The sequence below is a fragment of the Micromys minutus genome (assembly GCF_963924665.1).
Source record: "Micromys minutus genome assembly, chromosome: 13".
NCBI classification, from domain to species: domain Eukaryota; kingdom Metazoa; phylum Chordata; class Mammalia; order Rodentia; family Muridae; genus Micromys; species Micromys minutus.
The window spans coordinates 48,209,139-48,489,138 of record NC_137982.1 but is presented as its reverse complement, the minus strand read 5'-3'; the positions used below and the strand labels follow the sequence as shown (position 1 = coordinate 48,489,138).

The window sequence follows — 280,000 nt, the reverse complement described above, 5'->3', positions numbered from 1 at the left end:
AATTTAATTTTATTATATGTGTGATGCCTGCACAAATGCAGTATATGCACCATGTGTGTGCAGTACCTACAGAGACCAGAAGAGGGAAGAAGAACCCCTGGAACTGGAGTTACAGCCAATTATGAGCCACCATGCAGATGCTAGAAACCAAATGGGTCCTGTAGGAAAGCACCCAGTTCTGTTAACTTTCTAGCCATCTCTCCATCCCTAGTTAACAACTCTTAAGTGGGTTTAGCACAATATAAAGCCTATACATTAATTAGAAAAGCTAAATATAATATTTCATGTAACATGTAGATTCAGAGCTGCTGAGATGACTTGCCACGGTTCCTGACCACCTGGTGTTGCTCACAGTGATACAAACGTAGAAGGAAAAAACTGAGTCCCACAAGCAGTCCTTTGACTTCAACATGCACACTGTGACATGTGCGCATGTACACACACACACACACACACACACACACACACACACATAGCACTAAATATAAATAAATGCAGAAAATTAGCTAAGATCTTAACTTTCAAAAATTTAGTATGAATAGAATTTCTTAAAAATAAAATCAAAACTGGGGCAATGGGGCACACCTTTAATCCCAGCACTCAGGAGGTGAGGCAGGAAGTTCTGTGAGTTCAAGGCCAGCCTGGTCTACAGAGCAAGTTCTAGAATATCCAGGGCTACACAGGGAAACCCTTTCTCAAAAAAATAAGAAACAAAAACCAAAACATACATACATACATACATAGATAAATACAATTAAAGTATATGACATAGGGGCTTTATTTTTGCTGTTAATACAGCTGAGGTACTATTTAATTGGAGAGACTCCAGTCTATACATACATTGGCAAGGATTAGTGATCTGTCTGTACTGTAGTACACACAGTTAGAACCCACGTTGGTCTGGTTGGTATTCTTATTCTGAAACACAACCACTTCAGAGTGGAGCCTACACAACCGAGGCTCTCCTTTTTTCCCCCTGCCTTTGATGAAAGGCACAAACCTATTATGAGTCTTTTTTTTAAATCTCCATAGCAACGGTGTAGTGAGTGAAGCCCTGCGTGTATCTTACCCGCATGGCTTCCCCTCGGATCCCAGCATGCACTGAGAGAGAGCACTGGCGTGTGGTTCTGATGCTCTCCATGACTACACATAGCACGGCCTTCCTGCTGCTCCGTGATTGGCGGATCAAACTGTGGTCAAAGTTAATTTTCCTGGAACAGAAAACAACACATGCATAAGATGTGATCATACATGCATAAGATGTGATCATACATGCACAAGATGTGATCATACATGCATAAGATGTGATCATACATGCACAAGATGTGATCATACATGCATAAGATGTGATCATACATGCACAAGATGTGATCATACATGTATAAGATGTGATCATACATGCACAAGATGTGATCATACATGCATAAGATGTGATCATACATGCACAAGATGTGATCATACATGCATAAGATGTGATCATACATGCACAAGATGTGATCATACATGCATAAGATGTGATCATACATGCACAAGATGTTCTAATGTGTGATCATACAGAATTGAAGGTTCCGCATGTTCTTCGGGGCTCATCTTAACTGAGTGTGTGAATTAGGGTTGGCATAATGAAAATCAGAAAATATAAACAAAATCACTGGATGAATTTCCCTCTCCCTTCAGTGGTTTTTTTCTTGCTTTATGGAGTGGAGGCATGACTTGTTTAGTTTTGTAGAACTGGGGACTGAACCCAGGGCCTTGGACATGCTAGGCAAGCACTCTCTCACTGAGCCACCTCCCTGCCACCCGCCCCCTAGACTTTAATTTTATTTTGAGACAGGGTTTTGCCCCAGACAGACTTGAACAACAGTGTAGTGAATTTTTTTAATCAAACAACTGAAAGTATTTATCAAATGGTTTTTGATTGGGTAAGGGTAGTAACTAGCTGCTAACATGTAGTCTTCCAAATGAAATATATATATTTCAATATATATATATCAGATACACACACACACACACACAATTAACTTGTAAACCAGAACCCAAATGTCCTAAGCCTTCTTTGGAGGAGATATGGGTCAACCCTCTAAGGAGGGCCCTGTGGTGTATCAGGACCGCCGTGCAGTGTCAGGACTAACCGTGCGGTAATTTCCTTGAGTAATGTCGATACTTCCACCTCATGTTTGGTCACCACACCAAACGAAGCTTTGACTGCGATGGAATCGGATCCAGTAACATTAATCCCAACATCATTCACAATATGGTTACTGCGCCGTCCATAGAGGGAAACGTCTGACTGGTCTTCATAATTCAGTAACTGATAAGATGAAATCCCTTGGGGGGAGAAACTTAATATTTTTCAAACGTCTCAAATTCATCTTACGTAGACTTTAGGTATTACCATGTTAGCACAACTGAAAAATTCTTTAGCTCAAATATTAATCAGACAGCGTTTCAAAGTATATAAAAAGTATCATTCCAGGCAATTTTACTATAAAGAGAAATGATCGAATACTTAACAGGAATTCAAATTCTCTGTTCATATAGCAGAATACATATACATCAATAAAGATCTATTGGGTAGTTGCAAGAAAGACGAATATCCATAACCAATGATTAGCTATCATTCCTGTTTTATAATCTAGCTTTAAAAATTTCATTTCAGGGGTGGGAGATGGTTCAGTTGGCAAAGTGGGTGTTTGTAAGTAAGAATACTCAAGTTCAATCTCCCAGTACCCACATTAAAAAAAAAACAAAAACAAAAAAGCCGAGTCTGTCTACTGTAATAAACTGTAAAATAATTCAAATTACTTCATTTGAGCATGTGAAATGGGTAAGACCCAATAATATCATATATTATATAGGTCAAAATACATCATTTTTTTCCTAAGTACATTTAGTTAAAAACAACTCATAACTGATTTTAAAATTAAGCAATAAGCGATTTGAAACTCTAAAGACTTAAGCATTGTTCACCTTAATGATATTACTACTACATAAAAGTTGATTTTATTCATAAAATGTGTATTATTAATGTAATTAATCCATACAACCTCTGTTAGGTTATTAATGATACAACCCCATCAAGAGTCACTCCCGAACATTTCAACTTACCGGCCGAAATTTCTCGGTCTCCCAGGAGGATATCTTTAAGCGTGAAAGGCGTGGATGTAAATTTGTATCTAGGAAAGAGAAAACACCGCTTCTTTTTCACCACCAAACTCAGGGGTTGGTATTTGTCAGCTTCGCTGAGGCTCGGGACAGGGACTAATCTCCCTCCATCTCCAACCTGCTTAACGAAGCTCTTGGTAGCAGCAGCAAACATATTAATATCAAGACGTCATCAACTGCGACCCTCAGGCAATGAGCCCATTTTTGAAGAAGAGACTCAGACACCAAACTCAGCCTGGCTTGATGTTAAATACAGTTACGCAGGTTAGAACTATAGAGCACACGCTCACCAAGTAGTTTGCCGGTGTGCAATTCACAACAGCGCCTCCCTTCGTGAACTCAGGTGATGAATAATGGATAGCAATGTAAAATGACACACTAAAAGCAAGTCTAGCTTTAACGGCAGTCTTCGGAGCTAAAATATATATAGAAAACGAATCCAAACATTGTCAATGTTTTTGAGGACAACACCGTTGACAGGGCTTTCCCCCCAAGCACTGAACTAGCTGGAAGGAAGCATGAAGTCCTACAGGAAACCGTGGGACTGGGCCCTGACATTAGGCCCAGAATTGGCCTGCAATGATCATCATCCAAGAGGAATTCCTTTACCAGTCCAGCAGGTGGATTTGGCAACAGAAAAGTACTTTTTTGAACGTTCAACAGTATACAGATCCTGACATGAGCATTTCTCTCATCTGGGGTTTTGTATTCTTAGGAAACTATGTGTTAATACCAAATATCAATTCACAGGCTATAGAAAAACAATTGGATGCAGATCTTTATAGGATACTGAAGGCTTTCAGTTACTCTTACACTACATATTAAAGCCACTATGGAGTCTCTGACCCTAAAACTAATGGCTCAGACTACGTCTACTGATCGAGTCCCGCTGAATTGACTTCCTTTTGTTGCTCACTGCTATCCAATTACTCAACCTACAAAAATAGTTTTATAAAGTTTTGGCTTATTTTTAAGGAATTTTTGTGGGCCCATTTAAATTACGTTTTAGAAAAAAGAAAAACCTATACTGTGTTGTATGGCCATAGGTTAGTTTATATATTTTGAGTGTCTCTGTGGTGGTTACAATATGACATTCATTAACACATAAATGTAATAACAATATTGGATAGTAGCCCACATACTTTGTACAGAAATAAAAGAGAAAATAGGCTTAATCGAAGCCCCAATAGAATTAAATTTGGTTTGATTCTAGATACTTTTTTCTTGCTTCCAAGTATTTGTATGAGAATACAACCAAACAAAATTTCATCACAGAACCACCTGCTTTCGTACACCAACCTAAAAATTCTATTTAAAAAAACTTTTAGGAGTCTTTCCACGAGATTTTTCTAGAATTCAATTCTAGAGCATCACGTAAACACAGGAGCCATAGTGTAAGTTCACAAACCTCTAAGACTCTCTGTGGCGCTGTCTGACACACCCACATCACACTCTGAAGGTGGAGCGATTGGTTAACATCACTCCCCAGCGCACAGGTCAGTCGGAAGTGCAATCCTGAAAACGGGTCTAAATCTCAATGCTATGTACTCCCCCCTCATCATCTCCTTGGGGATCGATCCTACATGCTCCCAAAGCAGAGGTTCTAAACCTGTGGGTTACGACCCCCCTGGGGTTGCATTAGAGTAGCAAAACTACAGAAACGAAGTAGCAACGAAATAATATTATGGTTGAGCGAAGGGGGACGGGCGTCACCACAATATGAGGACACGTATTAAGGATCACAGTATTAGGAATGATGAGAACCTCTATCCTAAGCCTGCAGGCCACAAGAGCCTTCAGGCAGCAGCGGGCTCAGAGATCCAGGGCTCTTAAACTATCCTCATCCCAGGATAGCCTGCTGCCCCCTAGCCGACCCTCTGGGGTCTCAAGTTTTGGGGCCATATCTAGAATTTTCTTAGCAATTTAGCATTCGAATTTTCGAATCTTTTTAAAAGTAGTCCAACCCTTAATCTTTCTTCCTTGCTCCTCGAACATGCTAGGCTCAAGGCCTGCTGCAAGCTTTCTCGCCGAGAAGGAAGCCGCCTCCCTCTAAGGACAAAGGACTGAGGCTCTGCACCACTGAAGGCGGGAGGGGAAACTCGGGGAACCAAAGCGGGTTGCAGGCAGGCGCTGGGAAGAGCCAGGTCAGGAATGGAGGCGGGGCCTAGACTGATGGGGGCGGGGCGGGGCGTCAGAAGCCTCGGAAGCGGAGCGGGGAAGAGCCGCGACTGGCGGAGAGGGCGGGACCAGTACGCTGGAGGGGCGGGGCCGGGCGCTGGGACGCTCTGGGAACCCAACTAGGGCGTGGGCCGAAGCCGGGAAGGACAGACTTGGCAGAGGGGGCGGGGCCTGGGGAACCGGGAATGTACCAAGCGCTGGGGCAAAGTGGAGCAGAAACGTCGAGGGGCGGAGCATGGCAGGGAGGGGCGGGGCAGAGAGGGGGTGTGGCCGGCTCTTCCGCGCCGTGGCCCCTCCTCTCCTTCCCTCTCCTCCAGTTTCTACGCTGGAGCCAGGCAGGCAGCGATCCGAGGGGCGTCCAAGCCGCAGCGCAGGCACTGTCCTCTCGGGAACTGGCCAGCGTGGAGAGGGAGGACCCAGATCCGTACTGCTCTCGATTGCTGTGGCCAGCCGTCCCTTCTCGCCATGTCCCACAGCAGGCATCGCGCCGAGGCCCCGCCGCTGCAGCGCGAGGACAGCGGGACCTTCAGGTCAGCGCTGGGCCGTCGAGGCCGCAGGCCCAAGACGGGTGGGCAGCGGGGCAGGGGCGGGAGCTGGCTCTCGGGCAGCATTCTGGGTAAAGCTCCCTCCCCCCGGCCTGGTGCTGGGCCCGCCCTCCGGGCCCCTGGGGGGTCTGCCGCGCGCCCCGCCCCTCCGGTGACCCTAGGCGGCTAGCCGATCCTGAGGATTTGGTCCAGCGTGCCGCACAGACTCGGGTGTAGACGTGATCTAGCCTCCAGCGTCCAAGCCCACCCGGTTTCTTTCAACATCCCTTCCACCGCTCTCAAGTTCTCTGTACAGACCTCTCTACGCTCCTCCGTGGGCTGCAGCACCCGGGGACAGGTGCGCACCCAAGCCTTGCCACTGACCCTGGCTGCTGGGGAGCCGCAGAACCTTTTTTTTTTGTCACCATTTGTGACTGTCAAAATTGACAAGTGGGTGCTTTTGCTTCCTTTTCAGCTTTGACGTGCAAAGCATACGTTATTTTTTCTTTTTTCTTGATTTTGTTTTTGTTTTTTTTTTTTTTTTTTTTTGCAGTTTGGGCAAGATGATAACAGCTAAGCCTGGGAAAACGCCGATTCAGGTATTGCACGAATACGGCATGAAGACCAAGAACATTCCAGTTTATGAATGTGAGAGATCCGATGTGCAAGTACACGTGCCCACTTTCACCTTCAGAGTAACCGTTGGTGACATAACTTGCACAGGTCTGTATGCAGTTCATTCCCCATGACCATGAGGTTCTGGGTTGCTTTTCTGTAAGGAAAAGACTGCTTTTTAAAAAGACAACTGTGGGGGGCATACGCGAAGACCGGAAACTCCAGGATCAACTTCATTTGTTTCGCTCCCTAATTTTGTCTCGCTAAGATGCAAGGGAGCTCAGAAACTCCAAGCATCCCACACACTTTTTCCTATACCTGGGGAGCCTGCTAAAGTTCCTCTTAACAATTAAAAGCTGGAAATATTCTTGGAACTCCGATAGCTAGCTATCACCTTTCAGAGTTACAAAGTTACCAGTGCAGAGGCTAGGAGGCATGGCGTCAGAATTTTCCGAGTTTCCCTTTTTATGGACACATCTGGAACTTTGTATTCTGGGTACCACCCTTGAGTCTGTATTCATGAAAAACCAGGGAAAGGGAGATGACTCCCATACGGTATCCCTCGAAGCTGCAGTGCTCAGAAGCTTCTTCTATATAGGTACTTTGTATAAAATTGTTTCCCCTTTTTATTCATGAGGTAGCAACTCCAAAGACCTTTTTCTAAACCACAGGCCCAAGGTCACACAACACTGAAGTTTTAAAGTTCAGATCATGTCTTCTTTCAGTCCAAGCCCAAGAAAATGGCTACCAGAGTTGCCATTTGCAAATGTGGACATTATTTTCCCAAATACCTATTTGATTGAAATCATAAAAATTGTTGAACAGTTTAATTTATAAATTTTATAAAGAAAGAATTAGAAAAAGCTAAAGTTCCACTGTCTGCTAGTCTGAGCATATCATATATTCAAATATGGGGATCTGGAGTTGCCAATATTCATTGAAGCCACTTCAAAAAACAAAAAACAAAAACTTGAGCTTTTGTAATTTTTGTGTGGGGACAGATGAGCTGTAGGTATGCACTGGAAGTTTCCTTATAGAAATCCAAGAGGTTTGAATTGAGTTACTACTTTAGCTGGTCATTTTTCAGATATGTGGGAGGGATGTTCAAGAAAAGAAATCACCATTTTCCCCTTGAATGCATTCAGGTGAGAGATGAGTAACCAAAGTCAACCATTTTACCTTAGATTTCCTCTCACACAATGCTGTCTTCCTGTGGTAACTTCTCAGCCTTCCCAGCTGCACTTACTACTCAAAGACTATATAATTGTGAGATCTTCGTCTTCAGTCGGCCCAGAACATACCTGCTGTGTGCTTTCTGGGCATCTTTGCTTGGGCCTATTAGGAAAAGACATTTCAGACTCTTGTCCTAAACTCAACCATCTGTTTTTCACTTAGGCTCAGTTTTTTTCTTATATTCCTTTTTTTTTCTCTTCCGGACTCTGTCCTGTGTCTGTGTTGCTTTTTCCTGTCTTCTGGATAACTGTTGAGTCCGCTTCCCTCTTTCTCTCGCTACCTATGCTCCTGAGCAGCGGTTCTCAACCTTCCTGATGCTGCGACCTTTTAATTCAGTTTCTCATGTTGTGGTGACTCCAGCCTTGGAATTATTTTGTTACTACCTCATAGCTTATGAAATTACATACTTCATTTTTTTTTGCTACTTCATAATTTTGCTGCTGGTATGAATCATAATGTAAATATCTGACCCCTGCGTAGTTTGAAACCCACAGGTTGAGAAGCACTGGTCTAGACCATCTTTATCTTTCTCTTGAACTAAACTTTGTAACTGCTGTTTCAGCTTGGAGACTGTGGTACCCATTCTCTGCACTATAGCTAGTGTCCTTAGTTGCATTTTTGAAGCAAAGACTTACAACGTGGCCCAAGTTTTTTTTTTTTTTTTTTTTTCTTTTTTCTTTTCTTTTTATCCTCCTGCCTCAGCCTCCCAAACTCTGGGCTTATAGGTATGCACCACCATTACCTAACTCAGAATGCTTTTTCCTAGCATTCTACATTTAGTGGTCTCCCCATAGCCCAGACTTTTAAAATAAACCCCGACTTGCTAGCACAATTTACAACCTTCTTACAGTGTCAGCAAGGAGCCTCAATGCCACACGGGTACTTGGGAAGAATGGAGATCATCAGGCCCTTCCCAGATGGGGAGGTTAGAGTCTATGCTTTAAGAAGAAAGACTTCCCTGGGAATTTTTATACACACAAAGGTTTGCATAGGACACATTGACAGTACGCTCCACCGCCCCTCATTCTGCACCCCTGTATCTCCGCATCCCTTTCCTCTAGCTCCCGGGCTCTGTTTGTTTTCAGCTCCTTGGGGCCTTGAGAACACTGTGTGCTGGGTTGCAGGGCTCTGCCCGAGGTGTTCTTAGGCCCTTCCTCCCTTGACCTGTCTTCTAGTAGTTCATATCGTTCTCCATTCTGCACAGAAACTTCCTGAGCATCTCCAAAAGTAGCTAAGCTGCTGCTTTTTTTTTTTTTGTTGTTGTTGTTTTTGTTTTTGTTTTTTTTTTTTTTTTTTTGTTTTTTTAACACAGTGTCTGGTGGGGCGCTTAAGGTAGCCCCTAAGTCTCAATCCTCCTGCCTCAGCCTTCTGAGTAGGTGTGATTGCATGGCCACACGTAGCAGGCTGCTGATCTTGTTGCCACCTTACGGCTTGAACTGAGGCTTGTTAAAACATGTCCTTGTATTTCAGCTGTCTGTTAACAGACATTTGGCTCTCAGTCCTAGAGAACAAGGGATTCTGTTTGGTTTTGTGCCATATCCTTCGTGTCTGGTTTAGTAGATAAGAGAGTTTTGAGCTCTGTGTCCTGATACTTGAGAGTCACACTTGAAAACGTTTTCCATGAGTTGGAGGATTTGAACTCAGAAGGAAACAGTGGGCTTCATCATTTACCATATGTGGCAGCTGAAATGAAGATGTATGAAGCTTCTCCGTCTCACGCAATGTGCAATCCTGCCCACTTAGCTTGAACAAGGGCTGTCAGTGGCTTCTTTTTTAAATAAAGCCTGCAAGAGAAGAATTTCTTGTTTGTCTGGGAATGAAGAAGGAGCACAAGGCTGAGTTCTGTTTCGTCAGGAGGTGTGAGAGGGTCGACCTTATTCCCCTTTTATAGAATATACATATATGGAGTAAAAATAGTGTTTTATACGGGTATGCATAAATTCAAGTGAATAGTACTTTTAAGACTGGCTTTAATGTGTCAGTTTCACTTGTTGAGAGTTTTACTGATACAGAGGTATGTATAAGTGGGCGGGGTCAGTATGGAGTGAGCATGCGTACAGAAGACACCAGCCGTGAAACCCGTACTTCTTCGCAGAGACTTAGAACTTTTCTCTCCCGTCTTTATGGCAGGTGAAGGTAACAGTAAGAAGCTGGCGAAGCACAGAGCTGCCGAGGCTGCCATAAATATTTTGAAAGCCAATGCAAGTATTTGGTGAGCTAAATTTCTTTGTATTCCGCCGCTCAAAACTTTCGTGGCTGAGGTAAGATGAAAAATTTTAATATGCTCTCGGAAGCAGCAGAGCGGAGAGTTATTAGCATCTTGACTCCAAAATTCCGTATCTGTGAAAGCCTGCCGTCGTTATAGACAATTAAGCCTATTCATCTGGTAGTTAAAGGAAGGCTGTCCTGAACTAGGTTTTGCTGGATGATGAAGTGCAATCTGTATTTGTGGCAGATTAATATTCTTAGTACAAGTATGTTAATTTTAATTAATTATCTGTAAACTAATTAAGGTATTAGATGGGAAAAGTCCGAGAACTATCTCCGAAGACCAGGCTTGGCCTCCAACTCACAGAGAACTACCTGTCTCTGCCTCCTGAGTGCTGGTATTAAAGGCCTGATCTACCACCACCTGGCCAACTTTTTTATTTTTAAGAGATGGCCTTACTTTGCCTTTTGTAACCTCACTGGCCCCAAATTCATTATGTATCCCAGGCTGGACACCAACTAATAGTTCTCCACTTTATCTTTCTTGATAGATAGACATGTGTCTCTCTATTTAGCTGAAAGTAGTCTTAGGAGTTCTCATTTGGAAAAAGGATCAGGGTATGTCTTTCCTTTGTCAGATACAGAGGGACGTTAAGGAGTGGGCAATAATTCTAGATATTTCTGAGTGGAAATGTCTGCCACTGTCAGCGCTTTTTCAGAGTATTGGTCCTGCAGCACTGTACATCTTATAAATGGAGCCTTTGGTTTCTACTGAGCACACTGTGGAACATGGCCTGCCTTCAGCTTCTCTTACACACACCCAGAGATGCCTCGACTTTACTCTTGTGTAATCTGCCCACAGTTGGTGTTTTTGTTCTCTAACCGGAGAGAGGCTTACAGATTTCGGAGTGTATTTAAGCCCCATCCATGGCTTCCCCTTTCCCGTCACTCTCAAGTTTTTGAGTAAATAGTGAGTGACACACTTACTTTGAAGATAAGTGGTCCCCCGGGCCAGCCTTGGACCTCACAGGAACTGCTTATCTCCTTATGGTCCTGAATATCCGTGACTTACGCTGGCCTTCAGGTCACACTGCCTGTAGCCTGGCTTTTGAGCTCTTCCACCTGTTGGTGACCTTGCTGTTCTATGTAGGCCAAAGGTCATGCCCCAGTGTTGAGTACATGTGTGGAAACCAGCACACAGCATGTTCCCGATGCACGTGGGCACTGGACTTTGTTACCGTGAAACTTTGCGTTTGTAACAGTGAGTTTTGCCGTGTAGTTGTGCTTCTTGGTGCAAAAGATGAGAGTCGCTCAACTGGAGTGAGGCCTACGGTGGCCCGATTTAACGCAGAGGCTTTCTCACCCCTCCACCCCGATTATCCGAGTCGCTTTGGCTTGTAGCATTGTAAGGGAAGACCTGTCTACTTTGTCAGTCTGTGTTGAACATGTTAGTTGGAGGAGGTGGTGGTGGCTGAATGTCGCATCATGGCAGGAATGACAGCTTCAGTTCTTTAGGTGGTTGACAGCTTACTCAAAGCTAGGCATTGATTTCCCAAGTGACCAGCCATTTCAAACTCCCTTGAAGAAACTGTTCTCTTTCTCCTGATTATAATCCCCCCTCCCACACACATATTAAAACCAGATTCATATGGGACACGTTCTTTATGCAAGATCCATCAAAATCTTAGGGGATTATTTGTTGAGCAGATAATGGGGTGAACTTTTCTTGCCTGGCTGTCTGGATGAAAATGCATTCATATCCGTTACCACGCTAGCTGACGTTCCCGGATAATGGCTGTCCTTTTGTTTATTTGTTTTTATAAAAAGTGGTCTTAATAGTAATGTACTTTATCCATTCACACACACGAGAACTTCATACATCTATCATGCTTCCATCATGCTTCTGTCATACTCCCTCCCCTGTGTCCCCTTGTCCAAACCGTCTCTCATCCCAAATTTCTGATCTCTTCTTTAATTATTATTGCTATATGTACTATCTTTAGATTTATCTTTATGTTGATGAGTGTTTTGCCTGCATGTATATATGTGCATGTATACATGTGTACTGTGTGTATACTGTGTACTGAGTGTATATGTGTACTGTGTGTATATATGTGTACTGTGTATACATGTGTACTGCATGTATATATGTGTACTGTGTGTATACATGTGTACTGCATGTGTATATGTGTACTGCATGTATACATGTGTACTGCATGTGTATATGTGTACTGTGTGTATATGTGTACTGTGTATATATGTGTACTGTGTGTATATGTGTACTATGTGTATACATGTGTACTGAATGTGTATATGTGTACTGTGTGTATATGTGTACTGTGTGTATATATGTGTACTGAGTGTATACATGTGTACTGCATTATACATGTGTACTGCATGTATATATGTGTACTGTGTGTATACATGTGGACTGTGTGTATATGTGTACTGTGTGTATATATGTGTACTGCATGTATACATGTGTACTGCATGTATACATGTGTACTGCGTGTATATATGTGTACTGCATGTATATATGTATACTGCATGTATATATGTGTACTGCATGTATACATGTGTACTGCATGTATACATGTGTACTGCATGTATATATGTGTACTACATGTGTATATGTGTACTGTGTGTATATGTGTACTGTGTGTATACATGTGTACTGAGTGTATATATGTGTACTGCATGTATATATGTGTACTGCATGTATACATGTGTACTGTGTATATATGTGTACTGCATGTATACATGTGTACTGTGTGTATATATGTGTACTGCATGTGTATATGTGTACTGTGTGTATACATGTGTACTGCATGTATATATGTGTACTGCATGTATACATGTGTACTGCATGTATATATGTGTACTGCATGTATATATGTGTACTGCATGTGTATATGTGTACTGTGTGTATACATGTGGACTGTGTGTATATGTGTACTGTGTGTATACATGTGTACTGCATGTATATATGTGTACTGCATGTATATATGTGTACTGCATGCATGCCCAGTGCCTGCAGAGGACAGAAGGATGTACTTAACCCCCTGAAACTGCTGTTATAGGTGGTTGTTAGTCATCCTAACCCTATGGGGCCTTGGAAACAAACCCAGGTTCTCTGTAAGAGTAGTGAGTGTTTTTAACCACTGAGCCATCTTTCGTGCCTTTATTATGTACCTTTTAAATATTTTTAAATAAGCAGCAATTATGTGCAAAATACCACAAAAGTTATCTAAATAAGTAAAACATTGGTCCTACAACCAAGTAGTATTCAGTAAGATTCAGAAGTTAGGTGAGGAATGGGCAGACTGTGTGTGTGACATTGAATATTTTATGCCCAAATGACTTTTAAAGATCTAGACTAATATATATATATATATATATATATGGCCCCGAATAGTACAGTGACTCAGAAGAATGAGAGATTATGATCCATTGAAGTAAAACATGTGGAAACAAGGCTTGATGCAGCCCTAGGATAGATCAGATTCCCAAAGAAGGCAGAGGGAAGGGCATGCTCATAGAAGGAATAAAGCAGCTTGAGCTGAGGTGGTTAAATAAAGAATACATTGTCTTTTATTTAGTATCTTGGAGGAAATAATTTTATTGAATAATACTCCTAAATAATGTTTAGCTTTGCAGTTCCTGACCCCTTAATGCCTGATCCATCCAAACAGCCAAAGAACCAGCTGAATCCAATTGGTTCATTACAGGTAAGTTAGTTTTCTATACTATTTGTCTACTGACCAAAAGGATAATATATTTGTACTATCATAAAGGCTAAGACAAGTAGTTGATGGGGGAATATGAATATTTTGTTTTCTTTCTTTTTTCTGTTTTTTTTTTTTTTTTTTCTCTCTTTGTGTACCTGACTATCCTGGAATCTTACTGTGTAGACCAGGCTGGCCTCCAGCTCACAGAGATCTGCCTGCCTTTGCCTCCCAAGTGCTGGGATTAATGGTGTGTATTACCATGCCTGAGCAATTGTTTAGAAACTTTGTTTCTGAGTTGTGATCAGTGCAGTCTGTGTAGCTAGCTTGAAATCATTTTCTTATTAACCTGCTTTGGATTTCCCTCTTGTTCAATATCTGCCTTTGTTTGGTGGAACAGTTAGTTACTCAATCGAAGCAGACTGTGATGGTTGGCATATGCTTGGCTCAAGGAGTGGCACTATTAGAAGGTGTGGCCTTGTTGGAGGAAGTGTGTCACTCTGAGGCTTGGAGACCCTCCTCCTAGCTGCCTGAGGATGCTCAGTCTGTTCATCAATTCCTTCGGATGAAGATGTAGAACTCTCCGCTCCTCCTGCACCATACCTGCCTGGATACTGCCATGCTCTCACCTGGATGATAATAGACTGAACCTCTGAACCTGTAAATCAGACCCCATAAATGTTGTCATTTATAAGAGTTGCCTTGGTCATGGTGTCTGTTCACTGCAGTAAAAACCTAACTAAAACAGAAGTTGGTACCAGGAGTTGGGTATTGCTGTGATAGGCTGATCATGCTTCTGTTTGGAAGAATGTGGATTTGGGGACTTTGGATTTGTAATGCTGTAGAAGGCTTTAAACGGGGCTTAATGGGCTATCCTAGTAGGAATATGGAAGACTTTGCTACTGAGTGTGATTTGAAATGCACTGACTTGGCCCAAGCAGTTTCAGTGGAGAATTTTAGTATGTGGCTTAGAGATTGTTTTTGTAGCATTTTGGTGAAGAACATGGCTGCTTTTTGCTCTTGTCCAAAGAGTCTGCCTGAGATTAAGGTGAAGAGATTTAGATTTATTGCTTTGAAAAAGGAAGAGTCAAAACAGTCTAGTGTAAATTCTGTTGTGTGGTTACTAAAGTTTACCCTTATGAAGAGTATTTTAATGAAAAGGAGCAAGTTGAGAAAGGAAAAATACAAAATATATGGTTTGAGTATTAAAGGGACACCAGGAAGTGAAATGGAGCTGAATCCTGTGTTCAAGAATTTTAAATTGAATTAAGGGAATAATGATGACCTTGGGGCAAGACCCCACCCACCAAGCTAAGTTAACTACAGGCAACTTATTACACACCTTTAATCCCAGGAGGCAAAGACAAGCAGATCTCTGAGTTCAAGGTCAGACTAGAACAGAGCAAGTTCTAGGTGAAGAAAAGTTTAAATCCAGGTGTGGTGTACGTACCTTTAATCCTATGAGACTGGCATACAGATCTCCAAATTCAAGGTCAATCTACAGAGCAAGATCCAGGCCAGCCAAGCTTAGGTAGTAAAGGAATTAGAAAAGAGGAAGCTAGTGATAATGTAATAGAAGGTGGTGGGGGGCACACACATGTTCCAGCTCCTGCAAGCAGCAGAACTCAGCTCTGGCCATGTCTCTGGCTTTATATTCAAGAGGAGAAGGAGACCACTGGAACAATTGATGCTGGTTAGATGGAGCTAAAAAATTAGTGGTGATTAAGAAGAGACCAGCATCACTGAGGTGAAATCTTCTGGGAAGTGCTTTCTGAGAGCACAAAGAAGCTGTGTTCTAGAGACAGCCAAGGTTGTTCCTAGTGCTGCAGCTGTAGTTGGTAATGTGTAAGAGTCTCCCAGGTGGTACTGGCTTTAAAGGCATGAAGGCGTCATGAAGAACAGCTGAGGCTTGGGACTGTGAGAGAGAGGACATGGAAAGCCATTGGTGAAGGTACAGCCCCAGTTGCAGTTGGCAATCTAGGACTGAAGAGGTCATGCAAAGGATTTAAGGCTTGTCACCATGAAGGGAGCCTATGAGAGGCCATTCGTGAAGCCTAGTTTCAACAGAAGACCCCAGTGTATTGGAGATGCCAGTACCATGGGATGATCACCAAGAACAACAGCAAAGGTGTAGTGTGGACCAACCTGAGCTTAAAGTGCTACAGAGGGCAGGGCTGGAGAAGTAGAGCCAACCATTTGGAGGAGCCCAGAAGATCACGTGTGGATCCCAGACATTGAAACAAGAAGCTGTAACATTGAAGCTGCCTTGGAGACACAAAGATGTTAAAGATGCCAGAGCCATGGGATACCTGCTGAGGAAAGCTGCTTACAAGGAGTGGAACCAGCCCAGGAGAAAGAAGGTTGTTGCAGTCAACAAAGATGAAAAAGGAGTTAAAGATCTAAAGACAGCTTTGACATCAGACATGGAGGTGGCAGAATTTGGAGTTTGCCCAGCTGGTTGTCTGTCTTAATTCAAGGATTACAGTTAAGTGATTGGATCGATCTCAGAAGAGAGTTTGAACTTTGGACTTTTAACATTGTTGATACTGCTATAGACTATGGGAACTTTGGAAGTTGGACTAATTATACTTTTTTATTATGTTATCTATGTTTAGGTATGGCCACATAGACTCATGTGTTTGAACAAGCCTATGGGGACCAGGGAGTGGAATGTGATGGTTTGCATATACTTGGCTCAGGGATTGGCACGATTAGAAAGTATTGCCTTATTGGAGGAAGTGTGTCACTCTGGGGGTGGGCTTGGAGACACTCCTCCTAGCTACCTGAGGAATACTCAGTCTGTTCCTGGCTTCCTTCGGATGAAGATGTAGAACTCTCAGCCCCTCCTGCATCGTGTCTGCCTGGATGCTGCCATGTTCTCACCTTGATGATAATGGACTGAACCTCTGAACTTGTAAGCCAGCCCCAATTAAATGTTGTCATTTCCAAGACTTGCCTTGGTCATGGAGTCTGTTCATAGCAGTAAAAACCTAAGACACAGACCGTGGTGCAACAGGTTTATACTTTTCATACCCAAAAGGCTAATAAGCAGTTGGGTAACCAGTTTTCTGCAGTTTCTACATTAACAGTATCATATTTCTCACTACTCTTGTAACCTACCTTTTTCTACTTCTGCTGAGACAGAATTTACACAGAACCTTAGTTGTGTGACTGAACTCTAGAGAAGAAAGATAGATTGATTATGGCTTGATTCTAGCAAAAAAGAAAAGAAAAAAACAACACGTAGCCTGACCATCTTATTGACCCCAGGTTTCCGCTCACTGAGGGCCAGAAGCACCATGAAGGGCACAGAGCTGCATTGGTTTTGCCATTGTGATGGAACACTATAGCGCGTGGGTCAGCCTGTGGGAAAGAGCAGGGTGTTCCTTCAGTTTCCCCCTTGGCCAGTACAGTGGCTCTTTTCAGGGACATGACCAGAAACAGAATCAAAGAGGAACATCACTGGGGTGACTGAGCCATTGCATAGTTAATTTTACAATCATAACCTCATCGATTTTACAGGAATTAGCTATTCATCATGGCTGGCGACTTCCTGAATATACCCTCTCCCAGGAAGGCGGACCCGCTCATAAGAGAGAGTACACCACGATCTGCAGGCTAGAGTCCTTCATGGAAACCGGTGAGCCATTCTTACATTTAGAGGCACGTGCAATGCTTTCAGATGGGGGTTACCATAGAAACTTCGGTCATTTTTTTTTTTGAATATTAATGTCTCTTTTCTACTATCTTTGACTTTCTGAGAATAGTTATATTTCTTAATTTGATGTTTTTAAAATGAACTGAATGGAAATGTAACTGAAAAGACAGGCAAATTGTAGGCTCTATGCTGGAAGTAGTTTTTATTGGATTGGAAGACGGGAGTGAAGGATGAGAGACTGTGTGGCAAAAAAAAAATGTGGTGAGTTTCTGAGGGTATTTTTTCTTAATGGTAGACTATTTGTTTAGTGCATATGAGGCCCTAGTTTTAGTCCCAGAATCATAAAACATAAAATAGAAACAATGATATAATAAATGGCAAAGAGATGATAGAGATTTTTTTTTCTAGTTGCAGCAAATTTTGTATTATAAAGGACATAAACTATGAGAAAAAAAACAGTCACGTTAAAAAATCCTAGTGAGAATCCCTGTGTTAACTTCTCTGGCATGCTCTCGTCACTTCTGAAAAACATCAAGATGGGATTATGGGGGCTATGGGTGCAGGGCAGTGCTAGGGCGTGCCTAGTGTGAGGTCCTGAGTCCAACTCCTCGGTACAGATGAGAAAAGAAAAATAAAATACGTAGAGTTCTACCTTAGCTGGAGATTAGACTCAAGTGCTAGGCCAGTGCCTACTCAGCCGTGGCCAGGTAGCCAGCAGTAAGACACTGTGCCAGAGGCAGGCTCTCCATGTAGTCCTGGCCTTAGGCAGTTGACCAGACCCGGAGTCTCCTTGATCTCTGTTATTTGCTCATTTGTTTGCTTGTTCATTGTGTAGTGGTGCTGGGTATCGTCCCAGTCAGGGCTTCTGTTCCTGCACAAGCATCACGACCAAGAATGGGGAGGAAAGGGTTTCTTCAGCTTACACTTCCACATCGCTGTTCATCACCAAAGGAAGTCAGGACTGGAACCCAAGCAGGTCAGGAAGCAGGAGCTGATGCAGAGGCCATGGAGGGATGTTACTTACTGGCTTGCTTCCCCTGGCTTGCTCAGCTTGCTTTCTTAAAGAACCCAGGTCTACCAGCCCAGGGATGGCTCCACCCACAATGTGCTGGGCCCTCCCCCCTTGATCACTAGTTGAGAAAATGCCTTATAGCTGGATCTCATGGAGGCATTTCCTCAAATGAGGCTCCTTTCTCTGTGATGACTCCAGCTTGTGTTAAGTTAACACAAAACCAGTGAGTTTATATATTTAACACACAGACTGTCATGTGATAGGCAAGTGTTTTATGACTGAGGTATATCCCCAGTTGTTTGGTGGTTTTGTTTTTGAGACAGGGTCTCCCTATTGTGTACCACGAGCTGTTGTGGAACTCACTCTATAGACCACGCTGACCTTGAACTTACAAAGATCCATCTGCCTCTCCTTCCAAGAACAGAAATTAAAGACATGAGCTACCATGCCTAGCTATCCCCAGTTTTTAAATCTATACAAGTGAAGTACAGAAGTAGATTTTTAATGTTTCTTTCAATCCCAGTGTCTTTTATACCTTTGTTATTATTATTTTTTAAATGTGCATGGTTGTTAGCTTATCAGCAAGAAATTATAAGGAAGAAAGTATAAGCAAGAAATAGAAGTTAAGAGTTAGGAATTATAATAAAGTATATTTGATAAATCTAATTGTTCAGAACTAAACCATATATGATTCATGTGCTAGGTATAGAGACAGTTTGTAAGTGCTACAAACTTTCAGTGTATAATTATTAAAGACAAATTGTTGAAGAAAAGAGTCCTGGGCTGGGGAAATGGCTTTGTGGGTAAAGTGCTTGCTGCATAAACATAACCTAAGTTTGGATCCTTGGCACCCACCTTGACCAGCCGTGGGGCTCGCTGGCCAGCCTGTGCTGCTGAAACGGTGAGCTCCCGGTCTAGGGACACCCTGCCTGGGAGACAGACAACAAACAAATTTTATGAAACAAAACAGAAATGGAGAACAGCAGAGGAAGAAAACCAACATCAGCCTCTGGTCTCTCTGCACCCTGATAAGGGTGGGCTTGGCCATACACACACACACACACACACACACACACACACACACATTCTCTCTCTTGTGTGCCTGTGTGTCTTTTACTTTGGCAGCTAATAAAGGTGAGCACAGGGTTTGGGAGGCATGGTATGTTGAGATATACAATGTGTATATATTACAACAAACAGAAATGTCAGTGCAGTAAAAAGTATTGGGCCAGTGTATGAAAATCCTGAGGTATCCACTAACAAAACACAACTCTGTACGCATTTTATCCTTCTCTGTGGACATTGATTTCTAAATCTACTGTTTCTTTCTCTTTATTTAGGAAAGGGAGCATCAAAAAAACAAGCCAAGAGAAACGCTGCTGAGAAATTTCTCGCCAAGTTTAGTAATATTTCTCCAGAGAACCACATTTCTCTAGTAAGTAATAATCAGACAGGATCTGAACACAACTGATCATGTACTGCATATATCCCTTCATTTCTTGTATTGCTGCTTCAGATTTGCAGTGTTTAAAAATTGTTGAGCTATATGTATGTGCCTCCAGTTTTTATTGCCTCCTGGATGTGAGCCAGGGATGGTTCAGGTAAAAGAACTTGGGAGACACAGTAAATTCAGAATTTCTGGATGGGGTCTGAAAACGAGATCTCGGCCAAGAGCCTGACTCTGGAACATTGCTTAGCATGCAGGAGGTCCTAATAAGCAAATAAACTTGCAGAGGGCCTGGGGTGGTGCTTTTATACATTCATTCCTTGGTCCGTTCATTCATCTGCTTGTGTAATGATCGTTTGAGCTTGTCCTGTGTCAGGTACCATGGGATACAGGACATGGCCAGCTTCTGCCTCTAACCAGTTGAATAGATGGCTGAAAGAGAAGTACACTAGAGACGGAGAGTCAGATAATGCAGGTGTATGGCAAGACAGGAACATGGAAGAAGGCATCCAGCCAACAGCAGAGTTTCAGGAAAGCCTCCAGGAGGAAATAACATCGGAGCTGAGACAGGGTGAAAGTAGGGGGAGAAAATTCGATAGTGAAGATGTCAAGCATGGAGTCCCCGGAGTAAAACGCCCTATTTAGTAAAGGCCTGTAAGTGTTTCGTAGATAGATCCAGGTCACAGAGTTGGGGGGTTCTCAAAGAGTGAGGCCAGGCTAGCAGGGAGAGATCTTGTCTTAAATTGGTTAACTAAACTAAAGAGACTATGGTTTATACTAAGGGTAGTGCAAAGTCATTAACGAATTTTATGCAACTTGTTGGTTAGGAAGGAAATCACTTGGTTGGATTATAGGGAGTAAATGAGTGTTAGGACCAGAGAGACCAATGGAATGGTATTACAGAAAGCACATGCAATATGATAACAAAAGCTAAGGTCGGGGGCAGGAGAAATGGAGAGAAATGCATATACTTTAAAAATTCCTTTTAGAGGAACTGGAGGATGGTTAAGAGCACTCACTGCTCTTGCAGAGAACCAGGTTTGGTCCCCAGCACCCACATCTGGTGTCCCAACTGCAGTGGCATAGTCACAGAGTGTATGGTTTGTTTGTAGGGAAACAGAAATGATCTTTTCAGTAGATGCTAAAAAGATACTTGTAGTAGTCATAACTGATAGAAAAAAAAAAATCCAAAAGTATTAAGAGTATGGCTAATGCCTCTGCATTACAATCATCTCATTCAAATAAAAAATAAAAGGGACACTAAGTAAGAGGTTTTTGACAGAACTTGTTCTAGAAACATAGATGACAGGGAACAGAATGAAGCTGGAAACAAGAAAAGGTGACGTAACCTGATTGCTGGAGGCAAATGATCGCATATGTTCCTGTAAACCCCTGGAGAGACGGGGCAATGGACATTTGGGAGGCAGAGAAGCAGAAGTTCAGAGCTGCCTTTGGCTACATAGCAAGTTCAAGGCATCCCCAAGCTACAGGAGACCCTGTCTCAGTGCCAAGGTTACTGATGGCTTAATGTCCAAAACCAGCATCTTTCCACATTACGTAGTGAGAGGAACAACTGCAGGGGTTAGAGAGAAGGTTGAAACCTTGCTTTGGTGAGGAGAGGGCGCAGCAAGGGGTTGTCCTTCGTTTCTGCTGTGACTTTATTTCCTCCCCTACGGGTAGATACACGGCCACTAACACATGCCTGAGAGCTTGCTGATGAGCTTGGCTCAGATGAGGACGTGCTTGCTGTGCAGGTCTGGGGACCTGAGTTCAGAAATCCAGCACTTACATAAAAAGCCAGGCACAACGGCCTGTGAGCCCAAGCCTGGAACACAGAGGCGGAAGGGTTCTTTCTGGTCAGCTAGTCTAGTTGAATCTGTGGGCTCCAGATTCAGGGAGAGACTCCAACTCAAACAACAAGGAAGAAAGTGATTGAGGAAATGGCTCTGTTGACCTCTGCCCCCCCACCACACACACACGAAAGCACATTCTCACACATACTACAAGGATACATACACCATACCACACACACACATATACACATATACCCAAATTTTAAAATTTATAAATAAAAACACATACTTTATGGAAAAATAGAAAGTCTATCTGTAAAAAAAAATTGGTATACTAGAAAAAGTCAATAGTTTTCTTATTTATAAAACCAAGAGCTTTTTTCAATATCTGGGGTAAACTTGAATAGAAATTTGCGAGGATTCATGTAGAAATACTCTGGAATTTAAATTAACATGGCACAGTTTCTTCTTTTCATACAGAGACTCAGTATAAACATATGAAAATGTACGCTGTCTTACTCTATCAGAATTCAGTTTGGAGTTTAGTAGGACTTTACTAAGCATATCTTGAAAAAGGAAAAAGCAAATACCTAAGCACAGCACCTAAAAAGCAAGAATCTGAGGTGGGCTAGGGTGTTTGCCCTCTCTGAGAATAAAGCAAAGTATGGAACTGTAATAAAGCAGGTTACTGGTGAGAGAGTGGAACAGGATTCAGGAGTCGGTGCAAATGCACAGCTGCCTCATGGTGGCGCAGTGGGATTTCATACAAGTAAGAAAAGGGATAGTCCAGGTGCAGTGCAGACAGCTGACAGCCACAGGTGAGGATGTGATGGTCCAGGTGCAGTGCAGACAGCTGACAGCCACAGGTGAGATGCTATGGTCCAGGTGCAGTTCGGACAGCTGACAGCCACAGGTGAGATGCTATGGTCCAGGTGCAGTGTGGACAGCTGACAGCCACAGATAAGGATGCTATAGTCCAGGTGCAGTGTGGACAGCTGACAGCCACAGGTGAGGATGTGATGGTCCAGGGGTGTGTGGACAGTTGACAGCCACAGGTGAGGATGCTATGGTTCAGGTGCAGTGTGGACAGCTGACAGCCACAGGTGAGGATGTGATGGTCCAGGGGTGGTGTGGACAGTTGACAGCCACAGGTGAGGATGCTATGGTCCAGGTGCAGTGTGGACAGCTGACAGCCACAGATAAGGATGCTATAGTCCAGGTGCAGTGTGGACAGCTGACAGCCACAGGTGAGGATGTGATGGTCCAGGGGTGGTGTGGACAGTTGACAGCCACAGGTGAGGATGCTATGGTTCAGGTGCAGTGTGGACAGCTGACAGCCACAGGTGAGGATGTGATGGTCCAGGGGTGGTGTGGACAGTTGACAGCCACAGGTGAGGATGCTATGGTCCAGGTGCAGTGCGGACAGCTGACAGCCACAGGTGAGGATGCTATGGTCCAGGTGCAGTGCGGACAGCTGACAGCCACAGGTGAGATGCTATGCTCCAGGTGCAGTGTGGACAGCTGACAGCCACAGATAAGGATGCTGTAGTCCAGGTGCAGTGTGGACAGCTGACAGACAGTATGGGAGATAATATATTTGTATGTGTGTCCTTGTGTAAATAGATTGCATATCCCAATACCTAAGTAAATCCCAGATTATGGATTGAGCATGAATAGAACTGTCTTAGAAAATACAACCCATCTTTTGAAAAGAATCTTAGGGATAGAAAGTCTTTTTAACTAGAACTTAACATCTAAAATCTGAAAGCAAATGAATTTGACCAGAACTTATGGTACAACCAAAAACTATAAATAAAATCAACATAACTAAAATAAAGAAGTCAGTTTTCTACATGTAAAGCCCATGCATTATCACCAATTTTTAAAAGTCCAGTAGGAAAATATGAAAGAAAAGAAAAAAAAAATACTCAATGTATTCATGCCAAGTAAGATATTTTTGCACCTTTTATGCTGATGAAAGCTACATTCTTTTATTTGATGACTGGCTGATAAAGAAGCACTTTGGTGGGTGGGTGTGTGAATAGGTTCCGAAGTCAACCTGGACGAGTTTCCTGCACTCACTTGGGTATGTGGTAGGGAAGATGCGTATGGATGGAGGTCCAAGGGAACCTTGCAGACACGGTCACATCTCTGCTTTTGCCATATGGGTCCCAGGGATCAAACTTGGGTATTGGACTTGAATCAAGAGCCTTTACCTGCTGAGCCATCTCTCTGGCCCAAGTTGTAAGAATTTATCTAAGTAAAGGCATTTCTGTTGGCAGTGTCTCTCCTAGGCATACATAATACTGGAAAGAAACAGCTCGGTCCTCTAGAAAAGCACCCAGTGCTCCTAACCCCTGACCGTCTCTCCAGCCCCCGAACAACTGTGTTCACTTACACTGGTACTGATGTTGGAACTGTCCCAGTTAGGAACTGAAGTTTCCCTCGTCTCTGCCTTTTAGACGAACGTGGTTGGACATTCCCTCGGATGTACTTGGCACTCCTTGAGGAATTCCCCTGGTGAAAAGATCAACCTCCTGAAAAGGAGCCTCCTCAGTCTCCCGAACACAGATCACATCCAGCTGCTTAGTGAGATTGCCAGCGAGCAAGGCTTCAACATAACGTATTTGGATATAGGTATGCGTTCTCGTCTGCCCTGACATCTTTCTTCTCAGCATCACCTCCCAAGGGCTGGGATTACGGGAGCGAAGCACCACTGTGTCCCACCTCGGTGGATGTTCATTTAATTCAGTTTATACACCTGCGTGTGTGTGCGTGTGCAAGCGTGAGCAAGTACATGTTAAGTGTCATGATTTTAGCACCAGAATAATGTGATATCCCTATTCAAACCTTAGTGAGATATGGAGGCCTAGCCTGACTCTGGGAAGGTCGAGCTTAGGGGCAAGAAGAACCTTAAGGCTGGTCTGTGAACCAAATACAGTGTCTGGATAAACAGCAGCTGATGCAGCACCCGAGGAACACAGGTAGGCAGGTGGTCAGAAGACAGCTGATGAGAGACATCCCATAGTGTCTGTCCGTGTCTTCAGTTTGCTGGCGGATTGGAACTCATGGATAAAGAGCCATCGTGAACAGGACTAAGGGAAAAAAGCAAAACCAGAGAGTGGAGTGTGGGATAAGGAGGAAGGAAGCCTGTGAGGAGGATTTAGATGCGCTGATGGTGCCGGTGACATGCGTCAGACCAGCTTCAAAACTGAAGAGACCTGGGGCAGCTCCAATGCATCTGCTGCCAGTGAAAACGGGCAAAAGAGCTGGGTGTGATGGACAGAATTGGGAGGCTGAGGCAGGAGGATGATCATAAATCTGAGACCAACCTAGCTATAGAGTGAGTTTTACACCAGCCAGAGCCAAGCTACAGAGTGACTTTCTTTAAAAAAAAAAAAAAAAAAAAAAAAAAGAGGAAGGAAGGAAACCAGAGAAACAAGGCACCCGCAAGGTGTCCAACCTCATTACCTCAAAGAGAGATGTAAGCCAAAGCCAAAGGGAAGTGCACCATCAAACCCTGAAACCCACTGCGTTGGCTACAGTCAGGGAAATGGAAGATAGAAAAGTCTGTGAGATTCCACTTTGGAGCCGCATAGGTTGCTGGTCAGATGTAAAGTGGTGACTCGTATGACCAAGCAATTTCACGCCTGGAAATTAAAACTAGGATCCAAGTACCAGTAATCGCATGTTCATAGCACCCAAGTCCCAAGAGCCAAGAAGTGGAAACAGCTCAGGTGTTCTTCAAGGAATGAGTGGGTGAGCAAGCTGTCAGGTATCCATTCGATGAGCTGTCACTCTGACATACAAGGAAGAGGTGGTCTAATGCCTACAGCAGCGCAAACAAATTTGGAAAGCATACTGCGCCAAGTGAAAGAAGCCAGCCACAGACAGCACAGGCAGGGAGGGAGCGGAGGGACTTGGAAGGACAACTGCCTAATGAGTGCAGCTGTCCTGTCGGGTTGTGCAAATGATTTGGAAATGGACAAAACCGTGGAGGAAGTAAATGGCTTGGAATTGTTCAGTTTCAGAATAGTTGGCGTCACATCACTCTTTCTTTCATCGAGGGACAAAGGCCTTGGGTGCAGTAACTAGAAAGCCCATTCTCAATAGACCTATTGCTATTGAGATATGTCCTTGAAATTGAGTGACTAAGTAATGTCATTTAACCATGGTCACTTTAAAAGTTATTATTGTGTGTGTGTGTGTGAGGGGGGGGGGAGGGAGAGAGAGGGAGAGAGACGGGGGAGGGAGAGAGCATGTGTGGGATCATAAAACAACTATGTGGAGTCAGTTCTTTCCTCCCATCTTTACATGGGCCTCAGGGACCAAGCCTCTCTAGGCTTGTGCAGCAAGTGCCGTAGCCTACTGAGCATCTCAGCAGCTCCCATGGCCACTCTAAGTGACATTTGTATTTCAATTTACTTCTTCCCTTCCCTTCACTACCTGTGGTGAATGACTCCGTGGTTGCTGAGTGCATGTTTCCTGGGTTTCTGGGTCTCTTCTGCTCTCTACGGAAAGTGACTTCCTAAGGAAGACAAGGTCTTGCCCATCCTTTAGTAAATGATTCTTCCCAGTATGGCGTGTGCTGTGGTTAATGTGCAAACTCTCTCCAAGTGGTCACATTTAGAGTTTCCTTGGAGATGTCATAGAAATGCAACAGCCAGCTACAGCTTACCTCAGCTTTATTTCTGATTGTGTGGGCGAACATGAAGTCTGACATCAGCATTTCTTTCAGGTTTCTTTAGGTGATTATGAAACAGTTGAGAACTGTTGCAGCTGAGCATGTGGAGAAGATGGTGGTACTTGTCTTATTTTTGATTGATTTTTTTATTTGATTGGTTGGTGGTTGTTCGATTTTCCCCCCACACACTTGAGTATCTTGCTTTATAGCCCAGGCTAGCCTAGAAATGGCCTTATGCTCCAGACGAACCTAGAACTTTGTGTGGCTTAGGCTGGTCTAGAATTGGAAATCCTCCTGCCTCCACCCAAGTGCTATGGAACTCAGGTCTGAGCAGGTCTGAGCCAGCACATCCACTCCCTGTTGTTTGCTTAAACATTGATGAGTGACTGAGCTAAGGCATGGTGGATGCTTCGTGACCAGTGGAGACAAATCGTCTTCTGAAGGATTTGCTTCACACGTACCCATCACTAACTGTCTGGTTTGTTGTTACAGAGGAGCTGAGTGCCAATGGACAGTATCAGTGTCTCGCAGAGCTGTCCACCAGTCCTATCACCGTGTGTCATGGCTCAGGCATCTCCTGTGGCAATGCGCAGAGTGACGCTGCTCACAATGCCCTGCAGTACTTAAAGATCATAGCAGAGAGAAAGTAGACTCGAGCAGCTTCGGAGGCCTTTCCGCGGCTCGGAGAAGTTTCCCTCACACCTCTTCCCAGTAGAGCAGTCACCGTAATGTATGTCTGCGTGTCCTTTCCAGATCTCTTCAGGTTCCGTCACCTTTCCAGATCTAAATGTCTCCTGGTAGTTGTTGCTAAGCTCTTTTTAAAGGCTTCGACTTTGTAATCGTATATCGTGTTTATAAACTTTGTACCACAAGGCTGAGTGTGGCATCCATTTGACACATAGGCTGAAGCATGTTTGACTGTCACAGTGAAGGAAGCAAAGAACCGCCAGCAACAGTCTGACTGGTGCTTAAACTCTTTTGTGCAAAGCTTTGTGACGTGGATTCTGAGGAACCCTTTTAGACTAGAGTGTGGAGGCTTGTGACGAATGTCATTGCTAAGTTTCAGGGAACATGGTGGGTTTGCCTTGTATTTGAAACCACAGAATAAATAGCTGTTCTTATAATGGGGACTCTGCTCATTTTATTAAACAGCTACTCACTTGATCTTAGCTTTATTCTTTGTAGGCCAACTTTCTTAGGAACATGTTCATGTGTGTTGTCTGAATGCCACTAGTTTACTGTGGAACGTCAAAGGATAAAAAAACCTGTGGCCTAAAAAGACCTGCAAACATATGTACTGATTAAGAACTGTATGTATTGATTATGCAACTGAGGCCTTTGACAGAACCATCTGTAGATGAGTTTGTAGTTTTATAAAGCGCTAACAAAATACACACAGTAGCACCTGAAACCCTTCCAGTTCACTCAGTTCTTTTATAAGAATATTTCAAAGACATGATTTGATTCGAAGGTTAGGAAAAGGCCAGAGAGATGGCTCAGTGGATGCAGGAGCTTGCACACAACACTGACAACTTGGTCCCTGAACCCACATGGTGGAAGGAGAGAATGGACTCCCCATGTGGTGTTCCGTATGTGTGACTTACACACACACACACACACACACACACACACACACACACACACAATCAATCAATACATGTGAAAACACATGCATTTTAAGTTACAGTGCTCTGCTGTATTTAAGGATAGTAGCAGAAAGAAAGTAGGTTCTAGCGACTTAGGAGATCTTTCCACAGTGCATGAGAACTTTCCCTTGCATTCTTCCCAGTAAAACGTGTCTTTTTGCATTTCCTTTCCAAATCTCTTCAGACCCCGTCAACTTTCCAGGTTTAATTGTCTCCTGGTAGTTAGATTCTTAAGTGTATGATGATTTAGTCCCTTCTGGGAATGTTGCTAACATCCACACCTCAGCTATCAAGACTTCTTCATAATTCCCTTAACTGGAGAGAGCTAGGTCCCTGTTAGTCATTCTTTCAAGAGCAGCCTGCATCGCACCATCTTGCCCCAAATTGAGATAATTAAAACTTTCATCCTAGCTTCAGAGTTCCCCACACGCAGCTGAGGCTTCCCTGGGGGTATTTTGTGTCGTTTGAATTTGATTTGGGATTTTTGAGATGAAGGTCCCCCTAAATAGCCCTAGCTGTCCTAGAACTCACCATGTAGGTCAAGCTGGCCTTGAACTCACAGTAATCTACCTGTCTTTCTCTCAGGTGCCGGAATTAAAGGCGTTCCATTATACCCAGCCAGAGAGTTCCTTTGTGACTACATTATGATTCACAGGGAACCATATGATGTTTGGAGAAGTGGTTTCAAGAAAAGGGAACCAGTGGGATTTTATACCTCATTCTCTGCCTGCCTTACAGGATGTGAGCCCCACTCAGTGGTGGGAAGCAGGGTCCACAATCCCTAGGATGCTGGAATCCCACATTTGCTGCAAGTTTTACAAGAAGTGAGCTGAGTACCATGGTAAGCACCATGGTTGAGAAACACGGAAGGTACTGGTGCTTAAGAATAATAGGGCAGACCAGCTATAGCTAAGCACCGCTGGAACTGTGGAATATACAAGAGTGATTTCATTAGATTCTCTGTCTGGTTTTATGTTGAGGTCTTTGATCCACTTGGTCTTGAGTTTTGTGCAGGGAGATAAATAGGAACTATGTGCATTCTTCTACATGCAGACATCTGGTTAGACTGGCACAATTTGTTGAAGATCTTTTTTTTTTCTGTTGTATGGTTTCGACTTCTTTGTTAAAGATCAAGTGTCCATAGGTGTGTGAGTTTATTTCTGGGTCTTTGATTTGATCCCATTAGTCAACCTGTCTGTTTCTGTATCAATACCATGCAGTTTTTATTACTATCGCTTTGTAGAATAGCTTGAAGTCAGGGATGTTGATACCTTCAGAAGTTCTTTTATTGTTCAGGATAGTTTTGACTATCCTGGGTTTTTGGTTTTTTTTCCATGTGGAGTTGAGAATTGTTCTATTAAGGTCTGTAAAGAATTGTGTTGGAATGTTGATAGGAATGGCATTGAATCTGTAGATTGCTCTTGGTAAGATGGCCACTGTCACTATGTTAATCCTAAGGATCCATTAGCATGGGACATCTTTCCATCTTCTGAGGTCTTCTTCAGAGACTTGATGTTCTTGTCAAACAGGTTTTTCACTAGCTTGGTTAGAGTTACACCAAAATATTTGATATATTACTTGTGGCTATTGTGTTGTTTTTATGTTTTTTTTTAAATTAAGTTTGCTGAAGGTGTTTATGAGCTTTAGTTCTCTGGTATTTTGGGGATCACTTGTGTATACTATCACAGCAGTGGGATATGGAACCTGAAGTGGCCCCTCCTGTAGCCATGCAGGACTCCCAGGGGAGGGACAGGGACAGCAACTCACCCACAAAACCTTCAACCCAAAGTTCAGGGACAACGATGGAGCAGAGGCTGAGGGCATGACCATCTGATGACTGGTCAACTTGAGACACATCCTATGGGCAGGAACTATCCCTGACACTATTAATGGTGTTTGGGTCCACAATTAGCCGAACACTGACCACTCAGACCTCAGTCTCAGATATAATGAAAATTTATTGAACACTTGATTCAGACTGACTGATCAGGATCATATAAAAGGACTTGGGAGCCTAATTGTGGAACCAGCTTGTTCTAAGGGCGGGCTTTTTTTTTTTTTTTTTTTTTTTTTGAATAGGAAAAACGGGTTTGAAGGTTTAAAAGGCAAGGAGGGAAGTTCTGCAATATGTTTGGCTAACTCACAAAGTATTATCAACTAACCTTTAAGCTGATTGGTCCTAGAAGTAAGAGGGGTAATATACAAGCAGTAAACAAGGGAACTCCAGGATATTTACATGACAGCCATAGCTTTTCAGCTTATTAGTAACATTCTTTAGTGTCAGTTAAAGTGATAACTCCTAAAAGGTAAATAAACTTAATTTCACCATATGAGCCCCATGGGGCGACCTACAAAACAACTACAGTTATATATCACTGTATCAAACGATACTTTGTTATGCTTGTAGACAGAATGGCTGGGCCAGGACCCCTAACCGAAGCAGAAAAGATTTCCTTTAGCTCAGGGTTTGAGACATTTCAGTTTCAGGTTGGCTGGACCCCTTTGCTCTGGACTTGAGATGAAGTGTGATGGGGCAGTAGGATAAGGTGGCCCCTCATGGAAGCCAGGAAGCAGAGAAAAGTAACGGGAAGAAACAAGGGCCAAAATGTACCCCTCAAAGACACAGCTCTGGTGACCCACTTTCTGTCTAGGCCCACCTCTTACAGGTCTGTCTCCCAATAGCCTACTTAAAATTTTAACTTGTTAGTAGATTAAATTAGTACATTTGGTCATAACCTTCATGACTTCATTGTCTCTGGGAACCTCAGAGGCATACCCAAGAAGGCTGTACTCACCCCTGGTACATTGTCACAGAGATACATTGTTACAGATCTAATTGACAAAATAACTGTCATAATTGGATGCTAAGTGGGAACCCACACAGCATAGAGACAAAGCCAAGGACCACACCTAGAACCAAATGGCAAAAACAGCAGAAGAGGTTCAAAGAACTTAAAACTTTAATTAGGTTCTGCAGAAGTCATCGCCTCTGTTGAGAGAAAAAAAAAAGATAATTCTTTGGCTTCTGTGGCAAGAGATGTGATAATAATAGAGGCCAAGTTGGAGCTTTAGAAACTAATTCTGTCCCCATCTCAACATATAAACAAGATATAACATGTGTGAGAAAATCAAACAAAAACTAATATTTCTTTTCAGAGTATAGACATTAATTTCATTATCTCCGTATGTGTTATGTGTATATGCTTAACATGTTTATGCACATACATGTATGTACAGGTGCACATGCATGTGAAGGCCACAGGTCCATGTCCAGTGTCGTCTTCCATTGCTCTCCATTTTAATTTTTCCCTCACCAAACCTGGAGCTCATTGCTTCAACCAGGTGGTCTGGCCAGTGAGCTCCTGGGATCTGCATGTCACAGTCACCCAGCCCTGGCATTACAGACGTGTGCCTCCATGCCCCAAACACGCGAAATAAACAAAAATGCTATGAAAGAGACCTCATAACATTTGTCAAGGGCTCTATTGGAAATCCACCTTCTAAGTACTGGGGCTCTGAACTCAGGGGCTCACACATGCAAAGCAGGCACTTTACAGAGTGAGCCATCTCGTCTCCTGTTAATGACATCTCGAAATGATTGAAGATGGTTTAAGTCACACACTCATTTAATCCAATCTAGACCAAATGAATCTGTCACATAACCTCCTGCAGGCATCCTGCCCCAGCAGCTACGTCATAAAGTCTTGATCTTCTGGTTTTAATTGCTTTTCATTCAGAGGCAGTGATCCACCTCAGAGTTGACCATGGAGGTCCCTGAGATCTTTGTAGCCACTGCTGCCCCCAACCCCTTCTCCCCTTTCTTATTTCACAGCCTGCTCCCTAGGAGTCGAACCTTAGATACAAAGTTATAGTGGATTGGGATCAAATGATAGCTATAAATCATATAAAATTACAAATCTGGGCCATGCAGATTTCTCTACAGAGCATATTATCTTTTTCACTTTATTACAGTTTCTAGAGAAGGGATGAGTTATAATTTTGTAGTTAGTCTTTTTTTTTCCCTCTGTAGACTGCATTTTATAGATTTATATGTGTGTATTTGCATTTAGAGAAGATTGCATGTGGGCTACAGCAATGCTCACGGGGTAAAGGCGTTGACTGCAGAAGCCTGACGATGCCTTTAGTTCAATCCCCAGGTCCCACAGAGAACCGCCAACTCCCAAAACTTGTCATCTGACCTGCTCACGCATACATGGCACTGACATGTTCTCTGTAAGCAAACATTTTATAGTAAGTATTTTACCAAAGGATCACCGTGAGCAGTGCTGAGTCCACACTTTTGAACTACATCACAGTCTTACAACATTGAAAATGCCGAAGGAGCGAGTCGAGTGATATGAGTTCTAAGATGGAAGGGCTTCACCCTTAAGGGCTCAGTGTTAGGACTGAACCTTAACGAACAAGAGTAATGGAGTTTATTTTGATGCTTTGACATTCAGGTGACCCTGCAAAATAAACTTCTGGAAATAATTAATGTGGTGGTTTGAATATGTTTGGCCCAGTGAGTGCCAGTATTAGGAGGTGTGACCTTGTTGGAGTAGGTGTGGCCTTGCTGTGTGGAGTGTGTTGCTGTGAGGGTGGGCTTTGAGCGCTTCCCCCTGGCTTCCTGAGGGTGCCAGGCTTTTTTTCCTGTTTGCTTTTGGAACAAGAAGTAGAACTCTCAGCTTCTCCAGCACCATGCCTGCCTGGACACTGCCTTGCTTCCTGCCATGACTGAACCTCAGAACCAATAAGCCAGCCCCAACTAAATGTTGTCCTTAGACTTGCCTTGGCTATGACGTCTCTTCACAGCTGTGGAAACCCTAACGAAGACAATTAAGAGCGTCATTTATCCTGGCGTGGGGCAAGTGGAACCAGGTCACTAGACAAAAACTGGGAAGGTTGGGTGGACTCAGAAACCCTGGTAAATTCTCACAGCTGAAAATGGTAGGCGGTTCATCTACTCCCAACACGGTTCCTGTCCTGGAACGCGTGACCGTGATACCCTACATTAGGATCATGACAGCTAGTCACATAGCATGAACACAAAGTTCTCCATGCTAAGGAGGTTTCTAGATGGGCCCCGAGGGCTTAGCCAATAAGCTTCCCTTCCTACAAAAGATATTTGATCTCTGGTAAGTTGCATGCACCCAGTTTCTGTGATGAACAGTAAACAGTTTGGAACAAGCAAGGACTGTCTCTCTCATCAAGAGATGCCATGGAGGAAGCCTTTGTCAGACAGAGCCACACCACCTAAGTCTCTCGCAGAAGGCCACTCCTTTGCCCTCTGGACATGGACACTCACCCCTGAGCAAAACCAGAGTCTCCCCTCCCCAATGGCCCTAGGCATTGCTCGCTTGAGGGACCCCTCATTCGATACTCCTCAGGCTTCCTAGTGGTGTCTGGGTGTTGGGGAGTTAGGGAACCCCAGCTTTGGCCTCAGCCCGCCTCATTTCTCACGCAGGCAGGGGGGCCCCATTTCAGTTTACGTTTGCAGCCTAATGCCTCCCATTTTGTCTACCCAAGCAGGGTTCACACCCCCAGGGGCAAGGTGGAATTCGGACCCACACCCTGATGACTTGACTGGCTTGACAACCTACTAGGAATTACATTGTTGGCAGAGTACAATGATTCTAGCTTCTAGAAAAGACAGTGCCCTGAAGGAAGTTTGCTCTTGCTGGGCATGAGGTAATCCAAGGTTGCATTATTTGTATTTAATTTTCCATTTTCTTTTTAAATTTCATTTCATTTAACTAGTCTTGTGTTTCGGGTGAGAGATAGGGTGGGTACACTGTGCCATGGTGTATATGTGTGGAGGCCAAAGGGCACCTCTGTCGACTTGTTTTTTTTTTTTTTTCCAAGTGTAATTCTAGCAATAAAGAGGTGGAGGCAGGAGGGTTCAGGTTCAAGGACACCCCTCATCTGCCTCTCCAAATCAGCCAGGGCTACAACCTTTTTATCTAAAAGAAGAATGGGAGGGAAGGAGGTTGGTTTGCATTTATTTAGTGTGTGTGTGTGTGTGTGTGTGTGTGTGTGTGTGTGTGTGTGTGTGTGCCTGTGTGTGTGTGTGAATGTGTATGTGTGTCTTTCTGTGTCTGTGTGTGTGTGTGTGTGTGTGAGTGTGTGTGTGTGTGTGTACTAGTGTCATGGCATGTGTGAGGAAGTCATAGGTCAATCTATGGAAATCACTTCTTTCTTTTTACCTTATGGGGCCCAAGGACTGAACTCTAGTCACCAGGTTGGCAGCAGACACCTTTACCCACTGAGCCAGTGGAAATTAAATTTTAGAGGTAAAGTTTCTGCACAGAAACCTCTAGTCAGAGGTACCTGGGTTAGCAAAGTAAAGTCATAAACACGGCTAGCGGGGGCCTGGGACCTTGCACACAACTTTACCTACTTAGAGCTGGAGTACTTTGATGTGACAGTGAGTCTTGGGGCCTGGGGGCAACTTTATGAGGCTTGCTGGGTGCATCCCATGATGAGGCATGAATTCATACACTGGTGTTTGGCCGAAAGCTGGACCACTTACTATTCCAGCTAAACCCCTGCCTTTGAAGATCTTACAAATCCATGACAGCGAGATTGCCTCTCTAGCTCTAAAGCATGAGTCTCTGGAGTTCCGTGCTGCATTGGCAAACTTGGGAAGTCTTATTTATGGTCGTGTGGGCCAATGCCTGATGCCTAATAGTAAAAGGCATGCAAAGCTAAGGGCTGAAACGCTGTGTTTCTGCACAGATGTGTTCCTGACATTGACAAAAGCTGGCCATTATGTGGGCCAAGGTTGCCATTTATGTATTGATTTTCTTTCTCCTTCCTTCCTTCTTTCCTTCCCTCCTTCCTTCCTTCCTTCCTTCCTTCCTTCCTCCTTCCTTCCTGTACTTATATATTTATTTATACAGGGTTTCAGTATGTAGGTCTATGTAGACCGCACTGGCATTCACAGAGCTCCATCTGCCTCAGCTTCTCAAGTGCAGGGATTAAAGGCATGTGTCACTAGGTCCATTGGAGGTGAACTGCCATTTCTCTTCTGCTTGGTTGTTGCTGTTGTTTGCTTTCTGATTTTCATTATGTGTACGGGTGTTCTGCTTGCATGTACCTCTATGCACCACAAGCATACGGTGCCCACAGAGATGAGAAGAGGCTATAGCTTGCAGCTGGAGTTACAAACGGTTGTGAGTTGCCATGTGGGTCCTGGGAATTGATCCTGGGTCTTCTAGAGGAGGGCCTACTGCTCTTAACCACTGAACCGTGTCTCTAACCCTGTACTTTACAATTATCCGCCTTATTTCAAAGGCTTGGTGTCCTTGATGCTAAACTTGAGACATCCTGATTCCAGCTTGTACAGAATTTGACCGTGCTCCACACTAATGTCTAAAAACGAACATACGGCCTTGGCCGGGGGTTGCGGGGTAGACAGGTTCCTCGGTATGTAAACGATAGAACACTTTCCTAACGCGTGAGACCCAGCATTCAGTGCCTAGCACACCACTCCAGCAGAAGAATGAAGAGGTTTCAGTATGACTTAAAGGCATCCTTGAGCCTACACATGCCTCATCTCCCGGTATTAAATAATTTATTTAAGTAGCTTCCATGTCTTCGTTTAGAAAACGATGCCCATTCATTCATAATTCACAGCCCTGTGGTCATGTCTGCAACAGAGTTCTGAAGGACATCTAGTGCCTGCTAAGGGCATCTGCACAGTGGTGTTTTAGGAAGCACCGGGAGCCAAAAAACTCTAAAGAACAGCACTGAACTTTGTTCCACTGTGGTGTTTACCCTTTGTTTTTATGATGCTGAAATGAAACTGCACACTCTTCCGCTTTGGCGCACTGCATGTGACAAAAGCACTTGACCACTGAGCTACGCCCTAAAATAAGGGACCTCGAGGTCAATAGCAGGTGTCAAGTAGGACGCAGCTACTTTGTCAAGTATTTTGCCTGGATTGTCACAGTTAGTACCTGGGTCCTCTGATGTCCCGAGCACACGTGGTAGCAGTGTGCTCAGCATCCACTCCCCACAACACCAGTTCCCTCAGCAGGACGCGTTGTTAGAAAGACGAAATAAAAAAAGTGTGTATGAGGAGCTTTGGAGCCCTTGAGAGGCCCAAGGAAGACCAGTTCTTTATAAAGTTACACAATCAAGATGGCTCACTGTGCTGTGCACTCTTTCTGCGACTGGAACTGGAGGGATAGACAGAATGAGCAGCAAGCGTTGGCTCTGAAGGCAGCATCCTCAGGTTGTTGATGGCTTTCTCTGACTCTAGGGATCACTTCTGATGTGATTCGTACTGTACTATCTGATGGTGGTTTGAATAGGTTCTGCCCCCATAGACTCATGTGTTTGAGTGCTTGGCCCATAGGGAGTGACACTATTAGGAGGTATGGCTTTGTTGGAGGATGCGTGCCACGGTGGGGCAGGGTTTGAGATCTTCTATGCTCAAGCTGTACCCAGAGTGGTACACAGTCTCCTTCTGCCTAAGAACCAAGATATAGAACCCTCAGCTCCTTCTCCATCACCATGTCTGCCTGCATGCTGCCAGGCTTCCTGCCTTGACAACAATGGACCAAGCCTCAGAAACTGGAAGCCAGCCCCAAATAAATGTTTTATTTTGTAGGAGTTGCTGTGGTCATGGTGTCTCTCCACAGCAGTGAAACCCTAACTAAGACAGCGGTCTTTTATCATAAGAGACTCCCAGAGTTTCTATTGCTGTTAGAAATCCATAAAGAATTTATATGTTCAGGAGAGAAGCTGGGGGCTCTTCAGTTGTCACTCAATTACCACTGTTACTATATATAATTTAATTATATATTTATATATAATATTGTTAATAACAGTACGTGACTTGTACCATCTAGATTTGTGTTAACACTTGGTGGGACACATGGACACATTTCAAGGAGAACGTGCCATCTGGGAATGTGAAGGACCTCAGATAATGGTAGTGAAGCCTACCGTTTTTTTCTGACGTGAGTTTTGTTCAAATGTTCCTTCAAGGATTTGACACCCACACATGCACCTTTTATTTTAATTATGATCTCTCACGTACAGATCTAGACTTAATTCTCTTAACATATTGTGTCATATATTTTCACGTGTCAAGATCATAAAATGATGTACAGGACATACTCCATCTTCTCCGAGTTTTTACCTTTGAGCTAAAGCTAGTTAGCAAATTCTTTAGCTATGGGCATTTCAGCCTATTGGCCACTAGGGGGAGACATTCATGGTCTAGGCCCATTTCCTGAATTAATTCTGCCTGACCAACAAGACTCATTTGCCTGTAATCCCTGAGAACAGGCAGGCGGCTTATGCATTTGGAGGCAGATTTATGTGAATTTGAGGCCAGTCTTGTCTAGATGGCAAGTTCTGGGACTATCAGAGTTATACAGAGGAGACCCTGTCTCAACAAAACAAAACCCATCAATGATCCCAGAAATATTGTTGATAAACTATTTAATTTGAACAAAATGTGACAATATCAAGTGTGTATATGTGCAGGGGGGTGTACAGGTCAGATGACAATTTTTCGGTTGTTTCTCTACTCTGCACTGTGAGCTCTTTTATCCCCAGAACTGTCTTGACAGACCTAGAGTAAAACTCTGAGGCTGGTCCGTACTGCCTTGGTTCATATGAAGAAGACATTAAAACAAAATTTTAATGTTTAATTATACCTGTGAACATGACTGCTCTTTCTTGTGTCGTATACCCTTTAATCAATTTCTGTAGCAATAAATGATAATTCGCTGAGAGGGACCCTGAGGGTGCCCAGGTCTGGAAGTGACCCATGAAAGGAAGACAATGAAACCCCAGACTCACGTCATCAACCTGAATCAGTCCCGTGACATCCCCCACTAAGGATGGGCTATTAACTGGGAGCTAAAGAAAATGGTCTAGGGAGGAAAGGGTCTGCAATAATCATCTGGGGGAACTTGAGTGAGGTCTGCCTCTATAGAAAAAGGGTGGGTGAGGTTGCCCCCACAGGTAGCAAAAAAGGTCACCAGGTTGTGAACAGTATTCACTCCCTGCCTTCTGGACAGGAAAACAGGTAACCTCTCCCTTGAGGAGAGGCCTCTGAGAGTTTAACATTCTTGGTTCTTCAGTACTCTGTGAGTGCAAGAACCTTTGTGCCCCCAACAATTAGCCTAATACAAACCTCTTGTCAAGGTTAATCCCTATCAAGGTGGTTATTCGACGAGGGCAGAATACTATTTTACTTCAAATGAAGTCCAGGTTTAACTTCACAAGTTAAACAAAATCTTCACTCTGGAAGTTCACAATAGATAGGGAGAAATTTTCTTTCATACAAATGAGAAATAATGTTTCTTAAATTGTATTCACAAGTTTGACTGACCATTGGTATGTTTGTATAACAAACTATTTCTCTCTGAAGGACAGATACTGACCTTCTGTAGGACACTGTAAAACAGGAAGGAAAGCCACTTATTAGCACTTTGTAACAGTAGTCATAGGGAGATACCAGTACATTGTCATCAAATGATGCTAATGAGCAGTCTACCATTGACTCTACAGAACACAGGCTCAGTGCCCATGAGACCCATAATCCGAAGTCAAGGCACCCCCTGCCCAGAGCTCCTTCAAGAAAGGAGGGCAAAGCAAACAGCCTCACTCAGGTCAGGGGACCGTCCAGAGGCCAGTGCAAAGCTAGTGACCTCAGAGGGAGAGAGCAATGGCAGCGTTTAGTGCAGCACAGAGGAGGAGCCAAGTGCCCACTGCAGCTGCAGGGAAGCCAACCCTGGAGTACCCAGAGATGCCTTAAGGCTCAGCATCACTGGAGTGGACAGAGATGCCTTGAGGCTCAGCATCACTGGAGTGGAAGGCTGGTCTGTGGGGATGGGGTGGGGATTGAACTGTGGTCAAGAGGCTTAACCCAGGGTTGGGAGAGGGCATGAGCTAGGGCTTGAGATCTAAAACATTTGGCTTGCAGAAGGTGTAGAAGAAACTGATTGGGCAAGTGCTACAGCACAACTCGCAAACTAAGACGAGTTACCTTGTTCAGTTAACAATACAAATGGCCTAGTAATATTTATCTATGGGAGACCTATTTGAGATCAAAAGTACAAAAGGGCAGGAAATACCCGTGTAAAAGTAAGAGGTGGCAGTTTTTATGAATCACAGATACTTAGAAAAGCAGTTTTAATATCTGGCAACATGTGATTGAAGAGACAAGCATGGGGCGGGCAGAGAGGAGCACGGTGAGCAGAGAGGAGCACAGCGGGCAGAGAGGAGCACAGTGGGCAGAGGAGCATAGTGAGCAGAGAGGAGCATAGTGGGCAGAGAGGAGCACGGTGAGCAGAGAGGAGCACAGCGGGCAGAGAGGAGCACAGTGAGCAGAGGAGCACAGCGGGCAGAGAGGAGCACGGTGAGCAGAGAGGAGCACAGCGGGCAGAGAGGAGCACGGCGGGCAGAGAGGAGCACAGTGGGCAGAGAGGAGCACAGTGGGCAGGGAGGAGCACGGTGAGCAGAGAGGAGCACAGTGGGCAGAGAGGAGCACGGTGGGCAGAGAGGAGCACGGTGGGCAGAGAGGAGCACGGCGGGCAGAGAGGAGCACAGTGGGCAGAGAGGAGCACGGTGGGCAGAGAGGAGCACAGCGGGCAGAGAGGAGCACGGTGAGCAGAGAGGAGCACAGTGGGCAGAGAGGAGCACGGTGGGCAGAGAGGAGCACGGTGGGCAGAGAGGAGCACGGCGGGCAGAGAGGAGCACAGTGGGCAGAGAGGAGCACGGTGGGCAGAGAGGAGCACAGCGGGCAGAGAGGAGCATGGTGAGCAGAGAGGAGCACAGTGGGCAGAGAGGAGCACGGTGAGCAGAGAGGAGCATAGCGGGCAGAGAGGAGCACAGTGAGCAGAGAGGAGCACAGTGGGCAGGGAGGAGCACGGTGAGCAGAGAGGAGCACAGTGGGCAGAGAGGAGCACGGTGGGCAGAGAGGAGCACGGCGGGCAGAGAGGAGCACAGTGGGCAGAGAGGAGCACGGCGGGCAGAGAGGAGCATAGTGGGCAGAGAGGAGTATGGCGGGCAGAGAGGAGCACGGCAGGCAGTGAGGAGCACAGAAAGCAGTTGAAGGCCAGAGTCAGGAAACTACAGTGACTGCAGAGTTCACAGCTGTCATAAGAAGCAGGGGCTGATAATGGAGGTTAGTAAATTGTATTCAAAGATTTCATACTGATTCTTAGAAGTTCATCAAAAAGAAAGAGTTTGGTGCTTTGCAGAGGACCTGAGTTCAGTTCCAAACACCTATGTCAGATGGCTCACAAATGCCTGTAACTCCAGCTTCAGAGGGACTCTCTCATATTCTCTCTCTCATATTCTCTCTCTGTCTCTCTCTCTCTCTCTCTCACACACACACACACACACAAACACAAGTGCACACGTGCACACACTAGTTATGAAATTTTGTGCAGGACAAATAGTATCAAAGGGAAGACAAGGGTCTCAGAAAACCCAAGAGAAATCCGCTAAGGAACAAGGGGTTGCAAACAGAATGAGAAACATAGAGAACATCCAGAAAGTGTAATATTGGGGGTTATTAATAAAGCCAAGGACAATTCTGCTGGAGACACATCTGGCAGGATTTGTAAGGAACCAAAAAAATTTCAACAACCCCAGGGAGAGAAGATGTGAAGGACACGTGAGAAGCCGTAGCTACAGGCACAGCTGACTTGGAGATTGAAGCTAATATTATGAACAATCATGTAGCAATAGCTTGCAGAACATAGATGAAAACTGCCAGAAACTCTGAGCATTAAGCCCTCAAACCACAGAAATCTGAATAGAATACATGTTAAAGAAATTGATCTGGGAATGGAAACCTCCAAAGGAGGAGGAAGTGGGGGGAGGGGAGGCTGGTGGGACACGTGTGAACATTCTTAGGGAAGTGCTCAGTCAGACTTCCAGAGAATGAATGGAACCTGTCCTGTGAGTTGCTTCAGAGAAGAGAGGAGGTAAGATGCAGTTGTTCCTGCTCCGGTTCTGACCAGTTAAAGAATGAAAAGGCAGGAAAGTCTGAGGATGATAGAAGCCGCAATCATTAACAGCTCTTGCATTTTAGTAACAGGTCAGAAATGTTGGTTAAAAATGGAAAGAAAAAAAAAACCCCAAATTCCTAAGGCAAAACTTTCTGCTTCACATACATTTATTTCCCCAGTGCCCATTGAATTCTGCACTTAGCCAGAATAATCGTGTCTCCGCGATTTGCTGTAATCCTTGGGATCTATGAATAAGGTTATGTGGCAAACGGAAGTCACAAATGTTACCCCTCTTTCCTGCTTTCCCTCCACAAACCCCCATCCCAGGCCCCCAGGCCCCCTGCTTCTATAAGGATGCTCCCCCACCCACCCTCCCACTTCCACCTCACTGCCCCTAAGCTGGAGTATCCAGCCTCCACAGGACCAAGGGCCTCTTCTCCCACTGATGCCAGACAAGGCCATCCTCTGTTACACATGTGGCTGGAGCCATGGGTCTCTCCATGTTACTCTTTGGTTGGTGGTTTACTCCCTGGGAGCTCTGAGGGGTCTGGTTGGTTGATATTGTTGTTCTTCCTGTGGGGTTGCAAATCCCTTCAGCTGCTTCAATCCTTCCCCTAGCTCCTCCATTGGGGACCCCATAGTCCTATGGTTGACTAGGGCATCCGCTGCTGTGAGTACCGGCATCTGTGAGTCTGTGAGCAACCAAATCTGTGAGCTTGTGAGCGTCTGCATCTGTGAACCTGCACTTTTACATCTCAGTCTTAATGTGTTTCTATTGCTGTCACACACGCTGAGCTGTGTATGTTTCTTGTCAAAGTCCTAGAGTGTGTGTTTAGAGTGTATGGTGTTGAGGTTTTCAGTAAGTCTTTGTCATATAAATAGTGAGTGCTCTTAACTGAGGCATGATGCTTAGGAGGGGAAAGAGCACAGAGTCTAATTGCTGTTTCTCACAATGGGCACTGAAGAAGCTTCAGTAGGATGTTGTGGTTTTAATTTTTAAATAGTCAAAAATATACTTTTTACTTCTTGTTTAGGGCCTAGATGTTCTTGCTTTTAACTGTATTCTAGAAAGTCCTATAAGACATGAAACCTACTCATCTTCAGTAAACCGAGGCATCGGGTCTTTCAGAGGAACATTTTTGCATGGCCAACCAGGGAGTGTCTCTTTTTTTGCTTGTTAGCTGTCCTCAAATGAAAAGATCTCCCTTTAGTCTCCTTTATAACTAACCTTAAATGAGAATCCTCCTCAGAAGCCGGCAACTCAGACTATGTCATCCAGAATCAACCCTCACAGTGGAGACTTCGATATTTGACTCAGAGCTTGAAGAACTACACAAACCGGACATCATCTCCAACCCTTTGCTCCCTCCTGGTGAGCTTTCATAGTACTGCAAGTTGCTCTACAGGATTCTGGGAGGGAAAATGTCATCAGCAGTCTTACCCAGTGGTGGAGTTTGAGCTACAGTAAGAGGGAGAAGCATGTCAAAGTATGTCCAGAGGAATAATACCAGTGTGTGTTATAAGGGATCCATTAGCTTTCTGGCTATATGTAAGGCCCACTCTGCAAAAGGAAACACATGCCTGGTGTTGTAAATCTGCTCAAGAACCAAAGGTCCTTTCTGGGTGTGGCCCTAGGTAGGTTGACCATATTCCAGTGGGCTGCCTCAGACCCGAGTGTATGTGAACAGCATAGATTGGACTCAGTGGTTTTATAGGAAAACAAAGACATGGAGTCGGGAGGGGCTGGTGGACAGTTGGAGGGGTAGAGAGATCTGGAAGGAGCTAGGGGGTAATATAATCAAAGTACATTGTAGACACGGATGAAATTATCGAAGAACTGATACAAATAATCGTGTTAAAAACAAAAATCAGTGCATATGGCAAGTTGTAAAAAGAAGCTAACCGGACTTTATCATCAGAATCCTCTGTATGGGAGTAAGGCGGCGAACAGGAATATTGGGGACTATTAAAATAAAAATACTGGTAGTTGTGAAATGCTGGGGGCTTATGCAGACCTTTGTTAATGGGAATGCAGGAACCAATATTTTTCTAAGAAGCAGGGTGGACTCCTGTTTTGGCATTTGTAAGGAAAATCTAATGTGGAGGTCGGTATGAGCTACAGGCAACACTATTAACTCTGCTTCAGGGTGCGAGCTAAGCAGTGTGTGAAGTGGCTCGGGGCTGTATCTCATGGCTTGCTCTTCTGGAACGAGGCATTTGGCATACAGGGGAGCTTAACGCTGGGAACTCTGTTCAACAGGAGGGCATTGCCAAGGCTCGGCACCAACAGGAGAGTTTGTTAATTCAACTTCCTTTAAAGGCTTATAATTTCTAGTGATCATTGCTTGGATGATTCGGTCCTGCTGGGACCCAGCTTGTAAGAATCTTACTGATCAAAGTTTCTGGTTCAGGCAGGCTGTGGCTGACCAGGATATCATCTGTGTTCAGAAAGCTCTTGTTATCTTGCTCCAAGTGACTGAATTACATTTTTTTTTTTTTGCTCAAGCCTATATAGACACTATAAAAATACATCTTGATTTTCAATAATCAAAGATTCATAGGAAACTGCAGTGGTAGAATGTTGACGTCCCTCCGACCTTTCAGCCACAGTCCCTCGGTGCAGCACCTTAGGTAAATACAGATAAGGACCACCACCATTTTTATGTCCACGGCTAAGCAGCAAACTCAGCTGTTGTACGGCTGAGCCCCAGAACCCAATTCTCTTGCAAAACTTCAACTCTCTAGTAGACACCATCTCCCCATTCTCTGCTAGACTAGTCCTTGAATCTCCCTTTCCTCCTTGTCCTTGTGATTTTCCTAGTTTAGTTATCTCATATAAACAGAAACATGCAGTGTGTATCTATTTTAAATTTTTTTATGTATTAAGTGCTTATCTGGGCATATGCACCTTGTGCATGCAGTGCCCAAGAGGGCCAGAGAGGGCGCCAGACTCATTGGAATTATAGACATCTGTGAGCTGCCATGTGGATTCAAACAGTAGACCCCAGATAATTGATTTTTCCCCCTTGGGACTCCTATTAAAATAATGAACAGGCTGGTGCTAGCTAGCAAAAGAATTGTGAGATTTTGTGCAGTTTGACAAATTGTTAAGCTATGTCCAGGATATATCAGAGCTAAGACAGTGACCGAGTAGTGATGAACAGGACCACAACTTGGCCTTAGACTGCCCAGATCTTTCCTTCTGCTTAAGCCTAACCCTTTCGTCAGTACCACAAAGTACACCTGTGGAATAACTAGACCTTTGTTTGTCATTTTCTTTCTGGTATGGCCACAATGAATACACCTGTTCTGCTTTTTTCCTCTATTCTTTATCTAAGTCAGCTGTGGATGGGTGATCAATCCTCAGCTGGACCTACCAGAACCCAAGATTTTGTCCTAAAATCCTGATAATCACGACAGTGGACATTTGACCCACAGCCTCAGTTACAACTACCCAAGGAAGCCATCTGAACCCCCTGCAGCAATCAGTCACAATGGCTGCCCAGTAACTGCTACATTCTGCTTCCTTGCTCCTCTTCCAAGTAAGGATCAACAGAGAAAGTCAAATTTTCTCTTTAAACCAATCATATCAGCATGCTTTACCTCCAGTAAGTTTGCTTGAGTTTCTACCAATGGGAGGGAAAACACTAGGGTGTTTGGCTTGTTGTTGTTGTTTTGTTTGTAGTAGACATTCTCTCCAATGGCCTCTTTTCTCATTTGAGGGCCTTCCCTTGTCTCCACTTGATTTTACTACTCACCTGGTATACTGGCTGGTTTTGTGTCAACTTGACACAAGCTGGAGTCATCACAGAGAAAGGAGTCTCATTTGAAAAAATGCCTCCATGAGATCCAGCTGTAAGGCATTTTCTCAACTAGTGATCAAGGGGGGAGGGCCCAGCCCATTGTGGGTGGTGCCATCCCTGGCCCAGCCCATTGTGGGTGGTGCCATCCCTGAGCTGGTAGACCTGGGTTCTATAAGAAAACAGGCTGACCAAGCTAGGGGAAGCAAACCAGTAAGTAACATCCCTCCATGGCCTCTGCATCAGCTCCTGCTTCCTGACCTGCTTGGGTTCCAGTCCTGACTTCCTCTGGTGATGAACAGCAATGTGGAAGTGTAAGCTGAATAAATCCTTTCCTCCCCAACTTGCTTCTTGGTCATGATGTTTGTGCAGGAATAGAAACCCTGACTAAGACACCTGGTGACGTTGTTGGTAGGGGTTGGTAAAAGTTGATACACATTTTGCACAGATTATGTATTCTTCATTGATTTTTTTGTGAGAAACAGCATTTAATTGTTTATTATATATGTACTATTTTGTTTTGTTGTTTAGATAAACTCTCACTCTTTATCCCTGGCTGGCCTGGAACTAACCATGGCGATCAGGGCATCCTCAAACTCAGAGCAATCCTGATGCTCCTGTTTCCCAAGTGCTGTGATTAAAGGCAGGCCTGGAATACAAATGCTCCCTTTAAAGCTAACTTGTTTAGGATGAAGTTTTTTAATCATCAAATAAGAAAGTGAGTCATATGCTTTAACCATTGTTTTGCTCCTGAGACCCATGTCCCTCTCTGACTCTTGCAAATACTTCAACTAAGTACAACTAAGTAGACTTTTGCTTGGCCAAAGCCATGACCCCAGGTAGGCATTATAGCTAATAAAATAAAATAAATGAATAGGGAAGTAATGTTCCACCCCTGCCCTTGACCAATGTCTCACACACAGACATGTATGACTAGGAGGGCCTGAGGTCCTACTTCATAGGCAGAATATTCTGCAGTAAGAGGGACATGCCTACTAATCTAGATCTCGTTCTTTGTCTGATCTTGAGCCATAGGTCTGGGTGTGAGGGCATCACAGTGAAGGTGCTAGGATCCCTGTCCTGACCTCTCACCATGAAGCAATGGGCTTGTGACAGTGGCCAGAGAACAAATGCTTAAGACCCTTGGTGCAGGCAGTGCACAGACCTTATAAACAATGGAACCAGTAGCAACACTACCCAAGGAAACAAAATCCCCATCGTCTGATGGGGTGACAGTGCCCACTGCATAAGAAGCCACCAAGTGACTGGCTTTTCCCAATGCTAATACAGTATCCACTGCCCATCCTCACTGAGCAGAGTAGAAGAAACTATGTAGCCTGCAGTGCACACCTACAGTGCACAGACCTACAGTGCACAGACCTACAGTGCACACCTACAGTACACACACCTACAGTACACAGCTACAGTACACACACCTACAGTGCACACCTACAGTGCACACAGCTACAGTGCACACACCTACAGTGCACACATCTACAGTGCACATCTACAGTTCAATCTTCAAACATTGCATAGCAAATGGGTACCCCAAAGCAGATCTTCAGGAGAAAGCTACATTGTTTTATTTATTATTAATTTTTAATGCAAGGCTTCATATAACACCATCTGTAGCTGGGGGATGACCTTGAACATCTAATCTTCTTATCCCCTGCCCCTATTTCTTTTCTCTTCTTCTTCTTTTTTGGGGGGGTGCATCATACTTTATTGATGGTATTCAAGATAGTAGGGCTCCTTAGGCCCATCCTGGTATTGTGGGGTTCTGGGATGGAAACTGTGAGGGAGATGCTCAGAGTTGGGACAGGGCCTCTCTCTTGCTCGCAGTGCCCTTGCTGGGGTTGGTGGTCCAGCTTACTCCTTGGAGGCCATGTAGGTCACGAGGTCCACCACCCTGTTGCTGTAGCCATATTCATTGTCATACTAGGAAATGGCCTTTACAAAGTTGTCGTTGAGAGCAATGCTAGCCCCAGCATCAAAGGTGGAAGAGTGGGAGTTGCTGTTGAAGCTTCAGAAGACAACCTGGTCCTCAGTGTAGCCCTGGATTCCCTTTAGTGGGCCCTTGGATGCCTGCTTCACCACCTTCTTGATGTCATCATACTTGGCAGGTTTCTCCAGGCAGCATGTCAGATCCATGACGGATATATTGGGGAATATATTGGGGGTAGGAACGCCTGCATAAGACTAGAACATAGATAGTCCTGCAGGGCATTTTCTTAGTTGGTGATTGTTGTGGGAAGGTCCAGACCATTGTGGGTGGGTCAGGGCAGAGGTCCTAGGTTCTATAAGAAAACAGGCTGAGCAAGCCATGAGGAGCAAGCCAATAAGCAACATTCCTCTGGGGCCTCTGCATCAGCTCCTGCCTCTAGGTCCCTGCCCCTGCCCTGTTTGAATTCCTGTCCTTTTTCTCTGATGATAAACAGTGATGTTTCCATATCACTCGTTTTTTTTTTCTTTATCTGCATTTCAAATGTTATCCCCTTTCTCAGTGTCCCCTTATCCCATCCCCCTGCCTCTTTGAGGATGCTCTCCCATCTACCCACCTGCCTGCTCCCATCTCCCTGTCCTGGCATTCCCCTACACTGGGGCATTGAGCCTTCACGGGGCCAAGGGTCACGTCACTTGTTATAAACCAAATAAACCTTTCCCCATCAGTTTGCTCTTGGTCCTGATATTTCATCATAGCAATGTAACCCCAAGACAATGTGTCTGATAAACATTTTATTAAAGTGTTCCATGTGTCAGATGAACACATTACAGCCAAGTGATTTCATCCCAGTGAGATGAGTTCAACAGATACAAATCAATAATGTAATCATTGTAAATAGACAAGTGTATATATCACATGGTCACCTCAAGTGGTGCAGAAAAGGCCACATATGCCCCCCTTTACCGAAAGATCAAAGAGACACAGAGCATCTGCCACTTCCAGGAGGAGGAGCCAGCCCTGTTGTCACCACGGTTAGACATGTCAGACTCATTCTAGACTGTCATCATCGCAGCGGAGTGTCTTGTCTTAAGCTACTGAATGAGTGGTCTTCGGGTTCAAAGGAAGCTCAGATGTCCAAAAATGAGCCCAACTCAGACTGTATGAGGATTTCTGGTGGTTAGATACAAATCAGGATTTCTTGAGAACGTGGAAAACCAGTTCCCAACTGCTAAAAGGAGTCACTTCCGTCACTTCTGGCAGAAGAGACACACGGCTGGCCACCTGTGGCTCCAGTCAGCGTAGTAGCAGGGCCCACAAGTGCCTGTTACATATCTCGGAGTCCATGCTGGCCTCGTAGCCCTTCTCCCTCCCTCCCTCGAACTACGTTTAGCTGGCGGGCTTCCTTCCTCAGCCGCCCCTCCTTCTGTAACTGACATTCTCCCTGCACCCATGCTCTTCTCAGACGTAATGCTCTTCCTTCTCATGATCAACTGCTCTCTCGCTCCCACTCTTTCTTCCCCTTATGTTCTCCCCGATGCTGCATTCTCTATCTCCCCATCCCCACTAGTCCCTCCTGATCTGCAGCTCCCCTAGCCCTGGCTGTGTCTAATCTGCTGGTCATGTTCTGTCCGCTTCTTTTTCTCTCCTCCTCTCCCTCATATCTGGAATAAAAACCTTAACCATATGTCAGTAGTTTCTTTACTGCACCTCCTTTATTAGGTGGCAGTAGAAATCTAATACAACTAGAGTCCTGGGTTTTTAACCTAGCAAAAAAATGTAATTGCAATGTGTAAGAGTAGAGGTTCCCTCCCCCCATCTGTCTGAGTCAGTTCCCCACTATGTAGCCCTGGCTGGCCTGGAACTCACTATGTAGACCAGGCTGGCCTCAAACTCATAGAGATCTACCTACCTCTGCTTCAAGCATGCTGGGAGTAAAGGTATGTGCCTGCATAGCCAGAAAGTTTATTTCTAAAATCACTAATTATGTGTGTGTGTGTGTGTGTGTGTGTGTGTGTTTTGTGTGTATGTATATAAACCATGTGAGTTCTGGAAACTAAACCACGGTCCTCTCTGCAAGAGCAATATGAGCTCTTATCTAATGAGTCATTTCCCCAGCCTCTTAAAAATCACTAAAAATCTTCATGAAAATTCACAGTTTTACACATCTCTTCTGCTGGCCAGAGAAGCTATTAAGGAATCTTCTTTTGCGGCTGCTCTGGAGACATCAAAGCCAGGAGGCATTTTGGAAACCGGCTACAGTTCTGAGTCTGCTTTTGCTCTTTGTACAACGTTCGTGGTAATATCCCCAGATATGGCAAGATTTGCCTCAAGTGCAAACAATTCAAACGGTGAGGCGCTCAGTGAACAAGTGCTTGTGATCTCTGGCCTCTCAAACAAAACAATCTAAGAGCCTCTAAGATGTGCTGTCTCCCTCCGTCCCGTGTTGTTCCCGCAGAAGCCCGAATCTGGATAATGTTTGCTTTTGTGACCCATGGGACAAAGTCCCAAGTTCTCCCTTTTGCCAGGCGAATATTCTCATTGAATATTGAATTATCACCAGCCCAAAGACGAGGAGGACTTTGAGCTTCTGACCCTCTTGTCTTCACTTCCTGAGTGCCAGGGTTTCTAGCTTGTGCCGCCATGACACAGGTTGATGGAGACGGAACCCAAGGCTACACACATGCTAGCTGAGCACTCTGCCAGCCAAGATTCGGACAGGTAAAGAAATGTGTTGCTCAGAGTTGCACAGACAGGGTGCTCACAGGTACCTACATACATGAGCCCCTCCATGCTGGCTTTCCTGGAGCAGATGCTGGAACAAAACAGGGCCAGGTTGGTTTGACAGCAGCCCACTCTGAGCAAATTAACCAGGTCCCTGGCTCTACCCCACTGAGAAGATTACTTTTTAAAGGCACTCATCTTTCTATACTGGTGTGGTGGAAATTACATTTCCACATGCATTTCGGAGAGGACATCCGAACCAATGTTAGCTCTAGACGCTTGCATGAATTCAACGTGACTGTGGAAAATCACCTCCTCCATTTACCCCCAGTAAACCAATATCTTTTCCACTTTGAAATCTTTGAATGGTACCATTACCTACTGTTGGGTAAAGTTGTAAGTCATTTAGAAAATGGCTTTGAACTCCTCGGGATGGATGGACGCTATGAACCTGCACATCACTGATGGCAAAAAAGTGTAATTAAATCTTAAGATGCTATACAGACACCTGTTTAAATCACACCACCGAAGAGGGAAATGGACACACTTGGTTAAGCACTCTCATCAGTCCAGAAGAGGAGGAAGGTTAACCCAGAAACTTTCTCTGCCAGCTTCCTGGAGACTATCAGGAAGAAAGCTTCGTGAATACTTTGGGCAGCTGACGTCCAGAGATCTTGTACAGGCAGATTTTTATATAGGGAATATTAATAGCATAAATATAACAACAAATATAACAGTACTTTATGCTATATGGAGACTACATATTATATATTTTAATAATAACAGTACTTTATGCTATGCAGGGAATATATTATATGTTATAATATCTAACAGTACTTTATGCTACATAGGGAAAGAGAATACAAAAACAACAATGGACAGATGTTTTGTTTTTGTTTCCTTTGGGCCATTTTTTTGTTTTTAAGTCATGGTGTCAATACTTAGCCCTCATAGTCCTGGAACTCACTCTGTAGACCAGGCTGGTCTCAAATTCAAAGAGATTCTCCTACCTCTGCTTCCTGAGTCCTGGGATTAAAGGCATGAGCCACTATGCTAGACTGTAATTGAATGCATTTAAAGTACAAGTTTAAAAAAAGGAAGCTTAAAATAGAACCTCCAAATTGTCACGGTATGAGAGAACTCCAACACTGTCCCAGTGTGAGAGAACCCCAACACTGTCACAGTGTGAGAGAACCCCAACACTGCCACAGTGTGAGAGAAACCCAACACTGCCACAGTGTGAGAGAACCCCAACACTGTCACGGCGTGAGAGAGCTCTCAGAGACACAGTGGAGAATTAAGCATCTGGAGACTTGGAGGAAGAATGGCTGGCTCTGAAGGGCTTTGCTTTTCTGTGAGAGAAAAGTTCTCACCTAGATTTCCCTCTGAATTTCTTAAGAGCAGAGCAGAGAGTTTGGGAAAGTTTGTGCTTGATAAATTTTAAAACGGCACACAGTGTTTGGAGGACGACTTGCTTTATAAGATCAGGAGAGCTCTGGAAAGGATTTGTTTTCACCCCCACCTTCCCTGTTAAACCCATTTGTGGTGGCTATTCTTGATTGTCTGCTGAACTATAATCTGGAATACACACTCTCTCTCTTCTTTTTAGATATTTGGTATTATTCATTCTATTAGTTCTGATCCTCTAGAGAACCCTAACACCCCATAGAAAGAACAAATATCAACCAACCAGACCCCCTAGAGCTCCCTGAGACTAAACCACCAACCAATGGGTACAAATGGAGGGACCCATGGCTCCAGCTGCATATGTAGCAGAGGATGGCCTTCTCTGGCATCAGTGGGAGGAGAGGCCCTTGATCCTGTGGAGTCTCCATGCCCCAGTGTAGGGGGATGGTGGGGCAGTGCGGAGGGAATGGGTGGGTGGAGAAACATTATCATAGAGGCAGGGGACAGTGGGGTAGGAGTTTACAGAGGGGAAACTGGGAAGGGGGGACAACATTTGAAATGTAAATAAAGAAAATAACAACAACAGAAAAAGAGCTTTGGTGGTCAGGGCTGCTCTGCTCGGTAACCATTCATATGTTGTATATGGACTGAGGACAGGACACACTGTCTCTGATTTATGGGAATGGGCTCTGCTATTGACAGGAAGTGTTCCCCATGAAAGCCCACTTTCCCACTGGGTATGTGGAAATGCATCATCCCCAGGCTATGCCAAGGGCTCAGGGATAGGAGAGAGAAATTCCGCAGAGAGACTGAGTTTCCCATGGTTTTTATGGAGTTTGTTTGGCTATCCTTCTAAAATCTGGGGGGAAATGGAGAATTGAGGGTAGATCTTTTAGTCTAAAGAACTTTAAAATTCAGAACAGGTCTCATGCTAACATTTGACTTGAGTGTGCAGTTAGTCCAGGAATAGAGCTGGAAACACAGCCCAGATAAGTACTTAGTCTTCTCCAGTGTAGCTGAAATCTCTTGCTGGAGGTGAAAATATCCAATTTAGTGGTTTAGTGAACGGTCATTTTGTGGGAAGATCATCCAAATAGCACACAGATTTCTCTATACAATCTATTTAAAATTCTTTGATTTTTTTTCTGGACTGTCCCAAATGTAAATCTTGTACACAGCTTTGAGAGGGCATGGTTGTTATTTTGAGTATAGAGAGACAGGCAGTGTTTTCCCTGTGAATTAGCATTGTTAGGAAATCTTTATTCTATTGGAAGTTGATTGGCATTCTATTTGTAACATCTTTCCAATCTGAAGGGGACCTCATAGCCTCTAACAATACAATGGAAACCTGACCACTAAGTCTTTTAGTATAAAGTATATATTTTTATGTCTTCGGATATATGCATAATTTTAGGTTGAAATTTCTTCCAACAGGAACCCCCATCAGGGAGGAAACTCATTTACGTAAAGACCGAGCTGGTTAACTTCACCCTGAGATTGTCACTAGGACATCAGCTTTTCTTCAAGCCCAGATCCTGTGAATTCACCAAGCAGTCCCCCAGAGATGCATACCAGGCCCGCGAGAAAGAGAGATGGATTCCAGATTTGAGAATGAACTTCAGGTTACCCGGCTGTGGGGGGGGGGGGGGCTGCTCCCACAGGTGCATTCAGCTGTTCTCTACTGTCCACTGTCCTCCAGACTTCAGAGATCTGCCATCCTGACCACAGCGCTGGGATTGGCAGACATCGGTGACAGACAAGCAGAGCAGAGTCTTATTCTGAGCTTGTGTTTTGCTCACCTGCAAGCCTACACTCATTGGCCAATTGGGGACAGAACCTAGGGACTTGTATGTCTCAGGCAAGTGCTACACCCTGGTCCCCATCTCAGACCTTGGTTTTTGTTCTTGAGTAAGGCTGACACACCCAAGTGTTTCTGTTGGAGCTACAAAGGATAAAGGTGTGTGTGGGGGCGGGTCATCCCACTTGTACCTCAAACTTCCTGGGGACGGGAGTGACTTTACTATATGCCTTTTCCTCAAGTCCTAGTCTGGCGGGGAATGAGGCACATGCTGTTAATCCCAGCACTCAGGAGTCAGAGGCCGGCCGATCTCCGTGCGTTCTAGGCGAGGCAGAGTTACATAATGAGAACATGTTTTGTTTTTTTACATCTTGCTGTGTCAGATGACCTTTGGAAACTTCTCAGTAGAGGAAGGTCTGATTGTTAAAATCCTGTTTCCCCAATTGGCTCTTCTATGGTTGCTGGGAATTGAACTCCTGATCTCTGGAAGAATAGTCAGTGCCCTTAACTGCTGAGCCATCTCTCCAGCCCCAAACCAGAATTTAAAGGAATCATTTTCTCGTATAATGTCTTGAGGCTTGATTTAATGATAGTAATATAGAAATTGGCGGGTGTGTGCACAGAACCCCCCCCCCCAACAAAGTAGGAGTTTGTCCTGGTACTGCTATGTATTCCAATTTTATATCCCAAGTTCAGGTGCCTCAAGACGAGTGAATTCCCAAGGAAACCAGCCTTTGTTATGTAAACCTTGGTCCCTAATTTAAGGTTAATTGGTTAATAAAAGGCTAGAGCCTATGATTGGACAATAGGCACAGTCGGGACTTAAGGATACAGTGAGAGGCCCAGCAGAGACCAGGGAGAGAGAGAAAGGGGAAGGAGACGAGGGAGGAGGAGGCTGCCGAGAGGCGATGAACCATGACTGCATGGCCAGGAGAAACAAGTAACAAGGGACATATGTCTGGGATGTAAGTTAAAATAGCTCAAAACCTGTCCACTCTAGCTTGTAAATAAAATACCAGGTTTGTGTGTCTTTTATACGGGCTAGCTAGAATATATAATTACTTTACACACACATACCCAAATATTGAATGCTGTAAGTACAAGAAAGTATGCACACTTTAATGTGGGAGAGAGAGAGGGAGGAAGGGAGAAAGAGAGAGAATCAACAGTTGCTTCTGCGTGGAGAGTAAAGATTACTCCCGGTCTGGAAAAGCCTTGGAGGGATGAACACGTTCTGTACTGTGACTGTGCTGGCCTCATGGCATCTGCAGTCAACACATACCAGGTTGTGTGTCAGTTTCAATGTGTGACATTTATTATACAGCATTTATATCCAGCTTTTTAAAAAGCACAGCAAACACTTCAATTCCCGAAGGTCTGAGATGAAACATTAAGGGAGAGCAGACAGAAGGAGCAGTGATTTTCAGCGTCATTCTGTCTGGAAGAGTTCAGTTCCGTTCCTCATTTGATCTGACAGAAGAAACAGATGGACCCATATAGGATTCCACTTTATTTTACCAAAAATTGAATACCCTTTTCTTTACATTTGGGGAAGGAAGGTACAGATAGAAACAAAATTTATGGAAACCAAGAACTTTTGGTTAACTTTGTTGTTGTTGTTGTTTTTCCTATCAGTTTGGAAAACAACTAATAATACATGTGTATAAGGAAACCTTTAACTCATGAAGAATTAATATTGTGTTCACGTGGAAAGTGAATGAATTTCTAATAACGAATGACTGAAATTATGCATAAATATGGCCCATTTCACACACAACAACATGGTGCCCAAAAGCAGAAACATGTCTCCCCTTCTGCTATGGAAGGACCAGAGGCCAGAGAGACACGTTTGTCAGTTTGAAAAGCCAATGCAAGAGTATGATGCTAATTCTCTTCCAGCTGAGGTGTTTGTCAGCTGTGTGTCTGTCTGTCCCAAGGGCCTGGTCTACTTAGGATGCCGGCATGTTACTTCAGCACCGCATCTATTCATCCTTTAGACCCCAGGTTAGAAGGATGAAGCCAAACCCATCCAACGAGGTTTGCCGTTCTCTCTTTGAAAGCAGCCCCTGCAGAAAGGTTTCCACATCTCCGTAACGGGCGGAGGTTCCGAAGACGTCGTTAATAAAGTTAGTTTCTGCTTAAGAGAAAGAGCCACACGGTGCACAGCTTTCAAAGCATGTTTACAAAATAAACTCAATGAAGAGCGAATCCCGGTGTGATATGGAGTTTTTCCCAAAGCCATGGAACATCTGGGAAAGCAAACCAAGCCCGTGAACGCACATCTACATTGTACTTTTAGCCCCACTGGCACATTATTTTCCCCCCAAAAGACCATTTCTAGAGCACAAAATAGATTTGTAATGGTTTAATTAGATACATTTTTGTATATCCTGAACATAATTGCTCTCATAGAAATAAACTAATATTTTGTACACAAACTTTATTTACTGTGCCACATTCATAAACACACTGAGCCAAGTGCAAACATCTGTTACACCCCCGCTGTGTGGAGCTCTGCTCCCACAAATGCTTCTTCATCTAGGATGACAGAGAACAGGATTAGACAAGATGGATAATTAAACCCACAGAAGAATAACAAAAATGTTCGTTACTATTAAACTAAATCAGGTTTTCTTCCCTAGAATGTCTTTCCCTCCGTAAGCTCCTTGGGGACAGGATCTAATGACTCGTAAGAGCTCATGCAGAACAACACAAGGCTGGAGGAATCAAGAGCTTGGGCACAAAATATTTGGAAATTTGACAAGTTGGTTTTCCTCAGCCTGAAAGATGATATTTGGCCCTGTAACCACATACAACTGACATGTACCACTGAAGGGTATCATCAATGAAGTTTTTTTTTTCTTTCTTTTCTTTTTACAGCTACCTGGAGATAATATGGACAGCATTTAAGAATAACCCATGAAAAATAGTGACAGTTCAAAATAAGGAGTATCAGCAACACCGAAGAGTAAATCTGCACCTTGGTTAAGAGCGTTCGGCATCAAAATGATCGGTTTTTGGCGAGGCCTCTGCAAAAGCCGGCAGGGCACGTGCCACGGGTCAGTTCAGTCTGGCAAATCCCTCAGGGTTACTGTCACTCTCAGGACACTCTTGTTGGAGGGGAGGGAGCTTTGAAAATAAAACATGGAAAAGGAACACAGCCTTCCTACAGCCTTTTAAGGGAAAACCAATACCGCCCAAATACAGTGGTTTATGTAGAATTCCAAAGACTACATCACACTTTATCGAGAGAATAAGCTCTAACACTCTTCCCTTAGTAGTGGACACATAAAAAGCATTCCAACAGAGTTCCCTCTTACAACTTCATAGCCACCGTGTGAATAATTCGGATGAGGCAGGGCAGCAAGCCAGGCCCGGGGTCCATCGGAGATGAGTGACCCGGGTGCTCTAGGGGAATCTGAACCTGACTGATGATGTGATTGAGTCTCGTCCTAATGACAGGATGGTCACGCCTAAGGAACCAGAATCTGCAGACAGATTCAAAATAAAGGATGTCACAAAATGTGATTGCGATTAGCCTGCCGCTTCTCTTGTTTGGGTCCTGACATCCTAATTAGTTTCAGGGTAGACAGGACTGTCATCTGCTCTTCTCCGTCATCTTAACCTCACTATCGGTCTACAAAGGCCTCATCTGCTGTTTCTCCTTCTCAGATAATCCAAACCCAGGGGTGCTGTGGTTACTTCCCTGCTGCGTCCTGGGCCTTCTGCCCTTTTCTAAATGGACGTCCCCTGTGGTGTTTGGGACACCTCACCTTCAAGCTCCCTCCTTGCGGTGTCTCTATTCTGCAGGATTCTTTTCCTAATTAGGCGGTTGTAAGACCATTTCGTCAGAAACTAGTAAGTAGGGGCAAGATCCACTTTGAATCGTACTGTAAGCTTTATCCATTGGGGAACCAACTTTTGTGAGGAAGTCCATAAGACTGTACGTCCTAATTCAGCATAAAATTACACATAACTAAAGATGCAGAGATAAAACAGCATCGGTTAAACCGGGCAAAAAAGTAGTCTGTGACAAGGGAGAAGGTTTTACAGGTGCAGGGAAAGCCATCTAGGAGCCCAAGGAGAGGGCTGTGTGAGCCCAAAGCCTGGCTAGGCTCTCAGGGGACTTTTTAGAGAGTGAAGTCCTATTCCAGGGACTACCAGCTGTATGCGTGGCGTGTGGACTTACGTGAAAGGGGAGATGAATTTGGGGATAGCTGAAGTATTGCTCCATCTAGGGGAAATTCTGAATGTTCCTCCATGTTTGCCGTAGCTTTGGGTCGTATGCTAAATTAGCCATTATTAGAGATCCTTTGTGGGGACTGGGTGGGGGAGTGGAGGGCGAACAACACCAAGATTGGTACCTCTTAACAAAATAGAAAAAGTCACTAACCTTGTTATCAGAGTCTAAAGTAACACTTAAATTCAGATGGCAAGAATCTAAGGATAAAACTCTAACAATAAAATATGTGTCATTTTCTAATTCACTAGGAAGCCCCCTAAAGGGATTTATTTTTAAATATACAGGCGTTTGTACTGTCACGTACATGCAGGAACTCAAATGCAAATGCAAGCTTCCTACCAAAGCTGCTGTGTACCTGGGGGGGAAACAAAACCCGAAAAATTCAAAACACATCTTGCCCACCCCCACCTTTGGAATGGATACTTTTTTTTTTGAAGCCTAAGTTTTATATATCTGCCCTTTGCAAGGTAGATGATTAATATGTAACTGTATATCATATGGAACGGCTTGAATTTAAAAGAAAAAAAAAAAGAAAATGGAACATAATTTTGCATAGGATCATTTACATAATGCAAACAAGCTTTTGTTCCCCGTGGAATCCAAGCAGCGCCAAGCGGTGGGCGTGAGCGGGGGATGAGCTGTACGGTCTTGGGTAGCACTCAGAAACAGGATTTTAAGGTGCCACCCAGCGCAGGCAGAAAGTGGTGTGTTAATTCCTGTTTCTGTTTCACGCTGATGACAGGTGTCCAAATCAGATACAACTATTGCCAAATACCAGGGCACACTATGAGGCCAGACATAGGAGAGATGTTTTACTATCTAGACACAGGACAGGAACTTAAAGAATGACAGAGGTCTCCTTAGTGTATGTACAGTATCTTAGCCCTCTTGCCCCGCAGATCCACTGCCCAGAACTGACTTCGCCCAGGAAAGTACGTTTTCCCTCACATCATCCACCTACCACTGAGTCAGTGCTCTGACCAAGCAAGCGAATCATGCCGGGATCTAACAATCTGTCCTTCACACACACCTATGAGCACACATTTAAAAAACGGTTTATTGTACATCTTTGCATTTCTTAAGGCATGAACAATGTTGTAAAGATGGGATGGGTTTCGGGAAGCATCACGTCTATGTTGTTGAGGCTGAGAGCAAGCACACCACATCAAAAGAACACACTTCAAGTCTGAACTAACCGACTACGGACCAGGAGGCCTAAGGTGACGCCTTCAGACAGCAGATGGAACATGTAGTTTGTATGTCATTTTAAACTCTTCTGATTGGCTTGAAGCACACATTACAGTTTCATCTTCTTTTCCAACTCTCCCAACTTTGGATTTTATATTCTCCTTCTTTTAGTCGGCTTTCGGAGGAGGGCATGGGCTTTATCTATCTATTTATTTGTTTGTTTGTTTGTTTGTTTGTTTTAAGGAATATGGTTGCAGCAAAACAGAAAGGATCCAAAAGTGTTTAGGAGCCTTGTCTAATGCACTTTTGAAAATCCATTATAAAGATGAATAGAAAAGCAAATGGGAGGTTTTCCGTCGACCCAGAAACCACGCGTAGCTATAAGAAACATAATTGTGCATAGTTATTTATTCATTCCGAGTGTAGCATGTTGGCTAGCTCTACGTCTCCAGGTTACCAAAGCACAGGGCTGTCTACTTTGCTAAACCCAGGGTCCTTTCGAAGCTCCCAGTAGGTGTCATTGGAAACCCAGGCTTCTCTTTGATTTGCATCAATAACTTTTCTGTGAAAATAGGAAAGTCAATGTTAGCCACAAATAACATCAAGGTCACCTGAAGCAAGTTCTTTATCTGGAATATATATTATATACTATATACACTAAACACTATACACTATACACTATACACTATATTATATACTATATACTATATACTATATACTACATACTATATACTATACACTATACACTATACACCATATACCATATACCATATACCATATACTATATACTATATACTATATACTATATACAGTCAGTGTCCTATCTGCTGAAAGTTGAGAATTTGGCAGTGTCTGGCCAGCAATAAAGAAACTGTTGTGCTTAAATGATGGAAATAAAAGGAAGAAGGAAAAAGACTAAGGGTAGGAACTAATGACCTCTAATTACCTCTGGGCAAGGGAAGAAAGCATAGGAGGCCCAAACACAGCTCTGTAAGCACTGTAAGGAACAGCCACCTCCTAGAAACAGCGCAACACCAGTAGCTGCAAAGGCCTGTGAGGTCCATGTCTGAAGGGCACACTGCAGCCCTGTGTCCCTCTGAAGGGCACACTGCAGCCCTGTATCCCTCTGAAGGGCACACTGCAGCCCTGTATCTCTCTGAAGGGCACACTGCAGCCCTGTATCTCTCTGAAGGGCACACTGCAGTCCAGTATCCCTCTGAAGGGCACACTGCAGCCCTGTATCCCTCTGAAGGGCACACTGCAGCCCTGTATCCCTCTGAAGGGCACACTGCAGCCCTGCATCCCTCTGAAGGGCACACTGCATCACTGTATCTCTCTGAAGGGCACACTGCAGCCCTGCATCCCTCTGAAGGGCACACTGCAGCCCTGTATCCCTCTGAAGTGCACACTGCAGCCCTGTATCCCTCTGAAGGGCACACTGCAGCCCTGTATCCCTCTGAAGGTCACACTGCAGCCCTGTATCCCTCTGAAGGGCACACTGCAACCCTGTGTCCCTCTGAAGGGCACACTGCAGCCCTGTATCCCTCTGAAGGGCACACTGCAGCCCTGTGTCCCTCTGAAGGGCACACTGCAGCCCTGTATCCCTCTGAAGGTCACACTGCAGCCCTGTATCCCTCTGAAGGGCACACTGCAGCCCTCTGAAGGGCACACTGCAGCCCTGTATCCCTCTGAAGGGCACACTGCAGCCCTGTATCCCTCTGAAGGGCACACTGCAGCCCTGTATCCCTCTGAAGGGCACACTGCAGCCCTGTATCCCTCTGAAGGGCACACTGCAGCCCTGTATCCCTCTGAAGGGCACACTGCATCCCTGTATCTCTCTGAAGGGCACACTGCAGCCCTCTGAAGGGCACACTGTAGCCCTGTGTCCCTCTGAAGGGCACACTGCAGCCCTGTATCCCTCTGAAGGGCACACTGCAGCCCTGTATCCCTCTGAAGGGCACACTGCAGCCCTCTGAAGGGCACACTGCAGCCCTGTGTCCCTCTGAAGGGCACACAAGTCTGCACTTCCAGCATAGGGTGATCCTGTGCTTTTCTGCGCAGGCTCCAGAGGAGGACAGATGATGGATCTGGAAACCACAGACGCATCTGTGTGATGTCTCGATAATCCTTTAAATAATCCTGCAGTAATCATCTTTGATCATACCACAGTGGGGCCAAATCTGAGCAGACAAAACCTCTGTGTGACAGAAATAAAATCAAATCCTGATGAAGTCATGGTGCCCTTGGGGGCAAAGCCTCAACCACTGTCTGCGTGAGGCATGGGAATATCTTCCTGCCACTCCAAAGGGTCCAGAAAAAGGGAAATGCCTCCCGGTGAGCGCCTCACCCAACACCACTGAGAAGAACTGCCTTTAGGGTCACTAACTTTCACAAGCACAACATCAGATTCAGTGTTCTCACTGCCTGATGCAAACTTTTCCACATGTGCTTAAGTTCCTAGACAGTCGCAACCTTCTTTTCCTCTTTACCACGAGTCCCTCTTAGTCTGTGGCAACCATAGGAAAACCACAAACTTGTGGGAATGGCTGACTTACTTAAAAAATTTTGGTATATGTTCAAGGTTGTTTTCCTCCATGTAGCGCCTTCGAGATCTTTGGAGCTCCTCAACTCTTTGTTTCTCTGCGGCTGCAGCTTCTAGGTTCCCTTCTTCCAAAAATCTAGGCAGAATACAGTTGATATGCCAATGTTAGCTCTTAAAAAAAAAAAAAAAAAAAAAAAAAAAAAAAAAAAAACTACCAGCATAACATTACCTGCTGGTTACCGAGGGCATAAAATCCTAAACTGCAGTGGCATTACTAATGCCCCCTCATGTCTGTCCCAGGCCATGTGTCACCAGTCTGTACATCAATTAATACAGTTTCTGTGTATGTGGACAGGATTACTCCACTGGGAACACATGGAACAGGAGCAGGTGACTGGTTTAGCCCTGAGCACTTCTCCGTGCTGCCCACAGTAGGGGCTGCAAGCTCAGATTTTCCTGGACAATGACATGCAGTCCCAAGCTGGGTTCTTTTCCTCATAGTAGCAAATGTATTTGTTAGGGCTTTGCGATGCTGGATGGCAAATGGCTGTCCTCTACTGAGAGACCAAACTGAGAGCAAGGAGTTTTCCTCTCTTACCGGGAGTGTGAGAGCGGTGACGGAAAGGTATACTGAAATAGAATTGAGGTCAACAGACCCAGTGACGATTTGTAAATGTTTACGTCTGTGGCTGGGACATGGCTCTGTGGTAGGGAGCCAAACATAGGTTGGCCAAACATGGGTTGGGTTGCCACCTGCACATGCACTTTCGAGCACACATATACAAACACACACACACACACACATACAAACACATATACACACAAACACACACACATACAAACATACACACATACCCATACAAACACACACACAAATACAAACACACACACATACAAACACACACACATATATACACACACACATACAAACACATACACATACAAACACACACACACAAATACAAACACACACATACAAACACACACACATACAAACACACACACAAACACACATACACATACAAACACACACACAAATAAAAACACACACACAAATAAAAACACACACACAAATACAAACACACACACAAATACAAACACACACACATACAAACACACACACATACAAACACACACACACATACAAACACACACACATAAAACACACACACATACAAACACACACACAAATACAAACACACACACAAATACAAACACACACACATATAAACACACACACATACAAACACACACACAAACACACATACACATACAAACACACACACATAAAACACACACACATACAAACACACACATGCAAACACACACACAAATACAAACACACACACAAATACAAACACACACACATACAAACACATACACATACAAACACACACACAAACACACATACACATACAAACACACACACATAAAACACACACATACAAACACACACACATACAAACACACAAATACAAACACACACACAAATACAAACACACACACATACAAACACATACACATACAAACACACACACAAACACACATACACATACAAACACACACACATAAAACACACACATACAAACACACACACATACAAACACACACACACAAACATGCACATACACATGCATGCACCTTTACATTTTAAAACAAGAACACATAACAGTGCATAATACAATATATACTGTAAAAGTTAATTTGATGAAACTAAATGTCAGTCAGTGAGATATACATCATTCCAGGAGTAACATAAACTGTATTTTTTTTTAGCACACTATACGGAATCATATGTAGAACAGAATGTAGTGAAAGTCATACCAAGAACATTTTAGGAGGAAAAAAACCTCACACATACATGGGAAACAGAGAGCTGATCTTAGAAGGCAGACAGAATTTTAGGGAAAATGAAAATGAATTCCGTAGAAGTGGAGGACATCATGGGCCATATAAAAAAAAACCAAAAACTGAATCAGTGGTTTGAGTACAATTTCCACAACCCCTGGGACCAACGCATGATGGAAAACTCCAGACCCCCGTCACTCTTGATCATCAGTCAGTCTAAATGACACCTCATGTGACAGGGCAGTGTGTAAAGAGGTTGTAAACACAGGAAGAGGAACAATTCTATCCTCACCACCTGAGTTCTCAGACATTTGGTAAATACAGAAGAAGCTTTGTGCCCAGTGAAACTGGTCATCGAATAAGCTCCTGTCTTAATGACCTTACAAATGCCATTTTGCTCAGATTTGGAAACTCAGGTATTTCTGAGTGGATGAGGAGAACGCAGGGAGGAGCAAAGAAATGAGGTTGAATATGGTCCCCATGACCTCTGACACCTGTGTTGTTATCTAGGATACCGTAGGAACCCTGCTGGCGCCCTGACCTTTGATCTGGCCGGAATCGGGCATCCGTGGGAGGAAGGAGTTCCTTCAGCACTGGATCCAGCTCGTTGAGCTCCACAGCAAACCTTGTAAAGCCATAGTAGAGCTCATAGTTGGTCGGAAGAGAACCTGGAGGCAGAGGACAGCTGTGAGAAGGAAAGGCTGAGTGAGGGAACAAGCTGACTTCCTCAGGAGGAGCGCTGAACGAGAAAGCCCAGCTTACAAACAGGGCATCTGTACTTCCGAACACAACACTGCTTTGCTTTCGTGTCACTGAACTGATTCTGTCTTGCTAGGTGAGAAGGCTCACGTTGATAGTTAGCACTGAAAGATTAGCATATTTAATAAAACCCAGCCTTTACATAAAGCCTTACGTTATAGTAACAGCCTTCATTTGCTGAACACATATTCAAATATTCAATTAGGTAACTTCATAAAGACCAGGCTGGTGAACTACAAACATTAATATCTCACCAGAAACATCTGCCATGTATAGTCTCATTTAAAAGACGCAGATACAAATGAATATTATTAATATTTCTTTAGAACATTTAAAAACTGTTTTAACATTGTGTGTGTATGTGTGTGTGTGTGAGAGAGAGAGAGAGGGAGAGAGAGAGAGAGAGAGGGAGAGAGAGAGAGAGAGAGAGGGAGAGAGAGAGAGAGAGAGAGAGAGAGAGAGAGAGAGAGAGAGAGACAGAGAGAGAGAGAGAGAGAGAGCTTTCTCTCTTTGCTGTCAGGATGGTCTTGAATCCTTGATTCTAGCCATTCTCCTGTTTCAGTCCTTGCCTCTCCCAAGTGCTAGGGCTGCAGGCACCATCAGACCTAGCAGTGTAGTAAGACTTCACTTGATGCCCAGAGCCTCAATTCTGCTAGGAAGTGCCCAGCCACTGAATAGCTCCCCCAACCTCTTATTGGTGCTTATTAGTAAACTCTAAGAATACGTGTCTGATTTGCTCACTGAAGTATTCCAACCACGTTGACCAGGCTGATGCACAGTCAGTACTCAGTAGGTACTCACTCAGAACGAAAGAGTTAACCAGTCTACCAGAGGGAAATGTATAAACACGTAACGGAGCCCTTTAGGAAACCAATAACTAAGTTTAAAAGTTGGAGGTGACCTGACAAATTCCAATGAAAATAAACATTCCCTGGCAAAGTGATTTTCCCATTCGTACCTGACATTCAATTATATGCTAAGGTGATGACGGGCTCTGCCAATGTCCTTGGTTAAGTGCCAGCAACGCCACAGTTTTGCTGCTCAAGTGGAAAAGAATCACTTACTGTAGCCGGCTCATGGGTTTGTCGATTAGAGATGTTACATTTCCTTTCTTTTACTTGAAAACTAAACACGAACTTACGAATTTCAGCTATTTATTTATTTATCTTTATTTAGTACACCTAGTGTTTACATGTATGGGTTTTGTTTAGAGACAACTTCCCGTGGCAGATTTCCACAGGTTGCTTTACTTCATGTCAGTAATTTGGCCTGTCTTTAGCGACCAAGCGTCCAGTAGTGGACTTTGTTGAGTGTAAGCAACCCGTCAAGTACCTTGAGCATTTGCATTTTAGACATCTCTATTGGAAGGAAATGCAAGGCAAACTCCAGGGCGCATCCCAGTGGTCCCTCCCTTCTGCCCACAACCTCCTGACCAGGAAGCTCAGGTGGTCTAACCTGGTCTCCAGATGCACTTTGCCGACGGGGCCACCCCGCAGTAGAACCCTTCATGCCACTTCCCAAACAGCCGGTGCACCACCTTCCCTTCCTGGTCTATCACTACCCCCTGGACTTCATTCACGTTGGAGTTCCAGTAGTTCACCTGGAAAACAAGCAACCCCAAGTGCTTTAGCAACACCGACCTGTCCTCGCCATGTGACCGATGCTCTTCCTCTTGGCATGTAGCTCAGCACATTCCGTCCATATGGAAGGCTGCCCTTCTCCCTCTGTCTCTGTAGGGCCTCACCAAGGATGCTTTAGCTGGCTGGGAACTTACTGTGTAGCCCAGGTTAACACAAACTCACAATCCTTCTACCTCTAAGTGCTAGGCTTAGAGGTGTACTACAATAGCTGGTTAGATTGGTTTCTATGAAATAGGTTGTCCCAGGGCTGTGCGTGAAGTGTAAGCACTGGCTAGCACGGGGAAGGCCATGGATTAGTACCATAAAAACCAAACCAAACCTGCTCCATGCCACAACACAATAGCCTGCCATCACCAGTTGTCAGCTGAAGAACCCACTATTGACTCATAGGTTAGGGATTATTTTCTCTTCAGATTTTCTCCCTTTGCTATTGCATCTTAATGAACTTCAGAGGGACACGGTATATACATAATTGGCAAACCTGGAATATACTTAAACAGCCACAGATATGGGGTTGTATACTCTGCTGTGGAGCAGGGTTACTGGAGAAATGGCATCTCCTGGGCATGTCTGTCCATAACCTTTTTTCTAGTTAATAACGGCAATGCTCAATCTGGACGGCTTTGGGAAGAGGTTAGGTGGGTTTGGAATGACTGGCAGCCGCATCTATCTTGAATAGAGATTCAAGTATTTGCAGGAACTGGCAGCTGATGTAGAATGAGGGTCCCTAAATAAGATCACCTAAATATATCCTGTCACCAGGCAGTAATAGATGCTGGAGGACTCAGCAGAGAAATGGAATATGGTCTAGAACTTTACAGGGTGTACTTGGTGACTTGTAAAAACAAGATTTTGACAAACTTGTTTCTCCTTCGGCGTGATATTTTTGACCTCTACAAATTGAGAAGTTTGTGTTTCTCAGGCAACTCAAAGCCAGCTATGTTTTCCTGCCTAAAATGCCTAAATATCTGAGTGGAGATGACGCAGGACAGCTGTCCTCCGACGGCATCCTCAGGGAGCTTTCTGGACAAGCCTTCCTTTCCTCCAGTGCCACTTACCTTGACAAATGTGAGTTTGCAAATGCAAACACTGCTTTTGGTATTTCTAATGGTCACTTCTCCGTAATGCTCAATCCATCTCCTGCCACTGAGGATGTTGTGTATGCACGTGGTGACTTTATTCCACACGTAGTAATCTCCGTATCTACAAAGAACACGGCACTGGTTAAAAGCAATGGACGCGGATATATTACTGGTCCTACAGAGGGGAATATTCTTTGGGTAAAGCTTCCTATTCCCCCACTTTCTCTTCATTTCTTGAAAAATGTCTGTGTAGTCATAAAAACGCAGGACATCATTTACTGACTCACAGTAATGAAGTGTTCTATGAGCCTAGAGCTGCCAAGCTCAACGGTGCCTCTCTTCTGGCTCTCTGGTATAGTGACATGCAAGAAAATACTCAAAGTCAAGTGTCATGAAGGTTACTATTTACCAACGAACACAGCCTGAGAACAGAAGAGGGTTTAGCCCTTAGAGTTCTGGAACACGGAGGGATGACTGGGCAAGCCCTAGCACATGAGGCTGATTCTGTAGGTTTGTGGTAGGAGGTGGGCACGCTGTATGAGGGTGGGTAAGATAGGGGCCAGAAAAAACACAGAACTAGAGTTCTGTCAGTAGTGGGCTCCAGGTCATGAGGAGGGCAGGGAAGGCATTTAATGACCCACCAAAGGCTACAGTTACAGGCAGGAATGCATATTAGTGGAAGGATTAGAGGGAAGAATTAATCAGGTACACATTTGAGAAAGATTACTCTCAGAACACTCCCAAACCACACTGTCATAATAAAAGTGCAAAGGAAAGATGGAGTTGTTCTTTAGGAAAAAGACAAATTGAGCAAGCATATCCAAGGCGGGAACCTACTGCAGATTCTGGGGAATAATATATGGAATTTCTGCCAACCAACAAAAGGGCACGGCCACAAATCAGGTGTAAGTTTGCATATTACATATATTTTCAAGTAAAAGTATATTTCATAATGAAATAAAATGCCTCTAAGGCCGAGCAGGAATGATACAGAACATTACAGACCCCCAAAAAGTCGTTATTCTTCATACGTTTTCACTTATTGCAAATTTATTTTTTAATCTTACCTTTTTATTACATTCATCAGCAAAGTGTGTGCTTACATGCAGGTGTGTACACACACATACACACACACACGTGTACACACATGCAAACATACACACGCACATAGTCACACATGTGCACACACATGCACGCACACACACATGCACACACGCATGTGTGACTATAGGTACGTAGCATGCGTGTGGAGGTCAGAGCATGACCTCAGGTGCTGGTCTTTGCCTTCCCCCTAGGGTCACAGCGTTGTTTCTCTCAGGCTGGCTGGCCTGAGAGGACTCTGAGGATTTTCCTGCCTCCACCTCCCATCTTCCCACAATGGCACTCATAGGTGCTCATGCTATGTGGATCCAGCTTTTACATTGTGTCTGGGGATCTGAACTTAGGTCCTTGTGTTTGTGGAGTGCTTTTATACACCGAGCCATTTCTTTAGCTCCCCTCCCCAGCACATCCTACCATCCAAACAGATAAAACCCAGATCAGCCAAATAAGCCAATGACAACAAATTGGTATATTGGTTCTCAGGACAAATATCACCTAATTTAAAAATTGTATGGCCTATGTCTTCTGAATTTTCAATATAGAATACAATCATAATAGAACTGCAGTGTTAGTTTTTGATAAATAACATAAAAAAATAAGTAGGCTGACATGTTGGTGGGAGCATGGCCCATGGTGGCTTTGGGATGACCGAAGGAGGGATGTCAAGAGAGAAGCAGGAAGCTGTGGTGTATGTGCAAAGGCTATTGCATATGTTGTGGGAATCCATTCTGATACTCGTGCTGAAGGTGACAGGGACTTTGGACATACAGAGACATGGACCTTTGGAACCTTACAGAATACCCACTTGGACTGCAAGAGAAAGTAAGAAGCCTGTGAGGAGCAAAGGACAACCTACTTTGGAAGCGTGACGTTCAGGGTTCCAACAGGCAGGATTTCCATTGACTTCCCCCAGAACTTATTTTTCCATCTGATATCTACAGGAGATAGAGAGAGGACAAAAACTCAGCGCTCCGCGTCTGATCAGTTCCTTGGAAACCAATACCGGTGCCCTACAATCACAGCTGAGTCTGTAGTGTGTACCAAACATCCTAAGGCCCCGACGGTCCTTGTGAGAAAGCTGAGGTGGAAATACTGTGATTCTTCCCAAGTTCATTATTTGTTCCTCTATAATCACACTTCCTGTTTGTCTCCAGAAGCTTGGAGTAAAATGTGTGTATGTGAGAGGCACACATGTGCATATGAACATAGAGCTTAAATCTTCAGATAATAATAAATGCTCTCCTGATTAAACAGTAAAAGTAGTCAATATATATTATGACTGTTAATATATATATATATGTAGCTGAAGGTATATTTAAAAATAACTGTAGTATTTTACTTATTTATTTAACTGACTTATAACACATTTCTCCCTATATGAAGGAGTTATATGTCTCAGGAGAACAGCAAAAGATAAAAGAGTAACCTAAAATCTTTCCCTACAGATAGAGAAGATTTATGGGCATGTAGGATAAACTTAATGACTGTGTCTCCTGCACTGGCTACAGCACAGCCTAAGGGCCACCATTCCATCTCATGTGATGGCTTTATGTTTTCCACATGGAGACTCAGATCTACCTGCAAATCTGTAACAATCACCCAGTCCCTCTGTATAAACAAAAAAAAAAAAAAAAATTAGGGCTGTCTTCATAAGACTTCTGACTCTTGGTTATAATTAACTTACTTCCTTACTTTGTCATCAAGTGCAGTTACAGCACTGGGTCATGCTGTGCTCTCAAGTTAAGGTAATGCTTCCCGTGAGTTTCCACATACAAGGAACTATTTTACACTTAATAGTCAAGTCAGAAAATAAGCTCTTAATTTTCCTAAGGGGGTGTTGAAACTTTATTTTAGCTAAGACTGAAATGACACCCCAATGATGGGTGTCATTAAATAAGTGAGTCTTCATTTCAAATGCCTGCTCTCATGTACTTGAAATTACCCTTGGATCACCTGCGAGAACGAATCGAGTTTCATTCAGTCCTCTGCACATGGCTGTTGCTGTCACGTTTCTTGTGGAATACAAGAAAACCTTTGGTACACGGTCAGTCTAGAGAGTTTTTCTGAGCATCATTCACCTAGGTTGGTACAAATGCTTGTGGTCATGTTGGAGTTGACTAGGCATCTAGACAGATGTGCCAGTGAGCATCCCTTTGGGATTAAAATCTCTGCATATACTCTAAGAAGCAGGAGGGCAACAGACATCAGTACCGTAGCACTGAGGCCCAAAAGGCACCAAGAGACAAAGTGATACGTCTCTGACGTATGATGGGCAGTGTGTGATCGCCATGGGCTCTGCATCTCATTCCCAAGACGACCCAGTTTCATACGAAAGTGGAGATTTTAATTTCTCAAGCTGATCCCTGCCAACATTTGCTAATAGGCTCGGTTTCCCGAGGCAGAGATAAAACAGCACGGTGTGCTTTCAGTAGCTAGGAAAATGTCCACAGGCGGATCTGCTTGACTCCCAGTTGCTATTTGAAATACAAACCTTGCCAAAACACAAAGTTCTTGGATTCACAGTGACAGGCAGAAATGGGTGGATGATGACTGACCTGGTAATTAAAAAAAAAAAAAAAAAAGGTAATCATGTTAGGATTCCACCTCCTGTAAAGGGTGTTTCCGGTCTCCCGTAGCTTTGGGCCGGCTTCAAACTGCCTGCATAGCTAAGACGGGCCTTGAACTGCTGACCCTGCTGTTTCCACCTTAGTGCTGGGATTACAGGATGCGCCACAATACCTAGATCACCAGTGATTTATTTATTTTTAAATAGAATCCTTCTTCCCCAACAAAAACTAGAGAATCCAGTTCTAATAGTAAATTTGTCTCAAAATCCTAAGTCCTTAATATTTATCTTTAATACTTATCATTATGCTTGAACACAGAGAGATCACACAGACTTCGAGGGGGCGATGGCGCAGTTAAACCGTGTGTGTTTTCTGTTAACTGGTAAAACAGCCTGTCCCAGACACAGCTGTCAGGGCTTTCCTAGTCGCCGCGCTGTCCCCTTACCTTGAACAGCAACCTCACTTACTTGCTCTGAGAAGAACCGAAACCCCTTATCTTCCCTTATGCACTCATAGGTCTCCCCCAGGACAGGATTGAACGGCTTGCTTCCTGCTCTGAAGTAGGTAGAGCAGTACCCTGAGACGGCAAAGGCGGCGACGAGAACCTGTGAGGTTATCGGAAAGGAGCACACTATAGGCGGGAGCACCCAGGTCTGCGTGCCCTATTCCTACAGACTGTGTACATCCATGTGGAAGGCTGCTGACTTGCTGACGTGTGTATTTTCAGTGATGTGGATCGACATCACTACACTGGTAGGGATGAGTCAAACTACTCCCATGAGAACAGTCAGGCAAGTCAAGTCGAGTCTTCCGCGTTCATGTGTCCACCCAGTTCAGGGGTTCTGTAAGCCATTTCATGGTGCACAGCCTCACAGGCATGTGGGTGTAGGGGCTGGTGCTGGTTAGAGCAGAGGTCAAGTCCTTCAGCCTTATGGAATAGAGGACAGAGTACCAGCAGCAAGTTGGTGTCTTAGAGCTATACTCCTGAACAGATGGGTTCTCCTGGCACTCGGGACTAGCTGACAAAGCAAGGCCCAGCATGCTTTAACCACCAAGGAGTCGGATATTTTTGACAAACCTTAGGGAACACTCTAGGCCAACAGGTATGCCCTTGAAGCTCAAGGTCAACATGCACCCCGGGATAGGTATGAATGAGGCCCCACACATTTGTAAATTGACTCCATATGGCAAAGCCAAGGGCTGAGCACCCCTGAGGGAGAACAGACCATGGAAACCTCACAGCATGAGTAGCTTCCAATAAGAGCATCTAGAACTTCCTCGCTTTGCCTGGTTATTCACACAGATCAAATCTTCCCTAAACCCGTGCAGGGAGAATGTTCTAGAACAAGGCTGTCTATATGATGGCTGTGGCCTAGCTCAGGTCCTCTGGGGGCATGGGCCTGTCCTTTGTGACCATACCATCCTCTCGTAGGGGTCGTCAGTCTCTGAGGCCTTGTCCAGGAGCTCACTGTATTCCATTTCCTCACAGAGGTGCTGCAGAGTATTGAGTGGTTCGTTGAGCTCCACAGGCATGGAAACCTTCGACAGGTCTTTGCCAATGTTGTTCCTCAAGATATTCCACAGGTTAATGTTACTGGTGTCCGGGCACGGAGCAGGCAGGCAGGTGCGACGGCCATTGCGGAAAGCTCCTCCTGTGAGTTCCCCATTCAGGACTGAGAGGGGAAGGAGAGGAGAGAGAGTGACGCTTCACCACCCTGGCTTCATGCCATCAGAGTGGAAGAGAGAACTTCCTCATGGAATGCTGGCTGTGATGCATCTGATCACCTTATTACACGGGGTGATCGCTATGGAAGTTTGAGAATAAGTGCTCAAAACATCAGGGTACGGTTTTAAGCAAAGTTTCAAATATTCTCAAATATTAATTAAGAAAGCTAAGTTTGTGTGTGTGTGTGTGTGTGTGTGTGTGTGTGTGTGTGTCTGTATACACTCACATGTTTTAATAGAAGGGATTTTTCATAACAAGAGGTAAAGCCTTCTCTACTAAACCACATACCCAATGGATTTTATAATTGCCACCTGGATAGATTATGCAAAAGAGAAGCTATGAGTAACTCCTGAGGAAAAGGAGGGAATGGCTGGCTACCGAATCACCATGGTTAGGATGCAGCACGCAGCTAGAACAACCTGGATACTCAAACGATGCATACTTTGCCGAGAGATGTTGTCGGCGACACTGGTGTTGTCCTCAGATATGTTGTCACTCACGTCACTGATGTAGGACTCGTCATCGGAAGCCTAAGGAAGGAAAGGCCTAGAGGTGGTGACAGTGCCTCTTAGAACTCTTGCCTCAAGAGCTCAGATCACCAGATGGTTAGAAGTAGTAAACTCTTGTTCGAATGAGCAGCAAATATCTCAGAGAAAGTATACTTGGCATGTGTTCAAAAAATACCTGAGTGTCTTCTACAGGACGCTAGAGAGGAACTGCTGGTTTGAAGTAGCTCCTCGGTGGTGGTGGTGTACGCCTTTAATCCCAGAACTTGGGAGGCAGAGGCAGGAGGCTCTCTGTGAGTTTGATTGAGGCCAGCCTGGTCTACAAAGCTAGTTCTAGGACAGCCAGGGCTATACAGAGAAACCTTGTCTCAAAAAAGCAAAAGCAAAAACAAAAATGAAGAAACAGGCCAAAACCAAACCAAACCACAAGTAGCTCCTGTCTTAGCTAAGGCTGGAAGCCAGAGGAGTCCAGTAATCTTAATTCAGGAAAACACACTACACAAGACATATACATAAAAGAAGGCCTATGTCTCTACCCAGAGGATTCCAGATAGGCTGCCCACAGTAGTGTTACTGAGCAGAGGACCTGGGAGATGTCAGAGAAAGAATAGGAGTTGCCCAGTTATTATGAGACAGAAGCACAAGAAAGAGGGGGAGGCATAGGTAAGAGCAATTAGGAGACATTTCCAAGGACTTCTGGGAAGTCAGGAGTGGCTGTGGCTAAGCACAGGGAGACAGGAAGAAGGCATGGCCTTGGCAGTGATGATGGACTTTTTAGAAAACATTGAGGGTCATTAAAACCCAATTAGCTGCAAGGGAGTCCACACAGAGGCAGACTTAGTTATCCACAAGATGCTTGCTGCTTCCTTTAGGCAGGTGAGATGAGCCACTGTTACTCAAGTCCTAGTAGCCTAGAATCTGACAACTTATAGAGGATGGGGAGAAATCAAACACTAAGTCGTTGTCTTCATGAGAAAATCTAATGGAGCAGCCAGGAAAGCAGCAGGTGTAGGGCTACGGTTCAGTGGTGGACTGTCAACCTAGTGTGCGTAAGCCCTAGGTTCAATCCTCAATCCTGCAAAACCAAATGAACACAAAACTAAAATGAAACCCAAATTGAGAGCAAACTTAAATGAAGGAACAATGTAATGTGCAAAGAGTCAGGGCAGTTAAGTAAGAGCACTTGAACAGTTAGGAATTGGGAAGCCAAGGTCCCCACTTTACTGTCTTCAAAGTGCAAAGAGCAACATCTAAAACCAAAGCACCCCTACTGTAAAAACATTAGCAAGTCCATGAGGGCAAACAGCTTGAAAATCACCAGCACTGGACCTACAGGACCACCTACAGGACCTATAGGACCACCTACAGGACCTACAGGACAACCTACAGGACCTACAGGACCACCTACAGGACCTACAGGACCACCTACAGGACCTACAGGACCACCTACAGGACCTACAGGACCACCTACAGGACCTACAGGACCACCTACAGGACCTACAGGACCACCCACAGGACCTACAGGACCACCCACAGGACCTACAGGACCACCCACAGGACCTACAGGACCACCCACAGGACCTACAGGACCACCTACAGGACCTACAGGACCACCTACAGGACCTACAGGACCACCTACAGGACCTACAGGACCACCCACAGGACCTACAGGACCACCCACAGGACCTACAGGACCACCCACAGGACCTACAGGACCACCTACAGGACCTATAGGACCACCTACAGGACCTACAGGACCACCTACAGGACCTATAGGACCACCTACAGGACCTACAGGACCACCTACAGGACCTACAGGACCACCTACAGGATGGGCATCATCCTCGAACTTAGAATGGCAGCCTAACTCACACAGCAGGTATCTTCATTACTAACAAAGATAATCACTTTGTTTGAATATTTGTTCTGGTGCCTTGAGGATCTTGCTACATAGCTCTGGCTAGCCCAGAACTTATTATGTAGAGTAAGCTAGACCACTTGCAGTGAGCCTCCTACCTGGGCCGTTTGCTGTGGTCCTCTCACATGGTTCTATATACACATAGACCAAGATCCTGGGCTGTTACCAAGGTTTGTGTCTTCCCTGTGAACTAAAAGTGCTGGAGCCAAATATTTTGGTTCTGAACATCAGGGTTCAAAACTAAATCAGGAATTACTTTTCTAAATGTGATTAGGCATGTCCTTGCAAACACAAGTATTAGGCTGGTAGATCATTCTCGAAAGAAGTAGGCCATCTTTTATTAAAAAAAAAAAAACAAAATGATGTAGCTTTTAGTAGACAATTTTCTGAAAAGGTTCTGAGGGCTCGTTAAGCAAATGCGCTGGTAGCTACCACATCCCCAGTCAGGTAGATTTTGATGTGGACATTTCTCAGAAGCACTGTGAATGGCCTGAAAGAATGCCTGCCTTCCTTTGTGCAGTTAGCAAAGACTTAGTGAATTCACTGGATAGTACTAGAGACAAAACGGTGACGTCTCTACCTTCGTGGGACTTGTATTCTAGAGGTGGGAACACACAGAAGACAGGAGAAATAGATGAAAAAATAACTGTGTTGGGTTGTGCTAAGTGGGAGGGAGAAATAAACAAGGCCTATCAAGGGCTAGGGGGAGAGAGGGAAACAGTACACTCTGCTGTAGGCAGGTTTGCTAACACAGGCTTCCCTCAAGGTGGCTTCTGAGGAAGGAATTAGACTGTATATGTGGGGAGAAGCTAACATACATATTTCTGGTAGAAACTCTTCAGCCAGCAGGGATGCTAAGTACAGAAGACTGGTCTCCAGTGGCCGTTGCGGAACAGAACACACAACCTGCATGTACTCTCTGCAGCTGGGACTGGGCTACACACACCTATGCTGGACTCACGAGGGGAGCTTGCCAAGTGTGTGAGGGTGACAGCTACTAGAGGGTTCTCATTATGAGCACACCCAAGAAACGAGCATCAGACTGACCCCGGAATGAGGCCTTCGCAGAAGAAGAATGACAACTCTGAGAGCATTGTGGTGACTGTCACTGGAGTTTATTTCTTGGCCTGTCCCTGAGTATTGTGGTAAAGGGAAGAAGATGTGACTAAGAGCAGCTATGTTTGAAAACCTCTAGAACACAGGGCACAAGCAGAGGTACGCAGTCCAGTTCCTTCCAGTGTGGGTTGTATGAAAGACTACTTCTCTTTGTTATAACAAGAGACAATACGGTGTCGTTAGCAAACTGACAACTCCAGGAATCACTCCTTTGGCTGCTGGAAGAATCTAGAACACAAAGGAACACGAAGCTACACTTGAGTACAGAGATCAGATCATTAGCACTTTTTGTGTGACACATAAATTATTCTGAGAATACTGGGGACTGGGATGCATCATCAGATTTGTCTTATAGAATTATTAAATCATCCAGCAGAAAACGGTTTTCTAATTCCCCATCCTTTCTGCATTACCAAATGCACCCCCGTTCCCAGCAATGACCTCAGTTCCCATTGGTTTGGTTACTTTGCAACAGATATGTTTGATTATTTCCCTTTATTCTTCCAAGTTAAGAGCCTGGAGGTTCATCCCAGAAATGCTTTCAAGTGCCCAGAGAATGGGGAAGCACCATAGCTTACACACTTTGGCGCTGCTTAAACGTGAGCATCTTCCTGTGCAGACGACAGCTCATAGTCCCAGAGTCTTATGGGCTTTACCCACAGCTGCAAGCAGATGAGACGGACACACCCAGGAACCCTACCTCATTCTCTGATGAACTCGCGGACAGGAGCACCTCTTGGGCATCGAAGAACTCTGACACAGATTCTGACATGGAGAGGCGGCTCTCGTTGGCCACCTGCTGTGACAGGGGGAGGTTGACATGGATTTGCTCACCAGGCTACACAGGAGAGAGAAGCAGATGACAGAATTACGTTTCCCCCCGATAAGCACTGCTATTCCTCCAAGTGAATTCGATTGCTAGAAGATGCCAAACTGTCTGTTAACACTCGTGACAGCTTCACGTGCCACCGTGTAACAATTCCATCTGCCGTGTCTACAGACTCCAAAAGGCAGAGCTGAAAGACGGGTGGGTGACATTGCAACTTGATTGCAAGACTATGCCCTACTGCTATCAAATGGAATTTAACAGGTAAAACCTCTATTAAAAACGTAAACTGACTTATAAGCCTGTTCTTATTAGCCATAGTCTAAACGGTAAATTAAGCCTCAAGAAGTATTAACAGAAACTTCTGGGGACAACTGAGCAAAGAATATATAAGATTAGTTTTGGAAATGGGATATATAATTAAATTTACAATTACATCATGAATTTTAAACCACTGAAACTTGTCTAGACTACTGAAAGCCATTTCAAGTAAAATACTGCTATGTGTGCAATGGTACAAACTTTATTCAAAAAAGATTTAATATTTAAATGAAAAATTTAAATACTCCAATTCACTTTCTCGGGTTGAAGAGTCCAGTGAAGGATCATAAAGTGATTTTCACATTTTCCCTTATTTGTTGGGTGTACATATGGGGCACCCACACAAGTGCATGGCAGGGGAGTCTGAGGATAGCCCGCAGCAGTTTATTCTTCCTTCCACTCGGTGGCTCCCCAGAGACCAAGCTCTGGTCACCAGGCTGGGTGGCAAGAGCCTTCCTTGACTCGCTGAGTCACCTTGCTGGCACTAAATGATTTTTTAAGTAGTAAATTTTAGAGGTATTCCTAGATCCTGAGCAACCATAAGTGTGACTCGGGCTCAGTGGGACCCTAAAGATAAATGGGCAACTTAAGCCAACAGTATGACACCCTGGCATATCTCAAGCAGAATGCTTGAGACGGGATTATAGTAAAATATGACCTTAGCATTAGTTTCAGCTCTCATCTTGTTAGATGCATTGCCACGCACGAAGCTCATGAGCATTAGAGGGGATTCGACAAAAGCTCACATGCATTGTAGCCTGCATTCTAAATGCTTTTCTATTTTCATGCCATTTCTTCAATGGGAAAGAAAACCAGCACCGTGGAGGGTCGTTGGAAGTGACTTATTGGCTCTCGTAGCATGGCCTCAACCATAAACAAAAAAAAGAGAGAGGAAAAGAAGTGACTCATGACAGCACAGGGTGAACTGCTCAGTGCGGCACACAGAGCACGGGAGTGTTCACTTCACATGTGTTGGCTAAACCCAGGGCCTCTGTGAGCTAGACAAGCAGCCCACCACTGGGCTACACTTCCAGTCCCTGTCGGCTTTCATCTGAACCATCATGAAGGGGCCCAGCAGTACCCTTAGCTTTGTTTTTTAGCAAGAACAGGGAGCTTTTCTTCCTACACAACTCCCTCCAAAGAAACCTTTAGGCAATCGTTAATGTAACAATTTCTCAGCTAAAATGCTTTTTTTTTCAACATTTCATCAGACTTTCATTGATAATGAACATGTTAAATAAAGGACGAGGCAGATGAGGAAAATGAACAAGCTGGGATAGATATATAAACACTGGGTGACATCGGGTGAACCTAGAAATAAACAAGAGAGACAGTGACCACCAATAAATGATATTAAGTTCACCCACATCTCTTAACTTCAGAGACTACTGAGCTGTCTCTAACATGAATGTCCATGGAGAAAAATATGATTTACAGGAAATAACTGCTTAAATAGGAAAATCTATTTAATCTATGCAGTAATTTAGGTGCCATAGAAAAGGTATTCTCTATCCACTAATAATGAACCTTACCTCGTCGGGGCTAGGGATAATATTTACACTGACAACGTGATCACAGATGGTAGACTCTGAGTGTATTCTGTTCAGCCGACTCCGGAGCTCAGCATTCTGGTTAAGTGCCTTAAAGTAACAAAAACTGCAACTGTCACTGCACATTAATAAGCAAGTGTTACAAACAAATACAAGGGACAACGAATTCTGAGGCGTTCTCTGATTGGGGGTGGGTGGTCTTACCATGTGCTGGACCATGTAAGTTAGGAAGGAAATAAATGGCTTAGAGTTATCACATTAATTTTTTTGTAACATAAGACCACTATTTAAATAGGTTAGTGAACTGAAATATTTAACGGACTTCATAAAAATGATACATGGATTTTTCTCCTCCTTAGAGGCAGATCCATTACATCCAAGACCAGTCTACCACCACATATATATTACATTGTGAAGTCTGGGATCTTACGATTATATATAATAAATATGATCATATATAATATATGATATATTATATATAATATATGATAATATATGATGACATGATATGATTCTTTTATATTTTCCTTTTGTGCTACTCTCTAAAGTTTAGGATTCATTTCAAAGGCATCATCTCAAAAATACTTGGGATAATTAATGAACTGGCTTTAGTGTAGAGAATTATCTTTCAGTCTGATGAAAGGGAAATAGCTGTTTTTATTTACTTATTTTTAGCAGGTCATAATTAATCCTCTTGGCAGTAGAGTGGAACCAACAAAAGCAACCTAAAAGGTACTTTGACCAAACAGTACGGACACAGACAGCCATACGAAGAAGAACGAGTCTAACAGCAACCGACTCAGAGCTTCACTCCATAACGGTACTTTGAACACACCAGAAATTAGCGTCCCTAAAACACTATCTTCCACATGCAGCAAGTGTGACTGATACAAGAACAGAACAGCTTCACATAAGTGTGCCGTCCCCTTGCCCCCGGGTTCCTGTGCACAAAGCCCAGGGGCCTTCTGCCCTTCACACTAGAGTGTAGTAATATGGTCCATTTCCATGTCAGGATTCAGCTCACTGGAATTTTATCAAGCTTCGGGTAGAATAGCTCTGTGCGGTCAAGGCCTGAGCAAGAACGGCCGACCCCCTTCCTTCTATCTAAATGGACAGGAGTGTTCTAAGAGCAGACAAGATATGCCGGAGCTTATTTAAGGGCATCTGCCAGCTTCCGTTTAAGGCCTCTAGAACAAGTTTGTATGTTGGCAACACACTGGGTCTGATATGACAAGTGTGGGTAGTTTGAAGGCAAATACTAACCCAACAGCATCACATGCAGGGAGAGGAGGAGACATCTGGTTATCTAAGAAACATGGACATGCTAAGCAAGAGATGTGTGTAAGTAAGCCATGTACCTCAAAGGAAAAATTCTAATATCTTGTCGTTGGTGTAAGTGCTTAGATTATTTTTAAAGGTATTTACTAATTTATTTAGTGCATATGAGTTCTCTATTTGCACATATACCCCTGGGACAGGTAAATTCATCATACAGAAGAGAGCATCAGATCACATGATACATGGCTTCGAGCCATCCTGTGGGTGCTAAACTCTGGACCTCTGGAAGAACAGCCAGTGCCCTTAACCTCTGAGCCATCTCTTTAGCCTCCTCAGATCATTCTTACTAGGAGCAAAATCCCATTCACAAATTTTGAAGGAAAAAAAAAAGGTTGCTTCAAGCTGATCCTTGTGGCTTACTGGTTATTTCCGTGGTCATTTCCTTTGCCTTATTATATACAGGTTCTGAAATATTCAGGCCAAATCTACCTTGCCATGTGCAAACGGGAGGGCTTTGGTGAAGTATCTGATGAGCTGATGGGCAGAGTCAGTCAGACTGAGGTTTGCACACAAGTCTCGACCACCCCTTCTTTTTAAAATGACCACACCTTCTGTTGACACTGGGTTCATGGATCAACCTCCCCGCTCCCCATGAAATCACAAGAGTAGGTAAAGCTCTTCTTGAGGGAAAGAATGTTATAAAACACGTGTTTTCCACTGACAAGGAATGTTAGGCAGTCACTTACTCTGAGTATTTAAAAATACCAAGAGCTCATTGAAACTCTCATCTGAGCCAGTTTTCATCAAATGTGGTCTTGCCCACGGGCAAGTGAAAGGACATACTGGAACCCTTACGCAGTAACATCAGCAGGAAAAGAGCTAACTGGGCCTTTAAAATTGTTTGTTTGTTTTTTTAAATGTGAGGATAACCTTTTCTTCTTCTGGCACATAAGGGGAAAAAATCTGGGAGGGAAAAGACGAAGTGTTCTTGATTTTTAAGACCAAGTAGGATAAGACATGTAAGCCACTGGCAGGCCTGAGTCCCTTTCCCCACTTTATGTCTCCTTTGAGATCACAGCTTTACCATATAGCCCATGCTACCTTAAAACTTGGAATTCTCCTGCCTCAGTCTCCCAAGTTCCTGGGATTACAGATCTGTGCGACCATGCCCCGGCTATAGGCTGTGATGCCTTTTGTTTACAAATTAAGGCACTGGTGGTGGTGATAACTCCCGATGCTCATTCCAAATTGGACGAAAATACCAAGTTCAAATCTTGCACAGTTCGTGTCAGCATTCTGAAGAAGAGCTGCACACCTCCAAGAGTGTCAAATAATTCTGGATCTGAGGGCTTTCTGGTGTTTACATTTGGCACGTAGGAGTTTTCTATTCTTCTAAGGGCAGATCTGGGGCCGCTAGCTGTCTACCAGGAAAACTGTGGTGTTTCCCCATGTGTGTAGCTTATTTAGACATTTATTGGGATGGTCTGGAGAGATGCTTTTAAACCCGCATCTTTAATTTTCTTAGTGTTAAACCCCTGTTTTCTCCTCAATTTGATGGCAAGCAGGTATCATCACAATAGAAGAAAAAAAATCTTAAAGTGTGTATCCTTACTGAGATAAAGAGCAACAAAGATTCTTAACTCTGATTTGTTTAGCTTTCACTTTTAAACGTCAAAAGTAAAATTTCTGAAATTATTGCTAATAGTTAAGATCAAGAATCGAGAACACGTTGACACTGTGCCAAAGAAAACAAGCCTGGTTTTACTTTTAAAGCATAACACAACGCACTTCACCAGTCCAAAAATTCAAACCCAGAACTAAACCCAACTTCTAAATCCTACTTCTGTATCAAACAGACGTCATTCCTACGTGGCATTCCGAGCAAAAGCTGGGAAGCAACAGCTCCCTGGAGAATATATAAGCAGTGGTAGACACAGGACTTGTGACAGGACACAGAGGAGAAGTAAGTCACTCCAACTCTGCTAAACTCCAGCCAGCAAGCACGCATGCACAAGCCCATTCCAGCAATCTTCCTCAGGACGGCTCCTCCTTTTGCCTTGGCGACCAGCACGCTTGTGAAAGCTGGACGAGTGTTCCTCAGTGGGGGCTCAGCACTACCTACTCCAATGGTGTCGTGGAAACAGAAACGACTGAGGAACAGAGGCATTGGGAGATCAGTGGCAATTGGGAGTGACAATAGCCCAGGAGAGGGCACAGAATAGTTTAGGGAATGTGCTCAAGGAGACTGAACAGGTCAGAGCAAGGGAAAAGGAGGCCAGCCACTGAGCAAGAGAAAGCACAGAGGCCTGCCTGGAAGAGGACCACCTTATTTGTACATAGGGGGAAGGACAGCAGGGAAAGCACTGTGGTACTAGCACTAAGTGTGCTTAGAGGTCTTCACTGAGTGGCCATGCAGGATTCTCCGCACTGCCTCGTAAGCGTGGGCTGCGTGGAAGCCCCACAGACCACACCCACCCCTCCTGCCTCCCAGTGTCTAGTGTAGCAGCATCTAACACATTCAGAAAAGCAGTTCCTGGTTGCTCTGTTCCAACCGTTACTGTTTGAAGTTCTGAATCATGATCAATCCTCACGCCCCAACTTCTTCAGACAACACATAGAAGGTCACACTAGACTCGGGGAGACACTGGCACAATCATTTTACTACGTGGAATTGTGGATTCTCGGAAAGGAGCAAGGCCAAGTTGGAAAAGGGTTATTAACACTGGGCAAGAATTTTCATATAATCAAACTCAAATCCCTTGAGTAAAGGTAAAGCTGGTTCAAAACAGAACATTAATGCAAAAACTGCCAAAAACCCATTCTGGGCAAATATCCTTGTTTTATTTTTTAACTTAAAAAAATACTGTTATATTTAGAAAATGAAAAACCTATAAAATATTTTAAAAATTCAAACCATATTACCCCACTGCTGTTAGCAGAGCCCCAGTCTCCAGCCTTCCCTCCTACGCCCCTTTTACATTGTTTCTCAGGTGTGTGGCTTTCACTCTGTATCCATAAATGCAGGCTTCAACCCCTTTATAAACACGACTTAGATAGCTGCTCGGTAGGCAATGGTTTTGTATTATTGGACACATTCTTACTAAGTTTTATTAGAATAAACACATTGTGATATCTGCATAGACCCACAGAGAGAATGAAACTTAATATATAGCTAAACAAAAATGTAAAGGATCTATGAGAAAGATCTTCATACCCCCTAAATGTGATGGTGTCCCAGGGAACTGATTCAGGGACAAATAAACACACTTGGGACTCTTCTCCTCTCACAGAATATTAATTTGCAGTATGTGTAATGTTGTGGACAGAAAAGATGATGGACACTCCAGCTGGGGTTGTAAATTATGCCGTTATGTGCCTTGAGCAAACATTTGGCTTATAATCCCATTCTCAAAATATTTCAGTAATTCTAAATGCCCGTATCCTCCACAGCACACACCTCTGAAGCCTGCAGTCAGTTCAGCTCACAGGAATGTTCTCCCTCAGCAATGCACAAAAACAACGGCTCGCCTAATGACTGTGGCGTGTTGACTTAGTGCCGTCCAGGCTGGAGTGGATGGTCATATGCTGTTACGCACATTTCTACAGATTCAGTTCACACTCTATTCAGCACAAGCTGTGTTCAAACTCTGGGGTGAGAAGCCAAAGTGGCAACAGAAACAGAGCATGCTGTTCTGCAGACAGACTTCTTGATATGTAACTGACTGTTCTGTTAGTCAGGAATGCCAAAGCAGTCGTAGCTTTATAATACATGATTTGATTTTAGTGATCATGAAATGAAAGCTGATGCTAAAGTAAGATCATCTATAAGTGACAGATGCCGAAGAGACTGTTCTGTCCTACACACGTTAAGTCTGACATCTAATGCTTGTCATGGGGGTGAAAGTTACATTTTGCAAGGGGTACAAGTATACAAATTATGTTGTGTTTGTGTCCACATAGATCAGGGAAGAGGAACTTATTGGTCTCTCCAGCCTTGTAAGCTTCTACTTACTTAAGGCAGGTAAGAATTTATGCCAGGGATGTAGCAAGGAGTCTCATCTCACCAACTTCAGATGCCTTGTATCTCTTGAAGGATGCTGGCATTTGTTGAGTTGATACTGAGATGCTTTGCTAAAAATTCCACATTATCATCATTACAATTCTGTCAAGCAGGACTTATGTCAAATGTCCTGCTGATGACCAAGCCATGTCGGTCCCATAGTGTCTCACAAACCCACAAACTCAGTTTTTCCTCCGCCTCCCGTGAAACCTCTCTCACCTATAAGACAGTCTAACATAATGAATGTGGCCAACTACTTTTGCCTTCATTCCATCCATTTTCCATACTATTATACACGACTCATCTTTCTAACATGTACAGAATACCATACTGTTTTCCATTTCTGGTAGCTAAATTTCTTTAAGCCTTCCTCATCATTGATAGAATGAATGTATTCCTCCGTGTAGCCCTCGATGGTCTGGCTGTCCTCTAATGACTACTTGTGCAAGATTTCTCCATTCCCAGTTCTCTAAGTGTTCAAAACACTATCACTGCTTCGCTGTGGAAGAGTAGACTGTGACTAAGCAAAGGCTGTGGTTCCTAAAGCAGAATCCCACCTCACCAGTGACAGCCAAGTGGCCAGTGAGTGCTTGGCTGGCTCAGTTGGGGACTATCCAGGGACATGCTGTTCAGGCAGACAAAAGGTATGCAAGCATCGGCTCCTCTAGTGGCTCCTGTGCGAGTCTTAACAGGCCCACATTGTTTTCAAATCTTTTGAACTTTTGGGTTAGAAAGAAAATCTAAACCCCAAGCCAAACAACCCAAGGAAAAAGTCTACTGAAGCCCTGACTTAAGATGCAAATAAATCTCTCTCAAGAGGGAAACTGTACACCGTTCCTGTAGATCTCAACGGGCTGCACTTTAACTCAATGGGAGACCTTTAACTCAGAGGGTGAGCCCCTTTGACATAGTTGGCACACTTGATTTATTTCACCCCCTCACTTTAAGGTTGGATTCTTCCTCATTCCCTCAGAACACTCTCCCGAGGGGGTCCGGTCTCTGTGCTTACAGCCCACTGCTCTCTTGCTTTTCAACAACCAGAGCCCTAGAGCCCCGCACTGTCCCACAGAGCACTGCCCTGAATAACAGTGTGATCCCTTTAACTCTTTCCTGGGTGGACAGTGCTCATCTTAACAAGATCATGAGCGTCTGAGGAATCGGCTCTGTGATATTCCATATCCTGCATAAAACCTAGTGATTTACATGCATGCACAAATGAGCAGGCGGTCTTCTATCGCTGTGATCTCTTTCCCTCGTCATTTCTATATTCACCGAAAGCTAAATCCTGAATCGCTATCCATATTTTTAGACAGGGTTTCATGAGTCCCAGGCTGGCCTCCAAGCCAAGGAAGGACTTGAGCACCAGCTCTCCCTGCCTCCCTACCCCGGGCACTAGCATTAAAAACCATGCGGCATTTTGCGCAGTTTTATGTGGTGCTAGGGGTTGAAATTCGGGCTGTGTGCATGCTATGCAAGCATCTGGCCACCAGGTAATATCCCCACTCTTCAGCCCATTCTTGGTCTTAACAAGAGCAAGCAAGCAGCAAGCCGGAGACAAATCTTATTTTTGTCACTGTAGGCTCAATTTCTGCCACTAGCTTTCATCATCAAATATCCTGAAGAAACACTGCAACGCTTTGGGGTTTAGGGTATATTTTGTCTGTCTTCAAGATGAACCCTACATGTTTGTTTGACAACTATTTTGATCTTTCTGCCTCACGGCGCATTCGCGACAAGGACTCAGAAGATCAATTAGTGTCAGCAGAGCACGGAGCAGATTCGGTGACATGAACGGATGCCAGAACCTTTGCAAGGTTATGAAGTTCTCCACCGGCTGCCAGGCAGGTGCTGTGGTGATGATACACGTGCTCCTGAGGCCCTGAGGTGGCCCTGGAGGCAGCCTATGTACCTCGGCTGATAGCGTCTCGTGATGCTGGGGATACTGGCACTTCATTATAGAAGACTGAAAACACTGACAGAAACCACAGTGATGGGAGTTCACATCTCATGGTTAAGGACTACGGGAATATTCAGGCAGGATCGGATCACACGGAGAACCACTTACCCAGGATTTGCCGGCTCCTTCACTCTGATCCAAGGCACCAGGAAGTGAACAATATTTTATATAAACACCGAGTTCTCATACACGGGGGAAAAAATTACATAACAGCATTGCATGCTCAAAGGAATCAAACTGAACGCACTTAAGGGCTGACTGGATAAAGTGTTTATTACAGAGGAAGAGGTGTGTGGCTCTCAAGAACTGCTAACCGAAACTTCAACTGTGAGGTATACAGGGGAGCATTAGCTATTAGTAAGATAAAATGTGATATCTGCTAAACCATAAAAGTCTAACTCAGAAGTATAATGGACAGAAGAAAACCCCAGAAGTGCAAATCAGAAAAGAAACAGGTTCTTAATAATTGGTAACTTTCAACAGATTAAAATCTAAGTGGGAAAACATAAAGTGCAGAAGATCTAGTAGATTTTGTTCTATTTACCATCGGATTGAATATATTCTGGAATATTCTTTACACGTGTAAATCATGTAGAAATGCTAGGTGGGTTTTCTTTTCTTTTCTCTTCTTTTTATCAGGGGCTGACAAATGACCCCAGACATAAGTTCGAGTAGTCCAGATAACGATATATATATATTCAGCACTTTTTGTTCCTTTTCACCCTTACCTCAACATTTTTCAGAGGAGAAACTAATGAGACTGGCTCTGCGATGTCTGGGGAGAATGTCAGAGGAACATGCTATCCCCGCATCGCTGGCCTCCCTACTCCCTCACCCTTTGCCTAGCATCTTCTGTTGGCCATGCATACGAAAACACTCGGGTTTACCTGTGACAATGACTGTCGGAGCCTGGCCATCTGTGTGCCGTGGCCTTTGTTGTGATCTTGCTCTGAAACCATCTGCTTCAGCTTCTCCTTCTCTATAGCTATGCTGTTAAATGCAGACTTCAAAAGAGAATGCACTGAGGAGAGAGAGAAGTGAGAGACAGTCAGCCTAGTGACGGACCATGCAGGATACCAACGTCTGCGCACCCTGATATCCAGACACTTTCCAGAAAGACTAGGTTATAGTCTAACTTAAAAAAAAAAAATCAGCCTGCAGAAAGAAAAATAAAACTAGCCTTAAACAGAATCCAAGCTTCTATACCCAAAACAAATATGGCAATTATAATTAATTAAAATGGAAATTTTTATACTTTATGCCAGCTGAGCCAACACAGTTTGGAAGCAACAACCAAAATATCAACATCAATTCTTAACATCAATACTTAGAAATTAACTCGTATCTCTAGAGGGAAAAGAAAGCAGGTTTTGTTTGTCGTGTTTGATGATAATATTTAGAGCCGTTCTGTTAAAAGTGCCACACAACTCAAGAGTTATTATAGTTATTTCTACGGAGTTTGCACCTCCAAAGAGAACATTTTATGGGTCTTGTCAACATAAAACAGTCAGTGGATGCAGACATTCTGACGGGTTTCTTTGAAGTGGGAAATGACGTATTGCTTTCTCAGCAGTAAGTGTCTAAGTGTCAAAGACAACACTGAAGACAGCACCTCTCCCCTCATTTCCTACATGGCTAACAACTGGTACAATCTGGGGCAGTCTTGTGGTTTGAACCACAAAAGGTTGAACTTACATGTTTCAAAATCATGGGAAGTCTTCATACACGGACATTTCCCTATTTGAAAAAGGGTTATATTTGGAGGTATTCACATCCATACAGGATAGTGGCTCGAACTAAGGGAGGTGGTGGGTGGGTGGAGTGGAACCGGGGAGGTGTCAGGGACCTCAAGAATTCGTGATCTCTTCCAGAGATAAGGTTGATAACTGTTTTTATTTGCAGTAGTGAGAGGAACCCAGAGCCTGAGCAAGGGAGCTACTGGACCACCAAGCCACACCCCACCTCACAAGCTATTAATTCACATGCAGCATCCCACCAGCTGAAAGCTCACAACTTGACAGCTAGAATTAATCCCACTGCTGATTTTAAGGTGCCTCATGATGCCTTTCCAAAGAGTCCAATCAAGGCATGGATCTATCCATTTTGTCCCTCTTGTGTGGAACATTTTGATGTCTGCTGAATAAAACAAAGCCCAGTAGTTTCAACAGAGGCTTTAAAACACTGTTGAGACTTGAGTTTCCTGGAAGGCGTAGGACTGTGATAAAGCTCTCTTGGGGCTGCCACCTGGCTCATCCTTTCCCTGTGCTGTGTTCACCTATGTGTCCTTTTTCTCCAATAGCTGCCAGCCGTCCCCAAAGGCAAAAGTCCTGGCTGTGAATCTGAGCCACATGGAATGTCATCGGCTCCGTTCACAAAATTAGCATCCAACTTAACAAAGCAATGAAAAAAAAATGTGTTTATAAGGCGTTAGGAGATGGGATCAATAGACAAATCCAAAGAAAAAAACAGCAAGATGATTGTTTTAGGATTATGAAGCTAGCATACTACCAGACCATGTTATAAATATGGATATAAGCACAGTGAAAGAGAGACAATCTGGATGCCCAGGTTCTTGTTAAAACCACAGCATAACACTGCTGACAGTCTGGTATCACGCACTTTTTGTCTAAGTTTCCAGGTATGTTCTTGATGTTCACCCCGTTTTATTCTAAGCAAATAAGCAGCCGTATTCTTAGATAAGTACGTGGCCCGCCTCCTGGGACAAGACATCGCACAACCTTCAGTTGTGACTAAGTAACTTGTCATTGGAAAGAAAAGAGGCAGAAAACCAGTAAGGGGTTTCCTAGGTACCACATGAAAAGAAACAGGCTTATAATAATTGGTAACTTTCAACAGATTAAAATCTAAGTGGAAAAAAATTGGAAAGTTCATAATAATTAGTGACATCTACACATTGGTTTCTGTAATGGCTTTGCAGGACAGGTTCCATTTCACGCACCTTTTCAAGGATATTTTCAACCTAGTAGACCAGCTGCCTCGGGTGAAATATGTTACAATGAGTTGTACAAGGAGAAAACAACACAGGGTGTGCCTCCCTTGTGGCATTCTAAAAAGGACACTCCTACCTTAAACCAAAAGATGGATGTTGCTTACGGCATTCATAAACTCACAAGCTAAACACCATATAGCAAGTGGGCCTTCAAGTCTCCCTACAAACAACATAAAAAAACCCAGCATACTTGTTAAACCTTCCATGTTGTCAGTGATTATATCAATGGAACTCAAAAATATTCTTTTTTAATATACAGTAGAGACTCAAGAGTGTGCCTGACTTCCCAGTTCTCAAAACTCAGTTGGCCTTTGATACTCTGGCAAGTGTAACAGGCCTGACTCTCCACCAGTTCTACGAGGAGACTGGCAGTTCTGGATGACTCTCAAAAAATGATGGTTAGAGACAGCATCTTGCTGGGCTGCCTAGGAAACACATCCCTCTTTGCTTCTCTGCCTCTTTCCAATGACAAATTACTCAGTCAAAACCAAAGGACATGCTGTGTGTTGTCCTGGCAGGCAGACTCTGTAACCCTTCGCATCCCACATATTCACAGAGCTCCGCCCACAAATCAACCAGCCCATCCCCACCCACAAAATAATGAATCCCCCCCATCAAGTTCCCCGCTGTCAAAAACCTGGTAGTGTTACCTTTCTGTGCAATTAGACAAAATTCTTCTTGTAGCTTGGTATAATCCGTGGAACTTTCCAGAGGGTCGGTGAGGTGGCTAGGAGGGGTCTGAAAATCAATGTCTGCACAGAGGTTGGGGTTGGAGGAGTGCAGACGCACAGGTGACATGGTGGCACTGAAGGGAACCTGGAAGGGAAGGTGCGAATTATTCAAGTGCCCCCATGTCCCGTTCAACCATCTCTTCCTCAGCCAGGGCTTTTCCTATCGGCTACCAGAACACACTCCTTTCTGAAGACACGCTCGGAGAGTCTCACTCCCCATTTATTTTACAAGCAGTGTGGGCTGGGAAGAGTTAGTTTTGTTTCTGAGAGTTCGAGAGTTTCCAGGACTCACTGGGTTTTCCTTCCTGCAGAGAATAATGAACTCACACCTCTGAACCTTGGCTTGTCCCTAAAAGCAGCTGTCCGAAGAGAGCAACCCGAACCTTGATGTAGTGGGCCTGTTCTTGCACATTCAGAATGCAATTTATATATTCACTCCCCTTTGAGCTTCGGCAGGATCTTAATAAAAGCATAAAAATAAACTCGAAGACTTGCTTGGTCTATAGGCACTGGAAAAAGCAAGTTTATAGTACATGCCCTAATGAGTTAAAAAGACCCAGTCACTTAAAAATATACTGATTAATATATTCATAAATGAAACCTATTATCCGAGTCACTGCCATTTGCCTTTGTGTTATCCAGATAACTTCTCTGTTATCCGGATGACTGTGGCCTATGACCAATCACAGGTGAAAAGCGTGACGAGAAAAGGTCACATGACTGTAGACCATTCCCAAAGGCAACGGGAACTTTCCTGTCCAGACTGGATCTGGACTAGGCTTGTGCTAGGGGAAAGCAAAGTACTTTCCTGTTCTCTTTAGGGGGTCAACCGAGGGCTCCAAGTGCTATTCGCTAATCGTTCTTAGGAAATGGAAACACTACTCTTCTAGTTCATCCACAAGCTAATTTCCTTAACATAGACTCCACAAAAGCTGAAGTTTCTACAACCCAAATGCTAACTCTCCCTGACTGACTTGCAAGACTTTGGTGTGTGTGTGAGCCCATGTACATGTGTATGTGTAAAACACTACTTTCCTTAATTTTAAATTTTATAGATTTGATAAATGAGAGAGGAAAAGGTAAAGGGGTTCTCTGTCTATCTGTCTGTCTGTCTCTTGCTTGTTCTTCTAGGCACATAAGTGGAGAAAAATGAAACAATAAAATCTGTCCCATGGGCAATGACTTGACTGGCAGCCCCATTGACAGAGCTTAGCTCTGACACTGAATACTTTCTCTGGAAAGGTACCAAAGGGAAGAAGCAATTGCTGAGGAAGGAAGAAAATGGGAAATTTCCCCCACCTACGCTAAGCATGCTAACACCCATTCTCTGAGGCCTTCAGCTGCATCTTCCTTTGTCCTGAGCAGGAGCTACAGTGACTGTGCCGAGAGATGTCAATGGCTCCTACCTTACTAGGCTCGAACCCTCCTCCTGTTCTGGATCTGGGCAGAGATGTATTGAATGAACCCTTTGAGAGAATGGAGTGCTGGGGTTCCCTTACGTTGGGGACTCTTTATCTTTATAGACACAGGTTCCGTATAGAAAGTGATTAAAGGTGGATAAAGGAACCTTGAGAAAAACAAGCTTGGATACTTGGTGTTGGGAGACATAGTACACTGTGGGTCATGGCAAAGTTTCATGTCACTGAAAAATCCTCAAGAATTCAGACAGCACGGGTGTTTCTTCTGTGTGAGGAGTGGGCTACATTAGCCTAGAGAGGTGCTGTGGAAGGGCTGTTGTAAAAATGAGAGGAGTCCAAGATGGCTGAATATCTGTGCACGATAAAAGCCTCCTTACTAAATGCTCAAATCAGATGCTAAGAAGAGACACACAACTTACAAATTTATAATTTGAACATAATTGAGTTTTATAAACTTCCTAAAACAGTAGAAGTGGTGGCTTTGTATATGACCCACAGTATTCTAAGCTAATTGCAACCAGACAGTTTTCCTGGGAAGATGAAAATTATTTTTATACACATTCAACTGCATTAAATAGTTGTCTCCCTTCCCCCCTTAGAAGTGTGTTGAATGGGTCATCTTAATTGAGGAATTTGTAAAACAGAGAATGTAAATCAGGATGTATTCATGTAACCGGTTATTTCTTCAGCCTGGAGACTCATTCACTTCTCACTCGTGGACACGGGACAGCAATTTGGGTAGAAAACACTTTAAGTGGTGACTGGCTTCTTGTCAGCAGCAAGGGTTGGAACAGGAGCGGCCAACAACCCCCCACGCTCAGAGCTGTGAATCTTCAGTACTGGGTGAGAGCCTTGCTCCTCTGCTTGGGATAGGATCTCAAGGCTTCCTAGAAGCCTACAACAGGGAGGAAGCCTGGGTCAGAAGCATTCTCAATCCAGTAGCTGGAGTATGAAGTGGAAATGTTAGGGGGCGCCCCTAAAATTCATTTATAAGTAAGTCCAAAGAGAAGGGTGTTTGTGAGGACAACTGCTGGCCTCCAACTGCTGGCAATGGTCACCATGCAGAAGGCACACTGCTGTGCCAGTAAGATTAAGCTTAAGAGGTCTCGCTGGCCCAGGGTGAAAAATCCCATTGGTATCCTGCAGTTTGTATTTCAAGGGTACACTTGGGGTACTGTTGGTTTGGGGAGCCTGGGTGCTCTTCCACTTGTGGCCAGTGTTTCTGTGTTTCCCAGGTTGAAGTACTGTAAAGCTTTGGATACTGGAGAAAGTTGACCATTCTGAGTGCCAGTCTTCAGACCCAACGAGAACACATTTTGGAAATCTCTCCCTGGGTAGACTTTTCTTTGGTACCAAACTCATTCACCCCAGATGCCTGAGTGGAAGATGGTCAACTGACAAGAATTCTAGCAGGATGGGGCAGGTTCAAATGTGGGGTAACTTCAGTGGGAAGAAGAGGGACACTGGAAAAGACAGGGAGGCTGAGTCAAGCCACTGGGACTGCGATGGTGGTTAGGGGTCAGTGGTGGATCCTACTTGATGCCTCGTAGACAGAGTCAGAGTACAGCTCCCAGAGAAAGTAGCCACTCAACACCAGTTATCCCTGTAATTATTTTAAGTGTTGACAGTACCCTTTTCCAAGAATCATCTAAGTTAATTTTACAGTTTCCGTGGTCACAGTGATGTTCTTGTTTTAACAAGCCTTTTGCTCTGCTTCCAACTGAAGAAAATATAAACTTACTTCAGGCAAATAGGTACTAATCCTAACTTTATTATTTGTACTGTATGCAAAGCTTAAAAACTGAACCCAGAAAAAAACACCATCGCTTCCTCGAGTGGTATTCTGGAAGTTTATTAGTAGAGGAAGCGTTAGCATTTTCACAAGATAGCTGGTCTTTGCTTTTCAGACTCTGATACTGTTACATCTGGATTTGTTCAGCTTATTCCTTCAGCTGGTTGGGTGTCTACTGTCAGAGACTTCATTCACTTGCATTGAATATATCCACTGCACCAGAAACACAATTTCAATAATGACTTGGTTCAAATATTTGTGCAATTATGATTGTAGGAGTCAGTCCCACAATTAATTTCAAGTCACTGGTTGTTTCAATAATCAAAAGTCATTCTAGCCCATAGTCTAGCTAAGTGCTTACTTACCTAGCATGCCAGAGCTGACTATGAAATGGAAAACCAACAGCCCTCACACCAGGAGCTTTCTACAGTGCAATCAAACCTTTCCCACTATTTTTAGATATTCTAACCTTGAAGTATATCCTAACTTTAGCAAGGATAAAATTGTTATTAACTCAGAAAAAAAATCATGCACTAGAGAAAAATATAGCATCCATGATTATGATGAACTCGAGAAGCTGTGTTTTTAAAAGTGAGCAGTTCCTCTTGGGATGATTGAATATTATGGTTCACTATTATCTTGTGAGCAGGTGCTCCCCTTCATGCTCACAGGTGCTCCCCTTCATGCTCACAGGTGCTCCCCTTCGTGCTCACAGGTGCTCCCCTTTGTGCTCACAGGTGCTCCCTTTCATGCTCACAGGTGCTCCCCTTCGTGCTCACAGGTGCGCCCATTCATGTTGTGTATGGACGGTCAGGATTATTACTGACCTACGTTCTTCCATCTATTCTTTCCCCTCTTGGGAGTGAAAACACACTTATCTATATATAGAATACACGCTCTCTAACTTCATGTTGTTGGTTTTCATTTCCACACTATAGTTTCCAGTTTTCAGGCCAATATTCTTTCTCTAACATGATTTCCCTTGCTACATGTACTTTAGGTAGCCATACAGAGATGACATAAAAATCCACCTTTTCCAGCCCCCCCCCCCCACCGTCTCCTCCAGTGGTCATGTTGCTACACACAAGCAAGAACAACTTATTTCTGTAGTAATGGGACAGTTCTTAAAATAAAAACAACAACAACAAAAAAATTAGTTAGCAAAGGTTCAGGCATCGTATGAAGAACCAAATAAATGAGATACCACCATTGACAAAAATTCTCCCATCTTGGAGCCTCATAATTGGTTTCGCAAACCCAGCTAGACTTGAGTTTCCATCCTTTCTCCCAATAGCAGTAGAAGAGGATTAGGAATGAGCTCTCCTTTGTAAGACCCAGCATCCATGCAAGGAGAGCCAGAGAACATTTGAATGTGATGTCAATGGGGTAGGCCACAGGTGATCCACCACACGATGGTGACACCATCACAACAGTCACCCTTGTGCACAGTCCCTCGTTTGAGACAGAAATCCACTCACTGTTGTAGCCACTGCTGCTGCTAGCCTCTGCCGGCGCCGAGTTGTGTTGAACTGGCCCTTCGCAGGTGGCCCTTCCTGACAGTGAATGGGAGAAGAAAAGGGGGTAAAAACATGGGATAGGGATGAAGATGAGGGGGACTCATGGGGGGATGAAAGATGATCAGACACAAGAGAAGAGTTTTATCTGTAATTGACTTTTCTTTCTTTTTTTAAAAAAATCTTAGCATTGAAACAAGTCAAAAGGATACTCATGCCACAAGAAATGTTCTTTCTTCTTGGTGTAGACAGCCCAAACACTGTGAGTCCACTTCCTAAATATAATCCCTACCCCAAGAGCAGATAAAGAGCTCTCCTACAAATTAACAAAATGGTGAGGAGCCTGCCATTCTAAAGTAAAATGAAAGTGCACACCAATTTTAAAACTGTGATGACACTTTATATTGGGTCAAAAGGCATCCAGTAAATGGTAAAGAAGGAAATAGGCAAGCTTTGGGGAAAGTGATTATAAAATCTGTAAAGGCGAAAAAAAAATCATATTCAAAGACAAAAATAAGAAGAAGAGAAACAGGTTCTTTAACCCCCAACTCAACCCTCTACCAAAAAGTCTACTGGCAGGGTCTTAGTGTAAAAAAAAATTGCCCAAAATGGAGGTCAGTCCTATTAGACTGGAGTTGTGGGGGGCGAGGCCTGGAGAGCCTTCAGAGTTTGGGATCAATGCCTCACAATGCCAGTTATGAACACCCGGGGGCACAGGTTTCATTTGGTGATGTGTTCCTACACACAAACCCAAAGAAACCCAGAGGTAACAGCATTTCCCCTCATCCTTCAAAGCCACCTCAGTGTTATAGACTTCAAGACGGGTGACAATACTTCCATTCTCAGTTAGCCAGAGTGAGAGTTTTTTTATTAACCCAACAATTCACACACACACACACACACACACACGCAGACACACACACACACATACACGCACACACACACGCACACACACATATATACACACACACACACACACACACACGCACACACACACGCGCGCACACACACACACACACACACACACACACACACACGCGCGCGCACACGCACACACACACACTCCATCACTACTACTCTCATCTGTTTAAGATGACAAGTATTTTGAAATCTCACATCTTCGATGCTCTTCTAAAGTTTCCAAAATACTTTCATAATTTACTTCACAAATCTTCTGTATATTTATTTATGTCACTACACATAATTTATTTTCTACACAAAATATCTACACTCAGTGTAATGAAGGAAGGAAGAACTTGTCTCCATATGCTACTATAATTGTGGGATGTGGATCTAGGGCAGAGCTTCCTGGAAATGGCGAATACTTTTATTGGCTACAATGTACTTCTTCCCACTCTATCCGATCCCTCCAGTATCTAGGGCCTCGTATCTAATTTGCTCGACGAATGTCACGGAGGCACAGTGCTTCTCTTCTATAGCACTTTTGACTACATAGTTTTACTTAGAGTTTTATTAGGACCAGACAATGCGAAGTTTGGGATGGCTATCTTCTTTAAAGACAATCCTCACAGAACCTTCAAGACACAGGCTGACTCCATGAGTTACACAAGAGATTTCTGAAGGCAGTTCACTGGCATCTACTATGAATATGACCAAATGAGTCTAGCACTTAACCTTCATGGTCCAGGAAGGTGAGCAATCTACCCTGTGCAAGAATAAGTCATCAAATATCCCGTACAGCACATGTTTCATGTTCTAGTTTCGTTTCTATTTCCTGGAGTCATTTTTAAAAAAAATAATTTATTTCCTAATTCTTTCAAGATGACAGCTACTACAGAATGGTGGGTGCAACGCTCAATGACACAATATCAACATCAGTAATCATCAGCCAACTACCACTGCCAATCGCCTGGCTTCCTTCATTAACTGGTTAACGGCCTAGATGGCAAACAATAGGAAATGAGTTGTCACGATGCTAGAATCTCTCAAGTTGGCTTTGAGAGTGGTCATCCTGGAAGGTGAGATGACAAGGAACTTAAAACAAATACTTGACATCATTAAAATGGAATTCTCATAAGCAAAAAGCTTTGAACGTGGGTAGGAAAAACAGCTAGGGTGAGGAGAAGTCTCTGATCTACTCTGGTAAAAATAAATGTTATGCCCTTTCTGTAGGCAAGAGATTGCTGAGTACAGATGTCCCTTATACACATTACTATTCACTAACTATGTATGTTAAAGGAGCTTCAGTCCTGTTCTAGCTAGAGGGGCCTCTGACAACTCCTGGAAGACCTGCTGCCTTCAGTAAGCTGGAAATCTTCAAGGGGAATGAGAGCAAATTCTGCAGCACTTGCAAGTAAATGCTCTCTGGGAGTGATTAATAGCTTATCCAAAGTCTATGTTTCTACTCAAAACTGTATCTGCTCCTCTTAAAAATGTAAAGTGACTGCAGGGATGAGGTAATCTCAGATTCCTCATCAATGTAAGAATCATGGGGTCACTTGTGTCACCCCTTGGTCAAACAAAGCAAGACAACAGTGAGAAATTCAAAGACGCCACTCAAAGATTTGCCTGCTCTGGCACCAATGTCTTCTGATGACTCAAACAATCCTTGTGATTTCTCTGCACATTTATGAACCAGAGCTGCACTTTGTTTCCTCCAGGGGAAAGATGGACTATGTGGGCTTATGGTAGGAGTCCTGACTCCACAGACAGTCAGGGGTATTGTGGTCAGACTTCTTAAGAGCCAGTCCACTCAAGACAATGGCTATGAAAGGAACCAGTTCAGAGGCATGCATTAAACAACCCAATTAAAACAGTATCTATCACAAACAGATATGTTCTTAGGGTGCTGACATTTCCTAATTCTTTTATTTAAAGAAAAGGTTCTGGTTGCAAAAATGATTCTACTATCTTCGTCATGAGGGCATGAATACAAAGCCTAAAAACAAGACAAATCGTAAGCTCAAAACAAATGGCCATTCTGAGGGTTTCTTGTGAAATCACTTGGCATATTTTCCCCATAGCACTGATTTTATAAACAGAATGAGAAACACATGAAAGTATATTGCTCAGGGGAACACACATAACTAGATCCATGGAATAAAGATATTTCAAATAGAAATACTGATGTTTATAGCCTATAGAAAAATCACCCATGAACTACATCAGATTAGAAAACACACTAGTGGTTCATTATTGACACATTCAGAGCGAGACTAAAAAGAATGTCATTAGAGCAGTTTGAATTGGAGAAGAATTACTTTGGTTAATTATTCAGAGGAAAAGGAAGAATAGTGAGAAACAGTTACTTTGCGTTAAGATCTGAATGCATCAATATTATAATTTTTTAAAAAATGGAATTGACTAATTTTAACTGGCAGGTGAGCAATCATCTTACGCAGCTAAGATAAGGATGCTCAAGATTCTTGTCAAGATTTGGAAGTAATATGATTTATGACATGGGTTTTAGGCATTCTGTATCTATCACTGAATGTAGTAATGTAAGAGAATCGTATTTCAAATTTTAGAGTGATTGTTGTAGGGCAGACACTATTTATCTCTGTAATTATAGAATTTCAGAGTTGAGACAGAACTCAATGATCATGAAGTTGATCCTGTAACTTAAGCAGGAACAAATAAAGTCCAGAAAGCTTAACAGAAATGTATAAACTATGAGGCCGAAGAATCACAGCGATCACAGTAACACCTAGGTGTTTTGATCTTTGACCTAAAAGGCCTTGATAAAACTGGACAAAGTTCACCCTCTAACCCTGAGACTCTATATATGAACATATATTACTGTCCACTCACTTTCCAGTTTTGATTTTCAAGTGGCTTTTTGTTTTAATGTCCCAAGGCTAGAACTGAGGATGGAAATCCTACTGTGTGACCAAATTGGATCATTCTTACTTTATAAGGTTTTTGTACTTATGCCCAATTAACTACAACATTTAACTCAAATTTTAGATAGCACAACTCTTCATAAGAACAGTCTTCCAAGCAGTTAAGCTATCCCTTAAATCTCACACTGGGGAAGATACAGAATGAACAGAGGGCAAGCAATGCTTTCAACAGACACAAAGAATGGCAAAGCAAAAAAGCAGTACCTGTAGTTGTATTTTTGTATCTTTGCTGACACTTTTTGTTCTCCAGCGTCTTGTGACCCGCTTGTCTTTCTTTGAAATATCTACACAGTTAGCCTACGTTACACAAATAGTTAAAAGCAACAAAGGGTTATTAAGTTCACGCAGATGATAACACATACAAAAAGTCCAGAAAGTTAGTAAGAAATTGTTAGAACCCTAAAGCAAACCAGCCGAGGGAGAAAGACATTGCACTAACAGCTAAGACGTCTACAACTCACTTGTGAAAGTTATATTTCTAGTGTGCAAACATGAGAGCAAGATTTGAGGCTGTGAGCACTTCTATTAAAAGACAGCTATACCTCGGAAAGTTCTAGAACTTAAACTTCAAAGCCATCACTGTTAGTACAAAAGAGAGCTGGGAGCTGACAAAAATGTCTTTATGAGAGTCTGTATATATTTAAATATGAGACAGTTGAAACCAAGCTTAAATAATTCCGGGGGGGGGGGTGGAGACATGACTCTGCAGTTGTTCTTATAGAGAGGACCCAGGTTTGATTCCCAGCACCCACAAAGCAGCTCACAACCATCTAGTAATACTCCTAGGGAAGTCCAATGACTTTTTACGAACTGTGCAGCTACTGCGCACATATGGTGCACACCTATACAAGTAGGTAAAACACACACACATTAAACAAGTAGCTCTGGAATATCAATCATATGTTATTATAAACAGTCTGACATTATCCTGATGAAAGCAACTTCTTTTTGAGTGTCACCTTGCATATTCATAGGACAGCCCCGTGAAGGTTTTAAGTTAGCATCTGAAATGGTGTCACCGGCAGTCATCACATTTACCTGCATGTCAGAGAAGTTAGGAACCGACTGAGTTCTCTGAAGTATCTCCAAGTTCTGCAGGAGCTTGCTAAGTTCCACGAGGTTGGACTGGCAGTGTGCAAGATCTAGTGAAGACAACAATGTTAGAATCGGGTGGAGATGGCGGTGACAATAACGAAGGGGACCTGGTCCACATGACTGGATATCCACGTTTCCATGACGGTGATACTGTCAGGTAACACAGAGCATACCTCGCTCTGGGTCAGAACCACGGAAGCTGCTGGCAGCGAGATGGTTTCAAAGGCCTTCCTCACCAACTATGACTGTGAGAGTAGGTGCCATTAACACCCCCAGCTGTGCATGCTCAAGGTCCGCCTCACAGCTTTCACAGCATGGACACTCTGGGGACTTTGGTAGGGTTGTGGTTTTATTCCTAGGGGTCCGTCTACTTGTTCCTCTAAAACGTTTTACAAGGTAGCTGTCTGGAATTTGGGTGGAGGCAAAGTCACATCCAGAGAGTCAGTGGAGTAAAAAAATCAGCTGAGCACACCTGTTCTCCGTCTCATTAATTATGTGGCAAGGAACGTTTCCTGTAAACTCTACTGTAGAGTTTTACTAATTTAAATGTCATCTCTATGGAAAAAGAAATATGCTCTAAGAGCCAAGCAATTTATCCATATATGTAAGGCCTGGAATAATGCAAGTCTGAAATAGACAACCATCTTAACCGCTGGAACTGTAAATCAAACCTATCAACCATCAAAGGTTACAGCATTTGAAATTCCACAAGTGAAATATATATTGAAATATTCCCTTTCTTTGAACTGAAAATGATCAGTAGTAGGGGTCTTCTATGACAAATGATCACCATAGATAATTTTTTTAAGTGCAGTAAGAGATTAGGAGAACAGAGTGTTCCTTGTTTCATGGTTTGAGGGCAGATAAATGAGAGAGACTCCACCACATCCCCACAGGGTCTCGAAGACTGACAGGAAAGTTTTAGCCAAACAGAAAGGTGGAGAAGGGCTCAGAGGAAACTTCAGGTTGGGAAGAGCCTGTCCAAAGGCATACAGGTGGACATACGGAGATACGTCAAAAGATAGTTGCTTGAGTCTTCAGAAGTGAGCAAGGTTGAAAGACTAGGTACAGCCAGACTGAACACACTGGCTGCTAAATGCTGGGATAAGCCTTTGGCGAATCCCCCTAGAGCCAGAGAAGAGCCACTGGGGGGTGATTATACAGTCATTTTAAGAACTACCAGTCTTGAGGGGACATTCTGCATTGAACAAAGCTCCGGGGATTGTGTGCTGGCTGCAATCCCAACTCCTCCACCAGGGCAGCTCTGTAATTTGGGGCAAATGTCTAAACCTTTATGGATTTCATTCTCTTCATCCACAAAGTGGAGAAAGTTAACAGTACCTATGTTTCATGGCTGAATACAACAGAACAGCAGCTCTAAGTGCTAGCTTGGGCCTGCAAACCGGCTCACAGGTGGTCATTTCCCATGAGCCTCTGGGAAGGATGAAATGAGTGTGTGGGATACTGGGTCATAACGTTGGAGACTGTGCGGCCACCAGAAACAAGAGGAATGGTGGGTCTGGGTCAGTAAGACAGGAATGGATTGTGAAAGGTTGGTAAGGAAAGGACAAGACTTCGAATTGTCTGCGAGAAGGAGGCATGTTAGCTGTGATAATCACTAAGAACATGGGGTCCAGGTGCTCATCCAGGGGGAAACCCAGAGTATCTGCCATGGAACCACACTCAGATATGGGCTCTGCCGTGAGAAGGTCTGAATGTTTGAATCCTGGCTCGTCTTTTCTAGCAATAGAGGCTGAGCTAAGGGAGGAAGGACCTCTGTTAGCTGACCTTCAGACAGGTGAACCTGAGTGGTCTCCAAAGACGGCAGGAAGTTACGGTGCTGTCTCAAAGTCATCTCCCTCCTTCCAAAACCGGAAGCCGTGTGTGGAGAATTCATTCTAGGAAAGCACTCTAGTTAGATGTCCAATGGATGTGATTCTAAATATGAAATCCCCTTTGAACCATAGTTTTTCCCTGTGGATTAAATTTGGGAGTTTGGTTCTCAATAACTCAAATTTGGAGTTAACCCAGTGGTGAGGGTCTGGGAGGATAAACACAGATCATCAGTTTAATTTGTCTAAGTGAAAACGTTAAAAAGCTACCTAACATCTGTTTCAATCATAATACCATAAAAGCACAAACTTACAGATGTGCAGTGTCGGAAGAGCATCTAAAAGATCAGGTGAGACTCATTAAATGCTGTCTACACTGCCCTGGCTTTTGTCAGTTTGGGGGTCGAATGGAAACTGTTTCAGAATTATGTCCAGTGGATAAAGTGTGGGTTAAAGAGCTTTGATAGAAGAGGAGAAAGAAATAGATTATGCAGCCCAGGGCTGGACTAGTCAGATCCTGAAAGACCTATACCCCAGTGACACCCCAGTCACATGTAACTGCGGACATGCTACCCTGGATCCTACTGTTTACTTCTGTGGTATAGGGAACATAGCAACGGGATATCTGGATCCAAGGGCAACCGCAGCAGAGAAGGAAGCATGAAAGGCACCCAGAGAGGAGGGCAGCGTAGAGTCCCGGATGAGGCCGGAAGGTTCTTTGAGCCACAAGGGACAGGTAAAGGCAGTGGGGAAGGTACTCATAAAGAGATGAAAAGGTTGAAGCCAAGGCAGGGGAGGAGCTCAGATCCACTTGTGAGGAGGTGGGAGAACTGGCAACTAAGAAACCTGGGTTACAGAACAAAGAAGGATCTAGAAGTGTATCAGACTAAGAGAGATGGAAGGCCAGGTCCCTTGGGCGGTGAGACTGGAAGATGCAGTGTTTTCCTTGTATCCTCAGCCCTGGGTGCAGGGCTCATCCTGAGAACCCACAGGGGAGGAACTGACCTTCTGCACACCTGTCCATTTCTTCTGAGTCCTGCAGCCAGGCTGCCACTTTACTCTGCCCGGTTGTGCAGGTCGCAGGGAGGCTGTTACTGCATGGTAAAGGGGACTGCCACGGAAAACTGCTGGGCTGCATCTACAAGCAAGGAGATGACGCATATCACTCACACGAGCGAAGGCTGGGCTCATGTACAGTCAGAACACTCCATTAATACCGCCTCCTTCACCCTATGAAAGGAGTGTTCAAACTAATAACAACAGCAATAATGATGATGATGATGATGCTAATAATAATAATAATAATTAATAATAATAATAATGGCCTGGACTCATGAGGACCCAAGAGCTCAGGAACCCAGTCCTGAAATTACTCATAAAGTTGTATTTGATCCAGTCTCCTCACTATAGTCCCTGTAGCTGATGGCTAAGGACTTTTCCTACAGCGGAGTTCTCTGTGCCCCAACAATCAGCTCAAAATCCTGTAACCCTCGTATGAATCTGAAGTTCACAACCCACCACCCAACAGGTTCATAATTCTTTGAAAACGTTCTGAAGATTATATAAAAGGCCCTCCTGTCAAGTTGTCTGTAGCTGACATATTTTCCACAAAGTGGATTCTTATGTGAAATAAAGTAGGACGGAATGTGCAGATGTTGATGTGTACAGTAAACAGCTAAATAAACAGAAACTTCCTTCTCCAGGAGCCTGAAATGACTTTAAAGCTTTACATTTGACTCTAATACTCAATCACAATGGACTATGTCTCTTCTAAATTATTAAGAAATAAATAATGCACAGTTGGCAAACCCACACAGGACCACAAAACAATTAACACTCAGGAGTCTCATAATTTGATATGTGGGAGGGAAGGAGAAGGACAAAAGGCTCTCTCCTCCATTTTGATAAATGTAACGGAAATCACCCAGGAAGTCTGAGCCCTTAGCTATGCCACCTGCCACTGGAGAAATGGACCTTTTGTGGAAACTAGAGCTGGAGATTTTCTTATTCAAGAGAAAACAGTGGGCAAGGGTTTGGTTTCAGGCCACCAATCTCAGATATCACCCAAGTTATTTAATAAGTCAGGCAAGGGGCAGAAAGAATGCATCTTTTATCAGTGCTTTGTGCCAAAGATACAGGCAGAAGCTGGAAAAACCAAAGAATTAAAAATTTATGTTTTCTTTTTAAAGATCTCTCTGAGATATAGTTCTCATTTAATTTGGACTAACACTGGGGTTCTTTCTCTGACGAAAACTCAGGAGGCCTAGAGAAATATGGCGACTACCTTGGGGACCTCTAAGGTCCCCAATCCCCAATCTCTCTGGCCTCCTGGCTCATTCCTTTTCATCTCAGAGCTGGTTGGCATTTAGGACAACTCAATTCCTGGGAGAAAGGTAATTAAAGCGTCTTTAGTAGAAATGAGGTTACAATGAAGTCTCACAATGAAATACAGTTAATAGGGTTTACCTTCTACACTAATTTCCATCAAATAACAAACACTCAGGATGGTAATATTCCAGTAAGTTTGGTCTGCTAGGTCTGCTCTTTCCCAGTGAAGTTGTCCAGTGCTATGTAGCGGGGAAACTGTGTCACCCCGGCATTGTGTAGATTCCCAGAAGTACAAGGGAGGCAGAATCTCTCCACTGCCTTGTTTTTGAGCCCAATCAGCTGTCTCCAACCTCACTCTGGGGTACCAAGGATAAGGCTGCAACAGCCCTGTGCAGTGCAACCCAGTTACTGAATCACACGTGGAAACAGCTGCTTCCCTGCCTGCTCTCTTAACCTTGACTTTCAGACGAGAAGTACACAGACTATGAATCTTATGACATCTTAGGACCTGCAGCGCTCCTTGTCTGGCGTCCAGTTTAACGACAAGAGGTGCTGATTTTGGCAGCAGCTGTGTGGCCAGATCCTGGGATGGCTGTCACTTGTATACATGCAGAAACAATCTCTGAACTTGGCTACGTGACAGATCAGAGATGAATGATTGTCATATACCTAACGTATTTGCTCCCTGGAACACCACTGATACTGCTGTCCCCTCTCCAGCTGATCTGCGTTCACTCCAGAGGGAAGGGAGTCACGTATGTATGTATACATTATAGCTCTAGGTCATGTCTACATTATAGCTCGAAGCAAGAAAGTAAGTTTCATATCAGCTGGTGTATGCTGCCTGGTTAGCGCTCTAGTGTTTGATACGCCTCAAGGATCCAGGTTAGCTGAGACTGCTGGTCCTCCTACAGGGTCACCCTCCTCCTCAGCTTCCTGCAGCTTTTCCCTAATTCAACCACAGGGGCCGCACAAGCAGCTGAGTCAGATGCAGATATTTACACCCAGCCAATGGACAGAGGCTTCTACCCCTGTAGTTCAATTAGGGAAAAGCTGGAAGAAGCTGAGGAGGGGGACCCTGTAGGAGGACCAGCAGTCTCAACTAATCTGGACCCCAAAGATCTCTCAGACACTGAACCACCAACCAGGCAGCGTACACCAGCTGATATGAGGCCCCCAACACACATACAGCAGAGGACTGAGGGGTCTGGACTCAGTCAGAGAAGATGGACCTAATCCTCAGGAGACTTGGATCCCCAGAGGGTGGAGAGGTCTGGTACAGTGGGGGACATACTCTTGGAGATGGGGGAGGAAGTGTAGGATATGGAACAGTTGGAGGGTAGATCCAGAGGGTGATAAAGTCTGGACTGTAAAAAAAAAAAAAAAGATTAAAGAATAAATTAAAAGAAAAAAGTTTCATTTTCAGAACTTTGGGAACACTTTATTACTACCCAAGAATTTCCAGATACCAATTTAACAAATGATTGCTCCACCTCCCAATACTCCTAAAAAGTCACACAAAAACGACGCCCTCCATTTATCACAGAGAAACTCTCTTGGTGATTCACACACCTGCCTCATCTTTGTGTTCAACATTAGTGACCATATCACTTCTTTTCTGGGCGTGAGATCACAAAAGCAAGCCTCTCTTTCCTGCGTTCCCAAAGGAGAAAGAGGAATGTGCACGGATAACTTGCTAAGCGGTTTCCAGGCTGACGTCATCCAGCACAACCACAGTCATACCTTTCCATCCACGACAGAGACATTAGCGGCTGGGGAGGACTCGGCTGTCGAAGACGCAGGAAATATGTGGAAACTGGCGTCTCTCGGGGACCTCACAATCTCATTCTGCCGGTACAACCTGTGGTGGCGCAGTTTGGAGACCCAGGCATCAAACCAGTCCTGGGATTTCACCTGGAACAGGGAGCAATGGAAGACAGCTGTGGAAAAGGTCTCCTGGCTGCCACCGGTGCAGGCAAATCACATCCCCCGCTAATGCCAAATGCTGAAGACAGTTTCACCTTCAAATGATAGATGTGCTCCTCCGCGTCAAGGTCTATCCTCCGAGCTTTCTTTTTGATCGACATGACGGACAGCCCGACATCGATGCTCCCGTGGACCTTCCCCTTCTGGATCTGAAATCAACAGATCAGTGAACACACTGAAGTGTGTAAGGGTGGTGGGTGTGTTTCTGCTCTGAGCTAAGGCGAGTTCGAGGTAAGCTGTAACTCATCTATGCAAAGTGGGCAGCTACATTCTTTCTAATGAAGAAAAAACGGGGAACAGGTAAGGGCTGAGGTCAGTTGGAGCCGCCATGACTTCACATTAATTCAGCATGCAACACTGTATGTCCTAGTCCTATCTGGGGCCCAACTAGCACTGTCAGATCTGAATTCCAGACTGCTTAGCTTCTATGTCCTCCATACGGCTATGCCAAGGATTCCCAAAATAACTGAAGTCAACTTTCGACCCATGACCCAGAACACCCGTGAATCAGCTGGACGGCAGCTGTCAGGGCAGAACCAGGCAGCAGAGAGCAGAGATCAGGGATCAGCCAGCCCCTTCTTCTGGTGTCCTCGTCTGAGCAAGGACATAGCTATTTCCATGGCAGGGGGCGGACACAACCGAGTCCAAGCCCTTAGTCATCTCCCTAGATCATATGGTAGGAAGGAAGAAACGTTGAGATTTGCATGCACACTACTCCTTAGATCCTAAGCAAAAGCAGTTTGGAATAATTTTTATAAGTTGGGGGTTTTCAAGATTAAAAAAGGGAATGAAACACAAATTGAGTACAAAAGACAGTCTTCTGACAAGGTCAAGGAAAGCTTTAAATCTCAAAAAGCAAAGATGGAATTGATTTCAAGGTAAAAAGAAAAAAAAAATCATATAGGATTTTCTCTCCAAGAGACAAGAGCGATTTTCTTTTAGGTTGAAGCGTCTGCTTTAAAAAATGGTTCGGCATTCATGCACTACTTTGGGATTTTATGCTATGTTGAGTATAAGTATGAGGCAGACCTTCTCCGGTTAAGTCTTACAGGCACAGACATGCAGAAAGCCAGCAGCAGTGGCACAGAGTTTACACACCTACAACGTTTACTCGCTTCCAGCAGAACTCTAAATCAATCTGTGAAACACGTCCTGCGAGCTACTTACATCGAGTGGCGCCTTTGAATACTTTAACATTCCATTATCCAGGACAAAAAACCGCTGCAAGAACCAAACACCCCGAGTTACTGTTTGTTCTCTGAATTACACAAAGCATTCACAAGTGCGGGTCTCAGGTCACTTGGCATCGGTAGCTAACAGGCCTGATGGTTCTGACACACCGATTTGGGGCATCTGGCCACAGTCAGTTACAGGAAGTAAGTGGGTCAAAGGTACTAGTAGAGCGCTTTCACACACACCAGGGATGAGGTCTTTTCTCCATGGAGACCTAAGGACCTATGGCTTATACTTCATGACCAAACTGCATTAGGGCGTTATAAAAGTGAGGAAAAATATAACCCAGGGAGATCGTGGCAACTCTGTGAGCACTTCTACAGTATTCTACAGGAAGCGTTCACCCCGGAGCTAAACCCGACTTTCCCCTGGACACTCATGGCCATTACTGATGCCACCATACCAGATCCATGACTAATAACTTAGCCACAAGGCTTAAGTGACCCTGGCAATGTGTACATGTTACTCCTCGGCAATACGCTTGTGTTCTACTATTAGGAAAGAAGATCAAATATTGTTTCCAAGCCACATCAAGAATAAGGGGTCCCTCTCCCTAGCTGGCAGTCGGTGGCTACCAGGGAGGGAGATTTGCTCTTTCTCGTTGGGGACGTGGCTACCGGCGGCAAGTTGCTCGTGGTGAATAGCCCCAAAGAATGTACGCGGCAACACTAAGTGAGCCCAGTTAAATACATACACATTAAGACAAAAGGGGGCATGAAATTGATAGGAGGGTGGTGTGCTGAGGCGCTCTGGGAGAAACCGGGGAAGACATGGTGACTGTGATCAGAATATGCTGTATAAGTGTGTAAAATTTTCAAAGAATAACTACAATACATTTTCAAAAAAAGAAACTAAAAAGGGGGGCGGCTAGGCAATTGTCTGCCTTGGGGTCACCTCATCCAGTCCAAGTGGGTTTGCCATGTTTTAACCACAAGCACTGAAGACGTCTCTAATGTTGGCTTTCTGTGGGCCACTAAAAAGAAAAAAAAAGAAAAGCTAAATAGCCTTCAGGAGGCAGCCACACTATGGGCAGCATTTCTAGCTCTGCATATGCAGAAAGTCCCTCTGATGCTGGTGTTTACTGCGCTCCACCTTGGGATGCATGATCACATAGCTGCTGAGACCGCAGGATATCAGGTCCCAAAAGCCATTCTGCCTAGAACTCATGAAGGGCCACTGCAACCCTTTGGTTTGACACTCTTGAGAACAACAGTTACTTGCCGGAATCAAAAAACATTCTACGTTAAGAAACAATTCAGTCACCCGTGACTTGGGCCTTCATATGGGCTGATGCTTAATCAATATGTGGTGGTGTTTGGAGAGGAGAAAAAGCACTGGGGATTGTTCTCTCGATGTTCCTGCTAAATCCACACAGTCAGAGGATGTCAGCCCACAGCCACTGTGCGGAAGCAGGAGCGTTAAACTGAGCCTAGCTATTCATTTTTGAAAATGTGGTTTTGGCCAGATTTCCCAATTTTAGGTTTCTATTTAAAAAAATTAGCCAGGAATAACTTCCAGGATCCCAAATAAGGCTATTGACGAGATGAAGAAAAGAGGCAGGCCTAGGAGGAATCGCTTGCTGGACAAAATCCAAGTCCAAAGAATGGCGAACAGCTCTTGGTATTGGGGTACTCATATGGGCTGAGGGATACAAGGGAACGATGCATTAGTGGACGCCCCTTTGACTGGCTCCATCCTCTGGAGACAGCTGGGGTAGTATTTCCTGTCTGTCCATTTCTTTATGGAAGTTGTAATCCATAGCCTGTCTGCTTTGAGCCAGTGAGTGGCCATTACCCAAGCCTTTGGTTAGCAAGCCCTTCTACTCTGAGATAATGTCTGTCGGCAGAGGTGGCGAGTGCTCTTGCGGTGATGTGAGCGTCACTACGGGGCCTAGCAGAAAGAGTTCTACTGGGAGTGAAAGACAGCTTTCTCCACAGAGCCACAGGATTTGGTTTTGCTTCTCCTCTTTCTCCTCGAATGTCTGTCTCCTCCTACCCCTTCTCTAGTCTGGGTTTGTGTTTGTTTTTGTTTTGTCTTAGAGATGAGATCTCACTCAAACTCAAGTGACCTTTCTTCCTTGAATGGAACTGGGTCCTAGATCCTAGGTCGCTGGTCCTAACAGCAAGTGAGCTGTCCCCACAGATGCTCTGAGCCTCGATCTGATGATGAAGTTACCTTGTGCCAACCTTTTAAAGGCCATTTTCTCTTCTTCAGCATGAATCCCTCGTGCCTGTCTGGCTTCTGGACATTGGTTTGGCCTATTTTCAGCCCTTCTATAATCTCCCAGCTGTCAGCTTCCTGAGAGAAAAGAAAAACAAATCATTTATTTTCTGCACCTCATGACACACACTTACGACGGTTCTTAGGCAGAAAGTCACCTTTGACGCCATGCTTTACCCACCATTAGGATGAATGACATTCTGGAGCTAATTGGAGCATCAAAACAAGTCATGGACTTTCAAGCAAAGCAGCTACGAGTTTCCCAGGTAGACCCGGAGGCATGCAGACTCCTCAGAGACACGCTGGGGACAGCGCTTGCTTGGCAGTAGAACGGAATTTTGATTTCCCGCACTCATTGTGTTTAAAATGACACCCCCCCACCGTGATGATCCTGGGGCCCAGTGGTACTTTAAAGTTTTAAAATTTTAAAGATCTGGTGACAACTGTCCAGTCAGTGTGTTGACCAGGCTTTCTGTGTACAAATGCAAAGGTTGCAGAGGTCTGACATGGAACATAAGGGGCTGTTAGCTCAGAGCCCAGCGCTGTGTGGTTCTTAGGGCAGAGACCGGCCATGCTGTGGTCTTGCTTCCTTCTTTAGCAGCCCTGGTATCTCCTGGTGTGCACCAAACCATCATTCAACAGCAAGAAGTCCAGGCTTTCCGGGGGGGAACATTCCGGGGGAGCCCATGGAAAGAGTGAGGTGTGAGGCTAAGAATGGATCCTAGATCCTAGATTGATGGTCCTAGATCATTGGTAAGGCATACGCTTAGCATACGGAAAGGCCCTAGATTCAACCTTCCCAACAGCAAGTATAAAACTCAAAAATAAACAAATTAAAAAAAAAAAAAGACTTAGGTTTTAGGGTCTCACCCTTACCCTCCTGTTAGATAACATCCTGTCAGATGCTTTGCATGTGCTGCTGATTTTTTAAAAAGAATCATCAGCATCTACAAGTCCAATTTTTTGCTTGCTTATAAGCTCTTGGTGACACCGAAGTTAGTAAGTAAACAGTGCCGGTCTTCAGCGTGCCGCGGTGGCCACCACTCCACTCCTTTTGGCAAGTCTCCTTGACCCTGAGCTTAAGAAAATCCCACGAACAGATGATTGCTATGGGGTCACATGCCCTAGATCCGTGGTTCGCTGCCTCTTTGGGGTTGAAAAGACCCATCACATATCAGATGTTTACATTATGATTCATAACAGTAGCAAAATCAGTTATGAAGAAGCAACAATATAATGTGGTGATGGTGGGGGGGTCACCACAACATGGGGTATTAAAGGGTTCTGGCATTAGGAAGGTTGACAACCACTGGTCTAAGTGATCACAGATCTTGCAACATTCTTGCCATCCCAGGTTCTATAGCGTTGGCATAGCCCCCGAACTACCATTAGTCCCTTTAACAGAGTAAAGCTTGTCGCTTTCCTCACAAAACTTTTGTGAGGGGAGGGAAAAGCTCTCCACATAAGCAGCTCTGCAGCCTCAGATGGGTGCAGGTCAGATCAGGATGGGCCCCCTGCCTAGGGCCCCGCTCCCAGCTCACTGGGCATTCTGAAAGACTTTCACTTTGATCCCTAAGGAAGGACAGAGTGAGACTGGACAGAGGCTGTATTTCAGGTTAGACCCAACCCTGCGGCTGGGAGGCTCTGCTGGGCTCAAGGAGGAGGTGCTTTTAGAAGGCTCTGATGTCGGATGTAGCATGGGTAAAGAGGGCTGGAGCCGCCATCCCTTCCTCCCCTTCCTCCTCAACCCAGAAGCTGCTTGCTTTGGGTCCCTAGGGTGGAATTTTCTCTTTTATCAGGAGATAGAATGTAGAGATGGTCCCGTCTCCCTGAAAAGCCTAAATCCAGCACTAAGCCTACATCCTACAAATCCAATCCTGCCTCAGGACAGAGCCATTTTCTTATGTCCATAGTCACTGCTGAGGAAAGAGCTACGGATCTTACAGAAGTGACCTGTGTGTGTCCGTTTGGCAACATTATACATTCTCTCAAGTATATGCAATAGCTCAAGATGTGGTTTTCTGCTTGAAGATAACTCTGCCAGAAACTGCGACTGATCTGAGCTACATGTGGAGGCGTACACCTTTACTCCCGGCACTTGGGAGGCAGAGGCAGGCCGATCTCTGAGTTCTGGGCCGGCCTCTTCTACACAGCAAGTTCCAGGCAGGATAGAGCCACACAGTGAGAACCTGTCTCAAAACAACACAACAAATAACACATAATTGATCTGTTATTTGTTCAGTACAATGCCTTGTTCAATACAAGCACATGGATCACTGCCACATGACCCCAGGGAGCACATGGGTTCTTAATACTGGGTGGCAACTCAGAACTCCACTTATGAAACGTGAAAGACCGAACAAAAACAGTCAGATCAATCACAGATCTCTGGCTTTCAACTCTCCACGGAACAGTGACTACTCCATAGAAATGATGGGTACAATTAAGAAATTAAGAAAGGGCAAGTCTCCATGGGTGTGTAAATATAGACACTGGACGTCTGCTCTTAGTGACATGTGAGTTGTGTTTAAAGATATTTCTAGGGGCTGGAGAGATGGCTCAGTGGTTAGAGCACTGCCTGCTCTTCCAGAGGTCCTGAGTTCAAATCCCAACAACCACATGGTGGCTCACAACAATCTCTGTAATGGGATCTGATGCCCTCTTCTGGTGTGTCTGAAGACAGCTACAGTGTACTCATAAGATAAATAAATCTTTTATTTAAAAAAAAAGATATTTTTAGCTACATCCTATTTAAAAAGGTGGAGTCCTCTCCATCGTCTCTCTCTTCTCTCTCCATGCCCCCTCTCAATTGAAGAATCTATATGACATAAAATGAAACCATTTAGTAAAAATCCCCCCCTTATTAATTAAAGTTGGGGAAAACACAAACTAGCTAATATGTCTTATTTCTGTTAGAGTGGTTTTCTTTCCTTTTTGAGGGGAGCTGGACTAGAGAGCAGGGGAGGGGTAAGTCCACACTCAGAACCAGCAAAGCCATCTTCCCAGAGGCAATGCACCGGAGTCCATTGAAAGACAGAACAGAATCTCTCCACCCAGTTCCAATCATTAGGCTGTGAGGCTGACTAAGGGGCAAAGGATAAACGCCTGGCAAATAATAGCTCCACCCATTTCAATTATAAATGCTGATGGATGATAAGGTTGCAAATAAAATATGTAGGAAAGGAAAGAACCCATTTCCGCACGACACAGAGCCGCACGACACTCTGTTTTCCATGATGCTAAAATCCCCCCTTCTTGCTTAGTGGACTAGGTACATCATAGGAAATATGTCTTAATGGTGTCATTACATCATTACATGGTATTATATTATATATTATATATGTTAAAATAGTGTCCTAATAATCAAAGAGCGTATTTTCCTGAAATGCCATTCCGTATTTATTCTCCTCTCAGGAGTCTCCACTCTTCCTGGGTCTACTTAAAGCAGAAACAAGAGCCCTAAAGACATCATGTCTGCACTTGACCAATATCCTCCTCTTAACCCCTGAGCCATCTCCCCAGCCACCTGCTATGTATATATAAAAATTGTATTGAATGTGGTACTTTGTGTAGTTCCCACTATAAGGGACAGCAGTAATAAATTGCCGGACCTCATGGTTTTATTTTTTTTTTCTTCCCTACATTAATTGTCATAGGATTATCTGCTCATCTCTCTAAGAGGAGATAATAATGTTTTCCCTTAGTTTTCCCCCTTAAAATACTTTTAGGCCTTCACACAGAACCCTGGAAACCCAAGGAAAATAGACTTCGTTTTCTTCTCCCCTCATACAAGTAAGAAAAAAGCCTCTGAGAAGGACGTAGGAAAGCAGCAGAGAAGCCGTGCAGTTGGCATCACAGCTACCTGAACAGAGTGTCAACGTTATTCACAGTTCATTTGGCTCCCGAGCAGGCACTGAGCGAGCTGTGAGAGAGATCACACCCACCACTGACCTTGGCAAGGGGGATGGGCTCCGGCTCTAGCAACTGCCGACTGACAGAGGGCTCCGTGCTGGATGAAGCGCTTCTCTCCAAAACGTGGATACTCTGCAAATGATCAGAAACCCAGCTAGGGTTAGAGTCCCATTTCTCACACCAGCAGACACAGAGAAAAGATCACACAGAGCCCAGCAGAAGAAGGAGCAGCAAGTGCCTTCGAGGCCAAGCTCGGCAGCACTGTGGAAGAAAACTCTCGCACGGGTCTTCTCAAAGGTTCTCTGCTGAACCTCTTCCAGAGCGCTGGATTCGACCAAACAGAGGGAATCATAGGGAAAAAAAAAAAGCCCTGCAGGACACAGGAAACACTGAATAGGTACGATGACAGACAACAACGTTTCTACATCACTAACTTCCCTTCCTTGCTGCCTAATGTGGTCAGAAGCACAGGGACTACAGAGAAACTTGACTTTGCCAACACTGTGGTATATGAGCACAACAGGCAGGGCAGGGAAACAAGAGTCTCCAATTTCCACACCAATACACACACATACATACATAAACACACACCACACACACATATACACAAACACATAAACATACACCACAGAGACATATACACACACACATAAACACATACCACACACACATGCACACACACATATAAACACACATACACCACTCACACACATAAACACACACACATATAAACACACACACATAAACACACACCACACACACATGGACACACATATAAACACACATATACCACACACACATATAAACACACACATACACACATACACAAACACACACCACACACATATGCATCCACACACATATAAACACACATACATCACACACACACATACACACACATAAACACACATACACCACACACACACACATAAACACACATACACCACACACACACACACACACACATATGCATACACACACATATAAACAGACATACACCACACACACATACACACACATAAACACACACACACACACACACACAGACACACACATAAATACACATACACCACACATACATATACACACACACAAAGAGATGTTTTGGCGTAAAGTGCAATCCACAGGAGTTCAGCGTCTATAGACTGTTGAGATGTTGACTCCGTCTGTGGAGCAGTAGGGTGAAACACCATGTGACTCAGTATCAGCATCTGGGAAACAGCCTCCTGTGTGCTTGGCATGGAGAACTCGTATCCATTTCTTCTCTACTTGACTTTGGGAATAGCATGAAGAAAAGAGAACCTTATACATTTTGAATGTTTACTCTATGTACAATACAGTACATACCAAAATGAGTAAAGAATCTAAGCCTCACATTCTGTTGACTTTTTGAGGCACAAGTGACCATAAAAGCATTTACTGACTCAGTCATAGTCTTTTTATTGCCACACGTGTGTGCATTACTAAAACACAAAAGCATAATTGGATAAGATGACCAACTGACTCCCAGTATTTTAATTGGTAACCAAATTCTAAAATAAGGTATTTTCTTTAACCTCTAGTGTGTTAAGAAACCATTTCTTCTCATACAAACATCCGTTCTGTAGTTCGCAGCTTACCAGAACCTAAACACCACTATTTGCCTTGAATAAAACTAACCCAAACCAATACCCAGAATTGGCTTCAAATTCAAATTTCCTTTTAAAACAAGAAGCATTTCCTTCAGGTCTGCACTCACACATTGTTCATTTTCATAAGGGGAAAGTCTTGAATGGTATGTGCTTAGTGTGAGCGGCCATGAATGTTGAGGATTATATGCCTAGTCTCAGGCTCCTGCTAGGCTGCTTCCTGGAGGGGGGGCTTATCCATCTGTGCTTAGGATCACCATTTCACCTCACCACACCGAACCCCACACAGCTCTGTGGGAGCTCAGTGGAGGAGTGTGTGTTTAGCATGCACAAAGGCCTTGACTTGATTCCCAGCACCACTAATAGGGGAAAATGGTTATTCAAGGTAATTTCTTCAGAGTTTTTTGATTACCTTTTAGAGCCCCGTGATGGGGCTGGATGTTTAAGTACTGTCTTTTTGAACTGTAAAAAGTTAGACCTCTTCTACAGCAGAACATCTGACAACATTTAATGAATTAAACGTCTGAGAATTCCCATCTCTTGTTTACTGGACAGAAAGCTTAGGTCCCCTGGGAAACATCAACTTAAATCTGCAGTTACGAAGTTAGATCTTTTCACAGAGTTTCTTTCAAGACCATGACTTTTGCTGTAACTGTCTCCTCTTCCCTTCACCAGCCCAGTGCTCTTGGTTCCTTTGATGGTGGCTGGGAAACACTGCACTGAAGGTGTTAAGTTCGTTATGTAAGCCACACAGAGGGTTACATAAGCCCATTCGCTATTCTTTTAAAAAAATAAAGCTTCCTCTCAAATCCCAAAATTACCACTTAACTTCTAGGTCCTGTGTGTGTGTGTGTGTGTGTGTGTGTGTGAGAGAGAGAGAGAGAGAGAGAGAGAGAGAGAGAGAGAGAGAGAGAGAGCGCATGTGCCCATGCACATATGCATTTGCACCTGATTCAACCCTTATGAACGTGAGGAAAGGGCTGAACTCGTAAGCATCACCCCTGTTCCCCCTGCTCAAAGAGACACATACAGAGGGATGCATACAGAGCTCAGATCAAGATTCTTGAACATGGTCTCTTCCCTGTAGCTCTCCAACCTCGTGAGTCTGCTCATTCCCCCACGTCAGTCAACAGACAATAAAGCTCTGCACAATGGCTGGAGGGCTAAGGACAAACCCACCCAGGGAAAAGCAGGACACCAGCGGGCTGGTCAGGGCTTCTTGTCAATTTTATTTCAAAGATACATAAGCGATTTTTATCTTACCTGGGAATATTTTAACTCCTGTTCAGACTCACTTTACATCCACTTCAGGACACTAATAAAGACAAGCTTTCTAAAAGCGCCGCTGAGTTGCTTACCTGGCTCTCGGATTTGCTTCTCTTCCGCTGTGAACTCACGGCCTAAAGGCAATGTAGGGAGGGAAGGATCTGTTTGGCTTTGCAGTCTGTCCTGGATAGAACTCAGGGCAAGAGCTGAAGCAGGAGCCTGGAGGCAGAAACTGAGGTACAGGCCTGGAACAACACAGGACCAGCTACCCATGGGGCGGCATGACCCAAAGTGGGCTCAGCCCTCTTAGGTCGTCAACTACCAATCAATCAACTGCCCTGCAGTTGTGTGCATGGGCCTGTCTGGTAGAGCCGATTCCTCAGCTGAGGTTTCTTCCCAGGCTACCCAGTTTATGTCAAGTTGACCAAAACTATTCCCAGACTATTTTACTTACTTTGTAGTGTGTGTGTGGTGTATGTGTAACGTGTGTGTGTGTGTGTGTGTGTGTGTGTGTGTGTGTGGTCTGTGGTATGTGTGTGTATTTGTATATGTGTGTGTTTGTGTGGTGTGTATGTGTGTGTTTGTGTGTGTGTGTGTATGTGTGTGTGTGTGGTCTATGGTACGTGTGTGTATTTGTATATGTGTGTGTTTGTGTGGTGTGTATGTGTGTATGTGTGTATGCTGTGTGTGTATTTGTGTATGTGTGTATGTGTGTGTTTGTGTGTATGTGCATGTTTGTGTGGTGTGTGTGTGGTGTGTATTTCTGTATGTATGTGTGTGTTTGTGTGTGTATGTGTGTGTTTGTGTGTTGGGTGTGTATATATGTGTGTGTGTGTGTGTGTGTGTGTGTTTGTGCCCTTGCCTGTAGTATGTGTGCCCGTGGATGCCAGAGTTCATCTTCAGCATAATTCATAAGAATAAAAATCCTGTTTTTGGAGACAAAGTCTCTCACTGCAACTGATACCACCAAGTAGGCTAGGCTGGCGGTCAACCAGCCCCAGGAATGTACCTGGCCTCAGCCTGCAAAGCACACCTGTCCAGCCTTCTACACGCATGCTGGGGCCAGGATTCAGGTCCTTGTGCTGGGACAGCTGTCTCCTCGGTCCCTCTAAGATAAATTTCTATTTATAACTTATACAAAATAATTTCAAAGGAAAGTATCCAAATAAGTTAGAAATCTGAAAAGAGGTTTCATTACTCTTCTGTCTACTAGACCCTCCTTTAAGTGTGGTGTACTTTGGCACAGCACAATTTGTCAGTGATATTAGTAACCTAATTAGGCTGTGCAGCCGCCAACCACAAGGGAATTCCCATGCGTGCTGACCACATCGCCATCCCCAATCTTTGCATGGATTATTCGTTTACATATCCCCAAGCCTTTGTATATCGACAGACTTCTTTTATGGCTAATTGGACAGTGAGGACAGAGAGCCAGAGCAATGTGGTCGGTAAGCACTGGGGTTGGGTGTTAACTGACGTTTGATTCCTGGGCCCAGGCTTTTAAATAGTATCTCTTATTGAAGTTAATGATAAAACTGGATGACATAAGCAATTTCAAAGACATAACCCTGCCCCACAGACAACGCACGGCAGGGGTCCCTCCACCACTGCCTTCCCCAAATTCCGAGGTAGACAGGAGTAAAATAAAACGAGAGAGGTCCCGGAATTCTGAAACATCACACGACCTCAAGGTTAATTTCTTGGAGAACCCTGAAATTAACCTTGAGGTCCTGTAATTTCCAGTTTCTAATTTGGGGAACGAAGAGTCAGCTGGCTTTAGCTCTGGGACCACAGACTATGACACCGAGCAAGTACTGTGACAGGTTCAGATCAGGATGCTACTCTCACTCTTTTGACCGCGTGCCAGACAAAACCACTATGGGGCGTGGCTTCGTCTTCCACCTGTAGGATGGAGATAATAGCTCTCTTGTAGGACATGGAGTTGGCACTTAGTGTATACAGAGTGCTGCCCAGACACTGGCACACAGCTGACACTCAGTGGTAAGAACTATCCGGCTGTAAACATCACACCATCAAGTAGGAGGCTCGCACGCTCCTCTGGAAACAGAAGGGTGCCTGCAACCGCGCTAACTTATTAGTCAGCCGACCCAGTGACGCTATTCAGACCCATGGCATAACCCAGTGCATCAGAGTTTGCCGTGCAAGCTATCAATATGAGTGGAGGCAAATGCCACTCACTCGCACACAGAGAAGGCAACAGCAGCAGTGTGCTGTGTGCGCTGGGGACTCTGCAGTCACCTCAGTGCCTGATGTGGTAGAGCCTCAAGCACTTGTTTGCCGGCATCTTAATCGATTTACTCCAAGGAACACTTTTCATTGCAACAGCATAAAGCATTAGGCCAGTGGTTCCCAACCTTCCTAATGCTGTGGCTCGTGCTGTGGGGATCTCCCTCCCAACCTTAAAATTATTCTCATCGCCACGTCCTAACTGTCATTTTGGTACAGTTACGATTGTAAAACAAATATCTGTGTTTTCCAATGGTCTCGGGTGACCCCTGTGAAAGGGCCCTTTGACCCTGGAGGGGGTCATGACGCACAGATTGAGAATCGCTGATTACAGTCATCCAAACCATAAGGCTATACTGACCAAGTTAGCAGCAACTGTCCGGCCTGCACTGAGAAAGCAACAGCCTGTGAAGTGACCGTTAAGGGACCAAATGTTCTCTTCTAGACTCAAACTTGAAAGTCCGACGACCAGAGTCCAGGAAAGGCCTCATGGGACAGCGGGAGAACCGGTGGGGAGAAAAGTGATGTTAGCACAGCATGTGCCTCTGTGTGGGAGGGGCGTGCCTCTGTGTGGGAGGGGCGTGCCTCTGTGAATGAGCACCTCCAGGCTCCACTCCCTTGGCCTGTGCTTGGAAGCCCTTCATCTTCAGAAATACAGCTTATGGGGCTGGAGAGGTGGCTTAGCAGCTAAGAGCAATTCTTGCTGAGGACCCAGGATCCACACAGGGGTTCACAAGCATCTGCAATTCCAGTTTCAAGGGATCCTGTGCCCTCTTTTCTGGCCAGTACAGGTACCAGGCACACACAGCACACATACTTACAGGCAGGCAAAACACTCACACACATAGAAATAAATGAAGTTTCATGAAAAAAAAAAGATGCTGCTTGTGACATCACTGCATTGTATTGGACACTGTATTGGACACCGATGACTGAGACACAGTGGCCTACAAAGGGACAAAGGCTTAAGAACGCAGAGCCAGAACAGGTCAAGGGACTCAGCTCTGTTGTATTCCAGACACTTAGCAACGTGACTTACATAGCAACATGGCTACACAGCAACGTGGAAGCCAGCCTAGGCTACAAGAGACTGTTTTCAAAAGAAAACCAGACTAACAGCCCTGCGGGGCTGGAAAAGGACACCAGAGTTAATCTACAATCTCAAACTGTCCAGTTACCAAGATTTCAAAAGAGTTTCCAGTATGATAAGCCCTCACATGATTTTGGTAGCCATATAATAAGAAAACTGCCTTTTAAGGCTTATATATGTCTATTACAGGCACAGCTAGACTACATCAGTCCTTTTGAAGTCATATGAAGTCAGGCATCTATCTGTATCATAAATATTTGCTGAAGAAAGAACAAACATCTCTTTTTTAAATTTTTTTTTAATTTACACTCAAGATTTTATTCCCCATCTGGTCCACCCCTTCCCCCTCCACTGTTCCACATCCCATACCTCCCCCCTGCTCCCCCACCCCCATCTCCACGAGGATGTCCCCACCCCACCCACCCCACCAGATCTCTAAACTCCCTGGGGTCTCCAGTCTCTTAAGGTTTAGGTGCATCGTCTCTGAACCCAGACCCGAGAGTCCTCTGCTATATATATTTTGGGGGCCTTCAATCAGCTGGTGTATGGTGCCTGGTTGGTGACCCAGTGTCTGAGAGACCTCAGGGGTCCAGGTTAATGGAGACTGCTGGTCCTCCTACAGGGCCGCCCTCCTCAGCTTCTTCCAGTTTTCCTCTAATTCAACCACAGGGATCAGCAGCTTCTGTTGATTGGTTGGGTGCAAATACCTGCATCGGACTCGTTCTGCTGCGTCTAGTACAGGCAATGTCTTAGTTAATGCTCAGGCATGATCACATGACCGGGAGACAAAACACTCATATAAAGATGAGAGCGCTGGCCCAGCTCATGCCTTAGTGTGTTTAGAAAATTACCTATCTTCCACTACGTGTGTCTTTCATTTTCACTTTTTTAACAGATTAAAGGTATCCTAACTTTATTTTTTAATTTAATTTTATTTATTTTTTTACTTATTTACTTAATATCCCACACACTGCCCCCCCTCTCAGTAATCTCCTCCCAGTGACCCCCCTCCCAGAATTCTTCCCCTATGTCCTCCTCCCCTTCTCCTCTGAACGGGTGGGGGTTCCCCCTGGTTATTCCTCCCACCCTAACACTTTAAGTCTCTGTGAGGCTAGGTGCTTCCTCCCCCACTGAGGCCAGACAGGTCAGCCCAGTTAGAAGAACATATCCTATGCATAGGCAACAGCTTTTGTGATAACCCCTGTTCCAGATGTTTGGGATCCACATGAAGACCAAGCTGCACATCTGCTACATACGTGCAGGGAGGCATAGGTCCAGCCCGTGTATGTTCTTTGGTTGGTGGGTCTGTTGGTCTTCCTGTAAGTTCCTATCCTTCCCTTCAGGGCCCGAAATCCTTCCTGCTATTCTTACATCATCATTTCACTTTAGGTTTAAATTTATGGTGCTAAGGCTTATAACATGATTACTAAAAAGCTGACAGTTTAATGATAGTTACAATATTCCTAATACACACACACACACACACACACACACACACACACACACACACACACACACACAAGAAATCCCCCTTCTAAACTTACTGGAAGGAAGGGAAAAAAAGGAAGAAAGGAAGGAAGGAAGGAAGGAAGGAAGGAAGGAAGGAAGGAAGGACAGACTCGATCAGGACTCAGGGAATACCTGCAGACTGCTGAGCACCTCAGAAGTGCTCTCCCATGGGTGAGCCCCCCCACCTGACTATCAGGGAGAGACCGCCAGGAACTGTCTGGACAAAGGCGGCACAGTGATGCCTGGGAACCGGTCTGTTCCGGCCCAGAGACAGACCAGGTCACCACCATCAGTACTCACTGCCTGTCAGCAGAGAGCCGAACACCCAGGAGCAATCATCTTCCTGAGCCCAAGGGCCCTCAGACTCACAGGAGACACAGGCTCCAGCCAGAGACAACAAGATCACCTAACCTCACAGATAACAAATGGCAAGAGGCAAGCGCAAGAACCTAAGCAATGGAAACCAAGATGACCTGGCAACATTAGAACCCAGTCTCCCTGCCACAGCAAGTAGTGGATTGCCAAACACCAGAAAAACAAGATTTGGACTTAAAATCGTGTCTCATGTTGATGATGGAGGTCCTCGAGAAGCAAAAGAGAAACTCCCTTAAAGAATTACAGGAGAATACACATAAACAAGTAGAAAGGGGCTGAAAGGGGTTGCAACCTCATGGGAAGAACAGCATTATCAACCAACCAAACCCTCCACAACTCCCAGGATCTAAAACACCAACCATTGAGTACATAGGGAGAGACCCATGTCTCCAGGTGCATATGCAGCAGAGGACAGCATTGTCTCGCATCAATGGGAGGAGAGGCCTTTGGTCCAGTGAAGGCTCGTTTTCCCAGTGTAGGGGAATGCCAAGGTGCTGAGGTGGAGAGGGCGGTTGGGAGAGGGAGCACCTTCATGGAAGCAAGTAGAAGGAGAGGGAAGATGAGGGGGCGGGTTGTTAACATTTGAAATGTAAATACAGAGAATATCCAATAAAATAATTTATAATAATATTAAAAAAGGAAAAGAAAATTACCGCAGGTGTCTTAATTAATTGATTAATACAATAGATATTTTATTACTTTAGCATATGTAGATATGTGCTGGGGACTAGAAATTAAACATAAACGCATAAAAAAGAAAGAACAGAATTGAAAAACACCCATGTTAAGCAATCAATTCTTTCAATTACTTTGGCATATTTTATTTTTCAATGCACATATAATTACTAAAACCAAAATTACTAAAACCAATTTCAGTTTAATTACTTGCTTTTCTTCAATTAACTTTCCCCTAGGATTAGATATTCTTCAAAAAAAATTTTAAATAGTTGCGCAAGATCTCACTCAATGGCTATGAAATGCTGTTTAACTGCTTCCATATTTCAGAATACAAGACAGATTCAAATTTTTCATTGGTAGAAAATATTTTGTGCTGAAATATTCATATGCATATTAAAGTAAGAAACAGTATATAATCTTTGATAATTTCATGTCATAACAGTGAATTTACATAATTACTCCCACCTAAGGAACATTTGTTATTTCTTTAGAATGTATTGTTTAGAAGTCAAATTAATAGTTCTACAATATATAATCTTTCTTTCTTACAACTTTATTTTAAAAAAACAGAGATACATGTACAGATTTTTAAAAGCATTTTGGCATAAAACTATATGAATATATTTTTGTCAGTACTTGATTTTTTTTTAAGGTTTGATAGTATGCATTGAAATCTTACTAGTTACAATGAGCATAAAGTACATGTAAAACAAAATGTAACATGGAAATAGTCAAAGATTTTTTTTGGTGTGTATAGATTAAACATAATGATTTTTAAAATACCAAAAATTGCCACAAGGCTATCTTCTTAGCTCTTGAGTTATTAATGAGTAAAGGTCTAGGTGTACCTCACTCTGAGAGGATGCTATACACTTATAAGGTTCTCTATAAAGATCTTCTATAAACATTGCTAGGTCCAAAAACCAATGTACAAGTTTGGCCGCGTGTGAAAGGCACACACGTTCGCAGAACCTCACCATGACGAATGTTACAACATTTGTACCCCACAGTTAGGGACATCGAGAAGGGGATGAAGGAGGTACAACATTTACAGTTGTTTCTTAAACATAATAAAGCAGTTTTCTACACGTAAGGTCCAGCCACGTGATGCTTGGCATCTAATGAAACACCTCAAAGTTTACTCTGACTCCCAAGCCCAGTGACTAGCAGGCCCCAGGGAACACAGGCGGCTAGGCCTTGCTAACCTCCATGGAGGGGCCCTCTGGGGTTTGCTGACACCATCTATATTTGGTGCTCTAAGAATTTAACAAGCCATGTTAACCGTGAATCTGACAGGTGGATTTACTGCTGTACAAAAACCCGCTATTGGAAACCAGCTCGCTTGGGGTATGTGAAAAGAGGGGAAGGGGGGGGGGGCTAAAGGACCAGCAGGGCCCTGCGGGCATGCCAGGAAGTGCAGTGGCCTCTTACCCAGTGATGATGATTTCAGAGTCACTTGTGGGTAATGAGCGGCTGTGTGCCAGGTGTCAAATTTAAATTTCTTCCCAATGGTCTCTGCTTTAGCACATGTCATGTGTACTTTACATGTGCTGTAAACAGCAAGTGACAGGGGTGGGGATCCCCAAGTGGTGGGGACGAGAAAGCTGGGGGGCTGCTCATTACTTCTAATGGGGGGAGGGAGGCTAATTGTAGTTGCAGTAAACAGGCAAATGATCAAAAGTTTGCCTTCCCGAGCCACAGAGGCAGTAAACAGGCAATTCAGCTGGCAGCACCCCCTTTCTAGAACAGCTATGTCCATGACACCCAGGAATAAGAAGTACCTTTCTTTTTTTAAACATTATTTGTTTTATGTATGTGAGCACACTGTAGCTGTCATTAGACACACCAGAAGAGGACATCAGATCTCATTACAGATGGTTGTGAGCCACCATGTAGTTGGTGGGAATTAAACTCAGGACCTCTGGAAGAGCCTTCAGTGCTCTTAACCACTGAGCCATCTCTCGAGCTCCCCATCCTCACCCCAGGAGCACCTTTCATTCTTCTCTGCTTCCTGACTGTGGATACAATGTAACCAGGGACTTCACACTCCCACCGCCAAATCTCTCCAGCATAGCAAACTCTTCCCCTACAACTGTAAGTCAAGATAAACCCTTCTCCTTTCACCTGTCTCTGTGGGTTTTGTTTTGACAGGAACGGTTACTAATCTAAGGATTTTAGAGATAGCTCCGCGGATCAGGTGCTTGTCATGAGACGCTCAGTTCTAAGTTCTTATCTGTAGCAGACAAAGCCCCCTGCCCTGTAGCCACATGTGTCTGTTAACCCATCGCTGGGAGAACAAAGACAAAAGCACATCCCTGAAGCTCACTGGCCAGCCAGTCTAGCCAATCAGTGGGCTTCGGGTTCAGTGAGAGACCTGTCTCAAAAGATGGAGCAACTGAGGAAGACACTCAACAGTTATCCCTGCCCTCAGCCCACAAGCATGCACACATATGTGTGTACCTGCACCTACAGGTAAGCATGCATACCCACATGAAAACCTATTCATACAAACATCTATATACATACATCATGAGGGTATGCCGTACACACACACACACACACACACACACACACACACACACACGCCACACGCACACGCACACGCACACGCACACACGAGTAACAGAAATCTATATCTGTTGAGAATATTGATCATAAATATATAACTGATCATGATATTGAATATATAAAGTATTCAATATTTATATAAATATATATATACAATATAAATAAAACTGGAAAAAAGATCAACTACTTCTTACGACTGATTTACATTTCCCCTTATTTATGACCTCTGAGCTCCAGCAAAATCTGTATTATTTTACAGAACTTAAAGGCATATTTTTTGATTTTGCACTAAATAAAAATGACTGATTCACTTTCAGACTGGCCAGACTGGGCACTGTGGCTGTCCATTCACAGGTGACAGCATTCAGTGGAAATGATGCTTTCTAACCCTTTGCTCTTACAGCCACGACATCTGACTTTCTCGTATGTCTTGGTCATAGTACAAATAAATACAATCATTGGTACTAAACAGGGCACCTTCCTGAACCTGCTCCAAAGTCTACAAACATTGTCCTTACAGGGTAGTCTCAGGCACATTATATTACTTTTAAAAAAAATCTCTAAAATGCCTAAGCATAAGTAATTGTTTAAAAAAAAAAAAAAAACAAGTAAAAAAGAAAACAAACTAAATGCAATCAGTGGGTCATAAGCTTAGTACAGTTATCATGTAAATTGACCATAAAAATGAGTATGAGAATTGGGTGGGAAACAGTGAGTCTGGTTGTGAATAAGAAAGCAGGCTGAGCAAGCCAGTTAGTAACATCCCTCCATGACCTCTGCATCAGCTCCTGCTTCCTGACCTGCTTGAGTTCCAGTCCTGACTTCCTTTGGTGATGAACAGCAATGTGGAAGTGTAAGCTGAATAAACCCTTTCCTCCCCAACTTGCTTCTTGGTCATGATGTTTGTGCAGGAATAGAAACTCTAAGACAGTGGGAATCAGAATCAGAGAGAGGCATTTCCAGGAATCGGGATAGATCCACAGAAATGAGAATCATTATTTCCTGAGAGGGAGACGGAAAGAGGCAGCTCTGGGAGGGGATGATGAAGTGATAAAGTTGGTCAGGGACACCTTCAGATCCATTAGCATCACAGTGGCTCTCCCTAAGTTAAGTGTAACTGCAAAGAGCCCACTGACATCCAGGGTCAAAGTTCACAAATTCCAGATCTTTAAGGAGCCAGGCAGTCCATAAAAATAAACACTGAAATAATGGAGAGATAAGGACTCTGGCTGGTTGGGCAGAAAGTCTTCCATGGAAACTAGAAGCCACTACTAGGATGATCAGCGTAGCCATTGAGGATCTGGGCACAGGGGCTTCATGTCTTTCAGTTTAGAAGAATCTGGATGCGTTTTTTTTTTTTAAGATTTATTTATTTTATGTATATGAGAACACTGTTGCTGTCTTCAGACACACTAGAAGAGAGCATTGGATTCCATTACAGATGGTTGTGAGCCACTATGTAGTTGCTAGGACTTGAACTCAGGACCTCTGGAAGAGCCTTCAGTGCTCTTAACCACTGAGCCATCGCTCCAGTCCCTGGATGCTTTCTAATAGCTAAATATTAGAAAAAGACATTTCAGCAGCTACTAAATTCTACTAATGAGAGTTTGACTAACTAGAGGTTTTATTTCAGGACTTAACAGTAACGTTAATTCATTGATATACAGCACCAAGGGAATTTTTCTTAGCATTTCTCTCAGTTTACTTAATAACAAAAGCCTTTCTTTCCATACCCCACCCCCCAGGGACAAGCTTTACTTGTGGAATGCTAGCTTAGGAGAAAGCCTTAGATGTATAATAAACTCCATTGTTAATTTGTTTTGGAAGGTTCATGGCTTGCTTACTTAGTGACGCTTGTGAGACATGGCAGGTCACACACAGGCCACTGCGTTAGTTAGGCGTCCTGCCACCTTGCAACAGAGTGGAGGAGAACGTCTAGTGGAGAAGGTACTGGAGCCTTCGAGCTTCTTAAGGACTACGTGGACTGACCCTTCGTCCTATCAGCAGAGCGAGAAACACTTAGCAAAAGCCCAGCACCCTGTCTCTTTATGCCCCCAACACCTTCCGTCTTTCATCTGCTGCGCTACGTCACTTAGACACGGCAAAGAAAGCCAAGTGCTACTATTCACAGATGTTCTCTGTCTTATTTATCCACGAAGAAGAGAGAGGAAGGCAAATAAATCTGCCATAGAAAATTTGTAATAAAAAAAAAAAATGACAAGACTAATACCAGCGCAGGTCTGCAAAGACACCACTTAGCAAAGTTTTCAACACAATGCAAACCAACCTCGTAGATTGACAAAGGAAACAATATAAAAACACCAAGTGTTACCCAAGATCTTCGAGATAAAGTCAGTGAAAGAGTCGGGAAGTCATTCCGAAGGCCCAGGAAGACTGTCTCCAAGCCAGTCTTTGATACGAATGCAGTGTTAGAGGGTGGGGGTGGAAGAAGATAAGACATACAGATAGATGGTGCAGATTTCGGGAATTAGAGCAGGCAATATAGGTACTGTGAAATGGGGCTGCACCCCACTACAGTCTCCTCTGGGCATCCACCCTATAAGGAAAGCTGGCTTTATCTGTGTGGAGAACAGGAAACCATTGGAAGGTTTCATGACTGCCATCTTCAGGAAATTTGAATGATGGGGTCCTGAAGGTACTGGTGAGGCAAGAGACCTCCGTGGCAGCTGGGGAAGGTGACCAGAGTCTGGGCTGGTGATCGGACAGTTGGAAGGGAAGAAAATGATATTCTAGAGGAAGAAATAATCTATAGAATTAATTCTATGGACTACGGAGGAAGCTAAGGAGAAAGGCATATAACGTGTGTTGTGTCACTGAGGCTGGTTTACATCAATCACAGTCAGAGAGTGGGATGTCTAAGCAGAAATGTTAGCTCATCAGCAGTTCACCTAGAACCTGTGAACTAAATAAGGTGCATTAAGGTACTACCGTATTCTCTGCCTTATGCTAAATTGTTCACACATGTGACCCGGAGAAAGACAGAGGTGAACTGTTCAACACAGCTGTATTTGCACAGGTGCCTGTGAAATCAGGAGGAAGAGAAGATCCACAGAAAACTAAGGTATCACACTTTCTCTGGGTCCATTACTCGGTAGATGCACAGAAGAGTACTGTACTGAGCCACTGCACATGCCGAACCTCCAGGCTCTCCACATCCATCCTGAGTTTTAGGTAGTGCTTGAGATAAAGGGGAAACGGACCTGCCTTTATTCCTTACCATGCTCCTCTTTGAGGGGGGTGAACAGATACAAAATAGCAGTCAGTAAGGAGAGAGGAATGCCTTTGGGAGTGTTTCCACCTGCTGAGATATGCAGGGACAAAAGTATTTAACTGTCACTGTAACAATTAGTAGGCACCTGGAAAAAGTAACCCTAGCATGGAGTTCCATATGTAGACCAGGCTGGTCTTGAACTCATAGACATCTGCCCACCTCAGCTTCCAGAATGCTGGGGTTAAAGGCATGTGGTACACAGTGGTTCCCCATCCAAAAACAAACAAAACCAGCCATTTGTATATTGTCTATTGTCTAAAATTCATGATCAAGTCACACACCTTCTTTTCATCCCGGGACTTTCCACTCACAAGCCCACCCGGCACCAAGGGTCTCCGGTGTCCCTGGTCATTTGCAGACAGGGCCTGGAGCGCAGGTGCAGCAGGCCTATGAAGGCCTGACAGCTGTTTTTATAGTAGTCATCAGTCTTTTATTTACCACAGGTCTCCAGGGTGAGCTGAGTCAATCCCTTCCTGCCCCTTAGCAACCACGAAGGCCATGCGACTTAACAATTTCTCAGTTTAAATGCTCAGAGGAAGAAGAAGAAACACGAAGAGTCCTTCACAGGAAAGAACCGAGAGGCAGAAGGGTGGACTCGCTAACTTAGAGGGCATGCAAGCACGCAGTACTTATGTGACACCAAGTGTTCCCATCCACGGTACTCTGAGCCTCTGAGAATCTACAAAGGGAGTGCATTAAATGGTATACCCAGCAGGCAATCACAGGTTGAGTGAAGGACAGAAGTACTTCTGAGACAGTGTATACACATCCTCTTTGAATACCGAAACAAAGGTACCAGGATTAAAAACTTCCCAAAGACTAGAAATACCTGCATTAGGGTCTGTAAAAAGTACACACATAAGAAATCACCAGTCTGTACAGGCTGCCCTGGGATTTCTCATGGTAGCTGTCAGGGGTGTGCTGGGAGGGCTTGGGGTTGGGGGTTCTCTCAAAGGCACCCACAGAAATGCATTCCCACTGCTGTGAGTCCATGTCTGAGCTGTCCACTTAAAATGCATATACAATAAGTTACTGGTGGCTGTTGCACAGTCTGGCACCATGGCTAGTGCCTATAATTGCTATACTCGAAGGCTGACAGTTCAAGACCGGATTGGGCTACATAGTAAGTTCCAGACCAGCCAGGCATGTGAGATACTGTATCTAAATTAATTAATTAACTGATTGATTAATTAATTAATTAATTAATGATGCATACATCTCTTTAAATTAGGCAGTAGTCTCTAAGTATTTGAAACAGGAGAGGAGCAGAGATGTGAAGGATCGTGTCACACTCGTCACTAAGTAAAACTCACAAAGGAAAATTCCCATAAAAGGGTGACAATGCACTTGTAAATTTCCGCAACTTACCGAAGGACTCATTGCAATGGGAAACCGTTAACCCTACCTGTGCTAGGAGCTGAAATACCACTGTTCTGTCAATCGCCAGCACTTATACGTCGGATCCTCACACAACCCTGACAGCACAGTGGTCCCCGAACACGAATGCAGTAATCGCCAGCAAAAGTAACTTGACAGACTGGATCAAATGGGACAGCCAGTGTTTTATCCCCTCAATAAGTTCTGACACCTCTCTGCCTCTGCTGCCTTTGAAAACTCTTCAACCCTTGCAGCTCACAGTTCCCGAATACTATAATTTTATTTGCTTCCTAACTATTGAGTCTGACAGTGGCTAGGTTCTGCACAGCCTCGCAGGGGTCAGGGCTTGTAGAGCCCTATTATTTTGCAGAAAGTCTCCTTGCTGGTCCTTGGGTTCTTTAGCACGTCCATGAAGAAGAGAGACCTGAAAATCACAGTCTTGATGCTGGCTCCACAGCCAGGAGTTCATGGTGAGAAGGTCACCAGGCTTCCTGGGGAAACCCTGCACTCTAAAAGTACAAACACACACACACACACACACACACACACACACACACACACACCAACAAAACGAAACAAAACCAAAACATAACAGAGAAGCCAGTACAACAGCTTCCCACTATCAGACATAGTTACACAAAATAAGAGGGTGACCTGTGGCACAAAGTTCTTCCCAACAAACTTTCAGGCTCAGCAACCCACGCCGTCCAAACAGGGCTCTACTGGCAGAAAATGATAAAAAGCACCAAAATCTTTTCCTACCTGTCTGCTTTCCCTCTGAGAAGATGTTGAAGATGAGGCACTTCTATGGGTCGGAGTAGATGTTTTATGAGCAGGGGATATGCCCTTCTCGTCTGAACTCATGGCTGCAGTTCGTCTAGGGATGTGCACGTGGGATCATCCCAATCTTCCTTCCAGTTCCCAGACAAAGAACCAGACAACTAGTGGCTTTAGTCCATCTCCCTTGGACCGGACCGGACGAGGAAGCTCGGGTCTCTGCTGGCGAGTCCAAACTACCTAAAAACAAAACAAACCAAAAGTTTCCTGTAGTTTAAAAAGAAATAGCAATCACTATATTTAGAGGGAAATTAATCTGCATTAATGGAGGGAAGAAGGCACACTCAGAGACTCTAGGTTGGAGATGTAAGTTACAGCTGATGGGAACACAGATCCATAGATAGAATGGTTCGCACATGAATTCTGAAGTGTCTATATGTGTACAGAATTTGGAAGATGCCTATAGTCATATTGAATTTCTAACACTATGCCAACAAATCATGTGCACTTGAATGTGTTCATTAGGATTTTAATGTTCACCTACTCACAGACAATAATCAAACAACAATCCCTTGGGTGGGGCAGGTACCTCAGTGGTAGAGCCCTTGTCAAGGGTAAGCAAGGCTCTGGGTTCACTCTGAATGCCAAAATAATAATAATAATAATAATTAATTATTGGCATAAAAAGAACAATCCCAACAATTAAGAGATTTTTTTTTAATGAACTTGTAAACCTGGATGTTCTAATGGCTGAAACTTCTAATACTTTTCTTGAAATTTTAAATTTTCTGCCATTATAGTAAGAAATAAAAGTCTGCTTAGTTGAGCTAGAGCTCAGGAGTTAAGAGCCCTAGCTGCTCTCCCAGGGAAGCCAAGTATGATTCCCAGCACTGACTTGGTGTATTACTTTCTACGACTCCATTTTTAGGGAATCCAGCTTCCTCTTCTGACCTGCAAGGGCACCAGGTATGCACATGGTCCACAGACATGCATGCAGGTAAAGCATCCACATACATAAAAATAAAATCTAAAACTCTTTAAAAGAATTAAACTGCTTAGCATCCAAACTGTAAGACAAAATCTCAAAGCAAAATTAGCCTCTGTAAATCATAAATTCAAAGATCGCAAAAGCTCTTTGGTTAAACAGCAGTAAGGTTTCATCTTTGACTGGCAAAAGGCAGTTAAACAAGCCAGCATCTGACAGATGATCGTCTAATCTGTTCAAGGAAGGCAAACTAATAAGTGTGAATAAAGACCCTGAAGCCAATCCCTGGTGTCTGGAAGCAGGAAAGTGAGAAGGCTATTTAGATCCTTGATTCTAAGTACTTTGTTTTCCATTCCAAGATGTTTTACAAGTAGATGCTGGCACTTGAGCCAAAAGTATGGCAGTTTTGCGATTATGTTCAAGTGCCCCCGGGGAATGAGGCTGAAAGGCCCAACTCATTAAACCATATCCACCCAAGAAGTAAATTCAATCCAAGTTTCTAACACACATCCTCCCTCCTTCCTTCCCCAACGTCTCCTGTTCCTCCTCTATCTATTTATCTATCTATCTATCTATCTATCTATCTATCTATCTATCTATCTATCTGTTATTATCTATCATTTACCTACCTATCTATTAATACTACTGTTAATAACTTATTTTAATTTAACATGACATTTTCAAGGTAACTTTTTGTGATGCAAGGGTCCATGCTCAGTCTGATTGTATGATGAATTTGAATATTCAAGAAAAAGAAAAGCAATGGAGGAAGAATGAAATGTATCCCAAGGTCCTATCATGAGGTTATTGTTGTTATCTATGAGTTTGGAATCTCTTGTGATTTTAAACAAAAGGTTCTGTGTGACTTTTCCTGGTTTATCTGAGCAACTCACCTCAGATAAGGAACCAGAGATAGATCAAAAGTAAAGTGAGTTTACTGGGATTATTGATGGGAGTTTGGGTGAGGAGTTACATAAAGGCAAATGATCAACCCAAAGCAACTGTACCAGCAAAAAGCCCACCCTAGTAGAGGTAACGTTCATCAAACTAGGTCCCTCCAGCACCCTGTACCGCTTGAAGGTGTCTTGGCTGGTGGGACTGTCCTCTCTCCAAGGTTACTGCTGACATAACCTTGACAAGGGGCCTGGTGGATCTTGGAAGTTTCAGGAACTTCCTGAGACTTGTAAGTTTTATTTCCTTCATGGATCTTAGGATCTTAGGAACCTCTCTTCAAGACAAAACATTTTAACTGGGCAGAAACTGACCCCCAACAAAAGCATTTCAAGTATCCAGTATCAAATTCAAATATTTTTTTAAATTTCATCCTAACCAGGCATTAATCAAAGGTCTGAGTACCGCCTCTATTTTTAATGCATTATGAAAGAAATTTTAAATCCTGTTTGGAGTTTGAAACTGCCAATTCTTTATTCCTAAAGTGTAGAATTTACTGCACCCAAAGAACGATTTGTTTCATTTCCAGTGAAACACATTTTCAGAAACTGCCTAAACAGTGTTATAAACTCAAGATCACACACTTTAAAGGCATCACCAACACAATTACTATACTCAACACAAACCACTATGATTGAAAATGACAGTGATGCAAGAGCAGAAACCCTCATTTTTCTCTCAGTTCCCCTCATATATGCAGGAGCACAAGCATTGTAAAGTTCTGTGACATTTGCTTTTATTTACATGGGGGAATATACAATTCAGAGGTATACAATTTATGACCCAAGGACCAAAGCAGGGAAACCTGTAGAACTAAGTGTTCATAGGCATAAATTATATGTGACCAAAAAAGCATGTGAAAGGAAAGGACTCAGCCGGGCTAAGTGAGGCTGTGTGAATAAAGCTCTGGGCTCACTGCCGGCCGATTCACTCATCCTCCAGACTGGGTATACAGTGCATAGAATCTCTGCACTGTGCCCAGCAGAGCAGCAGACCCCGTGAAAGAGGAGCACCCAGCCTTGACAGAAGCCCTTACACTGTTGCAGATAGATGACAGTCACTGTCCCTCAAATGCCTTGTTCAAAGGAAGTCACATGACCCCACTCAGGTGTGTGGTATAGGAAATCAGCTCCCCAGGAGAGATGAAGGAAGTCGGGATAATGTAAGTCATTATAAAAATAAAGAAAAATACGAAGTGCTTAAGTGATAGATTATTGATTTGAAACAGCACGCTGTTGAGCATTCCTACGATTGTGCTTGGTTAAAACAGAATAAAAAAAAATGTTAGCAAGGGCTCTATCTTTACTTGTTGAAGAGAGTCTATTCAGAACCAGCACAGGTTCCAACAAAACAAAATTCCAGCAGAGTGAATTTGAAAAGGCGAATTTGAGTGTGAAGCAAATACCATTGACACAAATGCTCTATTGACGATGGTCAGAGCGCATACAAAAGAAATAAAATCAAGGTCTCCCCACCCCCACGCATGTCTCAAACATCTGTGACAAATTAATTCATATACATAATGAAAACAGAAAGTTTATTCAAAGTAAAAGGAGGGAGCTGTGGAACACAAGTGTTTTCAAAACACGTAAGAAAAGTGCAACTTTGGCAGAGCCAAGGCAGGTTTGGGGACAACGGGATTGACCTGGTTGAAGAACTTGAAGCTGGTATTCGGTAATTAAAGGGGTGCTAATGCAGTTCAAGGCTCTCCAGGAAATACATTTTACCTTGTTACCTTTTACTATTATTATCCCTTAGAAGTCTGTTTTCTAATGAGAGACAGAAAAGGGGTGGACCCAGATGGGAGGAGAGATGGAGAGAAACTAGGAGAAACCATAATAAGTTTATATATTATCTGAGGAAAAAATATTTTCAATAAAAAAAAGATAAAATGTTAGAAATGGTTAACAAAAAAAATAACCATACAGGATGAAAACAAAAAAAAACAAAAAAAAACAAAAAAAAAAAAAAAACACAAAACACAAAAGGGTTAGGGAAAGGAAGGAAGGGAGGGAGGGAGGGAGGGAGGGAGGGAGGGAGGGAGGGAGGGAGGGAGAAAGGAAGGAAGGAAAATACACAAAATTACAGAAATTCTCTTGCAAACAAACCAACAAACAAAAGGTCAAGGAGACAGAGGCTGATCCGGAGCCGATACCCGAAGCATCTCACCGAATTCACAGATAACAATGATCCTGAACAACGACTGAATGATATCCAAAATGTTTCCAAACATAAAAACTTGGTCACACTTCAACAGGAAAATGAGGTAGAAGAACAACTCAAAACAAGACCCCAGTGAAATTACTGAATTCGGATAGCACTGTGGGAAGCAATTCAATAAATTAAAATTTAATCATAGTGTAAGAGCAAGAACAGGCTCTGAAAGCCCACTTTTCTAACTACCTCTTAGGTTGAGGAAAAAGAAAATAAGTGACATTAAAGAATATTTGGAAACGGGTAACAGTCAGAACCCACAGCACTCACCCCTGCCCCCCACGCCCCCGACTCTGCCATCTGTCTATTCGGTGGAGTGACTTCCCCACGTACAGCCTTAACCATTCCCATTACTAAACATAAAAGAATAAAAGCAAATTCCATGCACTAATAAACTGACAAAATTAGATATCATATCTAGAGAATAAATATGTAGCTGAATATTTTTTAAATAATTCAATCAACAAATCGAAGAGTCGTTTCTTTAAATTAACAAAAGTGTGCTGAATAAGGAATGATGAGAAGAGGGAGCTACAGATCGAAAAATAAAGGAAAAGCCAACAAATAGAAGATGTAGACCTGAGAAACCACGGTTACAGTTTATAACAACAAAGATTAATAAGTCAAAATAAAATATCCTAGAACCATCCCAGTAGATTCAAAGTATCCCATCCATTTAGAATCCATTACCAATATAGAAAGTATAAGACTATATCCTTATATGTTGGTAGTATTTCTGTAAAAACATAAACAAAACAAACCCCACACACCGGTCAATCCAACTCAGGCTTAACAGCAAAGAGTAAAACTATTTCCATTGACATCAACTCACTGATGTTGGGGTTTGCCTGCTTAACACGGTCCTTAGCATGCTAGCCAGTGAGTGAGTCACATAATGTCCATCTGCAGTGCTCAAACAGGGCTGGGGAGCATGCTCAGTGAGTCAGACAGCAGGATGTACCAACACAGAAGGCAGGTGTGCGGTGTAATCCCAATGTTACTGGGAAGAGGCAGGAATTACTTGGGGGTTTAGTGGTCCACTCTAGATTGTGACTTCCGGTTCAGTGGACCTTGTTTCAAAGAAGACATAGAAGTCACAGAAGAAGACATCTAAACACTGACTTCTGGCCACCATCAGCACACACACAGTACACACCCACCCACTGATGGCCTCCATGGACACACACACACACAAACACACACACACAGTACACACACACCCACTGATGGCCTCCATGGGCACACACACACACACACACAGTACACACACACCCACTGATGGCCTCCATGGGCACACACACACACACACACACACACACACACACTCACTAATGGCCTCCATGGGCACACACACACACACAGTACACACCTACTGACATACACAGAAAGAAAAAGCATGTGGTGCTGGAAATTAAGGAATATTTTCTGAGTAAAAGAATTAATTTGAGGACAGAGACTGTACCTCAGTGGCAGAGAGCTCGTCTGGCATCATGCATGGGGCTCAAGGTTCAATCCTCAGTATTATTGGGGTAGGGGGAAGCTGTGTGTGTGGTTAAAACATGAAATTCAAAGCACATACAGTAGCTCACACCTGTACTCCAAATGCTCAGGATGCAGGAACATTTTGATGAGTTTGAGGCCAGCCTGAGCCATCATACAATGAGTTCCAGGACATCCGAGGCTGAAATTAGATCCAGTCTCAAAACAAAAGCAAAAGTTTCCCAAAACAAGACAATTCAGAAGGACATAAAAATATACATGGAATGATCTCTCGAGTACACATAGGGATTCCTAGTCTCACTGCATTTTCTAAGCCTCAACTTTGTTCTGAGTGCTGTACAAACAGTTTACCACCTCAGCATCAGCCCGGGGCTTGCAGCCTCCTCTTCGTATGAACGATGCAAGTGAGGCCAGAAGGCACGAGACACCAAACAGGGGCTGCAGCCTCCAGACAGCCGTGGCACACAGACACACAGGTGTGTCTGATGCCACACTGTTGACTCAAGCATATGCTCAGAAGGAAAGTGAGGGGTGTGTTCCAGGACACCTCAGTCATGAGCTGTGTGCAGCCATCACATTTGATTTTGCTATGAGGGTGCAGGTGCTAGGAATGGAATGTGGGGCTTTGCCCACACACCACGCAAGCGCTCTATGCTGAGCTACAGTCTCGGCTCTCGGCTTTCAAATCTGCTGGGTGGGAAAAGAATAAAGTAGGGAAGAGAAGAAGAGCTGAGAAAGGATCTGAATTTTACATTTGGATCCGCTTTAAACCCGAACTAAACATTATAAAACCCTTGATTGACCACACGCTCATGTGCAAAAACAAACACGTAAGACAAAGGAAGAAAGATATTCTAAAAAATAAGAGCAATCCTATTCGGCCACACATTCAAGCTGGCTAGCAGCTCAGGGCATGCAGACAGATCAGTGGAATAACGCTCAGATCCTTCTACTGCCAACCAAAAAAAAATCAGTGAATATACTATTTTCAAGGAGCCATCAAACTATCAGAAGAGAAGCTGAATGATATATTACCTTGAGCCAAATATATTGAGAAAGCCTTTAAACTTTTAAAGGTAAACTAAACCCTGTAAAAACACTAGAAAAAAAGTTTTAGATCAACATGAGTCATGCTGGAGGAGAAAATAACTTGTTAGTAATGGTAGTTGAGCTCCTCCCCCCATGCTGAGATGAGTGACACCCCCCCCCCAAAAAAAGCCAACTACAAAAAAAATATTAATTTGACAAGGGGTTAGTGATTTTAGTATCTAAAAGTACCTGCAAATCAATAAGATAAAAGTGGTAACAACTCACAGAATAGCAGATTCCACGAAGGAAATAGCATAAAAAAACCAAACAGATCTGACCCAATGAGGAAAGGAATTCCTTGTTACACTCTGTGTGTGGCTTCCCTGCAGTAAAAGGCTGTAGAACAAGGTCTCCTTTCCTTATCCTCCATCAGCTCTCCTTTTTCTCATTATGGTTTGGTTTGGGGCTTTCAGATAGGGTCTCATTTTGTAGCCCGGGCTAGCCTGGAACTCCAGATCCTCCTGCAGAAGGCTCTGTGTGCTGAGGTTCACGGTGAAGGCTCTGTGTGCTGAGGTTCACGGTGAAGGCTCTGTGTGCTGAGGTTCACGGTGAAGGCTCTGTGTGCTGAGTTCACGGTGTGCCATCACACCCACATCATCCTTCTAACCACTCTCAGTCCTCAAAGATTCACGTGCTCAGTGTTCTAATTACTTATGTGTAATTGTTCATGTGGACGTCTCTGAGCATTGCCTTAAATCTGTCATTTTCTAATAACAAATCTCTGTGAAATTACAGTGCGTTGTATTTATCTGAAAACTGTAATGCGAACTAATGCATTATTAATTGGGACATATGGCCCTAAATCTAATCATTGTATTTTCTTTTCAATCTAAATTAATTTTTCTACATGAGATGAGATTTGTGACAATTCAAATGACTGTTAGGAAGACGTGGAGGCATCAGTGACAATGCCACCCTGGAGGTACCCAGTTTCCTCTGATCCCCAGAAGCTAAGACGGGCCAGGCCTGCTAGGATGGGAGAGAGATTTCAGGACTTCTTACTTTACCTCTGACTCTTCCCCCAGGCAATCCTTCTCCGGATGGCAGTAAGCTTTATAATTAACAAAGCATACACTGCCTTTTAAACATTTCTCAATGAGTTCAAAATAATACAAAGAAAGTTTTCCCTGGGGCTGAGCACTGTAGCAATCCCAACATTGAGGAGAAATGCGGGTCTGGGGCTAGACTGGGCTCCAAGGCACCTTACCTCCAAACAAAACAAGAGATAGAGCCGGTGTGGCGATGCACACTTTTAAGCCCAGCAGACGTGTCAGTGAGCTTGAGGCCAGTGGAATTTACACAGTGAGTTCATAGTGAGACCCTGTCTCCAAACAACAGAAGAGGCTTTGTTGGTGCATGCCTTTATCTCCAGCACTGGGAGTCAGAGGCAGGTGGATCTCTGTGAGTTCAGGCCACCCCGGTCTACAGCCAGGGTTGCACGGAGAGACTGTGTTGTCTCAAAAAACAAAACAACAAGAGAACAAACCCCAAGAAAACAAACTCAGATTCCATGCTTGAAGCAACTGCATAATATGTATATAAAAAAAAGATAAAATTCTTTGAGGTCAGAATCCTAAAGAGCAGTGAAGGGAGTGATGGGTTCTGATCATGTATGAAGTGACGGGTTCTGATCATGTATGAAGTGACAGGTTCTGATCATGTATGAAGTGACGGGTTCTGATCATGTATGAAGTGACGGGTTCTGATCATGTATGAAGTGACAGGTTCTGATCATGTATGAAGTGACGGGTTCTGATCATGTATGAAGTGACGGGTTCTGATCATGTATGAAGTGACGGGTTCTGATCATGTGTGAAGTGACGGGTTCTGATCATGTATGAAGTGACGGGTTCTGATCATGTGTGAAGTGACGGGTTCTGATCATGTGTGAAGTGACGGGTTCTGATCATGTGTGAAGTGACAGGTTCTGATCATGTGTGAAGTGACGGGTTCTGATCATGTATGAAGTGACGGGTTCTGATCATGTGTGAAGTGACGGGTTCTGATCATGTGTGAAGTGACGGGTTCTGATCATGTGTGAAGTGACGGGTTCTGATCATGTGTGAAGTGACGGGTTCTGATCATGTATGAAGTGACTGCTCAACGCTTTCCTCCCGTTCATGAAACACTGCACGTTTACTTTGTAAATGAGGGGAAGGGAGCCTAGGAAGGTTATGAACGAAAGTCTCCATTTGGGTGTCCATCTCCTTGCTTTGAGAGCCTCCACAGGAACTCACCTTTTTAAAAGGACTGTATGACAGCTAAGCCTGGCTGTGAACTTGACCACATCTGGAATGCACAACAATCCAGAAACCTGTGATCCAGATCCTGAGGCTGAAAGACACAGGCTTCTGACCCGGATCTTGACAAGGGATATGCTTTGGATCTAGATCTTGAGGCAGTGTGGCCATGAACACATCCGGTCCAGGCAAGGTGCTGTACACCATTAGTCCCAGGAGACTTTGGCAAACAGATCTCTACATTCCAAGCCAGCCTTGGACAAAGCAAGTTCTGAATCCAGGGGTGTGGTGGTACACACCTTTAATCTGGGCCACATCTGTTTTGAGGCCTACGTGAGGACATGGAAGAAGGGAGACTATCTTCACCTGCCTGCACTCACTGCCAGCACATCTGTTGGAACCCACTTCTTCAGGGTTCCGGCGTCTACAGAAGAGCAGCTGAAACACCCAGCCTCGTGGGACTGAGCAACTACTAGATTCTTGGACTTCCCATCCACAGCTGCCCGTTGTTGGGGTAGTTGCAGACTGCAGACTATAAATCATTGCAATAAGTTTCTTTAATATACAGAGGCATTCCAAAACTTCTGTGACTCTAGAGGACCCTGACTAATACTGACCGTTATCTGTCTAGACCAAGAAAACCTTGAGAACAAAGGCCTAGTAATATTTAACATAATGGCATCACAGGACAATGACTCTGATTGACACATGGACCATGGGCCCTTCTGACCTGGGCTGCTCTGGTATCATCCTCTGGTCACTAATTTGTCAAGGCTGGTCTGTCACTATTCATTCATCATTGCGTTTTGACCTTTGCTAGCGTGTTAAAAGGAAGACTGGGCAAAGCCACAGAATGCCTTCCAACAGGAAAAATAACTCTGAGAAATAGTCCCCAGTGATGGGAACAGGCAAGAAACAACAGGGAACAAAAACTTCCCCCTCTACTCTGAAACCTTAAAATTCATAAATTCTTGTCCACTTTATATAAATTTGTATTCAGGAAGCAAGTGACCTTGAAGGTGTCCTGTTTTCTGTCAAAACAACCATTCTCCACATGGAGCTGAGGGGTGCTGAGGGGTCGACTAAAGTTATGAATGTCCCTCAAGTGTCCCTTGCACCCCGCTGACAGAAATAAAAATGCCATAACTACTATAAAAAACAAATGGCTAAGCTGTTCCTTACACGGTTTTTAAGCACTGTTGCCACATGAATAGTTTGATTTGTAGGTAAGTGCCTCCCAAGAGCTGATGGCTGCCACACACACTGTACACTCACATCCAGTGATCAAATCTCAAAATGTAGAAATACCCTCAATATCCACTGAAACAAACATAGACAAAGGAAGTATGGGGGTCATAGGACGGAATATTACTTAGCCTTAAAGAGAAAGTTAATCTTAACATGCACGATATCTTAGTTAGGTTTTTACTGCTATGAACAGACACCATGACCAAGGCAAGTCTTCTAAACATGGCAGCATCCAAGTGGGCATGGTGCAGGCAGAACGAGAGTTCTACATCTTCATCTGAAGGCTGCTGTGGAAGACTCCATACAGCTAGAACTAGGATATCGAAGCCCACACCCACAGTGACACACCTACCACAACAAGGCCACACCTCCTAATAGTGCCACACCCTGGCCTAAGCATATACAAACCATCACACGTGACAACATTGATGTATTAGTAAAGGTTCTCTAGAGACAAAAAACTTATGAAATGAATCTCCCTCTCCCTCCCTGCCCCTCTCATATGACTTAGAGGTTGTCAACTAATCCAACATTTGGCATGCTGTAAATGCTAAGTCCAAGAATCTCGTCCCACAGGCTAGGTGTCTCAGTTAGTCTTCAGTATACACTGAAATCCAAAGAACTAAGCTCCAAAGCCAGTGAAGGAGTGGATGCACTAGTCAGGTGCGTGCAAGCAGGGAAAAAGCAAACCTTCCTTCTTCGATGTCCTCATACAGAGTTCCAGCAGAAGGTGTATCTAGAGATTTGGACTAAAGGCACGCCTCTTCCCTCCTCAAGATCAGAACTAAAAGCTGGTGTCCCCCCATCTCAAAAATCTGGACTAAAAGCAGGTTCGCCCACTTCAAGCCAAGCAGAAAATCTCTCCCAGGCATGCCCTCCATATCTAGATTGCAGTTCCTTCCAGAGATAAGGTCAAATTGACAACCAAGAACAGTTGTCACACTGGAGGATGGGCAGGGCGGGGCTGATGCTGCAGGAGTCCGTTCCTACCAGAGTCATCCAGTTATAGAGAAAACAGGTGTGGTGGTCGCCAGGCGTCTCAGGACTCGGAATACAGAGCTGATACCTAACTGGGCCAGGTCTATAATTCTAATTTTGAAAATGAAAACAGTCTGGAGATGGATGGTGAATTCACTCAGTGCTACAACATGTCACACTTTAAATAGTAAATGATATGTGATATGATGTGTGTGTGGTCGTCACACACGCGCGTGCACGCACACACTATCAGCTACGCTGCCTTGCACCACACACGGACACTATTTTGCACAGCTTTACGCCAGGTTTTTCATCATGTAACCTTCCCTATGACACTCCAGCTTGCACCATGTCCCCACCTCCACGTGTTCTCAGACATGCTCCGCTCGGTGTTTATCGGACCCAATTCTGCAGCACCCCTGGGGGGAGGGGCAGTATGATTTTTTTGTCACTATGGCTATACGTCATGAGCTACAAACACCACCCAGGATGTGCGCCAAGCTCACCACGCATGATACTTAGGTTCCGGCTTCTCCATTAAACCCGTTTCTCGCTGCTGACTCCGTACACAAGCTGCCTGCAGATAACCGCTCTCACGGTGAGGCCTGTGTATCACTGTTAGCGCTTGAGGAGGGCCCAAAATGATCCAAACGAGTCACAAACTCCGGTTTCATATCTGCTCAACAGTCACTGGAGGAAAAGACTATGCAGACTTCAACCTTCCCAAGAGAACAACTCCTAAAAAAAGACTTGCCAGGCGACTAATGGAACCCTGGGGCCTTAGGGCATTGTTAGGTTTTATCCTTTCTCCTGTTGCTTTACCCAGGAGGAACCAGAAGACGTGACAGCATCAGGCTGATAGATTAGCCTGGCTGCATGGAACTGTGGCACCTGGCACCTGCTAATTTGCTGCCCACCATCTAGCTTAATTACAGAGATACTGCCATCCTTCCAGAGTGACAAGATTGACGCTGATGGTTATGCACCTGTCATGGTGTCTACAGTGCTAAGTTGGGGGAACCAGCGTGAACGTTCATTTTTGATTACTGCTCTCTACTGTTAGGTCAGGGATAGAAGGGCTGGCATATGATCTTTCAGCCTCATGAACTTATTTAACTGGGGTATGGCAACCTTTTTGCCTGCTTAGTGCTGAGCTCTGGAACCTATTGTGTGCTCCCTCCTCGGCTCAGGCTTTAGAGGTACCCCTGAGATTATTCATGGTGGGGAGGGGTCTGCATGGCACTATACTGCTCATGAGTACATATATTGGGCACTGATCTTTTATTTCTATGTTTAAAAAAGACCTTCATGGATTATGAAAGTAATCCCAGCTTATATTGGAAATAAGATCCAAACATCAATAAAAGAAAAGAGAATGATCAGATACTACATTAATTATGGTTGCTTTATGCTGAGTTTGATGGTACCTATAATCCTAACACTTGGGAAGCTGAGTTAAACTGTATGTGGCTAGTTTGAAACTAGCCTAGGCTACAGTAGTGACTGAGTGAGCCTGGGATTAACTAATGAGACTCTGTCTCAGAAACACAAAAACCAAGCCAAACAAACAAATGTCCCCCAAACAAAACAAAGCAAAGGGATGGGAGTCCTGATAGCCTGACTATGTGTGTATGAGGTTTGCACAATGATAGTCCTGTAGTCAGCTATAATTCCAACAAACGAAATTCTGTGCTTCTGTATAAATCTGAGGGTTTTTGTTTTCCATCTCTCTGACAACTGTCATTGGGGCTTTCAGGAAATTACATTGAATCTATAGGTTTCCTTTGACAATGCAGAAGGGGAATGAATTTTTCTCTAAGTTAAAATCCTGTAAGGGCAAGAAGAAGACAAGGCAACAGCAACAGAATTTTGGGCGGGAAGTATATTTTATTTATTTGATCAATTAAAAATCTGGAACATATATTTCAAATTGGTAAGAATACAATTGGGCCATGAGGACATCCTGTCACAAAGACAGTGAGTGAAGGAGCTTGGGGACAGTTTGAAATGTCACTTGATGCTGAATCGGGATGAAAGGGCTACTCTCCCCCAAACCCCAAACTTGGGAAACACCACGTATGTCTACCACAAACTGTCGGTAGGTGATCACACAGGGCAGATATGACACTGGAGAGCACACGCCTACCAGACTTGTAAATAAGAAACTCTGAGGGTGGGGCACCACCGTGTGACAGCAAGCGATTCAACTATGGGACAGGTTGTGGTTCTAATTTTTCTTGCCAATTTCAGATTTCTCTATCTCTTCCAACATAATATTTAAAAACAAGCCACAGAACAGAAACAACTGTGCTTGGAAAATATATGAGTTGAGCACTGGAGAGAAGGCTCAGTGGGTAAGAGCACCTGTGCCCAAGTCTGACAGTTTGAGTTTGAGCCTCTGGCATTCATGGTAGAAGGAGAGAACTGACTTATAAGTTTGTCTTATGACTTATCTATCTATCTATCTATCTATCTATCTATCTATCTATCTATCTATCTATCTATCTATCTCTTACACATACACCAATAAATAGGAAAGAACTACTTTTCTAATCAGTATTGACCTTTTTCTTTAAAACCAATTATGCATTATTTGGATAGAACATAAACACTGCCCACTCGATTTATTTCTGCCTTTAAAATAATATCTGAAAATATACCTGCCTGTAGATGCTTATTTCAAAAGCCCGTTTGTCTCTTGATTAGTTTAAAAACTTATGATTTTAAGGTAGGGCTATTCATGGAATAAACTGATACATTTATTCTAAGTATAGAAACCCAGTGAAGACAGTAGTAAAATAATAATAAGGAAAATACAAACTAAGTCAGGAGATCTCAGCCATGACATAAAGGTGAATGCTGGTAATTCTTTTTTTTTTTTCTGAAGACTTTGTTAACATTTGCTGCAGACAGAAGAGCTGTCTCTGAGGCTATGAGAGCAGGAGAGCTGGCCCTGCCCCTCACTGACTGCAGCACCCAGGAGAGCTGGCCCTGCCCCTCACTGGCTGCAGCACTCAGGAGAACAGCTCCTGCCCCTTGTCTGAGCAGCACAGCAGAGCTGACCTTGATGGTGTGGGGGTCTTTATACTTTATGTCTAATGGTGCAGTATGTTCTTAAAACTATAAGAACTATACTCATGGAAAAGGTTTGAAAATGCACTTGCTAAATTATGTAAATAAAATAAAGAAAAAATTGAAAAGGGGGTGGGGTTGGATTGCTGAGAAAAGGAGGCTGTAGCTAGGTATGGTGGTGCATACCTTTGATCCCAGCACTCAGGAAGCAGAGGCAGGTAGATCTCTGAGTTCGAGTCCATCCTAGTCTATATAGAGAGTTCCAGGACAGCCAGAAAGAGAAACTGTCTCAAAAAACAAAACAACCATCTCTGCAAAAGGGGGGGTAAAACCCCCAACTTGCTGATAGAATTCAATTCCCAGCACCCAGATAGCCACAGACACTGTATACATATAGTGAACATACAAACCTATGCGCATAATACACACATATACACATACACACATAATACTCACATAAACACATACACATACATATTGCCATACACATACATAAAACAACAGTAAATAGGTCTTATTTTTTAAAAAAGGAAAGAGACTCTGTCTAGTCTAAACGTGAACAGTGGGACCCAATAATATCTAGAAATCAATAATAATAGGTCCCCAACACTCACCTCCACTCTCTCCTGAACCTTCCGGTGTACGTGTGGCTTCTTCACTTATGTAAACCGGGGCACACTACACTTGATTTGATAGAAAAATCTGGCATTTTATCACTTGAATTTTTCTTTTCAAGTATTTTATTTTGGAGCAACTCTGGATTTGCAGGAAGGTCTCAAGAACATTCTAGAACATTCCATGTGCCCGTCTCCCAGGACACTCTCCAGTTTTTACCGGCTCTTTGGAAATTGAAACAAACTCAAATGCCAAGCCTGCATGTACTGTTGAAGTAAACCCTACCACACTCCCCAATTTCAAAAGTATGAATATTTAGTCAGCAAACGGCTGTTTAGTTCTCAATTCTAACATAAACTCTGAATAGGCACAGCACCTGCCATGTCCTAGCGCAATGCTTTTTTTTTTTTTTCCACTTCCTCCACAGCACCTGGCTCAGTGATTACATCACTGGGTACCAGCTTACTCTCCATCCTCAGAAGCTCCATGTCTTTTCCCCTCAATGCTTTTGTCACCAATGCCCCAGGATTCAGAACAGTGCTTGGTGGACATTGAACAAATACTCAGTAATCTTGGGTTACTGAAAGGAAAGGAAAGAAAGAATGTTTATGTGCGTGTGTGCGTGCATGTGTGTGTGTTAGGGGAGACATAAGGTGCATAATAAAAGATATGTCAATTGAGATGACTCACAGTTCTGAAAGTCTAACCTTATGTTGCCAGTCACACACAGCGGAACTGCAGGAAGCCCGTGGGTTAGTCACAGTACTGTCACTCCCAGGAACACCACTTAGAGCTGCGTGGAAAGCCAGCTCTTTCAAAGCCAACACTGCGCCTCTGTGTTCGTTCACTCAAACAGTGTTTCCTGGCCTTACTCTTTTGTTACACTGAGCCGATGAGATAAAGTTTAGATAATGCTCCAAATTAGAATCATTAAAACGTGAATCATTCTCTGTAAAAGTGGATTTGAGAGAACCCACAAATAGTGGGCACTGTTGTGATTCAGAACAAGGGAACATTGACGAAGCCGATTAAATGATGGCAAGGTGTGGGTGAATGAGGCAGCGACCCCTCCTCACTCCGCTGCCGGCCTCTGAGACCAAAGTTTAGGGAATGAACTGCCAGGCTAGAGAAAGAATGAAGAGAGTCTCAAACAAGGGCCCCTGTGTTCTCTGTGAGTCATTAAATTTCCCATAGCCAAATGGTATAACATATGCAGATATCAACCCTTCATCACCTGAGTGTTCCAAAGAAGAGATAATCACTCCAGAAAAACCAACATGCGTTATTGATTTATCAAATTAAAAAGGGGGGGAGTGCGAATGTGGGACAACATCATAATTCTCCACTACACTCGGAGAACATTCTCTGGTCTGGAGCTGCCCCATGAGGGAGAGCGGACATTAACACATGCATTCAATACGGCACAAACTGATCCCAAGAGTCCAAGGAGCCCACTGTCCCTCCCGGAACATCCCTAGGTTATAACGTAATGAGTTTAAACACCTCAAATTCTCTGCCAAACTAAAGATTTAATAGAATAGCTCTCAATGCCAAGAAATACATTTAATATTAAAACCAAAAGGAGGTTGAAGGAAAAATTCATCTCCTGGCTCCATATATAAATTTGAAAGCACTCATAACGCTAACAAATGTTTTAAAAAAAACCTAACTGTACAGTTAACTTCCTTCTCTACAAAAAAGTAGAGCAATAATTGGCCACTTAAGCCTAAGATTATTAATTTGTAAGCATTTTATATAACCAAAAGGTAAGCAGAATAATTTCATAATATTATTTTGAACCAAAGATTACTCAATGGAAAGAAATATATAATTAAAATTTATTAAAGCTCCATCATGCTTACTCAAGGAAATCCCTAAGAATTCTTAATTTTAGTATGTGCGTTTGCTATTGGCAAAAGTGATGAATCAGAGAACAATTTGACGGAATGAGTCGGAGATCAGACATGTCCAACTCACACAAGTACGGTACAGGAAAGAGAAGCTATGAGAGACAGGGGTAGCAAAGAGAGGGAGATGTGTGGAGTGGAGTGTGTGTGAGTGTATGAGTGTGAGTGTGTGTATAAGTATGTGTGTGACTGTGTATATGTTGAGAATGTGTGTGTGTGTGAGAGTGTGTGTGTGTTTTACAAAGACAGGTTGCAGAGAGAACAAGTTAGACATAGGTAAAGACAGAATGAACCAAAGAATGAGAAAAAGCCAGAAGATTAGAACATATTGCCAAAGTTAGTATGAGGCTGAGCAGAGAAATTCAGACAGAAGCTCAGAGAAGCCAGACTGAATCTGTTAACTTGGAAGATTAGATTGTACAGAGACTAGAAACTTCCAGGCCTTGGCCTTGGGATGGTTAGAACAGAAAGAGAAAGAAACAGCCTGGGCTCAGCCTAAGTATTAGCACAGCTGAGGGGGGAAAGAAGCAACAATCACATCTGGCAATAAAAATTACTTTTACTGCAAACACTGGTGACTCACAATGCTCAGTTATTATTTTTAAAATCTGTTTTGTACTGACGGATACAAGGTCCCTAGAACCAAGAGGAGTTGAGGCAGCCTGTAATTGCAATGAAAAACAGGGCCAAAGAACTAGTGTGCCTCTGGGATGCTCTGGGCTAGCTCTGTGCTGGGGCTGGTCTGTGATGGCTGTGGTGTGCGAGAGAGTTCGGTGTGACTTGGTGACACAGGCTCTCGTTTGCGTCTGTGTGCGTGGGAGCCAACCTGAAGAGCACCAAAGAGCAAAGCACCATCAACGGAGCATCCTCACTAACAGCAAACACTGTAACAGATCAAATATATACCAATATAAAAATATGGAAAATTCATTAATTTACAATTATGCTTTTGAGAAAAAGGAGAACTTCTAAAAATGAAAAGAAAAAATTCAGCCATTTCTTACCTTGGAAGAAACTGATTCACTAATTTTGAAACTGTCAGTTATAAGGAAGAAAAGTTGAAGCCCCTATCCCATTGTTAATATACAGCTTCAGGGTTAGCAATCATTAGCTGGGGAGAGAAGGGCTTTGTTAATGAATCCCAAAAGTCGATATAGAAGAAATGCATCATGGGAAGAAAGAATCACCATTTTTACCATTGTTAATGGAATGATGTATTCGGGCAATAAATCTCGGTAAGCAAAACCTGTAGATTAACAAAACCAGATCACTGTGACAGACCAGGATATTCCCCCTGAAGCTACTCTGTCTCCCAGAGCAGGACAGCCCAGCCAGGAGGCATGACCTGAGGCATTTACCACAGCAGAAGCAGAGCTCCTGTCTCAGAATCCAACCAAGATCTGACTTCCAAGATGTAATACATTTAGATCACAGAGTAAAAAGTGACATCAGCTCGGTACCTGGAACATTCTTTTGCCCGAGTAGTTCAGTTCCTTCACCAAGGGAAGGGCTTGAGAAAAGGGGGGGAGGGGATATCCTAGATAAAAGTCAAGAGACTAATTAACTGAGTGAAGTATGAGTTTTATTTATCTGCTAAAATAAAAAAAAAAAAAAATGAACGTTTTGAGACAGGCCTCTCACTGACCCAGAGATCAGCGCTTGGCCAGGCACTGCCTCTCCAGAGCTAGGATCCAGATGTGAGAGTCTCTACATGCCTACTCGGTATCGAAACCCAGGTCTCTCTACTCATGCAAGATATGTTTACCAGAGGAAGCATCTCCCCAGGCCCGAGTTTCACCTTACAAGGAGTCCGTGCCTTATACAGTTAAGTCACTGTTCAGCCAACATGTGGAACTTTATTTCCATAAATCTAAACCTGACGGTCAGAGGACTCGGGGGCATTTCACCGGTGTGTGTGGTTAAGTTCTAGGAGACAAACTGACTTATGAAATGAGCTAGCATCCTGACCCTAAGCTATATTTAAAAATATAGTCATATTTTCCCTTATTTGTGTCAGTGTTTGAAAATGAGCAGCCTAGTTCTAAGATCTGTTTTAAGAGGTAGAATCAAAATGAGTCATGGGGAAACTTCTGTAAATTGTTTCAGTAAAATATTTTCTTCATTATTTATTCATTCCTTTCTTCCTTCCTTCCTTTCATTCAAGAACGAGTTGCCTTGAGAACACATCAGTCTTCCACATTAGAGTTTAGCTAATGTCCACAGGGAAGCGTTATATCTATGCCCATAATGACTCACACAATAAAAGGACTCCATGACAAAGACCCACAACTGAGTCCAATTCCACATAACAGCAGTATTACTGAATGAATTTCAGCTTACAACAGGATATTGATCAAGTTGGGCACAAAGTCTTCACTAAATGCATCACACTATGCATTCTGATGGCAAAATCTCTCAATGTTACAATGTCGCACAGATAAAGGGCACAGCAAATCGCTCACTGAATCACCCCTGGGCCCAGATAGGCCAGCTAGAAAATGAACTCTCGATCCCTACAGAAGTCATTCAAAGAAGAATCAGATCAATGAGTTGCTTCTACATCCTGGTACTGTGATAATTAAATCCAATAATGGAACTCTTACGTCATAAAATGCCCAACTTCAAGATGACACACCTTTAATCTCAGCAAGTGGGAGGCAGAGGCAGGCGTATCTCCGAATTCAAGGACAGCCTGGTCTACAGAGTGAATTCCAGGACAGCCAGGGTTACACTGAGAAACCCCATCTCAAAACAAAAAACAAAAACAAACAAAAACAAATAAAACAAAACAAAAACAAACAGACAAACAAAAAGATGCCAACACTGTGTCTAAATAAAACAACTCAGGCTGCAGCCCTGTGTTAATCGGCTCTCTCAAGATCCATGGGCCATCCTACCTTGAAAAAAGCTTTCTTGTTTTCCAGATAAATTTAGGAAGTCCCTAAGGGGATTCTTCTCAAAGCTCATCTCTGATATAAAATAACAAACGTTAAAATAATGGCAGAGAATAAAGTCAATCGGTTGTGTTGACGTACACAGAAGTAAGCTCACGAGAGGAAAGAAGAAAAGATGCAGAGCTCTAAGTCGCATGGCTTCAAGTAGGTGCCCTGCAGGTGACATCGATCTGTAGAACTCGTTGATTAAATATTGATGGGATGCTAAAGACTATCCGATAGTAATCATTAGGGTGGTAACAAGATCACATTGTACACATGTTCTAATAGACAATTTCTGACTATTTATGTGAAGTGTTTATATGTAGTAAACTGATTTTTAAATATATGATTACACTATTCCTGAGCTTCGGGTCCTAAGCTCCCAAGAGGGGCCGGTTCATGCAGAAATAAGAAAGTGGTATTAGAATCCAGGAAGAAAGCTCCCCAGATTACATACATCTACATCATCATCATCACCATCACCACCGCTGCCTGCACCCAGAATAAGCAAGTGTGAGCAGAGGGGATGCAGTGTGCAAACCTCTCCCAAGAGCAAGCACTAGCACCACAGCCTTCCACACGGGAAGGCAGAGTGCTGTGGATAGCGATGGTGCGGGTAGGGGGGTATCCAAGCGTTGAAGGCCAAACTCACACGCCTAATCTATCTAATGGAATATATGAACTGGCATTAAAAATGTAACAAGTGCAAATGCCAAAACAACAAGCAGATCATAAAACCCTGCTGCCTCTGGACTCACCATTTTAGTCTCACGGATAAAGCCAGAATTAAGTCTCTTTACAAAACCAAACAAAAACAAAACAAGACAAATAAATAAAGGTAATGTACACATTATGCATGATCATACAGTGCTATTTGTGTAATCACATAAGGAAACAAAGGTAACACTGCAGCCATGTTTATGTTGAGGTCTGTGAGCTGACACTCAAGAAGTGAAGGCTAGTGTCTCGATTCCCCATAATAGACTGGAGATAGAAACATAAAAGTTAACCAATATTTTTGAACATTCATGTCCTTTCCTTTAAAAGAAAGTCAAATAGAACTTTTTCCAGAGACGACAAAACACACCATCTCGCCGTACCGTTTTAAGACGGGCTGTACAAGAGGGTATAAAGAAGTACAAGAGGGTATAAAGAAGTACAAGAGGGTATAAAGAAGCCCCTTGCTACAAGGTGGCGTGTCATTATTCTTGGTATTATTCGGGCTGCCCGGTCCACTTCACATTTGCTGGAGGTGTGTGTTCTTCACACTCACCTTTGGCTTGTGTCAAAGTCTTCTAGCGTGGCTGCACCATCACAACTGCTCCTCAGTGGCCTGGCCTCGGATGCCTTCAGCTGTTTTTTTTTTTGCTGCAGTCTGTCAGCCGTTGGCACTGCTGCTGCCTTAACTGTCTTCTTTCGGTGGTTTCCCAACAAGAACCTGGGAAAGAGCAACGGCAATCACACAGGGCACTTCCACAGAACGTCCGGGACACCCTCAGGGAGATGCCTCCCAACAGCTCTCTGGAAGAGGAGGCTTGGAGGCTTGGAGACTTGGAGGCTTGGATGGACAGCCGTTTTGGCTTTTTGTCTGTTTTTTGCTTTGTTTTGCCTCAGCACCGTCTTACCTGGCTGCAAAGACATGACCACTGTCGCCCTCAGTGTTCACATGACTGACTCACACCTGCACTCTGCCCAGAGTCTTGAGTGAGAACCCTTCAGGTGACACAGCAAATCCCCTCAGAGAAGACAAAGTCCATTAGTCCAGAAGCCAGCTCGGCTTCCCGATGAGCAAATGTGAGGCAGTGCAGTAGAGATAGCGGGCGTGAGTCGAGATCACCAGGTGAGCTCGTGGTTCTCCTGATGGGACCCAGCTTTGTCTTTCAAGAGTAGACCTGCTGCGGACCGTACTATCATGGAAGCCAGTTTTCAACTTGGCATTATCTCTCAGGAAGTCAAAAGACACAGACTGAGAGAACAAATGTTTAATTTAAAGACAGAGGAAAAAGCCAGTCCTGAAGCAGACGCCTCACCAATAATACCGGGTGCCCTCTGACCCTGAAACGCAAAGGCTTTCCCTCGAGCCACAGACCACTCTCTGGCAAACTCAGTTCTTCTCAACAGAGCACTGAGAGTGTTCATAAGCTAGATGCTGTGAGCCACACCCATACTCCAGTTCAAGGAAAGGAAATAATATATGAATATAAATAAAAACTATTTGGGGGTTTTGATTATTTGAAAGTGTGTCCCTGTTCACTCTAACAAACCATGGCCTACTGAAACTGCAAAAGAGACCTGTCCACCCTCAATGCTATAGACTTGTTATTCTTCTTTTAATGGGTGGGGGGTTTAAGATAAAGTTTTATTCTGTAGTTCACATTGGCCTGGAACTCCCGGAGATCCCCCTGCCTCAGCTTCCTAAGTGCTGGCATTACAGGGAGCCACCATGTCCCGCTTGATCACTCTGTGAGTATCTTTCTGCCCAAAAGCATTTCCTCCAACTTCCTCCTCATCCCCTGCATCAAAAATAAATCTCTAATATGTGTTATGTTTTTTAGATCTAGGCAAACGTAGATAACGCTGATGGCATAGACGGTGTATGGATGGTGATCTACCAAGATAGTTTCTGTGCTCGGCATGGCGATCTTTTTATTCTTGGCACACAGGATTCCACTCATGCCCTTTAATCTCACGTAATTAATTGTAGGCAGATGGTAAAATCTAAATTTTCAGATGGAAACTCTACAAGCCACCTTCTTCTGGCTTTTGCCAGTGATGGATTCTGTTAAGCTTCCGGCACACCCCAAAGGAGGGAGTACGTAGAGTCCTGGGCTGTGTGGAAGTGCCTTTACTCTCCCCTACCCACCTTCCCTGGACACCCTTTCCAACTTCTCATCTCTCTGAAAGTGGAAAGGTCAAGTCGTGCAGAGGATCATGTGATAGAGTCACGGTTTCCAACCCTTCTCTCCATCCCAGCACTAAAATTCAGCAGAGCAAAGGACGATGCAGACTCAGTCTAAGAACATTCCTCCTTCTTCACATCCTCTAGGGATCCTCACAGCCTGTGCAAAACAGACCTGGGCCCAAGGAACACATTCCCACTTCTTGATTTCCTTCTCCTATCCTCTTGGCCAGCTCACCCTGCAGAATCTCACTCTAAAGCTCAGTCCCTGGGGAATTCATCGGTCTTCTCTCTACTCCCCTTCCCTCCTGTGAGGTCCCCCTGGTCTCGAGGCGACTTCTGTTTGTATCTCATCCCCACCACTGCACAAAGTGCACTCTCAGAAGCAGGGAGCAGATCTCAAACACCCCATCCACACCCTATCACATACACAGCCTGGGCCAGAGTTCAAAATTCAAAGTTACCAGGTTTTAATTTGTGTGTGCCTTCTACAGGCATGAAGTCAATTACTGTCCCTTGTGATAAGGGCGGGCTTTCGTACTGTTGTGTAATGCCAAGATAGAGGCATTTTTTGGCTTGTTCTGAGACTGTTATTAGTGTTTGTGGAGACATCTGCTGTGACCTTCCAGGAGACTGAGCACTCTAGGTTAAAATTGTTACACACTTCAGACATAAACAAACATCTCTGAGAGTCACAAATTAATAAATATTATGGCTGTACATATTAATTGATGAGGACGGCCAGAGCTATTGGGTAGCATCTGCATTCTAAGTTTCCAGGTGAATAATACCTTGTTTTGTTTTGTTTAAAAAAAAAATTATTCACCAAGTAACAAGTCAACTTTATTTTGAGTGAGGACCTGCCCACAGTTTTAATTTGCATAGGAACAGCACATAAGGCAGAAGTCCAAAGGTCTTGAGCGGTTGAGTCTGGCTGCTCCTTGTGAGAGTACCTGTGGACGATTAACTCTTAATGCTCAGGTAGGAAATAAGCCCAAGGCAGAGAGAGGAATGGTTCTTATGAGCAGAATCCAACTGATGCTTTAACAAGAACAGCCTATTTGCCTTTTATCTACCAACACTGGCAGGAGGAGTCATTTCCTAATTGAATAACAACTTCTGCAGTACAGAAGGGATCCTGACACCTCGCTCCTGAGACAGTCATTAACTGCAAATTTTAAAGGTTGAAAGGTTGACTTGAACAAAATCTCCCACACCAACCAATACTCAAGTAGGAGTCTCTGGGAGATCCTGTTGAGGAGTTTGGTGACTTGGCAGTGATCCTGAGTGGCTCACTCAGGAAGCATTGTCCCTTTATCCCTGTGACTAATCCTCCCCCCGCCTGCATTCTGCCCACCAGACATCCTGTTCTCGTCCAATACAATACATTTTCTGCTCTTCTTATTTCTCATTCAAGCCGATCTATCCATAGAGATGAACTCCATCAAAGGCTAGATGGTACCATGAAGCTACTAGGCAAACGCACATAACACGGGAGACTAGAAAGAGCAGGCTCCATCGCTCTGAGAAATAGCAAAGGTAAGTTTTATAAAAATGGCTTAAAACAATAAAGACCATCACAGTTGTCACGAAAGCGCTTTACACAGTAACTTACAGGACAAGTTTATTTCACAACAAAATGAGGACACCCAAGACCCTGGCTGCTTTCTCCAAATGTGCAACCGTGGCTTTTAGCTCAATGTTGCATTACTTCCATAATGGCATGTTGGTTTTCATTTAAACATCCTGTCTTGTTTCCTCCTAGATACTCTACATACCTGGCTATGTTGTGTTGCCTGCTGTCATGGACAACGGAAAACCGCTGATAAGACCAACAGGTGGCTTTTTCCATTACAGCAGTGTGTTGATAAACTTAAATCCCTTCTCCCCCCTCCAAGGGTTTTCCACACTAGTACAATAGTCCAGTAACTTTAACGGAAATAAATGGTGGGTAGCTTCCCAGAGATGAAAAACACAAATCCCTGTAATTTTTACCTAACGAGTAGGCTTTGCTGAAATGTAGCTAGTGAACCGAATGCAACTATGTAGCACAGAAGTTAACAGGAACAGACCAGTGCTTCCCTATCTGCCGTTAAATACTATTAACTGACCCACTCAGAAGTTAAGTCTCCTGTGTGGTTATTTATATACAAAACCACAGAATTAAGAGAAGCTTGAAGTTAAAAAAGCAAGTAAAAAAAGAACTTGGCTTCAGATCACAGGACAAGGCAGGCAGGTCATCTTTTTAAACTACAAAGCAGAAGGTGTGTTGTGATATTCACAACACGGAAATGTGGATTCTAGCTTGGAATTTGTATGTGGGGATGAGTGAGATGAGAGAGAAAGTTACGCCCCCTAGCCCCCCCCCCAAAAAAAAAGAAGCATTTGAAGACCAGCGTGACCAGCTTGGCAAGCACAGGAATTTAAGAGCTGATACGTGAAGCTGATAGGTTCAGGACTTGCTGCTTCTCAGAAGCTGACAGCGGGAGAGTGGGGCGGGCCGGCACAGGAGGCAGGGGACCACACAGGTTTTAAGTATCCACGAAAGATGGTTTTTACTGTGCAAAGCTCCAAAGTACGGGAGTGAAACTCAGAGCAGAGGACCCCGTGACCACGCTGCAGAAAAGGCAGACCCAAGGCTCACCCAAGGGGCAGCAGATGGTCTCAGAAGGCTGAAGTGGCAAGCCATATGGGAAATGGGAGCTCAAGGGCATGGAACAGAGGAACAAGAGAACTTACTAGCCTACAGGTGAGACCCAGTGTGTATCCTCACTGACTTCCCTGTCTCCAGCCCTCCCTCCTCAGTGCTTCAGTTCCGTGGTGCAGGGATGCAGGCCAGCTGATTGACACTGCAGATGCTGAACACTGGGGTTTGATGGTTCACTACGTAGGGCACTCCAGCACACACCGTTTACTCCACACAAAAGCACCTCTCCGCAACCTTTTCTATGTCCACACTCTGGCCGAGCTTTCCAACTTTATCTTTGTCTGTTTGTCTGTACCTAACCTCATCCAGAATTATGTTTCTGTATTAGAGGGAAAGGGACTTCACCCCCCCCCCCCCAGATCCTAAAGACCAAGTAGAGACATAATCTTGCCCCATTAAATATCAAATGGCTTTCTTTTCTCCCTTTTCTCCCAATTTTGTTAATCTTGTCACAAATTCCGATCAGAATTCTGGCTATAGATCACCTAAAGTCTAAAACATTATAATTTCCTCACTAACTTCAATCTTCCATCTGGAAATTGACATTACAGAAAGTGCTCAGCAGTTCGGTTGAATCAAACGTTTTGAAGCCACCGATGATCTCACTAGCTGGAAAGCACAGTAAACCTGCTACAGAAATTCACAGACTCCGGTCTTCTGAATGGTGTATCCTCTAGAGCTCGTCAGCAAGATTTCCTCTGTAAACAACCTTCGGTTCCATGAGTAGTTTAAGCTGTGTGAGCCTTACAGACCAGCTACTATTGATCCAGCCATTCAACCCCGTGCCTCTGGGGATACAGACAAACGGAAGCTGCAAAGGCAGGAACGTGGCTACCTTCCAGTAACACTGCAGCTAAAGTGACCCAATGAGCCTGGTGTGGTGGCAGATGCCTACCTATCATCTCAGCTTGTTAAGGCAGGAGGATCACGAGTTCAAGGCTAGCCCAAGCCCAGGGCTCAAAACAAAAAATGAGCGAATACCCTGTGGAAGAACTGTGGTCAATCCTCATCTAACAGACACTTGATTTGGCAACCTGGAGTGGTTTTTGGTTGCTTGGTTTCGTTTTTTACCTTACTCCATCATTCTCAGTGGTTAAGAGCACTGGCTGCTCTTCTAGAGGACCCGGGTTCAGTTCCCAGCCCCCACACGGAGACTCATAACTATCCGTAACTCCAGCTCCCAAGAATCGGATGTCCTTTCTGGTCTCCTTAGGCACCTTGCATGCAAGTGGGTTACAGAAACAGGCAAAACATTCACTAGACATAAAATAACACTTTAAAACAAGGGACAAACATAATATGACAGATTCGAGGAGACAGGAAGTCTGGGGTAACTTTTAAAGAGAACAGATGAGCAAGGAAGGAGACGCTAAATAGATTTCCACTGACTATATATAGTTCAACAGTCTAACATTTCTCGGATTCAAAGCTTCACCCCACACAGAGTACAGTCAGAAATATTTAGGCACATGCTGTACTTAATGAAGCCTGGAGGCATGCTTACTAGCGTGGATTTAAGTGATAGGGCTAAAAATCCTCCTGCCAAACAGCCATTAGTTCAAATCCTCATTCCGTCAATTACCAGGAGCATGGCTCCAAGTAATTTACAGAGGATTTAATCTCAGTCCCTCACAATCTATAAAGGAGAAGCCAAGGCACCCACGACCTGTCAGAACTGTCTGAGGGATGAACTGACTCATATATGCAACACCTGAAACTCAGTAAATGCCCACCGTCCTTATAACTTACTAAAAGCAGAAACTACAGGTTGCCGGGGATCTTTGCTGATCAGAATAAACTGACTTTACCCACAGATGTCTGAGGCTTCAGTTAACAGAATCATTTAGGCACAATCCTAACAATAACCCTCTCCACTAAAGCCTTTACCGGCTGAAAGTGTTTCCACCTTATCTGATTAGATTTCTCTAACCTTCCACAGCTAAAAATATCAACTGGAGAAATGACCCCAATGCACACCATGGGTTCCGTAACACAACTCCTTTAAATGGGAAAGACCTGCTCTTTCTCAGACAGAAAAAAAATCAATAGCTTTCCCTTTTGCCTCCAACCAGACCAATCGAAAAAGAGGGGTGAAAACAGGAAATCGAGAAGGAAGACAAAGGTCCTTAATGACCCAGCCTACAATGAAATCCTCCTGTGTTTGCCAGCAAAGGGGAGACTTAGGCATCAGTGCACACAACTGACCAAGGAGGGGAGTAGGGTTGCTGTCAACTCTAAAATCATCCAGGCAAAGAGACACCAAGGTAAGTTAGATTGTGTGGAATGGCTGACTTGGGTCTGAACTATTTGAACGAGGCAGACAGAGCAGCTTCTGTCTTAGTCTAAAAGACCCTTGTAACCCATACCTTAACTATTTTTGTTATATGAACAGGGTTTTGTTCCCTGAGGAACTGCCAAAAGGGACACTGTGTTCTCATTAATACAATTATGCTCTGACCATAAGTTATCAGGGTTAAAACTGCAGCTAGGAAAGAAGAAAAGGCTCTGTTTCTGAGCCTCGTACCACACACGCCCCCCAGCCCAGTTTTGCTCCAGCTTTATCTGATACACATCATGAAAGCTTCCACAACATCAAGCTTCTTATAATTACCCTGGTCATATCTGCTCTCTGCCCACTCTGTGTTTCCTCTGCCTAGAGGTCTTCCTCTCACATCTCCAAAGCACGTGTCCTATTGCCTTTTCTAAAGATTCATTCATTCATTCATTTATTCATTCATTCATTTATTATAAGTATACTGTAGCTATCTTCAGACACACCACAAGAGAGCATCAGATCCCATTACAGATGGTTGTGAGCCACCATGTGGTTGCTGGGACTTAAACCTAGAACCTCTGGAAGAGCAGTCAGTGCTCTAAACCGCTGAGCCATCTCTCCAGCCTGTGTGCATCCTGTCTTAACCTTTATTTCATATCGTAGGGTGTGAGATCAACCCCCATGGCCCAGCAGAAAGCATTTTTCCAGATTCTCCATTTCTATAACCCCTACTCAGTCCCCTTGGACTCGTAGTGCCACTTGACCAAGACTGGCGCACACACAGCTTCTTCTTTAGCACAGGGTCCACATCTGCACCGTGGGCACTCAGACTTCTCATCGAATGTGCAAGAAAGGCGCCGAACTTATTCTGAATTTTCCATGGCTGGTCATTTACACCAAGTGCACACAAGCATGCTGTCTGAGTTCGGCTGAAGAAAGGCTTCGTTCAAAAGCTTGTGCGAGGTGGTGCTACGGCTCAGTGGTTAGGTGCACTGGCTGCTCTTCTGGATTCCCAGCATCCACACAGTGGCATACGACCATCTATTATCTTCAGTTCCAGGGGATCTGATGCCCTCTTCAGGCCTCTAGGCACTGTATTCACATGGCGCAGAGACATAACAATATGCTGGCAAAACAACCATATGCATACAACAAAGTGAAGTTCAAATAAACCCTAGCTTTTCAAAATGGGTCCTTCATGAAACAGGGAAAGGCTTACATTAATCACAGAGCAAATACTATTTGCACTCATCAGACATTCACCAACAACTAAGTGCTCCGTTAAAAAGCTCCCTTCTCGTTGATGTAACAGATACACCCCCAGGTTGGATAAATCACAGGAAACAGTTTTATCTTTTCACCCATGTAGACTCCCAATGCCACTTGCCTCTAGGCCTCGGATAAAGAGATCTCAAGAACTTGTGTACAGAAGTGATCATTCCCATTGTCATCTTTAATGTGCCTTGATTATTCCAAAGGTGAGAAATCGTGAATCCGGCACGTTACGGAGAGCCCAGGAGTGCCAAGGCAAAGATTAAGGAGAACTGCTGCACCCTGGCTCCTGACACTACTCTGGGCACTTTGATGCTGAGTACTGAGTTGCCACGGAGACGAGCTTCAGTCTTCTGGGAGGCCCCAGGGCTGTGCTGGTAACTGTGTACTGACCAGACCTCGGATCCGCTTCCCACCGACTCTGTTCCCCACCCACATCCACTGCCTTCTCCCTCCACAAACTAGGACATAAATGAGTTTAACACACACTCTCAGGTCCGAGAGAATTTCCTAAGGCCAAACTATGCCTTGGCAGACCCAAGGCCTTAATTCACATGGAAGCATGGGCCGTTTCTTCCTGACTAACAGTTGTATTGACAGGAAAGAGTCTATTGGATGATTGATCCATCTGGAGCAGCTTTCCTATCAATGACATTTGGGATATTCAGCCTCTGATATCACACCCCTAGTTCCACTTCGATTCCTGCAATGAAAACAGAATCCTAGGACAAGTCAGAAGACTCTTAAATATTTCAAGTGAGTCTTTAGAGCAACAGATAGTCCTTACTTAAATTATAAACATGTCTGTCCCATGCAAACTGAGGTTAAAATAATGCTAAAATGTCTATATTCTGTAAACACCATTTAGTAGAAAGACTGAGTTATGCTATGGTTTGGAATTAAAATGATCGATATAAAATTAGTACAAAGTGGCCTAATTAGCGATATTTTTCATATATGTCTTAATTGAATAATCCTAGCTAAATCTTTGTGTTCATCTCTTTCCTCTTGAGTTACTCAGATATGATTATTTCAAATGGTTCCATTTCTTTGACCAGCCGCACCTGTCTTTGTCTAGGTTCCTATCTGATTTCCACAGTTACTCTTTTTTTTTTTTCATTATAGCACATCAAAATTTAACGACTAAATCTGGCGTGCTGGAATTCTTATGACTAGGCTTCCTGTATTAAGATACACTGCAGGAGCAATAAAATTGAGTCAACACGAAAGAGTGGAACGGTGAACAATGCCGTCCATTACAATGCAAAGCTATTCAGGAAATTTAATTTGATGTTATAAACTGATAAGGAACAAATATACAGGGAAATCTATGTAGCCTTCATTATCACATAACAGCAGTCTCCTAGAAAGAAGAGCCCAGAGTAGTAAGGGATGAGCACATGGACCTGGGAGTTAAACAAACAAACAAACAAGGCGGAAATTCCAGCAGGGAAGCGTTCAGCTATGAAACTCAGGGAAGGTTCTTTCCAGCTGCGCTCAGTTTCCATATCAACAGAACGGGATTTAGTGACTTTAGAGATTACAGATAGGATCCTGTGGAGGCCAAACCCTACTCCATCTTGGAATGTGCCTCCATCTTTAAAAAAAAAAAAAGCCTGAGAACTTGACCTGCAGCTGCACCCACATACAAGGCAGGACACACAGCTTGTCCCTGGTCAGAGTTACTCCCTCCATACCTCCTAGCAACAGTTAATCAAAGATTGTTTCAGGTGTACTTTCAGACTGTTCTTGGTTGTGTACGGTCTTGCTTCAGAGCACTCACCTGTAAGTGTACGATAGCCATTCAGCGATACTTGCCAGGCTAAACTCCCCTCGCTTGCTCACCATTCCTATAAAGCCTTGTCCTCGTGAGAGCTTGGGGCTGTACCCTCCCATTCTGCTGGCAGAGATGGCCGTGTGGCCCAAGCTCTAGATTGTAAATAAAGACCCTAAAACGATCGTATTGGAATCAGCTCTTGGTGGTTTTGGGGGTACACAAACTCTTCCTGGCACAATGCTGTCGTGGAAGGATGATCTGATCAGTGCTGAGATTACATCCCACCCGAGCAATGGGAAAGTCTGGGTATAATGTGTCACTCAGCACGTATGGGATGCTGGTCGACGCACACTCCTGATGCTGCCATGCAAAGTGCAGCTTATAGTTATTCGCAGTGCATGCATGTGATTGAAATGAATCAGTCACTAGCTCCTGTGTTTACTATACTATATTCTTTAATGTTTAGGTGAACCCCTACTTACGAAGTTTACCTTAGGGGGCAGCAGCCTCAAACCTCTTCTGTTTACTATGAGTCTTCATTGTGTCATTTCATTTTATGCTTGACTTTATCTCTTCTGTTTTCTTTGTAATTCGAATAGGAACAATAGGCTGTACACACATATACACATACACACACATAAACACACATACATACATACACACATATATACACACACACATACACACACATACACATGCACATACACACATACATACACACATAAATACATACATACACATACACACACATACATGCACACACATAAACACACACATACACACATATATACACACACATACATACACATACACACATACATACACACATACATACACACACATATACACATACACACACATATACACACATAAACACACACATACATATACACACACATAAACACATATATACACACACATACATACACATACACACATACATACACACATACATACACACACACATACACATATACACACATATACACACATAAACACACACATACATATACACACACATACACACATATATACACACACATACATATACACACACATACACACACACACACACACACACTATACTGTTTGCACATTTTATACTGCTATAGTTATAAAATGCTGAGTTCTCTCAGAGTGCATGCTCAAGGTGACTTAACAGGCAGCCCATTATATATGGTCCAAAGCTGACAATTCAGACTTTCTGATACAGATCAACTGAGATGATGTTAAAATGTCTGATCTTCAAAAGTAAGACCTAGCACTTCTACAAAAACCAGACTATTTTGGCTGTTGAGTTTGACAACTCAGAAAAATTACATGTAAAAAAAATCACTAAAAAGTTCTTTGTCAATTAGCCAACTTTTGAGGCTCGGCTACACAGTGAAACCCAATTTCACTTCCCTACTCTAATCACTCTGTACTTGTGCAGCCTTGGGAAAGGTGTGTCTATTGGTGAGTTTTTAATTACTAAAGCATACTTTGGGCATGCCACCATCTCAGTCATCTCTTCCTTCACACCCATCTGTCTTAGGGTTTCTATTCCTGCACAAAACGTCACAACCAAGAAGCAAGTTGGGGAGGAAAGGGTTTATTCAGCTTACACTTCCACATTGCTGTTCGTCACCAAAGGAAGTCAGGACAGGAACCCAGGCAGGTCAGGAAGCAGGAGCTGATACGGAGGCCAAGGAGGTTGTTACTTACTGGCTTGCTTCCCCTGGATTGCTCAGCCTGCTTTCTTATAGAACCCAGGTCTACCAGCCCAGGGATGGCTCCACCCACAATGGGCTGGGCCAGGGATGGCTCCACCCACAATGGGCTGGGCCCTCCCCCCTTGATCACAGTTGAGAAAATGCCTTACAGCTGGATCTCATTGGGGCATTTTCTTAACTGAAGCTCCTTTCTCTGTGATAACTCCAGCTTGTGTCAAATTGAACAAAACCAGCCAGTAAACCATCTATTGATTTGCCATTTATATCCTTTATGATACACAGGGACGTAACAGTGCAGAGTTAAATGACAGAGCTATAACATGATATCCTGATATGCATACAAAAAAGAACAGGAGCCACACAAATTGATATGGATTCATCTAAAAGGTTCAATGTCTCCCACTCCACAGCTAAAACCAAAGTCATAGGAGAACACACTCATGTGCAAGCACTGGAGGTCATCATGGGGCGATGTAAGTCGTAAGATGAAAGGCATGCTGAGGATGACAGAAGAGAGAAAGAGACAGAGAGGTCCTTTGAGGCCACCTCTGAGACACTGTGCTTATCCAGCATGATTCTGCTTCAAGTGTTCTGGTTAGGAGACTGAATAAATATTGATATTTAAAACACACACATGAGCAGAGTGTTGTAGATATTGTTGAATATTTACACAAAGCAGCAATCCACAGAAATTAAGAGTGACTTCCTGATATGTATATTAGGCACTTGCCATAGTTAGGGTCTTACTGATGTAAACAGACACCATAACCAAAGCAACTCTCATAAGGACAACATTTAACTGGGGCTGGCTTACAGGTTCAGAGGTTCATTCCGTCCGTTAGCATCAAGGCAGGAGCATGGCAGAGTCCATGCTGCTATGGCGGAGGCAGATCTGAAAGTTCTACATCTTCATCTGAAGGCTGCTAGCAGAAGACTGACTTCCAGCCAGCTAGGACTAGGGTATTAAAGCCCACATCCACCGTGACACACCTACTCCAACAAGGCAACTTAATAGAGCCTGGCGCAAGCATCAACAAACCATCATAGCAATATAGGCAAGTTAACATCATAGATTCATCTCAATATAAAAAGACCGTGCATGGTAGGACTGGAGTGATAGTTCTCTGGTCTATTCCCAGCCCCCCTCCCATGATGACTCACTCACAATCAGCTGTAATTGCAGAGCCAGGGCATCTGATGCCCCCTTCTGTCCTCTGTGGGTATCAGGTACATTTGTAAAACACAGACATTCATGCAGGTGGAGTACCCATACACACAGAAATAAGTAAATAAAGTTTTGTTTTGTGTTTTTTAAGATCACTGGGTGTTTTCATTTAAATGAACTCCAAGGAGTAAATTAATGTGTTGTTACAGTGGTCAGAATGGCAATTACTTGGGAGAGGGGGTTCAGATTGGGAGAGGCATTGAGAAAACCCTCCGTCGTGCCAGAAATGCTCTATTCATATTTCTCAGCCTGTGGGTCGTATTACCTTTGCTGGGGTCAAAGGACCCATGTAAGGAGCACGTATCAGACATTTACATCAGAACTCATAACAGTGGCAAAATTCTGCTCTTTGTGCTTGAGAGTCAGGACCTGAGTTCTCAGCTTGGACCTCCAGCTGCCAGACCTGCCTCTTGTTGCCGTCCTCCTCCACTGCTCCACCTTAGATTCTTACCCCTCTGCACCAACACTTGCTTCCGCAAGTTGTCCCGATTGTGGTGTTTTATCACAGTGACAGAAAAGTAACTAATTCGGTCAGCAAGGCCCGTGTGGTTTGTATTATTCCGTGAAAATCAGAAATACACGCATAGGACTATGACAGTTCACTGGTCTCAATGTGGTGCTCAGGGTTGACAATCAATGTCCCCAATAGACGCTTCAAACTTTGGAATGATGTGCCTTTGCTTCTCTTTGCCTGATCCCACACCACATACTCTAATTTGAATTTCTAAGCACTTTCTATTTCATCTGACTGGAAATTTCTTCTTTCCTCTTATTTGTCATATGGTTAATTTCTATTTCTACTGTTGTTGCTGCTGCTGCTGTCAAGATGGGTATTTTTCTCTGTATAGCCTGGGAGGTCTTGGTATTCACTCTGTTATGGGGTTTTATTTTGTTTGTTCGTTCGTTTGTTTTGTTATTTTTGTTTTCCCCCAATCAGTTTACTTTCAACTCAGTCTAACTGGCAGCTCAGGGGAAATTCCCCGATTCCGCAGGCTGGGCCAGATCCCTCTGTAGCCCATCTCGGGCATCTACATTTCTACTACAGCATTTATCCATTGGCAATTAGAGATTTGGGACCTCCTCCATTAGTCTAAGGATCTCAAAGCTACACGGTATTCATGGACTATACTGGAAAGGGTAGGCCAGGGTTCCAGCAGAACAAATCGAGGAGTCAGGGGGAAGAATGAGAAAGAGGGGAAGGCTTCGGAATGAAGTCCATGCCTCTGCCTCATCAAACTTGAGCCAATAGGCTGTGAAGCTTCTCTTGCCAGACTCCTTTCAATTCCAAAAGGCTGCCATCCACCCAAGGGCTGGCCAGAGCTTTCCAATGCGAAGCCACCATTAGAGAGCCAGTGACCTCTAACATGGCTGGAGGACTATTATCTGAGCCTAGAAATGGAACCTGAGAGTAAAAGTGAAATTAAGGATCCTGGATGCATTTTAACCTTGTGTTTAGTCATTTTACAAAAACACAGGTACATTGTAATGGAAGCATGTCCTTCTCAGATCACATTGTTTTAGGAGGGCTCTACCGTAATACTACTTCTCATTTCAGTCCAAACGCTAATTAAAGGCTTGGACGTGCTAGAGGTATTGGCAAGGATGGATGAAGTTCAGGGCATGGGGGCTGGGCAGTCTATGGAACTGGACACACTTCCTTCAGCTGTGAGCTTTAAGCCCTTACTGGACTCCTTAGCCACCTCCTGTATTTTGAAAACCAGTAATCCAAGTTAGATATGCTTTGACATTTGATATGTTTGATAGGCAGTTTGGAGGGGAGGACATCCACGTGAGCCTCTGTCCTCTGATATGGACACTAAGTGAAGATCTCAGGGACAGTGAACCTAAACTGCCACTGCCCAGACACTACCCAAGCAGGCGCTTTTAGAAACTCAAGCCCTCTAGGCTCCCCCTCTTAGAGATCTCCATGGGATCCCAGCATCCTAAAGAGGGAAGCCATTAAGCTGCTTGCTGTTAGAATATTTAAAGGGATTCAGCTCAGGCCACAAAGCATTTCGGAATTGTCTATTTCAAAACATTAGCGATCCTCCTCTTTAAAAATGAATTTTAGGTTAAATAAGCAGTGTGGCTCCGCAGGCTTCAGTTGTTTTGACTCCTGAAAGAGCTTCCCCTGGAGACAGATTCTGAATCATAATGACATAAAGCTTACTAACATTTTTATACAATTCTAAAGTGCTGGTAATTTTCCACCCCCTAAAAAAATCATTTCTTTGAAACATGTTTGATGGTAATTTTAATATACAAAACAGTCAAACATGTTTAACGTACTCATTTGTTTTTTTTTTTTAAACCCAATATCCCTCAAGACTGGCCTCTTAAAAGCAGAACAAGAAAGGTTATAACAAGCAATCCCCCCCCCCCAAATTAATTCACCTCTGCATTTAGTTTTAAATTTCACCATCAAGTCAGCAAAAAAATTCTGATCTGCATCTCCAACCATCTATATTATACCCATGTAAGGTTCACTTCAGTTATTAACTATGTATACAATGCATGTGTTCCCACCTGGTTTAAAAGTCAAAATGTCCTACACATTCCATTTCCTTGGTCAGGCCCAGAGCCTGCTTAACTATGAAGGAGCAGAGCGACATGAGCAGGAGAGGTTTATAGTCAGTTGTTTGTTGTCCTGTGTCACTAGTCTGATGATCTCATTTCTAGACATAATATACTTTCTCTAAAACAAAACAAACAAGACAATCAAAAACCCCCGCTCAAACCGAGAAAGCAATTGCAGAGCAGTCAAAGTTGAACTTGCTCGACAGAGACTTCGCCATGTGAACCTCTGCAATCTGCTTTCTGCACTCGGGAACCCAGTGACTAGGTCTTGAGTTTCACCTTGCTGAACTGCTCTCTATTTGGACTTGTTCAAATGTAACTCTTGTAAAAGGACCAAGGTATACTCGGGAAATAGAATAGGCAATATTGCAAGATCCCTTTCAGCTACATCTCCTATAATTTTATAATTCTAATTATGTCCTTATGACCTCATGGTCCTTGATTGGTTAGTTCTCATGAATCTCTTCTTCAGTTATTCTACCAAATTATAACATTTCTGAAGATAAATCATAAGTCATTCTTAAGTAGATATGGGAATGTTGCACAAACACACATGACTTTATGACCATAACCTAGATCAATGTTACAAAGCATTAGCCTTCCTATCAAGAATTCTCAAAAAGCAGCATTCTGATGTGTTCATTTTGCCTCACTTTTGAGGCAGGATCTCATGATGTAGCTGAGCCTGGCCTCAAACGGCAATTCTCTTGTCCCCCTGGTGCTGGGATTATAAGCATGCATCGGATGGCTGGTCTGTCACTCTGCCTTCGGTCCCCAAATAACAATAAACAGATCTAGATAACCATCTAGATAAGTTAAGCATCAGTCTTTACTGTGGACGCTGCCCATACCCACCCAAGAAAATATGAATAAAGGTGTCATTAAGAACCAACATTTAGGGGATAAGAAGGAGCACCATGTCCTCGGAAGTCCCCGAGGCAGCGTCGGTGGAGGAGCGAAAGGAAATGGAAGATAAAGTAACTAGTCCAGAGAAAGCTGAGGAAGCAAAGTTAAAAGCAAGGTATCCTCATTTGGGACAAAAGCCTGGTGGTTCTGATTTTTTTTAAGGAAAAGATTGCAGAAAGGGCAAAAGTATTTTGATTCTGGGGACTACAATATGGCAAAAGCAAAGATGAAGAACAAGCAGCTTCCTGCTGCAGCCCCGGATAAGACAGAGGTCACTGGTGACCACATTCCCACTCCACAGGACCTCCCTCAGCGGAAACCATCCCTGGTTGCCAGCAAGCTGGCTGGCTGATTAAAAGAGCTGAACTGCAAAAAAAAAAAAAAAAAAAAAAAAAAAAACCAACATTTAGAACATGAAAGGAAAAGAATAAAGATGGTTAAAACAAAAATCTGTTAAAGAAAACAGATTCATTTAAATTTAAAAACTAATGTTATGTCCTTCCATTTGAATCATAGGCATTGGTATGAACTCATGAAACAGTTTGCTTCAAGGTAACATTTGCTAACTTTATCCTCTGAAAAGAACTAGGGGAAAAAATGTTGACTACATCTCATGCCTGGCATTTCAAACCCCCGTCTGAAAAACTAGTTCCATCAAAAGAATCAGAACATCTTAAATAAATGGCCAGTTCCAGATCTGGGGACAAAAGATAAGGGGAGAAAATAGCAACTGTCTATTAAAAACTAGTAATGTGTGCTGGGAATACTATGTCATAAAATAAATAAAAAGACACTGGGTAGAAAGATGGATGGAAAGATGCATAGATGCATATATACCACAAACCACCATGCACACGTATATACATACATATCAGTTTGAAGCTGGTTAGAAGATGCCTCTATAAAAATGAAACAGTTTAATCATCAAAAAGAATGACTAAGAAGGATAAAAACACTTCAAGCATATGCAAACCCATAAGTTTATGATGTAAAAAAAATTATGGCTACCCAACTTCAGAGGAGGCCAGCCAAACAACTCATTTCGAAAAGTATTTCTCTTGCTGTTTTGATTACACACCATATCTCCCAGGAATCTGAGGCCATGATGCAAAAATGGCTATTGCTTACAGAAATAGTCAAGCCTCAAAACAGTAGAAGGATGTTTCAATTAAAAGTTTACCAGTTTGCAACCTCTAATCAACAAAGGGAATCAGGGCATAGAGCATCACTTGCTGGCAGGAAGCACCTGATGTTGCCAGGAGGCTTCCAATCTCAGCAAATTCATACCGGGAAACAACCTGATCAGTATTGACTCAAATGTTCTGCAAGCAGAAAAGGGTATAAAGGAAGAGCTGAGCTTGATCTTTGGGCTCTCCTATACACATAGTTGATTATTAATATTGGTAATATTAATATCATTAATATATGTCAGTATTATACATGAGCTTCCTTGGAAAGAATACTCCCTGTCAAAGGAGCTGGTGACATCTCTAAACATGTTTGTCCCTGGGTTCACTGCCCTGCCCATGAGTATTTCTAGTACATGCTCTTGGATATTTCTGCTCTAAAAGCTAAATTTAAGAGTAATTCTACCTTCTCCAGCTAAAACAGAGATAATTGACTTAAATAATTCCAAACAAAATTCCTTACAAAGAAAAACACATCAGATCTGATTCTACTGCTGGGTCCTTGCCGATTTTTTTTTAATTAAAATTAAATTAAACTCGAGCTCAGGATACAGTAATTCAGCCACTATTTTGATCATTTTTTTCCTCTACATAATTAGCAAATTAAGCCAGTGAGTAAAACCACTCAGAAGGAGGAAACAGGTCAATGGTTTTCTGGATCGTATAATTTGTGGTGCTTGGTCTTAAAGTACCTGTACCCTCGCCGAAGGAATTTGAGCAGACACTTCTCAAACACATAGGCAGGGACCTCAGAAGCAATCAATAAGGACAAGGGTGGTGATCCACTCTTAGAAGCCATGACTCACTGAGCCACAGGCAGAGATGCTGCAGTATGGCTTCTCCTCCATTAACCTTTTAAACAGAACCAACGGTCACTGCACACACTGACCAAGTCTCCATCAAGAAAATGGCTAGTCGCCCTATGTGGTCCCTGGCAGTGATGGGCTGAACGCACTTTCTCACCATCCATGAGATCAACTTTCTGTATCTATGAGATGAGGACAGATGGAGTTCTACATTCAACAAATAGCACTGGGTCCAAAGACCGATGCTTCAGAGATGCTGCGTGGAACAAAATAAGCTGGGAAAAAAATAAAAAACAAAAAAAAAAAAAAACAAAAAAAAAAAACCAAAAAAAAAAAAAAAAAAAAACCAGTTACAACACTCACGGCAAGGTCATGACCAAGCAGTTTGTCTCAAATGGAAAAAAAATCAAAATTAGTTAGAGAGACCATGAGGGACTCTCTGGGGGACATCAGAAGTCACAGGACATGGAGCAATCTCCATGGGCATGACCATGTGTAAAACTTACCCAGCTGAGATTAATGTGCTTCATAATAAATCCACTTTAAAAAAAATTTTTCAAAATCGCCATCACCGAGTGGAGTGAGGGTTGGTAAACATGCAGATAATATGTAGACACATAGGACTGATAAATGTTGCAGCTAAGGGACAGGGGCCCCTTGACTGCATTGTTATGTTTTTATATCTGAAATTGTCTACCAAAGGGCTTCTTAAAACTTCAAAGGGTTGGGGACACCCCCTCAGTGACAGCACTTGCCTATCACGTGTGGGTTCCTAAGCTTGATCCCCAGGATCCCCAACAAACAAACATTCCCAGGCTTAGTCCTCTCTCTACCCCTCAATAGTCATTGGTTCCCTAAGCTAGATGTTACCTTTCTGAACTTATTTCATTCGCATACAAAGCAGACATAATGAATTCTGGGACATCTCTAAGCAATCCTGGGTTCTTAGTAGGTATCAAATGAGTCAATGGATATTTAAAAAAAAAGTTCTAAACTATAAAGCATTATATAAATACAGTATTGCAAATTCACACCAGTGAAGATGTGGACTGGACCATAGTCCATGTCTGAAGACATCACGGACGTTGTTTGCAGGCACACACAGTGTCCGACTATTGACTTTTCAGTGATCCCTGCTTGAAACACGGTGATAGAACATGTATCAATGGATGATATCAAGGGTAATTATGTTCCTTTATGAAGTATACCATGAGATTCATCTTCCAGTCTTGGTGAGCATGTTCCCTGTATCCTAACTTCCTAATAATGCAAAAATGTATGTTTTCAGCAGAGTTCATAATCTTTGCACATACAACAAACTGACCGGCAGGAGGCAATGCCTAAAAGCACACTCCAAAAGAAAGCTGGCGCTTAGGACTTTAAGTCAGATGAATAAATTGTAGCTCATAATTAAGAATCAGCCTTTATAAAACCCACAAAAGCTTGGTTAATCAAAATAATGTTCATGACCTGTACTTTAAAATCACATTAGGGAAAAGAGACATTAAATTCTTAACAGGACTGGATTAAGAACAGAAATGGGAGAGCTAGACATTTGGCTCCCAAAATTAAGGCACACACAATTTCAAAGAAACCCAGATAAAGGTAAACACATGACCCATACTCTATTTTACATTTTAGAAACTTGTTTGTTAGGTTAAGCTTAATGAGGTGGAAATACCACAAAGTCCAATGGGTACTGGCAGAGCTGCCTGGTATACTACTGTTGGCCTTAGTTTTAAACTGAATAAACAAATTCAAGGTCAGCGTTTCAAACATGAACCTTCTAGTTCAAAAGTTTATGCCCCCACACACGCACACACACACACACACACACACACACACACACACACACACACATGCTTCATTTCTTTTGCGTTGTCTTCTTCCAAAAACAGCTGCATGAAGCGCTTGCTTGGAGTGTTCAGCGCTATGGGTCCAGTCTGAAGGAGCATGGTCTCTGGACCATAACTGTGACCTGGTCCTTCGTGAATTCCAAGGTTATTTCAAACTCTAAACTGCTAACATTCAGAAACAATGAAAGCCAGCACCGTGGAGATGAATGGAGAGGGTTGGATGGAAATACTGTAAGATTTGGAATAGCCATGTCTCTGTTACCCCCCCCCCACAAGCTGCAACATTTGTTTCCAGAATCCTTTAAACTCAGGACCTAATGAGACATTGTGTTATGAAGGAAACCAAGGTAAGGAACAAGACCTGAAGAGAACCCCAGAGTAGCCAACCATACCAGATCTCAAGCAAACCCCTTGGGGGTGAGAGTGTTGGTGTTGACGACATAGGACCAGCTCCTTGAGAAGTTTTGTTCCAGAAAATTGAACAACAATCAAATGTTTGTAGAACAACCCCACATCTTTCTGTGCAGTGCTAAAACACCAGAAACGCCCTAGTGTTTTTAATAGGTTACTTCAGAGGGTGCGGGGATCTGGAAACCAGCATGTTCTAGCCACTAGTAACTAGTTCTCCTCCATTTTAATCTTGTATGCCACAATTAGGATTAACAAGTAAAGTTGGGTGTGGTGGCACGTGCTTGGAATCCCAGCATTCAGGAAGCTCAGGCAAGCAAATCTTGAGTTCAAGGTCAACCTAGGCTATATGGAAGGACCCTGTTCCTCCTCAAAAGAAAGGTATTATAAAGTAAAAACAAAACCCATCTGAATGATGTTTACAAGAGAAAAATCTTTAAACATAAAGATATTATGCAGTATACAATTTTGAAATGTTGGTACCAACCAAGATGGACTTCAATACAGGAAATATTAACAGATAATTTCATAAAGATGAACCTATAGCAATCCCATTTGTTTATGAAGCCAGGTAAATACGTTTAAAAAAATACAGGAAATACTTTGGGGTGAGAAAAGGAGACTCTAGAAATCAGACCCATGGCTTCAAAAATGCTAGGTGAGCATCCTACCATGGTGCTGCGTCTGGAGAGCTACTGAGAGAACCCAGAGAAGAATGCACAGTCTGACTTATATACGGTAAGCACCTGATAAATCAAGTGGATCCTGAAAGATATAACATTATTATATCAAGAATACGACAGACCTTTAGTCAACATGGTTCACATGGTGTTTGTGTTCATTCAGTGACCTGCTCGCGACAAGATAAATTTTTTAAAAAAGGAGAAGTAGGTATTCAGGAGATAGAGGCAGGTTTCTGAGTTTATACATCTTCTTCATATCACGTTTCAAGACAATCAGGGTTACAAAGTAAAAGGAGGTTTTACAAAAAAAGGTAAAGTATGAGCTATCTGGATATGCTGACAGCCTAGTATTTCGTTTATTTGTTATTTAGTATAGCTCAAATATCTCATTTAATGCTCAGCATGTATCCTAGATTCGATTACCTGAAATTCAATTTTAATTTAATACTTTGAATTTTTCCTTGATAAAACCGACTAATTTGAGCCCTTGCTCCACTAAGTGATGAGTAAGACCCCCCCCTCAGTCATGGAACAAACACACTGTGCTTTTCATTGTGACTTGCTACCTGTGAGTGCATCTCTTCAGAATCTATGCCACGTGAATGGTGTGCAGAGTATAAACTTGCTGGTGTGACTGGGGTCGCTTCCATTTTGCCCGATGCACTGTGAAAAGTGCTCTGCCCCATCCTCGTTAACAAGCATTTACTCCTACCAGACTTCACCATCCTAATCTGAAAGCCTCCTATCGGGAATCCTTGCCAAACAAACTGATCACCAGCTCAATTTGTCACCCATTATTCCTTGCAAAGTAGTTCCTAAAGCCAACTTGTCCCAGCTCATCAGAGGTGATGACTTCTACCTGAATAAGGTAGTTTAATATCTGTCGTTTTGTATAAAGTCTGTTTAATCCAGGCTGTGAAAGTTACCTGAGAACTGCAAAGAAGCCAGTGACAACTTACCCTGAACACATCACAGCCAGGATCCTAGAAGGTCTGTCTCATCATGTAAGCAGACTCTTAATTCTAAGACTGGGTTGTGCCAGAAAGAGAGACAGAAGACATTCAGGCTAACCAAAGGCAGCAGCAAGGCCATGCATTCAAGACAAACACTAACATGGGATTTGCATCTGTTTCAGTTCCATTTTATTCAAGGGCTCTCGGATAATCCAATCTTGTTACTGTCTCACAGACAGTAACTCATGTTTACACGGGCTACCGAGATCCTCATGGAAACCAGACTGCAGGCCTGGCCATTTGAGAAGAAAAGACTTCCTGGTATGTTTCACCCTCTACTGCCTCTGTTGCAGTTGGAGCCACTATGCTGATGATATCAGCACACTATAGTCCATTGGCCAAAAATGCCTTCTGTTTTTTTCATAGTTCAAGTTCCATAGGAATACAGAATGCTTGCGCCTTTACAACAGATTATCTGTGGCTGCTTTTGAATCATAACAGAGCCCAAGCAGGAGATAACAGAAGGCCCATGAGCCCACAGGTCTTTATAGCCCAACCTTTTATGGGTAAAGTTAATCAATCCCTGCTGCAAAGTATTGTAGGTTTATGTTAAGGTGATACATGATTGGACATAAGAGAGATAGGCGGAGAAAGGTCTGGGAGCAGAAGAGGAGGCAGGAGGCAGAGATTGAGGGAGAGGGGTTGGGAGAGAAATGAAGATGGAAGCAGATGTGTATGTTTCTCTTGGCACATCTCTTCATGAATAAGGTTGCTATGACTGTTTTACAAGGGATGGAATTGTGCAAGATCATTTGACTTATCTAGGTTGGCACATTATACCTGTTGAATCAGATTGGCTTGGTGTGTTCTTTGATGTGACTACTTAATTGTGTTCAAATGGTGTAGTGGCAGAGCGCATAAAGTCCACCACAGAGTTGGGATGTGGATGTCTAAGGCTTAGCAACTACACGCCAAGGGAAGTGAGTGAAAACAACACGCCGGATGGTCATATCCACCCAGGACAGAAGCAGCAGGGGCGGTAGAATGAACCGCACCTGAGTTCCTAGAGGCAGAACGGAGCACCAGGTTGTGTGGGGACCACATGGTGTGTGCTCAGCTCCTCGGAATGAGACCATGGGGGCCAATAAAAGGATAAGCAGTCCTTTCCATATTTACTGCAACAAGGAACTAAGAAGAGATTATTTTCAAAAATGACAGATGAAGTGACAGAATTCAAGACGTTGCATCTTTTTTGGCAGCAATTTATAAAAGTGGACAGTGGTTTCGGCCAAGAATTAGCGGCTGGCTACTCAGCTCAGACGGTCTACATTTGCCCAGAGCCCGTTTTCAGTTCAGTGTTTCACGCAGGCGAGCGGAGCTTGAAAGGAACACTGCCCTTTACGTGTAGACTCCTAAGAGCAAACGCACATGCGTGTAAATACATAACAGCATCACTTTCTGCTGAGACGGCAGCATGTGGCAAAGATCCCCATAGACAAACACACAGACACAGGACGGCTTCTGCCTCCATTATGCACAGTCTGATAAAGACCACACAGCACAGCGACAATAACTAAATGCTCTCTATTTGGTGCCTGTGGGGAAGTATCTCCATTGCAAGAATTTAGAATTCAAATCGACTTAAGTTCTCCAGTGGGTCCCATTTTTAGACTGAAACCGTGTGTGATCAGAAAGAGCAATTGCTATCAAACTGAAACTATAGCACACCTGAGAACAGCCAGGGCCACAGGGACGATAGAGGACAGATCAGTTGTCCAGGTTGGCAAATTGTGGTTTTAGAGAGGCTCTTGGTGAATACGTATCCCCACCCGAAAGAAGCACCTAGTTCCTTTCTGTATTCATCCAAAGTCCTTATAAACAGACACAGTATATGTCTTAGTTAGGGATTTACTGCTGTGAACAGACACCATGATAAGTCTTATAAGGACAACATTTAATTGGAGCTGGATTACAGGTTCAGAGGTTCAGTCCAATATCTTCAGGGTATGAGCCTGGCAGTATCTAGGCAGGCATGGTGCAGGAGGAGCTCAGAGTTCTACATCTTCATGTGAAGGCTGCTAGCAGAATACTGACTTCCAGCCAGCTAGGTCTAGGGTATTAAAACCCATGACCATAATGACACCTATTCCAAAAGGGCTACATCTCTGACTTAGGGTTTCTATTCCTGCACAAAACATCACAACCAAGAAGCAAGTTGGGGAGGAAAGGGTTTATTCAGCTTACACTTCCACATTGCTGTTCATCACCAAAGGAAGTCAGGACTGGAACTCAAGCAGGTCAGGAAGCAGGAGCTGATGCAGAGGCCATGGAGGGATGTTACTTACTGGCTTGCTTCCCCTGACTTGCTCAGCTTGCTTTCTTATAGAACCCAGGTCTACCAGCCCAGGGATGGCACCACCCACAATGGGCTGGGCCCTCCCCCCTTGATCACTAGTTGAAAAAATGCCTTACAGCTGGATCTCATGGAGTCATTTCCTCAACTGAGGCTCCTTCTCTTGATAACTCCAGCTTGTGTCAAGTTGACACAAACCAGCCAGTACAACTTCCAAATAGTGCCACTCTGGGTCAAACATGTGCAAACCACCACATTCCACTCCCTGGCCCCTGCAGGCTTGTTCAAACACTTGAGTCTATGGGGGCCATATCTAGCCATAGCATAATAAAAAGTACATTTAGTCCAACTTCCAAAGTCCCCATAGTCTGCAGTAGTCTTAGGAATGTTAAATATCCAAAACTCAAAGTCTCTTCTAAGATTCATTCAATCATGTAATCCCCAAAGCAAGACAGGAAACCAGCTGGGCAAACTCCAAACTTCTCATCCCCATGTCTGATGTCAAAGTGGTCTTCAGACCTCCACTCCCTTTCCATCTTTGTTGACTGCAACACACTTCTATCTCCTGAGCTGTTTCTACTCCATTAGCAGCTTTCCTCAGCAAATAGACTCTGCTCTGGCATCTCAATATCTTGGGGTCTCCAAGGCAACTTCATTGTTACAGCTACTTGTTTCAAGTTTCAATGTCTGGGATCTACATGTGATCTTCTGGGCTCCTCCCAAGGGCTGGCGCCACTTCTCCAGCTCTGTCCTCTGTAGCTTTCTAGGCTCAGGTTGATCCATTCCACTGCTGCTGCTGTTCCTGGTGATCATCTCATGGTACTGGCATCTACAATACACTGGGGTCTTCCCCTGCAACTAGGCTTCACCAACCGCCTCTCATAGGCTCTCTTCATAGTGCCAAGCCTTAAATCCTTTGCATGACCCTTTCAGTCTTGGGTGGTCAACTACAAATGAGGCTGAACCTTCACCAATAGCCTTCCTTCCATGGCCTCTCACAGTGCCAGGCCTCAGCTGCTCCTCATGACCCCTTCATGCCTTCAAAACCAGTGCCACCTGGGTGACACTTACACATTACCAAGTACAGCTGCAGCATGAGGCACAACCTTCCCTATCTCTGGAACATGGCTTCTTTGTGCTCTCAGAAAACACTTCCAGAAGATTTCACCTCAATGATGAGGGTCTCTTCTTAATCACCTCTAATTTATTAGCTCCAGCTAACCAGCATCAATTGTCCCTTTTATTCTTGACTCTAAAGCCAGAGCCACAATGCTGAAACTGCTGAGTTCTGCTGCTTGCTGGGGCTGGACTATGCCCCCTTTTCCTATTACTTTATCAATGTTGGGATTAAAGGTATGTACCACAACACCTGGACTTTGAACTTAGAGATCTGTTTGGCTCTGTATCCTAGAATTAAAGGTGTGTACCACCATGCCTGGATTTAAACTTTTCTTCACCTAGAACTGTATAAGGCTGGCTTTGAACTTGAAGATCTATTTGGCTTTATCCCCAGGGATTAAAGATGTTTATCTCCATGCCTGGATCTAAATTTAGTTGGGCAGGATCTTGCCCCAAAGTCCCACTTCCTTAATTTGCTATCTCCTTAAACACAGAATTCAGCTCTATTTCAAGTCCTGGTGACCCTTTAATACTCAAACTATATATTTTATATTTTTCCTCTCTCGGCTTGCTATGCTTGTTTAAATTCTCTTCATGAGACTTAACCAAAGAGCAAAGTCTATGGTGGGCGTTTCTGAGAGATTTCCTTTGTCAATACAATTAATCTGAGTCTCTTCACCTTAGCCTCAGACAAGGGCAAAAAGTAGCCACATTCTTCACAAAAATACCACAAAAACAGTCTCTAGGCAACATTCTAAATTCTTCTCCGCTGAAACCTCTGGGAACCAGTCTGCACAGTTCAAATCATATTCAACAAAAAAGTCTTCTTTATTCCTACTAGGATAGCCCAACTTAAAGCATCCCACTGCTTTCCAAAGTCCCCAAAATCCACATTCCTCCAAAAGTCTGACCAGGCCTATCAACACAACACCCCCATCCCTGGTACCAACTTGTCTTAGTTACGGTTTCTATTCCTGCACAAAACATCATGACCAAGAAAAAAGTTGGGGAGGAAAGGGTTTATTCAGCTTACACTTCCACATTGCTGTTCATCACCAAAGGAAGTCAGGACTGGCACTCAAGCAAGCCACTAATCAGCACCCTTCCATGGGCTCTGCATCAACTCCTGCTTCCTGACCTGCTCCAGGGATAGGCCAGAGAGGCCTGGCTCCTTCTACTGTCCTTTGTCTCACCCCTGCTGCCTGCATCAGCTGCTCCCTGAATCCACCCCTCCTCTACCAGGCTAAAGGATGCAAAAGCCTGGAGGCTTTGACACATGTCAGCTCAGAGCAACCAGCTCTCAATGTGTTCATATGCCATAACGTTTCTCTTCAAGTGTTTAAGTAATGGCTCCCATGAGCTCAGGGTTAAAGGTCAATGCAATGGTGAGCATGACACACATGGCCCTAAACTTTTCATAGCACAGACAGGCTGCAGGGCCAGGGAAGCGAGCAGACATCAGATGATGACTGTTAGACAGGTTAACTCTGCCCAGCGCTGAGAAGATGAACACCAGTTATCTGGGAGAATAGAAAACGAATGTAGATTTATATGCTAACATCTGAGAAAGCTAGAAAACTAGATTATTTAGTTTACTAACAACTGTTCTGTAGCTTCCTACATCATGCAACAGCTCCCTTCATACTTCTTGCCTTGTTCTGTGGAGATGGCACTTGAGATAATGAAGCAGCAGTAGAAACAGGCCTTCCTCAGGTAGAGACAGGGACCGAGAGGCATTTCAGACCAGAAGGCTTGAGGAAGGGGATGTGCAGCCTAGCAAATCAAAGGACTGAGAGGAAGACTGGCAGACAGAAGTCTCCCCTGGCAGAGTAGGGATTTCTGTTCTTCTCTCAGATGGTTGGAAGTCACTGGAAAGTGTTAATGGGGTTGGAAGCTGAGATCTGTATCTTTAAAGATGTCGGAGGGATGTCACAGAGGTGCGGCTAGAATGCTAGCAGTCCTAATGGAGAACTGTGGCATCATCTATGGGCAAAATTTTGAAAGTAGAGTTATCAAAAGATAAGAACAGATGATAGGGAAGGAGGCGTGCTCAAGGTGATCCCCAGCTTCTCCCTGACTCCAGAGAGATGTGAGGACCAAATGCCAGCATGCAGATGTCCCCTGAAGACAGACCATCCCCAAGCATAAATTAAGAGATTAGTATCTAATTGTTACAGGCAGAGGAAACTCACTGTCTGTAAAGGTAGCATTGGCCCATCATGAACAAAGGCACAGCCTGCAGGGATTAAAGTGCTGTGCACCATGAAGTCTAAAAGCACAGTGACTCAGCACAGCCCTTCTCTCTCCAAGAAGTTCTGTAGCCTTACACCAGGACACAACAACAGCAGCACACGTTCCGTTCCTGGGCATAGGCCCCCAGCCTGAGAAGAACACTAACAAAAAGCAGTGTTCCAATGCACACACACAACGAAACAGCACAGTCAACCTGTAATGGGACTAGAAGCATGTGACCTGTGCATCTGTTACCTTTACAATTCTGTGACAAGGACTTGAGAGAATTGAGTTATGCAGACGAGAACTTTATTTAGGCTCACTCTCTCAAAGGTTCAGGGCTGAGGTAATTTAATACGATCGCTTTGGTCCTGTGCTAGCCGGATGCATCGCACAGGGAGTACGTAGTAGAAAAGGTGTGTTCTGGGCATGGCAGCTAGGATGCAGGGAGAGAGACTGAAGAGGTTAAGATTCCAACACGCCTCTGTCATAGGTTCTTCTATTAAAGGATCCACCACCTTAGTCACTTGTCAAATTGAGGACACATCATTAACACTGACAGATTCAAACTACAGCAATAAATTTTACTGCTTTTTTTCCCCTTTGAATTGAGAAGGAAAAAGAAAAGATAAGCAATCATCTTCCAAGAACTTTCATACACTAGGTCTAGAAAAGGCATCTAGAAAACACCAAGTAGTACCCATGCTGAATGGGGCCAATGCTCTGCTCCCCTAACTGCTCTGGGGTCTTGGAAACACACTGGTAGTGGGAATCATGTAAGGGGGTCTCTGCTGTCAAACTCACTGTGTCTCTTTACAACGGCACTCCTGTTAGCACTGGAGTAACAATCCTAAAGTCCCAACACATCTTAATGTGACCGACCGTTCCAGCCCCACTCCCCCTTCCGTCAAAACCTTTCTGTTACAGTGATGACACAGCATCTCTAACTTAGCACATTGTTGGGGGAGGTGACACACATGGAGAAGATCTTATGACCAAAGCAGCAAAACTATTTTTGCTGTTCTGTGCAGTGCAGTAACACTCACACATTTTAAACAACCAACATAAGTTCCTTTTTCTTCCCCATCAGAGGCAAACTTCGGTAGTGACTTAAAATTAAACTGTTAACCGAGTGTCAGCAATCACGAAATAAGAGCAAGAGGGGGGTTCCTTCTGAATGACACACACGGAGCTATTCAGAACCATACTCAATACTGGAAAAGCCTCTGGGGGCAGCACCTTCTAGGCCAGTTTTCCTGACAAGAAAGCCACCTACGGCTACCTTTAAGCATCAAAGAGGAATGTCAGAAGGTGGTATTTTTAGTCCCTTTACAAAGAGATACTTAGTCATTCATGAAAACACATTAGGCTTCTAAAGTGAACCATTCAGAAGCCTAGGAAGTGGGGATGGGGTGTTAAATAAAACAGACTTGACCTTGAACTTGTGGCCTTAGGGTCTGATGAAAAAGACATGTCAAAACTTAAGTATGGCTGCATGTGATGAACTGTCAGAAGGAGAAGGACAGTCTTGTGAGAAAGAAATGGAAGGGAGTTGAGGTCATTGAGTTGGAAGTGTGAGGCTTCCCCAGAAGCAGCTCCTAAGTAGGGGGAGTGGGTATGTGCAGGGTTGGAGACCTGAAGTTGCTTTGTGGTCTAAGTGCTGCAGGAGGCTGTGACTGCCAGTAATCAAGGCCGAGAAGGGATAGTTTGTGCTCTGAACAGCATAAACAGAGGGGAAGAGAGAGGAAGCTATGGTGTGGAAGCCGGAGAGGGATGAATCCGGATGCGTTCTGAGTTGAAGAGCCAGAGCGGCCACAGGCCTGTGGGAAGTGCAGTGAGCAAGTGAGCATCAAAGAGGCCCTGGGCTCCTCAGACCAATGGATTGAAGGAGGTGCTGCCTACAAAGGCAAGAACAGCGGGACACGCTGGGGTAGCCAAGTGCAGGATCAAAAGGTTGGTTCTGAGTAGAGAGTTAAAAAGTTAAAGATGCCTTTGAGACCTCCAGATGGAAATGCCCAGTAAGTGTGTGTGTGTGTGTGTGTGTGTGTGTGTGTGTGTGTGTGTGCAAGAGAGAGAGAGAGAGAGAGAGAGGAGACTCATGTTATTCTGCATTACAGATCCTAAAGGAACTGAAGGCTGCCCTGCCCCCTTTGAAGGTGAATCTTTCCTATTCTGTCTACTCCCAAGCTAGAGAAGGGAACAAAGTTACCTTCTAAGAGCATTAAAGAAGGCTCAGCCTTGACTAGGGAAAAGTCCACTCTGAGGAAGCAGAGAAGTCAGCTATAAGCCAGCCGACAGCTACCGTACACCTCATCCATCTTAAAATGACAGAGTTATATGCACAAATCGACTCTCTAAGGTCAGCCGTTCCCAGCACCCCTGCCCACGCTCTGATTCTTACCCCCTTCCTGCATCCTTCTACAATGCTCTCTGAGTCTCGGTGGGGACAGCTAAGACAGATGTCCCACTTAGGACTGAGCACTCAACCATCACTTGGTCCCAGCACATCAACCAGTTATGATGCTTCTACAGTGTCCAGAGCTCTAAGGTTTTATTTGCCCATAGTGCATCTGTTCTTTCCCAGAGTCATGACACGCACACACATAGATCATGAGTATATACACACATGCACACACATACACAAACATGTTAGACGAGTCCCTAGATGGGTAAATGAGCTCACCTACTCTATCACTGACAGAAGCTTAAAGCAACAGTATTCCAACCATACTTTGCTTGAATAGGACTTTGAAACTCACTACATGATGGTTCAAAGTCATTGCTTTACTTGATTCAGTTTCGGGTTATAAAGCACTCCAAATTGTGTGTGTGTGTGTGTGTGTGTGTGTGTGTGTGTGTGTGTGTGTGTGTGTGTACATTTGCATTTCTGTGCTTGACAGGTAGGTGTGTATATGTACCACAGAAAGCATCTGGTGGTCAGAGGACAACCTAGCATGTTGATTGTTGCCTTCTGTCTTGCTTGAGGCATTATTTCTTGCTGTTTACTGCTGTGTAGAGCAGACATGCTGGTCTATAAGCTTTGAGCACTTCTGTGGGCTCTGCTTCCCATCCTACTGCATAGCACTGGGACTGCAGACTCACTGGACCACATCACCTGGCTTTACATGGATGCAGGGCATCCAGACTCAAGTCTCCATACTTGCGTGGCTAACATTTGACCCACTGAGTCATCTCCCCAGTTGTTTTTGTTGTTGGTTTGATTAAACCAAAATGCCGTGATTCAAAAATCCTTCACTCGCTGAAAACTTTCACAACTCAATAAGCAAAAACTACAGAAGCAGGATCTCCACGCTTGACGTCTGGCAGGGCGATACTTACTCTCGAGCTGCCAAACACAAGGATGACATCACGTACATCTGCTGATTCACGGGGAAAGGGGAGAAATAGGAGGCAGCGACCTGGAGCCAAGTAAGATGTGGGAACTGTAATCAGATTTTTCTGGAAGGGAGGCTGCTGAGCTAAGAGCTGCACAGCTGCTGGCACGGTGGCTACTGAGGGGTTTTTGATTGTCTTTTTGTGTTTTGGTTGTGTTGTTGTTGTTTGTTTTAAAGGAAGAGGGTTACTTGGGGGGACTGAGCCCAAGCAGTTTCTTTTCTGTTGCTGGGTATGTATTTTCATATTGTTTTTTTCCCCCACACACATGTCATTGTATTTTTCTGATCTTACTACCTTCTCTCATTTCCCCTCCCACTGGTCCTCCCTGCAGATCTGGTTTGTTTTTTAATTTAATTCTATTGTCTTACTTATTCACTTTACATCCCATCACACCCTCCCACAACCCTTCCCTCATCCCTCTCCCTCATCCCTCCCCCTCATCCCTCTCCCCTTCTCCTCTGACCAGGGGCCTGTGGGCTTCTCCCTGGCACTTCAAACATACTTTCTAATTCACACCTGCCCAACATAAACAATTTCCTTTTATTAATAATAGGATTTTTCCCACATACATATCCAGATTATGGTTTCTCCTCCCAGTTCTTTCCCGCCTGGATCCTCCCTTCTGTCTCTCATTAGCAAACAAATAGGCTTCTGAGGAGTAGAAACAACATCTAACATAATAAGACAAAGCAAAAACACCAGAATTGGGACAAAGCAAATCAACAGGAGGAGAGACCCAGAGAAGCACAGGAAGCAAAGGCCCACTCTTTCCACACTCTGGAATTCCATAAAAACATTGAACTGGAGGTCAGAATCTACACAGAAAAAGATGAAAAACAGAGAGAGAATAAAAATGAAAGATGGTAAGATGATATTTTTCAAGAGGAAAAACCCGGAGATGACATCATGAGACGCCGAGTTCACCTTCTCAGTAGTTGGCATCTACTGCTGGGGGCTTGTGAAGGAACTACCTGAGGCAGTTTGCATTTCCGGTGACGCTCTCTTGAAGGAAACTAAACGTTCATTTGCAAGTGGCTATCAATTGGAGATTGCTTCTGGGTTAGGAATGGGGGCATGTGTCTATTTCTCCTTTAGCTCTGGGACCCCACTGGAACAAACCCTGTGCGTACAGCCACAGTCTTTGTGGTTCATATGTGTATCGGCCATGATGCTTTAGAGGGCCTTGTTTTCCTTGCTGTCCTTCATTCCATTCTTTCTGCCTCCCGGATTCCTGAGCCCAGAGGGGAAGGATTTAATGGAGACACCCTATTTAGAGCTAAGTGTTCCAAGGTATCTTAGTCTCTGCATAATGTCTGGTTCTGGGCCTCTCTGTGTTTGTTCCCATCTGGTGCAGGCGGAAGCTTCTCTGATGATGGCTGAGTCAGGCACTGATCTATGAATATAGCAGAATGTCATTAGGAGTCATTTTATGGCTGTGATTTTTTAATAATTATTATTAAGAATAGTAGAACTTGGTTTTACCGTAGGTCCCTAGGCTGGCATTGCTGGAACTTGGTCACCCAAAGTCATCTTGGGTTCCATCTCATGGAGCAGATCTTAATTTAAAATCAAATAGAGGTTACTTAGTCCCACAAAATTTCGGCCACCATTACCCTAGCATATCTTGTAGACAGGATAACATTATTGATCAAAGGGTTTGCGGCTGTTTTGGTTTATGATTCTCCTTTGGTAGTGTGCAGAGGTCCTTCTTATACCAAAGATACTAGGATGTAGTTGTCTTAGGGTTATTACTCCTGTAATAAAACAACATGACCAAAAGCAACTTGGGGAGGAAAGGGCTCATTTTGCTTACAGTTCTATATAACAGTTCATCAACAAAAGTAGTGAGGGCAGGAACTCACACAGGGCAGGACCCTGGAGGCAGAAGCTGATGCTGAGGTCATGGAGGGGTGCTACTTACTGGCCTGCTCCCCATAGCTTGCTCAGCCTGCTTTCTTATCAAATTCTGTACCTCCAGCCCAGGAATGACACACCCACAAAGGGCTGAGCCCTCCACCATCAATCACTAATTAAGAAAATGCCCTTCAAACATCTTATAGAAGTTTTTTTTTTTCAACTGAGATTCCCTCCTTTCAGATAACTATGGCTTGTGTCAAACTGACATACAACTATCCAACACAACTGACTCTTGTTAGCTTGACATATAAACATATACTCTGCTAAGCCACAATATTTCCTTTCGTGTTCATCCCCCCAAATCACACATTAATAACACTACAATATAAAACGTTTTACAAACTTAAAAATTCTCACATTCTTTAAAACTCCAAACACTTGACATTTTTCTTTAAAAATCCAGTCTCTTTTTAAACCTAAAATCTCTTTTAAAATTCAGTCTCTCAACTGTGGGCTCCTGTAAAGTAAATTACATACTTCCTTGCCTCAAGAGGAAAGGCACGGTCACAATCAGATGAAAGCAACATCAAACTCTCTGGGACTCACTCCTGCTCTTCTGGATTCCTCCAAGGGACTGGGTCACTTCTCCAGTTCCACCCTCTACAGCACCCACAGCTTGTCTTCTGACCTAAGGCAGGACCCACTCCACAGGTGCTGTTCTTGGTGGTCGTTCCATGGTACTGGCATCTCCAAATTGCTGGGGACTTCTGATGCAGCTGGACTGCACTTTATCAATGGCTGCTCCAAGGCTCTCCTCATGGTGTCAAGCTTCAACTTCTCTGCATGACCCTTTCGTCCTGGACCTTTCAATAGCTGTGAGGCTACATCTTCACCCATAACCCAGACTCAACTGCTCTCAATGTCTCCTTCAAAACCAGTAGCCACCTGAGTGACTCTTACACTTGCAAGTTTGGCTGCCAGCTCAAGGTACAACCTTGGCCATGCTTGAAACACAACATCCATGCGCTGACTCTTTGGAAACACGTCTCAAAGGATTCCACCTCAAGGATGCTGGTCTCTTCTTAATAACCACGAATTTCCTAGCCCCCGCTAACCAGAGTCAATTGTCTCTCGGTAGCACAAGGGTTTCGTTTCAATGGTGCTGGTCTCTTCTGAATCAAGGTTGATTCTTTAGCTCTAGCTGACCAGATACCACAGATTAGTCACACAAAGGGACAGATAGACTTTGCTTCTTTCTGAAACGTCACCAGACAGGTCTTCATCTTCTGCACTGCTCTCCCAACATTATCTTCCAAGCGTCTACATAACAGCTCACTGAGCTCTAAACACTTAATGACTTTTCTAGCCCAAAGTTCCCATGTTCTTCTATAATCCTCCCCAAAACAACATGGTCAGGTACCAACTTGTCTTAGTATGTGTTTCTATTGCTGTGATGAAACACTGTGACCAAAAAACAACACAGGCAGGAAAGGGTTTATTTGGCTTCCGCTTCCGCAAGGTAGCCCAACACTGAAGGAAGTAGGGACAGGAACTCAAACAGGGCCAGAACCTGAGGACAGGAGGTGATGCAGAGGCCATGGGGGCTTGCTGCTTACTGGTTTGTGCCCCAGTTTCAGCCTGCTTCTTTATAGAGCACCGGATCACCAGCCCAGAGTAGCACTGCCCACAATGGGTTGGGCCCTTGTCTATCAATCACTAATTAAGAATATGTCCCACAGACAGGTCTTATGGGGGCATTTTCTCATTGAAGTTCTCTCCTTTCAGATAACTCTAGCTTGTGTCAAGCTGACAGAAAACTGTCCAGCCCAGGGCTGAAAGCTCTATGTAGGCATCATCTGTACTTCTGTGCAGTGAGTTTCGAGGGTGCTCTCTGCAGCAATGGGGCCTTGCTGTCAGTTTGTACAGCGCAAACTATAGTCTTGGCAACTGCCTGGGTCATTTGGGGATTCCCATAGGACCCCTTAAGTCAACAACTCAATTAAATGTAACCTAATCCTGACACCGGAAGCTCCAGTTGGGGCTCTGTCTCCTATATTATTTGGCATTATCATTTAGATCACCTTCATATATGCATATATTTTTAGGATGCTTCTACTGTGTTGGGTTTCCACACTACTCCTTTAATGGCCCATAATTTTAGTAGTCTCTCCCCATTTTATCCCTTTCGTCTCTTCTCCCTTTCTTCTCCCATTTGACCCTCCTATTCCAGTTCCTGCCTCACCCCCCATATCCACTCATAATTATCTATTCCACTTCCCTTTCCTAGGGTGACCTACTTGTCCCCCCATCCCCTTACACTATACTTAACCTCTATGGTTCTATGGAATGTAACTTAATGGCCATTGACTTAACAGTTAATATCCACGTGGCAAGTGATTATATATCATATTTGTCTTTCTGTGTTTGGGATGCCTCACTCGGGATGCTTTCTTTCTAGTTCCATCCATTTACCTGTGGATTTCGTGGTTTCATTTTTTGAGTGATACTCTATTGTGTAGAATGTACCGTATGTTCTTTATCGGTTCTCCTGTTGAGGGACATCTAGGCCGTTTCCAGTTTCTGGCTATTAAAAATAGAGCAGCAGTGAACGTGGTTGGGCAACTGTCTCTGTGGTAGAACAACATGTCCTTTGGGTGTATATACCCAAGATTCCCATCCTCCTGCAGAACTGCCACAGACTTCCATAATGGCTGTAGAAGCTGACACTCCCACCAGCAATGGAAGAGCGTCCCCCTTGCTACGCATCCTCACCAGCACGTGCTGTCACTTGTGTTATTGGTCTTGGCCATTCTGACAGGTGTTAAGATGAAATCTCAAAGTAGTTGTGATGTCCGTTTCTGGGATCTCTAAGGATGTTGAACACTTAAGCGTTTCTCAGCTATACGACTTTCACCTTTTAAGAATACTCTGTTTAGATCTGTATCCCATTTTTAAGTGGACTGTTTCTTCTGATACCTAGGTGTTTTTTTTTTTTTTCAGTTTCTTTTTAATAGATTTTGCATATTGTCTATCAGGTGTGGACGAGGTAAGAAATCTTTTCCCATTCTGAAGGTTGTCCCTTTGTGCAAATGATGATGTTCTTTGCTGTGCAGAAGCTTTTCATTTTCATGAGGTCTCAGTATCAATTTTTGAGCTTTGTGCATGTGCTAACAATGTTCTGTCCAGAAAGTTCTTTCCTGTGCCAATGAGGTCAAGCCTGTTCTCAATGTTCCCTTTAACAAATTCAGGGTATCTAGCCTTATGTTGAGGTCCTTGACCCATCTGGAGTTAAGTTCTGTGCAGGGTAATGAGTACAGATCTATTTCCATTCTTCTAAATGCAGTCATCCGATAAGACCAGCACCATTTATTGAAGATACTTTCTCCCAGTGCGTTATTTCTGGCTTTCCTGTAAGATTTTATGTGTCTATAGGTGTGTGGCTTTATGTCTGCATCTTCAATTCTATTCCATTGACTGAAGATGGAGATGAAGCACTTGTTCAACATACAGAAATCAATAAATGTAACCCAGCATAGAAAGAAATTGAAAGAAAAAAAATAAACACATGATCATCTCACTAGAAGTACAAAAGGCCTTTGACAAAAATCACCCCTTCATGATAAAAGTCCTGGAGAGACTTTCTGGTTTTGTGCCAATATCATGTTGTTTTTATGGCTCTGTGGTGCAACTTGAAAGTCTGGGATGACAACACCTCCTGTGGTTCTTTTTGTCATTTGTGAATTTTCAAAACCTTCGTGGGTTTTGTCTATCCACGTGAATCTAAAACAATTGTCCTTTCAAAAAAAATTTACCATACAAGTCTTAAACGGGCTTGTTTAGGGTTACCCCGAGGCATTTTGTATTATTCGAGGCTATGGGTTTCTTCTCGTTGGTCATTTGTATACAGGAGGGCTACTATCTCTTTGTGGGTTAATCTTGTATCTCCGCTACTTTGCTGGACGTGTTTGTCAGCTCTAGAAATTCCCTATTTACAGTGTCATATCATCTGCACATAAAGAGACTTGAACTTCTTCCTATCCAATTCATACCCCCTTGATCGCCGCTTGTTGTCTTATTTCTCTAAGACCTTTCTAAGTGTTATATTGAATAGGTATGGAGAGAGTAGACCACCTTGTCTAAGTTTCTTTCCATTATGTTGATGTTGGCTGTGGGCTTGCTGTAAACGATCTCTATTGTGTTTAAATCCTTCATCTCTCCAGGACTTTTATCATGAAGGGGTGACTTTGTCAAAGGTCTTTTGTGCCGCTAGTGAGATGATCATGTGTTTATATTTTTTTCGTTCAATTTGTTTCTATACTGGGTTACACTTATTGAATTATTTGTTTTTTCTAATAAAAAATTGTATTTACTTAGAAGCATTCGGATTGTCAACAAAACAGCTGCATTGTTTTTCTTTTTTACAATTACAGACTGGTATTCAGTTAACAGAACAATTATCTTCATATAAGCTGCATCAGAGACAACTGGAAAATAAAAAAGAATCAAAATAAAACCAAAAGGAAACCCCCCCAAAAAAACCCAACAACACCAAAAAACAAACAAACAAAAAACAAACAAACAAACAAACAAAAACCCAAACTACTGTCCCCATATCTAACTAATTTGTGCTGTGCACCAACAAGAACCTGCTTTAAATTTCCATGCCAATTTACAACCCCCAAACTGTACCAGGCAAGGTTAGTGCCTATTGAAAATACCACCAGGACAGGGCTATCTACAGACACATTCCATAGTGTGTTAACTATACAAAAAAAAAAAAAAAAAAAGACACTGTACAGTTTAAAAACAAATCTTACACAGCCTCACATTTCGATTCTTTTCTTTAAAAGAAGTGAGTTGTGTACAGGGGGTTAAATGCTTTATAGACAAGAAAAAAAACTGCGTTAGAACCAACTTATTCATCATCATCTTCTTCTTCTTCATCTTCCTCTTTTCCCCCTCTTCTCATCCTTTTCATCAGCTTATTGACTTATGTAAGTTGAACCAGCCCTTCATCTCTGGGATGAGCCTACTTGATCATGGCGGGTGGTCTTTTAGATGTGCTCTTGGATTTGGCTTGCTTTTTTTGTTTTGTTTTGGAGAAACTGTTGCATCTATGTGCATAAGAAAAATTGACCTGCAATTTTCTTTGTTGTGTCTTGATTTGGGTATCAGGGTTTCTGTAGTCACATAAAATTAAGCAATATTCTTTCTGTTTCTATTTTATAAAATAATGAGGTATATTGATATTAACCTTTTTTTGGAAAATCTGGTACAATTCTGTGATAAAACTATGTGGCCTGGAATTTTTTGAGGAGGGGTGAGAGGAGACTTTTAATGGGTGCTTTTATTTCACTGCATGTTACAGGTCTGTTTAAACGGCTTATCTGACCTCAACTTAAGTTTAATAAGTGCTGTGTATGTCTGCAGAAAACTATTCATATCTTTTAGATTTTCCAATTTGGAGGACTATAGGTTTGTAAAGTATGTCTTTATAATTCCTTCTATGTCCTTCTTAATTTTTACATTTTTAATATTTATATTTCCTTTTACTTCTTTATATTATAACTTAAATATAATTTATATTTATTATATATGAAAATTATTTTATTTAAATTGAATATTTAAGTTATATTTAAAATACTATTAAATTTTAAAAGTGTCTTTATGGATTTCCTTAGTGTATGTTGTTATGTCCCCTTTTCATTTCTAAATTTTGTTCATTTGAAACTTCTCTCTCCTCCTTTAGTAAATCTAGATAAGGGTTTGTCAATCTTGCTGTCTATTTCTTCTGGGTGTTCTTATTTGTTTTATAGCTTTCAGATGTACAATTAAGTTACCAGTATTGGATATCTACCCCCCCCCATTTTTTTTTGTAGGCACTTAGTGCTATATGATCTTGCTTCTTAGAACCGCCTTCATGCGCCTGGGAAGGTTGGGTATACTGTGTACTCATTCTCACTCAGTCTCAGAACATCTTCAATTTGTTTATTAGTTTCTATCTTGAACCATTTTTCATTCAGTAGTGAATTGTTCAGCTTCCATAAGTTTGTAAGTTTCTATTGCCGTTAATGTCCAGTTTTAATCCACAGTGGTCAGACAGGGTGTATTTAATTCTCCTACATCTCTCAGACTTGCTCTGTTCCAAGTGTGTGGTCAGTTTTAGAGACAATTCCATGGGGTGCTGAGAAGAGCATGTGTTCTCTTAGGTGGTGGGGTCCATCTATTTTATGAGGTCAGTTAGCATATCTCTGTTTAGTTTTGGCGAAATGTCCTGTCTACTGGTGAGAGTGAGGTATTGAAGTCACTATCACTGTGTGAGATCAAAATGGGATTTTTAGCTGCTGTAGTGTTTCTGTCATGAACTTGGGTGCCCTTGTGTTTGGGGCACAGATGTAAAGAATTGCAATGTCCTCTTGGTGACTTTTTCCTTTGATGAATATGTAATGTCCTTCCCTCTCTTGTCTGATTAGTTTTGGTTTGAAGTCTATTTTGTCTAATATTAAATGGATACATTTAATAGCTCTAATTAGGTCCATTTCCTTGGAATAATTTTTTTCCATCTCTTATCTTTAGGTGATGTCTATCTGTGAATGTTAAGGTGTGTTTCTTGTATCCAGCAGAAGGATAGATCCTGTTCTCAAATCCATACTGTTAGTCTGGGTTTTTAACTAGGATATTGAGACCACTGATGTTGAGAGGTATCAATGAGCAGTGTTGTTGTAGTGTTGTGTGTGCATGTTTCTCCTCCTTTGATTTGCTAGTTTATTCATTTCCTGTGTTTCCCTGGGTGTGGTTAAGCTCTTTAGGTTGGAGTTTTCCTTCAGTCACTTTCTGAATTTGTAGATATATAATGTTTAAATTTGATTTCATTGTGAAATGCTTTATTTTCCCCATATATGATGATTGAAAGTTTTGCTGGGTATAATAGTATGTGTTGGTATCTCTGATCTCTAAGAGTCTGCAGAACATATGTCCAGGCCTTTCTGAGTCTCCATTGAGAAGTCTAATAGGTATGCCTTTATATGTTACATGCTCTTTTTCCCTTGCAGTTTTTAATATTCTTTCTCTGTTCTGAATTTTTTTTTTTTTTTTTTTTTTTGGTTTAGATTATTATGTGCCAAGGGGAATTTCTTTTCCAGTCCAGTCTATTTGGTGTTCCATATGCTTCTTATACTATGATAGTCATCTCCTTTAGGTGAAGGAAATTTTCTTCTATCATTTTGTTGAAAGTATCTTCTGTGCCTTTGATCTGAATTTCTTTTTCTTAATCTGTTCCTATTATTTTTAGACTTGGTCTTTTCACAGTTTTGTAGATTGCATGGTTACTTTTATTTTATTTTAACATTTTTTACCTAATGTATCCATTTCTTCTATTGGGTCTTCAATGCCTGAGATTCTTCCATCTCTTGTATTCTGTTGGTGAGGTTTGCCTTTGAGGTTTGCCTTTGCTCAAGTTTCTAAATTTTACATTTTCAGGTCTCTCTTAATTTAAGATTTCTTTACTGGTTCTATTTCTACTTTCAGGTAGAGAACGGTTTTATTCATTTCCTTCCACTGTTTATGTTTTCATATATTCTTTAAGGGATTTATTCATTTTCTCTTTAGGAACCTCTATCGTATTCATAAAGGCTGTTTTATGCTCTTTTTTTCATGCTTCAGCTATGCCGCAATACTCAGGGCCTTTTGTGGTGTTGTTGGGCTCATATTGTTTTGGTTGTTATTGTGTTTTTACAATGGTATTAGGCATCTGTTTGGGAAGATTGTTCATCTAGGTGCTGCTATCTTATCTTGCCTTTGTTGGGTGCCATTTTTGTTTCCTGGTTTCTGTTGTCCTCTCGGGTCCTTGGGAGAGTGTAGTGACTATGTGTTGCCTAGTGAGAAATTCTTCTGGGATCTTGATAGTATGACCATTGGGGGTTCCAGGTAAACTGTTTTCCTAGGTATTGGGAGCTGACATTTAGGAATGAGGCTTGGGTAGGACCTCCCAAAGGGAGATGTCTGCTAAGGGCTGGGATACAGCAATGAGTAGGAGGGTGGGGGTGGGGAATAAGTCGGAGGGGAAAGTCTATGTGGTTCACTGTGGAAGTGCGTTGTGGGGGTGGGCTTCAGTTCTGCTACAAACCTGAGGATAAGACTGGGGTATTGAATTTGGAGGACCTTAGAAGAGGGATGAAGATCTGCAGTTAGCCTACCTGCGTCTCTGTCTGAAGTGGCCTGAAGGTTCCAAGGGAGGGCCTAACGCACACATTTAAATTATTCTTACAGCTGCTTTGTCCAAGGAAATCATTTAAACTTAATACAACTTCAAACACGCTTTAAGACACAATGTACAATGTTTTAAATAGTCAATACATGTGTTTCTCATGCTGTACCTTCCGACCCCAAACATGAGGACGTAAGGAGTATCAGCACGCCCCAGTACCGAGGAAAATGGAGGAAATATGTAATCCTCTCACACATGAGTTTTGGGGTTATTTTGTTTGGTTTGGTTTGTTTGGGTTTTTGTTTGTTTATTTGTTTGTTTGTTTGTTTTTGAGACAGGTTTCTCCGTACAGCCTGGACTGTCCTGGAACTCACTTTGTGGACCAGGCTACTCTCAAACCCAGAGATCCAGCCGGCTCTGCCACAAAGTGCTAGGATTAAAGGTGTGAGCCACCATGTTCCAAAGGTCGATGAAGCATTTCTACTTGATATCCTTTAACTATAGTAAGTTATAACTGCAGTAAATACACCAAAGCATCACATTATCTAGCTTGAACTGTGTGACTAAGGGGTATCAATTAGCACATTTCCTTCTACAACCATCACTATTGTCAAGTATCTTCGAAAACTCAAACCCTCCCCTTCTTAGGCAATAATGACGTATTCTCTCAGCCACCTTCATTCTGTCTGAACATGACGTTATGAGAACAGCCAAAAATATGCTCATCCCCTTTGACTCTAAGGTTAACTGTTTTAACCTAGACAACCCAATCAAGAGCCAAAGTAAATGTTATAACTAAGGATTGAGTCTGGCTTTTAAGAATCAATGTATATAGAATGGTTGCTGGTAGGAAATGGGATTGTAGTTCAGTGGGAGAATGCAGGCCTACAAAACACAATGCCTGGGCTTGCTCCTATACATCACACAGAAAAAATGTCTATGTATACACATACACTTAAAGCAACAGGTTTTATGTTAAAATTATCTTTCTTCCCCACCCCCTCTGTCTTTCTAGTAATGGTGAATTGAACCCAAGACCTTAAGTATGGCACGAAAGTACTCCACTCCTGAGAGATAGCTCAGACCTCTTTTGTATTTTATTTTGACACAGACTCTCCCAAAGTTGCCCAAGTTGAACTTGAAATTAAACCATTGCCTGTGTTGGCCTTACACTTGTGATCCACGTGCCTCATCCTTCAGAGCAGCTGAGAATACAGGCTTGCACCACTGGGCCGGCCTTATATTCTTTTACACATTAACTTAATATTCTTTCATTCAAAATTTTTCTACTGTATGTTTGACAATGCTCTGGTTTATTAGCAAATCTCGCACGTTAGATGTATCACGTTTAAACCCTTCTTATTGATAGCTAAAAATCACTGAGTTGATAGAACACTGCGGGGACCCATTATTGGGAGCTAGTGACAGCAGAAAGACAAGCGTTTTAAAAAGCAGTGTCCAAGTGACATGTAAATGACCAACTGGACATATCCAATGGCCTGACGTTCAGTTCAGAGGCAGAATCTACACAGAGATCATTGACATGTGCGGGCAGAACGAGACAGAGGAAGAGAGCTGAGGGGCTGCACAGGGTGGGGCTTCATGGGGGAGATGGGGCTACCCAGGGGAGCTACAAAGAGGTGGGGGCTACATGTGGGAAGGGGCTGCACAGGGGGTTACATGGGGAGAGTACACAGGGTAGGGCCTGTGAATAAAATCTACTGATGAGAACAGACCTAAAGAATATAGTCAAGGAAATGGAAGGTGACTACATATGATGGGTAGGTACCATACAATGAGGTCTCTGTGTCAGATATCATCCCAGGTTACGGAACTGAGAACAGCCACTTGGTACATTTGGCTACCCAGACTCTCCTGTCCTCTGTCTGCACTTCTGAGTAAGAGGTTTTGTCAAGACACACCTAAGTCAGGGCAGTAAACAGATGGAGGGGGGAGGGGCTGGGGAATGGGTGACAATAGAATTACAAGGAAGGTGGCAATGAAGGGACAGAGGCTAACGTGGTTTACACTGGGTCTCAGCAGGCATGACTTGGCCCATTAGTGGGCATTGGCAGTGCCATTTGGTGGCATTCTGGTTATCCCAGCTCCAGGTGCTACTAGCATCTGGTGAACAGAGGTGATCATTGCTGCTCAAGATCCTGCGGTGTGCACAATGGTCCTTGCAACACGGAGCTATCCACTCAGTGTCAACAAAAGACAAAAAGCTCTTCAAAGGGTCAGGGAAGTTCTGATCGCCTTCTTGTGGTGAGAAGGTACAGAGTAGGAGTTTCAAGAAACTAAGAGGAACATGTGGGAGGGGCTGGGCATGATTGACAGCACAGACAAGGGGGTGGGCACTGCAGATGAAAAGTCCTTTTTTGAATTGCTTGAAACTGGAGGAATCAGAGAAGAAACAGTAAGAGTGTTGAGAACTGGGGAATTTAGGAAAGAAAATGGCAAGAATTCTTACCTGATAACCTTGATCATATCAGTGAATGAAGCAGGAGGAAAATTCAAAAGATGTGTGTTTGTGGGTGGGTGGGGTGAGGAAGGCCCTTGCAACAGCCCCCTATGGAAGTGCCATCAATTAAAGGAGCATACAAGATTAACCACCGGGAGGTCTCAGCAGGGGCAGTGAGTTCAGTGTTGGGACTGTCTTCAGGAAAAGGGCCATTAGTCCTGAAGTAGGAAACAAGAGCAACTTTGGTCCTCTCAAGGTCGGCTCTAGCCTGATGACTCAGCAAAGAACAAGAGAGATGCCGGACACGTCCACCGAATTAATTAACTTGAAGTCCAAGGTAACTAACGCATTAGACCGAGACCGGAAGAAATCAGTCAGAGCAGGGTCAGGCTGGACCAAAGGAGAGTGAAAGAAAGAACGGTTAGAAAGGTCAGGTCACACATGCTCATTCCTGGATGTCGAGCCTTAAACGATAAATCACTCCAGATCATCATTTAAGACAAAGTCAGGCCTCTAACTGGCCACAGAAGCATCATACAGGGAAGACTCAGCCACCCTGGATGGCACCGTCACACTTTGGGAGGCTTTCTATTTATCAAGTTATCGTTTTAGGCAAGGGAGTCGCACTCAGCTTACAAGGATCCTGGTGTATACAGTCACACAGCAGTGGTGTGGCCATCTGCAGTTAGTGAAGGCAGTTCCCACATAACCGGTATCTCTGTCACCAGGAGCAGCATACTCACACAGAACCGACACCCCCCTCCCCTGAAAGAGCGGCAAGAGCAGAACCATGCCACAGCAGACTGGTGTCTAGCATCTATCACTGCAAAGCAGACATCACGCCCACAGCCAGTGTTCTTCCAGTCAGCTTACCTCACTTGCCACCTCAGCCCTACTGGCCAATCAATCTGGACGCAAACGCCTTTAAACAAAACACACTCTTTACAATCTCTCTCGCCTGACGCATGAAAATCATACGTCTATTTTATCATCCTTTTAGCCGCCGCCGGCTCTAAGCACAAGACCTGCTGCCGCATGCTCTACCGCTGGGAAAGAAAAATATGTGACTTTTCTGTAAAGGACTTCAGCAATTGGAAACATGGATCGGATAGGAGCCATTGCTGAGAATGAGGAAGACGAAAACTAAACCTAACAAAAAGTGGGGATGTGAGAGAGCTCAGCTGAGCACAGGCAATGGGGTCCTGAGTTCAAGCCCAACACACACATAAAAACCCAGTGTGGCAGTACACACTTGTAATCCCAAACTGGGGAGGTGCTAACAGGTGGGCAGGCTAATGGCCAGCCTAACCTAACTGACAAGCCCCAGTCTCAGTGAGAGAACCAGTCTCAAAAGTCTAGGTAGATGACTGCTAAGAGAGTACTCCTAACACACACATGCACAAACACAGGCACACACACACACATCACACACATACACTTGTATGTGTATACACACACATTCTAATAAGAGTATTAATAATAATAATAATAATAATAATAATAATGATAATAATAACAATTTTAAATGTCTCTTGAAGATAATAAAAAATGAGTTAATGACCAGGAGAAATATTTTCTTATGCCAACAGTTCTGCAGATAATGCCAGTACCAATTTCCCGAAATGTATCTTATTTTATTTTTGCCATGCTATTGTCAGATTACCTTTGGATATGTATGATCTTTGTGTGCACTTTTGGGTAACCTCTTGCAAATCTGTATTTGAAAACAGAAATATTTTTAAGCATGCACGCTAGTAATTAACACACCGGCAGATGGTGCCAGTCTGAACTAAACCAAGGCTAGCAGTTTGCAGGCTGTGGAACCCTTAGGAAGGCTAACCCAAACTGGAATTCTCTCCATCTTCCTCTTCAGGTGTGAGAGCAAAAGTTGTCATTGCTGTACAGCTTCCACGCCCGAAGAACTGTTACCACAGATACAACAGAACAGTCAGATAAATGAAACAACCTCAGGCACAATAATGAACTTCAAGAAATGTTATGAATATACTTCTGGTTTTCCTATTAATATATTGGGAGAATCTTCAGTCTTTAAGGCTGTATGATTAGTACTATTAAGAAATGAATAAAGAAAATTACCCTGCTGTTTTAAGAAGAGAAGAAAAGCCACCATAAGAGAACTATAGCTCTGTTGGTACATGAAATGTGCCTGCAAGAGTGTTTTCAGTCTCTAGAATCGTGCTGCTGTGACTAACAAGAGTAATGATGACTGTCAGTGTGTAGAAAGGAAGAAAGAAGAGGGGGGGAGGGAAGGAAGGAAGGCAGGAAAGAAGAAAGGAAGGAAGGAAAGAAGGAAAGAAGGAAGGGAGAGAGAGAGAAGGGAGGGAGGGAGGGAAGAAGAAAGAAAGAAAGGAAGAAAGGAAGAAAGGAAGGAAGGATGAAAAGAAGGAAGGACAAATGAACAAACTACATGCTCCAGTGAGCATGCCAACGTTCATTGGCTAAGAGGCTCAGCTTAACACTCATAGCAACCCACCAGACGAGTACAGTTATGAACAATGCAAACAAGAGAGAGACTAGACAGCTCACTCGTGGCCAGTTCTTATAATACCCTTCCTGGACAACAAGGGTTCTCCAGGATGCCCTGAAGATACAAGAGAAACCAAGGGCACTGGCTTCTGATGAGGTCTTTAATCTCACATTAAAGACTGTCACAGCTAACTAAAGTAATAAGGTCCGCATAATTCCAGTAATTATAAACGAATTAACACTGAAGACCTACTGCCAGAGATAAAGAGCCCCATGCTCAGCTGAAGGAGAAGCCTCAGTTCTGATGCAACCCCCCATGCACACCACTTAGGGTTCGAGAAAGCCAGGCCCTCCCGCAGGAACTGGAAATCCAAGGCCAGGGGCCAGAAGACATCTCAATTTTACTGCAGATTTCACTTCTGAACCCAGTTCACGGATTTCCCTTTTCACTTCTCGCCGTTTCTGTGCTCAGAATATCAAGCATGTTGCCAAAATCCAGCATCTTGAAAATACAACTATAAAAAGAGAAAACTAACACTTTAGATTTCTCAGTACTGTGGAAACAAATACATTCCCAGTACTACATGACTGGGAATTGTCCACGAGGAAAATTCTCTCCACAAGGAACTGAGAAAAATGCTGTTTACGTGGATGGGTTATCTGACAGGGGAGGTGCTCTGAGAGCTTCTGGAGAAGGTTATGAGAACTCGACAAGGCCCTCTGAGTCCAGGAACAGCTCCGCTCTCACCCTCTAACCCTGCAGTGCAGAATCAAACGGGGTACCATCCAGCATTGCTTCTCGAAGACAAAGGGAGAGCTGTTAATTCAGAAGTCGGTTCTGGGCAGAGGGGCAACTTTGATGTTTTGGGAATAAAGAACAACATACAGGATGGAGAAATGGCTCCGTGATAAAGTACTTGTCCGGAAGCATTAGAACCTAAATGCAATCCCCAGCACCAACATAAAAAACTGGCTATAGCAGCACGTGTCTATGATCCCAGCTCTGGGGTGGGCGGAGCGGGGCGGGGAAGGATAGCCGACATAGGAAGATCCTAGGGCCTTACTAGCCAATGAGTCTGGTTAAATCACTGAGCTCCCTGTCCCAAGGTATATGGCAGAGAGCAAGCAACTGAGGAAGACACTCAATCTGACCTATGACCTCTATGTACGTGTGCACACATGTGCACACACAAGGACAGTATATATACTATATCCCACACATATACACTGCATGCAAATTACAGAATAAACCCACACATAATGTGATCTAAAGGCAGTGGGGGAAAAAAAAGATACATGTGATGTTGAAACCCTGACAGAAAGGAATGTAGTGACTCAGTTTCCTCCTCCAAAAAATAAATAGCAATACTAACTAAAAATTATGTATTGCCTATAATGAAATTGCTACCTGCTTGACGATGATAAACACCTTGTAAGTACTATTAATCAACAGTATAGATGAGAAACCCAAGACTCAGCGGGCTCCGCAATGTGTCTGATATCACATAGCTGGTAAAGCCCGTGTTAAATCTTAAATCTAAGCACTTAGAATCACAAGCTTTCTCCTCTGCTTAGACACAGAGCACCATGCTCTTGGATAAGTTACTTCCCAACATATTTCTCTGAAGTCAAGGAGCTCATTTGGAAGCATGAAAAAGTACTGATGCATCCATTTTAAAGTGATATATCTATAGGGCATTGGGATATTTTAGACTAGATTCCTGGATAAGCCAATGGTAAGTAAAATACGTGAACTGTCTAAGAACATGCCCGGGAATTCTCCAAGCAGAAGAAACAGGCATTGTTATTTGGTCTGTGACAAGAAAAAAAGATGCTGCTTTACGTCATTTAATTTGTTTTTAATGAAAGCAAACAAGCAAACATGGGTGTGATTAAGAACACCAAGAGCTAAGATGACGTCAGTGATGTGAAGATTTAAATAAATGCAAGACAGCCCTGAGAAGACAGCCAGCCTGGCCCAGCCCCAGCCCCGCCCAGCCCAGCCCCAGCCCCGCCCAGCCCAGCCCCAGCCTGGCCCAGCCCCAGGCTCAGCCCAAACCAACCCCAGCCCAGCCCCAGCCCAGCCCAGCCCAGCCCCAGCCCAGCCCCAGCATGACTCTATCGAACAAATAAAATCGCTCATTGGATTCGCAGAGATTAAGGAAGGATGCTGGAGGTGGTGAAAATGTTAGAAAAGAACTGCGTATGTACTGGTGTGGGTAGACACGCACCCAGCCTGGCAGGCACTTGGCCATCACAGTAGTCTGTTAAAAGGCTGATCTAGAGGCTGAGGAGAAAGTTCAGTTGGTAAAGGACTTTCTTTCCGTGCAAGCTTGAGAACTTGAGTTGGATTTCAGGTAATCAAGTTAAAGAGCTGGGTGTGGGTGTCTCCTGTCGACGTTTGAATAAGCTTGGTCCATGGGAAACGGCACTATTAGGAAGTGTGCCCTTGTTGGAATAGGTGTCCGCCTTGTTGGTGGAAGTGTGTCACTGTATAGGCGGGTTCTTAGGTCCCATGCTCCGCCCAGTGTAGGAAGGACCCTCCCCCTACTGCCTTGAAGACAGTCTCTTTCTTGCTGCAGCCAGATGAAGATGCAGAACTCTCCAGCACTCTGTCTGCCTGGACACTGCAGTGCTTCCTGTCCTGGTGATGGACTGAACTTCTGAAACTGTAAGCCATCCCCAGGTAAATACCGTCCCTTTTAAGAGTTGCCTTGGTCACGGTGTCTTTCTAGAGCAATACAACCCGTAGACAATTAAGCTGGTCATCTCAGTGCTGGGGAGGCAGATACAGGGGGAAACTCTGTGGCTTGTAGCCTCTCAGAAAGACAAAGTGGTTAGTGTGTAAAAAATGAAACCCAAAGTGGACCTCTGGCCTGCAAACACAGTATGTGTGTGTGTGTGTGTGTGTGTGTGTGTGTGTGTGTGTGTGTGTATACATATATACATATATATACATATATATACATATATACACACATAAGATATTGTTGCTGTTAGTTTCTGAAAAAGATCAAACTATATAATCATACAAAAGTATAATACCAATTTCTTCGTATTTATAGTCTAGGTAGTTACACTAAAACATTAATTTTACTATCTCTGCAGACTAGGTCTGAAACAATTACACTTGTCTTTTAAAAATATTTATTGATTTTTTTATTATCTTATATAACTGAGCATTTATCTGCAAGTAAATAAATGTTCCACATTCAGAGGCAAGGAGCAGGCATCAGATCCCCTAGAACATATGATTGTGAGCCCCCATATGTGTGCTGGCAACATGTCCCCTGCAAGAGCAGACAGTGCTTTTCACAGCTGAGTCACCTCTGCGGTCTCAGCTATACTGATCTTTGAATAATTTACACCCAGAGCTACGGTCTACCTCCTGTGCAATGCCACACACACAGCCTTCTCTGCTTTAAAAAAAAAAAAAAAAAAAAAAAAAGTAGCCAGGGTGATCTTGGTGACTCTGACTTGCTCTGGTGCCTTTGAGGGATAGGCTATACATCCTAGCCACCTTGGGCAATGTACACATCTATATTTCACAAATTTGAATTTTCTAAACCCTCTGTTGCATATGATCCGTCCTACTGACCTCAGTCCTTACCCAGTTTCAGTTGACTCTCCATCCATTCTGTAAGAGCACCAGCCCCATCCTTAGCACAGGAGCCGGTTCTACACCTTAGTTCAGAGGAGACGCTAAACACAGGTTAGTCTATGGCTACAAACAGACCCAACATGTCTCTACTGTTGCCACTAATGAAGCCAGAGCTTTAGCCAGAAAGAAACAGAACCCTGCTTGCTCCTACCTTTCACTGAGACATCACAATGCAATAGACCCAGCACTGGAGAGAGGCCTGTCTGTTTCTTGATGAAGATACACCAACGGCACCGAATTTGTCATGGAAGAAGTGAGCACAGGGTTCTTCTAACATTTATTTAAGGCATTAGTGCTACTGTTGCTGGATACCCGGCTAGGTACCAGAAGGCAATTCATAATTTAAAAACTTGTAAAGCACGAATTCCCACTCTCCCCACATCTGATTGTGGAATGCTCACTAGACTCAGTGGAACACCCCCAAAAAGGAGAATCGGCTAGGAAAGACAGAAGACCGCCCAGCGGTACCATTCTCTGGCCAAGTGTTACAACAACATTCCTATATAAACAACTTCTCTTCCAAATGCTTATGCTCCCAGAGCAGAAGGAGAAGCCCATGTCCCCATTATTCCCCATTTTCACCTCCGTCCCCCACACACCCATTCCCACTGTGTTCAGGAAACATGAGAGCCCCGCCCTGCACCCTTGCTTCCTAGCTTCCTTGGCTCACTGAAGGAACCAAGAGGAAATCGAAGAGCAAAGGTTGACTTACTAACCTCTACCCCCACACCTGGACTCCGCCACAGGCTTGGCTGCGTTTACCGTTCTATGGCAGAGTCTTCACTGGGTCCCGGGAAACACACAGCTTCCTCTCTTGCTTCTTCTGGTCCAGGGGAAACTAATGGTCCTCCCACTCTTGATGGCCGTTCCAGAGTGCAAAGCCATCATGAAGTAATCCCTCAGCCTCTTAAATGACCTGCCCAATGTCCCTCCTATAACCCTTTAGGAATGCCATCCCATAACCAACAGATCAGAGATTGAAACCGACGTTTTTCGGAACTACGAAATCTGATCTCTAGAAGATACGGAAATGATTGTGAGGCAAAGTCTGGCAAAGTCATTGCTGTCTGACATTTACTACGTCTCTACACTCGAGCAAGGGCTCGGAGTCCAAATATCAATTGCAATAACATCTGCACTTCTCCTGTAATCAGTTTAGGATATGTGTGTGGGGGGGTTAATATTATGTTGCATATATCAAAATTACATATAAAATCAAAATTAGCCTTCATCCAAGGCCACACAATGCTTCGCTCCCCTCAGAGGAAATGAAACCCTGCTGCCTGCCACCATCACGCCCCTGGTAGGCACATCCGTAGGCACAGTTAAGTACACGGGCACACACAAATGACTCCATGCCAGTTTCGAATCTAAAATCAGAAAATCACAGGGAAACTATGTCCTGTGGTTCTGAATGACATCATTCTAATTCCAGAAGAAAAAAAAAAAAACACAATGTTGGTTCCTCAAAAGAGAATCTATCAAACTCCTCCCACATGTCTGCTTGGGAGGGAGGGAGGGTCAATATGTTTTATTGCCTTATCTGCAGAAAGTTTCACCATGTTTCCTCCTCCACACACTGTTGTTTGGTTGTTGTTATTTTGAGACAGGGTGTCTCTATGTAGTTCGGAATGGCCTTGACCTCTGTACAGGCAGCCCCAGAACTCACAGTCCATCTGTGTCAGCACTCAGTGCCAGGAACACAGGCACACACCACCATACCCAGGCCCAGATGTTTATCACCTAGAATTTTTCTAGGCATGACTCTGGCCTATACTCCAATTGCACCATGATTTTTTGTTGGGTGCGAACAGGACTTTATCTGTCATCTTGATCCATCTTTAGATTCTGGCATACTCTCCCACCCCCAAACACTAGCAGAGTACCCTAAAATGCACACACACACACACACACACACACACACACACACAATTCTCCCGCTGCACTGCTGCGGACAGAGCTGTCTCTTCAGAGGCAATAGTCCCTCTGGGACTCAGGTTATCCTTGGGGCACTTGATTAGAGGCAATGGAGGTTGCCCAGGCAACCACTCCAAAGTGTCCTGGGATGCATGGCAAGTGTGTTTTCCAACAGCCTGATATGAAGGTCACACCAGCCAGCCCTGTGACAGCTGAAGGTGAAGTGCCTAAACGGCCAGCCACCAGCTGGAAAGAGCATCCATCACTAGGAGCTTAATAACATTTGCATAGCCATAAAACTGTCTGGTTGCCAAGGCCCCAAGAACCAAAGATATTAGATTTGAGGATGAATAACAATAGGTGAGTTACTGAAATGGTTTTTAGAAAGAACACTTCAAAAATCAACTAGCTGCAATTCGGGGGCTGTGCAATTCAGTGAGAGCCGGCTGTTTTCTTGGGAGACTTAAGAGCAGGTCTGCCTAGGGCAAGGGGTGAACTGGAAGGTCTGGAAGGAGTTGCTATGCACCCCTTTACCTCCTGTCATTTCTTTAGATTAGAAGTAGTTAAAATGTTAGTCCCAAATCCCAAGACCCACTAATGCAGACAGACTACTTACATGCCCACTAGATTAATCTCACACCTGACTAAATCACAATCAAAAGTCAAATCCAGAAGGAAACAAGACAAAGGAAATCCACACTCATAATATGTCAAGTGCGCTCACAGAACTGTTAGCTGAATTAAGGATGTCTCAACAGAAAGAGATTCAATCCAGATTTAAGATGTGTTTTAATAAAGATGGGAATTGCCGTGAGTTCAGGACTAGTCTGGGCTACAAAATGAGTCTCAGGCTAATGTGGATTACAAAATAAGAGACTCTATCTCAACCAACCAACCAATACATACAGAAGCACTTATACAATCTCAATCCCTTCCTCTCTCTCTCTCTCTTCTCTCTCTCTCTCTCTCTCTCTCTCTCTCTCTCTCTCTCTCTCTCTCTCTCAATCTCTGTATCTCTCTCACACACACCCCACACACATACAAATACACACACACTAATACAATGCATACACACACACACACACACACACACACACACCAGATTGACAAGAATACACTTTGGGTAGAAGAGCCTGATAATAAATCTCACAAACTTTCAACATATGTAATGCCACACACACACACACACACACACGAACACACACCAGATTGACAAGAATACACTTTGGGTAGAAGAACCTGATAATAAATCTCACAAACTTTCAACATATGTAATGCTTTGGAAGGTTATCTTGAACACAGACCCAAACAAGCACACAACCACATGTCCACATGTTCTTAGCAAGAGCTATTGGAGGGAATAGCAGCACACCATCTATGTGTCCAGCAAATTCCAGTAGCCATTTTACCTGATGATGAACACTTAGTGCCCACACAGGAACCTTTGTAAAGGAGCCATTTATGAAATGTAGCACGTGGAGCATTGCATGATTCCATTTCTATGGCTTTAATGGATATAAAATCCTGAGGGGGGAATCTATATATTTAACACAGAATTTCATCTTATTTCTTGATAGTGGCACAGTAATTATTTTAAGAATTTAAAAGACATTTTAATTTCTTGTACTGAGGTTTAGTTGTATTTTTTTCTACCATGAATAAAAATGACTTTTTATAATAATATTTACATCTCACAAAAAAAGAAATTATAATTTATTTTTGTGCATACCATGACAATTATTTCTAGCCCAACTTTTGCCTTAGGACGAAATCATAAAATCGTTCTGCAATAGCTACGTCTCTAAGAACTAGAACACTGGAGGTTGAGGGACTTCTTTGCATTTTAAGTAGAGAGATGAACCAAAGATTTAAAACGACATCATCATCATCAATACCTGAAAGCCAGGTCACTGGCTGGGAAAGCCAAAGCCTGGGATATGGGGGATGGTGATCCCCAACATCATACTGGAAACAAAACTGCCTGGGGTTGGATGAGAATGAGTTCCTGACCATCAATGGCTGCAGAAGTCCATAGAGCTGAGTGGAGCCTTCCTCCTTCTGAAGGACCCTAGGGGCTTTTATCAGCCTTACACCTCAGGTCAAGGCTAGGCCAAATTCTGTTCTCCACCCACAGTTCTTGGGAGGAGTAGGAACATTGAAAAACCACAGAATGTATTGACTGATAGTCACCTGACCCTCTGGTCCCCATGGCCTGTCACATGCTTGCTAGGCTAATATACTTAGCCAATGAATTTAAATTACAACCTTGCTGATGTAACCTGTATCCCTAAAGAGTATAAAAACTGCTTATAACAGCCTTTCGGGGTCACCTCCCCTCTGGATGTAGGCCACCCCAGTGCACTGGACTAATAAACCTCTTGCTTTTGCATCGATCCCCGATCTCTCCTCTCATTCATGGGAGCCTCACATAGATAAGACTCAATTTGGTTTTAACACTTCTCCAATCTTAAGGTACAATGTAGCAATAGAGGGTGAGGAGCTGGTGACATGACAAAGAACACTGGCTCTGAAAGTATGTGGCTTTTAAGTGCAGTATTATGAGGTCCCTAGTTGGAGAAGACGTGGACAACCTAGGACAGTTTAAATACAGTGCCGAAGGGTACAGACTTGGCCTCAGAAAAGCAAAGTCATTTATTCTTACCCATTTTGATATGTACAATAGTGAATGCTTGCTGCTCAGTGCACCAGCAGTGATGATGGCGTTGTCTGAGCCAGCAGTGATTATCACCCTCTATTATTATATAGATTATCATAGCTCCCTATCCTTGCAAAGCCAACCTGTCACTTCTTAAAAACCAGACCATCTCTGGCTGCTAAACAGTGATGACTTTTTGGCGGAAGTCCCTGCTAGGGACCATCACCTGCACTAACCTGCAGGAAAAAACAGTGGGAAATGCTTTACACCCACACAAAGTAAACAAAGCTTCAGGCTCAAATAATTACTCCTGAAGTTTAATTCCCACTTCTAATAGGCCAGTCATATGGCTTTCTCTACCCCTGCCGAATATTTCTATTTGGCTTCAGTTAATAACGACACAAGGCCTTATTAAAGGACTGGATTTAAATCTATGATGAATTCCTTCAGATCCTGGTACATGCTTATTATATTATATAGATAATATATTATAGTACAGTGTATATATATATATATATACATATATATATATATATAGACATATATATATATGTGTGTGTGTGTGTGTGTGTTAAGCTTCTATTTGTACCAAATGATTGACAGCACCCTATCCTAGCCCAACATCAATTCTTCATTCTCTCTATTTTATTAGCATATATTAATATATGACACTGGGCTTCATTTGACATTTCCATGTATGTGTATATTATTTAGGTCACATTCACCTCCACTTTCTTGCCCCTTCCCACTCCCTCCTATCCTTTTATACTTCCCAAATAGCCACCCTCTCTACTTTCATAGCTTTTGATTTTTTTTTATGACCTAATGATTTTCATTATGGTTTCTTACAGGAGGATGAGGACAGGTTATCCATAAGAGTGTGGACCACTTACCAGCAGCTACACTACTGAAGAAAATGTCTCCCCCCCCCCCCCCCCGCCAACAGCCATTAACTACCTATAGCTCCTCAGAGAAAAACAGAGTCCTCGGAGTCCCTCCCCTTAGTTCCGGTGTGCTCCTGCCCACCTCCTTCTCTCTGTATTTTGCTGAGTGGTCACCACTTCAAACTGTGTACAACAGGGGTTTCCAGAAACAATTTTGTGGTGGTTACAATTTGCATTCTGTGACTAGTCTAGCATCCGTAGCTAATCCCAGGATGGAGAGGGGAAAAAAAGAGGCTCTTTACCAAAGAGAGGTGGTGGGCAGGAGAGTCAATTATCTCTGAGCTGAGCTGCTGATAAAGCCAGCTCCCAGGCAGACCCTGGCTTAATGGACACCAGCATCCAGGGCTCCCATGAGAGCAACTTCTTTCTGATGCTTCTGATGTTCAGTAACAACCCAGCCCCATCTGCTGGCTTCAATTTCCCATGTATGCTGTCAGCAACATCCTAAAAACCCAAACCAACAGGGAAAGTTCCCTTAAGGATAATCCTAATGTCAGCAACATAAGCCAAATAAACAGGCTGTGTATGTTCCTCAACCAAGGACACCTCCGTGACATCACAGATGCTGTCAAAAGAAAAAGAGCTGCTAAGTCCTACATTTTTCTCTAAATCCAAACTGAGAGTACGGAGATAAGCAATGATTTCAATTTCCAACTGGAGCTTTCTTTGGCTTCTGTTGTTGTTGCTGCTGCTGTTGTTTCGAGGAGGTCGACACTTCCAATAATCCAATTTGGCCAACTAGACCACAGAACTTAGTTTCTGAAGCCAGGGTTCCTTAGCATCCCAACAAGCTGTTCTGGGCATGCCCACAGCACTGTCAGGCTGCTGTTACTATATTGGGATCACATAAAAACAGAGGTGCCATCTTTAAAAAGAGCCACAGGCCAATGCAGGGCCTCATTCTCAGTAACTCTCTCTACCCTCCCTCCTAGGCACTCAAAGCTCACCATATAATCCCACCACTCAGAGGACTGAGGCAGGAGGACTGCAGTTTGAGAACAACCTAGACTATAGCATAAGACCCAATCTCAAAAGCAAAACTAAAGTCAGACCTCCAAAATGAACTGTATTTGCAAACCTCTGCAGTCTCTAGACTGTGACTGGGGGCAGGGGGGACCTGAACTAGTCGCCTTGAAGTACCATTCAGGGGGCAGTGGGTTACAGCAAGTGTGGTTATTTAAATGGGTCTATCCTGAGAGGACTTACTGCCCACAGTTCAGCATGAACTGAAAACAACATGCACAGTGTCACTAGCTGCTCCTGACATGTGAGATTTACCACCGGAATATAAAATGGGTCTTGGATTTAACAGCACATAATTAGTTCCTGTGACACCCAGAAAAGAGAATGTTGCCAGCAATGGGGGATGGGCTGACTCTCTGCATTCACTGGTGATATAGAACCACTTGCCAAGGCCCTGCCATGTAGAGCATGCCATATAATTCAGCTCCCCTCCCCCACATGCTGGCCCAAAAAACAGGACAAGACTCAGAACTGCTGATTTGTTAAATGAGCCACATGCAAATGACTTAGCCCTGAAGGTCTTCTCTGCAAAGCCCAGCTCTGGGATTCAGACCCGAAACTACGTAGCAGAAATGTAGCTTGAGATTTGTCCCTTATCTCTGATCTAAGCTTTGGATTTAGTCTTTAGTTTTAGTTCTGTGCCTCTACTTCCTAGTCTGTAAAATGGGAGTCAAACACATCCTCTAAGATGTTGCTGTTGGGAGTGAATACAAAGGCTCTGCTGGCTGGCTTGCTCCCCATGACGTGCTTTCTTACACCATCTAGGGTCACCTGCCCAATGTTTACCCTGGTCACGTCAATCATTAATCAAGAACATGGCCTACAGACCTGCCCCAGGCCAGTCTTATGCAGACATTAAGATTCTCTCTTTCCAAATATGTCCAGGTTCATGTCAAGTTGACAAAATCAGCTAGCTCAGGGTGGTGGGGTGCCAAGAGGGGAAGGTAGTAGGAGCCTTCGAGCTCTCGGTTCAGTAAGAAGCCCTTATCTCAAGGCAATAAAGCAGAGAGCCATAAAGGAAGACACCCCATGTCCTGCTCCGGCCTCTAAGTGCAGTACCTGTGTGTGCACCTGCCACACACGCCAGGAAGATGATTCTGTCCAGCATCATCCTCCATATCCAACATCACTGCCACGCATCGCTTTCAATTCCAAACAGTACTGTGGTCCTTCCCTAAGCTTTCCAACTTAAAAAAAAAATAATTTTGAAATTATTTTAATCTCATTTAAACTTGCAGGAGCAGCACAAAGCAGATGGGAGTTGCTGTCTCCTTCACCTTGGTAACCAGTTCTTCATCTTTAGCATCTCCCAAAGCACCGGACAGTGAGCTGTAGATAGGCTCCCTGTATATGCCAACATATATTTCACAAAACTCGGGCTCTCTCTCTCATAGGACAATTTCCTCGGCATCCCAGTTAGTAAGTCAACATGATTAAAGTGCCTCAGGAGTAAACACCCACTTTTCCCGGTGCTTCCCCCACATCCATTACTTGTCTGTCTTAAACCTCAAGCCAGGCCCTGGTGGTGCACACCACTGATCCCAGCACCAGGGAGGCAGAGGCAGGTGGATCTTGTTACTGAAGTAGGCATGTTTGTTATAAGGATAATTATGAGGTTACTTTGTATCTAGGAAAACTCTTTGTTATCTAGGTAAACTCTTTGTGATGTAAATATTTCCATACCAGATACTGAGCTCTCTGAACAAGGCATTTACTTACCTCCCCAATCTTTTAAAGACTGAGGCTTAGGGGATGCTTTATTTGAGATTCCATTGGTTGTACTTGCAGGTGGCCAAGTTTTTGTGCCAACCTGACTATAAGCCACAGTCTCTGATTATTCAACGAAACTTCCATGGAATGGTGGCTCTGGAGGTATTACATGCTCTGACTGAAGTTTCTATTCTGTTGACTTTAAGGAGGTCTTTGTTCAGAATCTGGTGGCATCAGCTGATGGGCTTTGAACGTGGCTGGGATGTCATGTCTTCCCTGTGAGCAGCAGTCTAACCTCTGTTCTTCCTGCCAGAGACCCAACAAATTGCTCTACACCTGCCTATCTCGTCCCATCTACGGCCGGTTAGTTTATCACTGCAGTGAGGAAAGTGGTCAGAAGAACGAATTGAGAAGAGCAAAGATTTGCTTTGGCTCAGGGTTGTGGAGACTTCAGTCACTGGCTGGCTGGCTCCATTCTTTTTAGGCGACTGGCAAGTCAGAAGCACTGTAGAGGAGGAGTGTGGCCAAAGCCACTAGTCATAGCCTCCAGGAAGCAGAGAGTCAGACGGGGTTAAAATTAGATATGTTTCCCACAAGCCCGGGGATCTGTTTCTTGCAAATTAGCTCAACATCCCAATAATGCCATGTTATTAATCCACCCAGTGGTTAATCCATTGATCATATCAAAACCCTCATGATCCAATCACTTCTCAGGAAGTGGATCTAACCACTGCAGACCCTGCCTTCAATCTATGAGGCTAGCAATAGGACACTTTGTCTCCAACTCATCACCATCACAGAAGCTAGTATCTGCGCTGCACATTTGCCATTTGCTGGTTCTTTTTCCTCTAGTACAAGCCTAGGCAATACAGTCCACTTCTCGAATGAAGTAGAGAACAGGATAAAACAGCTGAACAACTGACAAAATCTAAATAAGGCCTTCACAGAACCGCTTCATTACGGAGTGGGAAGCATTCAAGTTCCTAGAACATCAGATACCCTATCTCCAAACATAAGTACAAACACACGTAACATATGCCACAGCTTCTGTCCAACCCATTCATTATAGATTCAGTTGGCAGATACTTGTTCTGAGAGGCACTGGGGAGAGAGTGGTGAGCCAGGCAGGCATGATCCCTGCTCTCAGGGAGTTTACAAGCTAGTGAGAAAATCAGGCATCAAACCAGTAATTATACAAATACTCAATTATAATTATAATGAGTGCTAGGAAATACAGGATGCCGTTGGCATATTTAGTAGGGGAATCTTACCAACTGGAGAGGGCTTTTGGAACTATTCCGAGGGGCTGAAACTGATGCTACCACTGGAAGGGTAAATAAGAAGTAACCAGGCAGAATATAAGAGCGTCACAGACATGCAGGGATCTCTGAACACATGGACAGACCGTGACGGGATCAAGGCGATGCTTGAGTTGTTTTCTAGCGGCCACGGACAGTTTGGAAGGAGGCAAACGGCATTTGCGGAAGGCACACACACAGCTCTGATTGGTGGAGGCTTGGGCACCAGCTACAGCATGGAGAGTGTATACTTTACAGGTATACACAGGATCTGTCATTATGTTCAATGATCTGAACAATACCTAAAGGACTGAGGGGGCAGGGGAGGCAGAGGACATCAGAGCTGAGAGGGAAGATTATGGTACCATTGGGGACATGCAACACCTCACAGTTTAGATAACCAGAGGGTGTGTGCTTCTGGTGGAAGAGAGCTGGTCTACTTGAGATCTGCTAGCACAGTCGGAACTTGATGAGGTCAAGCCCATAAGGAAGCCAAGCCTGGCGGCCTGGCCTGGGTACACTGGCATCTTAAGTGTCCAGAAAAGCTTCAAAAGTAGCTAGAGGAGGAGCAATTTGGACAGTCCATGCTTTACGCAGCAACCAAGCATTTATACAACACGACTTTTAGGAGCTCTTCTGGTTCGACCTCCAGTTCAAAGGGGTGCACGCTTCTACTAAAAAGGGAATGGCCAAGTATAAGGATGATGGCCTGGGGGATACCCCACCTAGAAGCAGCGTGAATGAGCCCCAGTGAAGGTCTTTTCTACAATGTATACCACCTCCCTGATTACTGACTACCAACACTGAGTCTTGCAGCCAAACTGTAACTTGCTGAAGTCACTTCCTATTAACGCTAATGGCTCCGTCCTTTATGTATACTTAGTTCAGGCCATTAGTTGCAAGCCTAAGATTAGAACGAAACGTTTTAATCTTTTGAAAATCTCTGGGTGTCACATTATATTCACAGTGCCTCACTTGAAAGAAAGCACTGAGCCAACAGGAAGTACTGATTTAAGAGGACGCTAAGGCCCCCCTGAAAGAATCATGCAAATCAGTGCAGGCTCCGTGACTGACAGAACTTGGGCCTCAGGAAAAGACACATTTAAGTTAAAATGATTCCTTCCTTCAGATTAGGAGCCTGTCTGTCCTGCCTTAACCATGCCTGTTAGTGGGACACTCGGTGTGTTGGGGAAAGCTCAAATGTGCTGAGGTTCAGAAGGCAATGTGTGGGGGAGCCTTATTGTAGCTGATAATAGCTGATAAAAAATAGGCTCAGCAGAGGCCCGGTAGACCCAGCAGTCACAAGAGCGCCATGCACACCGGGAGCCTAATGAATATTGGATGATGACATTCTTCCTCGTCCACATGCTGCTGCAAGGCAGCCCCCAGCTTACTGATGGGACCTGCGCACAAAACTTGGTTTTCAGATCTAATACCTAAAACTTCAAACACAGTTATACATCAAAATATGTATTGTAGCCAGGCACAGTGGTGCATGACTTTAATCCCAGCACCAGGAGCCAGAGGTAGATATATCTCTTTGAGATTGAGGCCAACCTGATCTACATAGTGAATTCCAGGCTACCCAGGGGTACATTATAAAACCGTGATCTCATAGTCAATTGGTTGATTGGTTGGATGGATGAATGGATGGGTGGGTGGGTAGCTGGGTGGGTGAGTGGCTGGATAGATAGATAGATAGATAAATAGAGAAATAGATAGATGAATAGACAGACAGATAGATGTGTTGGTGGAGTCTTAACCATGTATTAAGCCAAAATGGATTTAACTAAAGCTCCCAACAACCATTTATAACAATGCTTTTATGAAATAATATAATGAAGTATAGTTTATTGTTCCAAGGACTTCTCTCTATCTGGGCAAGAGGCCCACAGTGGAGAATATGCCAGTCTTTATTGCGGCAGCCAAAGGAGATTTCTGGCGTTGAGCTGAACCTAGGCAGCAGGGCAGCAGTAAGAAACTGAGGCTGGAGGCTGTCATTTGAGGGATCCAAATCCAAAGAAGGGGATACATGAGATACTTCAGAATAGGAAGGGTAAAAAACTCGAGACCTGGAAGGGCTGACTGGGAACTATCCCCAGAAGATAATAGGCTATAGACACGCCTACCATCCAAAGTCCTGAAAACCACACTGAAAGTCCAGCAACTGCTCTCTGTTTTGTCCATGACCAGCCCCTCTGCTTGACCTGCCTGGAGTAACTTGGAGGCTCAGCACATTCTGTGTCTTGCCGTGCAGAGACACTCAGCTGGAATTTAGTAGCTTGTCCCTGACCAAGCTTCATCCCTCTCATTGTCTCTGCATGTTCCACCTCAGGACGGAGCGCATACGCCCTCCACTTCATGTCCCATATATGTGCCAATGTTTGTCTGCACACTAGGCTCTTATCAAGTCACACTACTCAACAGATGGCCATCAGATAGCAGCATCTCCAGGTTGAATCTCGACTAGTGTAATGGTTAATCTTTATTGTCAATTCAATTGGGTTAATTTCGCATAAAAGTTTAGTAGAGTACACACTTGGGCGTGTCTAGAAGGGTTGTTTTGTCCACAAAGGATTAAATCATGAGGTCTCTTCCCTAAGCAATGGTTTAACCCACTGCTGGTTTCAAATTTTATATTGACTACCGTATAGTAGAAACTGTACAAAGTGGCCCCTGCAGGTCACAGGAAACTTTATTGTCCAGGTTCCTTCCTGTCATGGTCCCCTCTGCATCCTGGCTGCACATCCTAACAGTCGTGTCCCGCATCCTATGGACATCGTAAGGTCCAGCAGTGCCATGGTCTCAGAATCCATATCCTATACAGTGAAGCCTCTGAAGTCATCAGCCAAAATAAACCTTTCTCCCTTCAGTTGCTTCTCTCGGGAATTTGATCACATCAAGAAAGCCCCCCTGTCCCGCCTAGCCAGTGTCCTCAATATGACAATTCCTGTCACTGGGTCCTTTCTACTCTCTGGGTTCTAACCTTCAGAGTCATCCAACATAAACACAGAAACCTGTCTTAACTGCAGGAGAAGATACATTCGAAAGTCTTTGCTGACTTTAAATTTTGTTTGCAGCCTTTATTTTTAGTGCTGTTTTATTTTTCAGTTAGCACAGCAATCATATGGAGAGAGAAAATAAAACAACAACAAAGCAGAGTCGATGTGTCTTCCGAAGCCTTTTACGTTACTTAGAAGAGAATAAAAAATGCTACAGGCTTTGGGTAGAAGCCTGGGAGACTGCCGAGTGCCAACAGGAAAAACCCTGAACTATTATGGCCGCTCTAGAGGACACAGGATTCCTCATCAGACTGGTTCTACAAAGCCCTGCTGGCAAACTCCATGTGAGTGATTTAAACTCTCAGATTAAAACTTTTAAATAAGGTAAGTGTCTCAGATATCTGAGAGAAAATCCTGCAGGAAAGGGAAGAACATGGGAAGAAATGGAAGAAGAGAGTCGGGCAAAGGGAACCTGGCTAGGAGGCAGCAGATCTGATGCAGGAGAGAGGTGGAAGGTGCCCTGGCTGTAAGGAGGGGGGTGCTCTACCAATGGGGTTCATGGAGAATAGACAGCATCCCATTCAGAGAAACCCCGTAGACAAAATATCACTAAAAGACACCTACTCCAGGACACTTAACACTCATAAATGATGGGGGTCTGGTTAAAATGTCACCGATAGGGTAGGGTCCAAGTTTCTCCATGTCTCACCTGCTCCCAAATGATACCAGAGCTGATGGGACCAAGGACCACAATTTGAGCAGAATGACTAGAACAGCAGATATATATGAAATTAATATTGTAATGATTAAATTCATGATAAGCACATGAAAAACCGAGTGACTTGATGCACATGCACACCTTCTGTCACTCTCCCTGTCTCTGTCTGTCTCTCTCTCTCTGTTACACACACAACCTTATTAAAGAAAACACACTCTTTCATGGCAGTAGGAAAACAAGCATGCTTTGCTCATTGGCTTGGCCGTATTTATGTGGCCCAAGTGATCCAAACACTAAATCGCAGCTAGTGGGCCAGGTGGGAGGGCCTCTAAAATGTCTGCATCATGAGCGTCTTGTCCTGATGGACTGGCAAATCCATCCTTCAATTAATAGAGGAATGCTTATCTCAAGATTGAGTCCACCGTTATAAAAACGATTTTAACTTCAAGTCTATTTCCTTGACGAGGCCTTCTCCAGCTGCAGCCCCTGACCCCTGGGGATCTCGGTCTCCAGAAAAGTAACCTGATGAAACTTTTATTCTTTATAAGTTTCCCAGCCTATAGTATACAGAACCTGAAACCAAATATGTTGATGTAGGCAAAATATAATCATGCTGAAAAGGTAGAGGAGAAAAAGTAAAGCTAGAGACCATTGGTGGTGAATTATTTTTGTGCTCTAGAATAATTTTTTTAAGTATGCAATTCCTCCAACTAAAATAATAATAATAATAAATTACAAAAACAAATATATGATTTAGAGACAAAAGTATCAAACAAGTAACTGAAAGTTATTTCTATTATTTCTAATGGTGTATATTTCTAATAGTGAGCCAAATGCAGACCCAGAAGGCTTTTTTATTTGGTGAAACTGCAAGGATTCTCATAACAGACAGCACTCAAACAATCTTGAGCAACAAAACTGTTAGAGTATAACCCCTACAATGAAATAAATAGCTACTGGCCCAACCTTAAATACATGTACATATATTGAGGACCACGCTCCCAGAGGGATTCTAGCCAATACAGAAGGCAGAAACACATGTCGGTCCGGAGGGTTACAGTCAGGATCCACTGGTAGATACTGAAATTAGTTGGTAAAGGGTTAGACTGTATACACCTGTTCATTGTACCTCCTGCAACTATTTACTAAATAAGAACAGAAAAACAATCCTTCACCTATGACACAGACTATCAAGTAATAAAATAAAACTGACTTTCACACACACTAGTTCATGATGCCCAGCCACACAATATTAAGGGCTGTGTTCTCTCTCCTTCTGGGTTGACACAAGATCAAAAGAGTGTTAGCCATACAAGAACTCAAGAAGGTTCTTTTTGTTTCTTCCTATCTACTCTAAAATAATTCCTCACATAAGACAAATATTAAACACTTAGTCAAGATAAGTCCTATGACACAGCCTCCAAATAATGGAAAAATTGCCAAAAGGTATTGGAAAAATTAGATCTATAAACTGATTGGCCAACATCCCTCCTGCATCTGCACCTACACAGTTAAAGGTTATGAAGACTACTGTAAATACATTTTAACAACCGGAGCTGTGACTTTAAAGATGGCTAAATATGCTTCTTTGCCTTCTTTGGTCTTTCCATAACCAAGAGCCAAACGCTTCTGAAGTACGACAAATGATCATTCTAATTAAACTGATCAAACACGTAGCGGGGCTGCTTAGTGGTATAATGCCCTTAAGAGGATTAGACAAACAATTCTGGAAATCCACAAATCCACCATGTCTGTTAATAAATTAGTGCTTCAATAAGCCACCCCATGTAACCCTCATTTGTCATACTGACCTGAAAGGGGTCTGGACATATATACTGGGAACATCATCTACTGGTTTGGTTTGGTTTGGTTTTTAACTCTCTGCACAGTGTGTTTTGATGGAAGAAGGATTAAATATGCCCATTCTGCCCATCTGTCCCCTTTATCATCAACACTCTATATGTTCTCTGTACGAAAATTTTTGCTGACTTGCTTTCATAGAAGCTTTGGTGTTTCATGTTCCCGGATTTATAGTTTATTCAGAACCGTTGCAAGAAGGCCAAAACTTACAAGAAAATGAAGTAATAGTCAAATGTTTACAACCAAGTCCTAAGCAATGCCAAAGAAAAGAATGTCAAGCTCGAAAAGACAGCAACAGAAACTACAAAGAGTGAAAAACTAAGAGAAAAAAAGCATCAGTGGGCCATCCGGCAGCTAAGTGGCGACCCTAACACAGACAAGGAGAAGAAAGAAAGGAAGAGAAACAATATGAATAGATAATGGCTAGTGTATATTTAAGTCCTTTACACAGCAAAGAAACGACTCCACACAGAAGCAGGGACCTGAAAAAGGAAAATGGCAGGGGATGTAAGTGGTAAATACACTGTAGATATATAAATGCCTAGTTAAATTCCTATTTAGTAGATGGCTCAACCAGAAAGTAGCAACAATGTTATTGTTATGTTAACTACATAGCAACAATAGTACAAAGGTCAGGAGAGGAGGAGCTCCACAGCTCACCCAGACAGGATGCTTGGGTGCCAGGTAGGAACAGCTGGATTGATAGCTGTGATCTTCACTCTGCTCCGGTAATACCATTCTCCAAGGTATCTACCTGTATTTGCCTATTTGTGTGACCTGATTGTAAAGCTAATGTCACATCTGAGAAAGCACTAGTACTGCAGCAACTCAGCAGGCAAGGACCAGCCACCAGCTTCACTCCTCAGACACACATCTGCATAGAAAGAATGTCATCCCTCTCTGTCAGCATCCCCCAGCAAAACAGACCTACTGTGCACCACAAACCAGACCAGGATCCTTTAGAAGCCAGGTATGCTGTAACCAGTGCAACTGGTGGTCTGGTACCAGCTTGGACAACTACCCCAGTCCACGCTTCCGTTTCCCTAGTTTCAATGTAAGAAAGGTAAATCAGATGGTATTGAGGTTCCTCACACTATCTGGGTAATGCTGAAAAGGCAAATATTAAGTCTTACATACTGAGATTTGTAGAGAAAATATCTGTGTGTCGCATGGGTGCCTCACTGTCAATTAAAAAGCTTACGGCCTACGGCTTTGGCAGAAAGTAGAGATGGAACATCCAGGAGGAGAAAGAACTCTGGCATGGGAGAGGGTTCACCAGGAAGATGTGACAAGGCAAACAGGCGGACGCACACTGCCTGAGTGCAGGTGACCGGCCACGTGGCAGATCTGAATACAGGTGACCGGCCACGTGGCAGATCTGAGTACAGGTGACCGGCCACGTGGCAGATTGTAGGCTAGAAAAAAAATGGAATATTTTTTAGTTATATCTAGTCAGGAGAAGAGCCTAGCTATATGGCCAAGGAATCTGTAAATATATTTTGAGTCTAAGTCTTAATTCTGGGAGCACAGAGCTGGGAGGCAGAACTGGACATAACTTCACCAGGTCCTAAGAGAATGTGGTGACAGATACTTGGCTCATCTGCTTGTCACAAAATCGCCTTAGCGTTATCCCCCAAGGAAGCCTTATTTTGAAAACTGTCTCTTCTTTTCCTTTTAAATTGTCATTCTGAGCTCACTTTGTGAGAATCAGCTTTCTAACAATTCCCAACACTGTTCTCCAATACTTTCTTTAGGATACTAACCAGGATTCTAAACTATCTTTAAGTTAGAAAGGCAAATTAAGCTATACTTCTCAAAAGACTGTTCAGTGACATTTGTAAGATTAGACATTTTAGCCACACGTTACTGGAATTCTGAATACACCCAGTTACTACAGAAAGTTCACAAAACCTAAACCAATAAATAATTTTCAAAGAACAACCCCTAGGCAACACTCCACAAGCACCCTGAAAATAAGATTGATAACTTCCTGTTGATAAGATGGTCACCACATCAATGCTAGCAAATGACAGAGGGAAAAGGTTATGACATGACTTCTGGACAGCTTTTGAAATCATCTAAAGGGACCGGAGAGGCGGCTCAGCTGTTAAGAGCACACATTGCTCTTCCAGAGGACCTGGGTTCGATTCCCAACAGGCAGACTGTTCACATCCATTTGTAACTTCAGCTCTAGGAGAACTATTGCCTCCTGAGACCTCTGCAGTGCACATATCTATACTCAGGTACACATACAAACACATAAAACAATTTTTTTAAAAGTATAGGTGTCTCAGGAAAAAGATTTCTATTTGAATTTAACTGAAGCCATTAACTTGCAGAGAAGTGTCAAATAGCCTATTTTCGACCAAGAAGGAAGCTGTTAGAATTTTAGTACCTGCAGATTAAAGAAATGTATTTAACCCTTTGTTAACCAGGCTGTGCCTTGAAAAGTGGAGTTCCTAAACTTTGTCATTTCCCACCGGCCAACTCACAAAGAATAATTAGACATTTTCTTCAAAGAACTTTTCCTAAACCTCTTAAGAGAAATTTCCCACAGGAAGAAACAGAAATAATTGTCAGCTGCCCAGTGATGGAAATTTTGAAACTAGACACTCAATGCTGCTTTACTCAACTATGTGTTTTTATTAGAGTTTAAGAAAAAAGCTTCAAAGGTTTTCGTTTCAATTCTGTGTTTCCAAACACTAAAGTGTAAACACAAAGAAAACAAAGCAACAATTAGCATTTCTAACAGCAGACAATATACAGAGTAATTTATGTAAATCAATTAGCAATAATTATAGATTGAACATCACTTACAAATGCCCAGCATGTGAAAGGCAACGTGGACGTGGGAGTGAAACACAGTTTCTAGTTCTAGGAAAAGCCTTTAAATAGCACTAGTTTGAGGTTTTAATTTTTAATTGGGGGGATCCAAATGTACTCTTTACATTTATGACTCCCCCACCTCCATTGAGACCCTCCAACTCTTCTGAGCACTTATTCACACGTGGCTAAAAGATGACGTCTCGGTATTTCTGAAAGCCCAAGAACCGAAGGATGTAGCCTAAACCTGGACAAAAAAACAGAATCAGTCTACTTCCTTAATGGGGGGAGGGACTCAGGAAATACTTAGCAGTAAATAGCGAAATGTCTTCAAAAAAATATTAACACGGAGTGAAGGCATTCACACCCTCTCACAGTTGCCCCCTGACTTCCACACCACACACACACACACACACACACACACACACACACACGGTAGCATGCGTGCACACACGAGCGCGCGTGCACACACACACACACACACACACACACACATACACACACATACACACACACACACACACACACATACACACACACACACATATACACACATACACACACACACACACACACACACACACACACACATACACACACACTAAATAACAAATGATTAAATTTTTAAAAAGAACTATCAAATGCCTGGAAATATAATGGCAGAAATGTGGGAGGAAGATGGAAAAAGAAAGGAAAATTTTATTTGCTTAAATAGAATTTTAATGGTGAAATTAAACAATAGATGCTGGTTCTAAATATGACATGTGGAGGCACTGGTGTGAGTTAAGGAAATTGAGCTTTATGCTCTGCGGTTTACTCACAACAGGGATTACTAATTTGGTTCCCATTTTACCCCTGACCAGGAGTTTTTGTACACCTGTTTGTACATGGGGCACAGCAAGACCCAAGCTCAGCAGCCACGGCACATAATAGACACACTCCGTCCCCACTTTCTTTTCTAAATAAAAAGGGCCACAAAACTTTCCTTGAGGAATTGTCAATAGATGCCAACAACGTTCTAAATGATAACTGGCTTAGGCAAAGCTTGACTTGAAGAAAATTGGCTACTTGAATATTTACCCTTTAAAAAGAAGGCTGAATTAAATTCTCTCTGGCCATGTTAGTTGTTATAACTTTGGGGTGCCATTTCTACAGCAAGGAGATACACTTCTGGTAACACTGCTGAGACTCCCAGTGAGGCAGAGGAACCTAGACCTTTATCCCAACTCCAGAGATAAGCCCTGGTAGCGTGCCCATATTACACACAGGTAAACCACTTTGGGCAAGTTCTTTAACCTCTTTGTGCCCCGGTGTTCTTACCCTTACAATGAGACTAAAAACCACTAGCAATTTTACTGATGACCCACCAAGCACATGAAGCAATGTCAGGTACAGGAGCTGTGTATGAACCGGTGATGCTGTGTTCTAATAGTTCGAATGACAGTTCTTTGTGTCAGGAAACCATGAACACTATTAGGGAGGCTAGAAAAAAAATATTTTAGAATTATCTGATGGGCCACGCTGTTAGTGGATACACAGCAAAGGTCTTAAAGCATTGATACTCCTTGATCTAGCAATCTAGGGAATAAGCACAGCTCTATACAGCATCTCCAGAAGGCCGATCAGCATAATACCAAGAAAGAAGCCTATGCATTCAACTAAAATTCCGTTAAGCATGATATGCCCCAAAGAACATCTTTTATGGCCTTTAGTCCCAGCACTGAGGGAGGCAGAGGCGGCCAGATCGCTATAAGTTCAAAGCTAGCCTGGTCTACATGGTGATTTCCAGGCCAGCCAAGGCTATATAGTGACACCCTGTCTCAAGAAACCAAAGAATAAAATAAAATAAAAAATGTAAAAACTATGAGTAGCAGGACTGGGGAGATGGAGTTGTCAGTAACATGTCACTCATGCAAGTCTAAGGATCTGAGTTCAAATCCCAGTATACTCATAAAAGCTGGGAGAGGTGGTCCAGTCTGTTGCCCCAGCAAAGTGGGAAGTTTGAAAGAGGCAGACCCACAGAGTTCAGTTCTCAGTCTATGAGTTCCAGGTTCAGTGAGAGACCTTGTTTCAAAATCAATCAATAAGGTGGCAAGTGACGTGGAAAGGCCTTGTTGTCTGCCTCTGACCTCCACATGTGCATACACACACACACACACACACACACACACGCACGCACGCATGCCTGTACACACCTATATGCCTCACATACAATTTTTACAATATATCATGGCTAGCATGTGGTTCCTCAAAATAACTAAACAAAGAGCTGCCGAACGATTTCACCCCAGCCAAAGAGCCCAGAGGCACGAAGGGAGCATGGCACAGAAACGCCTGCGCGTCCACATTTTATACGGCACCGCTCCAACAGCTCTGAAAACAGTCTAGGCGATCACTGCTGGATGCGTGAACTGGAACTGTGCATTCACAATGGAAGTCGCCCAGCCTGAGGGAGATGGAAATTACCTCACCTGCAGGAAGACGGGTGCATCTAAGCAAGGTAGGCTAGACCCAGAAGGAGAAATACACGTGTGTGTGTGTGTGTGTGTGTGTGTGTGTGTGTGTGTGTGTGTGGAGAGAGAGAGAGAGAAGGGGGGAAGAGAGAAAGAGAGAGAGAGAGAGAGAGAGAGAGAGAGAGAGAGAGAGAGAGAGAGAGAGAATTAGAGAAGGGAGTTTGGGGGAAGGAGAGGGGGAGTTAGTGTGTATAAGGAAAAGGAGAAAGAGGGTGAATATGGTCAAAGTACATGATGTATATGAACAAAAAAGTCTCTATTAAGCCTATTGCTATGTGTAATCAACGCACACTAATAAAAGTTTAAGTAAATAAAACAGCAAGAAAGGAATTCCAAAACCAATTATGTTTGATTATAGAGACAGTAGGAGGATAAGGAGTTGGCGCCGGTTGACGTGGGGACAGGGAGGGACAGCACAGTTCTTTAGGGCAGCACAACCATCCTGTCCCTTCCCACAGTGGCAAGCTGGTGTCATTACAGAGCTGCGTAGGGCAACTGGTGTACACTAGGAAGACTGGCCCCGCGTGTCAACTGTGGACTTCGGATAATGACGTGTCCACAGAGTCCACGGACTGGAACCAACACCCAGCAGCGGAGCAGGTGCTGATGGCGGCCGCTACAACACATGCGTGCGTGCGTGCGTGCGTGCGTGCGTGCGCGCGTGCGTGCGTGCGCGCGCGCACACCTGATTCAATTCTACACTCTCTATTTGACTTTGCTGTGACTATTAACACTGCTCCAGAAGTGAAGGTCTGTGTTTTTAAGTTCTTAAAATTACAAACACTGATTGGGCAGTGATGACCCGCGCCTTTAATCGCAGCGCAGGAGAGGCAAGTTGATCTCTGAGTTAGAAGCCAGCTTGGTCTACAGGGTGTGTTCAGAGCAGCCAGGGCTACACAGAAAAACAAAGACAAAATAAAGAAACAAACAAAAAAACATTTAAAATGCTGCTTTGTAACAAATACAACTTGGAAAAAAAACCCTGCATGTTAGACTCAATTTTAACTACACTTCTAGAAGCAGCAACACAAGAGATTTGAAAATACACTTTTCTACGTTTTTTTATACATTTGCACTGTGTATGGTCTTGTATCACTCCGAAATTCAAAAGAGGCTTAGGTTATAACTCACTGATGAACCGTGTGCTTAACCTAACTAATGCCCTGGTCCAATCACCAATATTAATTAATTCATCACATGGGGGAAGCATGTTTAAGAGCAAATAGAGCAGATCCAACAGGAGTCAGTGGAACACACCTATAATTTCAGCTTTAGGATAGGAACTGAGACCAGAAAATGTACAGTCTAAAGCCAGCCTGAGCTACATACAAACACACACACACAAAGCCCACAAGCGTAAGGGACATAGCTCACTAATAAAAGTAGCTGCCTAGCTCGTGCAAGGCCCCGAGTTCAATCCCTAGCATGCCAGGAAATAAAACAGCAACGTAAAGGAAGCCAAGACACAGCTTCTAGACTTTCAAAACAGTTTGAACCAGAGGAGCACAGAGCACAGGAGGCCAGAGGGTGTAGGGGACAACGGTGGCAACTTCTAAAGGATGGGGGAGGTGTGGTTGGAAGTACACAGAGGCTAAAGGAAGCCAGGCATGAAATGGGCCATGAACCATGGCCAAGAGGACAGCCTGAGCCGTCAACCCCAGAAGCAGCCTGGAGTGGGCTGATCACCTATCATGGGCTCAACGAGTGACCCCGAAACACACCAGGATTTCCACTTTTCTCTTATGACAAGACTAACTTGCAAAGAACCATAAGAGAAAAAAAAATTAAGGAAAACCACTGAGTATAACAAAATCGTGATCTATATTTAATTCCCATATCCTTTCTGAGGTCTACATACGGTAGAAAGAGGTGTCACCTCGCATCTGTAACAGGCAAACGTAGTATCCCGGCATGGTGGCACACCTCAGTAACCCTCAGGAGGTAAAGGCAGGAAGACTGGGAGTTCAAGGCCACCTTTGGCTGCAGAGTGAACTTGGAGGCTATCCTAGGCTACATGAGCATAAAATATCAATGACAAAAGTTAGTTCGCCTAATTTAATGTAACCCTTATGTGATGCTTAACATTTCAACTTCCTGTCTACAGGGGCGCTCGCTGCCTAATCATTTCTAATGGGGAACAGGATCTGAGAGGTCACTGACCCAGGCTGGGTACCTTTGCAAATGTAAACTGGTAATAGAACTTGGGTATCCACAATGCTCACTCCAGGACTCTTCCTGTCAAATATGAACCACTTTGCTGGAAAGGGTCCTAAGAGACAGCCTATTTCCACAGAGGAAAACACTGATGGAGTAGCAAAGTGAACACAGTTTAGCACAACACCACGCTCACCTGGATTCAACATACACCAGAGACTCTCTTGACAAAATGTAGTTACATGAAACCCGCTCTCAGAATTCCACTAGGAAATAGATATTCCAGATATGGTGGCTAAGGACCATATGCATCCTGGAATTTCTCCAGGCAGGAAAGGAAAATAGAAGTCCTTTGGCCTCTTCCATGTGTCTTTCACAAAAGCAAGCCTTCAGAGGTCACCACATTGCCCTCTCTTCTGTGACAGGCACATCTCCAGCCTTTCCACTCCTCCCCAATCTGTTCTTCAAGGTTCCAGCTTTAACACCAAAGTCCCCAGACCACCCAACATGCTGCACCAGTCCTCCACCTATCACTTTTCCTTTCCTTTTTCTTTTTTCTTTTAATTGGATATTCTCTGTATTTACATTTCAAATGTTATCCCCTTCCTCCTCTCCACCCTCCTCCCCCTCCACTTGTTTCCAGGAAGGTGCTCCCTCTTCCAATCACCCTCTCCACCTCAGCACCGTGGCATTCCCCTACACTGGGAAAATACACCTTCACCGGACCAAAGGCCTCTCCTCCCATTGATGTCAGACAATGCTATCCTCTGCTGCATATGCAACTGGAGCCATGGGTCTCTCCATGTGTGCTCACTGGTTGGTGTTTTAGTCCCTGGGAGCTCTGGAAGGTTTGGTTGGTTGATAATTTTGTTCTTCCCATGGGGTTGCAAATCCTTTCTGCTCCTTCAGTCCTTTCTCCAGCTCCCTCACTGGGATCTCCATGCTCAGTCCGATGGTTAACTGCAAGCACCCTCAACTGTATCTGTATGACTCTAGCTAAATAAACAAGTATGAAAGAGAAAGACACACAGAGACCGTCCTTAGAGCAGAAATACGCATATTATCTACTCAATATATTTGGATGCATAGTTAATTCTGACTTTATGACTAGGGCATCTTATTTCTTTTTGGAAAACTTATTTTTTCAGCATGGCGGCTCTGATAAGCCTCATGCTTTTCCATTTCTTCAGTATGTGTAATGCATAACTATTTGTGTTACTGCCAGAGAGATCCCTGCCAGCACATCGCTATTCTTCTCAAATGAACGATCTACCAACAGTCCTTGCATTACCTCTCCTGCGGCTCTCTATACTGGGCTGTACCATGATCGCTGGCACTCTTCCGGGGACGCGAGGACAAGGGCATGATGACGCAATCACTCTTAAGAGAGTAGAGCCCAGCAAAGACTTAGCAAGTGCTTTTAAAAAAAAATCCAGGGAATGTTTACAGGAATGGAGCGAATTAAGAGAGGCCCAGAGATGGCCAGAAATGAATCCCAGAACCCAAAACAATGAAAAACTACAGATTCCTGGACCAGAGAAAATCCGCCCCCTGAGGAAGAAACCCCGCCCCTGGGGGAGGAATTACAGGTGATAAGACTGACCTACAGCAGCATCATGGTCTCCTCTGTTCTTTGGATGCACACAATCATGCAGAGCAAGGCTGTCTCCGTCTCTGCGCCCTCCCAGCCCCAGGCTTCTACCATCACCGCCTTCCACATTTTTCCTTATTCCCATCCACACCAGGGTCCTACTCGGTGTTCTGAGAGCCTCTCTCTGGTGAGACCAGCTAGCTGGGAGCGCGATGAGCAGGGGAACTACAGAGAACCAAGATGCGTTAATCCGTTCGGGTGTCCTTCTCTGTGGACCGCTAACCTGTCAGGTTGTTGGTATCAGTGATTGTTTATGGAAATAAGCGTGTGCTTCCAGCAACAGACTGACCCCCGACGTTATAAAAAGTTACAAAATGATCAGTGTCAAAGACCCCCCCCCAGGAAATTTTTTAATTGAATAGACAATGAATTCTTGCACTTAACAATCTAAAAAGGAAGAATAAGGTACCGCAGGAAAATAAGTGTCCCTCCATATTCATCCCAATCCAACAGTTTTCTTTCCAAGAAGCAATTGTTGTTGTTGTTGGTGGTGGTGGTGGTGGTGGTGTGTGCATGTGTGTGTTTGTGTGTGTGTGTGTGTGTTATAGAACAGTATCAACAGTTACAAGAGAAAGTGCTCATGAGTTCATATTTAACATGAAGAGTCTTTTATAATATTCAACACAAACAGTTATTTTCTAACCTGTGCCCTGATCTGTTCTGTTCTTCCAGCCTAAGGATCTCTGCACAATCACATTGTATTGGTTGGTATTACACTTTAATAGCGATCTGATTTTGTTTCTGCTTCCAAATTATTTAGTCAGTTCAGGATAATAGCTTTTAATGCTTCTTCCTTAATCAATGCTATAATAAATTTCTATGCAAATTCATCCTGCAAAGTATATTAATAGAGAAACCCCTTGAGGTCCCTAGAGTCAATTGTTATCTTGGGTAGTTAATATCAAATGATGCTATTCACAGGTGCCACATCTGCCATCTGGCTCACCTAACTATAAGGAATGATGCTCACTGGTTTCTGAAAGCCTTGCCACCATAATGCATTAAAAAGGAAGTAGACACTGTAAGCTCATATCTCTCTCTTCATGAAGTAAGCATGATTTCATATCATGTGTCACTTCTAAATCTTCTGTGAAATGGATGGTTTGTTCATTTCCTTTACCCTCTTCTACTGGGTTATTGGTCTATTTCTCTTCTTGATACGTAGAAGCTCTTTGGACATTAAGAATGTTTGTGTCTTATACGATAAATTTCACCGTCTGCATGTTATATGTTTGATCTTTCCTCAAATGGAGCTAAATCTGTCTTATTTAAATTTTGTTTCTTTTATGGCTTCCAGGATATTTAAAGACTATTTTAATGGGAAGCCAAGTAGTTTCCAATATACCTGATCTTCATAGTTTCTGGGGTCTGTACTTTGATTTCCTCTGTTGGCGAAAGACAGGTGAGACCGCAGTCTCCTCCTTCCTTTCTGGTGACCCTTCCACTTACCTTTCTGCTTCTCTTGGAGTCAGCTCTGTCCCCTCCCCTGTGTTCCTAAGGGACTATTTTTACATGAGCCCTACATTTGCTTGGCCTGCCTTGCAGGTTTCTCTGTCTCTGTCTCTCTCTCTCTCTCTCCTCTGTGTGTGTGTGTGTGTGTGTGTGTGTGTGTAGCTCAATTTGAAACTTCCTGAGATCAAAAAGAATATATTAATGTCTTCTCACAATCACATGCCATTCAAACGATGCCACTCTTTCTATTCCTGGGAAATTATACAATAAACGCTGTTCAGATGTGCTGCCGGATGGAGTGAGAATATGCAAAAGCTTGTCTAGCTGATATAGATAAACAGAAAGCAAAAAATATGAACATAATTTAAAATAAATCCAGACTGTCAACTTCATCTCCAGAAATAACACATGGCCAAATACATTTACTTCAATGTTCCTTTAGCTACTTAGGTACTAGTATATTTATTCCGTATGATACTAATGAGTAAGAACAAGCTATGGATGCAGCTCAGTGGTAGACCACTCACCTAGCATACCAACCATCCCAGGTTCTATCCCCAACATCACAACATAAATAAGTAAATAAAACTTAGCTCTAGTTTAGGGCACATGAAGTAACACCTACAGCTGGAAATTGAGGCCAAGTTTATTTTTAGTTGGACTTCAGAGAAAAAAAAAAGATTCTAAAAATAAATGGGTGTTATTTTTCCTTCTGCTTTTACAGGTTTGAAGGGGTGAATGGGCCGGCCTCAAGAGCTACAGGAAGGGTACCTCAATAAGAGGCAAGGCAAAGCCTACATGTTAAGGTCCTATTCCTGGCCCAAGTGCAGGGGACTTTCTCTGTTAACATAAAGAGGATGTCAAGGAAATGATCCAAAGCAGCCAGCTCAGGAGGGTTTAACTGATTTAACTTTCCCTTGTGCCCTCTCACTACTGAAAAAAACACAGGGCTCTGGTTGTCCAAAATGCAAACTCTTGGAGCTGGCGAGATGGCTCAGTAGCTGAGCCCATGTGCTGTTCTTGCAGAAGACTCTGGCTTGGTTCTCAACACTCATGACGACCATCCACAACTCCAGCTTCAGGGAATCCCATGCCTTTTTTCTGTGGCACACATACATGCATGCAGGCAAAGTGCTCACACACACAAAATAAAGCAAATAAAGCCTCTTTTTAAAAAAAAAAAAAAAAGCAAACACTAAAACCTACCTGGACACATTTTCAATTTTCTAGTCAGAAAAGATAAAAAGTGGGGGGGAGTGAACACATAAATACATGAATGTATGTCACAAGAAAGATTAAAATCTCAGTCCTGACTCGATTTCTCATTTATCTATCCTTATGGTTCTTTAATTAAGGGACAGGCTTTACTTCCACCGTCAGAGTTCAGTTACTTGTCAACCCTCAGTATTATTTGCAGGGCCCATGGGGTGAAGCGTGGAGGCCCCCTTTTCTTAACTTGGAAAATGGGAGGCACTGAGAGAATAGTTGATTGTGTTTTTTCTTTCAGTTTGGTTTTGTCTTTTTTCACCACTAAAGACAAACTCATGCCTAGTCCTGGCAGGCCAGGACTCTGCGACCCAGCTGAAGTACCGACCCCTGGACAGACAATGTTTAAATCCCTTCCAGCCTGAACAATCTATGAGCCAACTTAGCATAAGTCATTGGAGCGTCAACAAAAATGTGACCATTTCTACTGCCTGAATATTTTCTTCATATATTTGAAAAAAACCAAAAGGTACATGTCCTAGTTAGCTTTCACTGTCAATGTGTATAAGCCTCACCTGAGAGACTCCCTAGATCAGACCTACCTGTGGCTACGTGTCTTGATTATTAATTGATGTAAGAGGGGCTAGCCCCCTGCAGGCAGCACCATCCCTAGACAGATGGCCCTAGGCTGTATGAAAGCTGCCTGGGCATAGCCTTGTAAGTGAGCTAGCATGCGATACTTCTCTATGTTCTCTGCGTCAGGCTCCTGTCTGAATACCTAGTCTGACCCCTCTATGACGGACTGTGTGACTTGGAAGGAGAACCCAAATTAACCTTTTCCTCCTGTAAATGGCTTTTCATTTACGGTGCTTGTCACACTGATATACAGCCCAAACGACCATGTATATACATACATATACATCATACATATACATATATATATATATGTGTGTGTGTGTGTGTATCTCCTATCCCTTATAAAAACCTGGGCTAGAAATGGCTATATCCCCAATATTTATAAAGCAGAAGCAGAGGTTCTTGAGTCTGAGGTCAGCTTGGGCCACATAATTAGTTCAAGGCCAACCTGAACTACATAGGGAGAATTTGTCAGGCAGAAATAGAGCAAGAGAACAAATAAAAAGCTGGTATCCCTGTCTCCAAAGGGTAGCACAGAAACTCTCATAATGACAGAGCTCTAGAGGGCTGCATATTTATCAAGGAGGTATAATGTACATGCATGTGTGTAGGTTTAACCACATTCAATCAGGAACATTAGGAGAGCAAACCTAAAGGTCCCTATCCCCGCCCATCCCCCCAGCCTACTGCATTATCTGTGCCCTTGGAAAGCAACCATTAGCATCTTCCCTGGTATGCATTGGCTTAGAATAGGAAGTTCCCCACCCTTACATCACATACTGTGAATGATTTGTCCTTCCTATCTGACACCGCCCCCCTCTGTAACCCCAGGAGTCTCTCAACTCGGTGGCTCCATGCTGCCTTCCACCCAGACACACCAGTCTCTTAATCAAGACAGTATTTGTTTATGTGACATCCATAGATAGACAATACAAATCTGTACTCATTCAGATACCTTCGGGGGTTCCATCTTTCAGTGCAGGACCCTCGCCACTCCTTAGAGCTCCAAAGCCTATGTGTTCAAACAGAAGTTGATAGGAACTAACTCCGTAATCAATGTCTGAAATCCATTGGAGCGTCTCCAGTTCCCTTACTCAAATATCTCTTAACTCCTTCCTCTCTTCCTTACCTAGGAGCACATCACAAGCCCTAGATTTTCTCCTCGGAGATTTAAAATGAACTCTTCCTCATTTTCTCCAAACGTAAGGACTCTCAGATAGCCAGAGCTCCTGCCTTGAATCTCTCTTCCTACCTTCTTCCAACCCATCATCCCCAGGGCATCTGGAGTAAGTTATCTGTTGGGAAATTGCCAGTGCCTGCCTCCTCCATGGTCATACCTTTCCTTAGTTCCAAGTAGCCCTCCTCTCAGTGTGACCACTTCCTGCCCATCCATCCGGTCAACATTCCTCACCAACTCTTGGCAATTCATGCTTATACACAGGGACAGCCTCTTGTCCTTCAAGTGACACCTTCTGGGTCTTGTGCCATAGAAGCCATTGTGTGATATTTCCAAATGACCTTGTTTTTTTTTTCCCCTGAGAATTTTTAAATGCCATCATTGGTTCTTTGCAATATGCACTGTTTTTCTTTTTTAAAACATAATGATTATCTATGAACTGACCACCAGTCCTAAGTAAAATCACTGTGTGGGACTTACATTCTTCCACGTGTGGTCTTCTCCCTCATCCTCCTAAAAGACAACTGCACACTTTTTAAAACATTTATTTGGGGACATATGTGCCACAGCTTGAGTAGAGAGGTCAATAGACACCCCGTGGGAGCCAGTTCCTTCCTACCACCATATGGATTCTAGGGATCAAATTCAGGTCATCAGATTTACAACTGGCCTTTACCTGCTGAGCCACCTCGCTGGCCCCATTCCAAGCTCCATGCCCATCACATTACTTTTCTTAAAAAATAAATAAATAAATAAATAAATAAATAAATAATAAAAAGCGAATCTTAGAACATGTATATTTTTTAAGTTTGTTTTTGTAGTTGCTTATCTGTGTTAGCTTGTTTCCTTGGCTTCCCTGAGTAAATTAAGTCAACAATATTGGAAGAGAATGTGGTAGTACTTGGTTGGTAATTCAAACACTCACAGAACTCTACAGCCCAGCAATTCTATCCCTTGGTATCTCCTCAGGAGAAACGTTTACACCTGTACCTAAAGAAACATTGCAATTTTTTTTTTCAATGCAAAGGGAAGTAGCCACTGGCTGGAGAACAGAGAAACACAGTTTTAGGACACGGTGGAGTATTTTACAGCAATGTAAATCAATTAGCTACTGCTACATGCAATACAGTGATGCAGTATCCAGTGAAGGGACTGATAAAATCAGAAACAAAGGGCTAATGGTAAACTTTTTACTCCAAGATTTTTTAAAGTATAAATATGACTTAACCTTTAGAGTAAACAAAAACCTTTTTTTTTCTTCTCTCAACAAGGTGTAACTTGTCTTGCTTAAGGCAAATATAAATATATGAGGGCTGGAATATTCCACATCTCCCACAGAACCTAGACTAGTAGGAACTTCATGAGGAATTACCAACCCGAGTGATCACACACTGCTAGTTAGCCAAGAATTGTAATAAAATGAAACCTTCTTAGTCTTCCTGACTTCATGAGTGAGCACACGAGGCTTCCGTGCACTTATAATTTACATAATCCATCTAAAGTACCACCGCAGACCTCTCACCAAAAAATAAAAACACTAATCCCGGACAGATTCTGTGTTTCTTACTGAAGTTAACTTAAGTATGTGTACAATTCACTTGAGGTTAAATCAAGGCAGAGATACGACAGCATCTATTACAGGAGCCTCTGAAACCAGAACTTACAGTTCTGAGAAACAAAACTTCAACATACTAAAACCAAGAGACGGCTGATAAATCATCACGGTTTGAAACGGAAGTCTCTGCCAGAGCAATCCATCCACTGCATATGGATTTGTCATTGGCATAACTGAAGATCCGGACAAAACCCAAGAGTGTTTAAGGTTGGTAAAAGCAAAAGCTTTAAATTTCAAAATGCCTTGTCAACTTAAAAATATTTGGGGTACAATATTTTAAATGAGGACGCCAATAACAGGAATAATATTCCACCAATCAGGGCTTTCCTTGTAACCCAATGAGGCATGCACATTCTCGGTAGGTGATTATAGCTGAATTACACAGCATCTTCCCTTTGACCTTGGGAACCTGCTCGCTCCCTGAGTTACTGCTAGGTCTTCTCATTCCATTATGCTCCGATTCTTTGTATCAATGCTGTAGCAAGTACTAGCTAGGAATACCAACATCCGGAACTCACAGTACTCAAAACTGTAGAACTGCTTCCAAAGCAAAGGGGGTGGGGATGGAGAAGGAATATATAGAGATGTATACAAAAACTTAAAAGGGGGAAAACAAAGTTTAATAGTTTAGAGATGGAAATTTTAACTTCCCTTTGAAGCATACATTTTTTAAGTCTGTGACATAACAGTCAATTAATATGTATTTTTTAATTTAAGAAAAAATTATGCTCGAAATATCATTTTGTTAGGAGAAATTGCAATCGAATATAATGTATGATTTATTAAGTCCTGCCCATTAATTCCAAAATGGAAATTCTTATTTTAAAAAAAGCCATATACGACTTTCTGTCCAGAAACGAGAAACAATTCGGCAACCGGGGGTTCCGCTTAGTTTCTGCCATTTGCTTCTTGTCCATTATGTAATGCTTTCCCCAGCTGTCGGTCTCTATTTCACCAACCTCAGGTAGATCACAGAATCGTCACAGAATCAGTATCTGGCCATAACTTTTAAAAGCAGCTTAAGACGTGGCTTACGGTGCGTCTGCATACGGTAGAGGCTTTTAGAAATCTGCGGGTGCCATTAGCTCTCCGCAGCTTCCTCCCCAGGTTTCCCATCCCTCCTCCCCCAGCGTCCCCGGCGACTCGATCTGCGGGCAGCTCCAAGCTCGACGCAGGGGAAGCACGTCCCGACTGCAATGCAAACCCTGTCCCGGTCTGAACCAGAGAAGGTGGCTCGAGCAGCAAGCGTGGACGCAGGCAGCAGGGAGGGCTGCAGGGACGCCAGCCGGGGGTTAGCCAGGAGTGCTCGCGAGGACAGTCCGCAGTGCACGCGCACAACCAAACCCGATGCACAACTTGCCCGGCCACTGCCCGCGGCTCCCGGATTCCCTGAAAGGTGCAGCGTAGGCGTCAGCTCCTGCAGGCGCGGGCGCTCTCACCCGCACCGGTTCGGTTCTCCGCCGACAATTACATCAGTCCTCCCGTCCCCGACTTCCATTCCCAGCCAGCGGGGCCGGGGGTGAGGGCATCGGGATGAAGAACTGCCGCGGGGGTCGGAGAAGGGGGACAGGGGGGACCAATTCCTGTACCAGGAAGCAGGATTCCCAAGCACCCGCGGGTAGGGCGGGCGGGCGGGGAGAGGGGACCGTGACACCGGTACCCCCTCCCACTCTGACCGCACTGGGGGCCGATTCGGCCACCCTCGCTTCCGCGCTACCCAGCTGGAGGAGCCTCTGGAGACGGTGATGCCTTGGGGGCCTGGGGCTGCGGCTGCCCAGCCGCGTACCGCCAGGGTCCTCGGCCCTCTGGACGCGCACAATGCCCCCGGGCCCGCGCAGCAGGCTCGGGGTATCCACGCCGCGGCCGAGAGACACTTACCTGCAGGGCGAGCTGGAGGTCGCGGTGGGAGATGGCCCGCGCTATCCTCCGGGCGCGCAGGCTGGAAGAGGCTCCGGAGGCGGGGAGGACGGGCGCCGCCTGCGCCGAGCCGTGGTCTCCAGCGCGGACAGCGGCGGCCGCGCGGCGCCTCCAGTGGTCCTCCGCGCCGCAGCCCCTCCTCTCCCACGGGCGGGGCGCGCTGGCGGGGCGGCGCTCCGGGCTCCCCGCCCCCGGCTCCGGAACACCCGCCAGTCCGGATCGTCCCCGCGGGCTCCATGGTGTCCTGCTCTGCTCCCACCGCGCCCCCTTCGTGCGGGCTCTGGCGCTCGTCTCGTCCCTGCCAGGTGTCCGCGGGAATCCGTGGGGTACCGAGATCAGTCACCGGTCAGACCCTGCCCTGGAGAGATGCTCCCCCACCTCGACCCCCGCGTGTCCAGTCCAGCCGCAACGGGAGCGCTGGGCTAAATAGAAGAGGCCGAGAATGACTGCAGCGCTCCGGCCATAAGAGCGGTGGGAGAGGGCTTCACCGGGGAACTGCAGCCTGGTGGCCTCCGCTCTGGCAAGACCAAGCCCCTGGCCCTCTGCGCCCTTCGGAGGCCTCATTCAATAAACCAACAATAAGTGTAGGCTTTCGACCCTGCGAACTCCCAGTCTGAGAGAGACACTTGGACTGTGTGGAAGGAAGGAAGGACCAATGGCTTTAAGTCCCTGGCAAAGCAGCCTCCTTACACCCTTCCCACCTAACACTTCCATGCGGGAGCTATTCCTGGCATGTGTCCAAGATCAGACTGATCTAAAGGCAAATTTGCACGGAGGGAGGGGGCAGTTTAAATATTTGCACAGACGTTTCTTCTGTAAAGGGAAAATTGAAGTAGGTCCCTGTATCAAGACATCTCTGTCATCAACAACTTCAAGGGGACTACTCTAGAGAACTGGGCCACACAGGGACTATTAGAGCGCTTTAAGTCTTTTGAATTGGATGGGGGAAGAGTTTCTTTGAAAACTGATGATCTTGTCCCCTACTGATGGCATTTCATAGTTGTCAGTGCTGATGCAGTTCTGGCGTGTTCTGTCACCCTTGCCTACATATCATTTCTCTTAAGTCTCCTTCTATGTATGGGATTCACTTCTTCCATCTTGAGTGAGGACCGTCTTAACATAACAAATGCTGGGCCTTGTGACGCGTGGCAGTCTCACCCCAATATCCTCCCGTGGAAACGGTCTCCGCAAGGGAGCTATTAGGTTGCCGAACTTCACTGGATTATAGCCGCTTTTCCATCTGGGTCCCAGTGTGGCGGTAACTACTAAAACTGCTTTCACACACAGACATAGGCAGACGTGAAAAATGCCAGACGGTGAAAGGAGACCAGAGAACTCTCAGTCTTCATCTATAAGACGTCCTCTCAAAATTTTTCACATAACCCCTATGTGAATTATGATTAGCGGAATCATAAACTACCCCGGGATATGGGGGAGCTACCGAAACCCACACCTCACAATGTATCTTAATAAAGCAGGTATCCTTGGCATTCTCTTCCATGGCATTATTTGGAAGACAGATTTCATACATCAGAGGGAAACATCTGCTGGTCTTGTTGATGAATGGCCAAGTGAGGTGTTAAGGTCTACACCATCCATCTAGGGCAGCAGGTGGATTAGAGAGAGCTGAGCGTGTACGGGGCTGCATATCAACAACAGTTTCACCGCTCGGGTGGTGTATCACGATATTTAGAAACTTCAGCCGGGCAGAGATATGAGTAGTGGGCTTCCCCCACCCCCCTTTCCCAGCTACAGCGGCATTAGTGCTCTGAGAAGTGCAATGGGAGCAGAGTTTTCTTTGCGTGTGTATTCTTGCCAAGAGCTTAAGTCTCAAGTCAGATGTTAGCTAAAAGCATCTCTGCTCCTGTAATCCACCCCTTTTATTTGTCCCAGAGAGGGACTTTTTCTGTGAAGAAAGATAAGGATGTTCTCAAATGCCCAGTGCTATTAACCCTGCGATTCCATTACATGCAAATGAACTGAGCCACACTTGAACCAACATAGTCCCACCATCATTACACACCCATGCATTCGCACACACACATCTGCTTTCATTGCAGGTTTCTATCTGGTGCTATCTCCGCTGGGTTTACTTAAAAGGTGAAACGCTTGCTAGTGCTTCATTGAAAGATGTGTTGTGTATTGAGAAATGGTGAAGTGAAACTCAAGCTGAGAGACAGTCTAGGTGTTTGACTAGTGAGTCATCTGGCCCTTTGGAACACACCAGAGAAAGAAGTCCCACACCTTGTCACCAAGATGTTTGGAGTGGATTGTTCTTCGGGCTCCTTGGTTATACTGAGAACTGTGCTTCCTAAGATCTCCTTTCCTGTCTGTTTGCAGGTCTATATTTGTCATTAAGGGCAAAAGTATAGAGTTGCCTGATGTTTGAGAAGCAAACTTCACACAGCAGACACTACCTTTCTAAAGTCATTGGTTCAGAGTGGCAAAAGGCAAGCACCGTTTGCAAAGGATGAAAATGACAGAGAAGGTTTCTGTCCTCATTCCTCCCTCACTGCTCTGGGATGATCATAGGCCAGCTAATGACTTAACAGAGACTCAAAGGAGGTGATGGTCACAGCACCCTGTCAGCGGTCCCTCTGTAACAGGATGTGTGTGTTCTCCCAGCCAGTCCTTCACCTCCCTCTTTGAGACTTCTCCACCTCCTCTCACAAATGTGAAGATGACTCCTTATGACAAATTTCCTATTACAAATACTTCCATTGGTTCTGAATTCCCAAAGATCCCCTGTTTGCACTGACCTTGAGCCTGAGCTGAGCCGCTTCCATCTTTCAGTAGGACAGGTACCTGGGAGCAGTTGTGCCAAATAGCTGCTGAGAAGCAAAGAGAAGGGGGGAGGGGGACCTAACTGCTTGATACAAGAGGCAAAATTACCCATCATTTGACATTGTGTTGGTTTATGGAAGAGATTTAGCTTTGACACTATGTAATTTTTCAGTGAGTATTAGTAAATTAACCTATATTAGTAAATCACTCATATAGTCAAAATGAATTATTCTTAGCTTTGGTAGGATATCATTTTGGCTTCCAGAACAGAAAATAAATCATACCAGAAAAGTCTGACCAGTACTTTCTCTCAGCTGTGGAGGAATCCTGAGTTATTTTGATACAAATTCAAGCATTTCATTTTTTAAGTTACTTTTGAAAGAAGAGAAGGTACACTTTGAAACAGATTTATCAGGGCAAGCAAGAGGTGGGCAAAGAGACTTGCTACAGAAGCCAGATGACCTGAGTTGTTCCCTGAGACACACATGGTAAGAAGAAAGCCAATATCTACAAGTTGTTCCCTGATATCTACACCCACGAAAGGTGGTCATGCATGCACACAACCCCCAGGGGGAACCCATGTATGTATGTATTTTTTAAACAATGTATGTAATTTTTAAAAGACATGTGTATCTTTCTCTGTCTCTCTCTGTCTCTGTCTGTCTGTCTGTCTGTCTGTCTCTGTCTCTGTCTCTGTCTCTCTCTCTCTCTCTCTCTCTCTCTCTCTCTCTCTCTCTCTCTCTGTGTGTGTGTGTGTGTGTGTGTGTGTGTGTGTGTGAATGTGCAGGGGAGTACAGGTGCCTACTGAGGCCAGATGCATCAGATCCCCCACAAAGCTGGAGCAATTTTAAGACACTATAATGTGGGTGCTGGAACAGAATTCGGGTCCTCTGCAAGAGCAGGACACACTCTTAACTGCTGATCCAACCCCCAAGAACCAAGCTCATGAATTCTGGAATATCAAGGGGCGTAGTCAGAGAAGCAAAGGGCACTCTTGGAGCACTGAGTTCCTAAAGGAAGGCTGACCTGTTCCCTAGCTCTTCTGGTGAGAAGAACCTTCCTCTAGCCTTCCTCACAGCTTGCTTGGCAGATTCGGTGGTGGCTTGCACGTATACATATACTGCTCATCCCAGAACTGACGAAAAGTATCTCTCCAAATCTCACATATCATTGAAGCCCCTCTTCCCAAGAAGACCGACATCAAGAACCTGAATTCTTGAGAAGTCTGTCCTGGCAATATGTCCCTTCATCCTTCACACCCACATTCTCTCCATCTCCCTGAGTGGTTTGCTGATCCAGACCAGACAATACCACTGTCTCCATTTCAGAGTGAAACCCTCTGTCCAGACAGCCTTCGCTCAGTTTCAAAAAGGATGAAGAATTGAGCACTGCTGAGTTCACACAAACAGATAAGCTTCTCCTGATGGAGGCAAGAGAGAGTGGTAGCTATTTGTTTATTTAATTCAATAAGTATATTCAAATGGCTGGTATGGATTAGTCACTGTTCTTGGGATTAAGCTTTTAAAAGTAAGAAGAAAAAAAAAAAATAACCACCACCACCAAAAATATCTTTTGCCCTGAACAAGTTTACCTTCTAACAGAGATAACAATGTACTCAGCAGATGAATAGATCGTATCCCAGAAACTCATCGATAATACAGGATGTAGAGCATATTAACAGGGATGGGAAGGGATTGTCAAATAGCCAATCAATAAAGCAAGGGGGAAGGTCACCTGGAGGTCCCCACTCCCACCCCATTCTACACTGTAGATGTACCTGCCTGGTGTTCCAGCAAGGGGAAGACCAACCAGAGTGGGTGAAAGCGGCTATGACGGACCAGATACAAAAGGCCTGACAGCCACCACCGCAGCTGCTGCGTTGAAATAGACGCTACAGGAGCATTCGTGGGATCGGAGAGAGGGACCGTTCTGTTAGTCCAGGGATCCAGTGCTGCAGGGACAGCTAGGTGGCTGTGATAAGGAGAAATCGGATTAACCATGTCTTATACAGGGGCAGACGATTTGTTTTGTTCTTTTCTAGCAGGCTGGATTCCTGATGGACTAGGCGATACTGGTATTTAAATGAGTTATGAATGAGACTTGTTTTCCTTACACTAGAGCAGAAAAACTCCCCTGGACAAGAGTATAGAATCTCTGGCCTGGATGGAGGGCTGGCATCCTTGCTGAGTCAGGTCACTTTGGCTAAGTGACTACTCCTACAAAGGAGGACTGACTCTAAGCCAGCAGTAGAGACAGGTGGACTGATTAGTGTTTTAATGAGACACTTTAATTTCCTTCCCAGAATCCCCACCCATAGTGCAGTAGCTCATTGGTTGGCCACAGATTTTCAAGTCTTCTGACTTTTTTAAATTATGTTATTTATTTATTTATTTACTTATTTATTCATTTATTGTATATAAGTACACGGTAGCTGTCTTCAGACACACCAGAAGAGGGCACCAGATCCTATTACAGGTGATTGTGAGCCACCATGTGGTTGCTGAGAATTGAACTCAGAACCTCTGGAAGAGCAGTCAGTGCTCTTAACCGCTGAGCCATCTCTCCAGCCCCCTTTTTTGAATTATTTAGGAAAGCAAAACTTGTTTCTTCTTTCCATCACTCTTCTAGTCCTGCTTTCCTTACTGTTTTGGGTTTGCCCAATATTTTGGGGCCTCCTGACTCTCTAAAGTCTCCTTTCCTGCCATGCGGCTGCTTGTGGGACATGTGACTGACCTCCATGTCAGCTGATGTGGCCTGCTCCACTCTCTACTTCTCTCCTCCAGCCCCCACACAGCTGTTGAGTTCAATCGGTCCTGTCTGGGGTAGTTTTAAAACTAATACAATTGTTATTGAGCTTCTAGTTGAGCCCATTTTTAAATTATTTATGAGACCAAGAACCCCAAGAGGGGTGACCTGAGGTTCCCCCATATCACCCAATGATCCAGACAGGAACCCCAAAATTCCAATAACAATTAGATTATTCACTAGGTGAGGTTTGGAAAGAACGGTAGAGCCTTCTGCCTCCTGGGCAGGTAGCACTAATTACTGATGATGAAGATGCTAATACCTGATGGTGGCCATTACAAAGTTCTGTACCATAGGCTTTTATAAGCGCACACATACACAAACACACAGGATGTGCTGCTGGAAAGGAGAGAGAGAGAGAGAGAGAGAGAGAGAGAGAGAGAGAGAGAGATATGAAGGAAATCAAGCATGTCTCTCACCACTTGTAAGTGAAAACTGACAACATATTCCTTCTGCCTATAGGCCAGATTCTTGGCCAGATTCTTTGTTTCCTTGCTAGTGACTCAGTCCTTCTTGGACAAACTCCCTTTCCTCCAGATAAGCTAAAACAAAAACAAAAAACAAACAAGAACTCAGCCTGCTTTTTGTTTTGTGAGCAGGGTCCTTGCTTTGAAGCCCCCCATAGGTGAAACTCTCACAGCTCTCCCCAGTGCCTGTCAAGTGCTGCCCTGCGGTGCTGTGGTTTGAAATCTCCCCAGGGGCATATTAGCATAACAATAAGTGCAGCAGACCTGAGGCCAGCCTTGATCTCCCTGTCTTTGTCTGCAGACTTTGTTGCTTCTGGAAGGAGTGGGCCAGACCTTGTTGGGTGTAGTGAGATTCCCTTAGCTGATTCCCACTTTTTTTAAAGATGCTGAATCAATGTGAGAAAGTATCTTTTCAAATCCCTTTCACTTAGGGCAGCTGATCTCAGGAATGAGTCTCCACTTAGCACCTGCCGACCTCCCCTCTTAACAAACAGCAAGCACCACAGGTTCAAGCTGGTGGCATCCGGAATTTAACCAAATGTCCTGTTGGTTGGTCTCATAGCAATTGTTTGGGGTTCTGTTCCTGTGATACAGATCATCAAATTTCAGAATGAATTTATTGCTGAGCAGGCATGATGGCACACAGCTGTACTCCCAGCCACATAGCAAGGTTGAAGCCACCCTGGTCTACATGCTAAGTTAGACCTTGCCTTTACACAACACAACAAAACAAAAACCCACCAATAAAGGAGAGGGAGAGTAATTCATATGTGGGGTTGTTGTTTGTGATGCTGGAGGAGGAAGGGCTGTCAAATCAAGGGCTAAGTGCTTTCCCAAGATTTTTTTTTCTTCCCTTTCCCCCCACCTGCTTCTGTTATTCTTTTGAAATAGGGTCTCATCTGAACAGACTAGGCTGGCCTGAACTTGTACAACCCTCCGGACAAATCTCCTGAATGATGGGACTACAGTCTTGTGGTACCAATTCCTGACTGTTAAGTCTATTTAAAAATCACTGTACTGGCTGGTTTTGTGTCAACCGGACACAAGCTGGAGTTATCACAGAGAAAGGAGTCTCAGTTGAGGAAATGCCTCCACGAGATCCAGATGTAAAGCATTTTCTCAATTAGTGATCAGTGGGGGAGGGCCCAGCCCCTTGTGGGTGGTGCCGAGAAAGCAGGCTGAGCAAGCCAGGGGAAGCAAGCCAGTAACTGACATCCCTCCATGGCCTCTGCATCAGCTCCTGCTTCCTGACCTGCTTGAGTTCCAGTCCTGACTTCCTTTGGTGATGAACAGCAATGTGGAAGTGTAAGCTGAATAAACCCTATCCTCCCCAACTTGCTTCTTGGTCATGATGTTTGTGCAGGAATAGAAACCCTGACTAAGACAATAACCCTAGGAAAACCTTGCCCAGAGAGAGCTGGTCTCTCCCAGGAGTGCTCTCACTCCTAAGCCCACAGGTGAGACCCCACTTTTGCTCCAGTAACTGTTCAAAGAGAGACCCACCAGCAGCACACAGGGCACAGGAACTGCTAAGCAGCTGGGGACAAGATCCTATCTGTCTCCATCTGAGCCCAGAGCTCTCCGTACCCAAATCCTGCCTGGATTGAGCTGGTCTCCCAGGAGTGCTCTCACTCCTAAGTCCACAGGTTCACAGGCCCACAGGATAAATAAGCTCCAGTCAGAGACAGCAAGACCAACTAACACCAGAAATAACCAGATGGCTTGAGGCAAGGGGAAGGACCAAGGCTACTTAGCATCAGCAGAACCCAGTTCTCCCACCACAGCAAGTCCTGATTCCCCAATACTCCAGAAAAGCAAGATTCTGATCTAAAATCACAACTCATGATGATGATAGAGGACTTTGAGAACATAAATAACTCCCTTAAAGAAATAAAGGAGGACACAGGTAAACAAATAAAAACCCTTAAAGAGAAAACACACACACACACACACACAGACACACAGAGACACACAGACACACACAATCCCTTAAAGAATTACAGGAAAACAAAACTAAGCAGGTAAAGGAATTGGACAAACCCATCCAGGACCTAAAAATAAATATAGAAACAATACAGAAATCACAAAGCGAGACAACTCTAGAGATAAAAAGCCTAGAAAACAGATCAGGAGTCATAGATGCAAGTATTGCCAACAGAATACCAAAGATAGAAGAGTGATTCTCAGGGGCAGAAGATACCATAAAAAAAAATTGACACAACAGTCAAAGAAAATGCAAAATGCAAAAAGTTCCTAACCCAAAACAATTAGGAAATCCAGGAAACAATGAGAAGATCAAACCTAAGATTAAAAAAAAAAAAAATAGAGAGTGAGGATTTGCAACTTAAAGGGCCAGCAAATATCAACAAATTTACAGAGGAAAACTTCCCTAACCTAAAGAAAGAGATGACCATGAATATACAAGAATCCTACAGAGCTCCAAATAGATTGGACCAGAAAATAAATTCCTCCTGTTCCATAATAGTCAAAACACCAAATGCACAGAACAAAAAAAGAGTATTAAAAGCAGTAAGGGAAAAAGGTGAAGTAACATATAAAGGCAGACCTATCAGAATTACATTAGAGTTCTCAACAGAGACTATGAAAGCTAGAAGATCCTGGATAGATGTCATACAGACCCTAAAAGAACAAAAAAATGCCAGCCCAGGCTCCTATATCCAGAAAAACTCTCAATTACCATAGATGGAAAAACCAAGATACTTAGAACAAAACCAAAGTCCAACGCAAGGAAGGAAACTACACCCTAGAAAAAGCAAGAAAGTAATCATCTTTCAACAAAACCAAAAGAAGACAGCCACACAAACATAATTCCACCTTTAACAACAAAAAATAACAGGAAACAACAATCACTACTCCTTAATATCTCTTAACATCAATTGACACAACTCCCCAATGAAAAGACATAGACTAACAGACTGGATACATAAACAGGACCCAGCATTTTATTGCATACAGGAATTGTACCTCGGTGACAAAGATAGACACTACCTCAGAATAAAAGGCTGAAAAAAAATCCAAACAAACTGGAGTAGCCTTTCTAATATGAAATAAAATCAACTCTCAACCAAAAGTTATCAAATAGATGAAAATGAACACTTCATACTCCTCAACAACAACAACAACAAAAAAAATCTACCAAGATGAAGTCTCAATTCTGAACATCTATGCTCCAAATACACGGGCACTCACATTCATAAAAGAAGCTTTACTAAACTCAAAGCACACATTTGACCACACACAATAAAATAATAGTGGGAGACTTCAACACCCCACTCTCATCAATAGACAGATCATTCAAACAAAGCTAAACAGAGACACAGTGAAACTAATAGAAGTTACGAACCAAATGGATTTAACAGACATCTATAAAACATTTCATCCTAAAACAATAGGATATACCTTCTTAGCACCTCATGGTACCTTCCCCAAAATTGACAATATAATTGGTCACAAAACAGGCCTCAATATATACAATAAGATCGAAATAATCCCACACATCCTGTCAGATCACTACCAACTAAGACTGGTTTTCAATAACAACAAAAACATCAGAAAGCCCATATAAACATGGAAGCGGAACAATGCTCTACTCAATGATAAAGTAGTCAAGAATGAAATAAAGAAAGAAATTAAAGACTTTTTATAATTTAATGAAAATGAAAACACAACATACCCAAACTTATGGAATACAATAAAAGCAGTGCTAAGAGGAAAACTCATATCTCTGAGTACCTCCAAAAAGAAACTGGAAACAGCATGCATTGGCAGCACACCTGAAAGCTCTAGACAAAAAGAATCAAATATACCCAACAATAGAAGAAGACAGGAAATAATCAAACTCAGGGCCAAAATCAACCAAGTAGAAATAAAAAGAACCATACAAAAAAACAACATAACAAGGAACTGGTTCTTTGAGAAAATCAACAAAATTTATAAACCCTTAGCCAGACTACTCAGAGGGCACAAAGACAGTATTCAAATTAACAAAATCAGAAATAAAAAGGGAGACATAACAATAGAAACTGAGGAAATTAAAAAAAAACATTAGATCCTACAAAAGCCTATATACTACAAAAATGGAAAACCTGGATGAAATGGACAATTTTCTAGACAGCTACCAGCTATCAAAGTTAAATCAGGATCAGATAAACCTTCTAAATGATCCCATAACCCCAGAATAAATAGTCATTTAAGGACTCCCAACCAAAAAAAGAAAAGAAAAAAAAAGCCCAGGACTAGATGGGTTTAGTGCAGAATTCTATTAGACCTTCACAAACCATTCCACAAAATAGAAACAGTACCCACTTTGTTCTTTGAAGCCACAATTACCTAAACCACACCCCCAAAAAATACAAAGAAAGAGAACTTCAGATCATTTTTTCTTATGAATATTGATACAAAAATAGTCAATAAAATTCTTGCAAACAGAATCCAAAAACACTTCAAAATGATCATTCACCATGATCAAGTAGGCTTCATCCCAGGGATGCAGGGATGGTTCAATATATAGAAATCCATCAATGTAAATCCACTATATAAACAAAATCAAAGAAAAAAAAACACATGATCATTTCATTAGATGCTGTAAAAGCATTTGACAAAATTCAACATTCTTTCATGATTAAAGTCTTGGAAAGATTAGGAATTCAAGGCCCATACCTAAACATAGTAAAAGCAATATACAGCAAACCAGTAGCCAACACCAAACTAAATGGAGAGAAACTTGAAGCAATCCCACTATAATCAGGGACTAGACAAGGCTGCCTGTCTCCCTACCTATTCAGTATAGTACTGTCAAAGGGAAACAAATTGGAAAGGAAAAAGTCAAAATATCACTATTTGCAAATGATATAATAGTATACTTAAGTGACCCAAAAATTTCACTAACAAACTCCTAAACCTAATAAACAACTTCAGCAAAGTGGTTGGATATAAAATTAACTCAAACAAATCAGTTGCCTTCCTCTTTTCAAAAGATAAACAGGCTGAGACAGAAATTAGGGAAATGACATCCTTCACAATAGTCACAGAAAATATAAAATACCTTGGTATGACCCTAACCAAGCAAGTGAAAGATCTTTATGACAAGAAGTTCACGTCTCTGAAGAAAGAAATGGAAGAAGATCTCAGGAGAGGGAAATGTTGCAGTAAATATTAAAAAGATGGCTTATCCTTTTATCCGACCCTGAGGTCTCACTCTGAGGTTGTTGCTCTAGTGTGGAGCTGAACTCACAGACTCTGTCACTTGGTCCAGGCTGCCCTCTCCACATGGTTCCCTACCCAGGTGGTTCACTCCACCTACCTTGTTGCTTCTGCCCTGGGTATACACCAGGTAGATACCCCTGGGGCAGAAGCAACCCCATAGGAAGAACAACACAATCAACCAACCTGACACCCCCCCCCCCAGAGCTCCCAGGGACTAAACCATCAATCAAAGTGTCATGGGAGGTACCCATGGCTCCAGCCACATATGTAGCAGAGGATGGTATTGCCTGGCGTCAATAGGTGAAGAAGCCCTTGGTCCTGTGAAGGGTTGATACCACAGTGTAGGAGAATGCCAGGGTGGTGAGGTGGGAGTAGGTGGGTGGGAGGGGGGAGCATCCTCATAGAATCAGAGGGAGGAGTGATGGGAGGAAGGCACCTAGAAAAGGGATAACATTTGAAATACAAATGCTTAAAATATCCAATAAAAATAAATAAATAAATGTCTTTTAAAAAGACAAATAAAAATCATCATCATCATCATCATCATCATCATCATCATCATCCTAGGAAGCCATATAAGAAACCAATTGTGAAGGCCCATTTTTACTGAGAGGTGCTTAGAGCTCATCAGTCACAGAGATGCAGGGGTGGAGGGTCCCTCTCTGCCCCAGCTGGTGGCTGCTGTTGTCTTGGGGCACTGAAAACTGGAAAGTTAGTCTGCTGTGTGAGACTGAGTCTGGGATCAGAAAAGCGAGGACCATTCGAGCCCCAAGTTATTCATCAGATAAGAGTCTTGTTTTTAGTTTCTTTCCCACTGCTATGACAAACTACCATGAGCGGGGCAACTTACAAAATAAGACATTTACTTTGGTGCTTCCAGGTTCGGAAGCTCAGAACCCATGATGGCAGGAGCACATTCAGAGGCTGCAGAGGCCTTGCAAACCTCAAAGCTGGTCCCCAGGAACACCCTCACTCTAATAAAAGCCACACCTCTTAATCCTTCCCAACTAGGGACCAAGAGCTCAAACATATAAGCCAATGGGCAGCATTCAAACCATTGCAGCCTTGTATCTGGATGGGATAGGATGGCCTTTTGAGAATTGGGCAAGTCCTGGCTTATGGTTTCTAGAGGCTAGGGAACATTAAAACCACTGTCTGGCAAATCAGCATGCTAGCCACCTTTGTGTTGCCTCTGTTAGCAAAGCTGCTCTGTCCTCAGTCGCCTCTTGAGTTGCTTATTCTGATTTCCCAGTCAGGAGTAACGACACACACCTATCATCTCCACACTCCCAAGACTGAGAAGGGAAGAATTCAAGGCCAAGTCTGGTGTGGTGGCACACACCTTTAGTCTTAGCACATGGGAGAGGGAGGCAAATGGATCTCTATGAGTTCAAGGCCAGCTGGGTCTACAACACAACACCCTGCCTAAAAAAGATACCAACAACAAAACCAAAACCAACACTATCAAAAACCAAACCAACCAACCAAACAAACAAACAAAAAAGCCAAACCCAAAATGACAATGACAGCAACAACAATACCAGACACACACACACACACACACACACACACACACACACACATCAAAAACAAAAAAAACCCAACCAACCCAAAAAAGAACCTAAAATAAAAGGCTCAAGACCAGCATGGATTATGTGGTAAAACCCTGCTCTAAAAAGCTGAATCCACTGGTGATATCTTGAATCTGAGTTCTCACTCAAGGGAAGAATCTTGATTCTAATCACCACTTAGATTTCATTTTATTTTTGTTTATGAGATGAGATTAATATAGGTTCTTACTTTCAGCCCAGGTTGTCCTGGAATCCATTTGGTTAGCCCAAGTTAGCCTTGAATTCTTGGTGATCCTCCTGCCTCAGTCCCCTGAGCACTGGGATTACATCCAAGTTTATGTTTTTTTAAACATATTCATATTTATTTATTTATTATTTATTATTTATTTATTTATTTATTAACTTATTTACTTAGTGTATGAGAACACTGTCACTGTTTTTAGACACACCAGAAGAGGGCATCAGATCCCATTACAGATGGTCATGAGCCACCATGTGGTTGCTGGGAATTGAACTTAGGACCTCCGGGAAGAGCAGACAGTGCTCTAACTGCTGAGCCATCTCTCCAGCCCCAGGTTTAGTTTTTATTCAAGACCAAGTAATACTTCGTTCCATAAAATAGAGTAAGTGCCCAGTTTTAAAATAGAAATGCAAATGCCCTATTTAGAAGAACTAAGGCCACCCCAAGTTTTAAGTAGCTTCTGAGGTTGGATAGAACTTGTCCTAATGGCACAAATGCACAGCACACTATGACACTGAGCATGCAGGACACTTTCCCTTGCATAGCTCGTTGTGGCGACGCTGGGGAGCATCCCTTACACAGCACACTCTGACACGTAAGCTGGTAGAATTATTCCCTATCACCTTGACATGGTATCAAATGATGTGTATCCGGACCAAACTTATAGTTTATCTCAGTAGGAAAAAATTAAAATTAGTAAGACTGACATTCACAGTTGTGCAACTTGAAACAGCATACCACTAAGAAATATCATACTTACATAACCTGAGAGAGGTTGTTAATATCTTTAATCCTTTCCAGAGCTACGGAGTTAGGCAGGATTTTAAATCTCACATTGTTACGGTTTCCGTAATCAAAAGCATTGATTTGCACTGCCTGTGATCTGCTAAAAATAGATGTTAGCAAGTGCGACAGAACTAACATATGTCATTAAGAATTAGACCTCATTGTTTCTGCAAAAATGATTGAATCTAATGCAGGACTTATAGCAATTTTTCAAAAAGAAACAGTTCCAAAAACTAGCTTTGCCCAAGATATTTCCCCAAGGACATATCCTAAGAGAACTCCCATTTGGTGTATAGATAAAATGATTGTTCATGTGGATAATTCAGTGGGGTAGCAAAAGCAACTCCATCTTACTGATTCCAACAAATTCATTTATTTTCCTTCCACCAATCTTCGGAAGTATTGTGAGCAGAGAAAACCTCATAAAACCTAGTTTCTTCCTGTTTTAAGCTTTTTAAAGGACAGTGGAGTATTAAATCCTATTAAGATGCAATAAATTAAAATATGTGTTTATTGTCCATCAAGAAACATTTTGGTAATACATTAAATTTAGGCACATTTTAGTATCAAGGGATATTTTCAAAACTATTCTTCAAATGATGAGAAATGGCTAAAGCCACACAGAGAAACCCTGTCTCATTAAAAAACAAACAAGGCTAAACAAAGCAATTAAACAACAACAAAAGAGACGGGAAATAAAAAGACATCTTCCATTTTCGACTCTGAGTCACAGTGTAAATTCCTGGTTCAAAGGTATCTTTGACTAGTGACTGTTCCAAACTAATGACTGTAATATATACTAAATTAAATAAATAAAAATACAAACTAAGAATTACAAGGGGTGTGGCTGTAGTCAGTAAGACAAACTTTCCTGAGAGCCAGAAACAGAAAATGTATCTAACAACATTGCCCTTGTCCTTGCTTTTTATTGTTGTAAGAGACACAGAGCAGCTAAGGGAGGAGTGAGTTTATTTGGCCCCGACGACCTCGAGGGAAGTCAAGGCAGAAGAAAAAGCAGGAGCTGAGGCAGGAGCCATGGAAGAAGGCTGCTTACTGGCTTGCTCTTCATGGCTTGCTCATCCTGCTTAATGTTACGATCCAGGACCACCTACCCTTAGATGGCACCATACACAGTGAACTGGGTCCTTTAATGTCAATCATTAATCAAGAAAACGCCCCACAGGCTTGCTTAGAGTCCAGTCTGATGGTGGCATTTGAGATTCTCTTTCCCCAGATAACTCTAGGTTGTGTCAAGTTGACAAAATCCCACCAGACTCTTCGTAGAGCACGGGAGCCCCCAGGTTGTTGCTGCTGCTGCTGCTCTCTTGCACTAGAGCATCATGGGAAGCTTCAGGAGAGAGAGGACAGAATCACCTGGCAACCAATATCCCACATTCTCCGGCAGAAGATGTAGTAAGCGGCTGGCCCACATTCCTCTCACACCCCTGTATTGGTATCCTTTAGCACTGTAACTCTTGCATTCTTCCCCAGTCTTTGGGTCCAGCTGTGGGACATGCTTTTACCAATGGCGAATGCAGACATGGTGTGCTTGTGTAACAAGCTTTACCCTCTAGTTTCGGTCATCACTCCAGACTTTCCCCATGACAGCTCTGTTTCTGCTCTGGGCCCTATAGTGATCAGGTAAAGAATCACCCTTAGATACTTTTCCTATTGCTGGGACAGAAGCAATTTAAGGAGGAAAGGGTTTATTTTAGTTTACAATTTGAGGTAGAGTTCATCATGGAGAAGTGGAGAAGTTACCAAGATCTTGAAGCAACTGGTCACATTGTATCCAGTAAGAAGAGAGTAATGAATGCTGCACCCAGCTCCCCCCCCCACCCCCTCTCTCTTAAAAAAAAAAAAACGTATTGATTCTTGGTGAAATTCACACCCTGCTCTCCAATCCCATTCATTTCCCCAACCCCTTTTATCCCCTGTATGCCCTTGTAATCTCCTAAAACAAGCAAACAAACAATAACAAGCCCATCTCCTTGTGGAAGCTGTAGTGTGCCCCAGTGTGTCCCATGGTATTAATTTTTGTCCACACATCTTGCAGACATTCGTTGCAATGAGTCATTTGTCTGGTTTGGGCCTCTGGCTTCGGCTATACGGTCAATACCGGATCCTCACCAGGACTCCTCTCAGATGTCCCACTCTTGCCCTGTGTCATGGAGATCCTGCAGTTTTGGATCTACAGGACCAGCCCCTTCATGCTCCAGCAGTTTATAAACGGGATAGGTGTGGGGGTGGACCAACTCCAAGTCCTGGATCTGGGCCTGGGTGATAGCTGTATTGGTCAGCTTGCCAGCTCTCCCGTCCACACCACCAGGGTACATGCACTCTTCAGCAGTGCCTCAGTTAGCTCGCCCAGTGCCACAGCTGCCACAGGGGCAGGGACAGCTCTCCTGCTCTTCTGTCCTCAGGGAAGCTCACCCGCACCCCCGCCACCAGGGACAACTCTACTGTGCTACCCAGACGAGGCCTGGTCCCTGCGTGCCGCAGCCAGTGAGGGGCAGGGCCGGCTCTCCTGCTCTGATGACCCCAGGGTCATGATTTCTGCCACAGGTGGTGAGGGGTGGAGTGAGGGGGCATCTCTTTCTCACCCACAGCACTGTGTGGCAGAGTAGCAGGGCAAGCTCCCCCATGCTTACACCCTCATCTGCCTCGGTCAACGGGACAGCTCTACTTACAACCAGGAACACAACCCAGAGAGTGGTGTCACCACAGTGAGTGGCTCTTCCTATAATAATTAACCTAATTAAGATAAATCTCCTACAGGCATGCCCAAAGGCCCATCTCTCACATAAGCTTAGGTCTCTTCATTGACAACTAAGATTAAATATTGCAATCAGTGAAGGGTGTTTTGTTTGTTCTTTTTTCTGATGTAGCTCAGGGCGGCCATCAAATTTGTTGAGGCTACAAACTTGCTATTCCCCTCTAGTGGTTGGATATGTAGAAACACTATGGGCCTGAGAGGGTTTTATAGTTCATTCTTCCTCAGGCGATTTAGAATCCCCTCAATGGAAGGCTATTAGCACGGCCTACCGATGAAGGTAATGCTGACTGGACACCAGCCTCCATCTTTCCTGTGGCTCAGCAGAACGTCATAGGACTTTGAAAAGCAGTTTATCATTTTTGAAACCCTAGGGGTTGACTTAGTGCCTCATGCATCAGAGAAGTGTTTTACTACAGATCCCTGGTCCCACAAAAGGACTGCAGAATGCCTTACTGCCCACTGGGGGTGGGGGACATACCTGGTCATTTCCACCTTCTGCTATACATGTGTTGAAGAAATAGTGTAGGGGATGAAGAGATGGCTCAGGGGGTATTAAGAGTGCTTCCCGCCTTTACTGCTCTTGCTGAGGACCAGAGTTCAGTTCCCACTGACTAACAGAAGCTTACAGCTACCTTCAACCCCAGCTCCAGTGACTCTGACATCCTTTTCAGGTCTCTGCAGGCACCTGCACTCACATAGCATATACAAGTGGTGCATGTGTACACAGTCCCTATGAAGAAAGCCCAGTCTTCCAAAAGCCTCAGGGCATTGTTCACACACCAGAGTGGTGCTGACTTAACTCTACTCATTAAGAAATGGAAACTTCAGCCAAGTGAGGTGGTGAACAACTTCTAGCCCAGTTCTTGGAAGTCAGAGGCAGGTAGATCTGTGAGTTGGAGGCAAGGCCCTTGTTTACATTGTGGGTTCCAGGTCAGGCAGGAATACATAGTAAGACCCTGCCTCAAAACAAGAAACTCCAATTGAAACGTGTAATTAATATGAACATACATAGACTATGAATAATAGCCAAAAGTTATCACCATCCTGGTCCAAAAGACAGGAGACTAGCCCACCCTAAGCTCCTGTTGTAACTGTTCCCATTCCATTTGGCTAGTCTTTAGCACATTCCTATCGGTTGGTTGGTTGCTTTCTTTTGCTCACGCTGTCTGTGAGGTTCACTAAAATTGTCACATGGAGCACAAGTCGGCTCCTTTCCTTGCTACTGCAATCCTATTCACTATACGCCTGTTATTGACAGACACTAGCATCATTGCCAAGTGAAACTAATATAATTAATGCTAAGGGCACTTTTGTGTGTCTTTTCGTAACATACACACACACACACACACACACACACACACGTGTGTGTGTTAGAAATATAGTAAGCAAATGGACCTGCTGCATGGTTATTGTAAATAGGTACTGTCAATGTTTTATAAAGTGGTTGAACAGTTCACAGTCTTGTCAGTGGTTCCTGTGGCCCTCACTCTCATCAACACCACACTACAGTCCGCGGGAAATACTGGTTCAGATTTCTTGCCTATTTCATTCTCTCCCTGGGCTTAGATTTACTTAGGTTAATTTCGAGACAAAGGTCCTTCTCCGGATTGTTTCACTGCTGGCTTAAGTGCTGGTGTAACTGCTAGAAAGTGGTAAGAAGTCTGAGTCCTATTATATCTCCTGGGGAAACCTTAAGAGGTCTATTAAGTAAGAAAGGGACTTTCCTGCAATAAGATCAAAATCCTTGGGGGAACTGTAAACTGTTTATAAAGCAGCAATGCCTAGAACTGCAGGGTCTTTCCTTGGCGATAACTGTTTTCTTCACTCGGCATTACTCTTCTGATAGGATTGGGACCATCGATGACCACCCCACTCCACAGACGAGGTGAATACCGGCTCTGGTTCTTCATTTTCTCTTGGCTAAGGCAAGCCTCCAAGATTGCATACCTTCAGGTTAACAAGTTCTGAAATACAGAGTGGAGACTTTTCTGATGGGACTGTCAACAGTTACCCCAGAACTAGCAGGGCCTTCTCATATACAGTGATGACATGCTTCACTGGTGAGCCGCCCACCCTTTATGTCCTGTGTAGCAGCGAGGGCTTCTGGTCCCCACTATCACCCAGCTTTCTCTGCTTGGCAGGAATGTGTTGGTTTTTGTTTTCACTGAGTGCCCCATGGCTCAGTGAAATGTAGGATTGCAGGGGTTTGTATCTACATTGTTAATTATGAAAAGATGGGAAAACAGGCATCGTGGTACCACCTGTGCCACTTGCTCTTGGGGAAGCTGGGAGCTGATTGGAGCTGTTGGGCAGAGGCTGGCACCCCAGGCACACCACACACCTCCCAGGAAGGCAGGAGAAGGGCGAGGCGTACCCTTTCTTGTGGGATACTTTTTTTGAGTTACTACACGGAAGCCGGGGTTGGGTGAAAAAAAGTCAGGTTACATCAAGACATGTGTAGAAGCAGCTCCCAGAACTACGGTAAGAGAGGAGAGGTGAGTTACTGTTAGGGAAATCCAGTTGAGAATTACACCTAGATGTTACCTAATGAGGGATGACCCCTCAGTTTGTACAAATGCTAGCTCTGGTTCTTTTTTCTCTTGGTTAGGGCAAGTCTCCAAGAAGCATTTGTAAGGATAGAGCTGAGGATACTTTCAGCTCTCTGAGCATTCTTTCTGCTTGGTTGAACTTTGTTATCTGCCAAGGCAGGTCACCTACCACCTTATTCTCTTCCTAAAGTCAATCCTGTAAGCAAGAAATTGTGATTGATTTGTCTTCTACCTTCCCCCAAGAGTCACAGTGGCATCTCTAACTCTTCAGTGACCAGTGCACTAATGGGGAAAAGAAAGAAGTCTTTTGTGATTGATAGTAAGAATGTAAACACTGTTTCCAAGGGCCAAAACCAAACCCAACAGAACTTATTAGTTAAAAAAAAAAAAAACAAAAACAAAGGATATATTTTGATATATCACATCTTTAAATAAATTGGTAAGGGACACTGGAGTAGACAACTTTAATTCTCTTTACAGAAATTAAAACAAGACAATAGAACAAATACCCTCAACCGTCTGACCCAGCTCCTGGATGCTATGGTTTATGCATTACAGGTTGGAACATAACATTCCTAGCTACATAAGAAACTCAGTTAGCTGCACACTGCTTACAAATGCTAGAGAGTTCACAAAATGCAGACTCCGAAGGGAACAGGCACTTCCATTTTCTGGCTGTGCTTACCATTCTTCCAGTGTTTGTTGGAAACAGTACTTACCTTGTCAAAGAATTTCACATCTCAGATGCAATCATTTTCTTAAAATAACCCCCTGAGGTCTTCCTTCTCCCAAGCCTGCAGCGATGCAGTCAGGCAGGTGGTTTTTATGAGAGCTACATTGGTTGTGGCCTTGGTCAACCTGCATCTTTGCTATGAACCTCAGCATGGATGCTTCAGTCCCTAAAGGGTAGCCTGAGAATTCCCTTTTCCAGGGCAGTCTCTCATATGGACTTTGCAGGGACTGGTGTATTTTTCAAAGTACGCGTGCACTTCCCCCAGTATGGTCTTTACCATCCTCGGGAGCAAATGCGACCATGGGTCACGTTCGCTCACTCAAAGTGCATGCGCCACAGTGAGCAAGCTGCAGGGCTGCGCTTTCCTAAGTGTGCTGTCTGAGCCTCTAGCTATACCGTACCTTTAGTTCCCAAGGTCCATGTGCTCTTGAGTCACTGTCTCTAGAAAAGGAAATGATACAATCCACTTATTAGGCTTCAGGAAACCACAATGGAATCGGTTAACAGATGATGAGCTCACCTTTCTCCCTCTTTACTAAAATCACGTAAAAATATGTCTGTTTCTTTTTCTGTTAACTCCGGGAGAACTTGCTAAGATTTTGAATAGAGCTCAATCTCCACAAATGTAAGAACTTATGCCTGGGTAGGGGTCTGCCACTATATGAAAATGTTTGTATTTATTACATATCAGTTTCTTACTGCAATTCACACTGACTAATACTACTAAGCTGAGGAAAAGGAAATACTTAACTTTCCAAAAAATTTCAATGTAGGAAAATGTATAGACAACTTCTCGGTGTTCCCCAGCAAGCCAAACCGAAGCACAACATATGGAAACTGTTTAGAACACAGTATTGCAAATTGAAAAGCCAAAGGCCCCCTATTGGAATCACTTAGGAAACTTGTTGAAACATCACTACATTGCAAATTGGTGCAGCCCCTCTGGCCATCAATGTGGAGAATTCTCCAAGAGCTAAAAACAAAATAAAACAAAAACAACAACAAAAAAACCCAACCACATGTGAGCCAGCCATCCCTTTCTTTGGCATCCTAGCCCTTGGATAGTTGCTCAGCCATACTCACTGCTGCTCTATTTCTGAAAGCTTAAAAATGGAAATAACATGTCCTGCAACTGGCAAATGGATGCTGAAAGATGCAGTATACATACGCAATGGAGTACCATTCAGCTGTAAAGAGATGGAATCATGAAACTTCCAGGTAAATTGGTGGAACTAGAAAATATTCTATTAAGTGAGGTAACTCGCACTGAGAAAGACAAACGCCCCGTGTTCTCTCTCATCTGTGACTCTAGCTCCAGTCTTCAGATGTGAGAATGTAACCTGGAGTAATTGCAATGTCCAACCCTGCGTACACAATGCCTAGTCTCAGTGGCTGAAAAGGCAGAGGAAGAATCCATGCCCCTCTTAATTTTACATTTTTTTTTCTTGTCTCTCAAACCCCATTATATGTGAACAACCCTGCCATATTCGGCTGCAAACTTGGGGTGAACCTTGACCTCCTTGGGCCAGAGATGCAGCAACTTTTGTAGGGGGTGAAAACCCTCCCTACTTGCTTTTATAGCTGCAAAACGTTTAGTGTTTGGTTCTTTTATCACAGCACACACACACACACACACACACACACACACACACACACACACACACACACTGGGAGCTTTAGCTGGGTGGTCAGGTCTGACCCTCATGGCATCTTTCCTGTTGTTACATTATCTAGTCAGAGGCTCCTCATTAACCTGGCAACTCTTTTAACAGTTACAACCTCTGCAAGAGCTGGCTGCAGCCTTAAGCTTTTCAGAAGAGTAATTGGTAATAACCATTTCACAGAATAAGATGTTATGATGGCTTGAAATTTCCATTACCCAAATTAGCCCATTACTTTTCATTTCAGCTTCATGCAAATTCTCTAGAACGGGCGGAAGTAGACAGATTCTTTGCCAAAATACCGCATGACTAGCCTCTAGCCCAGCTGCTAACTAGAATCCTGTTCTCCTCACGCGCTAGGCCTCTATGGTCTGCATTCATTTTGTAGTCTTACTTCCCACTTCACTTTCAGACAGGGTCTCTCTCTAGGATGCCTTGGCTGGTCTGGAACTCAGAGAGCAACCTGCCTGTTTCTGTCTCCCCAGGGTGTGCTGGGATTAAAGGTGTGCTTTAATTCTCTCAGTTTAATCTTCCACGCTCCTGAGATAACAAGCTGTTAAAACTCTGTTTCTAACAGTTAATGGCTTTTCTGGCCAAAAGTTTCAAAGATCTTCCAAACTGTGCCATTGTGTGTTCAACTTCGTGAGCCTATGGGGGGCACTGCTTGCTGTTCGGAGCACTGCACCACCTCTACAGAACTGAGGCTCAGTGAGTGCGTCCAGAGGGCAGGAAGGCATATGACAGCCATGGGAAAGAATCAGGTTCTATTTGGGCTTCTGGGGAACATAAAGAACGGAGAACTGTAGGAAGTATATTTTATCTCTGTGAGGATTAACCAAAGGTATCAGGTATTTTGGAAGATATAGGGGGTTCCCTTTGTTATAAATTGTGTCATCTTTATACAGTATGAACCCCAAGACAGAATTTTTTTTTTGAGGGAATTCAAACATAACTGAAGTGGTAGAGCCAGAGAACTTGTAAACAATTGAATTTCTTTTTTAAATATTTATTTTACTTATATGATGCACTGTAGCTGTTTTCAGACACACCAGAAGAGGGCATCAGATCCTATTGCAGATGGTTGTGAGCCACCATGTGGTTGCTGGGAACTGAACTTGGGACCTCTGGAAAAGCAGTCAGTGTTCTTATCCATTGAGCCATTTCTCCAGCCCAACATTTTAATTTCATGGCCCAGGAAGTAAGTCAGGAGGAAGGAATCTGCTGGTGATGAATCTTCAGTTTTCTCTACTTCAGGTCACTCCCCAGAGAGTATTTGCCTCTTTTTAAAATGTGGCTCTGGCCCACAGAAAAATATTAGCTCAGCTTCTGCCTGGAAAGATCAACTGAGATTTTATTTTCTAAGTTTATGAAGATTATTGATTCAAAGAAAAGACCGTACATTTTCAACAGAGAGATGCCTGGGTTTTAGATACTCCCTGGTGCTCCCTGTATCTGAGCTTTGCTGATTTGAACTTTAGCTCAGGTGTGACAGGCATAAGGTAATTAAGCAATATTTTACTAACCTTAACTCATTATATCTTCTTTTAAGTTGCCAAGTTCTCAATTCTTTAAGAGCTGATAAAATTTTTGTTCTTAAAATTTCAAATTATAAAGTACTTTTTAGTATTTTTTTTCCTGTTTTATTCTGCTCTACAGGTTCTCAACCCTAGGCTGTCTTCAGATGTATAGCAATCTTCCTGCCTCAGCCTCCCGAGCGCTGGAAGGGTAAGTAGATATACCGTGCCTGTTAGGTACCTAGATTTTTATTTTTCATTTCGAAATTATTCTATCTCCTAACATAGTCTGTATTGATAATTGCTCATTTATCATATATTTGGAATGGCAATTATGTTTTTACATTTATAAATGAAATAAATGTCTATTTTTTTAAATCTCAAAACCACTGATACTATTTAAATTTAGGTAGGTGTGGTAGCCTAGACCTATGAATCTAGCACTTGGAAAGTCGAGGCTAGAGGGTCAGGGTTCCAAGTCAGCTTCTATTACATGACAGATCACACACACACACACACACACACACACACACACACACACACAAAACATCCCTCTAGATTTTTAAATCATTGAGACTTTATAACCCTAAAAAAGTCTCACAAAAGTATCAACAAATTTTGGTCTAGTAATAAATACACAACACTACACTTTCACTAGCAGACATTTTGTGCTGTGTCCTGCCAGAGTTGGCAGTGAGACTGTGTGCAGTGAGACTGTGTGTGGTGAGACTGTGTGCAGTGAGACTGTGTGTGGTGAGACTGTGTGCAGTGAGATTGTGTGCAGTGAGACTAAGACTGTGTGTGGTGAGACTGTGTGCAGTGAGACTGTGTGGTGAGACTGTGTGGTGAGACTGTGTGCAGTGAGACTGTGTGCAGTGAGACTGTGTGTGGTGAGACTGTGTGCAGTGAGACTGTGTGGTGAGACTGTGTGCAGTGAGACTGTGTGCAGTGAGACTGTGTGCGGTGAGACTGTGTGCGGTGAGACTGTGTGTGGTGAGACTGTGTGCGGTGAGACTGTGTGCGGTGAGACTGTGTGCAGTGAGACTGTGTGCGGTGAGACTGTGTGGTGAGACTGTGTGCAGTGAGACTGTGTGCAGTGAGACTGTGTGCAGTGAGATTGTGTGCAGTGAGACTGTGTACAGTGAGACTGTGCGGTGAGACTGTGTGCAGTGAGACTGTGTGCAGTGAGACTGTGTGCAGTGAGACTGTGTGCAGTGAGACTATGTGTGGTAAGACTGTGTGCGGTGAGACTGTGTGCAGTGAGACTGTGTACAGTGAGACTGTGTGGTGAGACTGTGTGTGGTGAGACTGTGTGCGGTGAGCGTGCACTTGTCTCACTGACTCTAATACACAAGTGGCCAGATGAAAGAAACACCTGTATTTCACATCTTACAGAAAGAGGCTGTCAATCACACCACACCAACAACTGACATGTTTCTACTTTCAGATATTAAAAAGTGAAGCTATGTATCTTAAAATCAACAAAACGTGCCACATAGATAAAGTCTAAACACCTACTTTTTCATTCTGTCTTTCACACAAATAAGCCGTGATTTAGTTATGCAGAGCAAACTTTATTTCTGCTATACATGACAACAAATTTCTCTGAGAAAGCTTTATTTCTGCTATACACAGCAACATTTTGTTCTAGGAAACAACTACTATATTAATTTTACCATTAAGGTCAGACAAAAATACATGTCAGCGATCCCAGAAAGGCAATGGTGTGTAGACTATCAGATATGTGAGAAAAAGAAAAAAAAAAGCTGTCAACTGTCCACAGGGGTTCGTCCAGTCAGGTTTTCAGTCAGTCAGCTGAGGATTATGTCATTAGTTAGTCTTTGTTCTGTAGAAAGAACACAACACAAGGATGGAAATCATCACCTGAAAGGGAATGGCTGGCTGATGTATTCAGTACCCCACACTCTTGGGATTTCTTTAACTTCACTATGGCCGGTTCATCATAGATGCCTCCAAGTCAACAAGACCAGACTTACTTAGAGAATTGATGCTGGCAGGTATGTGTTTCTAGAGGGAAGACTCTGTAAATTAACTTAAAACCAGATGTTCTGAAATGTTTATATTCCTCTGATAGAAAGAGAAATATGAACACAAGACTCACCTCAAAAGGGAACTCAACTACTTTCAACACTGACTCTCAGCCAGTTTTCTATCTCTTAGGTGAGTCTCATTTAGTCCTAGGCTTCTTCCTCAAAGACGAGAGCAACCGGCATTCAGGAGCTGGGCCCTATTGAGGCTAAATAAACCCTGTGCCAGCCACACACCGAGGAAACCCTCCTGTCATGTAAAATGTGGGAGTCTATCCCATTATTCTGCTGAACCTTTAAAAAGGAGAATTCACTTGTTGATACAGGGTCTCACTGTGTCTTCCAGGCTGACCTTGAGTTTACATGGTTCTCTTGCCTCAGTCTCTGAACTGTAACTACAGGTTCAGGGCCACCACACTTGACTAGTGTAATTATGTAGTGCATCCCCACAGGTAGAAAATCTGACCGTGCCATCCACGGTAAACGGAGGATGTGCAACGAAAACAAGAGCCATGGTGTGATTAGGATACATCCAGACTATAGCCATTCCTATCCTAACCATCTCGCTGTCCTCAAGTGATTGGACCCCTTTGATCTCTGCCCTGAATATGTATCAGAAGTCAATAATGGTAAAAGCTTTGATAGCCAGCCACCCTGGACGTTGTGTAGTTCCTTAGTTAGGAAGCCAGGTGAGCTGTGAAGGTGAAGCTGGCTGGGAGGGAGGGGCAGCTGGAAGGCCCCACTAAAGCCATGACTATAAGGGTTTTAGTTCACATTTCCAATGCTTTTCTTTCTTTTTATAAGGAATTCTGCTGTCTCAGTGCCTCACAATGAACTTAGCAGAAACCCAGGCCTCACTCACACTCACATTAACCTCACACTCAGTGTTTCTGCTCCAGGCTCCTGGGTGCTGAGATTACAAGGCAATAGTTCCCTTTAAAATGTAAATTATCATTAGGAAGGCTCATCCACACGAGTGCTTTGTATATCTTCCCATACTAGAAAGCCAATATTATTGCCTCTTTAAAGGGCAAAGATTCCCTGAACAAAAACAGTAATTATCGTGCTTCGGCAGCACAAATACTAAAATTGGAACGATACAGAGAAGATTAGCATGGCCCCTGCGCAAGGATGACACGCAAATTCGTGAAGCGTTCCATATTTTTAATGCATACTGTCAAGCCCTTGAAAAAAATCAAGTACTGACTAAAAAACATATTCACATGGTTTTATGTAAAATTTATTTTAATGTCTGAAAAAACAGTACTGACAAAAATGTATAATTTTAAACAAAAAATGTTTAAAATCTTTACATTTATCTTTGTTTTGCAAAATAAAGTCGTTTAAAAAAAAAAAACAGTAATTATCTCCTACATACTAAAATATTTAAACACAAGGGTAAGTGTAATTTTCGCATTATACTTTAAAGGACTATTTATTTAATAAGCAGAATGAAATTATTAACATCTTACTAGTAAACAAGAAAATGTGCTTGCTAATTCTCTTTCATTGGTGATGGAATATTTTTAGAGCTAATCTGCCAAGCTGCTGAGTGTAATGAATGTGAATTTCGTCATTAAGTAAGATATCTAAAAGCACTTTTAAAGCAGGATTATTTCTAGTGGGCCCAGTGGGCATTTTTCACTGCCAAATGCTTTTTATGAAGAAGGAACTAAAGACCTGCTTCAGTCCACAAAAGAAGGAAGGGTCTTCAATGGTGAGGCCTACAGTGATGAATTCTGACAGTTACTCATTCACAGTGTTGGTCAGAACTGGATGCACCTGATGTGGAGCAGGTCTGGAAGGAGGATGGGTGTAGGAACAGGAAACAAACTGTCTCTGAAACTCAGAACTCATTAGAGGGAAGTGAGCTAAAGATGATGTCTTCTTTACGTCATAGATGTGACCCACCACAGAAAAAGAAGATTAATCTTTGAAAACTAATCGGTAGGAAAAAGAGTTCATGTTATATCAGAATTCATAAAGAAGGGGTTTAGCAAATGGTCTTAAAAAATACACAGATGCACATGAAAATATTTTCTGAACATATACTTTTAAAGTGCAAACTCAAAAGCTTGAGTTTGGAAAGACACTAATATTTAGGTTTAAAAGGTCCAAATATATATATTATTTCATATTGTTTTTAGTATAAAAATAGTAAGACATCAAAAGATTCCTTTTTTAAAGACATATTTCACATACACATATATGTGTGTCTGTCTGTGGGTATGTATACATGACTGAATGTGTTCACAGAGCTCAGAAGAGAGCACTGGGTGCCCTAGGACAGTGGCTCAACCTTCCTAATGCTGTGACCTTTTACTACAGTTTCTCATGTGGTGACCCCCCCCATTGGTATCATTGCTACTTCAAAACAGTAATTTTGCTACTGTTATGAATCGGAATGTAAGGATCTGTCTTCTGATGGTCTTATGCGACCCCAAAGGACCGACAGACAGGTTAAGAACATTGCCGTAGACTGTGACATACATACACGCACACACACACACACACACACATGTGTGGTGTGTGGTTCTAAGCAGCCACCCTTAACTGCTGTGGAAGAGCAGCAAGCACCCTTAAATGCTGGTCCGTCTTTCCAGCCCTGAATTTAAACAATTTTAAATTAACAAAATACATTGCAAAAATAACCTAGCTTTACTAATAGAGTTCTAAAGCCAACATGTCTTTTACTGGCTTCTGAAGTCCCCAACAGAAAAACTCACAATTAAAATACTTACAGACGTCCGTTCCTTTGGTTAGACTCCTTCGCTCGTGGGTAAGAAGCGCTTACCTTAAGACTCAGTAAGTTCTCTGCCTCTTTTTGGATTCTTCCCTCGGGGAATCGGCCAGCATAACTTTAAGTCTGACCCCATTCAGAATCTTCCCGTGCAGAGCCGCGATGGCGTCATTGGCGCTCATTCTATCGGCATACTTGACGTAGCCCACATTTTTCCCCGACACAAGGTAGACCTCGATCAGGTTCCCAAAACGGCTGAAACAAAGTAAAAGACCATCTGCCTGTAAGCTCTAAGCACGAGTCGTGGCTCTTTCCTGACGCCCGCCCACATCCAGCACCCGACGGCTGCCACTTCCTTAGCCGACTCCTGGGCTCTCCCGGAGGCCTCCTCACCAACGACATCTTTGTCTCTCCTTCGCTCTAACATTTTCTTCATGGCTCTCCTTACCCCATGGCCGTCCCTTTCCAATCCATCAATCCATCCTCCACTCTGTCTTTTTCCTGAAGAATCTCAACGGTTTCACCTTGCCTCCCAGGTAACAATGAACTCAGCTTTCGGGACAGTACTGGCTTCTCCAGCTTTGAGTCCCCTACAGTCCCTCACTGATCACATTCAAATGATCTCTTTTCATCATATCCTTCCTGCCAGAAAAACAAAACAAAACAAAAACAAACAAAACTCCCAAACCTCCTAAACCAAAGTACACTCCCAACCTCCTCCTCTAGCAAAACTAGGTTTATCCTGCAGGTCTCAGGACCCATTTTGCTTAAAAGAGAAACCTCCGAGTTTCTGTGGATCTACTACTGTGGCTCTGTATAAAGAATGTCTTGTTAATGTATAATGCATTGGTTACAACATACTTAGCACAGCCCAGGAGCTGTCCAGCACCGAGGGGTGGTTCAAGAACAAAACCAAACCAAACCCAAACCCACATGAATCAGTTACATAAAGGTCTGGGTATCTGTACCACACGCCTGATATTATGTGTGGTTCTTTTCCACGCTTCCAGTTTGCTTAACTCACATACAGCCTCAGAAGGCAAAGGGCAAATGTCTAAAATAACAGCTATGGTAGATATAAAGTTATATCAAGATATGAAAACAGGTAAGACCTTCCTTTGCCTTTATACTTGATACATATTATCCCCTATACGTAAGTGATTTGCCCTCCATGACATAACCCTCAGGATCCAACCAAGTTCGGGCAAAATGTGAGGAATTTAATAAACGTTCTTCACCTGAATGACAACATGCAGGAAACAAAAAGTGAAAGAACAGGCCTATGCAAATGAATCGTCTCCCAAGAGACAAGGGATTTTTCCATTCTATACCTTCCTGTATATCTTAAATCTTAAAAGCAAAACCAAAATCCCCCAGGAACGTCTGTGTGGCGGTCAGCACATTTGCCCGACGGAGGAAAGGAAGGGAGCACAATCGGAAAGATCAGCTAAGTCTTTAGGACTCCGGGCAGGCCACCTCTCAGCAGCAGGAGCGTGAATGGTGGTCCCTGGTTTAAATGCATTGAGCACAAGTGTTTATAACTACCACCGTAGCTTTGAGCATCTCACCAGAATATATCCTCCAACACGTCTAACGGCAAAGGATGGGGATTAAACACGATGAACAGCCTTTCTTTCACCGGAGTCTCAGGCGCGGCTTTCTTCTTGCACGACGGAAGCGCAACATCGGTCTGGATTTGAGGCACCTGTGACCCGGAACTTCCTCCAAACTGCTGGCGAAGAGTCGGGTACAAAGGGAGAGAAAAGAAAGATGGTCAAGAGCTAAAGGTGTGCTATGGCACCCACGCGGTCTTTTACGGCAGCGCTGACAGCGTCCTTCGGTATAGACACGCCACATTCTTACCACTTACCAGGAGCTGCTGCTGACTCGGGCTGTTCCACACGGTCGACGCGAGCTGTGCCGACACCATCTGTGTGGCCATTTTCCTAATGAGACTGGGAAGAACAACCGACAATTTACAGGAGACTAGAAACAGTTAACATCTTGACAGTAATTTGTTTGGCGTGGCTTTCTCACCTGAGGCGGACAGTCACGTGCGCCCGCAGCTTGGTGTGACCCTGGAATGGTACTTACTCTGCCTCGTTACTTCCGTCGTCCAGGAAGGAAACGCCGATCCGATTCCCGGGAGGGTACTGGAATCCATGTAGTTTGTATTTTGCATAAATAGCTGATGCTACGTTAAAATACTGAACCACACCATGACCTAAATTAGAGAATGTTAGACATGAAAAGGGCAGATGCATCCTTAAGGCCTAAGTTACGACCCCTCTCTCTCTCTCTCTCTCTCTCTCTCTCTCTCTCTCTCTCTCTCTCTCTCTCTCTCCTTCCTTCTTTCGTTTTTAAAATTTATAGTCATTGGCATTTTGCTTTCATGTTATGTCTGTGTGAGGGAGTCAGAAGCCCTGGAACTGAACTTGCAGACAGTTGTGAGCTGTCATGTGGGTTCTGGGAATTGAACCTGGGTCCTCTGGAGGAGAAGTCAGTGCTCTGAACCAGCTAGCCTTTTCTCCAGCCCCGGTTACAATCAAAGGTGAAAAATATAGAACTTCCATTATTCTCACACAAGTAGTAAAAACAAATCAAAGAGAACAAGTTCTGTTAAATATGCATGTAACATTATCTGTAGGCACTGAAATGTAAGTCAGATCTTGGTAAAATACAAACATTTTAAAGAAACTATAGTATCAGCATATATTTTAAGAAGTGTAGTACAAATAACTTTAAGAAAATGTAATGTGTATACACACACACACACACACACACACACACACACACACACACTTCTAGAAACTTGCTAGACTAGGCCATTGGCCTTTAATTTGTAATTCTACTTTCTCTGTCTCCCAGTGAGTACTGGATTATAGGCACTCACCACTAGGCCCAGCTTAAATTTTCTTATAAAATATCGCTATACATAAAAACCAAACTTCTTAATTCTTTGAGGTTAAGAGTTTTTCTTATTATACTTAACAGGGAATAATGAGAACTTGCCCATGGAAAAGATGCTATACTCAGCTAGTTGAAACTGTGGAAGAAGGGTGGTACGCATGAAAAACAGAAACACATTCAGCTCTGGGGCTAGGTTTCAATTAAGCTGGAGGGAGGGAGAGATTTCTTCTGGAGGCCAGGAGCTGCGGACACAACCAAGAGGCTCCTGTGATTTCTCTGTGACATAACCCACGTCGGGAGACACAGTATCGTCCTCTGTAAACCAAATGGACTGATGCCTCTTTAGCTGTCAGTCTGATATAACCTGGAGGTGCCAGGAAGGGGGAGCCGTAGCTGAAGGACTGGCTGGCCCAGCCGCCTGCTGCCATGCCTGTGAGAGATGCCCTGGCTGTAACCAACACTCCCTGTTCCTACTGCGAATCGGAGGATGTAGAGAGAGACGCAGAACACAGTACGTCAGAGAGGAGAAGAGACCTGGAAATGCAGCTCAAAGAGCAAAAGCAGACCCTAGCCTGAGGCACCATCGTTTTACGATGGAAAATAGAGAATTCTTCATTTTGTGAGAGTCGAAATTATTTTTATGGTGAATGACTTTTATAAGAAAAGATATATTCTTGAGGGTTTATTTACTAAGGTGTTGAATTTTAAACTATAAACTAGGAGAAAGGGAGGGGCCGGGAGAGGGTAATGGGCAGTAGTGAGATTAAAGTACTCGATATACCTGAATAAAGATGTCACTGTGAAGCTAATCACTGTATAACAAACATAGGTATGTTAACAAAAAGAATTAAAGGAAAATATAAACTTCCTGCAACATAAACAGCATAAAAATGTGTCATGGATAAAAACTGATTTAACAGAACACTAGAAACTTAGCAACAGCTAAACATCATTTTACCATAATTGGAATAAGGGTCTCGCTGAACCTCACAGTACTCCAGCCCTGGGACGATGTCAAAAATGCTGAAGAGCTGCTCCTCCGTGAAGGGGACTCTCGACACTACGGACAGGCGCTTGGAGATAGTCTCTTGGCTTCTGCCATCGTTCTTGTCAAAAGTGGGAAATTCAGATTGTTGTTCTCCAACTATATGGATATAACACACGTATATACAAATAATGCACACGTATAAATAAATGATTCAATTTCTACACACTAAAAATTATGTGACCATTCTGCACGAGGACATTTGAAACGTCTAGACACGAGACACCATATTTTGTGTTATTCTTTTAAAAATATTTTTTAAATTATCCTCTGAGAATTTCATATACGTATACGATGCGTTTTGACCATCTGTACCCCCTCCTCTGTAGTACCAGCAGTATAACACACACCACAGCGACGTGGTGACAGGAAAGTGGACAGCTTCAGTGGTGTCTAGTTCAATACCGCAGGAAGGACTTTAGAATATAAAACTGTAATATATGGCAAGAGTCTTGTCAGAAGAGTTCTGCCAGTGCCTCTGGGGACTCGAGCTCCTCCCCACCTTCCCAGCCTCTGCTCCTCTCTGCAAACCAAGCTTTAAGCAGCACCGTGAAGGGTACTTGCATATAATTTTCATGTTTTTAGTTGAATTTGCAAAAGCAGAATTCATACACTAAAACTATAGCAGTAAGATGTTAGAGTGTAGATAATGCGTAGCTAGCCGGAGGAACCAATACTGTATAAGTTAAACAAACAGGTCATGGATGAAGGATATCAGAAGAACTGAGGAAAACTTCTGAGGAAATAACCAAACAACATGGCAGATTTTCATTCACCAGGTAACATTTTCAAGTTGCTGACCGAGAATGGCTCGAAGTGAGCTCACGTATAGCCAGTAGGCTACATATCAACAGCAAGGAGGCAAAGGCAGTCCACTCACCGAAGGGAAACAGACTTGCTCTAGGCTCCGGCCCCAAAGCCTCCTGCCTCACGCTACTGTAATAATCTTGTTCTGGGGACTCCAGCATTTTATTTTTAGGTTCAGCCAAGAGTGCTCTGAAACCTGAAAATGAGAAGCCGTAAATGTTCAAGCTTCATAGCCAACTTAACATACTTGATTTTGCAGATCTCACCTAGTTTTAGAAATATAACTGAACAGGGCAGGATTTACATGGGGGCCATCCCCATCAGACAGACTTCTTTGTTTCATGGTTAGAAGACAAAAAGTAAAAGAGAAAACAAACAAACAAAACAAAAACCAGCAACAACAAAATCAAGAGCCCCACGGAGAGGCTGATGCAGAGAAAGGTCAGCTGTGCCTTCCCTCCTTCCGGGAGACGGTGTCGCCTGCTTGTCCAGTGTGCTCAGCATCAAAACCCCATTGGTCATCCTCATCTCTACCCTGTTACCGTGCTTCCTTTATATGTGCTTAGCATGTTACCTGGCACACCACCATAATTCCAGTTCATCACAACTCTGTAACTAGTTTCCTTGTTTTAGATCAAGGGCTCTTACTGAAGGATCTAAAGATTCGTTTCCGAAAGTGGGAAGAGGGTTATGGAGAGACAGTTAAGCTAGGCCAGTGCTAGCACAATCTCATTGCAGGTCCCCATCACCCACACAGAAAGCCAAGTGAGGCCATATATGCCATGATTACAGCGTTGGGGAGGCAGACAGGAGACCAGGCTAGTCACTGGTAAGCTCCAGGCTCATGAGGAAACACCCCAAGACAAAGTGCATAAGCCAGCCCCTGCCTTCCATGTGCACCCTCTCCAGATCCCTACACAAGGTGGGAAGGTCCACAAACCCTCTAAAACAAATGCTCACCCATGCTCTGTGTGCACAGGTGTTTCAAGGGTTCCCGGTGTTCACCAGCTGCAGACACGGTAAGCCAGGGGGCTTGAGCTCATGCAATCTGTATGGGGGGCTCTGACTCTATCCGGGATGTGGAGGTGAGGGAAACAAGATGTGCCTTCTGTTTTCAGTCTGAACATACTCTTCTACCGCTTATCTTCTAGCTCTTAGGTACTCGGTACAGATGTAAAATCAATGCCAAGGCTACCGGGTACTCCATTACACCTTCCTCTTAGCATACTGAGGAACAAACCATAGGAAGCCAATTAGGGCTGACTGAGAAACTTAGAAGGACCTAAGAAGAAAATCATGGTGTCGACTTTAGAGGCAAATGTTGTTCTACTGATCAGCAGCAACTCTTTCCTGTATATACAGATGTTTGTAACAGTCTAAAGCCTGTCTGATTTAGTACAGCTCTTATTTCCTGAAGTCAACTTTATATACAACATTAAATATCCAACAATTAATGTATCACTATAGCTTCAAATTATTTACCCATGACAGCAAGTCCCACCAACCCCATCCTTAATTTAAATGTCCGTTAGTATATTAAATCCTTGTTAGGGCTTAGGTCAGGTAGGGACAAACAGAATGAGATTTGCTGGGCATGGTGACATCCACCTGTAAAGCGGACACCTGGGAGGCCACAGTTAAAGTTAAAGCCCAGTCTGGGTTACACAGCAAGACTCTGTCTTAAGAAAAGCAACAACAACAACAACAAAAAGATTTTTAAAAACCTAAAAGGGTAAATTAGCTTTCAATACGTTAAATTACAAAATATTTTTTTAAAGCCCCAAATCTGTGCAAACAATAAGCCAGGAGTACCCCAAGTTTACTATCAAGTACTCAGTCGATCATATTTCTCAAGATGGCATCCGTGTATGACTGATTCATCAGTGCGAAATGTTTTCAGCCTTGGATATATAGAAATACCTGCTACACTACTTACATAGTATGGCGAAAATCTAGTGGTTATTTACAATCACGAAAACCGGCTGTTATTTATAGTAATGAGAATTTCTTTCAAAGGCCTTTTAGCAAGGTCAAAAGCAAAACAAAATATGTCTGGGGCTGAAAAGATGACTCAGTGGTGACGAACACTTGTGGCTCTTACAGAGGACCTGGGTTCTGCTCCCGATACCCACACGGTGGATCACATCCGTCTGGAGCTGCAGAGGATCTGACGTCCTCCTCTGGCCTCCGCAGGCACCGTACCCATGCGGCACACAGACGTACACGTAGGCACAACCACCACACACATAAGATAAAACTTTAAAAGCCCGTTCTTACTTCTATCACAGTTTTCTATTGCTTGGGCAGCCTGTGATGGTTTTAAGTATCGCACGTAGCCCAAGCCTTTACTCTCTCCAGTGACTTTATTCTTAATAATGCTGCAATACTCGATATCTCCATACACCTACAAGAGTCAAAAGAAATGACCTTAGGAGACTCAAAGATAATAACTGAAATGAGATTTCAAAACTTAAATTTATACTTATTTGTGTCTCATGCTTGCAAACAATGAAATCCTTCAAGGCGATACACGCATACATGTGCACGCTCACACACACACATACACACACAAGTACGCACGCACGCACACACGAATGCATGCACACACGTACACATGCACACTATATCGCTGATTTGGTGGTCAATGAAGCTGAGCCTGCAGAAGTCAAATACCTTGCCTAAGCCACAGAGAAACTAAGCTGGGATAGAAAGACTTGTGCACACCGTCTCATTCAGTAGAGGGGTGTGAGGGCTTTGGAACTGGGATTCTGAGAGTCAGCCCCTGGCTCACACTCAGTAACCGGGCAGTCCACTCTCTGTGCCAGCATCTTCAGCACCACGGATGTCACTGGACTGCTTAAGGTTAAATGAACTAATCTAGATTAAATGCTTAAGAGTCTGGAATATACCAAATACTCAGCAATATCAGTTGAAAAATGTTTAAGTGACTATTAGTATTGTGAATGACTGCATGCTCTTTTGAGGATCAGTTCAAGACATAATAACATAATGGTTTACTCAGAAAATTAGAATTTGTGAGAAACACACAGTAATGTTTAGTGTTGGAAGACACATAGGCTTATAAACTCATGCAATTAAATATGTATTTTATAAAGTTCTCTTGTAAACAAGTTTATTATATATTTAGATTAAAATGTTTTATTATCCTCTTAGAAAAAGGTAAACATTTTCTTACTACTGGATGGAGTATAAATTTTTGGAGTCTGTTACTTTTGAAGGTCAACTGGAGCAGGGCAAAAGACACGGAAAATGATTTTTTTCCTGCTAGCTTTTCTTCTTGCTTGTCACCCACCTCCAACTCACCATGTTAAAAGGTTAAACAGAAGAGAATACCATTTAAAAAACCAGCTCCAAACAATTAAAACCTGGTTGAGTTGCTGCTGAGAAAGCCTACACATAGTCACCGCCTACAAAGGTCAACGGGTACAAAAGCCATTTCCTCTGACTAGCAGCTCAGAGCTGTAATTAGTCTCCCCTTAAATGTGACCCACGTAGAAGCCCAATCTTAGGATGAAACCACTTCAAGGAATAACCTTAAGGTGAATGACACCAACATAACACAGGCTATGATCAGTGTTAGCCAACCAGCTCAGCCTGTGACTCACTCTTTGGAGGGGCAGGATAATTAAGAACCGACAAGTGCTTTGGGATCTTGAGAGCAGGCTCTGGGGACAGAGTGAGTTGACATTTTGGAATGCAGTCATCTTAAAGAAAATACTCTGGGTTTGCACTTGATTTTCTCAACCTGTATCTGATGACAAATTCTCATTTGGACCGTCCAGTTGTTAGTAACTGTGCAAGGTTGAGGGCGGAGCTATGGTCATTACAGGCAAGTACCTTGAACTTCTCCCGCAGGTCTTCTTCTGTATAGGACTTTGGTATCATGACGAAGATTCTTGTGAGTTCTTCATCTTCAACATCCCTGTGGCTTCCCGATGACCGGGACTGAGCAATGAAAACCTAAGAGACATATAAAGCCTTCAGAGTAAGTGTATCCGTAGTCCTGAAACATATTACTTAATAATACAGGTACACAACTCAGGTTCAAATGCAATGGGACAGGATCTTACAATTTTTTTTTTCAAAAGTAATCTTTATTGCAGTGATTAAAAAAAATCCTAATCTTCACACTGTTTTTTTTTTCCAAATACATTTCAACTTTTGTTTTGAGACAGGGTCTCACTTCATAATCCTGGCTACAGTTTAACTCTGTAGGTAGGCCAGGCAGACCTGAAACTCAAAGTAATCCACCTGCCTCTGTCTCCCAAATACTTACTTTTGTATTTTTGACCACTAAGAGCAGGTCACTGAAAGAATGCAAACTCTATATTTAGACAGCGTTGACTAACTGTTACATGTCTTCCCTTGTCTAATTGTTTTACATATGCTGACTCCCAGTTCTGTCAGTAACACCCCAGATGGAGTTTGGGGATCCACGGTAGAGGGCTCTCCTAGCACTTAGGCAGCCATGGGCCTGATTCTCAGAGCCCCCAATTCCCTCCCCAGGATGTATTCTGAAGGTCCATCACTGACTACACAAACACGCAAGAATGCTATAGGCTCTTACTTATGGAGTTATCAGTTACTACTCTATGTACTGAAGTTCCTCATCATACAGCATCTTTATCTTTAAAGCATTTCTCCTGTAAACGTCAGTTAGTTGCATTTTTGTTTCTTTGTTTTATAGCATCTTCCTGGGTGGGGAACAGGGTCTTCCCTTGTAACCTAGGCGGGCTTTGAATTCAAGATCTGCTTAGCTGAGCTTTCTGTGTGCAGGGAGTCTGTGCCACTATGCATGGCAATAATCTCTTCCCTGAGGTATTTAGTTCATTTATATTTAATGCAAATATCCATACAGCTGGGTTTAAGTCTAGACATTCTAACTGCGTTCTAACAGTGAATTTTTAGAAAAGGGTAGCATAATCACACTCACCCATCACTGTGAATATCCAAACACTTATATGTGGATGGAAAACCACAAGAGGTTCTATTTTTTCTAGTACTGGCAGGTTAATTTTATTAAAACCTTATCAGGTAAGGGACTCTATTCTGAATCTTATTTTCTTGGTGGTACAGTATTTGTTTCACAGTTTGCCTTGGTTTTTATTTTAGAGAAATGCTAAAATTTCTGACCAAGGCTTGTTTGAACAGCTATAACTATAATACTCTTAATAGTAATGTCACTTTTTATAATTTGAAATTATATCAATCACCTTATCACAAGGACCCATGAGAAGGGACGTGTGTGTGTGTGTGTGTGTGTGTGTGTGTGTGTTTGTGTGAGTTTGTGTGTATGAGTGTGTGAGTTTGTGTGTGTGTAGTGTTTCCTTTAAGGAGAGCAGTGTCCCACTTAAGTGTGAGGAAACCATGGCTAATGGAACACTGCAGGAGGCCGAAACGTGAAAGACACTGAATATAAAAACCATGGCACTGTCTACTTTTGTGGAAGAGAACACTGGGGAAGGTAAACATACTTTGGCTCAGAAGACAGCTTGTTACCGATGCAAAGGACCCTACTCATAAGATAGATTAGAGACACACCCCTAGGGAGTCTATTTTAGTCATTTCTTCAGTATAACCATCATATGTCAGCACCACTGAAGGTATTAGCAGAAATGGCCAACTCTAAGTTAATACACCGGTAATGAAGTATCCAAAGAAACATACAAGAGAAGCTCCAAAGAAAACACAAATACCAGAGAAAAGGGACCACAGGTAACATGAGATCGGGAGTGCCATCAGAGCACAAATTTATAAATTTTCGAGCTTAAAGGGTTTATAAACTTCTCTGATCAATGACTGTATAGGGCATATGAATCGCCTGGTGCACACCTTGTTCACAGAAAATTTAGCCCCTTTCTTGACAAACGATGCAGAGGAGAGGTGGGAGAAGCTCCAACCCACAGTCCACAGACAATGGTATTCTTATAAAACCAAAACCAGAACTCCCCCACTCCCGCACCACTTTCTATCTAGGTTAGTCCCTTTCCGGTATAGCATAGCTTGTCACAAAATACTTGTACTTTGATACTTTTCTAGTTACAGGCATGGTACTGTAATGTTTTGTACTTAAGAGATCCTTCACACTTTGTAAAAAAACAAAAACAAACAAACAAACAAAAAAAAAAACTCGAGAAAAAACAAAAAGCCCTAAAACGAAATTATCTAGTCGCGAAGGCAATCAAGGTGTCTGAGAGAGGAAGCTCAGAAAAGTTTTCACGATAGGCAGGAAGAGAGAGACGGTAGGTCAAGTGAGTTATGACAGCCGTGGCTGCGCTGTCATTGGCCAATCTGTTCCCAGGGTAAGAGGCTCCTTTGGCCAGAGGCGAGGAATCCGCTCCTCCAAGCCATCCGGACACACTCGCGGTGCGTGCAGAGTCCAACCCCTTTCCTACCAGCATACCCGGTGCAGCAAAGGGGCAGGAGAGACCCAGCCCATAGCGCCATCACCCTCGCGGACACCACCAACCCTGGGACACCTCTACTACAGACACGCCAACCCGGGGACCCACATTCCAGACATCCCAACCCAGGCACCCATATCCCAGACATCCGGACCTGGGCATTTCTACGTCACACACCCTAACCCAGGCACCCCAATCCCGCACCTTGATGGGCTTGGTGTCGTTGGGACCAAGGCACTGTCCGTGCATCTCCTCCATAGCCCGGCAGGCCTGTGAGCTGCGTGCGAACTTGACGAAGGCGATGCCCTTGGACTCCTTCGTGTGCTTGTCGCGCACCACCCAGATGTCCTGGATGTCTCCGAAGGGCGAGAAGTGCTCCCTCAGCACCGACTCGGACATGTACTTGCTGATCACTAAGAAGATGCGGCTGTTGGGCGGCTCATCCAGGCTGTCTACGCCCGGGCGGAAGCCTCCGCTGCCCCCGGAGCTGCCAGCGTCGTCCATGGCGCCCCACGCGGGAGGCAGGCGCAGCCTCCTGCGGGCTCTGTCCCCCGGGGCAACGTCCCAGCCCGCCACGGCCGGTCCCCGGCTCCACTTCCGGAAGAACCGCAGCCGGGAGGCAGGTGCGTCTCGCGGTGAGGTCTGCGGGCTTCCGGGAACGCTCTGCAGCGCCCCCTGGCGCCACGGTGGACTCTGAGCAATCTCGAATCTCTAGTCCCAGGGAAACCAAGAATGGGATTATGCAAACCACTTTGCCCTGTAGTGGCTAAAAAGACCCACCTGCCTGATGCTTAAAGCCTCCCCAAAGCTAGCTCTGGCTTCTTCTTAGCCAAAAAAAAAAAAAAAAAAAAAAAAAAAATGTATTGCTACAAAAAGATTACCCTTTAAAATATAGTGTACTTTAGGTTGGATGTGGGTTACACGTGCCTGTAATCAGATTGCTACATATGAGGCCCCATGAGCTAAATAGTAAATTTGAGGTCAGCAAAAGCACCAAACCAAGAAATATGCAAAAAATAGGCAGACTTTACTCATAAGGGTCCATAGTGACAGGTACAAAGGACCATTGTGCTGGGGTCTTGCAGTAAGGGAGAGAGACTGGACTTGATCCCAGTAAGATGAAAAGAGGAGGGTATGAAATCAATAGAACAAATACTGAAGATCAGGGGTAAGAAAGACTCTCGATCGACCTGCTTCCCGCTGTAGTCAGGCCAGAGTAATAGATATTAATCTCAGTCAGACATCGAGGATAAGAAATATGACGAAACTGATTTATCAGGATTTGTCTTCAAATTAGATTCCCCTAGGTCACAAAGCTGGAAGTTGGATCTAGTCAAGTAAAAGACGTGTGGGAGTTTGTCTGAAATTTTGGTGAAAACAGAGAGTCTTCGCCACCATTTTGAACATAAGCTCAATTAAGAGTCACTGTAGACAGAGTTTGTAGTGATGTGGATGGAATGGCCTGTTTGGATGAGTAGTCTTTAGGAAGTGGGGCTATTTGAGAGGGATCAGGAGGTGTGGCCTTGTTAGAGTGGGTGTGGCCTTGTTGTAGGAAGTGTGTCAGTGAGGATGAGCTTCTGGAGTTTCAGAAGCTGTTCCTCTTTTCCTCTTGGCTTTGGATCTGAGGTAGAACTTTCAGTTGCTTCTCCAGCACTGCTATCTCTGCCTGATGCCATCCTTCCCGCCATGACAAGGGACTCAACCTCTGAAACCGTGAGCCAGCCCCATTTAAATGCTTTCCTTTATAAGAGTTGCCACGGTCATAGTGTCTGTTCACAGCAATAGAGTACTGAGTAGGAGTTCAAACCATAGGGTTCGATGACGAAAAGGAGCCTTTGCAACCATGGAATCCTACCCTCGTTTTTTAGAGATGAGGAATCTGAGGCTCAAAGCTAAGATGCACATGTAACAGAACCCGGCCCAGGGGCAGCTCTGCACTTGATCCACTCGGCTCCCACAGCACTTCAAGACGCAGAAGCAGGGAGAGCAATGGTGTTGGCATTAGGATAGCCCCCTCCCCCAGCAATGGCTCCACCCACAGGTGACAGGAACCTAGCACATCAATTGCCATGGAAACAGCCAAAGCATTCCCAGAAGACATCAGTTCTAAATCCCATCTCCACCTGGGAGCAAGTGACGTCACTACCCCTACAAAAGACCGAAACCCTTTCTCCTCTCTTTCCTCTTCCTCTCTTCGCCCGGCCTTGACCCCTGCCCTATCCCGTTCTATTAAACCTCTCCACGTGGAACCGTGTTTGGTGTGGTCTGTCTGGGCCTAGGCGAGAAATCTAATTTACAACATTGGTGGCCCGTACGGGGAGCCAGATTTTCTCGCGACCAGTCCTTGCCGGCCACTCCAGCACACCCCGGCCCACCCCATCGGGCTCGGCATAGCGGCAGCTGCATGGCGGGCACTGTGGTTGCCTATTCCTCTTAACAGAGGCCACTGCCTCGAGTTCCCATACTGCCTCTTGTTCTGCTGACTGCCGCAGTGACCGTCTCCCGCCGCTGCTGCCGCCGCCGCCACTGCTGCCGCCGCCGCCGCCGCCGCCGCCACGTGCAACCCGTCTGCCGCCACAGCTGATCTACCAACAGCTGCCCGACTCACAGACTTCCAGCACGTGAGTTGTCGCCATTACTAAAGCTCTAGACACTTGCTGGCCACTGCTCTGCCACGTGTGCCAATAGCTCCTGCCACGCGGGCTGCTGAGATAGATCAGCCACACGCCACACGGTTTCACTTTTCCTGATACCAGATCGTGGCTAAGGCTCCCGCACAAACATCGGCAAATTGGTAGGGATTGTCACTCCAGTTGGTGGAGAGAATCCCCGATTTCCCAAAAAGGCCTGGCCAGCTTTTTCGGGCAAAGAGGGTTACTTCTCTATAGCCACAGTTTTGAGACAGACATTGACCATTGAGAAGCTCGTCGGGAGTGCCCTTCACTCTTTTTCCCTTCCCCCAGGGCTCTAGCAGCTGGTTCACTCAGCCGAAGTCCAGGCCTGGCGAGGGCACTCTCTGCCAGATCCAGGATCTGGCGAAGCCACCAGGAGTCCGAGTGACGACTCGCGACCCCTGCGCATAGGCGAAACTTTTCTACCTAGTTTCATCCACTGGGACGCTGGATTGGATGGCTCCGTAGCCCCCTCCCTGTACCTTCCCAATGGGCAACTCAATGTCTCAAAACGTGTCACCAGGCTCCCCACTGGGATGTCTCCTGGAAAATTCCAAATCTCTAAAACTAACACCTCAGCTAAAGACATCAAAATTGATACACCTCTGCAACAATGTTTGGACTCAATATCCACTAGATAATAACTCAAAATGGCCGAAAAATGGCACCCTAGACTCGTTAATTTTACGAGACCTCCACTCATACTGCCAACGATCTGGTAAATGGAAAGAGGTTCCCTATGTACAGGCATTTACCTACCTCCGTTCTAATCCTTCTCTGTGTTCTTCCTGTAATCCCACTCACCTCCTTTTAGCAATGAAGAAAACACCAGATGACACTACAGCTCTTGACCCAGCCAATGAGCCACCCCCACTTCGCCGCAAAACCCAGACTACTGTTTCCACTCCTCCACAGCCGGTGCCAGCTAGAGGCCACTCTGCCTTGGCACCTAGTTTTACTCCTCCCATTACTCGTTCCAAGGCCATGGCCAAACTTCCACCTGACTCTTCGTCACCAGAGACGCCAGGCCCAGCATCAGTCCTTCCACTAAGGGAGGTGGCTGGCGTCGACGGGCTAGTCCGTGTCCATGTTCCTTTCTCGCTAAATGAGCTCTCCCAAATAGAAAGCAGGCTGGGTTCCTATACCTCTAACCCATCTGCTTTTATTAAAGAATTCCAATACATTACCCAATCTTACAGTCTGACATTCCATGACGTACATATGATTCTTACTAATAATTTACTTCCTGAGGAACGCCGGCGAGTTTGGGAGCAGGCAAAAACGCATGCAGACGAAATCCATCAAACAGATACAACATACCCAATTGGATCTGAGGCAGTACCTGACCAAGATCCCTGATGGGATTACAATTCCACGAGTGGTATCTTGGCCAGAGACAGGTTCATAACCTGCCTCCTGGCCGGTCTCCGCAGAGCAGCCTTAAAACCGGTAAATTTTGAAAAGCTACAAGAGGTTTTCCAAGACAGACAAGAAAACCCATCCCAATTCCTAGAGCGCCTCACAAAGGCCCTGTTACAGTACACTAACTTAGATCCTGAAAACCCAGAAGGTAAACAACTGTTAATGACATATTTTTTTTCCCAGAGCTACCCCGACATAAGAGACAAGCTTAAACGGCTGGAGAGGGGGCCCCTAACTCCACAGGCAGAAGTCTTGGCGCTGGCCTTTAAAGTGTACCATGGGAGAGATGAAAAGGCTCGCAAACAAAAGTACCATATGCTGGCACAGGCTGTCCGACCAGCCACTGCTACAAACTCCCGGCCTCCGAGGGCAAAGGGACCACCAGCTCCCTGCTATAAGTGTGGTCAGAAAGGTCACTGGGCAAAAGCCTGCCCTAGCCCCCGCAAACCAAAGGGGCCATGTCCTAGATGCCATCAAGAGGGACACTGGGCTGTAGACTGCCCTTATGTTGCACAAGACAGGGGGGCATCACACCCAAATAACTCTCCAGCCGATCTCCTAGGCTTGGCTATGGACGATTGACGGAGCCTGGGCTCCCTTGACCCGACCACTACCATTACAAACAGGGAGCCACGGGTAGCTATCATGGTATGTGGGCGGCCCATCTCCTTCCTCTTGGACACTGGGGCCACTTATTCGGTCCTGACGGAGTTTTGGGGACCCACTTCTCCCTCCCGTTTTCCTATTGTCGGGGTAGGAGGACAACCCTATCTCCCTCACCAAACCCCACCACTTAATTGTACCTTCAGGGGCATACCTCTCACCCATTCCTTTTTGGTAGTGCCTACATGTCCTGTCCCCTTATTGGGAAGAGACCTTCTAGTAAAGCTGGGAGCTTCCATTTCCTTTGCTCCCCCCACTCGCCTAAACCCAAGCTCGCCAGCAACCCCTCTGCTTCTCCTCCTAGCCAGCCAACCTACTGACACAAACATGCTGCTTCCTTTACCAGCTTCTCAGGTAGACCCCCAAGTCTGGGACGTCCAGAACCCCTCTGTTGCTAAACATCATTCTCCTGTTGTCGTCCAATTACTGGACCCTACCAGGTACATAACCCAAGCTCAGTACCCTCTCTCCCTCCAGAGCCTTAGGGGACTTAAACCTATCATTTCTGACCTCTTAAGGAAAAAACTTCTTCGCCCTACCTCTTCTCCTTTTAACACCCCTATACTAGCAGTTAAAAAGCCCAACGGAACCTATCGTCTGGTTCAAGACCTCAGGCGCATCAACTCTGCAGTGGTTCCCCTTCATCCTGTTGTGGCTAATCCTTATACTCTTCTTTCCACTATCCCCTCAGGGACCTCCCATTTCTCAGTCCTAGATCTCAAAGATGCGTTCTTCTCCATCCCTCTAGACGCACAGTCACAGGACATATTTGCCTTTACCTGGACAGATCCAGACACCCATTTCTCTACCCAGCTTACCTGGACTGTTCTACCTCAGGGGTTCTGAGACAGCCCACACTTGTTTGGCCAGGCTCTGGCTTCTGATTTGTCATCTCTGCCTCCTCTCAGATCTAAGGTCATACTTTATGTAGATGACCTTCTTCTCTGTAGTCCTTCCTCAGAGATCAGCCAGGATGACACCTCCACTCTCCTAAACTTTCTTTCCAGTCGAGGCTACAGGGTCTCACCTTCCAAAGTCCAACTGTCCACTTCTCAGGTCACCTATCTGGGACTAACAATTACCCCAACCCACAAAGCTATTACCTTAGATAGAAAAAACCTAATTCAGTCCCTAACCGTTCCTTCTACAAAGGAAGAAATTTTATCATTCCTAGGGATAGCTAGCTTTCTACGCTCCTGGGTTCCTTCCTTTTCCCTCCTCTCTCGCCCCCTATATGAAGCAGCATCAGGTTCCATCCATGAACCTCCCCTCAAGCCTGTTACCAGGCCCTTTCGAAGGCTCCAACAGGCCCTCCTTAAGGCTCCGGCCTTACACCTCCCTGACCTGACTCGCCCCTTTTCCCTCTATGTAACTGAAAAGGAGGGATTTGCCCTTGGAGTCCTAGGTCACCAACTGGGGCCATCTTTTGCACCCGTAGCATATTTGTCAAAAAGACTAGATCTAACCGTCCAGGGATGGGCACCCTGTATTCGCACCTTAGCAGCTGCTGAACTCCTCATTAGAGAGTCAAAAAAGCTAACCTTTGGTTCGCCCATAACTGTTTTCTCTTCTCATAACCTGTCGCAGCTCCTGACTTACAAAGGCCTACAGACCCTGCCCCCTTCCAGGGTTCTTTCTCTCCAGGTAGCACTAATCGAAGACTCTACGCTCACCTTCCAATCATGTCCACCTCTTAACATTTCCAGCCTTCTTCCTCCGCCAGATACTAACTACTCCCTGTCTCACTCTTGCACTGAAACTTTAGATGAACTATTACCTCATCCCTCACACATACAGGAGGGCACACTGCCTCAGGCTACCCACACCTGGTATACAGATGGCAGCTCCTTTCTACATGAAGGGCACAGAAGAGCTGGCTATGCCATAGTGTCAGACACAGAGGTGGTAGAGGCACAGGCCCTCCCTGCTCATACCACCAATCAACAGGCTGAATTAATAGCCCTTACCCGTGCTTTTCAACTGGCACAGGGACAATCCCTCAATGTCTACACAGATTCTAAATATGCTTTTCATATCCTCCTGTCCCACGCTGCCATCTGGAAGGAACGTGGGCTACTTACAACAAAAGGAGGATCAGTAACTAATGCAAATCAAATTATGGCCATGCTAAAGGCTTCCCATCTCCCCACGGCTATTGGGATTATTCACTGCAGATCCCACCAGACCGATGATTCCATTGTTTCCAAGGGAAATAACCGGGCCGATGAGGCAGCTAGGGCTGCAGCCCTTAGGGGCTTAGGCTCGACTCACCCTCCCCAAGACATTCTTACACTGCAGCCCACAATCCCACTTTCACCCCCGGACATTCGCCAAACTCTGTCCTATCTTCATCAACTCTTCCATCCTAACAGCCAGGCCTTGTCCTATTTTGTTAAGACCCACTTGCAGCCTACCCCTGAAGACTTAAGTTTCTTAAAATCTATCACTGCTTCTTGCAAAATCTGCCAGGCGTCAGACCCTAGCTCAAAATATCGTAGTACTCCTTTTCCTACCCATCAAGCCCGAGGTTCTCTTCCTGGAACTGACTGGCAACTTGATTTTACCCACATGCCCACTGTCAAACGAGTCAGATACCTCCTGGTCTTGGTAGATACTTTCTCAGGGTGGGTAGAGGCATTTCCCACAACCAACAAGAGGGCTCAGACAGTCTCTGATCTCCTCCTCCGAGAGATAATTCCCCGATTTGGTGTCCCAGCTTCCTTGCAATCAGACAATGGTCCTGAGTTTACCTCTCAAATCTCTCAAAACCTGTCTAAGGCTCTAGACATCCCCTGGCATTTTCATATCCCCTACCACCCTCAATCTTCAGGGAAGGTAGAGAGAACTAACCGCTCTTTAAAAACCACCCTTGTCAAGCTGTCACAGGAACTTCACCTTGATTGGGTAAAACTCCTACCTCTGGCTCTTTTCAGACTACGAGCTCTTCCCAAGCGACCTCTTCAGGTCTCACCATTTGAACTCATATATGGGCGTCCGGTCCTAACTCCTGGCCTCTCACCTAAATGCTCTCCCCTCCCAGACCATCTACTCACCCCGTTACTTTGCCACCTTCGCTCTCTCTTGTGGAACTTCGCTGACCACCATCTACCCCGACCACACACTGAACCTTGCCCACTGCCTGTAAACACTGGAGACCAAGTTCTTCTATCTCCTCCAGACAACCGGCCCTCATCACTCTCCCCTAAATGGCAGGGCCCTTTTAAAGTGATTCTCGCGACACCTACAGCAGCCAAACTGGAGGGACTCCCTCACTGGGTCCACCTGTCCCATCTCAAACCTTTTATTCCCCCACCTAAACATTCTTCATACACATCGACCCTAACAGGACCGTGCTCTGTCAAGCTCCAGAGGACGTCGAGACAACCCACCTTACCCTCGCTTCCAGAAAATGAGACCCCATCCTGCCAGCAACATTCAACACCACTGGATTAGACATGGGCTTCTTATCTTCCCTTTACTGTTTGTCTTTATCCAGGGAAGCCCATATATCTGGAGATTTGAGGTTCACGAGACTTCTGCAGATAACAAACAGTCCTTCCAAATAGGTTCAGGAAACTGCTCTATGGCTGGATGTCAAGAACCGATCCAAATCGCTGTCGTCCCTGTGTCGGTCATCCCATCCAAGTACTATGATCTCTTTACCTGCTTTCTCTTTGACCAGACAGCAGATGTTTGTAAGAAATGGCCAGATAAATATGGGGGTTGCCCATATTGGTCTTGCCAGATACACATGCTAGGATCACGGCCCCACCACTTCTTCTACCAACAGCACAAGAAGCTCTTTTTCTACATAGAAGATCCATGGGATCCCAGGTGGGAGACTGGAGTTGTCGGTAAGCTCTACCGTAAAAACCAACCAGGATCCCCAGTGAGTACTATCAAAATTCAGAGAAAATATGTTTCAATTGCCCAACCCCTAGATATAGAAGGGGTAGGAAAAATAATCAAACACTCCTCTGAGGTCCTTACTTCCTTAACATCCCCCCTCATAAATGGCACCAGCTTGTCCTTCCGCCTTTTGCTTCAGACTTTGACATTAGCATACAAGCTCCTTAATATCACCCGACCTGGTCGTTTTAAAGACTGCTGGCTATGTGTTCCTCCTGGAACAAACTCACAATTGCCGCTCACAGCTTCTCCAGTAATGTTGCCCAATAACCTTACCTCACCCTTCGTCAGCTGTCCCGACTCTGATGTTGCCATGACCCCTTACCTCTCCTCTATCTCTCTTCTTGGCACGGCAAACTGTTTTAAGGCATCTGGGACACATCCTGTAGGAATGTTAGGCTCCTTAGACTGCAATATGACCACAACCCTTGATACCCCATCTCTGCCACAGTGCCCAGTGATCCAAAATACATCAATCCTCTGTGGCACGCAGGCATATCATCGTTTACCTGGCAGCTGGTCAGGAAGCTGCACTTTGGTTCTCCTTTTCCCCGAACTAGGAGTAATCCAGGGAAACGAGCCCCTGCCAATCCCAGTCGTCAATATGATAGCCGCCCGACATAAGAGAGCAGTTCAGGTCCTGCCACTTTTGGTAGCTGCAGGAATAGCAGTAGGAACTAGCACTGGGATAGCAGGAATAACTACTTCCATGACCA

General features: G+C 43.8%; 4 protein-coding genes and 1 pseudogene across 12 annotated transcripts in view; 2 read left to right on the top strand and 3 right to left on the bottom strand.

The window, feature by feature from the left end:
• Positions 1 to 3,319, bottom strand: part of PJVK (pejvakin) — a gene marked incomplete at both ends in the record, with an annotated part of 9,344 nt that extends 6,025 nt beyond the window's left edge. The window contains 3 exons of the mRNA XM_080927428.1: positions 1,070 to 1,211; positions 2,133 to 2,328; positions 3,109 to 3,319. Of these exons, the coding sequence (XP_080783554.1) occupies positions 1,070 to 1,211; positions 2,133 to 2,328; positions 3,109 to 3,319 (549 nt within the window). The remainder of the gene's footprint in view (positions 1 to 1,069; positions 1,212 to 2,132; positions 2,329 to 3,108) is intronic.
• A 2,354-nt stretch (positions 3,320 to 5,673) lies between these two features.
• On the top strand, positions 5,674 to 27,351 carry PRKRA (protein activator of interferon induced protein kinase EIF2AK2). The gene is made up of 8 exons (XM_080927286.1): positions 5,674 to 5,873; positions 6,421 to 6,590; positions 9,846 to 9,927; positions 13,573 to 13,651; positions 17,171 to 17,288; positions 19,659 to 19,753; positions 24,021 to 24,195; positions 26,735 to 27,351. The coding sequence occupies exons 1-8, from the start codon at positions 5,809 to 5,811 to the stop codon at positions 26,890 to 26,892; spliced, it is 942 nt and encodes a 313-aa protein (XP_080783412.1). The 5' UTR covers positions 5,674 to 5,808; the 3' UTR covers positions 26,893 to 27,351.
• A 30,470-nt stretch (positions 27,352 to 57,821) lies between these two features.
• On the bottom strand, positions 57,822 to 231,630 carry OSBPL6 (oxysterol binding protein like 6). 7 transcript variants are annotated; one of them, XM_080927891.1, is made up of 26 exons: positions 231,492 to 231,630; positions 149,517 to 149,681; positions 128,494 to 128,748; positions 111,741 to 111,833; positions 107,745 to 107,867; positions 105,504 to 105,557; positions 104,372 to 104,485; positions 104,094 to 104,264; positions 101,028 to 101,160; positions 98,134 to 98,237; positions 93,197 to 93,271; positions 88,428 to 88,593; positions 85,655 to 85,788; positions 84,876 to 84,899; positions 77,455 to 77,562; positions 75,476 to 75,613; positions 71,678 to 71,765; positions 70,929 to 71,182; positions 69,977 to 70,114; positions 69,434 to 69,497; positions 67,799 to 67,877; positions 65,818 to 65,962; positions 64,575 to 64,719; positions 62,902 to 63,028; positions 60,526 to 60,648; positions 57,822 to 58,532 (listed from the first exon to the last, which is right to left on the bottom strand). In XM_080927891.1, exons 3-26 carry the CDS (start codon positions 128,593 to 128,595, stop codon positions 58,424 to 58,426), a joined length of 2,811 nt encoding a protein of 936 aa, XP_080784017.1. In that variant the 5' UTR covers positions 128,596 to 128,748; positions 149,517 to 149,681; positions 231,492 to 231,630; the 3' UTR covers positions 57,822 to 58,423. The 7 variants fall into 7 exon arrangements, with proteins under 7 accessions (XP_080784017.1, XP_080784019.1, XP_080784020.1 ...); XM_080927893.1 differs by lacking the exon at positions 84,876 to 84,899; XM_080927894.1 differs by lacking the exon at positions 93,197 to 93,271.
• On the top strand, positions 165,599 to 165,957 carry LOC308428883 (cAMP-regulated phosphoprotein 19-like; annotated as a pseudogene). Its single transcript has one exon. The product of its transcript is annotated as a cAMP-regulated phosphoprotein 19-like (transcript).
• Positions 231,631 to 256,229: 24,599 nt separating the features above from the next.
• On the bottom strand, positions 256,230 to 271,212 carry RBM45 (RNA binding motif protein 45). Of its 2 annotated transcripts, none has more exons than XM_080927166.1 (10): positions 270,823 to 271,212; positions 268,052 to 268,174; positions 266,471 to 266,597; positions 264,267 to 264,389; positions 263,300 to 263,485; positions 261,526 to 261,655; positions 261,302 to 261,386; positions 261,000 to 261,163; positions 259,486 to 259,686; positions 256,230 to 256,489 (listed from the first exon to the last, which is right to left on the bottom strand). In XM_080927166.1, exons 1-9 carry the CDS (start codon positions 271,120 to 271,122, stop codon positions 259,494 to 259,496), a joined length of 1,431 nt encoding a protein of 476 aa, XP_080783292.1. In that variant the 5' UTR covers positions 271,123 to 271,212; the 3' UTR covers positions 256,230 to 256,489; positions 259,486 to 259,493. The 2 variants fall into 2 exon arrangements, with proteins under 2 accessions (XP_080783292.1, XP_080783293.1); XM_080927167.1 differs by having other exon boundaries at positions 261,000 to 261,160.
• Positions 271,213 to 280,000: the final 8,788 nt, after the last annotated feature.

Coding starts and splice junctions, on each gene's coding strand:
- PRKRA (XM_080927286.1), top strand. CDS start 5,809: ATGTCCCACAGCAGGCATCGCGCCGAGGCCCCGCCGCTGCAGCGCGAG. Junction 6,591..9,845: donor TGGTGACATAACTTGCACAG/GTCTGTATGCAG, acceptor TCTTTATGGCAG/GTGAAGGTAACAGTAAGAAG. Junction 17,289..19,658: donor AGAGTCCTTCATGGAAACCG/GTGAGCCATTCT, acceptor CTCTTTATTTAG/GAAAGGGAGCATCAAAAAAA.
- OSBPL6 (XM_080927891.1), bottom strand. CDS start 128,595: ATGAGTTCAGACGAGAAGGGCATATCCCCTGCTCATAAAACATCTACT. Junction 70,115..70,928: donor ACGACCCCTACGAGAGGATG/GTATGGTCACAA, acceptor ATAACCTCACAG/GTTCTCGTCGCCGCCTTTGC. Junction 63,029..64,574: donor AAAGTGCATCTGGAGACCAG/GTTAGACCACCT, acceptor CTCTGCCTCCAG/GTTCTCTTCCGACCAACTAT.
- RBM45 (XM_080927166.1), bottom strand. CDS start 271,122: ATGGACGACGCTGGCAGCTCCGGGGGCAGCGGAGGCTTCCGCCCGGGC. Junction 266,598..268,051: donor ACCTGCGGGAGAAGTTCAAG/GTACTTGCCTGT, acceptor TGACTCTTGTAG/GTGTATGGAGATATCGAGTA. Junction 264,390..266,470: donor AATAGAAAACTGTGATAGAA/GTAAGAACGGGC, acceptor TCTCATTTTCAG/GTTTCAGAGCACTCTTGGCT.